A 202,979-nucleotide genomic window follows, 5' to 3' on the forward strand; every position below is an offset into this window, starting at 1 on the left:
GCCGGGGCCGGGTCCGGGATGGGTCGGAGCCCCCCGGGGTGAGCTCGGACCGGGTCCGGGGTGGATCGGAGCCCCCCGGGGTGAGCCGGGGCCGGGGTGGGTCGGAGCCCCCGGGGTGAGCCCGGGCCGGGTCCGGGGTGGGTCGGAGCCCCCGGGGTGAGCCGGGGCCGGGGCCGGTGCCGGTGCCGCGCGCGTGGCTCTGGCGGTCCCCGACGGCCGCTGGAGAGCGCGCGCTGGCCGCGGGCGCGCGCACCGCCCCTCACCGCCCCCCGACGAGGAAGCGGCGTTGATTGACAGTGGCGGAGGGCCAATAAGCGACGGCACAGAGGGAGCTTGCCCGCTCTCTCGGCCAATGGGGAGGCGGCTGGGCGGGCGCCAGGGGGCGGGCGGGGGCGGTGGCCGCAGCGGCGGCGCCGAGCGGAGCGCAGGGGTCGGGTCGGTTTCGCCGCGCTCTCGCCGTCTCGTCACCACCACCCCCGCCGGGCACGGGCGACGGGCAGGTCCCGGCGCTGCAGGTGAGGGCCGCTCCGCGCCCCGGGGCCCTGCCTTCGGGAGAGGCTCGAGCTGGGGGCCGGGTTGGGATCCCCGTCGGAGCCGTTGGGCAATGGCGGGCGGTGGGTCCGGGCGGGGGGAGCCGCTGGTGCCGCAGCCGGGCCGGCGGCGCTGCCCGTGCTGGGGTCGGGCCGAGCGGGCCGGGCCGGGGAACGGCCCTCGGGGACCCCGCTGGTGCGGGCCGCCCACCCCACACCGCTCCGGGGCTGCCGCTGCGGCGGGCGCGGGGAAGGTGAAGCTCTCCTTGCACGGCGCCAGGCGGGGAAGGGCAGGGCTGGGGCTTGCGAAGGATGACGACACTGGCTCGGTTCCTGTAGGAGGGGAGAGCTCCCTGCTCGGGGAAGTTTAGTGACCCACTCGGTGGTGGTGGCGGCGGCGGCGGCTTTGGTTTGGGGAGGAAAAGAAGGCGAGGATGGAGTCCTAAACTTGAGCCAGCTGGGTTTTTCCTCCCGACTTTGAAATCCCGGCGCCTCGGATGGTGGCAGGTAACGATGCTGATTTGGTGGGAGGAGATGTTTCTGTGGGGGAGACTGAGATTTCAAAGAGCTCAGGGCCTCCGGAGTACTGGTAATGAGCTCAGTCAAGCTTCTTGGTCTTGCCGTTGCCGCCTTCTAGCTTGACTTTCCCTTTTTTGGCCTGTGGAAAGAATCTCCTCATGTCCAGACCAAAAGGTCTGTGTGACAGACAGACATCTCTTTATGTGCACTGAGGCTACCTGGTGTGGCAAGAACAGGATGTGTACAGTGTCTGCCTGGTCGCTGTATCTGTCTCTCTCAGCTGTCTCTGCCTGGTGTGACTCAGAAGCTGATAGATTCAGTCCTCTGAGCCGTCATCCTTTTGCCTGAGCACTGAAGGAAGCCAGAAAGACGAAAGTGCCGTACGCTGTCCTTTGTAAACTGAACAGTTTGAAAACTAAATGCAGTCTTGCAATTTTAAACGCTTGGATTACTTGATTAAAATCGTAGATTAGCTAGGATAATTTAAAACTAGTATACACCACTGCTCATGTTTCCTGTACCTGTTTGCATAAGTTTGATTATTTGACACAGACTGGGGTAAAAAAAATGAGTCGTGGATATACCAGGCACTTGTGTTTCTGTTGTGCTCCTGCTTAAAAGGCTGCCACAAGACCGTCCTCTCTTGCTTTCGGGCAGTGGGTGAGGGATTCCCTTCGGCTAATTTGGATTTAATGCCAGCACTTGCTCAGCTCTTCTTTAAAGCCAGAAACCGTTTTCCTGCTATCAAAAGTTAAAACAATAGTAGTGCATTATTATAAGAGCCATAGTAAAGGCTGCATTATGTAAGCACATGAGTTTTCATTCTGGTTTTAGTGCAGCAAAAGGATCATTCTCTTATGCCTGTGATGAGACCAGTGGAAAAGCACCACTTCATTGCTCTCTAGGGCAGGGTGGGCACACATGACATTATGACTTTTATTTCTGCTTAATGGCGAGCAGTAACTAAAAGAGTTTGCCAGCTGTGTTTCAGATGGTCGAAACTTGTTAATTGCATTCTTTACTATTAAGGCTATTAACACTGAGCGCTCATGTGCTGACTGTTTTATACCTGTACCTGCCTGAAATCATATTTTGTCAAACTTGCAATTTGTCTTCAAAGATAGTAGTTATATTCTGCCAATTATGAATTGTGCCAATTATGAATCAGCTTAAACAGGAGCACGTATTAGCATAGGGAGCATGTACAGTGCAGCATCATTTGAGAGATCCCAGATCTCTGTACACCACAGCTTCAGTGTGGTGAGCAGGAGAGGTGTGCAGGTGCCACCTTGATGTGACTGTTCTGTGCTCAAGTGCTCCAAACTCCCTTTGGGAAGTAGATTACAATTCTGGATCATTTTTTCTTTTTTTATGCCTTTGAGACACCATCATAATAAAAAGGCTTTTTGACTGTGGTCTAGATCATTGTGGTCTATGAACGTTTTTAAACTGTGCCTTCAGAAAATGCCTAGATATATCTTTCTAGTGTGTAGAGGTCTGCTTTCCTTTCTTGTGACAAGGCACTTGAATGTTGGTCTGAAATCAGTGAACCTGTTATTTTTACCAGGTGACATGTTTGGGTGATTTAGTGTCAGGAATGAGAAGTTTTGTTCTCGTGGTCTGTCTGTGGAGCATATGGGCACCTTTTCCTGCTCTAGAGCTGAGTGAGCTGTGTGCTTAAAGATGTCCATATGTCAATTCTGTGCTTCCCTGATTGTGGTTAAAATGAACCTGAAGGTGACTGTGGGTAGCCTATAAATGCAGGCCAAGAAAATTCCGTGATTATTGCAGGAATTGGATGAACTTCTTAGCAGTGCTGCTAGTCAGAAGTTGCTTATTCTCGTACAAATCTGTGTTGTAATACAAAGTAGTTAAAAGTAGTAGTTTTTTGTTTGGGAGTTGGTGCCTGGTTTTCATAGTGAAGCAGCTCCTGGAAAAACTGCATCTTCTCATACATTGAGCCAGGAGAAGAGTAGATGCAGATTGAAGGTGGTTTGGTTTTTCTTTAATATATTTATTTTTTAACATCCATATAAACTAAGACATGACTGCCTTTTTGGTTCATAGAATTTTTTTTTAAAAAGTACTATGATTTAATGACTTTCTTGTTACCTGATACCTGGAATGACATGTCTAATGCTTGAATTTAAAACTAGTCTGTGAGATTAACAACTTCTTTGTAACACGGGATTTAATTCAAATTCTGTCATAATCTCCAGAACTTCAGGAGGTGACACCTGAAGTTCCTTTCAACTAAACCCAGTTATTGATTTTTGACTTAATGTAACAATGAACTATTTCCAGGAGATGAGAAGGAAGAAGTAGGAAATAAGAGTGATGTAACTGTGCTGAGGTAAACCAAGCTAAGTATTCTGTGATTGAACAGAATGCAGTATTTAATAGGAATGTTACATGGCTGGTTGGCTCACTGGGGTTGAGAAGAATAACCTGAAGTTGACAATAAAACAGCTGCTATATTCTGGAGTTGGTTCACAGCCTCTGTAGTCCAGTTTGTCACAAGACTCAAATGTTATTCTTTTATTGTTATCCTTTAAGGTGCCTTGCTTGGGGGAGGGGAATAATCCATATTTCTCTAATAATGTTGGTCTAGAATCTGCCTTGATGAGTGCTCCTTGGAGTGTGAGGGATTCTGCTTGAGCCACTGGTGCATTGCTTAGAGGCCTGTGGATCTTGGTGGACAGGATGTGTCAATATTTGAGGAGGTTCCCAGCCCTAATTAGCAAATAGGGGTAGAACTAACATGGCTATTGTAACACTGCCCAGTAATGAGCTCCAAGGCAAAAAGAAAATGTCTCTCAGGCTTTAAGTAAGGTGGTTTGGTTCAAATTTTTAGATTATGCAAATATTTAGAAACTGTTCTGGCTTACATAAGGTATTGTAAATATTTTGATAATATTGGAAACTTATATCTGGAACTGTTTGGCTTTGGGCCAGTGCATATTGTTAACCCTTTTTGCTTGTGTAGGACTCTGCTTTAAGAGCTAATTCCAAGGCATCTGTAGACCAAAAATTTAAATAACCTTCTCTGCCTTTTTTACATACCCTAGAGCAGTGAATGACATCCAGACTACAGTATAAACAGCAGAAATTGTGAGAATGAGAAGTCTGTATGGTATTATTAAAAATTCCTTTGACAGAGTTTTACTGAAATCAAAAAGGCTGGATTTTATGTCATCTTTTGACATAAACTTGTAAATATGCCATGAAAATGGGCACCACTCAGACTTTAAGTGACGCTGTGAATGTGAAAGTGTGTTCTAAGTATCTTCTTATGCCTGTTGTGATTAAAGTATCATGGAATGCTGCTGTACTTACAAGCTCTTAGCTTTTGATATAAAGTAATAAGTCATTTACTGCTAAGAAAACTGGCTGACCTTGGTGTTACTGCGCTGTTCATGCTGAAGTCCTTGTTGCAGAAATGTGATATTCCTTCTGTCTTATTTTATTGTGTCTTTGTGCATGAGTAGCACAAACAGGGCTCATAAATCTCACTTTCATGTATGATTGTACATTAATCTCTCCCACATACCAGGTAAATCTATTGCTACCTGGTGACTGTAGCAACAAAATGCCTATGTTGGCTGGGCTCTGAAAGGCCTAGCAGAGTTTTTGTGCCTGGTGTGTCACAGCCAGGGTTTTGGATTACAAAACCAACTTGCACAGAACTTCTTACCTGGCATAGTAATAGTAGCTGAATTTCTAAATAAGAAATTTTTACCTTTTTTTTTTTTAGTTCTCAATAGCAGATGCACAGCTATACTTGATTAACTTTAAAATAATATGACAAAGAATATAATGAGCTGGGGTTTTTTTTATAATTTTTTTTCTAATTTCTGACTTAATAAGTTAAATAAAAGGTGCAGGGTGATTGTGCTTAATAGGCCCTTTTAAAAAGGGGTAATGTGAAATAGAGATTTCAATAAATAATCTGCAGTGAGTCATAGGACAAGCAGGACGTGGTTTTGGTTTGACTTACATCTCTCATCCTCTCCTCTTAACTGAGGCTTTCTTGGCAATTTGACAGATCCCTACCTCCCTGCTGAGTGAAACAATGCTGCTTTCTTTTTGGGAGAAATGATAAATGGATAATAAACAGGTAGAGATCTGTTAAATGAACTCTCTGTATTTAATGGAACCACATATATGCAACATCAACTTGTAGGCATGCTTACTTGCACAGTCCTTGAATAATATTCTTACAAACATTTTTCCACAGTCTTCAAGTTCTCTTCATCCCTTAATAATTGAAGATAAAAGCTTCAAAACTCATTTTTCACTTACCTGAAATAATCTAAGCACTCAAAGAGTAATCTGATATCTGGTCAACATACAATTATGCTTAACTCGTAGGAGCTGCTGAACAGCTTGCTTTAAGGTCTAGAGGGAATTCATTTGAAAGAAATTATTCCTAAGTTCTTGCTCTGTTGAGTGAGGTTACGGTTCCATTCCAAAATGTGAACATGCTGTTTTATATAGGAGAGACTGGGTAACCATTTCATTTGCACAACTTTTCTTTAGTTTTTGTGTGTTAAAGAGCTTCATATGAAGAATGCTGACATTCAGATGGAGATAGAAATAAATTGAGTGGTTAGCTTTTCTTCTTTTGGGCAGTTAAATTCCTAGTAACTGTTTACACCCACACCTGGGGGTATTGCCTTCTCACTGATTATTATTTTAGGGCTCTAAGAGTTGAGGTTTTTGTCATTTTTGAAAGCTGGTGCAACTGAAAGTAGTAAAAACCAGCATGTATGGATAAAGTATAATCAACCAATAACTTTGATTCATAGTGCCATTTCCCAAAGCACACTTCCATGCTGTCTTAAGCAAACAGAGTTCTAAATAGAAAGTTAAGTGAAAAAGTTTTATTCTGTTACTGTGTCATTGATGGCCTATGTTGAGATGACCATAGTTGGATGCCAGCTGCCCACCAAGCAACTCTGTCACTCTCCTCAGCTGGACAGGGCAGGGAAACTGTAAGAAAAGACTCACAAGTTGAGATAAGGACAGAGAGATCATGCCCCAGTTATGATCGTGGGCAAAACATACTTGATTCAGGGAAATTAATTTAACTTGTTGCAAATCAAATTAGAGTAGGGTAGTGAGAAATAAACCCAAATCTTAAAACACCTTCAACCAACCCTTCCTTTTTTCACAGGCTCAACTTCATTCCTGGGTGGCACAGAGTGACAAGGAATGGGGGTTGCAGTCAGTTCTTTACACACTTTCTCTGCTCCAGAGTGAGGTCCCTCCCACAGGAGACAACTCTCCACAAACTTCTCCAACATGAGTGCTTCTCATGCAGTTCTTCCCAAACTGCTCTGGTGTGGTGCTTTCCAGAGGGTCAGTCCTTCAGGAACAGCCTGCTCCAGCCTGGGCTGCCTGTGGTGGGGTCACAGTCTCCCTTGGGCTTTCACTGTGGGTCCTCCATGGCCTGCAGATTTGGCTGTATCCTCAGGAGCATGCATTGGAGATGGCTTTAGTGAATAGGCAGTTTTGGTATGTGGATCATGCATTAGCATTCTATAGACATTTTAATATCTTATCATTTGATTAAACAGATTTTAATTGCTGCTGCTCTTAAAATATGTAATTATGTTGATTATCCAGTTGCTAATAGGATGCAGAAGAAATGCAAAAGAATGATTAATAGATTTTAATCCAGGAAAGAACCATGTGGAATCATCTGATCCTTTCTGAAAAAGACCATCCATAGGACTTGTGTGAATGAATCCCTGTTGGAATATGATACATCCACAAAGAAAATTTCCCATTTATGTACATTCCAAAATGGATGTAGAGTTTACCACAACCCTATTAGATGCCCAGTTAGCTACTTAGTCCTGCTGCCTCTTACAGGGTAATCTCTCTGATATGTAGTCAGAAAATACATATTCCTAGCTGCCTACCTAACAGCACTTTATATCCTATCCATTGAGCACAGTCAACTGAGTATTCTGCTCCATTCAGAATTCCTCAAACTTGATGCTTAAAATGCTGGTTCATATTTATGAGATAGGGAAATTAACCTTTGTCTTGGTGCAGTCCAATGTGAATTGCAAATTGGGATCTTTAGGTTGTGTTCATTTCAGCAAACAGTCCAGATAGGTCTGTCAGCACTGACTTAGGTCTTATTTTATATTTCCTCAGGGTTTTTTATAAGCTTGTTTTATAAGCTTGGGCAGTAGATCAGTCATGATTCCTGATCTGTTCCAAGGTCACCAATAATAATGTAAATAGCTTAGCAGTAGTTTGGTGAACACATCCTGCTTTGTAATATTTCTTGACTCTTTTCAGGACTGAAAATAAATGTACCATTAGACTGAACTTGTATTATTCTGTCTCTTGATCAGAATACCTTTTGAAAGCAATTTAAGTGCTGTGTTGAAACACAGGTCCTCAGCATAGTCACTCAGGATGGTGTCCTCATAAAAAGAAAGTGATAGTAAGAATTTGGTTGTATACTATCTGTCTTTTTACTATGTAATAATAATTATCAACTTGGTATGCTCAGATGGAATCTCACTTGTTCTGTTTTAATAGACTTGTCCTGGTTCTGGCCAGGACAGGTTAATTTATGCAGGTTAATTTAGGCAGGAGGGGCGTGGCCAGGACCTGGAGGTTACTCTGTACCACCTCAGGTAATTGTCCAGGCATGGGGGAAAGGCTCTCTTCAGGAGCAAGAAGGAGGGAGTGCCCAGGCATTGTCAGGGTGTTTCTTCGTGCTGAGTGTGCTACAGCATCCCAAATTATATTTTAAAATTCTTGAATAAAAGCTAGTTTGGGCTACTAAGTCCTTTTAATTTCTAATTTGAAGGCTAATAATCATATCACTCAGATAAGATTTCATTCAAATAAGAATGCATTCATCTGCTGCCTTTGTTACTACATTAAAGTGAGAGCATTATTGTGAAGGTTGTGTAAGGATAATAATGGAGCTTTAAATATATTTGCCATCTACCAATACAACTATTTCTGTGTTCATTCTGCTATCTTCTGTCATTTCTAGGTTTTGTTATATTAATTACTGTGAACTTCCCCTCTTTTCCAGTTCACATAGAGGTGTTTCTGTAGGTAATGTGGCTTTCTTCTTCTAATGTAGCTTTGGGGATAGCTATTAAAAAAAGTCTTGTGTGATTATCTATTATTCTCACATGATACAGTAATATTAAAATAATACTGAAGTAATATTATTTTATCAGATTGCCGAAGCTGAGCTTCTCAGGACAGGTAATCACTTCTAGTTCTGTCATCCATTCTCTTTTGAGCTATGCCTGTATGGAGTTCTTTCGGGGTGAATGCAATGTGCAGTTTGAGTTAGGACACTGTAACCTATAAATCCCATACAAATTTTGGAGTTGGGAAGGTGAAACGTGCAACACACATGGGTGGGACCAAAGGACCCCACAGCCATGTGCCATTCTCCTTCCCACAGCAGCTCGCTGCAGAAGGAGCTGTGTGTGCTGTGTTGTTTAGTGTGCATTAGTGGCCTCAGGTAGATCCCACTTAGTGCTTGTGTGGTACAAAATTTCTATGATGTATTGAGCGTTCTTTAAAGTTGCTAATATTTCAAATGAGTAATGAATTATTGCAGAGGTGTCACCACTCCTTTCTTGACCGGTCCTGTTTCCCTACATAACCACATACAAACTCTTCAGCTGTGTGACGTGTACAGTGAAGTTTCAGTGTTATTAAATGGGCTTGATTTATGTTCCCAAAGGCAAAAATATAATCTCTTACTTATGTGCCTACTGCTTACACATAAGCAATGAAAAAATCTTTTTGCCTTTCTTTCAGGGTACTGGCCTTTTTCTGAAGGGTATCTTGTGTGTGGTCTGTGTGCTTGCCTGTTCTTTGTGTTAGCATAAGGTCTTGTAGCTTGTTAAACTGGCTCCAAAGTTTGTTGCTGCTTCTACGTGCAGTGGTAAGTTACTTCCAAACCAGTGATAGTCTGTGTTGTGACTAAAACAGGAAACCAAAGTTCTTCACTGGTGCTCAGTTATTTGTTCTTGCTGTGTGCTCCGTGATGGTTGTGTTTATGTGGCTGTGCTGTGTCTGGGGTCAGTTCTCTGGTCCAGCAAGAAAGAAACTTTTTATTTTTGCAGAGTCATTTTCAGCTGGAAAAAGCTGAGCACCTGACTTCCCAAACAGAACTGATGGCGTAGGGATGGGTCAGGAGGGATGACTGGGGATGTGGCACAAGCAATATCAGTCACTGTCAGTGGAATGAATTTATGCCATAACAAAGTGGTCGGTATTGAGCTGTGTAGTGCAGTGAATAATTTCTGTAAAGCTGACCTGTAAAGTGAATGTTGAATGTAGACAAGTCTCTGTATAAGTGCTTTTATAATCGGATGCATGCCAAAAATGGTCAGGTGTACTAAAGGAAGGGAAATGGAATGGCTGTAAATGCACCATTGCTGTTTGACCTGGCAGCTGAAGCTGTGCTGCCTGAGCTGCTGGGAAAGATGTGATGTTTCTTCACTCAGACTCTACCCTTACACTGTCCATAGTTAATGGAATTGCAGATATGCTTGAGCTTGCTTCTTGATTTTTACCAGTTTTAAATGCATGGGTGAAGTAGCTTTGAGTTTCAATTCAATATTTAATTTCCAAAATTGATGCAATTTTGTTGAAAGAATCAAGTATATTTTTGTAACTTTAGTATCTTCTTTCCTTTTTTTTTTCTTTTTCCCAGGGCAAATCTAGGTGTACCTAGATTTGTACCTTTCCTACCTTATTGACATGTCTTGGGGTTTTTTGTTTTGGATGTTTGTTTTTTGTGCTTTTTTGTTTTGTGATGGTTTTTTGTTTGGGTTTTGTTGTTGTTCGGAGTTTTTTGTTTTGAAAGGGGGGAGTTGTGTTTTGGGGTGTTTTGTTTGGGTTTTTTTGGTTTGGGTTTTTTTTTTTATTGGTTGATTTGGTTTGGTTTGGGAGGTTTTTAGAATTATTGGAATTCCAGAAGTAGATTTAGTTGGATTGCTGTTACTTTTGTTCTGTGATGCTGTCCAATCTGTTTTCTTGACTATTCTGAGCGAACTACTATTCCACCAGATTTCTTTTTCTTTAGGCAGTTGGTTAGATTGGCTAGCAGAGAACATCTTAGAACAATATTGCAGAACATTTTGTGGTTTGCTTTAATTGTTATCTGCACTGGGAAAAGTGCCTGGGATATCATGAGTGTATCGTCTGTTTATTGAGCTAGGACCAAATTTATTATTTATGTTCATACACACAAATTTGAGGAAATTAAAGGGCAATCCATATAGTTTTAAATGATCTGTATGTGAACCTTAAATTTATTTTAAATGAGATTTGATCTTAAAATGGGTTTGAATTTGGCTAAGAAATTCTTTGTCCAAGGTAATATATAAGCAGCTGCTTCTGCTTTGGCTTGTTCCATCCCTAGATCAGAGAGCAACATATGTGGGTTTAGTCTGTATCAAATTACTGTATTTTTAGCTCTTGGTTTAGCATAGGCTATTCCATAGTTTCTGGTAGAATGTAAATCCTGTGGTATGTGGTGTCATGAGTAAAATCTGTGTTAATCATTGTCAGGTCAGTCTCAAACAGTTCCATAACTGATAAATACAAATAGATCAAACAAGTATCATTCAGTGATTCTGAATTTATATTGGGCTGTGCAAGATAACCTATAGTTTCTATGCTCTAGACTTTGATTATTCTGACAAAATATGATGATGTTTCTTTCTACAGAGATCCACATAGCTGAGGTTTTTTACTAGCCCTGTATAGAAACTAAAACTGTGATTGGAGATCTCCCCTTTATCCCTCCTCCCCTTTCTTGCAAAAGAGGCTGGAGAGGAAGCACCTCTGTTTCTACTTGTTGTTAGGCATTGCAGAAACACTTTGTGTAATTAAGGAAAAGTAGTGCTAAATTTAGCATGTAATTAATGTGTTGCTGAACAAAATTACCTGTTTTACAGTAATAATTTTAGAAGTTCTTATGCCACTGCAGAGGTGTCTTATTGCACAGCAGGAAAGAGATGAACAGTTCAAAGTTTCATAATTTTCAAGTTCATCTAAAGGTATTTTATTTGGCTTATGCGTTTTATTTTTTGGACTTGTAATATTTATTTCACATATGGTTTATTTCATACATACAGATAAAATACTGCATTTGCTGAGTGAATATTGCTATCCTATAGTATCTTTTCATATGATTTGTCTGAGTTGTGAATGGTGTTAGTATTTCAGTTTTAAAGTTTATACTGTGTTTGGGTTTTTTTTTTTTCATTTTCAGGGTTGTGTAAAGCATTTCATTTATATAGCATACTCACTGGAATGCAATTTATTAGGTAGCAAAAAATACTATCAAGATCTGTTGTACAAATTGGCTCTTTAAAGCTGAAGATTTTATAAACACACTTCAACATGTTTTGAATTTGCCAAGGAAAAATGTATCCTTCCATTTTTTTATTGCAGTGAATAGTTAGAGAACAAAGTTGTGTAATTTCATTTCAGAAAAAAAAAGCTTTTATGAAAATCATGTGAAACACTCTTTGTAATGCAATAGCAATTAACTTGTGCAGTGTTCAGCCCTGCAAATGGGGAGAAATAAGCTATGTGGAACTTACAGCTCTTGTTAAATTGCTTTGTCAACTGTTGTTGCAATCCTCCAGGAATCCCTGCATTGCTTCCCAGAGTGAATTAAATCTGAGCTACTTTCTCTGGTTATGCAGCTGAAGCGGCTCATGAGAATTATTGGAATGTGCAAAGAATAGCACATTGCACCTAGGCTTTGACATTAGAATTAATGTAGCTGTTAATATGAAAGGTCTGCTGGAAGTCCAACTACTTAAGTTTAAAAAGACATTTATGTCTTGTTTCCCAGTTGTTTTTCTGTCCTAAGGCGGGGTGGGGGGAGTCGGTGGGGAGGGGAGAAATCATCTCAGGTGAAAGACAAGTCGTAGTAGAAATTTGGCATATATATGCCAAATACATAAAATGAAAATGCAACAGCTTGGTGTTTTGCCTAAAGCTAGGCTGCTGAAACTTAAATATTAAAACAAGAAGTTAGTTAGCTGAGAATTCATCCAATGATTTGTTTTCTGATTTCTTCTGGTTTTGTCTAGAATTCAGAACTTGATGCAGAATTACTGGTTATCTGTGTTAAGCTGAGTAAACCTTATGGAAGTAACTTGCCTCCAAATCCTGAAATCACTGAATATATTCTAGACTATTACTGTTGAAATTCCCTAACTGGAGTACTGTAAAATTCGAATTTAGAGGTTTTCAAAATTTGGATAAGTTTTCAGTGCCTTTATCTTACAGGTAAAAGTGCTGGCTTTGTACTTGGATATATTGGATCCCTTGAGCCAGAAGCTTTTCACATGGCTAGGAGAACCCTTCCTGCATCATTGTGTCTTGATTGCTTTATCAGTGACACTAGGAGGAACTTTTTTCAACCTATCATTTTCAGTTTCATAAATCACAAGATAGAGAATAAATGCATGTTGTCTAATGAATCAAGGTTATTAAGCTCTTGAATACTCTACGTAGCACATTCTTTATTAATGCTGGTTTTTACATGTAAAATATAGTTGGTTTTTAGGTGTATTGTCTGCTTTTATAATTTTGGGTGACTCTGATGCATCCACTAGATATTTTGCCCTGGTGAAGCAGCTCTTTTATCTTTCAGATATGGACAGTTGCACAAGTTTTTTCAGTATAAAATTAATTTCAAGTTAAACACAAAAGGAAAGAAAGAAACCATTATAGGAGTATTTGTGTGTGTACCCTTCAGATATTGTACCACGGGTTAATAATACTTAATTATTATTGGTTGAATATTAAAGGTTGACCAGACAACCCTTACAGCTAGACTCACCATCTCTTTTGTGCTTTTAATCATTTCAAATTACACATCTGCCTGGAGCATGACTTTGCCTGTTTTGAGATAATCTTAGTAGATACTCCAAAAGTATTTTTTAAAAAGTCTTTTTCCAGTTGTTCTTTTTGTGTGCTCCGTACCCTTAAGCTTTAGGAGGAGTAAGGACAGAACAACTTTGAAACAGCTGTGGCCTGAGACATGACTTGATTGTGTGAAGGTTCCTTGTGACTCTGACTCTTCAGCTGTTGAGCTGCCTTTATTAGGAACAAGTGTTAATGAGCTAATGGCTGGGTTACTGGAGGGATTCTCTTCATGGGTTAGAGAAACTTCTTGCCTTCTCCAGAAAGCTTAAAATGACCAAGGAGTTGCCATGGGTACTGTTTACTACTAGAGGTGGCATTGACTTTGTGGGTTTAGGAGATTTTCTAGAGTTGGGCCTACCTTTTCTCATAATGTTTATATTAAGTCTTTTGGCCTTCAGAACCAGAAGTGAGAAATGTCTGTACTTAAGTTTCACAAGTGTTCTCAGCTGAAATGCTCTTGAATTGTGATGCTGAAGAGTGGGATTATGAGAAGTATCATATGTGTTGCTTGTAAAGTATTATAAATAACATTTTTCTGTATGAAATTTCTGTCATGTTTTCTTCCTTGTCTGATTTTTTCTGCAGTATTTGAAAATCTTATATATCTATTTTATTCTGCCATATGGTAAAGATAGTTAAATGTGAAATTTATTATTCATTGATTAAGCACATCACTTGGTTTTCTCATTCTTGAGGAAATAGAAATCTTATTTTCAGTTGAACTTGGAAGGTATTTCTGTATAATTGAAGCTTTCATCTTGCAACTGTTTCAGCTGTTAAACCATTTAATCCTTTTTTGTTTGATTCCTTTGCTGCTCAGCCTCTTCACTGACGAGCCATATGGAGATATGGCTTGATAATGGCAGTCACATGTAGACAGGTGACTCCAGTCACCACAGAGCATTGTAGGGCACTGGCTGGGATGTCTCTGTGGGCAGGGACACAGAGCCCTGCCTGCAGTGACACGATGCAGTTCAGTCTGTGTTCACTGTCACCCCACCCTGGCTGTGCACAGGAGTGTGGGGATATCCCACTGTCAGCTCAGACACAAACCTTGGGAGACAAACGTGGGATGGAATCTAAGGAGACATTCAAGCTGAAATCAGAAGCACGAGATCACTTGCTAGGTAGTAAAATCCCTTGGAAGTGGACCCTGGTAGTGCCTTTATAAGATGGCTGAAAATCTCAATGTGTTAAACAGCTCTAGGCTAAAACTCTAGTTTATATACGGGTTTATATATTTGTGTGCATATAGACCATTATATATGTAGTTTATGTACAAAGTACATGTTAGATATCCAGCTCAAGCTGTTCCTTTTGAGCCTGTGCAAGTTGGATGTTATAATTCCAGAACGATTTTATTACGATACTAATTTTTTTTATTGAGATTGCTTCATGTTATTATGCATCATGCAAAAATACCAACTCAAATCTATTTTCACTTAAAAGATGATGTTGCATTTGAATATAGTGACTCCAGACTTTCTGGAGTCTAACATTAAGCAGTTTTATGATCATGTGTAGAATGATTTGCAGTAAACTGAATCACTTTATTGTGAAGCTATTTGTGCCTGCTTTTCTCAGCTGTTACAACTATCATACCGCTGTTTTGTGAGTGTAGGGGTTACTGACACATGAGTTAAATTCAAAAGAAAAAAGGTGTGTTATTGTACCTTTAGTAGCAATTGAGTGACAATCCTTGTGTAACCATTTAAAATGCTGAAGTTAGCAGCATATGTGACAAAAACATCTATTGTATAATTCCTGGTTTTCCCAACACTTTGTTTCAATACCGGGATCAGCTTTGGTCTGATTTGATATTAGTCTTGTGTGCTTGAATTTTCAAAAGCAGGGTTTTTCAGACTCTGCTCTTGAGAGGGCACTAAATAGAACTTGGTTGGGGTTATCTACCTTTCTTTTTTCTGTCTTCTGATTGTTCCCCACATTCAGATTACATGCTGCTGTTTCATTGCTCCACAGTCAGTGGTGGCACAGCTTTATTAACTGCAAAAACACAGTGGTGATGGTGAGTGCAGGAACCATCAGCTCATGGGGCCTCTTGGCCCATTTTCCTTGAACTTCAGTCCAATTTAGGTTGCAGAGTAGATGGCTGACCTACTTGTACTTCGGTCAAGCATTAATTTAAAATGGCATAAAAAGCTTCCCTTTTCCTGAAAAGTGGCATCAGGGTAGAAAAGACTACTCTTTGTGAGGTTAGTTGACAAAATTTAAGCATTCATTTCATGTTATTATGTTTAGGGATTCTACATTTAAGTGATTTGTGTGTTTGAGAGCTGTATAAGGTCACATAACATGTATCCAGATCGCTGAAAATCATGGTGAAGACTGGCTGTTCTGCTGTGCTTTCTTTTCTAAACCCTTAATGAGATTAGTGAAACCTTTGTGAACCAAAGAAAAGCTTTCACCTTCTCTCTTGCCTAACCTGGATCTCCTGTGCCTCTCGTAAAGCAGCACCTTGTTTTGCACACTGAAAACTCTTGATTTTTCAGTTGCATTAGGGTTAAAGGAGGTGTAAGTGTACTGTATGTGTTTAGAAAAACCCCCAAACAAACCAAAACCAACACCACCACCCTCTCTTCTGTCTTTGCTTGTCAAATTACATGTACAGGGAAGGCCAAAAAATATGATCTCTGATCCTAATATTTAAGAATGATACTTCAGATAGCTTAGACCAATGAGTTTACTACATGGTAAGGAGTCAATTCATTGTATATTATTACAAAAAAAATAATTACATGTTTTTAGGGAGTATTTAATTCTACTAAGTCAGCAGCTCTAGATTACTAAGATATAAGTAGAGGTCTTCTGACCTTGTTGAAGTAATTACCATTTCAGGACCAGAAAATTTAATTGCCTAGAAACATGAGAAGTCCTGGCTAAAGTTTACCTCAAATTCACTGAGCTGAAAATCTGTTTAAATAGAATTCAGGAGTTTCTTTTTTCAGTGACTATGTTAATGAAACTAAGTATTGAGTAACCTTCTTTCTGACTTTTAACACAAGCAAGCAATTTAAATTCTCCTAATAGTTCTTCAGAAGCTGCATTCAGTTTGCTTTAAAGTCTGAATTAATCTTATTTAATCTTAAATATGAAATACAGTCACATGCCCTTTTGTTCTGTTTTGTACAGTATAGCATTGGTTTTGAAACACTTGAACAGATCTTTTATTGTTCCTAAACGAAGAATTACTTATTTAACTTACTGCAAAGAGGGATAGTTGAAGTTGAATGTGCCTGTGATTGTTTTCTTTCTACATTTATGAATTGTATTGTGTAGAGGTCTGTACATTTTGTATCAGTTCCAGAAATGAAACTGATGAAATGGTGCATAATCTGGTGACTGTCACGGCTGAAAATGTTGATTTTAAGTTGTAAGGCTATCTTCCTTAGCAGTTTTTACACTGCTGGTGTTTCCCCAAATACCGTATTTTGAGAGTCGAGGAATGTTGCATGATGATTTGATCCGATTTTTGTCAGCAGGGCTGTGGCAGTGAGGGGATAATGCCTGCAGAAAGAATTGGTAATTATGGAAACTACTGTTTAGAGCATTTTCACAGCTTTGATCTAAGCCAGCAATTATGGAAGTGGTCATTTAATTTCTGCTTTAAGGTACATATCCTGGGGTACAGTTCTCTGCTAGCTTGGGCTGTCCCTTGAGTAAAAGCTATACTGGCAAATAATTTCTGGTGTTATAGGCTGCTTGTGTTGAGGATCTAGCCTAGGAAATTGCTGGGTTTACTTACTAGAGAATAATCCATTCAGTTCCGAGGAGTCTTGTGTGGAAATGTGATGTCTCTGTACTGTTAATAACAAGTATAACATGAGCACATTGTGGTCTGTTATTTTGCTGGGTCTAGGGGTCTTCTCTTTCACCTTTAGCAGTGTCCTGAGACACTCTGTAGGAAGAGCTGTTATTCTTTGTGCTTTCTCTTTATCCATGGTAGGGAAGTCATCACTTCCCCTTTTCCTTTTATTTATATCTCCAAAAAGTGACAGAAAAATTCACTAGTGCTTGACGAGTGCACGGGTTTTCCTGGGTTCACCCATGCAGCTTCCCCTGCCCCAATCAGCCTTTCTAGTTTTTGCAAATCATAGTCATCTGTATCTCTAAGATAAGCAGAAGGTAGGGTATTCTGCCATGTTGTTAATGGACAGGTTTCATTTCTAACAGTGACTTAGGCTTTGGAAACAAGTCTGTGTTAAAGACCAGGCTACATTTGGTTCAACTGAGGTGTCTAAATTAGTTCTCTCCTGAAGTAAAGAGCAGTAGCTCCTCAGTGCAACCTTCAGATTCAGGAAGACAGCCCTGTTTCACCTTCATTTAAGGGCTTAGATGTACTTCTATTCAATGCACGGCAGTATTTGATTAATTAATATTACAGCCCTGTATTTCCTGAGATGGAAAAGTACGGCTTTTGACTATGAAACACTGGAACAACACATCTGTTTCCTAAGTGACGCATCTGCTAAGTGTGCCTACGTGTTTCAGTGAGATATTTAAAAACACTCTCCTCCACTGAAGCCAATTGTATAATTAAAAATACATTCCTTTAAAATGGGCTACCCATGGCCTTTCCTAAAGGTTATAGTACACCAAATATTCAGCTTTACAGCTCTACAGAATCGTGGTATGACTGAAAACCCTGTGTTATTTTGAGTGCTGCAATGTGGAGGGGGGAAAAAGCCATTAGCCTGAGGTACAAGGTTTTCATCAGCCCACAGGAAGTGCTAAAGTACACGCTGATGAGAGAATTGTGTTTGTGGAAATGGAAGTCAGGCAGTGCTGTGCAGGTACTGGGGTTATCTGTGCAGTTATGCTGCCCAGCTCCATAGCTGGAAAAAATGCAAGTGAATTAAGGCATGCCTTTTCAGGTAAATAGCTTGTAAACAGAATGTGGAATGACTTTCCAAACAATTGTCATAGTTGCTTTTTCCTACCAAAATGTACTCTACTGTGTCACAGCTCATAGGAAAGTATTTTTGGCTGAGTGTGATGCTTTGCAATGTCTGTTTGCATGTAAGGAAGCACATTTAACATGTTTGAACTGATGGTTCTGGGCTCATAGAGCCTGCTGTCCACAACAGGCACATATGTCTAGAATGGTTAGTGTATTACTTTTTATTTCTGTCCTTTTGTGGGGTTTCTGTTTTGAAGTAGAGCAGTGGTCATGCTGGGTGGTCACAAAAGTAAGTTTTGATCTCTGAGGCTGTGCTTCTTGTAATGTTCTATTTTGCTTCTTAATCATATGCCATTTTAGAACACTTGTGTACCTGTCACTTCTCCCTGCAACTGCTTTGTCAGTGCAGCTGTAAATGCAGTTTCATGGTTTCTCTCCTGCAGAATCCATCAGTATCACTCCTCTGCACTCTTCTTGATTTTACACTGTTGTAAAATTGTACTGAAACTAAATATGAAGTGTGTATATGCTTTACATATTTCCCTTGAAATTTTACGAAAATAAGTTTTTATTATGAGTGTATATAACAAGCCATCTAATTCCACTAGATAAAGGGTCAATTATTTTTTTTTAGAATATCTGGACACTTGAAAGATTCTTTGTTAATGAAATGCTTACAAAGTGTAATTTGCAAGTTGAAAACGTGGTCTTTTGCCCCCTTCATACTTTTTTTGAAACAAACCTAAAAGCATATTTATCTCAATCTTATTTATTTAGGAAGGATTCCAAGATATGATGGTTAATTTCATTCTGGGAGACTTTGACAGGACATATGAATTAATGTGTGATGTCACAGGCATTACAAAAGTGAACATACAGAAAGGGTGAACACTTGTAATTGAACTAAAGTTCTTCCTGCACTTTATCATTTTAATCCCTTGATCCTAAACAGTAGAAGACCTCTGATGTGAAAAATCGAAGGATATTTTTTAATGTTATTTTAATTGACAAATAAGCCTGAGTTCCTCAGCTGGTTTTCTGGCAAAATTTACTCAAAGCCAAATTTTATGCACTGTTTTTCTTGCAGTCAAGAAAACATTAATGTGGATTTTCCCCTCATACCTCCAAATTAGAAAAAAAGTACAATCTGAAAATGTTAAGGTTTGTTTTAAATAGATGCAAATATTTTGAAGCTCCTCACATCACATCATCAACTTTGCTTCTTACCTGGTGTGTCTATGCCATTTAAAGCATGTATTTTGCAGTGTTAATAATTTCTGTGGTTAGTGTCTATTTAACTTTAAACAGAAACCTCTGCAAAGTCCATGAAGGCAATTAATAGCTTCTCTGGTTAGAACAAAAATTGCACAATTGAAGTAATACACCTACACACGTAGGCTTGTCATGCTGAGAATAAAAAATAATTTTTCCCCAAAGTCAGTGTTCTGCTATTTCAGGTATCTCCTGGTTAGTTAGAAAAATGCAGGAGGCTGTGCTGGCAGCATGTGGGAGCTCGTAGGGGTGGTTAGGTCATGAATGTGCAAAGAACCAGCATGTGTAAGAGCAACATGTCTAACCAGCATGTCTGGCCACTAATTATGGGGCAGGAGGACAGGAGATAAGAGCTGCTAACTCCAGGGCTCTGCCAGTTCTCTTTGGAGTGTGAGAGTGAGGTGGTGTTTGTACATGGATGAAACAAAATGTGCAGGCTGAGAGTCTTTTTGAGAATGTTGGGTCATTGCCTGGTGTTTCAGGTATACTGTGCTGTGTGTTAGTCAGTTTGTTTGATCAGTAATTTTAAGTTTCATTTATTTAATGAAATAGTAATGACCAAAATGGCTTTTCTTATTCCTTTTATTATGCCTTGTGAAATGTATCTGCAGTAAGATTGCATCACACAGTGTTAATGTGCCTGAACAGTTTAATTTTAGAGACTTGTCTTCTCACTAGAGTTGTGTGGGATTTTTTTACATGTGGTAACTATCTTAGAAGTTTAATCTCTTAAGTGATGTGTGCTGAAACTATGGCTTGAATGTGTGTTCATGGCTTGTATATTTAGGGCAGTGAATGAGTTCTACTTTCAGTGGTTTCACAGTCAGCATTTAACAAACATGGGCATGGGTGAATATAATCCAATACCAAGGAAGTTGTTGTGGACCAAGCAGCCTTGAACTCAGGGTTTCCTTAACTGAGAAGTGCAAAGAGTCTCTTGTTACTCAGGGTTATGAATGACTACTTTGAACTGACAGCTTTTTGTTATTTTATGTCATTTTATGCTATTTGCTAACTGAAAAATGTCTAGGTGGCAAGTTACTCAGTTATCCAAACTAAAAAGTCTAGGAATAAGCATTGCTGTCAGTCCCAGAGGAGTGTGCCTGGTAGGAAATAAGCTTGCCGAGTCTGTAACAGCACACATTTCCTAGATTCCTTCCTTTAGTGCTCACGGTTCACCAAATAGGTTGCTGTCAACTTCCTTCCAAAAATCATTTGGTGCATGGCTCTGCCAACTATAACATAGAAGCTGAATTCCCCAAGAAATAGCGATTCGATTTCCTTTTACGGACTTTTCTGTGGTGTTTGTTGCTGTAGTTGTTTTCTTGATGGAGACTAAGGGATTATTTTAAATCCCTGTGGAGGAAGGTGCTATTCTCCCTGTTTTATAGATTGAAGAACTTGGCCCAAGTCATCAATTTGAGACTCTACCTTTAAAAATCTAAGACCTAACTTCTGTTAATAAAATGCAGCCATGTCTACTGATTGCAATTAGAACACTTCACAGCATTCAGTAGAAGTGATTAATCATGGTTTGATGCATTTCTTCCCTGCTCCCAGGGGCTGGAATTTTTTGGTGTCACTTGAATATGTAAACCAAAGCATTCTTTTTTCTTGTATTTACTTTTCATAATGATTTATGGACTTTGCAGTGTCAGTAGCTGTGATTCTTAACAGCTTTTGTTACATGATTTCACAATATTGCTAAAGAAGTTAGGTCACTTTTTTCTGTATAAATAGTAAACGGATTGCAACCCTGAAGAAACTGAAAACTCCTCTAGAGCAAGTTCTTTGGACAAAATAGAAAATAAAATAATATCTAAATAGCTTTATTTAACCAGAGAATATGTCATTGAGCATGATCATGGCAGGTACACTTGGTAGCAAACCACAGTAGTTCACACGTAAAGCACAAGGAAGTCTTGTTTCCTTCCTATTCTGTGTAGAATAAAACCTGAGACTTCAGTGAAAAATATTCTACCTGAAAGTTCTTAGGAGCAGCTAATAGAAGTTGAGTCATGTCCTTATACATAAGTAATTCACTTCTTAGTCATGAGACTTGGAATCTTGATGAGTCAGATCTGTGGTGAAAAATGCTGTCATTCCAAAAATAAGTTTAAATGTAATGTGACCAGGTGCTTTTCTCTTCCCAAGGCTGATAGACTGTCTCAGCTTGCATCTCTAGAGTCCTTGGAGACAATGCATGGCAACACCATTTGGTTTTCTAAATATGATTTATTTTTTTCTTCTGTATCTCATCTTGAGGATAGTTAATCACTGTAATAGGTTGCACAGAGAGGTTGTGCCATCTCCATCCCTGGTGGTGTGCAAGATCCATCTGTATAAAAGCCCTGAGCAACCTGGGCTGATCGTGCTTGGAAGGTTCTGTCACTCTGTGATTCTGAGATATTTCTCTGTTCTGGACCAGTTTGTCACCTAAGGCCACAGTTCATTGATTGCTATGCTTTAAAGCAGCCCATTGTACATGGGACTGTAATAAGATATTTTTTATGCCATCTTTTTGAGTATAGCGAAATATATTTTCAAAATAAACCTGATCTTCCAGAAGAAATCAGAATGTTAAAATCTTCTTTTAAGCAACCTTACCTGTTTCACAGTAAGAGTTCATCAAAGTTATTTGTTATTAAAAGCCTGAGGAGGTTTAACTGAAGAATTTCTTTAAAAGCTTTTCCCCATCTTCCTGTTGAAAAATGCGTTAAGAGTAATTTTGGGATTCACTGGATTATTTTAGCTTCTTAATAATCTGCATTTGATGCACAGAAAAAAAAGAACCCAAGTATTTCAACATAAAGCAAGGAATTTCACAAATTGCTTTCAAGTAGTATCAAAACCAACTTCTTGAGAACAGAGGCAGCATCTTGTGTTCAGCTGGTTTTGTGTGTGGTATCTGAAAGTCTGCTTGCTCATTATTAGTTAATATTTTCTGAAATCCTTGTGTGTTAAGCCCTCAGGATGTTTATAGCACTTCTTTTCACACAGTGGGGCACTAGCAGTGAGGAAGAAATTCAAGGTCTTTAGTGTAAAGCATGGCTAGAATATTTCCTAGGAAGAAGCTTTTTTTAAAAAAGCCACATTTATTTATTAAGGTCCATTTCCTTGTGTCAAAGATCAATGTATCCTAATTTACAAGACTTGCTTAAAAGCCAGGGCCAAGAAACTGGAGCCTTGTTTGTTTGCATCATTTCCGTAGCTGTTACAGTATGTACTGTTTAGGATGGAGTTACTTTGTGCAGTTGGACTCTGTGGTTTATTTTTAGTCTATATAAGCTTTCGTGGCTAAAGTGTGCTTGTGACAAAAGGCAGCGGGGGCTCTGAACTGGTAAGGCTTTTTCTGGGCTGCTTTTTTTGGTGGCTACAGCACTGTGCTACTGTTTGCTTAGCAAAGGGGACAACAAAAAGTGCTAAAGAGATGGGCCTGGAGTTGTGGAATGAGAAGAAAAAGAGTGGATGAAGCCAAACTGTTATGAGACTATAGGCAGTGGGTGTGTGCACTGTGCTTTTCTGTGGAGTTATTTATTGGTTCTGCTGCAATCCAGCTGACCAAAGAACCCCCAGCTATTTGAGATGCAGATTTGTGGAGAATCTGTGCAGAGCTCATCTTTCTTGTTGTATCCATCTGAATTTTCTAGATTTTGTGTGACAGCTGTAGTTGTTCATAGGTTTACTTTTGTAGTGAAATGGAAGACCCTGCAAAACAAAAAGTGCAATGAACTTTACTTGTGAAACCTCTGCAAATTCACTTGGAGGATGGGAAGACCAAACCCTGACAAAATATGTGCTAAAGGCCTGGCTGCTGTAATAGTTTTATTTTGTGAGGGTAGCATGACTCACACCATTTAATGTTCCTATCTCAGTATACAGTTTATTTTTAAGTAGGGCTGTAAAAATAGTGTTTTTCTGTACCAGTTGTTGCTATGACTTCACAATATTTCCCTAAATACGCTTGCTCATACTTTCTCACAGCATAGTATTTGGCATATTAAAACCCTAATTCCATCAGTATTTCCTGAGTGCTGATAGTTTTCATGCTTCTATGGAAAAAAAGGATAACTCTATTTATTATGTAGTTCTAGTTGAGGTGGAATAAAAGGCTTTTCTTAAAAAACCCAGTCACCACAACCTGTTCCTTCATTTAAGAAAATGTTCCTGTATTTGAGCTTTTTCAATCTTTCCGTGTAACTTTTCAGAGTAAATTTGCAGGAATGTTATAGTTTAAGCTGCTTTGTTCAAGGTAAGTGGACACTGTGTTATTACTTCAGAACACTTTCATTGTCTTTTCTATCTGTAATTGGAGGGGGAAAATAGTGCTAGTGTGGTTTGGGAGAGTGGGATGGATGACTGGATGGGATGTGCTGAAACTTTCCTTTAATTTTATTACTTCAAGGTTTCTTTTTCCAAGATGCTGAACTCTACAGCTGTCTGCCAGATCTCTTCCAAATGGCAGTGAACATTTTGGTTGAAAGATCTTGAGTGTAGTGGAGAAAAACTGCCCTAAGCCCTCCTGACGCCCTTCGGAATCTCATTCCTCCCTCGTTCTGCATGGCATGGCCAGCTGTTTAATTTTAAACTATTCTTATGAATTGGTCCAGCTAGTTGCAAACTTATTGCACTTTGGTTTCCTCCTTCTGCTGCTTATAGCTGTCTAAAAAAGGATGTGAAAAATACAAACACAAATGTGATCTTTGCTTACTTTAGTGTACTGTAAAAATTGCAAGGGACAAAATTTATCTCGAAAGAACACATTCCCTGTAAAGAGATGCTACTAGAGAAACTGACAATTGAATAGTGTTCAGACTTTTCCCTCGTCTCAGTAAAAGCACAGGTGGAAAAGCTGGGTTTTTTTGTAATTACTGATAACATAATTTGAAGATTGCTACACTAACATGTAAAAAAAATTTCCTCTATATGATTTTCCTTTCTAGTTTGCCATCTTGCAGAACCCTTCTTATATTTTGGCTGCCTTTTAAAAATAAAATTCTAACAATTGATGTTTCTGTTGGGATTTTTAGTTCCATATTCAGCGTTAAGGTTATGTAAGCTTTTTGTGAACTGCGTTACATAAATGAATTGGGTGAGAAACCGATAAGGAGAAACATCTTGTCTTCCCAGCCAGAGTAATTTTGTTATGTTTGTGCTGCAACTGTCCAAAGAACTGTTTTGTTTCAGTAGCTGGGTTTTGTTGTGAACAAATGCCTACCCTTATGGCACTGTTATTTTCAGTGTATGCCAGAAATGCTAATTTAGTGTTGAATTCTCCTTGCCTGGGAGGCTTTCAATGCCATTTCTCTCAGCAGCTTGTCATAACCACTGGGCAGCAAGGTCAGGTTTGGAGATGTTTTCTGCCCCCTTGTGAAGGGGCCATGGTACTTTAATGGAAGCAAGATTGACAAGGCAAAAAAAAAAGAGAAGGAGCTTCAACCTGCAGTCTACTAATAAAAGTATTCATCCCACAAGGGGTGGTAAAATCTGTTTACCTATATGTATCCCGGGTAGTAGTTAGAGATAAGCTTGGCAGGAGACATCCAAACAGGAGAGCCTGGTGAAATATCTGCAGGATTGGACAGGGATTTGTATGTGTGTGTTTTGGGAGGCAGCTTTTTCCTTTCTCTATTACCTCTTGGTCTCCAGCCCACAAACTGCATTTGTGGATGCAAGTGCCTAGATTTTTGTCTCAGTAATGTTTTTGACATTAATCTTACATGTTAGCTTAGGGTAACCCTAACCTTTTTCACACCCAGTGATTCATAAAGTCATCTGCTCCGATGAGGATGGATTATATTTTTCTTCCTTGCAGCTGAGTCTATAAAAGTGAAAATGCCTAAATTGTTAAAGTAACGACTTATTTCTAATAAAGCTCAGAATTTGGAGCTGATGGGTTTTCTGTTTGTTTTGCTAAAATAGAACAATGACAAGAAGACATTTATTTTTCTTTAAATCAACAAATTTTGGCCTTAAATTTATTTCCAATGGGTTTCATTGTATAACACATTTCCAGTGGAAAGAAATAGGAATCAGTGCAGGTTATTGTTGCAGAAGCAAAGGTTAGCTGATTGTCTCATAGGAGTGCTTTGAAAGTGGAGTAGTTAATGAGTAAGCATCTCACTGCTCAATCTTTTCTTTTGGTTGTGACAGGAAATTTTATCATTAAATCAACTCAGGAGTCTAGTGAAATGTGATATAAGCAGATGCATTGAGTGTTTTCTGCACAACCAATATCATGGTAAGAGCCACAAACTGTGTGATGGAAGTTTTCTGTTTCACAATGCCCTGTATGGTTAGCTCTTTTTTATTTGGCATCTCTAAATATTGAAATATTGAATGAAGTTGCTTAACATTTTTTTTTCATAACTTCATAAGTCCACTTCATTAATAATGCTCATAAATGTTGGATTTTTTTCTGTTTTTACAGATTCTGAAGGTGTTTAAGCTCTGAATACTTACAAGCTCTTCATACATAGCAATGTCTGGCTCATACGATGATTCTGTTGGAGTAGAAGTTTCCAGTGATAGCTTCTGGGAGGTAATCCAAATGTTTTATTCAATATTTTGATTTTATTTTTTACTCATATTGATTTTCGTGCACTGTAAATTGTGGAGAGAGCTGCAATACAGGACACATTGGTTATTGTGATCTGCAGAAAAAGCCTTCAGGGTAAAAATTACCTTTTGGATTTTGACCTATTTCTGTTGAGGGCTTTAATGGGCACAAACTTGAGGATAATCCACTTGGGAAGGGTATGGAATTCGGAATTGAACCTTTGTCAATTTTTATTGTCAAGGAAGGCCATGTTAGAGTAGCTTTTAAAATGATCACTGTTAAATCTGAAGTAACTGTTCCAAGCTACTCTAAGTGTACATAAATTACAAAAGAAAGGTACTGCGTGGATGTACTGCCTGCCCCCTGTTTGGATGTAAGTATAAACTTTTTTGAGACAAGTTATTCTTATCTCAGTCTAAAAGCATACATGCAGAAAGATAATATAAAGTACTTTGTAATATCAGCAATTTGTGCTGCCCCAACCTGACAGAGACTTTCAGATGCTGGGATAATTTAGGCACTAAAGAAAGGAAACTTCATAAAGCAGAAATACTTTTATGAAAACAAGTCTTTTTCTTCGAGTAAAAAGAAAGGTTTGGCTGTGTCAATACTGACACAATTGGAGGTAAGTACACTGTCCAAATTAGCTGTATTCAGTAGGACAAACTCTACCATTTGAGAGGGAGCTCTTTTGAGTTTGAACTACAGCAAGTATGAAAATGGCTCAGGGGGAACCTCTTTGAATTTACCAGAGACCTATGTTAGACAGCTTGATTTTGGTGACCTGATGTTGTACTTCTTTGAAATGTAAGCTTTTCTAGACTACTAAACTGTGCTGTTTGTGGTGACAGATCCATATTACATTTTGATGCAGATTTCCCATATGTTTTCAATACATTTTAGAAAAGATCTAATGCTAGTGAGGTTCTGGTTCAGTAGATAGGTACAGTTTTTTGGGGAGACGAATTTACTATTATGTTAAACATGTTTGTTTTATTTATAAAGGAGTTCTTTTAAAATCACCATATTTTAAGCCTTGATCCCTTTTGTTGTAGGGGTACTCTGTAGGATGCCTGCAGACAGTCTGTGGGACTGTGTGATGAGTAACCACAAAGATTGTTCTTTGTTGTTAAAACAATACTTGGAAAGTCAGGGCAATCAGATAGAATTCCAGGTGACAGGAAAGAGTGAAACATGGTACCTGTCTTTAAAAGGGTTAGGAAGGAGGGCCCTGGGAACTTCTGCTCTTGGAGGTGTCTCTCAGCTGGCTGTGATCCTGAGCAATCTGAGCTGTATCACACCTGCTTTGAGCAGGGGGTTGGGCTACCTGATCTCCAGATGATCCTGCCACCTCAGTTTTACAGTGTGGTTTGTTTTTATGCTGAGGCAACTTCCTTTCTACAAGTGTTTCAAAATAAAATAAGGAGACAGTCAGGAAAAAAGAATTCTGGACCAAAAGGGGTATTTTGATGTGTGTTGGGCATCATATACTTGGCAGAACATGATTCTGGCTCTTCTGTACCAAGCTGTTGTCTTCCATTGAATAATCATGTCTGGAAGCATAAAAGCTGAGTGAATAAGAAGGAAATTTTCTGTAAACTAGGATGATTATGCTTGGACAAGTTTGAACTCAAAGAATTAAATCCAATAATGGACGATCAGAAAATGGCAATTACCTTAAATAAGGGCCTTCATGAAGGTTTATTTAAATGTATTCGATATGTGGCTTATTTGTGTTTGTGCTATTGGTGACTTATGTTACATCACTTTGTAAACACTACTACTTAAGTTTGTTACCTTGGACTTGTCAGTGTATTCTCTCCAAAAGGTCAGGACTGCAGTCTGTTTCATAAGCAATGTGAGTAGACTAATGTATAATGCATGAGCATACCTTTCTTTATCCTTGGATAAGGAAATGTTAGACTTCTGTATAGCAATCAGTTGGGTTCCTTATAGGGTTTTCTATGCTTTCTCTTTTTTGATGTATAACCACAAAGAAAAACGATACTTGGAAAGCTATGGCAATCAGGTAGAATTCCAGGTGCAGGAAAGAGTGAAACATTGTACCTGTCTTTAAAGGGGTAGGAAAGAGGACCCTGGGAACGACTGACCTGTCAAACCCACCACTGTGCCTGGGAGATCATAGGACAGACTCACTTAGAAGCTCTGATAAGGTACAGGGAGGACAGAGAGATGATTTGAGACAACCAAGGGCAAATCTTGCATGACCAGCCTTGTGGCCTTTTCCAGTGGAGTGGCTCCATCACTGGACAAGAGAAATCCATTTATATGGATTGCTGCAAAGCCATTGACATGGTCCCCACAGCATCCTTCTCTCCAAACTGGGGAGATGTGGATTCTGTGGGTGAATTTCTGGATCAAGAAGGAATTACTTGGGTGGTTGCATGCAGAGGGAAGCAGTGATGGCTCAGAATCCCAGTGGGCATGGTTACAGTGGTGTCCCTCAGGGTCCCTGCTGGGACCAGCGTTACATAATATCTTCATTGAGGGCCCCCTTAGCGGCTTTGCAGATGGCACCAAGCTGAGTGCAGTGACAATCCAGAGGGACCTGGACAAGCTCGAGCAGTGACCTGTGGGAATCTCATGAAGTTTAACCCCAGACCAAGTGCTGGTGTTGCCCCTGTGTTGGGCACATCCCTGTGTGGGATAGATCCAAGCTGGGGATGAGCAGAGGGAGCAGCCCTGGGAGGACTTGGGGGTGCTGTGGTGAGAGCTGGCCCTGCCCCAGCCGTGTGTGCTGGGAGCCAGAACCCCCCTGTGCTGGGCTGCACCCAGAGCCCCAGGGCAGCAGGGGAGGGGGATTCTGCCCCTCTGCAGCCAGCCCTGGGCCCAGCACAGGAGGGACAGGGAGCTGCTGCAGCCAGGCCAGAGCAGGGACACCAAGGGCATCAGAGGGATGGAGCAGCTCTGCTGGGAGGAAAGGCTGAGGGAATTGGGATTGTTCAGCCTGGAGAGGAGAAGGCTTTGGGGTGACCTCACTGTGGCCTTGCAGTGCCTGAAGGGAGCCCACAGGAAAGATGGAGAGAGACTCTCGCCAAGGGCCTCGAGTGACAGGACAAGGGGCAATGGCTTCACACTGACAGAGATGAGGTTTAGTTTGGATATCAGGAAGAAATTGTTCCCTGTGAGGGTGGGGGATGCCCTGGCACAGGTTTCCCAGAGCAGCTGTGGCTGCCCCATCCCTGGGAGTGTTCAAAGCTGAGTTGAACAGGGCTCTGAGCAACCTGGGATAGTGGAAGGTGTCCCTGCCTATGGCAGGCAGGTTGGAACACTATCTTTAAGATCCCTTCCAACCCAAGCCATTCCATGATACTTCTGGTTGGAGTCATCTATCCAAACTAAATTTGACTGCTATTTAGTCTAAACCCCATCCTTTTTATATGTTCTGAATTGATTGTTTTGTTTCTGAAGGCTGCAACTTTGAATTCTGGTCTTAATTTTTCTCAAGAGTTAAACATCTTTGATCAATGTGTTTTGTTTGATTTGATTAGAAAAGATGTGGTGCCTCTGGAATGTCAGCTGAGTGCTTCATGCCTCAGGTCACAGGAAGTAAAGAACTCCTAATCAATTTGGAAGTTGCTTTGTTACTACCGATTTTGACATTTATACTCTTTTTAGAGGTGTTTCAAGATTTTTGACACAGTAAGTTTTGTCTTTGCTTTAAAGTTAGCTTGCAGTTTGTTAAAAGCCACCCTGATATGTTTTACTGCCGCAGCTGAAAGTAGTGAATGTAATTGAACTTGGCTGTGGCACAGAAATGACAGTCTGTAGAGTGAGCTTTCAAGTTTGTTCCCTCACACTCCAAAATAGCTCAGATTGATTTACCTTTGAACTGTGCTGCAAAGCCCATCTTTTTCTTACAGGTATTTACAAAGGAGTGAGGTGGCTGGCTATGGGACTTAGCTGAAAAACTGACTATGAAAGCTGTTTTTTGCTCACTGTCTATCTATTGAAACTAAAACACTTTTAGTTATTGAAAGTTGGTTTTTCAGTTGAGCTGATGAGAACTGTACCTAATAAAATATTGATAAGTGAACTTTAAAGCTTTTGCTGTTGCTGTTGACAGAAATTTCGTTGTCTTTAGGACATGAAACACTTTGTTCTCTATCAGTTTTCTGACTCTAGAAGACTTTGGTTTCTTTTGGAACTGTCACTGCCTTTGTTATGGTTTCTTACTAAAAAATGTGAATCTAGAGTCTGTAGTTGCCTGGTAGTAGAGTTACTACTCTAACCTTGTCTGGTTGCATATGCTCAGACTGTCCATGGAACAGTTCAATGCAGGTTACTTCATTTGTTAAGCCTTTTTTATTAAGCTGCTATTTCAATACTGTTCATGGAAATTTCCAGTTCCAGCACTGAGAGTTAAGTTCAGTGCTGGAAATACAATATGAATAGTAACTTGTTTCCGCAAAAGGTTAGCATTTTTTCTTACAACACAGATATTGTTATCAGGTTCTGATTTGTGGTTGGGACATGGTTGTCTTGTTGAAAGGGAATTGGAGAAGTTGCTGTTTGGACTTGTGTTCATGGTGATGGCTTACTGCAGATTTGGGAGTCAAAAAATGTGGGTGGGTCAAGGCTTAGGCAAGGGTAGTATCTTGTATCAGAACAGCTGATATGACTGAAAAAAACCAGGCTTTCAGAATTACATGTTTGTTAAGCTTGCCAAAGAAATAGCAGCAGCTTTCATAATTAAATTGAAAGGGGTTTTTTTCATATTTGCTAAACCTAAGATATTACTTTAAGGCTTTTTGTCTTCTAGCAGGCTGACAAGTCTTTTTCAGTAGAACAAATCCTTTTCTTTTCCTCTAATTTCTTCAGTTGTTTAGTCGATAAATGTATTTTAGGAGTCAGAGAATTCTGTACATGTTTTAAAATAGGTTGTTTAGAGAACAAAGAATTGCAAAATACTAAGAGAAGACTTTCTGAAGGGTAATTCCCACAATAGCAGTGGAGGATTTCATCAAAGTTCCAGTTGTAGTAATGTCTTAAATTACCTAAGAAATGCGAGTTTCGCTCTCCTATTTTTCTGTCAAGCGTCAATGTACCTGGATGTGTCTGGTTAAGCTCATTTCTGGGTGCAGAAATCCTAGAGACTGAGAGATCTTGTTGATATGCTCCAAGGAGGAATTCCTTCATCTGTGTTACTTAGCTGACAAGGGTGATATGCTTTGGGTAATCAAAGGTTGGTGCTGATAGCCTGAAGCAGGGTGGCAGCAGGTTTTCCAGGGGAAAGTGGAAAATTTACAGTTTGAAAAGCCTTTCTAATTTCTTTCTTGTCTATCATATGGAGTCTAAGCATTTGCATGACTGCTGTAAATGCATCATAATCATTTAGGGCACTTTCTGCATCCAAAAATAGCCGGTGACAAAACTGGTTAGTTCCAACATTGTGTTGCTTTAGTTAAACTTGAGAAGTAGGCATGAGATCTATTGGCCCTGAGATGTGTACATGAGATGTATTTGCCCTGTCCTACTAGAGTAGTTTTGGAATGCCCATGAAAGAATTTGATATATTAATAATTAACAAAATGCATCATAAAGTTTGCTCTCTGTTTATTAAGCTCCAGCCTTATGCTTGGTAATCACTCTCAGGGATATATTGAAAGAAAAATGCCTTGGGCAAGATGAGACCAATGCTCTTGTTCAGTTACATACCTGTGAAGGTAAGAAAGCCAATGAGTGAGTGTTGCTAGAGATCAAAGCAGAAGTGTCTGCATATCTTGCAAGGTAAGACATCAAAAGGAGCGGCTCCCCTGCCTGTGGAGACACTTATTTTAAATGAGCTCTAGGTCCCTCAGAGACTGTGTGCTCCTTAATCCTCTAGGTGTGCATCTTATCTCCCTGACTTCCTGCTAACATCAGCAGTACGGAGCCCATTTATTGCAGGGACGTTTAAAACACCTACTTACCCAAACAGAAATGGTCATTCTGAACCGCTGTTAAACCTACAGCTGGGATTATTTTAGCCCTGTGAGTGACTCCCTTGGAGGACAGGACCTGGTGTGCATTTTGAAGGGCTGAACACAGGGCTTCTGTTGCATTCTGAAGGATTTCCTGAGAACCCATTAGCAATATAAGACTTTCAACCTCACAAAGTGGAAGTTGATCCTCTGTGTAGTGTGGATGAATCAAATTTGGCCTCTGTTTGCATTGCCATTGTCCCCTGCCTGCTCTTCACCACATTAAAAAAAACAACAAAAAATTCACTAAAAAAACCCTTCCCAAAACAAAAACCCCAACCAACCAAAGCAAGGCTCAAATGCAACACTCTGGATAAAAAATATTTGGACTCTGCAATTGTAGATTTCTGTCGCATAGTCATTTTTTAAATCTCCTCCCAACTTTGAGCAATGGAATGTTTTTCATTTATATTGCCAGTGTTTGCTTTACTGCCATTTATTGCCAAATACTGGTGTATTTGGCTTAAGATTTTGTGTGTTTAAGAGCTTCCTCAGAATTTTCCTTGTAACCAGGGGTGAATTTATACGCATAAACTTAAACTTACTCAGAGCTAATACTCATAGGTACTTCGGCTGTATGTACTAATTATGCACCAGGATAATTATTCTTATTTATAAAAACCACACAGTGGTTATAGATGTTAATGGTGGATGAAATGTTTGGAAAGCTCCTGTTTGACGTAGCTGGAAAGAAATTTTACTCATGGTTAAATGGAGTGCTGGAAATAGTGTGTGTCCCCATGTTGGCCATTGGGATGTGTGGGTTTGACTATGAACCTTTAAAGCTTATTATTCTGTTTCATGCCTGGGAGTATTTGCCCCTAAAAATACCCTTGTTGATGGTTTTTTTTTTTGAATGGTTCCTGTTCATAAAAGCTGACTTGCTATGAATAAGCTCTGCAAGTTTGGAAAAAGAGTTGACATCAAATCTATCTTCAGGCATTTGAAACTCCTGGAGTATTTGTGATATAATGTTTATCATGGTATGCTGAAATTAGCTAACAGGAGTTTAGCAATAGCTGAATGTTTGCCACCTTCTAAGCTGCTAACAAATAAAATATGCTTCTTTTTTCTCTCAGTGTACCAGAAAAACCTGCAAAGTGTGTTTAACTCTCTAGGCTTTTATGCTGCTCTATGAATATGCTTTAAAATAAAAAAAAATAGTCTAACAGTTGAGGTAAAGGAGCCTACATAATTTAAGACTCTCACTTTGTGTTTAATGCTGTGAAATTGTAAAATAATGAGGTTGTAAACTCTTAGCTACCCCCACTAAAGATCCTATCAGGGACAGTGCTTGGCTCCCTTGGTATAAGGAAAGCTGCCTGCACTGCCAGCTATAGGATGATCAATGCCTCATCAGAAAGTGCCTCTGTGGCTTTTTCTGGGTGTCACAGATTCCCTAAATCTTAGATTTGGCAGAGGATTCAAGGTGACGTTGTTGTACTCATGCCTGAGAGGAAGTTATAAAATTAGAAGGAACGCTTTCTTGATTAATTTAAATGGAGACCTGACAGCACCTAGATAGCTTCTAAGAGAGAAATAGGGCAAAATAGGATCAGCTGAGGTTTGTTAATAGCATAGCTCTGTATTTTGGAGTGGAAAAGGGTTAAAACTGATGATTAATTCAAAGTAGAACAGGTAGGGAGAGTGACACAAAACTATGAATTGCAATTTTCCCAGAGTGAACTTAATTGCATCAAAAAAGTGACCATTATAGTGATATTGTTAAGAAAGAAACTCTTGATTATTCCCTTTGGAAATGTTTCTGACAACTAAGGGTGAACAGCAACTGAATTTGATATAATGTAATAAACTATTTCTTTCAGATGGATGTAGTGTTGATGTTAAAATGAAAGTGGGATATAGTTTTTAAGTATCTGTTTTTCTTCTTGAAGTGATAGGAAAGTTTGTAATCTTGCAATTTACTTTTCTGAAACAAATATTTTATTTGTAGGACATGAAAGCTGATAGCTTCATGTCATAACTTCATTCATGTCTTAGTTGTCTTCTGTCTGTTTAGCAGGAAATAGCCCAATGCTCAGAAAGATCAGGAATTTATTCTATCTAGCAAAATCATGTATGTTCATGTACTGTACAGGGCTAATTCAGAAATCTGAAAATTGCCAGGCATTATGTAAAATGGTTCTGACTGAAACAAAGAAGCACACAATTTTTTTGCTTGTGTTGTTCCTGGTCAGTTGCTACAAATAAAAGAATTCTTCATTTTTAATTTAATTTTAATTTACTTCTTGTGAAGGGAAAGGGGGAAGTCTTGCAGAATGTTTGCCATTTACCTCAGAAACTGGAGAAAAAATATCTTAAACAAACAATGTATAACGTCATGTTTTTCAGAGTTCAGGGTGTCATGAGTGTGTTTCTAGGTTTTTCACTTATTGTTTTAACCTATCTACAGTTAATCTTGTAGTTCCTTGGTCACATAAAGACTGAAATTGTTTTCCTTTTACTCTTGGCTCTGTGGCCTAAGGACCTTGTGTCTCAAATCTCATGTCCTACAGGGACAGACTGCACATTCTACATCTCTAAAATATGTCATTGCAGTGTCCCTAACTTAAAATGCAATTTTTTAGAGAAACCACTGGGTTTTCAAAATGTTATATGCTAAGTTACATAAGTTATGTTCTCTATCATGGAACACAGAAAAAATGCCATATTTCCAAAATTCTACCATTCCTCATAAGGTAAACTTCAGTGTAAAAGGCTTTCTTTGCAATATTAGGTTATTTTCTAGTATTGTAGGCCTGGTTCTTCTTTGTGCTGATTCTAAACTGTGATGCTGAGTTCCTTCAGTCCTCCTGTGAGGATGAGGAGGGTGAATTCTCTGTAGTGTGCATGCAGCTCTTTAAAGGTGCCCTTGTGTGAAAACAGTGAATGGACCATCGTAGGCAAGCTCAGTTCAGTTCTCTGAATACCTGCCTGAAATTTGGCAATTGTTGGATCTTACCATGAGGTTAGAGTTTGCCCAGACAGTGCAAAATGGAAGGATCAAATATACCACAAGGCAGCCAGCTCTCATTCAACATTAGCATTTAAAATGCTAATTTAATAGTAAAAATTTATGAAAGGAAATGTTCATGCTACGGACATAAATCCCTGGGCACATAACTGGAGACACAAATTGATGCTAATATAAGGCCTCAGTAGTTGTGCCAAGCTAACATAACCTGTTTTGAAGGTCTGCTTGACTGTGAACTTACAGCTGGAGTAATTTTGAGCAGATGAATGATTTGTCTTTCATTACAAAGACTGTAGATATTCTTGGAAGTGTTTAATTCCCTTAAGATTACGTATGTATGACTGCCTACTTCTCCATTTCCATTTTTCCTGAAAATAGAAGGCTATTTTTCATGCTTTCTTGGTAATAGCTGCAATCAGTTGACATGCATGCATTGACTACCTCTGGTAGCTCCTTATCTTCAGTCATATTGTGGCTTATGTTTAAATGTGCAGGGGCTGTGTGTATGTATTTGTTTACGTGATCTAGACAAATCAGTGACTGCTAACTAATGCCTTTCTTAGCTGCTAACTAAATTCCTTTGATCTATTGAAGTGGATCTAGTCCAAACCAAAAAACATGCTCAAATAAGTTCTTTGAAGCCACTGTCTAAGAGAAATGTTTTTGTCATGTCATTGACAGTTTTGATTTTTTTCCCAGATTTAATGAGAAGACCTAGCATATGTTTGTATTTATCAGTGTAGTAATTTATTCCTCCAGCATTTAGTATAGGGATTTTTTAATACCTTTTAAGGGTATTCCCCTGTATACCATTTTTCTCAAGCAAATAGCTTGCATCTACATCTGCTGACAAAATTCTGAATAAATGTGAACCTAAAAGTTGGATGTTTTTCTGTATGTCAGATGTGAAGCAGATATGATTCAAATCTAAGAATGACTAACGCTCTTTCAGTATTTGAATATTTAATCTACTGCCTTGCTGCTGATCTTTGTTTTTCGGTCAGGTGGTTTGGGCAGATAAGAAACTGGCAGTGATATTTAATAGGCTGTGCAAGTTCTCTTAACAGAGTTCTTAGGTCTTGTTTAATGTTTACAAAAGCCAACCTGAGTGACCTTGAATTCAGTGGAAATGTTACTCTGGGAGCAGCGTAAGGCTTTTTTTCCTTTCAGACATTCAGATTTGTTATTCCATGTTGTGTGTGCACAAGACTGAAAGGGGAGTGTTAATTGTGTAATGGATGTTCATTATGTAGCGTGCATTTTGCTCCGTGTCCTCATTTTATTGTAGCTTGTACATGGAGCAGCTGTGGGGGTTCTTTTCTTTAGTATTTACAATTCTAAATATGGTAACTCCATGTCATTGCTGTCAGTATCTTCCCACATTAAAATCTAGAGTATACTTTGGAAATAATTGCTATCTGGTTTGTCAGCAGTGACTGCATTCTTAAAAACTATTATTATGGTTGATAGAGATCTTGCAATGCTCCTTTGCATGTCTCTGCAGTTTTATTAATCCTGAAAGATTAAAAACAGCATAAAATTAAGGTATTAGGTACTTGATAATAAATATTGAAGAGGAAAAGAAATACTCTTACTATTTCTCTTAATTTTCTCCGCTATATAGAATGTTCAAGAAATAATATCTTGAACTATCTAGAACTATCAAGAAATAATAATGCAGAATAATTGTGGTGACTGCCCATAATTACATTGCAGATTTAATAAAATATAATAAAGCTTTAACTTTTAAAATTAAGAACTTTTTTTTACAGGACAACTTGTAGTCTTTGCTGTATTGTTGCAGATAGGTTTTATGATTAATTGATTTAAGATTTAAGATGAATGAACCTGATTCCATAATTGATTATTTCCTGCTGTATTATCTTGCTCTTAGTTTACAGTATTTATGTGAATTAGAGATTTGTCTTGTTTCCAGAGCTTTCAAACAGAAATTAAGTCTTTGTCTCTTGGTAGGTTGGAAATTACAAGAGGACAGTAAAGCGAATTGATGATGGCCACAGGCTTTGCAATGATCTCATGAATTGTATTCATGAGCGGGCACGGATAGAGAAGGTCTATGCTCAGCAACTCACAGAATGGGCTAAAAGGTGGAAGCAACTTGTGGAGAAAGGTAATGCTGAATTTGAACTCTGACAACTTGCTCATATAGAAAAAAATGTTTCTGTATCTCTTTGTTTTGGTAAGTACCAAATAGAAATACAGTCTGTTTTTAGCCTCTAATGGAGTCTTTGCAAGAGGCTCAGTAATGCGACTAAGCTTTTTTGATAAAAACCCAGCCAAGCAAAGCCTTGCTCTTTAGCAGGTTTCTTTTTCTTGTTGAGTCAGGTGAATCTTGCCCCCAGTGTACTGAGTTATGTTCTAGAGAACTGTCTGTTTCTAGATAATTACCAGGACAGTTTGGAAAGGGATTCTGAATAACAAGGGGGCAGTGACTGTGGGGAAAAGACTAGTAATTAAAGACCTAGGCATTGCTCTAATGGAAGGTTGAGCTGATGCTGTTTAATATATTCTGCAATAGTTTGTCCTTCCATGGTTATTCACCCTTCAAAAAGTATGTTGAGAAATTGAAGGCTCAAAGGGGAGCTCACATGTGGAATACTGAGAATTGTGGTACAGGGATAAGGACTCCAGACTAAATGAATATTATTTTTTCTGGCTTATAAGTTTGTAATGCTCTAAATTTATATGAAAAGAAATTGTTCCTTTTTCTAGGTTTGCATCAACATTGCTGTTTACAAGTGAATACAAGCCAATAGTTTTAGGTAGTTTCTTGGGAGTATAAGTTCCATGTGGGTGATGGTTACTGAGAATGACACTTTTTGTTGTGTTTAGGGCCACAGTATGGAACAGTAGAAAGGGCTTGGTGTGCTTTTATGTCAGAAGCTGAAAAAGTGAGTGAACTACATCTAGAAGTAAAAGGTTCACTGATGAATGAAGATTTTGAAAAAATCAAGAACTGGCAGAAGGAAGCCTTTCATAAGCAAATGATGGGAGGATTTAAGGAAACCAAAGAAGCAGAAGATGGATTTAGGAAAGCTCAGAAACCCTGGGCAAAAAAGCTGAAAGAGGTACAGCAGTAGATTATGTATTAGTTATCCTGTGTTATAATATACTAATGTTTCAAATCTCTATTAGGGAGTAAACTCCCTATTCTTTCTGCTGGACCCTCCTTTCTCTTAAAGATCTCTTGCTTTCTGTCCTCTTCTGAAAATAAGTATTTTTCTCTCGATCTCTCCTAATCTTGGTGAGTTCAGTAAAAATGTGGAAAAAGTGGAATTCAAGCTATCATTTTAACAGTATCTGATTTAATGCATTGAAAGTTACTAATTGCTCAAAAAAATGAGGGAAAATGTGTTTGTGGGTTTTTCCCCTCTCATATAACATTATGCTTAAGTAGGTTGCTAGAGGAATGGGGAGCAGGTGAACATGGGCATGAGGGAAAAGTGTTTAGTTGGGGACTTTCTCTAAACCTTTTATTGAGTCTGTTCAACACTTCTCTCAGCTGTATGAATGACATTTCTTGTATGGTGAAAGAGTGCTCCAGTAATTTCTTTATGTTGATTCTGATGTGTTGTTCATCCTTTGGCTTAAATTAATACAATTTCCCAGCCCCAAAAAAGAAAAAACATCCTGAAACAAAGCCTGACCACTTCTTCATTGCAACATGATTTTATGGCTAAGATTTTATGGTTGCTGTAGACTGTTCCAGATGCAAAGACTCAAATCTCCTTTGCAGGTGGAAGCTGCAAAGAAAGCTTACCATGCTGCCTGCAAGGAGGAGAAACTGGCCATATCCAGAGAAACAAACAGCAAAGCTGATCCAGCACTGAATCCTGAACAACTCAAGAAATTACAAGACAAAGTGGAGAGAAGCAAACAAGATGTACTAAAGGTATACTGGATGGTTTTTTAACCTATAGTTTGTGCATATTTCAGCTCTTTTTTCCTCCTGCTGTGAACACAGTTCACTCAGCTCTCTGTCAGTTACAGTCGTGTACCAAAGTTCAATTTTCTCCCAAGAATGTGTTCTTGCCAAATTTTTCTTCTCTGAGGATGAATAATGTATGGCCTTTATTTCATTTAAGTACTTTCAGCAGGGAACTAAGCACAGTAAGCCAGCAAACTTCTAGGGCAGAGTTCTACTTATTTGCTAGTGAGGAGTGAGCTATTTCACTTGAGAATCTGAGAGACCTAAAACTTGCTGACAACTAAGTATGTCATCATTCTTGACTGCAGAGTGCATTTTTTTTTAAATGGAGCTGACACAATCCACTTAAATAAATGTGTTTCTGTTGCACAGTTGGCTTTATCTCCTCAGTGGGCTGCTGCTGAGAGGCTTTTAATGTGTGATTCCTCAAGGATGTCTTTTTCCTTTGAGAATGCTGTTCTGGGATCTGCAATGTTATGTTCCATCAGTTGGGATCTTTTAATTCCTGCCTGTGGACTACTTCTGTAAATTAGTGCAGGGTCTGTGGTTGTATCTCTTAGCTGAGCTGACACTGTATGCAATTTATGCTCACAAGGATGTACACAATGTGTGGGGGTTTGGTCATAACACACAGTGCACTATGTAAATTACTAGAGGAGAAAAGAGAGCACTTTAAAAGATCTCCAAATACCTTCAATAACTGGAAAGATTTCCTTCTCTGATTTACTCTGTAGCTCCGTTGGTGTTTATCTTTAGTGTTACATTAACATTTGTCATGGTTTCTTTTAAAAAGCCAGAGAAGAGGCTTGGGGGTTTATTGTAACTGTTTCTGCAGTTCACTTAGATAACTCTCATTGTGCCCTAAGGTGGGGACAGTGCTCATGAAAAGAGACTGCAGTTGGCAACTTCTGGTCTAAACCTCGGCCATTACTGCATTGATAAGTCTGTATTGTAGGGCAGTAATAAAATATATCACTAACAGTTTGGTTTTGTACCTCCAGACAAAAGAAAAGTATGAAAAATCACTGAAAGAATTAGATAATGCTACTCCTCAGTATATGGAGAACATGGAGCAGGTATTTGAGCAGTGCCAGCAGTTTGAGGAAAAGCGGTTGCGTTTCTTCCGAGAAGTGTTACTGGAGGTTCAGAAACACCTTGACTTGTCCAACGTTGCAAGGTAAAACTGTAAGGCTTCAAAATTAATGCTTAATATATTATTCTGTGGAAAGAAATAAGTGCTTCAAGTAGATCAGAGTTCTGATTTCTTTCTAACATATTCTTCAGTTTGAAAGTATAAGTGAAAGACATTGTCTTTGTTTTGTCTAAAATAAGATTAGCACCCATCTCTTAACATTTGCCAGAACCAACAAATCTTCATTCTTGTCGTATTTTATAACCAAATATTTTCCAATTAGAAAGGATTCAGCACTTAGAATCAAAAAATGCTGGATCAAAGATTGGGAAAAGAGGGTTTTGGTGTATTATGTATCTTGCATGCTTATTGGAGAACAAATCAGAATTTATTAGTGTAGGATAGCGTGAAATTTGTAGTCAATACATTGATTGTTAAAATATTAGAGCTCAGTAATGAGATTACCTTAATCTGGGGATAAATTCAAGATCCATAAGTTAAGCACTGCTGAACTCTTGGCCATCTTAATTTCCAAGTCTGCTCTTTATACTGTCACATGTATCAAGCATGTCTTGCATTTTATTCTTTCTGCCTGAGCCCTCAGTATTCCAGGAAAGCTGAACTTTTTCTAGGCAGCTCCAGACACAGGAATACTTGCAGTGACTGCTGTAACCGTGGTGGTATTTTACACCCCACGTGTAACAGCAGAGGTCACATGCACTCTGGTGAGCACTTTAAGGGCAAAGAGAAAAGGAGGAACTGAATTGTGTTTTAACCTCAGCAGTGTCCCAGACTGGCTTGCTATGCTGTCACACAAGTGTTAAGGCTGGCATGAGGGAAGGGGATGACACAGAGGCAAGAACAAAAACAAAGCAAGCAATAAGTAAGGGCAAAACCACTTATTTTGGCATCATTATCATTTGGGGTTGCTTTGAAGTTCTTTTGGAACTACTATGGGAGAGAGATTGGGGTTTTTTTACTCTCTGAGTAGATAACTGCTAGAATTACTGCCCATTTGATTCAGTTTCATCAGGTTAAAGAAAACTACAAAACAGAAATAAATGAGAAATAGCTGACCTAATGGACAAGGTTGGGGGAAGACCACAGAAGATGACCAAGTGGAGAGGCAATGATTTCCTTTTAAGATAATTAGAATTCCAGGAGTGGTCATAATAAGCATCAAAAAAAGAACAGAACTATTAGGGTGAAACTAGGGGAAAAGCAGCTGTAACTCTTTCCTTGTCTGTGCCTCCTCTGTACAGAGATAAAAGATGTAGAATTAGTCTTGAAAAGAAAGTTTGATTTTTAACTTTAATGATGCTAAAGAGCACAGTCCAGAAAGTAGCCTGCCATGTTTTCTACAGATGTAGACCTAAAGTTTATTGTTGATTTAACTGATGGCTAGTAAAGATGTATTCCCTTTCTCAAAATACATGCCCCTCTGTGGCTTAAATACACTGAAATGACTGCAGATGTAGAAAAACGCCGTACTGTGTATATGTTCAAGCAGTCAAGTATTACATAGAAATTGAGAAATGTGGAAATGTATTTTGAGAAAGTTTAACTCCTTGACATACACGTAGCACTGATGAATTCTAAATATTGTGTGATTTGGTTCAAAAGGATTTTCATAGATTGTCTACCTTCAGTATAATAACAGCTTAACTACATATATATAACCATAGCAGTTCTGTGTCTCTTATTTTAAGCCTTGTGACTGCTGTGTTGAGATTTTTTTATACTCTGGGTTCCATATTGCACCATATTGGTGGCTTTGATATAAATGTATTGTCATGCACATTACCATGTGCATGGGCTGGGATCAGGGGGTCAGAGCTGTGTCTGCAACATGATTTCTGTTAATGAAAAATAACTAGAGTAAGAGATAAGAAAAAGTAGTGAGGTTCTTTTTCACAGTGTTTGATATAAATAGTACAGTTAGTAAATCAGAGAGTACCCCAACCAGTAAAAACCAGTTATTATACCTGCTTAGGAAAATGTTTAATCTATATACTCTGCTTCAAGTTCAGGGGATTTATTTTATAATTGCTTACAATTTTCACTGGATTAAAACAAAAGTTTTCAGAGTCCTATGAAGTTAGCACAAAACCAGTTTCTACTGTCTTGAAATTCAAGAAACTTCAAGACTGCAATTCAGTAGTTTAAATATAGTACTGTGGTTATATATATTTTTAATGACAGCCAATTAAATTACACGAGAGTCATAGTTTTAAAATCTGGTAAACAAGCATTTTATGGTGTGGTGAACTTTCAGCAAGTTTACTTCCTTTTTTACAGGCAGCTAACAGGTCTGTTAATTTTTAAAAGTCTATCTTGCTATAAGTTTTTTTCATACTATTGTGAACTTTATTTTTTCAAAATAAAATTAGTCTGTCCACCTGTCTATGGATTTGCCATGATTCTAAATTTTATACTAAATTAGAAGGCAAATTTGTTTTGCAGTTACAAAAATATCTACCGTGAACTGGAACAGAATATCAAAACAGCAGATGCTGTGGAAGACTTGCGGTGGTTTAGAGCTAATCAAGGCCCAGGGATGTCAATGAATTGGCCTCAGTTTGAGGTAAGGTCACAGTACTCAAACCCCAGAATTGTTCTGTTTATTTTTTTCCTCTTTGCTTCTTGTAGTATTTCTTTATGGTGTAATCCTTAACTTCAGACTTCCAACACTGAATCTTTTTGTCTTACAAATCATAGTAGTTTTCTTATCTCAATTTTCACTGGGTTCTTGCCACAACTTTTGGAGGTGATTATGTTGAGTATCTATTTAAAGAGAAAATGGGTAAAGCAAAAAATTACAGTGACTTTTTTTACCTGAAGTCATTACTGAAGTTGTTAGCCATTGTTTAGTTGATACATCTCTGACACCTGCATATGTTATCCTTTATGTTTTACTTCTTCCCTTTGGGGTCAGAATTCAATTTGAATCTCGTTGCTGGTAGCAGATAATTGTAGTGCATGCTGCAAAGACTCTGAAAAAGTCTGAACCAAACAGTTCAAAACTGGAATATTGGTATTTAAAATTCAATACAGCTATATTAAAATAAGTCACCTTTACCCACCTTTTGGTCATTTTGTTGCTGGATGCCATTTTCAAAAGAAAGGAGATTTTCTAAGTAGTGTTCTGTTAACATAGCCTACAAGAAATAAGTACAAAAATGTGTCCGTGCAGATCGTAGTACTCATGTATGATAGCTGGAAGTGGAACGAGTTGGACCAGAATCGTGGGTTTAGCTGAAATAAGCTCTAGACATTAAATAAATGGAGTGGAAACAAACTCTGGAGTGTTTCACTGTCCCCTTATTAACCATAAAGGAAAATAACACTTGTTTTTTAACTACTGAGTAACTTTAAAGGTTTAAGGAGGAAAATTCATAACAGTACTGTAGAATTTCTTTGCCTGAAACACTGAAATACAGATACTTCTGTGCAGGGAAGTTACTGTTCTTTTCCTTAAACATTATAATTGACAAATTAAATGCTCCTGTTACTGTTTCCCTAATCAATTTTTTTCTCATTTACATGCTACAAGGATGACGTAAGTAAAAAAGTCATGATCAAATGACTATGAAATTGCATTGTAAACTGCAAATATGCATAGGTCAGTGGTCTTTAAACTGTGGTAACTCAGAAATCAATCCAATATGTATTTTACAGAGTTAAAATAATGAGGTATTTGAAGAAAGTGTAGAAAGCACTGGGCTGACTGTGCTACACAGGAGTAGTAGCAACTCTGAAAACTTCCATTTCCCGATAAAAATATTTATCTTAAATGCCATCTTTTGTATAGCAAACTGTCTCCTTTGGGTTTTTTTACCTTTAAGACTTCTGAGAGGAGACATATCTCAGCATGGGATATTTGCTTGCACCCAGTTTTTCTGTTGCTTCCTGCTTTGTATCAGTGTCGTGTATGTGGGATAACAGGATATCAGAGCTTAACTTGGACTTGATGCAGGAGTTATGTTTAGGTCTCACCATGCCTGTCCCATCTGCTTCTGGATGGTTCAAAACATCAAGGAGGGTCTGCAAGTGGCATCATTAGTCTTGTCAATACCTGTGTTGATTTGAGCCTTAACTCCTACAAATGGCTTTTTAGGACAATGAATTTCCCTAAATCCAGAGTGAAGTACCTTAAGGGCTTAAATCTTAGGCACAGATTTGAATTAGCTGCTTCTTTGTAAGTCATCTGAGTGCTTCTTGAGAAGTAAGCCCTGTCTTGCAATACTTTTTTTAATTGAATGTTAATTACCTTTTAAAGCCAGACGTCTTGGCATTATTTGAAATTGTGACCCCTCAAGGTACATCTTTTAAATATCTATACTGGCCAGCTCTTTTGATTCCTCCAGTTGTGTGCCAGATGTATGATATTTTAAATCTTTTCAAGGGGTTCAGAATACTAAACAGGGAAGTTCCAGTAACCTTGGGATTTTGTGAGTGGCACAGATACCTGTTTGCATTGCTGGACCAGGAACTAGATGAGAATTGTAAATGAAACGTTTAGAGTGACTCGTTTTTAGTAATTACTGGTAGTGTTGTATGTATAGATGGATGTTCCAGAACTCAGTTTGAAACTTAAATGTGATAATTACTTGTCCAATTGAATTTCTCAGTCACATTTTGCATTCCTTGTCAGGAGTGGTCTGCAGACCTGAATCGCACCCTCAGTAGAAGAGAAAAAAAGAAGGCTTCTGATGGAGTGACTCTGACTGGTATTAATCAGACAGGAGAGCAAGTTTCACAACCTAACAAACATAGCAGGTAACTTTTTTTATGCCTAATAACACTGATTGGAAAGGACTGTTGCCTTCAAATGCACTAAGCTCTACAGGATCAAAAAGTCACTGTTCAATCAAATGATAATTATCTGCGAGCATTTTTAATGATGTCTCTGCACTTCACAAATTAATTTGGGAATTATTCTTCACTTTATAGCTCTCTTTCCATTGGGAGCTGAAAGAAACCAAGCTTCATGAGAAACTGAACTTTCTGTACCTGATCTGGTGGTTTCTTCCTACCTTCCCATCTGTAGAAATTACAATAATACTTTGAGATCTTAATTTGCAAAATATTTAGTTACATCAGAATTCTCAATGTGATTATTACAAAACTGCTAACATCAGCTGCTTTAAAAAGCAATGAAGCTGGCCAGAAAAATTGCATTGCCTTTTATTGCAGGCAGTAGGAAAAAAGAAATTGTGGTCCACAAAGGATATTCTAACTGTGGAGGAATGCTCCATATGTGAGACTTTCCAAGCTTTCTTGAGCCTTATGCTGCATTTGATAGATGTTTTGTTTTTGTTTAGTTGTTTGTTTAAATTTTTTTGGCTGAAGGAGGGGTCTGCTAAGAAACTGCTTAGTGGGACACCAGTGACAGTGTTCTCTTCTACAGATAGGGTCACCATAATGCTTTTTCTTTTCCAAATTAGCAGTCTTAGTGTCCAGAGTAACACAGTGCAGTCAGTACAATCAAGTTACAATCCCTTTGAAGATGAAGAAGATACTGGGAGTACTGTCAGTGAAAAGGAGGACAATAAGATCAAAAAGTTGGTGAAATGTTGTTTTTTAATTGTTTCCACATTTGCACTTTCTCTATCCAGGGTTTTCTATTTTCGGTTTCTGTAACACTACTCTGGTCAGTGCATGAAGTGTTTTTAAGCAGTTGTGTAAGCAACACTGTAACCTAACTTATCTTTCCTAACAGATGCCACATCTGTTGCTTGATCTTTGGTTTCAAACTACCATGGTTATTGGCAGTTGCTAACAGAACTGTTGTTGCTTTTTTTCTTTCCTTTCCCAGTCCTATAAAATGTTAAAACTGATGTGTTTTTCTAGTGAAACTGCTTGTGGAGCTTTACTGCTCTGTGTCTTCTCACTGAATAAATCTGCTTTTAAGATGCTTTCTTTTTTTTGTTTAGGACCTTCTCAAGCAGCTGCCTGTTGTTTCAGTGTACACTCTAGGGGTATTCCACTCTCTTAACTAGCATGTGCATGCTGAACAGTGAATTTACCTTGAAATGATCAAGTTTTTGCAGTATAATGAAGTTTTTTATTGATGGATTGCAATATAGAGAACTTGTTGGAAGCTATTGTAGAAGTGCATAGAGGTTTGGGAGGAAGGTTCTGCGAAGCAATTTAAATGTTTTACCTAAACCAGATAATCCCTCTCATGGATTGTGACATCCCTTTTACCTTTCCAGATTAAATAATCCCATGGATTATGTGGATTTTTTGATAGAGAAGTTTTTTGAGTTTGTCAGGAGATTAACTTTGTAAATGCATTGCAAGAATGCTTTTATTTTAATGAGGCCTTATCAGTTAAAGATAGATGAGAAGATACCAGAAAGAAAGTTTCAAAACTGGGCCTTAGAGTGGAGTTTAAGCATATTTAGGGCTATCTTAGTGGTATTTCTAGTCTCCTATTTTAAAAGCAGAAAAGAATAATTTCAAAATTGATTTTCAGCGTTAGCAGCTATGAGAAAAACCAAAGCTACCCCACGGATTGGTCGGATGAAGAGTCCAACAACCCCTTCTCCTCCACTGATGCCAATGGAGACACCAATCCCTTTGATGAGGATACCCCTCCTGCCATGGAGGTGAGGGTACGGGCACTCTACGACTATGAGGGCCAGGAGCAAGATGAGCTCAGCTTTAAAGCTGGTAAGTTTGCAACATTAAAATACTTGACATTTGTTTTGCAACAAAGTTTGCAACTTTAAAATACTTGGCAAAAAGGAGAAAGGCAGGGGATTTTTTTTTTCTCTTCAGCTTTTATTTTCTGAAGTCACCTGTTTCTCTGGATGTACAATTCCACATACAGGATCCTGTCCAACCATCATCCCTTCTAATAGTGCTTTTGGGTATTCCCTGTGTGGCAGCACTGACTCCTAAGCTCTTTGGAATGTGTTGAGTTGCCTCTAAGAGATTCCTTTTTTACCATCTTAAGTGAAACAAAATGATTTGCAGAACTGAAAATCCTCTCTCTCCCTTTTCTTCCTTGGTGGCAGTGATAGCTGCTGCTTTTAGCTGTCTGGAAATGCAAATTCTACAGAGTTGGTTTTTTAAAGAAAAATGCTACAGCAGCTAATCTTGAAACTATTAAATCAACTGATAGCTTCTCTGTTTAAATGGAAAGCATCCAATTTTTGGCATCCAGATTTCTGCAGCGCTAACTCTTTATGGTTGAAAATTTAGCCATGTACAGATACTTTTTTTAACTGTCTATTTTCACCCCTCCTCAATGTATTCTAAGCACAGGAATTGTCTTTACCCATTTTTTAGTCCTGTGTTACATTAAGGGTACACTTAGTACATCTCTTCTTCTTAAAGTGTTGTGTCTCCCTTGAGCCCTAAACCCTTTTCCCCCTCAGTGTTACAGGAGTTGAGAGAACAGAATAGATGCAGCTGATGGGGGAGACCATCACACACTGTTAGCACATGCAGGAAGGTGACATCAGGGTGTGATGGCTGCACACCACACGTGCTGCTGCCTCCAGCTGAAATCTACTCCCTGTTCGTGACTTTCAAGCCAGTTGTTCAAATGTCTTGCCCAGAATTGCAGGAGACATTTTCCAGCCAGGAATTCTAGAACAAGATGGCAGGAGTAGTTCAGCAAAAGCAAACAGAACTTCATTTTGTGCAAATGAGAGAGATAGACATTCCTTGAGTTTGTCTCTTTTCCCATTTGCTTGTCATTTATTCCCATCTTCTGTAATAACCACATCAGTTGTAATAGAAAAACAGGATTCAAGTGTTGAAAGGAAACTCCAGGAAGCTTTTGGTTCTGCCTCCCTTTCAGCTGGGGTCAGTAAAAAGTGAAAAAATTCTATACCACCTGCTGTGGTTCTTAGGTGGATGTTAGGACTAAAAGTTAGGAAAGCAGTCCACGTTGTAGCTAATCAGGGAACTGCAGGATGTCTGTTGTGCTGATGGAGAAGGGTGGTGCTCAGAACAGTGTCCCCAGGTCATATTCTAAATGCAGATTGTGCTTTCTGAACCAAAACAGCCCCTGGCTCAGGTGGTGGTGCTCTGCTTTTAACTCAGCACCTTCCTTTTTTATTAGTGAAACCACTGAACATCTGACTTTTCTTCACTGTAGACAAGTATTGTAGGTTTCCAGAGCGGAGGAATGGGTTATTTGTCCATGAATTTGCTGAATTGTGCCCTGACAGAAGAACAGTAGTAAAAAACATCTGGTACTTTCTGTGGAATGCCCACAAGCCAAAAGTTACTTTGCATTCTGTAGACTTTAACTGCTCCTATTTTCTCAGCAGGAGATGGAAGCATGCTAATCCTCTTGAAATACATCTGTGGTACCTGTGAAGCAGCAAGGGCTTACAGTAATGAGCCTTTCCTTGCAAAACTATGCAATATTTATATGCACAGATGTAATGGTTAAAGTTAGGTGCTCTGTGCTGGAGTAGCATCTGCATCACTCACATGAAACCATTGAACCAAGTGGCTCTCAGTGTGTGAGGTCTGTGGAAGTAAAGCAGAGAGAATATGTGAAACTGTGAGATGTACACAGCCTTCACTTGAAAAAAGTTCAGTACTTTGAAGGAAGAGCATTAAAAAGTGTTACAACACCAAATTATGGCATTGGTATAATTGTAGGAAAGGGATGATGTGCTAGACCATGAATCCCCTTACAGATGCTGAATTAATAGCATGGCTGCTTAGTTTATAGTCAGAAGTGTTAGTGTGACTAGCTTGACACTGAACATACAGAAAACTAAGGAAAAGAACTCACCAGGTTAAGTGGGAGGCAATTTAAAATGTACTCAGTCCTGTGTTCCTCTGTAGATATTCCTAGGCTCCTAAGCAGCTGTCAGCAGAGGATTAACACATTTTAAGGATTTGTTCAAATGTACACGGATATTCTCAGATGGGATTTCCTTGGGTATTCAAAGAATTTACCTACAGAATGCTTCTAAATACATGTTACAGAATATATGCTCTGCACAGTGTCCATTAAATGCACTTTAATACATTAAGCTCATTTTTTTTGGTGGAGTACCTTTACATCTGGTGCTTTTTGGTTTTTTTCTCTTGGCAAATAGCTGTAGGAGGCTTCCAGAGAGCAAGAATAACTTTATACATATCTTATGAGAGGTTTTATAAGCATGTAAGAGGCTAGGACATAATTATTGACAGTATGTCTGCCCTGCCCTTTTGTGGCCCTCCACGGCTGAGAACAGTGACAGTAAATGCTGTCCCTGTAATGTTGTCAGAATATGTTAGTGTGTGTTCTGGTGTTATCATCCCAGTGCTTTCATTGCAACTGCTGTGCAGATGACACTTAAAAGTGTTTATATTTCCTTAGAACTCCAGGATCAGGGAGTTTCCAAGCCCAAGCTTTGATACAAATGCATTTGTTAGGGCATACTGTCACTGAAATGTGAATTTTGGTAGTCTTTGTTTCCACTCTTTATTAACACACACTTCATGGAAGGTTTGAAATTGTACACTCTCATTCTGCAGCACTACAAAAAGTGGGAAAATTGTGACTTGTCTCCATGGACCTAGTAGAGTCTGAAGTGCCAAAAATTTGTTCATTATGGGTATTTATTAGTTTTCTGATAAACTTAAAAACTAGAAGAGATGTTAACCTTTTTATCTAAGAGAAAAGCTATAAAGATAGGTGCCTTGAGAAGATTTAATATCAAGCTTGTCTATTTCTACCAAAGAATTTATAGTCCTTAGGCTAGTTTATGTTCTCCTAAATGACACCAAGACTCTCTACTGTTTGGGACTGTTAATAAGTGATTAATATCTTCATCATCTATTTCCTATTGCTAAGATAAAACACAAATCAGTTTTATCTAGGGAAATCATTTGACACAAATAAGTTGCATGGGAGGAAATAATTGTCACTCAATTTTGCCTGGCTGAGGTGGAGCTTCCTTTGCTCCTGTGGAGCATCTTGGAATCTGCAGGCTCTCAAAAGTCAAAATATTCCCTGAGGATGTGGAATATCAGATGTGGGTTGTAGTGAAAATGAAGTTACCTTAGAGTTCATAAATGTCTGAGTGGATAATCTGGATGTTAGCAAGCAAATTCTGAGTTATTTATGTAGCATTTTCTTCCATGTTTCCCATAAAATCTTAAGAAGCCTAGTGAAACATTTATTTGACTTGCACTAAACTGGGGAAAATGTTCCTTCTTTTCTCCAGGGGATGAGTTAACCAAAATGGAGAATGAAGATGAGCAGGGCTGGTGCAAAGGACGCCTGGACAACGGCCAAGTGGGTTTATACCCAGCAAACTATGTGGAACCAATCCAGTGACAAAGGACAGAATAAACACACAAGTGTCACAGGAGCTCTGGAGGCCTGTACAGTGTATTTAGGTGAAGTGAGAGGAAACTGAGTGCATGTATAGAGTGTATATATTTTAATGAAAGCTGAGAGCTTGATAATGAAATAAGGCTGAATGAAAGCCAAAAGCTTGACACTGTTTTCACAACTTGTACACAATGCAAAGGAAAGGAGTTAGATTGAAAAAACAGTATGATAGGAAAAACACTTTTTAAACTTCTTCTTCCCACATGGCCTGTTATTGTGGATCTTAAACATCTTTGCATTTTCTATGCTTATGCCTCATCCTACCCCAGGTATGTGGCTTACGCTCACTTTTGTTTAATCAGTTATTTTAAGTGACCTTCAGTAACTTGCAACTTGAATTATAAAGATTATTATAGTTAATTTTTTATTTGTTCTTATCAATGTCTGAAAGATGCAGTATTTTTTTATTTAAATGCTATGTAGTTAAGCACCTTTTTGTATGCTTTATCAATTAATACTTAAATTATGACATAGATTTAGTCACCACTTGACTGAATGAAAGCTCTTTCCATGTTGTAGTAATCTTTGTGTTGTCAGCATGGCTTAAAGTTGTAAATGGAGTTGTAAAACAAAATACTGTATTTAATAAATATCTGTTACAGAAGGCTATTTGTAGCAGAAATATCTGCAGGTGTCATGGGTTGGGATTCTATCACAAGTGTTCTTTACGTGGGTTGACACTTGAACTAAGAGTTTTCCATGTAGATCTTAAGTGACATTCAAAAGAAATATAAATTATGCATAAGCCCCAGAAGAGTGGCTATTTCCAGCACATGTTTGCAGGAAAAAAAAAATCTCCTTTTAACTGCTATTGATTTTTGAGTGATTTGAAATGTTAGGTCTGTGAAGGCTGATTATCTTGAACAGAGAAGACTGTAAAATAGACTAAATGCTTTTATTAAGAGCCTATCTATGTTGTGTATATGTACATATAATTTGATATTCCAAAATATGAAGAGCATGGCTATTAGTTATCAAGCCTTTTGGTGTCAATAAGATTTAGACTGTTTTAAGAGTTTAAATTATAGGTATATTTAAATCTGCTTTCCTGCCATATTCATTACTGTACCATAGAGAAAGTATTCTGTGATTAGATTTTTCAGAAGTACAGTAAACACTCTAATATACTCAAAATCAGTATTTGTGAATAAATTTATAAGTCAAAATATAAACTAGCTTTAGTCCAAACATGGATTATTGTAGCAGAACACTGTAAAATCTACATTTGTTTGCAGTTACAACTTGGCCAGCTGTAATCGTGTCAAATGTGCATTTGTGACATTGAAAACTGGGTTGTAAAACTACAGCAGATCTGTGTTAAAACTAAGTATCAGGTAAGTAGAAATGCCATGTTAGGAAGCTACACTGTAATGAAGTTAACAAATATTTTTCAAGGTAACTATTAAACACTGTTGGTAATCTTGGACTTTCTCGTTTGCTTTTTGAGCTTATAGATATATTTAGTCATCATTTTCAGTGAATCCAAATGTGCAAGCTTAGAAAGTGGATGTATGTATATGTCTGTCAGCAAAACTTGCCAACATATTTGTTCATCCACAGGACAGTTGCTAAAATTGTCAGGAATTACTGGTTTGGGTCTCTGTATTGTAAAATATTTTAGAAAACAATAAAATCTGTTAATCTCTTAAACACACAGAATGCACCTTTTACTATTTCAGTGTATGTCAGAATAGTCTCATGAAACAAATAATCTGTGCATTTCATTGCAATTCATGGTGACAAAGCCTGCACTGTGTCAGAGCCACAAACAGGAGTGTGACATGGGTGGCATTGTGCCATTAACACAAAAGGGAAGTGCCAGGAATTCTTGGCAAAACATTCCAGCAAAATCTTCATGGAAGAAGAGGAAGCTGATGGGTATGTGGAGTCTGCTGTGCTGCTGCTTTCTGTGGTGTGGTCAAGCCTTAGACAGCGTGGGTGAGCAGCCAAGCTCTTTATTTCTTTTTCAATACAGTATCTGAGTATTTTCTGCCTGTGAGTTTTCCTGCTGACTGGCAGTGATTGATGCGGTGCTGTTTGTGAGAGCTGCCTGAAGGTTTCATCTCATCTCCCCCATCAAGCCCTGCTGACAGCACATCCCAGAGGATCATAAACACTGGCACAGGGTCTGGTTTGGGGGGCTGTACCAGTGGTGTCCCCAGTATTGATATTTAATGTATTCATCAGTGTTCTGGGTGACACCGAGCTGGGAGGAGCAGCCAGTGCCCCTGGGGGCTGCACAGCCCTTCCCAAGAACCTCAGCAGGGTGGGGCTGGGCACAGGAGGTGTCTGAAACCCAGAAAAGGCAAATGCAGGGCCCTGCACCTGGGGAAGGACAACCCCGGGCACCAGGACAGGCTGGGGTCACCTGCTGGGGAGCAGCTCTGAGGAGAAGGGCCTGGGGGTCCTGGTGGCCAGTGAGCTGTCCCCGAGGGCAAGGGGGCCAGTCAGAACTCTGTAAGGCACTTCAGCAGCTGTCTTACACCTCTGGGATCATAAGTAACCCATTAAATCATCAATAAATAATCAACTGCCACCCTTCCACTCATCCTTTTAATAAATCTACAAGTCCAAATAGGAATCCCTCTGGGGGGCACACAGGTATCCCACTTTTTTGTCAGTAACTGATTAAATGTTCATTTATTTCATAGCAGTTTACTTCTGTTTTTATGAAGGACATTAGCAAGAACTCTTAGAACATCCAAGTCACTTCTTACCTCAGCTAGATCATCTTAGCACATGAAATCTCCAAGCCTGCAAGGTAAAAAAAAAAATCAATTGTGAAGCACTGTGGTGATAGACACTTCTACAATCTGTATAGACACTTCTAGAACCATATGCAGAAAACACAGAAACCTGACTGCCCTGGCAGAGATCAAACATGTGGCAAATGCAGGTGGGTTTTGCAGTGGGGTGCTACTGCAGCTGGAGCTTTGCAAGTCCCCTCCATTGGTGGTGCAAGCAGCATCCTCACACAACTGTGTAGTAAAGAATTCTGATCCAAGTCTTTTCAGGCTAATCATTCCCAGTGCCAATTTAAAGAAATCATCCCTTGCTGTTTCTATGCATGGTTTGGGTGTCATCCTTCATCCTAGGGGACAGAGTTGTGCAAAGGTTCCCTCACACCTGAACAATCCTTGAGACATAAAGCAGTGATTCAGTCTGGGAGCAGGATTGGATCCAGGCACACCCAGCCCCTCTCAGGACTGGCAAACAGCTGGAAATTGAAGCTCAACACTCATGGGAAGATCTCCCTGCTAAACTTTGTCCAAAATATCCGTCTGGTCTGTGCCAAGGTCATCGATTTCAAGCTTTTGTCCTTCAAAATCCTCTCTCCAAGGGGAGCTGGACCCTGACAGCACCTTTGGGTAAAAGTGTTCATATTTTACCACCTCCACAGCCACTGCCCTGAGGCTGCACTTGGGTGAAATCTTGAAAGGACTCTACAGCCCTGAACTTTGTCACTCTCCCTCCCAAGATTTCCTGAGTTCCAGAAATGACACAAAGGAGGCTTCCATTTAATCACCTCATTAAAGGAAGCACCATCCTGTTCTTGTGAGATTTGCCTTACTAACAAACAGCACTTTCCCCCTTCCCTTGCTGGCTCCCACAAATTCCCAGGCACCTTCAGGATCATTTATTTAACGGACCACACATCCCAGGAAAATCAAAGGCCGCTGGGAAGCTGTGGGAAAGCCCCAAATGCTGATTTTTTTCCAGCATTGCTCCAGTGTTGCCATCTAGTGCTGCAAAAGGGAAATGAAATCCCAAGGAGTTCCCATGGTTCTGTAGGAAAATTTCAACCTGCAACAAGATTTAGACACACAAGAGCTGCTCCCAGAGATCTTTCAACAGCAGCCCAAAACCCCAGGGATAGAAAGACATCCATAAAGTCCAGGAACAGCTTTGCTCCAAATCCCCAAATTCCCACGACAAGGAGCTGGATCTCTCCTTGTTAATGTTACTTAACATGAATAGTTTGTCTCACACCTGAAGTTGAAAATAAAACATAGAACCTTTGCCAGCTTGCTGTGGATTTAGTTACTCAGTGATAAGTGACTGAAAAACTAGTGAAAATTCATGGTACTCACTCAGCCAAGTGTGTATCATCCTTTGAACCTAAAACTGATTCTGGAATTCTGGAAAATAAAAACAGTCTTAGAAAACAGCCTGCTTTTCCATGGCAAGGCTGTTGGGAAGTGCTGGAGCATTTCCATCTGTTATCCAGTTTTAAGCAGAAAAAGAGTTAAGGTAGAGCCCATTATTTCCACACATTCTCCTAGGCCCATAAAAACCCCTCCATGATTTTATCTAGAGGATGTAAACAACCTTTTTTGGAGGGTTTTTTTGGATATAGAAAGTCAGAAGGAAAAAAGTCTTGCTGTGTCCTCTCATGCCCTAAGTCATGACAAACCAGTAAATATTTATCACTAAAAACAGCAAAGAGAGGTTGAGAAGGTGGAATTTGTCAGGCAATGTTCTACATTATTACAGAATGAAACCTCTCCTTGCAGAAGTTAGGAATTAGTCCTGAAAATGTTCAAAGTGACAGATGCTCAGTTGGCTGGGAGAGGCTCTGTTTCCTGGGAGCTCAGTTCCACTCAGATCAGGGCACAAACAGTTCTGGTATTATTCACTTCACAACTCCTTCAGGCAGCTCAGCAGTTCCTCTCCATCCATGTGGTATCCACTCTTTTCCCACTCCTCCCGCAGCCTGGGCAGTGCTGTCCCAATTCCTTCCCAGAGGCAGCCCCATCTTCAGAGCCACTGACGGGGAAGGAGGGCACAGTCCATTCCTGCTTTTCTTTCAGAAGCTCTTCCTCTCCTTGCTACTTCAGGAGCTCAAAGATCTTGGAATCGGTGCTAGCTTCCCTAGAGTAGAAGAAAAAAGGGAAAAAAAGAGAGGTTTAGTATGAACCAGCAGAAACAGCTCCAAGTGTGCTCAGCACTGTGCTATTGCCATTGATACTTGCTGGGCAAGATCTCGGACAAGCTGGGACTGTGCAAGCAGGGAGCTCTCCTGCCTCACAGGTATTAAAATTGAGCCTTGCAGGCTCTGGGACATCCTTGGAGACTCCCTGAATCCCAGGTAAGAGCTGTAATCCTTATCCATCACCTTTCCTGTGGGAGACAGGCCTGCCCTGGCCCTGCTTCCTGCCCTCAGTATCGGGTGCTGCTCTGGAAATGCAGAATTCACCTGGAAGTGACCTCATTGTGCTGTGGGGGAACATCCCAGGCTGCCTAAGGAACAGAGGGCCTTGGGAAGAACACCAGGAATTGCACTGATTTTCCATGCACAAGTCAGAGCTGAATTTCACAGAGAAAAGCCAGATTCTCCCTGAGGTCCAGCTCCTGTTTCATATTTCAGTAGGAGAGCACAGCAAACTGTCAGTCCCAGGGAAGGTCACAAGAAACTCAATGTGGCATTTTTCAGCCTGACTGACTTTTAAATCAGTCCAAAAATTGGACTACAGAGCACAGGGTGCTCAGAACTGCTAAGACACAGTTGGTTTGTTTTTCACAAATGTCTTCAAATGAATTCAGTTCACTGTGAGGCCCCAAATGAAGCAATCTGAACTCCACTCACATCCATCAGAAGTCCTGCTATGGTCTAAGTGCTTCTGGCCCCTGGGCTTTGGTTCACTCCTGCCTGTGCTTTAGCAAGGAAAGACCAAGGCTTTTTTCTTCCTTGGAGATTTCCAGCCCCGGGCCCAAGTTTGTGACATCATCCTTCCCCTGGAACAAGGGTGTCAGGACAGTCACGGGTTTTGGAGACAGATTTTGGATTTTTAGTGACTCTGGCAAATTCCTCTCAATTCCCATTGAGCAGTACCCCTAAACACACAAGAAGTGCAAAGAAGTGTTAATAAGAAAAGTGGGGGTTAGCACAGGATAAAAATAAAATCTAAGTTCTGTGTAAACCCAAGTTTGATCTCAATTTGCCACAAAACTCTGTTTGTGTAAGACACAGGAGTAGGAAATCAAACTTCATTTCACTTTACCAATGTACTGGGCAATATCCAGCTCATACTTAAGTTGAGCCAAATGACTGACATGGTTTCCAAGAAGAATTTTTTTCAGTTCCACCCAAATCCTTTCTCCTGATATTCCAGCCCAGCCTTTGGCATTTTATTGATTTGCTTGCAGTGTATTAGGTTCAGGATCTCCAGATTTCTCTGCAATTCTTCCATAGATTCTGCCAAATCAAACCCCTGGGTGATAGATTAGAAAACTATTCCACTTACAATGATAAAATCATTTAGGCTGGAAAGGAAATACAACTACAACTCTTTTTACAACACATATATCACATGCCACTGGCTCTTTTTGGCACAATTGGAGCAGTTCATTGTCCCTTCCAAAAGGATCCTTCTGAAGCCAGAACATCCCCAGCTTAGCTTTGCCCTTAAATGTTCTCTGTTCCCTGCACAACTAAGGCTCTTCCAGTGCTTGGCAAGCGACAGCCAAGGAACCCGAGCCACGAGCGGGCCCGGCAGGAAGGAAGGAGGGTGCCACAGCAGAGCACCCCGAGCTGGCACTGCCACCCTTCAGGAGGGTGCCACGGGAGGAGCACCCCGAGCTGGCACTGCCACCCTTCAGGAGGGTGCCACGGGAGGAGCACCCCGAGCTGGCGCTGCCACCCTCCGCTCCTCCCCGGCTCCAGTGGCACCGGAGCTGTCCCCAGGCAGAGCCGCCCCTGGGAGCACCGTGAATGTCTCCATGACCGCTGGGCTGTGAGAGGCAGTGAAACCAAGCCAGGAGCTCACGGGGGGATCGGGGGCACCTGCAGAGCCAACAGCAGCTGTGGGAAAGGCACGGAGACAGCACCCCGCCAAAACTACGGTAAAAGAAACGCCAAGAGCTCGAGAATTACTTCAGTGTTGAACTCCTAAAGCAAAACCAAACAGCATTTTTATTTTTAGATGCCTGGGAGAAGCCCATCCCGTTTTAACCCGTTTCTGTGGCTTGTTTCCAGCCCGCTGCTGTTCATTTCCCTGCTCACAGGCGGCTGCCAGGGCTAGAGCTGGTTCCGCACACAGACACGGGAATGTTGCCACTTCAGCAGCTCCCGGGACACGAACACCACCCACACCCCCCACCTCCTCAGCCGAGTCCGCCCAGCACTCCCAGAGAGCCGCTGGGAGCCGGAATTGCCCCTGCTCCCCCTGCCTGGCACACCCTGCCCGCAGCCGCGGCCCCGCGCCTCTCACCGCCTGCGGAGGAGGAGCCGCATCCTGCCGGGTGCTCCGCGCACAGGCGGCCATCCCGGGGGCTGTTCTCCCTCCACGGATTCGTGTTTGCCGCATTTCCCGGGCCCGCCCCGCAGCCGTGGCGGGTCCCCGCAGCAGCGGCGAGGCGCGGCCGCGGCAGAGGCGGGGTCAGCGCTGCTGCCGCCGCCCCCGCGCCGCTGGCCCCGCAGCCGAGTCCCACACCGGGAAACGCCGCGGGGAACCGCGCGGAAAGCGCGGGGTCGGCGTCGCGGTCGGGGGGATTCAGGCAATCGTTCAGACGCCTTTGAGAGGCGCTGGTTCCTTCTGGGGGGGGCATTTTTCTCCCTAGCCAAGGACCATACGCAAAATGCCACCATCTTTGGAAGGTCAAATAAGCCTGGTGCCGACCAGCTATCTTAGGTGTGGCATCACGTGACTTGAGGTATGGGCCGCCATCTTGGGTGCTGGCAGAAGTAGCCTACGATTAAGACGCCATCTTTTGTGTGGCGTCTTGTGAGTTCCTGTTCATGCCACCATATTGAGTACTGGCAGAAGTCACTTTCGGGTAAGACGCCATCTTTAGTGTGGCGTCACATGACGGGGGTCGGTCTGCCATCTTTGGTATTGGCGGAAGTAGCAGCCATTTAGGACGCCATCTTTGGTGGGGCATCATATGATTTCTTCCCGTCTTTCCCCTCTCGGATGCAGGCGGAAGCCACTTCCGGCTGGGCCGCCATCTTTGGTGTGGCAGCACTGAGGCCCCTGCTTACAAAGGTGTCTCCCCGGCTGCCTGAAGCCGACCCCGCTCCGATGCTGGCCTGGCCCAGGGTGCGGTTCTGCCCCGGACCCCTCCTGCCATCGTACGCCCACAGGGACACACCGACTGTCACTTTGGAGAAGACTGCGAAGGCGGGCAATGGCTTCAGAAATAACTATGAAATTCCAGGGAAAGGCCGTTTCAAGAGAGATGCCGGAGGGGCGAAGGCAGCGTGTGCAGTGCTGAGCGGAGCTGCTCAGGCCAAGCCTGTGGCAGGGGTCTGATCTGCAGCTCCCCACCTGAGGCCAGGGCTCCCCGCAGGTCTCTGGTGGCTGCTCACGGGTCACCCCTGTGTGCCCTGACCCCGCAGGGAGGTGCTGGGCGTTCTGCCAGTCTCAGGTTTTGGGGTGTAGTGCAGGCACGTTCAGTGCTGCTGTGTGTGTGGTCTCGGTGCTACACGAGTTTTTGGTGAAGATGTGGTTTGTGGTCAGCGTCAGTGGCTGAGGAAGGGATTTCTGAGGTGAAATTTGGGTGCTCAGGACTACACTTGTTCGTGACTATCCCATAAATTACCACTTGCAAACACACTTGTCCCGTTCCTTTGCTTCCTCACAGAGCCAGCAGCTGGCTGGCATGCAGTCTCTTTAAAATGGTAAATAAACAAAGATCCAGGAGCAAGCCAGTGTGACTCTCACCTCACAATTCAGTGCTCTGGAGAGATGATCCTTATCTTGATCACGACCTTCCAGCTATACCCTGCTAGGACATCACCTACTGTGCCTTTGCCTCATGTCACCTTAACCCCTCAGATGACACCAGGAGCCTTGGCAGGAGCAGGGACACAAAGGAGCAGGCAGGGAACAGGATCATCTTCATCATCACCTTTTGTTCCAGTTTCATGTCTTTCAGCTCTGGCCTGGAATCAGGTTTTTCATGTATCACAGCCAGCCATGTACTCAACATTAATTTGCTCAGAAGTTTTTCTGTGTTTTGCAACACACAAATCTTCGTGGCAATCCTTTAAATCATTCCATCTGGAAGGATCCAAAATTGCTTATGAACAACAATTCTTGGGTACCTCAAGTTTGAAACACATCCTCTGTGTGGTACAGTGAATTCAATCCAACAATTCCCAGGTTAATGCCAAGCTTTGAGTTATTTTGGGGATGAATTGTTCTTCATTTCCCCCAACAGAGCAGATGTATGTAAACCACCTTATACCCACTTAACATACCCAAATGGATACTTAGAAAATTTATGAAGTATTCCATTAATTTATTTTGCCTAAAATTCTTGACTAGTGCGATCTCAGTTGGCAGAATTCTCTCCTAAATTGTCCACTGGAAATTCTATTTCCCAGGCTCACCTTGGTGTTTCTCCCAGTGGGCTGGGAGGTACTTGCAGAACAACATGGGAATCAAGGAACAGTGACAGTAACTGTTAGTTCCTCTGACAGTAACTCTGTTACCTTTTCCCAGATCACTTTCCACTTTAATGGGAAAATACCTCCTTTGCCTGCCTCTTATGTCTTTCTCTGAAGCGTTCTGCTTGGTGGAGCAGCATTTTGCATTTGAGTGCTGGACCCTGCAGATATTTAATCTAGAAACCATTTTGATTTCTTTTAGATTAAAGAATTCACAATACTTCCCATTAAAGCCAGTGTCAGGTTTGGGGTCTTGCCCCTTAAAGAAAGTCTTCAAAAAAACCCCAACCCTTAAACAACTCAGTAGATTTTGTAAAACTGCCTCCATTCCAATGTTAAAGATGTCCATTGAGATGTAGCTCTTGGTAATATAAAATGTAATATATATTCCACACTATACTGTTTATTGGAAAGAAAAAGAATTCAGCATTATTTTTGTATTAGGTGAAATAATTTCAGTACATGAAATTATTTGGAAATGCTGTGTTGAAGTGTTAGTTTTTGCAATTGTTGAAACAGAACCTTTCTTCTTTACTGAAAGGTATTATCATTTTTTCCCCCCTAGGAAGTACAATCACAGAAATTGATTTTTATCTGCAAAACGTTTATGTTTTGATGAACATCACATTTTGTAATAACAAAATTTGGTAGTTCAATCTGTCTTTGCATGATCTTATGGGATCAGTGTGTCCTGCTCCAGACCCACAGGCACCTTGCATATCCCTTATCATCTAAACTTTCATGAGTTTTTCCCCTCAGATTTCTCAGCAGAGCCTGAGGCCCCTGAAGAGACACCTTATAAATAGAAAAAGTTATTCATATCCATAAATCACCAAATAAACTCTACCTATGGGATCCAGAAATCATATGGGATGCTTTTGCCAGTTCTCAGCACCCCAAATTCACTTGGGTTGGTTTAATCCCCACAGGATCCTGGAGAAGGAAGGGAATGAATAATTCTGCATCCAGTCTGAGGGCTACAAAATATGTTGAATAATTGCTCATCAAGTGAGGAGGATGGAAGGGATTATGGCAAACCAGCTCATTTCCTGAAAAAAAGTCAGCATCTTGTGAGAGGAGAAATTTGTGAACATCTAATTTAAAAATATGAAATTATCCCTACACTTAAGGGGTCTGAGCTTCCAGTTCACTTTGAAAGGAAGCAGAGGGAGGGTGGAGGCAGGGATGTATAATTTGGGGGGAATACAAAGACACTGACCTAGCACTCAGGGATTATGTTAAGAAAACCAAAGTAAATGAACCTGGTGAAGGGTGTCAAAGGCAAAAAGGAACACTTCTATAAGTAAATGGCAAAAGGAGTGTTCAGGAAAATGGGAGCCCACTACCCAATGGGACCGGGGACCTGGTGACACAGGACAGGGAAAAGACAAGTCCTGAATCCACCTTTCCCTCAGTCTTTACAAGCAAGAGCAGCCTTCAGGAACCCCAGGTCCCTGAGAGCAGAGAGAGAGGCTGTAACACAGGAGATGCAGCCTTGGTGGCAGAGGATCCTGTCAAGGAATACTCAGAATTTTGGACACACATGAGTCCATGGGCCCTGATGGGATGCATCCATGAGTACTGAGGGAGCTGCGAGATGTCACTGCAAGGGAACTCCCCATACACTGAAGGAAAGCAAATGTCACTCCCTTCTTCAGCACGGGCAAGAAGAGGGACAAAGGGAATAACAGGCCAGTCAGCCTCACCTAGATCCACGGGAAAGGTATGGAGCATCTAATCCTGGATTTCCAGACACATGGAGGACAAGCCAATCTCAGCCATCTGTGATTCTGTATTGATCTAAGTTCTATAAAACAGTAATTTACAATAAGTTGATGGGAAGTATTCAGAGAATGTAGAGAGGCAGAATTTACTTTCCCCATGCAAAAGTTTTTGTTACCTGTATTGGTGGATTGATTTCTTCCAAGATAATTCTTGAAACAATTTTGAATACTGAACAAGAGGAAATGTATTATAAATCGGCAGCAAGAAAACTAAAAATGAGGTTACTCTCTATATTTTTTTCTTATTAAAATAAATGAAAAAAACCCAAGGGAAAGCATTGCCAATTTTCTATCACAGTACATTTCACAGCTTGTAAACTGTAGGTTTTTTGTTGAGTGGGTTTTTCAGTAAACTCTAGAATTAACTGGAGGAAGAAAAAATTAACTAACAACTTCATTGAAAATAAATTTGATGTATCAAGTGCACATCAGTATCTTGATTATACATTTGCCATAACATAATTAAGCTATCCTTTTGAAATTAATTCCAGTAAGCACCCTCTTAGAAACTATCCTGTGCCTTGAAAAATGAAAAGGAAACAGAGCGACATATTCTTAAAGTAATGTAATGAACATAGCACTGAGGATTAAAAGCTATGGGAGAAAAAAAAATGTTTCTTATGTGTACAATGGGATGCAGTGAGGAGAACTGTAATAGGAACTGGCTTTGCTGTCTCAGCAAAGGATGCTCTCCAAAGACTTTCACTTTAGCTGTAAGAACTGTAAAGGAATTGTTGAGAATTGGAGATCAGGAGGGTGGATAAAGGAAAAAACAACCAGGACTATGCCCTTGAGTGTTCGGATATACAGAGAAGTAAGGCAAAACTTTGTGTGTGAAGAAAAAATCTTTTTCTTGCCTGTGGAGAAAGCCATGTCCGTGAGGCTCCAGTTGAGGCATCCCTCTGGGAGAAAATGATGGACACAAGCAGAAAGTGATATGGGGAGACTGTGGAATAAACATGGGGTGCTGCTGTGTGCAAACTGCAAAAGAGAGTAGAAACATCACCAAAACTACACACTCGTGAAGGCTGTACGAAAACTGGGAGAAGGACAGGGAAAAGGAAGAAGACACAAGCAAGAAGTTGAGAGATATATGGGCAGTGGCAGCGAAATGGGGCAGCACCGGGACAGCAGGGGTGAAAAATAAATGGCCGGAGGGCGGGTAGTAGGAACTGGAGGACACTGCCGGAATGAAAGTGCCGGCGTGAGAAGAAAAGTGAGAAGAAATAGGAGTGACCGCGCCAATGCACACACCCACCCCGCATTCCCTCAGCGACACCCCACAGCCCCTCAGCGACACCCCGCACCCCCTCAGCACCCCACAGCCCCTCAGCACCCCACAGCTCCTCAGCACGGCGCTCCTACCTCGCACGGAGCCCCCGGACCCCAAACGCCCTCAGGCGGACCCGCCCGCCTGCGCGCCCCCGAGCCATCTCAGGCCAGCGCCGTGCCCGCGCAGCCCCCGAGCGGGGCGGCCTCTGGGACCGCGCAGGGCCGCGCACAGACAGACACACGGACACACGGACACCCAGACACACGGACACACGGACAAACCTGTGTGCACCTGTGGCCATGTGTGTCCGCACTGACAGCACGGACAAGCGGCTGGAGAGCGCCCGCCCTGCCGTGCAGTGCCATGTCCCCGAATCAGGAATGTGCCCTGAGTTGGAAGGCACCCCACAAGGATCACCGAGTCCAACTCCCGGCTCTGCGCAAGATCGTTCCCAGCAATCCCACCCCGTGCCTGAGAGCGCTGTCCAAATGCTCCTGGAGCTCTGGCAGCCTTGGGGCCGTGACCATTCCCTGGGGAGCCTGGGCAGTGTTCACCACGCTCTGGGGGAAGAACCTTTCCTGATATCCACCCTAACCCTCCCCTGACACAGCTCCAGCCGTTCCCTGGGTCTTGTCCTCGGTCACCAGTGAGTGGAGATCAGTGCCTGCCCCTCCTCTTCCCCTCACGAAGAAGTTGTAGATTGCGTGCGATGAGTTGTAGATTGTAGATTCTCTCCTCGTGCCGTGCCGTGCCGTGCCATTCCGTGCCGTGCCGTGCCGTGCCATGCCATTCTGTGCCATGCCATGCCATGCCATGCCGTGCCGTGCCGTGCCGTGCCATTCTGTGCCATGCCATGCCATGCCATGCCATGCCGTGCCGTGCCGTGCCGTGCCGCCCCACGCGCCCACGCACCGACACCGCCCGCCGCCCGCCGGCGCGGCTCCTTTAAATGCTAATGAGGCGGCGCGCGTGCCGCGCCGGCCCCCGCTGACTGTGTTAAAACTTCGGCGGGGCCATTTTGGGGGCAGTAAGACCGAGCGCGGCCGAGCACTCAACACCTCCGCCCGGCACCATGAGCGAGGCGCCGGAGACCAGCACCGCCAGCCCCGCGCCCGCCGCGCCGCCCGTCCCGCCGCCCGTCCCGGCCGCGGCTGCCGCGCCGCCCGCGCCCGCCGCCCCGGACGCCGCTCCTAAGAGCGCCGCCGCGCCGGGCGCGGCTGTTGCTGAGGCGGCCCCCGGCGCCGCCGCCGCAGCCACAACCGCGGCGGCGGAGTCGAAGAAGAAAGTGCTGGGTGAGTACCGGGCCCCGCTCCCAACTTCGCGGCGCACCTGCAGCGGGGCAGGGGGTCCGCCCGCGGCCGCCGCCCGGGCCGGCGCGCTGGCCCCCTCCGCGGTGAGTCAGGCCGGGCCGCCTCCTCCTCCTCCCCCGCGGGCCGGGGGAGCCGCGCGGCGCCGGCCGTGACGCGCTCGGGAGCTGGGCGGGAGCCCGTGTGTGCCTCATCGGCCCGGGCCGTGCGGGACAGCGAGCGCGGAGCAGCCGGGCTCAGCCGCTTCCCGGCACCTGCCGGGGCAGCTCCCCCGGGAAGGGCTGCTGCAAACCACATATGCCTCTCCGTAATGTTAAGGTCCCGCCACAACTTTTCTACCCGTAAAGAATAGTGCTGCAGTAAGGCTTCAAGGTTTTTGTTTGTTTTGAGGTTGTTTGAGGGGCGGGGTTTTTCGTTTCTACTTTACTATCAGTCAAAAGGCAAACGAAATGCCCTGTTGCCATCCCTGTGCTCAAGCCCGGTGCGTAGCAAGTGTGACTCTTTTTCATTGCGATTAAACAGGATCAACCTGTTGAAAAGGACAGGGCTTCAATCTGCGGACTATTGCCGATAGGGGTGTACTGTTTCTAACTGTGTAACTTCCGAGGGTTTGATAAAGGCAAAGTTGAAGCTGACTTACAGTGTAGAGTCACAAATTTCCTTAAGGCTACACAGGATCTTTTCTTCTGAAAGGGAAGACTGAGATCTTGATGCAAGAAAGAGAAGCCAGGTAAAGAACTTCTCTGGAGTGAAGTTAAGAAGAATTCTAGCACGAAGTAGATCAGAGGCTCAGCTTGTGTGCGTCTTTTTTTTTCCCCATTACCTCATTTGTCAGTAATTTGTACTTAGGAATCAGCACATCCATATCTGCTGGTATATCTGGCTGCTTCTTGCCTTAATGTGGCTTGTTTCATTCCTGGTAGTGTTTTTACCTTGTTCACCTATTGCTTGGAGAGAAGGGGTGGGGGGAAGTAAAGGTAGAACTGCCTTTCCTGAACTAGCAGGAAAATGGAAACTGCTGTGGTGATGGTTTTGCAAAATGGCCTTATTGCTAGGCAAACTTTTTGTTAGGGAGGATGAGGAAAATGATCACTGTCAATGCTAATTGAAAGTGGACTTACATTAAAGGTCACCTCAGATGTCCCTGTTAACTGTCACCTGTGTAGGTATGGTCACTTAAACCTTCTTTTACAGAGATCCCATTAGAAGCAAAGTTTTATGCTTGCTTGGGGCATCCAAATGTCTGACTTCTAGGAATATGGATAAAGGTTACTCAGCTTTCTCTTTTCTCCTGGTCACAGGAAGCTTTGGCTCTCCTTGTTAAAAGGCTATTTTGTCATGGGTAGGAGTGACTGGTGATTGTTTCCTTTGATAGCATCAGAGTACAGCATCTTGTAGGAATATGTGGGTTTCTACTTTGCTGGTGGGATGTACGTCAGCACATCAACTGCCTTCTGTGACTCATCAGTTTAACTGGTAATTGTGTTTTCCTCCGAGCTTGTCCTCCTCCTTGCCCGACTTCCCTGCTCAGGCTTACCAGTGACTGTGCCATGGATGCTCAGTGTCATGCTGTTGTCTGAGGTTCTTTTGACCCACAGTGATACTTTAGGGACTAGTATTTCTCTAGCATACTGTCTTAGGAGGACTGTAATGCTAATGTAATTCCAGGAGTCTCCCCCTGGAACAGCGTTGTTTTTAAACTGTGTGCGTACTCCTCCACTTAGCAGCAGCCAGCTGGCCACAGAGTGAGTTTTGACTGCCTCTCCTTCCTCAGCCTCTTGACCCCGCTGAGGTTTTTTGTCACGCTGCCTGGGTTTCTTCCTAATCTGGCTGAAGTAGGCTAACAGATTCCAAAGCTGTTTTGCAGGGGAGGGAAAGGATGATGTTGAGGGAAGCAGTAGTACTGGCATTGTTTCTCAAAGCAGGCTGAAACCTGCAGCTCCTGTTGGCACTGTGTTCCCCCATCCCATCCTGTAAGTGCAGGGAGCTCCTGTAGCTGATGCCATTGTGGTAGCAGGAAGTGTCTGTATGTGGTGATGTCTCTGTGAAACTAAACCCAAAAGCACAGCTGTAAATACTGGTACTAAACACTGTTTACTGAACCAGTGCTGGGCACTGAAACAATGTTTTTCTGTTCCAGTAAACAAGAATTCATGGGAATGTATGTTTTACTAGGCAGAGTCATTTTTTCTAGGTAATGTCTCAGTCATGTTAAGACTTCACTGCTTCTAAATGAGAACACTTTCTACTAAAAAGTGTATTAAAGGAGACCAAAAACTTCACTTGGAAAAAGGCAATAAGAAAGGGCCTGTTATTGGCTGTAATAACAGCAAAAGTGCTACAATGCACTGCTATTGTCAGATGTTCTTACTTGAGGGGTGTATAAGAATGGCAAGACTCCATGACAGCAAAGATCTGGCTGGCTCTGTCATCTCCTTGTGAGTATTTAGAAAAGAATACAGATGAAGATAACAATTTACAGTGTCTTCTTGCCTCTAGCAGGGTGGCTTGGACTTATAAACTGGAGATTCTCTAGTCTGCTTTCCCTTTAATTGCCTCTTGGGTTCCTGCCACCCCCAAAACACGTATGTGAGGTTTTTAGTAAGCAGTCATCTGTAGGTGACTGGATCCTTTTCAAGTAGTACTGCACAGGTTGCTCAGCTAGTTGTATTCAAGCTGTGGTAACAAGTAACAGCTCTTAAATTATAGACTAAAACTCTCCTGTTACTAGAGGTTTGAAAAGTACAAGTTTGTGATGTCCATCCAGTTGCTGTGAGGTAAGGAGGGGTTGAACTGCCTCCATCACTGTCAAGTGCCTCCTACACATTCCTGTAAGTTGAAGAAACAGGTTTTGTCACGTCCTGTAAGACACTACAGTGTGTCTTCTAAGCAGATACTGTTTTACTGTTGAGACAGGAGGTTGCCCTGATCCTGAGAATCATGGCACATGAAGTTGGTCACTTTGTAACTGAGCAATCACAGATCATCTTAGCAGTAGGAGTACTAAAAACAAAAGTCTTGTGGGGTCCTACTTGGTTAGTGTGATGCTGACAATGCAAGAAAGAGCTTTTCCAGAGGAAGGATGTGCTGCCTTTCCACTTGAGAGGGTTGCACAGTACTTGACACTGCTTCTTTGGGCAGTTCTGGTTTCCAAGGAAGAAAGGAAGGTAACTGTAAGTGAAAGTGAGGAATTCTAAGCAGCTTCCTTCAGCTATAGTTCATGTCTAGCTACTAACCTAAAGAGAATTGATGAATGGCAGTGGGATTTTCAGCTTTGCTGCCTGTTTCTGGGGTAAGAAATAAAAAAAAGAGATGGATGGTCAGTTCTGAAAATAGAGCTAGGTTTTGTGCTGTGTGGTAAACCCTTGGCTGAAGAACAGTATGTTAAAGCACTGCATCTTGTTACTGCTTTAGAATGAACTGAACTGGGAGATGAAGCACACTTTGAGTGTTAAGGGGACAGAATAAGTCTGGTTGCAACTTCATATGCAATTATGGAAATATTTATATAACATTATTGTACTTCCTTATATTTTAGATTAACTTCTGTAATTTTCCTTCCAGCCACCAAAGTTCTTGGCACAGTCAAGTGGTTCAATGTCAGAAATGGATATGGCTTTATCAACAGGTATGTTTAAATTCTGATAGTTGTATTTGTGCTGTGCTAAGATTTGTAGGACACATGATAGGCCATGTGTTACTGATTGCAACAGGACCTAACTACAAGTTCATGCAGTTGATAGTCACCTTAGGCCAGGCACTCAGCAAACTCTTAAACAGCTCAGCCCCCAGTCAAAGGTTGTGTATGGGGAGAAAACAGAAAGGGTCAAACTCACTACAGATTTAGTCTGTTACCTGTTTCTCATGTTTACTTCTACTACACCCTGAATGAGCTGCATATCCTTTTGTGACTGCCTGGCTTTTTTTGAAGGCCTGAGAAAGGTAGGAGGATGATGGGAAATACTTTTGAATAAACTTCAAGTGTTAACTGGTTGGTCAGAATACTTCCTGTGGCTACTTATGGAGATTCTCTGATAGTACCTCACTGAAAATATGCCAGGCCTGGGTTTCATAGAAATTCTCTTTGTATCTTTTGGTTTTTTCCCCTCTTCTCTGGGCACAAACAAACCTCTGAATAGCACTGAGAATACAAACAGCTGTAGGTGAGATTGATCATACTGCAACCCTAGATGCAGAAGACCCATGCTTCTAATTTACTGGTGGAAATTCTGGCTTTTAGGGCTGAATATCTTTGGGGTTGAGGGGCTTAAATATCTTGCGTGCTTTTTTGAGGAATGAAACTGCTGCACGCTGAACACTTGTCTTCCAAAAAACATACCTGGCAAGCTGTTATGCATCAGGTAGATTTGGGTGAATTGAAGAGTGCAGAAAGGGGTAGAATACCCCCATTCATGGATGTGAAGCCAGTAGTGGTGTGGTATTAGTCTCAGTCTCTGGAGGTTATTATCCAGTGTTACACAAGCTTAGAAGAAAAGTTTTAATTAGGAAGTCCTTTTAAAATCTCTAACAGCAGTTGATGCGAGAGCCTTCACCTGGTTTTGGTGTAATAACTTGTTAGCTTTCTTCCTAACATGAAGTCTACTGTTGCTTCAATCCAGGACAACAAATTTGGGATCGTGTGTTATCTTCACAAGCTCTTTGACCCACCTGTTCTGTTTGGTGAGAAGGAATTGAGCGAACAGATGGCAGGGCTTAGGCTTTTTATTGTATGGGAACGCAGATTCAAGGTCTCAGACTTATCTTTGTATTTTGCATGTGGAAGCCTGAAGTGTCTGGCCTAATCCAGAAGACTTCATGTTCATGTTTGGGTCCTCCTCTCTGGACTCTGCTAACACCTCTTGTGCCTGGTTGCTTTGAGTTTCACTGAAAGGAGATCTCTGTTAACAGCTGTGGCCAGTCCTGGTGATAGTCTTGTTTGACCTCTGCGGTAACAGCTCAGGTTGCAGTCCCTCTGGAAGTGTTTTTGGGGAGTTGGAGTAGTGAAAAACAAGCAATCCAGTCATTGACTCTGCCCTGCATAAAAAGAAAACACTGAATGTTTGCCAGAAGATTACAGAGAACCCAGAGAACCTCCCCTGTCCTCTCACGCTTTTCAGGGCCCTGGAGTCTTTTCTGTTCTCAAACAAATGACCGTAGAAGTTCAGAGCAGGGTTTTGGTAGCATAGGCTTAGACAGAATGGATGGAATTCAGGGCAAGTGCTACAAGCTGAGAGAAGGAGGGTTTCACTTGAAAAGCCAGGAATTTCTAGTTAAGTCTCTTTAGTCTGAACCCTTACAGCTTCTCACTTTCTTTTCACAGAAATGATACCAAAGAAGATGTGTTTGTTCATCAGGTAAGATAGCAGTAATTGTGCTTAGAGATGTATACTATGATAGGTTTCTAATGCAGCTTCCTGCAATAGCTACCCAACCTTGTCTTGGCTTCTCAGAATAATTTCTGCACATAACTTGAGTGGATGTGTATGTTGAAATTTTCAGGGAGAAATATTAGGTTGTTTTACTTCTCTGTGAAGGGCTAGGGATTTTAACCCTTCTTAACTCATTTTTTTTTCTGCTCTAATTTGAGCACTAAAGGTGTTTTTTTGATGTGGTTTTTGTCGTCTCCCCTTGGTGAGATGACTCCTCTGTGAATACTTTGCTACTGTTGTCTGTCCTTCCCCCTATTTCCTCATGCTCCTTGTGTCTTTTGTTTCCTCTACCCCCCTCACTTGCAGATTTGTTTTGTCTGCCCTCCCTGATATTGGAGAGAAAGTGATCTAGTCTGGCTCTTGACCAGCCTGGGTAGCCATCAGCTGTTTCTGCACGAGACAGCTGCTCTTAGGCAGAAGAGGAGAAAGGCTGTGTGCCCAAGCAGACAGAGCTTGCCCAGCGGCTTGTTGTTGGCTAACCTTCCTTGAGCTGTCAGGAGACTGTTCTAAGTTTATACTGTGACTCTCAGGTTGCAGGCAAATAATGGCAAGACAGAGGATGCTGTCTCCATGCTGATGTCAACTGATTAGTTGGCTTAGATCTGGTTTTGCATCATTCACCAGGAACTGCAGTCTTTCTCCTAGAGTTTGTCCCATATAAAATGTCTGCAGGCTCATGTGATCTTTAAAAGCATGAACTTTCTCTGTGGTGTAAATGACAATATTTCTATCAAATGTAACCAGAAAGTTTGTTCCCAGAGTTGGTTGCTGAGAATGAGAATATGTGCATATGTCTTTAGCTGATGAGTCAACACTGAGAGTTAGTTTAGTTCTTGTGTCTTGATGACTAAATAGTGGTAACTGTGGTAACAGTGGTAACTGTTTCTCTGGGTCATAGGGCCTACACCCATTATCTGAGGCTGGAAGGGAATAAATCTAGTTAGTGCCTGTTATGAGAGAAAATGATGTTTGGAAGTGTGCAGAGTACAAGTTCCTGGTTCAGCTGGTGGGCTTGAGAGCAAGAGCTGTCAATGTATATACTGATTTTTGATGGTCATTTTCCTTCCTTAGCAGCGTGTGTTGTGGGCATGCTGACCCATTGTGGTCTGATGGGATTGTGTCCAAAGGAGGGTGAGAATGGTTCTGGAAGAGAAACATGTTCTGGATAGGCAGCACTGCCTTAAAGACAAATGAGATTTCCTTGATACTTGTGAGACAACATCCTGGAAAATGGCTGTCGTGCTTATGATGGATAACACGGATCAGTGTTGTTCTGCTTGGGAAGGCTGCCAGCTGAGCCCCAAACAGAAAGCTAGTGTTATCTGTGCAGTTTTGTCTCCTTCACCTGTAGAGAACATTATTCCCCTAAATGTAAACTGGTGGGTTTGTGTGGAGAGGGGTGGGTACTTCCCATCTCCTGTGGCTGAAGTTCTTTAGGGGTGAGCTAAACTGGCTTTGTTTCAGAAATACCACATCATGTGCAGGCCTGCATTGCATGGAGCCTCTTGGCAGGCTGAGCATGGCAGAATAGATGCTTCTAGTGCTGCTCTGGCTTGGCTGCAGTCGGATGTTCCTCATCCTGTACATGGAAGTGCTCACTCCCAGATCCTGGGACGTTCTGGCCAGAGCTCCTGATGGGGCCGCCCAACAGGGAGGCAAATCCATGCTTCGAGCAAGGATCCTGCTTCAAGCTCCCTCTGCACTGATAGTGCCTGCTCTGCCCCTCCCTCATGCTGGGAGGGGCTGGATTACACTCCTAATCCCTTCAGAATAAGGCTGACCTGGTTGAATAGATACAGCTTCTCCCTGCCTCCCCTGCATGCATCTGCAGGGAACGGGGCCATCTCATGATTGGAATGGGGGTTAGTGCTTGGTGTCTGGCTATTGGATGCTATTTATAACTAGTACAGATTAAAATGCTTTTCTTTTTAGGGCATGCATGGCTTGCTTTGAGTTAACCCTTTGTTTTGCAGGGGCCCCAGGCAGTGTTTTTGGGAAGGGCAGTTCTTCACCTTGCATCCCTGTCTGGTTGATTGGTGCAAGGTGCTGTCCAGGGCACTGTGTCAGTCAGCTACAGGTGCTGTGAGCAGAAGGGATCCATCTGCCTCGTGGGCTACAGTGTGTCTTGCAATTTAACAACAGGAAAAGTGTTAGCAGCCAGAGCAGTTACATTTAATTAGGCAGAGTTTAAATCAACAAGCTGTGAGGAAGAGTTATCCTCTTTCTCCTCACTTCACTGGATTGTGTTGATTGTGCACAGCTTGAAGTACCTGCACCAGGAATGAGTGTAACAAATTTTGGCCATTACTGGAACAATGCTGGCTGTGTTGATGATGTGGTATGAGCATATGGAAAGAACTCTTTTAAACAAGAACCTCTTTAAACAAGAACTCTTTTAAACTGAACTAGCTCTGGAGGCTCTTCTGGCTGCTTGTTCATCAGTGTTCCCACTGGGGAAGGAAAGGCTTTGTTGTTGAGTGTTGTCTATTAATGTGAAACATCTGTCTTCTGAATCAGAAGCTGGAGCCTGCAGGATACTGGTAAACAGTAACAGGGAGAATAAGTGCTCTCCCCTCTGGATACACGGAGTAAAAGTCTTTTCATCAAGCTTAGAGCTTAGGCTTGTTAGCAGCTTATTTCAGTGATGTGTATCTGCAGCTGAAGCATTAAAGCTGTATAGTTTCTGCTTGGATTTCTAGGATTTGCTCGAAGTTGTCCTGATTGCCTTTATAAAATAAGCTCCAGCCTACTGCAGCCTTTACCTCCTGTTGGCAATAGCAGATCTGGATTCTTGAAGTTTCTGCCCATAGAGCTGGGAACAGAACATGTGGAATACTGTTGCTTTTATCTTCCATTATGCTTTTTGAAGGATATTTGAGGAGCTTCCTCATTCTTAAGTGTACCCTCTGCTGAAAAGAAATTCGTTAGTCCTTTCTTCTTGTGCACTTGCAGAGAAGGAGTTTGAAATACAGCTTATTGACATCTCTATCACATGCAAAGCACAAGTCTTACAAGTTTTAGTCAGTTGTTTCAGTAGAAATGGTACTAAATCATTAACTTTGCTGAAGATTAAGGGTTTTAGTACTAGTATATAACATTTCTGGAAATGCAAACACTTCTATCTGGTTTTTAGAAATGGGACAGTTACACTAAAAAGTCAGCAGAAAGCAAACAAAGTTGTTTGAGATAATTGTGGAGTCTCTGCTTGCTAAAGTAACTCCCAAAGGAATTGCCTTGAACAGCTCACTGTGTTACTGTATTAAAAAACTCCAAACCTCTTGGGATATTTTTGGTTTGATAGTAATAGTATGTACTGTCTTGCATCCTTCCTCAGGCTGTTCAGGGATGCTGCAGGATATAGGGAAAGGTATGGCTAGAAGGACATGCTAGTCTGTTGCCTGAAACACAAAGGAGATTGTATTCAGCAGCAAGGAAAATAGATTTCCTAGACTAGTCAAGATAAACTTTAAAGTGAAAAATTTTTTCCTTTCAGTTGGAAACATTTTGGGGCTGTTGTTGACTAAATATTGTTGTTATGCAAAGGTAACAGCTCCACTGATGGTCATTCTGGAGTTTTCCTTGAACTGCAGACAGATAGGAAAACTGACACTTCTGTTTCTGCCCTACATCCCATTTCTTAAGCCGGATTTATGCTCTTTATTTCCATGTGTGTTTCTCTCTGCTGGCTCTGCACCTCCCTCCTTCCTGCTAACTAAAGATTCCCACATCAGGAAACTTAATGTGAATTGGTCTTTAATAATCTAATGCAAGATAATAATATTTCAGTAAGAAAATAGCTACTGGATTAGCTTGTACAATGCTTGTCTTAGGCTTTTCTCCCTGGCATCTTCCAGTTTGCAAAGCCCAATGAACAGACTGTAGGCTTGCCTTGCTAACAGCCTTTTGTGGAGTCCTAGAAATACTCCACGGAGTACGAGTAAGGTGTTTGTAGCTGACAGACTGAAAATTGCTGCAGGAGGTTTGAGTGTTTCCTGTGAGTCTGAGGAGGTGTACAACTGGCTTTGATCCAAACCCATGTTACTATTTTTATGTAACAATAATACTATTATTATTCATAGCTATTATTGTAGTACTTTGGGGTTTCTGTCCAGGAGATGGCTAAGATTGCATATATCTGTTCTGGTACTATTCCTGTTATCACAGACTCACCTAATACTCGGTGTCTATTTACAGTGCTTAGATAGAATATTTCTCACTTGACTGTTACACCAGAGTTACAGTAATTCTTTTCTGGTTACTATGACTTGCCATGATGCCATATAGTTCATGCTTCTACAGAATTGCTCTGTGTCTTGAGTTCTGTTTAGATGGTCTACAGCTCTCCTAATGACAGAAGGCAGGGGTCACACTTGCTGCTAGGGCTGCCCTGGTACAACTTGGAGAAGATCAAACACTGAGTATGAACTCTGTTCATGCAGAGATTTGTAATAATTTCTGTATTCGGTGTGCTGGACAGAGCAGATCCTGGGGCAGCAGCTGATTTATAAACTCATAAATAGTGAGAAAAGAGGAAACCTTGAACTGAGTACTGGTGGGCCTGTGAAATGAGAGACAACTGTGTATTGGAAATACCTTAGTGTGGTGACTGCTTTGGTGTGTAGAGTTGGAATTGCAGCAGAGGAAATATTGCCCTTCCCTTATCTGTGGGCTATGAATGTGTAAGACAAGTAACATAAAATAATGTATTTTAATGCCTCTTCCTTTCAAGACGGCGATAAAGAAAAACAATCCACGGAAGTACCTGCGCAGCGTTGGCGATGGAGAGACTGTAGAATTTGATGTGGTCGAGGGAGAGAAGGTGAGAGATCATGGAGCCTCAGGGTGTGGTCCAACAGAAATAACATCACACACAACTTCAGCTGTGTCTCTGTCTGATGTGTTAATCACTGGTTTGGTGGCATACATGCAGCTTTTCTGGGGGAAATTGGTTTCTTTAAAGGCTTCATTAAGGCATATTTCTAGATACGTATCAAAACTACTAGGAAACTTCATCCTAGTGCTTCTAGAATCTGCAATTGTTACTTGTGAGAACATTTGAAGCCTACTGCCTGCCCAGTAATTATTAACTGAGGCCTGTACTGCTCTGAACAATTTTTCTTGGAGCCTGGTAGTGTAATAACTGTAAGAACTTTCAATTTCCTTATGAGTCTACTTTCCTGAACATTTTTTGAGGGTTATTTTTCTTTTGGTCAGTTCATTCTTGCTTCCTTCTCTCAACTCAGCCTGTTGGATAGGATCTCAGTATCTTAACTCATGATGATATGAGTTAACTCATGATCCCTTGGTTAAGGAGTTGGGAATAACAAACCTCCTTTTGCCCTGTGCAGGAGAAAGGAATCACTGTAGCTTGGAATTTATGCAAAAAAGCTTCTTTCCTGTTTCATCTTCTGCCCGTGTCTGGTTGTTCTTTGCTCACACCGCCCTGGCTGCCTTTCTTTTGTCCTTTTAGGGTGCAGAAGCAGCGAATGTCACTGGTCCAGACGGCGTCCCCGTGGAAGGCAGCCGCTATGCCGCAGACCGGCGCCGCTACCGACGGGGCTACTTTGGCCGCCGCCGGGGCCCACCTCGCAGTGTGAGTGCAGCTCCCTGGCTTGCTGCTGCCACACACAAACACTGCCTGGGCTGTTTCTCACCTGCCTGAGGCACTTCTGACCATGCTACATAGGTCTACTAAACTTTCAAGTTATGGTGTTCAAGGCATCGTGACAAAACCACAACAGATTGGTATTGCAAAGTAGATGACTGTAAAGCTGTCAAACTGAGAAGAGTTATTTTTTTGAGTTCTCAGGCTCTCAATTATACCTCAACTGCTGTCAAATACCACCTGTTCCTACTGTCTATCCTAGATTCCTTTGAATATTTAGTTATCCTGATCAGTTTTATACATGAGAGCATCACAGATGATTGTGGGGTTTTTAATTGTGTACAGTTATGGTGATTGAAATGGCTGTGCAGAATGGGAATAATACCTGTGAAACTTAAGGTAGACTACTAAGGGCTGTCAGGAGGCTACAGCTTTTGCTTCCTACTGGATCAGATGCAGAAGATGTACTTCTCTTTCTAGATATCTTGTTAAATTCCTTCTTTCGAAAGGAAGAGTAGTACACAAGGAACTGTAAGTCATGTAACATTTTATAAAACAGACATTACTGATGGCTGGCATTTAAAACACAAACTGCAAACAAAAATCAAACCAGAAAAAACACCACCCAAACCAATATGCAGCTTTATCAATTAACAACTGAAGGGGAAAGATAACCACTGCATCTCTGAAAGATTGAAAACACTGTAGAAAGAGTGCTTGATGTGAGGTAATATAGTTTTTGTATCTTAAAATTCTTGATATTTTTGTGGGGGTTCCCTGTGGAATGGGCTTTGTGTAGAATGTGGTCTGTGGTAAGTTTGTGTAATGTCTTTGTTAGCTTTCCAAATACAGATTTGTCCTGATCAATAGCTGCCTCTCCATAACGTGTACCCCTTACAATGCATTTCATGTAGTGAAATGAACTTCATATGCATCAGAGAGAATGCTTCCAAGAACAGCTTCTTAATCTGTGAGGAGCAGGGGCAGCACTGATGGCTCTTGTTTTGTCCTCATCTTAACTTTGCCCAAATTTAAGCCTTTTTAGAATCTACTGCTTCTTTTTGCCCAATATGCTGGGGTTTCTGTACTGATACATTGTTTTTGAGTTTGTATTCAGGGTTGTGGTTAATATACTGCCTGTCAAATACAACACTTCTGTTTTCTGTTGGCAGGGTGTTGAGGGAGATATCAAGGATGGGGTCACAGAAGGAGGACAACTTCAGCAAGTGCACAGGAATCCTACCTACCGTCCCCGCTATCGCAGGTCTGTGCAGTTCCTCTGCTGTGTTACTTTGATGCTTTTGTGTTCTATTCAGGCTTCCAAGTGTGGGAACATGTATACAAATGGTAGGGACAGTGAGAAGCATTTTAATTACTTGGAGAAATTTGTTTCATGTGCTTGTATGTTTAGAATCATAATGGCCCAGAAAGGGCAGAGAATCCTTAGCATCCCATTACTTCTCACAACTGAGCAGCATATTGAAGTGAGTTGCAGTGTCCATGTTCCCCCCGCTGAACAATTGTACTTTTCTGGACAAGTAATGAACCAAATCCTTGGATCCGGTATTCTGCTGGGGGTGCTGGTGGGTGAAAACGAGATGTGACACATCACTGTGTGTGAGCTGGTGGATGTGGAGTTGCAGCCCAGAAAGCCACCCATAACCTGGGCTGCAGCAGAAGCAGCAGGCTGGCAGGCTGAGGGGGGTCACTGCCCAGTACTTGAATGGGGCTTAGAAGAAATATGGGGATAAACTTTTTAGCAGGACCTGTTGTGTTAACATGAGGGGTAATGGTTTTAAACTAAAAGAGATTTAGAATAAATAGAAGGAAGACTTCTTTGACTATGAGTGTTGTAGAACATGGAAACAGGCTCCCAGAGGGGTGGTAGATGCCCCCTACAAGGTCAGGTTGGATGGGGCTCTGAGCAACCTGATCTAGGTGAAGGGGGTTGGTCAAATGACCTTTAAAGGTCCTCAAAGAGCTGGTTTGTCTGCCATTCACTCAGTTGCCCCTCATCATATTGTTCTTGTCTGTCAAGCAAATTATGAAGTCAAATTCCAACATTGAATTTAGAGATGAACTATGAAAATGATGTAATCCCCTTTTTTTCATGGGCATGTCTGTTCAAAAACAAAAAGTAAGAGGTGAATAACAGTGCAAGAGCAGCAACAAGCTGAATTTGATAGGGATAACAAGATTGTTCTTAATTGTAATGACTTGCTTGTTCCATGCACAATGGATCAATCCTTTTGGAATTTGGGTCTCAAGCCACAAGCTTTTCACCTTTACTGTAAGGTTTGCTGTTTATGAATATTGATGTTCCATTTGGCTCTTTTATCTGGGACTGTGGGTAATAGGATACTACTGATGCTTGCTGCTTGTTGGCATCCAAGTTGAATAAACTTAATTCCTGAAAGTCTTCATTAGTTTTGGGCAGTCAGAGCTAGCACCATAGCAAGTCCAGTGAGGCTTTTGCACGTCATCTGGTTGAATCACAGGCTGAGTAACTTGTCCATGACTAATGGAAACTTGTGGTTTTCTGATGCAATTTTCCTATGAGAGCAATGATATATCCTATCAGTGCACAATGTTTGAGTTCACAGGTATTGCTTTTGTTCACAGGCATTAAATCCAGTGACACTGGCACTTCTGTTAGGTTCCTTTGGAAAAGCTAAATTCTTTTTTGGGACTAGTAGCTGTGGATTATCTAATGGGAACTGGATTTTGGCTGTGGGATTTTGGCTGTGTTTTGACAGTTTATAGATATGGTTTATAGTAGAAATAAGGTGAAATGCTCTTGTATACATCAAGAACATGGACTTGATAGCTTAGTGTTAATGAGGTCCAGCTCACCTGTGATAGGTGCTTTTCCTGATTGGTTCAGAGGGGCAACATGAAGCAAAGAAAAAAGATCCAGGAATGGTTTGCAAGTGGAAGTGAGGAGAATTGCAGGGACTGCACCATTAATTAGGAATAGGACTGGGCTGTTATGTAGCCATGCCAAAGACAACTCAGCACAATCAGCCTGTGTGGCCACTACTGGCTTGTTTCTTCTGCTAGCCAGCAATTCAAAGGGGCTATAACTGCATCTTCATTGCAGGATAGACGGCAGAATATGGTGAGGTAGCTTCAGCAGTGAAGAGACACCCATTTTCCTTTCTTTCCAACCATATGCTGGCCAAATCCTTAAGGGATGGTTTGCTAGCACTCAAAACTGTTGAGGATGATATTTGGTTATGGGAGGTGTTGGTGGGCTAAAACGACTGTAGTTTAACCTTTCTTGGGCTTCTTTCATACTTAACACCTCTTTCTGCCCCTCTCAGAGGGCCCCCTCGGCCACGCCCCGCCCCAGCGACTGGAGAGGCTGAAAACAAGGAGAACCATCACGAGGCCAATGCCATGAGCCAGCAGCCGCTGCGCCGCGGCTACAGGCGCCCCTACAACTACCGGCGCCGGCCGCGCCCTGCCAGCGCCCCGGCACAGGAGGGCAAAGAGGTACAGACACCAGAGCTGCTCAGAGCCACGAGCTCCTCTCCTGGGGGGAAAGGCTGGGGAATGGGGGTGGCTCTGCCAGGGCAAGAGAAGGCTTTGGGGTGACCTCATTGTGGCCTTGCGCTGCCTGAAGGGAAAGATGAGATAAGACTTGCAAGGGCCTGGACTGACAGGACAAGGGACAATGAGTTAAAATTGAAAGAAAGAAGATTTAGATTGGATATGAGGAAAATTTTTTCCATGTGATGATGGCGAGGCACAGGTTGCCCAGGGAAGCTGTGGCTGCCCATCCCTGGGAAAGTTCAAGGCCAGGCTGGATGGGGCTCTGAGCAAGCTGGGATAATGGAAGGTGTCCCTGCCTGTGGCAGAGGATTGGAATGAGGTGATCTTCAAGGTCCTGTTCCAACCCAAACCATTTTATGATTGTGTGTAGCAGAGGTTTTATTGGGGTGAATGCCCAAGACCTTCTGTCCTGTGTGAGCTTTTAATAAATGTGTTCATGTGCAGGGTAAGTCTGATGACCAAATCTGACACACTGATTTCCTTGCCTGCTTCTTCTGACCCTCTTGGAGAATAAGCACCTTATCTTAAAAGGAACCAGCAGTGGGATAGGGATTGCTTCTGGATAGTTCTTAATTGGGGTCAGACTGTAGCAACTGTTTTTGAAGTGGAAACAGTTGTGCTTTCCTGCTTCCACAAACCTTAACTCTGTATGTAGCGTGAGAGATGGATTTGAAAGCCCTGTATCCATTTCCTGAGCTTTTTGAACCAGATAATTTCAGGAAACTTGTACTTCATTGAGGGAAGGTTTTCTCATTCAGTGTCTACTTCAGGTGTTCCCTTGACAGAATCTGCTGTGTAATACTCAATTACAGGAAATACACTAAAATTTAATATTTTCTGGAGGTTCATTTTTCTTGATTGTTTTAAAACCCACATTATATTGGCTGTACCACAGAAGAGAGGAAGGGTGTGGAGGTCAGCCTTGCCTATAATAAGAGTTTGTTGTGTCTCAGGCAAAGGCAGCTGAAACACCTGCTGAAAATCCTGCTCCAGTGACAGAGCAGAGTGGTGCTGAGTAATGTCCGGCTCCCCAGGCACCTTTACCATCGCTCAGGTAAGGAATCTGGACAGTTCCTGTTTTCTAGTGGAAGCAGAGTGTGTATGCTTCTAGGATTCTGGCCACATTCCCTTATGTATGGCTTCATATTTGTGATAAGCTCTGAGAGTGCTGTAGAGGCAAACCAAGATGCTGCTTTTCTCTTCTTTCTTTCCTCTGCCTCTGTCACAAAGTAAGTTTTGCTTTATAATTGATTTCTTTTTTTCCAGGAAGCTCTCTGATCTGTATAGCAATAGCATCTGCTGATGAGTAATTTTATTTTAGGAAGATCCTGATTATGGACAGGATAAGCCGGTTGTGCTTATCCTGCCTGTTATAACTCTTTTAATTTGACATCTTGTCTATTTATTGACAAAGTCAAACTTGAACTGCATTTTTTTTTAACATTTGGCTCTTCAACAGGTGTCCTAAAGTACAACTCAAAAGTAACACCAAAGAAACACACAAGCAATAAATTGTCAACAGTGATGACAAAAGCTAAGATTTGAAATATCAAAATGTAAAAGAAAATTTACCAGCAGCTGAGATCCAGGGAACGCCTACAAGATAGATGCATGAAGAGAGAAAGAGAGCGAGATACAGAAAGAACAACCTCCCTAGTTTCAACAGCAACTGTGGGGCTCTTTGTTGTTTGGGGTTTTTTTCCCTAGAATTTCACTGTTTTGCTAGTATTGATTTTTTCAATTTTTCTTTTGGTATCAAACTGAAAAGGGAAAAAACCTACCAAAGAACTAAAATTGAAATAAAATGCTTTTTTTATTGGATGCTGGTGCTAAACCTCCCAAGTGTGAGTTTTTTTTTCTGTGCCAGTCCTGTTCACTGCAGGACATGGGGAGGATAAACTACCGCGTTCCTTGTTAAGATCTATTTGAAACTGTGCAGCATGGGTGACGTTCCTCACAAATAAAAGTGATTTCAACTACCAAAAAAAATCTGCTTTAGTGTGTTTATTCATGTTTGCTTTTAAAATAATTAATTCTTTTCATCTTGTTGCTTCAGCATTTATATGTGTAAGAGAGGCAGGCGCCTCTTTGGCATGTCTTGGTGGATGATACCTGAGCATGATTAGGTGGATAGACTTGAACATGAAACAACTTCTGCAAAAAAATCACAAAACACATACACTGTTCCCTCTGTTCCTCTGTCTCTAATGATGTTTAGTGGTTGGTTTTCCTGTTACTGTCTCATGGCAGGAGTTTGGGGGATGTGGAGTGAGTTCCTGGAATGTTTTTTCCTCATCTGTTTTGCTAGGCTTTTGTGTTCTATAAACAGTAGAATCTGAGTTTTGAGACTCTGCTCAAGAAGGACACTGGAGTAATAACTACCACTTTATCCAAGCATCTGTTCTGAATAGTGTTTGATGGGCTTCTCCACTCTTTCTTAATTCAAACCAATAAAATCTCTGTACCTGTGCCATCTTGTGTTAATGAGTAAAGAACTGAGCTGTCTTAGAATATCAGTGTTTTTTTAATGTTCTTCCCTAGAACTTGGCTGTCTCCCAGGTGTTATCAGCCTGCTTCCAGCTGTTGAATATGGGTGCGTATCTTGTGTCCTTCATTGTTCAATCCAGCGTTTCTCACGCTCCTGTGTTGCAGTTGCTGTTACCAAGCCTTAGATAAGCATATTTGTTTCTCAAACAAATATTCCTGTTACTCTTCAGGAATTAAGCAGAGACTGCAGGGCATAATTGCACTCAAAAGCCCTTTGCTTCCAGCTGCTGGGAAGGTGAGGAAGGGCCCTTGCACCCTGTTGCCTTTGCCTTGAGGGGGAGAAGGAGGGTGGGAAAAGGCTTAGTGATGCCTGAGTTGCTCTGCTTACAGCTGACTGAATTGTGAGGGATTAGGAACCTGTTTATGAGCTGTGGAGTGAAAGCCATAGGCTTGGCTGAGGCAGAAATCTTTATTTGGAAGATGAAGAAATATGTCTGTTTTAACACAAAACAAAATGCAGTAAGGTGAGGAAGATATAAGTAATGGTACCTTTTAAAAATTCTTAAGCAGGATACATCTTTTTAGGCTTAAATTTTGTTACAAACTAAATGTGCAGGCACATTGGGGAGAGGTTGATAATTTCACCGTAACAAGCAGATGCAAGATATTCATAAATACTGAAATGTTACTGCAGAACTTTTCATAAAAACTACTCGAACTGCCTTCAGTAGGTGTGTTTTTCCTTGAGAGATTTGACAGGCTAAAGAGAATTTTCTTAATCTTTCCAAAAATGTAGGTCAGATGGAATTAGGCTAACAAAAGTACTTAATTAGCTGTCTTTCTTCTTATGAACACAGAAAGTGAGGGAGAGATGCAAGTCATGTCCTCTCATTGAGTTCTATTTGTTATTTCTGTCCTGCCTCTAGTAAGAATGTTTGTATAAAATAGAAGCCAGTGATTGACATAAGCTACTTCATCCCTTAATTCCCTGGTTATGAAAATATAAGCTTAATTCTGGCAGAGTTTAAAGCACTTACTAAAATTACATTACAATGGGCTGTGCATAAGTTGTTCCATTGCTAGGCCACTTATGCTCTTGTTTGCTGAATTTGCCAGGAAAAAAATTATAAACCTGGTGCTCAATAATGTGTACCTCTAAATAAGGCTATAGGTTATTTGCCTCAAGCAGAATTTCAGGTGAGAGCTCAGTTTGTGTTGTGTTGGCTTCTTTTCTTAAAAAGAGATGTAGCTTCATGGATTTTGAATTTGCAGAGTAGCTAATGTGCTGCAAAAACATTCCCTGTGGTTTGTAAACTTCTGAGGGGGGATAAAGAAAGGAAGAAGACAGTTTTATAGGCCTTCCTTTGTGCATTGCGTCATTTAAACATAATTGTAATACAAGGCATTCACAGTCTGGAGATAGGTGTACTGTAAGCTTCTGTCTTGGACAGTGTTGCTGCCAGGGAGAGCTACACATGTGCAACAAGTGCCTTGGAAGGAAAACACTTTCTTCTGGAAAAAGCTTGGGAAATAAAGTCTGTGCTACATAGTTTGCTGTAAGGGCTGTGAAATCAGCTGTGGGTGTCTGTTATTTGTTGTGGCTTTTTTAGAGAGTCTCTGCAGATTCTGAGTTCAAAGCTATGGCCTTAGACATGATTCTGCTTTCTGCTGGTTTGGCTTTTTGGGTAACCAGCGAGCCTTCAGCACCACTGTGATTCTGTAGAGAAAGTCCATGTTCTGAAGTGCTCTGAGTTGAAGGGAAAAGCATTTGCATGAGCCCAGTGGCAGTGGGATCCTTCCTTATGTGTAAAAGGGATGAGAAGATTTTGAAGGCCATACCAAGTAAGTGGTAGCTTGAACTTTCTATCCTATGCTGTTTGCAATAATGGAGCAAGGCTGCCATGATTGAATTTTGAGTCTTAGAGGAGGACAGTGATGCAATGAGCAGAAAATGGATCTTGATGACTTAATACCACCAACTGATGAGATGAGTAATAAATATCTTAAGGCTTTAAAATGTAATAGAAAAGACTCAGAGCTTCATTATATTTCCTAATGTCAAAATATATTCTTTTTCGATGTTTGGCTGTAAGTTTTGACTCGTAAATGGTGACTTGAATAGGACCACAAAGGTCCTTAGAATTAATCAATTATACACTGCCACTTTCATGCCAGTAGTGCCTATGTGATACAGTTATTGTTCAGAAAAAAGAGCATTATTTTAATAGTATGTATAAATAGAGGTGTTACTGATTCAATTTCAGGAAAAATTGCTGCAAGAATCTGGACTGAAATTCTGAAAATACGCTGAAAGGTAAAACAGCTCATATGGATTCTTGAGCCTTTTGGAGATAGCCTGAATTGGGGCTCTAATAAAGAACTGGAGGGCAGTAGTAGTAAATTAAATAAATATTCTAAATAGAGCTCTAGACATGGTCAAGATGCCTGACTGGATGTGAGAAGTGTTCCCATTTCAGTCCCCTTTCCGTGTTTTATACTGGAGAGAAGGGCAGAGTTTCAACCATCACAATTATACAAGAGGCTCTGTATGAGTCTCATCTGTGTCTTGGTAAGAAATTAACCATGCCAGCAGAATATTGAAAATGTTTATGGTACCACTTAATGGCTGTTGGGTGGGTTACTCTTGGGCATCAACCTCTTGACTTGCCAGCAGGTGCAGTACGTAATTAGAGCAGTAAATTTTGCTGTGCCGTGGATGGTTAAAGCGTTGCAGTGTTACCACACAACTGCTGACACTTATCACAGAAAATGGGTGCTGGGGAGTCAGGAGATGTCAGCAGTCCGGTTTACTGGTACAGTTATGTGAGCACTAGATGGGGCTGTTACTCCACTTATTTTTTTCTGGGAATTCATGGAGGCACCTCTGTGACAGGAAATGAAGGTGGTACAATGTGGGCTAGCTGGGCTCTGCTGCAGGCTCTAGGGGGGCTGAAATAGGGTAGATGGTAAGAACCCAATAAATAGATAAAGGAAAAAAAAAAAGGAAATGAATAAATATCTTCGTGCATAGTTTTTTTTCTAGGCATAAGCACTGCTGCTTATTGCTAACCTTCCTCTAATACTCATCATGTAACTGGGAAGAAAGTCTTGGGGAGAAGTGAAGATCTACCCACAGGAAAGTCAAGTGTAGGGTTCAAAGTTTGTGCTTACCATTTGTACCTGTAGAAATACTTGGTGCCATAAAAAAACACAAACCAACAAAGTTAAATTGCCTACATTTTTTTACTTCAGTGGATAAACATTCTGTCTGAATTTAGATTAACCAATCTCAAAGAAATACACAGCCTAAAAATTGGCAAACTTTTAGGGATCATTTAGATGTGATTTAAATCATTACATACATCTTCAGAGGAGATGGAGGTGTTCTCACTTGCTACATGGTGCTTATATTCTAGTTAAGAGACTGATTTTAATAAAAAGGAAGATCCTTAAAACTTATTGCACTGACTTCCATCTCTGATGAATTACTCATTTATGTATAACAAAAGCCACAAGGTGCTGCTCTTATCCTGACTAAAAAAGTAATTTTTTTCCTTCTCTAATATACCACAGTAAGAGCATAGGGAGAGAAGCACGTTTTATGCCATGGTTGGTTTGGTTTCTGCAGCAATGCCACCACACGCACTGCAGTCTATAATGGTAAAAAAAATTTATTTCATGCCACCTTCAGATGGTTTGAAAGGAACAATCTTTCTGGTGAAACCAGTTCAAAGAAATGGTTAAAAGGCTATCTAAAGTCTATCTATCTAAAATCTATCTATCTAAAATCATCAACTATGGATGATCTATCTAAATAATAAAACTATGTAATTGAACACCTAGGTGATAATCCTAAATAAAACCAACTCAATCTATCTCCAAATCTAGAATTTCACCTGTGTTCCCTTTGGGAAAAGCAGCAGTTCTTCAGTTTTCTTTGAAAGGCATGGGCTTGTGCAGTGCCACTGTGCTGGTCCTCTACAGCACCCCTACTGCCCATGCCCCCAGTTTGTTCAGGTCTCAAAGAATTCCAGTTCTATTGACCATGGAGTGAGGATGATCTTCCAGAGAAAAGGGACAGAGGGTGTGTCAACTGTGTGTGCAAACACTACTGGGATTACTGATGGACATTGTGCAAATCACACACTGCTGCCTTTTACCCTCAACTGTACAAAGCTATATGTGTAACCTCATTAAAATACTTCCACAGACATTCACAAATAAGTAGTTCTCAACAAGAGGAAAGCAAATCCATTGCCCACAGTGCCTATGAAACCTCCACAGCTGGGAGAAAAAAGGACCAAAGTGATTTTTCCAAGGGATGTCATTCTACCAGCATGACCAAATTCAGTTTACTCCTTTTTTTGCCCTTCACCTCTAGATTCCATTAGCACCTCTTGCCATTTCTTCTGCATCTGCTCTTTGCACATCAGGAACACATCTTCCAAGCGCTGCATGGCGTTGTGCAGGTCTGGGTTGGTCTGGATGGGTGTGCAGTCGTAGGCCAGCCAGGCTGCATGCACTGCAAACACAACACCTATTATCTTCTGGCCAGGAAAAAGCAATGGCTGATTCAATAAATAAATTCAATAAATAAATTCAATTAATAAAATGAATTGTTATCAGTTCAGATCTCAGAGAAGACTGGAAAATAAAATGGAAACTGCCTACATTAAAACTCAAGATTAAATAGACTGTTCAGTATTACTTCTTTATAAATGTCTTGAAATAGTTCATAATGGAAGTACTCTCATGTAAATTATTAAAGGGGGGTGGACACTTCACCTAAAAAAGACAAGAAAACAGATAATCAAATGGAAAGGGTTGAGACTGTTTTAAAATATATGAATATTATATAAGGAATTCTCCCCCCAGACCAGTTACAGCTTCTGTTAGGTGAGAAAAGGGTAAGATCAAGAAGACTGCAACAAAGAAATGAAATATTTTAAGGCAAACTTAAGTAATGAAATTGATCTTGAAATAATCAGTTACTTAAATAATGAAATTGATTTTGAAATAATGAGTTTCTGATAAAGCTGAGCAAATAGTTTTAGCACTTATGTACTAAACTTCTGTACTTACCTACACCTACATATATTCCCTTTTATTTTACCAAGGATTCACTATAGCACTCTGACCTGAGAGGTGATGTGTATCCATTTTTCAGAATTAAGTCTCATTTTATATACTATATTTCAATAATTGTACATTAAACACCTTGGTAGTATTTCTGTTTTGAACCAACACTCTGAACTAAGCATCACTTATTGATTTTTAATTCTGAGCCATCTGAACCACATGAATTATTTGCATGCTTTTTCACAATTAAGAACACGAGGGCATTAGTTGATGGTGATTGTTTTAATTACATTTCTATCACACAGAAGTTTACAGAATAAATATAAAAAATAAATATTCAGTGTCTTTAGTACAAAAATCCATATCATTCTTAATAAAGACCTGTACCTGTTAGTTTTTCCATTTCCTCCAGAAGTTCCTCCATGTCTGCTTTGAAGTTCTGCACTTTGTTTCCCCTGTTATAATAGTTTCCTTCCTGAGATTCTGATTCAGCCATCTATAAGGAAAACAGGAATTTCTTACTTTATTTTACTCTAAAGTGAATTGATTTTCAGTTGACACAAAGTAACATTGCAACAAAAAATAAAAGCTTATACATTTTAGATTTATATGTGACTTCAGCAAGAATCTGACCTTAAAGTTACTGGTTATCACCTGCATGCTGCATATTATTTATTGTGCATTTTGAAATTAAGTAGAAAGAATTAGCTCAAATATGCTGTGTTTGTGCAAAATAAAGATTTTTGGTATCAGTAATAAAAGATCGTGTCAAACCCTTCACTAGCAAACTTCATTACCCTGTCACAGTCCAAATACTCTGACCTAGGGCAATTCTTTATTTTCAAAGTTAGTTATAAAATCCCCATTTGTAACCAGTATTTATTTCACAATTGCAAACTCCAGCAAGGTTTAGTATAAACACTAAGTTTTGTCACCATGGATGCAGGTAAGTCATTATTATTCCCTAACCTCTGCTAAGTTGTAGGGAGTGAAATTCTAGGATGTAAAAATTCTTGGGGCAAAAATATTAGTTTTAGAACCTCAGTGTTCACTGAAAATGTGACACAAAGTATTGCTGTTAATTTCCTTTGCTGAAAACCATGGGACGGAACTGTGAAGACACGGAAAAGCTTCAGTGTAGTGACTTTATACATCACACCGCATAGTTTTTATCCATTATAGTGATTTCTCAGACTCAGTGGGTAGCTTTTTTCTGGGTTTTATTGCCGGTATGTGCGGAAGAAACGCGACGGGTGGTTTGTAATGGCTTTACAGCATTTTAAACCGGTGCCAAACCTCAGACGCTGGGTGTTCCAAATGTCACTTCATAGAACGAGTAAAACTGAGGTTAACCGGGACCTCCCTTGTCCCGGAGCCCTTGGAGAGCGCCAGCCCCGGTGCTGTCCCACACCATGGGCACCCTTCGGCCGCCGCCGGGGCCGCGTCCCCGCGGGGCGCCGGGGCCCGGCCGCCACCGCCGCCGCTCGCCCTCACAGACAGAGCAGGCGGCAACGGCACACCAAACACCAAACGCCAAACGCTGCCCGGCGGCCGTGCCCGCCCCCCGCCCGCGTGCGCCCCGGCTCGCGAGCTCGGTTGATTCCGTGTTTCACGAAAACAAGCGCTGGGGAGAGTTCGGCGGCCTGCCCGCGGTTGGCTTTCCGAAACGCCGGGCTGTGGCTGTGTCCCGGCACCGTGTCCCGGCACCGTGTCCCGCCTGCCCCTCGCTTCCAGTGCCGCCGGCTCTGTGCGGCATCACAGACAGAATCACAGAATCACTAGGTTGGAAGAGACCTTCAAGATCATCGATTCCAACTCATGCCCTAACACCTCAAATAAACCATGGCACCGAGTGCCACATCCATTTTTTAAAACACATCCAGGGATAGTGGCTTCACCACCTTCCCGGGCAGACTGTTCCAGTACTTTATTCAGTACTTTCCGTAAAAAAAGAAGATTCCATAAAAAACTTTTTCCTAATATCCAGTCTTGGCGCAGCTTAAAACTGTGTCCTGTCGTTCTGTCAGTTGCTGCCTGGAGAAAGAGACCAACCCCACCTGGCTACAGCCACCTTCCAAGAGGTTGTAGAGAGTGATAAGGTCACCTCTGAGTGTCCTTTTCTAAAGGAGAACTAAACAACCCCAGCTCCCTCAGTCGTTCACCAGCATCGTTGCCTCCTCTGGATGTGCTCAAGTGTCTCAATGTCCTTCCTGAACTGAGGGGCCAGAACCGGACACAGCACTCGAGGTGTGGCCTCACCTCGGTGCCAGGGGAAGAATGACCTCGCTGCTCCTGCTGGCCACACTATTCTTGATCCAGGCAAGGAAGCCATTGGCTTTCCTGGACACTGCTGGCTCGTGTTCAGCTGCTGTCACCAGCACCCCCAGCTCCCTTTCTGCCTGGGCACTGTCCACCATGCCCAGCCTACAACACTGCAGGGGTTATTGTGGCCAAAATGCAGGACTTGGCACTTGGACTTATTAAACATCATCCTACTGGACTCTGTCCATCTATCCAACCGAGCTGTGTGTGTGTTTGGGGTGGTTTCTACGTGTGCTACAGCTGTCCTGCAGATAAAGGGGATGGTTATGTTAATAAAACCGCCAGTCTGCTGCCTTTCAGTGCGCTTAATCATAAGGAAAAAGCAGAGAAGGACACAGGAGCTTACCCACGACCGGGCCGGGCGGGCTGGGCACCCCGCCTCCCTTCACCGCCCCGGGGCCGAGCAGAGGCGGTCGCAGCCTCCCTACCCGCGGCCCCGCCCGCAGCACGGCCCGGCCTCCTCCGCCAGCCCTGCCCCGCTCCGCCAGCCCTGCCCCGCTCCGCCAGCCCTGCCCCGCTCCGCCAGCCCTGCCCCGCTCCGCCAGCCCTGCCCCGCTCCGCCAGCCCTGCCCCGCTCCGCCCCGGGCACGGCCCCCTCCGCCAGCCCTGCCCCGCTCCGCCAGCCCTGCCCCGCTCCGCCAGCCCTGCCCCGCTCCTCCAGCCCTGCCCCGCTCCGCCCCGGGCACGGCCCCCTCCGCCAGCCCTGCCCCGCTCCGCCAGCCCTGCCCCGCTCCGCCAGCCCTGCCCCGCTCCGCCCCGGGCACGGCGAGCCGCAGGGACTGCAGTCGTGGCGAGAGCGGCCGCCGCAGATGGCCTGTGGTGGTTTCAGGAACTTTCCTGAAAGTAACGCAGAAGGTACAGCTTAACGCCTAAGTTTGAAAGCTGGGTGGTGCTTCTGCTGCTTTCCTCAGGGAATCTCTCCCTGCCTGCGGGATGGAGGGAGGCATCAGACCAGGGCCGGCAACGACAGCACAACGAGTAGCAGGTTCACAGCTAAAGAGAGTAGGTTTATATTGGATATAAGGAAAAAATACTTGCCAGTGAGGGTGGTGAGAAGTTGGAACAGGTTGTCTTGAGAAGGTTGTGGATGCCCATCCCTGGAAATGTTCAGGGTCAGGCTGTATGGAGTAGTGGAAAGTGCCTCTGCCCATGGCAGGGGGGTTGAAACTGCATGGTCCCTTTCCAAACTGTTCTGTGGTTTTAAGAGCTTTGCATTAAAAAAAAAAAAATAAAGAAAGCAAGCAAGCTGGAGAAGGTGTTTGCAGGACTAGGCAAAATCAGGTTGGAATTTTTCTGGAGAAGGAGCAACAAGACTCAAAGTTTGTCAAGAGTTAATAGATAGGAATTATGCAGTTTATAGCAGAATGAGAATCAAGCCCCATTTCTGAATTGTCCATGCTCCAAGTCATGTCCCATTTCCCATCAATATCCAAACCTTGAGTGGTTTGAGCTGTCTCTTGCTATCCTTTAACATTCACAAACACAAACTTAGTCCTATTTTAAATTATCTGGTATATTAGTATTCTCATTATGCAGCAGACTTGCTCATCTCTTGCAATCACCACTCATTTCACTGCCAACTGAGTAGCTGGTTTGAAGATGAGAATCCATCTTCAAAATAAATAAAATTAAGTATTTATTGCATGAATGCAACTTTATCACAGAGCATTGTGTTGCTAAAGTTTTGCAGGGATTCAAAAGCAGCTAAGTAAAATCCCTGAACAGAGGAAGTACTAGCAAATTACTGGACCTTCAGCTGGCTGATGAAAATTGATGCCTAATCTTTAGGTCATTTCGCTTTTCTTCTTTATTTCTTTTCATATGGTGCTATCTTTGGAAATTTTAAAAAGCAAATACTGCAGGGCTGAACTGAAAATCACAATAGAATTGCCTTTAAAAACAATAGGCTTGTAATTTTTCTTAAGAAAACCTTGAGAGGCAAAGCTCAGGAGACAGAGCAGATGCTTGGGATAGTGATGGGAGGTTTTCTTTCACTTTTAGATAATTTCTGTGCTGTGCCATGTTGTATTTATCTGCAGAAACTACATCAATTGTCACAGAAGAGTGCTGCCCCTCCTGTGCATGGCCCCTTCCCCAGCCACATCTTGTTCTTTCTCACAGTGTGCTATTACCAACAACCCTTGGTTGGCTCTGCAGCCAGCCAAGTTGTTGAGACTTACACATTAGCCCCTTATCTTCTGAGTTTCTGCACCTCTGTGGTCAAAAGATCAGTCACAGTCTATCAGCTATAAGCCACAGTTTCAAGTCATATATTAGAATGTGAAAATAAGTCAAGAAGTTTACTGCTTAGTCTCAGAACCCATCTGGAGGCTGTGGCACAGCAGCTGTGTGTGGTAAGGATGGTTTCTAGATGTACTACAGCTGACTTGGAGATAAAGAAGATGCTTGTGTTAAAATTGCCAGTCTGCTGCCTTTCAGTGTGCTAATCATAAGGAAAAAGCAGAGAAGGATAGAGAATGTTAAACACGCAATGTTTTCTTTGTGGATGCACATACAATACAAGATATAGCAGGAAAAGTCTGGTTTTCACAGAACAACAGATCACTTCTGTCACTTCACTAAACAGGGGGATAGGCTTGTTGATGAATGAGGAGGATTATATAGGCTGAAGCCTGAACTCTGAACCATTGAAATATCTTATCCAACCAGTCAGACTGGGAGCACAACAGAGACACTGGTGGGGGAAATTAAAAGCTGCAGCCATTGCTGCATTTGCATATGCTTACCCTGAATATTTAACCCTTTGCCTTTCACACTCTCTTCCACAGTGGGGAGGTGTAGAAGCTGAAAGAAGGAAGAAGATTTTCAGTTGTCATATTTTTAAACAGGGATCTGAATAGGTTTTCCTTCAGGTGCCCTTGAGGAAGGTGCCTGTGGAATGTAACTCATTTCAGTAAGGAACTCATTTAAATGAGGAACTGTTATGTGCATTTTACCTACTATTTAATGGAGAATGAGGTATAAGGCAGATCCCCTGCTCCTTCATGGAGAAAACACTGCAGAGAGTCTATGCAAGCTAGTACCAGAATGAGAGGAAAGCTGAAACCAGAGTCTAAGCCTGCATTCTGCAGCTGTAGTGATCTTTCTAATTCAAGAAAATTTTCAGTGTGGAAGATGTCTCTCCTGGTTTCCCAGGGGATAAAAATCTGTATCACAGGACTATTTTGCTGATACTATTTTGCCCACTCCTGCCAGTGTCTGTAGAGAATCAAGCAATGAAAAAATCACTCCTGGTTTTCACTGTTTTGCACACATGGGTGAATGCCAGCTGGCAGAATAATGCTAAGGAGAAGTCTCTCTTAAATTAACTATTGTCTTTTGATACCTAAAGGTATTAATTGGGCCACAACTAAAAATTTCCCCAGAACAATATAATTATATGCAGCGACAAAATGTGAACAGGAGTAGGTGAGTTTGGCTAAAACAGTTGGCAGAGATCACATCATCTGCTGCATCTTCCCCAAGCCACCTGCATCGAGTTGCTGACTGTGAAATGAAGTTTGTCTCTCAACAAGAAGTAGATGTCATATTGTTTACTCTTGAAATGCAGCTGCCTCTCACTCCTATGAAGTAGGTAAGCAAATAATCTTGTGTAGACTCATATAACCACGACTCAGGGATCTGAAACTCTTAACACAGGATTTATCAGTGACAGGGGAGGGCAGCCAGCAGCTGGAACTTGCATGCATGGATTGGTTGGGAAGAAAGTCCCCAGAACTAAAATGCTGAGGTGCTATGAAGATTACACCCCACGGCTGCTGAGGACCAGCAGAGCACAATGGAGACCCCAAGGGCATCATGGCAGGAAAAGATCACAGAGAAGTTCAGGAATATTGTCTGGTGTGGTTGGGGAGCTCAGAGTGGTGTGAAGAAAGGGCAGGGGAAAGCCAAACTTTCCAAAGTTCTGGCAGAATGCATGGACAGCCCAAGCAGGAGGGACACCAAGGGGCAAGGCAGAGTGTGAAAAACCCTGTGTTTCTGCTGTAGCATGTTTTGATATTAATCTTTTATCTCTTTCTTCATTTGCTGACTGTGTTCCCGATGGAATGCTTTTTCAGCCTTTGGAGTCCTTGGGGTTTCGTACAGATTTTTCTGTTCCAAGAGCCCGTTCTTTCTAGATGTGAACCTGTAACCAGAAGTGTATGAATTGTGTTTCTTACATAACCTGTCCCTCTTGATCTGTATTGGTCTGCCTTTCAAACCCCACTGCAGGTGCCTGCCCGAGGGCTCTTTGCTGTGCCTGTCTCCATAGTCAGCCCATGAGCAGCTGCTGTGTGGAAGCCCGGCAGACCTGTTCTGCAAGTGTGCGCCTTCCTGTCAGCTGTGTGTTGGACATCCCTGGGAGACAGCTGAGCAGACCTAGAGAGGCAAAGAGCCCAAGCTGGGCGGGACTGAAGTAGAAAAATCAGTGAGGAGGAACTTAGTCATAAGAATCAAAACCATACCCAGGTAATCATCAGCGTTACTGGGAGTGGCTTCACAAACTGGGAACCGGTAGCAGGAGAGCTTCAGGAAAAGACAACCGCAGGGCAAGGAAAGTGGTGCCGTTCAGGTAAGTGAGAGAAAGCACTTCTGGAAGATCAGTCCATGAATATTTATTTCTTAAAAGACTTTTATTAACATAAATGTGACCTGAATTAGAAGGCAGCTGTACTATACATCTGTGTTTACATGTGTGCATGTGCTTACTGCTTGTAGTGAAGCTACTTAAAGTCATTTCTGTGCTGGTAATGGTGGTGGGGTTTGAGAAGAAAATAAAAGAGGGATGTCCTCTACACTCTGGCTGATTTGAATGAAATAGCTCACAGGCATTTTTTAAAGAGAAAGAAATTAACAAAGTAATTAAGTTTTGTATAAAATTAGTCTCAGTTCACTGAAACAGGTTGATGCTATGCATGTGTGTATAAATATGTCAATCTTTAGTTAAGTAATACATGCCTGGGGCTGAATTCAGAACTAATTACCATTTTATTCCCATCACTGTGGCTTGATTGTAAGGCAGTGAACTCTAACCCACAGTGGTGCAGATATCTAGATTTTCCTGTGTTTATCTCTGTGTGCATGAGCTACTGATTAAATTAAAAACAAAATCTGTGTTACAGCCACCAAGAAACATCCAGGAGTTGGGAAACTGAAACTAAAGTTGTCTACACAGCTTCAGGTGGCTGTGGATTTTTATGAAAGCATATTTAAGTTGGATTTCTTAAACCATTAAGCAGCTATGTGATGTCATGCAGTATTTTTATCTCATAGTAGTTTTTTCACAACAAGAGCTACATGTATGCATGGTCCTTTGAAACAAAAAATCCATCATTCTTCTCATGTTCTGTCATAGCTTTTGCTGTCACAGTTTTTTTACAATTTTTGTATTTGGGGTTTGATACAGGCTGAATATAGGCAACTGCCAGCAAAATCAGAGCTGAGTCAGCAGGGAGACATTTTCAAAAGTAGGATATGATTTTGCTTTCATAGAAGGAAGCCAAAGATGATAGTGTACTGTTGAAAGTTTGGCTTCTAATAGCCTGTTCATTAAGGGTTTCAGCTTAATCTGTTTCTTGGGGGTTTTACCATTTTAACTTATTCTTCAGATTACCTGTGAGGAATTACTTTTGGTTGGCACAATTCAATGGGAATGTTCAAGACCTATGTTAATTTTCCAGAAACTACAGTAGGCCATGTCTGCATTAGAAGAAATATATTTGTCTTTATCCCCATTAAGGTTCTGTACCATTTCATACTTCTGTACTTGGATTTTCTTATGCAGCACAAATAAATTAATTTTTGTAGATGATCTGAGTTTAAGCAAGACCTAGCACTATAAGAACTTGCATATCTCCACAGAAATGATGCCAGTTAGAAATAATATTTTTAGTGTAAAAGCACAGCAGCACTGAGTCCTCCTGACTCATTTCTCAGTGCAGTAGTGACTGTTGACTTTGCCTGTTTTTTTCTGCTATATTGAAAAGGAGCCAAGTTTCCTCTAAGTAGCCACCTGCTCAAATAGCAGCATGGGCCTCATTATTTGCTGTTTTCTCTATGGTCTAGCTCTTCAGAAGTTGTCAGCCTAATTTTCTTCCACTCCCTTAATATGCTTCTGTAGCAGCAAGCCTAGGTTTGATATTCAAGTATTGCTTCTATTTTGGACCAAGAGGAAATCTTGTGTCTCTGAATGTGATTTTTGAAACACTTTGTTTTCTTACAGGGTGTTACAGCTACCAGCTGTTTCAAAAGTGAGTTTTGCTACTAAATCTTTATAGCTGAGACAGTGTTGTAGCAAGCCACAGGATATTATTTTTAATCCTTGTTCACAAGGACAGAAGTGTCTCTGGTGTGGCTGGTCAGAATTTCCCATTCTGCACAGTGCTTGGTAACCCACAGGTGCCTTGCACTGAGAGATGAGATGACTCCATGGGCCAGGGAAACCTTGCAAAGATGTCAAAGACGTCTGCTAGGCTGTTGGAAATAGTCACTAAGGTCTTCTGCAGGCAGTAGGGACACAGAATACACAGTCTAACAAATGCCTGGCTGAAACCTGTCAGGCTCATTTTTTATTTGTGTGATGCTGTTTTTAGTAAACGATGGACATGGCAGGAGAAAAGAAATCTCTTTTTCACTGTTTGTTTTACTATGGTTCTTTATTTTTCCCTCTTCTCTCACATTCAGTGTCCACAACTGCCCACACCTGGTGGTTTCCTGCTGGTTTGGTTCCTGCAGTTCCCTGGTAGCTCCCTTCCCTTCCTGCTGCACAGCTGGCACAGCGCACTTGTGCAGAGAACTTGCCAAAGCCTTGACTGTTGACCATGCTCAAAGGTCAGATAAAAGAGATGGGAAATAATACAAGCTGCAGTGAAAGGGTAACTGGAAAAGCTAGAGAGCAAGGTTCTGCCACTGCAAGAAATTAAGTAGAAGACAAACTGTTTAAGGATTTGTCTTTTATCAGTCAGGCAGTTATTCTTTAGCTGATCTTTACACAAGGATCTGCACTGATGATGGGAACTGCTGGTAGCTCACAAATTAGACATATTCAGGGGCAAAACTGTATATTTGCTGTGAATATGGACAGCTTACTCTCCTTAACATGGCAGGAGCAAGCAGCAGGCAGCTTCTGTGTGGGCAGTATTCAAGCTGTCTGTTCCCATATATTCCATGGGCATGTTCTGTCTTGATATTTCTCTTTCTTTTCAGTCTTCACCACAAAGTTTGTCACTCAGGCTTCTTAAGGCTTGATAACAACTTGAGGGCCGTAAAATGTCAGAGAGGATTGATTATTTTAGGGCAGATCATCTTCTTGGTTCAGTTTACCACACTGCCACGTGAATGCCTCTGCTATTGCTAAGGGGACAGTATCCATGTGAGAATGAATGACAAGGGACTGGAAAAATCACAGTAAGGCTTATGCTGGCACACAGTGCTTGTGGATCTGTGCTGACACAGGGTGTGGTTTCACAATTAGCCATTCACCCCTGACTAATACCGACCACTAAAATGGCAGGAAATCCCCATGGCAAAAGAGCCGTGGATTTTTCCTGCTAGGTTAGTGGTTTGAATCAGTTCACCATGTAATCAGTTGCACAACTGAGAGCAAAACAAGCAATGAGAAGACAGCAGAGGGAGGAGATAATCCCTTCTTTTGGCATTGGTGAGCACTTAATTCAGCCCAGCTACATTCATATTCAGTATTTGAGGTTCCTGAACCAGTTTAAGCAGCTCCCACAGCTGCCACCTTCTAACTGCTTATTCCTGTCCCTCTGTTGCCCTCTGTGTTTTGTCTAAATTGCCAGGGCAGCAAGACAGCTCAGCAGGCAAACATGGCTGGAAACAAAATGCCACCTTTCCCAAGTGCTCATCCTGTTTGCAAATGTTCACAGAGGAGCAATGTTGGTGTAGGATGGGGGCTGATTAACCCATCACTGCTGCCAGGCCGTAGAACTGCTGTGCCACGTGCAGTGCACCAAGGAGTCTGTGAGGAGCAGTTTGTAAGTGTTGGTGGCTGTAGATTAACTTCTGCTGAGGTTTTGCCTTGTATTTCCCATTGTCTAAGAGCAGCTGCTTCTGCTATTTTTAGGTACCGTGGTCTTCACTGTATATTTAGCTTTGACATCAGGATTTGGCTTCAGGTTGAGGGTCAGAAGGCTCTGCAGAGGGGTCTGCACAGGCTGGATCCATGGGCTTGGGCCAGTTGTGTGGGGTTCAACAAGGACAGGTCCTGGCTCCTGCCCTTGGCTCACTCAACCCCTGCAGCTCCAGGCTGGGGCAGAGGGGCTGCAAAGCTGGGAAAGGCCCTGGGGGTGCTGGGGACAGCGGCTGGACAGGAGCCCAGGTGGGCAAGAGGCCAAAGGCACCTGGGCTGTGCCAGCCATGGGGTGGCAGCAGGGCCAGGGCAGGGACTGTCCCCTGTGCTGGGCACTGCTGGGGCCACACCTCAGACCCTGGGGCACTTCTGGAACCTGGGGACAGGAAGGACATGGAGGGGCTGGAGCGTGTCCAGGGAAGGGAACGGAGCTGGGGAAGGGGCTGGAGCACCAGGAGGGGCTGAGGGAGCTGTGGGGGCTCAGCCTGGAGAAAAGGAGGCTCAGGGGGGACCTTGTGGCTCTGCACAACTCCTGACAGGAGGAGGCAGGCACAGGGGGGGTTGGGCTCTGTTCCCAGGAAACAAGGGACAGGACAAGAGGAAACAGCCTCAAGTTGTGTCAGGGGATGTTTATATTAGATTAGGAAAAGTTCTTTGCCAAAAGTCATTAAACATTGGGATAGGCTGCCCAGTGAAGTTGGTGGAGTCACCATCCCTGGAAATGTACAAAAAACCTGTGGATATGGCACATGAGGACATGGTTTAGTGGTGAACATGGTGGTGGTGCTGGGCTGACTGTTGGACTTGATGATTTTAAGGGTCTTTTCCAACCTTTATGATTCCGTGAATTCCAGTGAGTGGAATTCAGTCTGTGTAAAAGAATATTAAAAAATCCAGTAGAATAAATAAGCTGACATTTAGTTGAAATGGCACAACTTCTCTAATGCAAATTCTAAATTGAAGTAGCACAGTGTGCACATGATCTAGACAGCACTGATCTTGGTATGATGTTAACACACAGGCAAGGAAAATCAGAATGCCAGTGAGGTACAGATTTTGAACCTCTTAAGATATTTTTGTTGCCTTTATCCTGTCTTGGTACTGGAAAAATGTCTTCATCTAATAAAATAAATAGTTGATCACTGTCAGTAGTCCTGCTCTGTGTTGAGGATGCACATGAACATGTTAGTTCCACATATGTTTCATGTGTCTTCCATTGCAAGAAAATATTAAATGTATAACATGAGTTCTGTGGATTTCTGAGTTACCATTCTCCTTGTGAGGATAGGAATGTAAGAACTGCAGTGATGTTACTGTTAGGCAAGTACCTTGCAGAAAGCCTAGTATGGGAATTTATTTGGTCCTGGCCTGAAAAGTAGCACTGAAAGGCACTTCAGAATTACCTTACTGAGCAAAACTTCTTTTTCTGCTTGCTGAGTATTGCAAGAGGATAGAGACCTTCTGTAATCAAGCTCTTCCAGTTACAACACCTCCATAAGCAACTGCAGCACAAAGGAGTGCCAGGACAAATAAAGTGCCAATGACTGCCAGTGTTTTCATTCCTGCATCCCATGGTTCTGCCCAAAGTATGGATGGAAAACATGAGTGCCACCCACTGGCATCACTGCTGGGAGGTGCATAAAGAGTAGGGAGGAATTGTTTTTACAGACAGGGACCAGTGTAGATGTGGCTGCTGTGTCAGAGCTCTTTCCATGGATCTTTGCTGCTCTCTCTGTAAGCACAAATTGGGATGTGCTTTTGTGTGCCTGTGCATGCATGGTATTTAACTGTCAAGGTGCATTTCTAATAAGCACCCATACAAAGCCATTAGCAAGTTTTAGGATGGAGCTTGGACTTCTCACGACTTAGATGATACAATATGATTGCTGGCTAGTGGTCCTGGAGTCTGTGTGTACCTGAGAAAGAAAAAAGCCGGGACTGGTCTTGTGTATTTTTGTGTAGGGGTGTGTGTGTATGTTAGAGCTGAGGTAGGTTGTTTTAGCGTGCTTGCTTTCAGAGTGTACCTAAAAAAATTAGTATTTTTGCTGTGTTATTACTCCTTTGGCTGGATTCCTGGTGTAGCCATACCTTGGAATCAGGTAAATCTGCTAGCACATTAAGAATTAAATTAAATAAAAAAGGAAACAGACTTTTTGTGATACCTTAAAGCACAGATACATTCCATTTTCCTATCTGTTGACTCTATTGTGCAGCTGGTGAAGAATAATTTCATTCATTAATTTTAAGCATGAGAACAAACTGTTAAACATTTCATCACCAAATTCCATAAAATCAATGCCCTATATTTGCCATTGAGGTTAATTGCTTAAAACTCACAGCTGAAAACAAAGTAGGTGCTTTCAGGATAAAAGTCACAGTTCCTGTAAAATGTTCTAGGTGATACTGTTTGCGAAGCTGTTAAGTCTTAAATTTTAACAATATTTATAAGAAGCAGTGACTAAACAAGGTGCATGCTTGTACAGGCTCTGGATTTTCAGCTACCAATGCAGAAGAGTTGCAGATGTTGTGCTTCAGAATACTTAGACGTGGCAGTGCTCAGAAGTTGCTACCAGGGAGCCCTAATGACAACTCTTTTTTCTCCTTTTCTTTGTACAGCAACAGTAGGAGTTGTGGCAAGGACTGTAGTCAAGAATGACATTTTCTGTGCATGCTGCTGATCTGTTCACTTGTAATGGACCAGAAGATAAAATGTTGAGCCATTCTGGCATCTAAAAAATGTCTTAGCTAGGAGTGTATTAGATGTTCTTTAAATATAATTAGGTTTGTATCTATGGATTTTTGTACATATGCCAGCCTTTAGGCCTAGGGGTCCTCATTTGTTTGAGGAGCACTGTAAAACAAGCTTAACCCTAAATCCTCTCTGGTCACACAGTGCATCATCCATAGGATGTGATAGTGTCATTCTCTAAGCCTTCAAATCCCAGTGCTGCTTCATGCAACCACTGATTGTAGGGGGTAGAAAGCTCCCTATTCACTTCACTTGTTGCTTCATCATCATCCTTTCTACTAATAAATTTTGTTATTATTCTTTATGTCTGTGCAGGAAGTGAGGGTTGGAGACCTGCTTGCTTTTAACTGAACATGGCAGGGGATGTGAAAAGATTCTCACGGATGCTGCTGGAGTGTAATAGCAATGACAAGCTATGTGGTAAGATTCACACATTCCTTTAATAAGGTTTTGCATGCTGGGCAAGAAGGCCAGCTTCACTGAAAAGTGTGCCAAACCCTTTCTCCTCCTCCACCTTCATCCCAGCCCACACAGAAAGATTTGATGGAGCTTTCCCTGCACTGTGTTTCAGGGGAGAAATGTTTATGGGGATGAAACCTCTGTGGCAGGATTAATCTCACATAATTTCAGCCATTTTAGAGAATTCCTACTTTGAATGAGGTGTACAGCAATCATTAAAGATTCCCTGTGGCTTCCCAAAGGACCAGTTTTGTGGGATTTTGATTTCATGACTTTCTGCCATCTTTGGGAACTGAAAAAAATTGTCTGGACTACCTCCAGATCTGGGGACATGAGAAAGATAGTTACCTTCACAAGCCTTGCTAATTGCAATGTCTTGCAGTCAAATTCCAAAGGTGACCACACCCAGATTCCTCTGAAATGCTCTGTGTGATTTTACTGGAAGGAGCTGGAGCTGTAATTGCACGTGATGACACAGCAATATCCAGCCCAACCCATGTCCCTGCTGTCCTGCTGCCAGTGCTGTTTCTGTTTCACTGATGGATGATACTTCAAATGGCTACAATTCCTGGTCTCCATATAAATGACCTTAAGTGTGGGAGTCTTAGTAGATTTCTTGCAGCTTAGGTACTCAGCACCTTTGAAAAATAAGGTGGCAGCACTAACAGTGTTCAGCTGTTCCAGAGGATGGAACACACACTTTTGGGGTTGAAAGTTACTGAATTGGATTCCTGCTACAGGGTTATACAGAACCAGTGTGCTGCTTATTCCTTGGTTTTCCATTTTCTTACTCTGCTGACAGTTGTGCGAGAACATCAAACGGAAGTGATCGTTGTCCCAGTTCTCCTGGTGGGAATTTTTGTCATTGTGCTCACTGTGATCCTTTGGCTCCACTGCCGTGGCCTGCGAGCAAAGCAGAAGCAAGCAGCACCAGCTGAAACCCAAGGTGAAAAATGCTTTTCAACCAAAAGAAAGAGTATTGGTTTCAGTGGCCAGAAGCCAATTGCATTTCCCCATTGCTTCAGCTGTTAGGCAAAACCATTTATGAGGACCCTGAGTGGTATTCAGCAATCCAGTAACCATTAGAAAAGTTTGGAACCCTGATTTACTCCATTTTGCAGCAGCAGTAGGGGAAGCTGTAGTGTAGATGGATCTGAGAAAATCAAAGCATCATGCCAAGTAGGCTGTTTAACATGCTGTAGTAAAATCACAAGAGCTATAGAATGTATTTATGTAAAAGCCTCCTGGAGGCTGCTGCAAGGGGAGTTCTACTGGGGTAGTTATGAATGATAGTAATTTTGATGTAGATTGCACCTAGTTAATCCATTTTCTATCCTGCCATTTAAGAAATTTAATTTCAAGCTGCTGTCTCCCTCTTCCTATGGAGACAAGATGAAGTAGAACAGGGACTAGAGGGGGTAGGGAAAGGTTTGTTGGTACACATGTGGCTGTGTGGAAGTGAAAATACAGTTCTGAACTAATTTTGGGTATGCAGAGGGAAACAGCCTATTGAGCCTATACTAAGAGAATTAATTGAGAACTGGTAATAAAGGAAAATGTTCATTGCTTGAGCACATGAGAATGAAGTCCAAATGTATCTTATCTATAAAGGTTATGTAGTTAAATATGGGAGATATTTCTAGAGTGGTTCTGTCTTTTCATCAAATAGAGTGGGAGATAAATTCTTTCTCCTCTTCAAGGGCCAGGATAAGTAAGATACAATAACAGTTCATGACTTTGCCCTGATTTCCAAAACACTGTGGAGCAAAAATTAAAAAGCACTGAAGGATGAGCCTTGCCACCTGTTACAAGGGTTCATCTGTCTGGTTTTATGCATCATATGTATTTGCTTTTGTCAGTGACGAAAAAGAGTCAGCGGGAACCCTGCTCAACAGAGGACCGCTACATCCAGCTGAGTGAGAGATCTGTGGAGAGCCTACTAAATTCTGCATCCTTAACTCTGAAAGAATTAGAGATACCACGAGAGAAACTCTTACCAGACACCTTGCAGCTGATAAAACTTGGTGCCTATGGGAGCACCTACAGGGCCCAGTTGGAAACTGGGAGCTCTGGGAAGACCAAGACTGTGGTATTGAAAGCCTTGCAAGGTAAGGCCTGTGGTCAGGGTCTACTTTGGTGCAGTCTCTGTATCCCAGACGTGATGCTGGGCAGAGTGTTGCCATCAGTACTGGGCAAGAACAAGCTGTCTTCAGTATAGTAAGTCTGAGATGTTCTTGTAGGAATGTCTTGGTGGGATTAAAGATTGCTGACCATGTTGATTTTAGCTGTCATCCTGTTCTTTGCTGCTTCTATTTGTTGTTGTTTTGTTTTTAATTTGTTTTCTTTTGTTCTTTCAGACCCGGCTAGTCCCCAGAAAGTAAAGGATTTCTTGGGAAGGATTAAATTCCATCAAAATCTTGGCCATCATGAGAACCTGGTTGAATTGGTTGGATGTTGTGTAGACCAGCTCCCACTCTATATGATCATGGAAGATGCGTCTCTTGGTGACCTGCTGACATTTCTGTGGGCGTGTCGGAAGGTGAGTCGAAAGAAGTGATGACAGAATAGCTTCTTAAATTCCTTAGGTACATATCTATCCATAAGTCATAAATGATTTTTCCATCTCTCCATGCATCCGTCTATGTCAATCAAAACTATTTCCATGCCTCAAAGAAGTTCTGCACAGGTCCTACTTTGCAGACCATTGAAAGGCTTTGCAGGCACTGGAATCAGAATGAATTCATACAGCCACCTGAATTTCTAAAGTTTTAAATCATGTCTCACTCCAAATGCTTTTAAGAAAGCAGAGCAGTTACAACACAGGGGGAAGGTCATGGGATGATAACTAATTGGTGAAAGACAGGAAATGGAACATAAGAATGAAAGGTTGATACTTGCACTGAAGGGAGGTCAGCTATCTAGGACAGGGTGGTGTTCATTGCATGTATTAATAACCTAAAAATGGGATGGCAGTGACGTGATGATATTTGCTGATGATTACAGCCAGTAAAGGCAAGGCCTGACCCACAGGAATTGCAGAAGGATCTTCCAAGATTGAGAGACTTGTCAATAAAAAGAACAGATGAAATTCAGCATTCAGTTAAAAATGAAGTAATGCACAGGAAGAAGTTTCACATTTGTGAATGATGGGTTCATGTCTGCCCATTGCTGAGGGGTAAAATCTGATGGGATGAGGTCTGATAGTATGAAAATATGCAGTCCATTGATAAGGTTAACTCAAGCTAAAAAAGAGCTCAAATATCAGGGGAGGTTTAGATTGGATAGCAGGAAGATATTCTTCCCCCAGAGGGTGATTGGGCACTGAACAGGCCCTCCTGGGAATGGTCACAGCTCCAAGGCTGGCTGAGCTCCAGGAGTGTTGGGACAATAGTGTCAGGGACAGGGGGGGATTGTTGGAATGTCCTGTGCAGGGCCAGGAGTTGGACTCAATGGTCCTTGTGGGTCCCTTCCAACTCAGCTTATTCTGTGGTTCTATGACTCATGGTTACAAAAGGCATGAAAACAAAACTCTGCTGTTACCATGTAAATCCATCACTCTCTTACATCTGAAACTCTAAATACAGAAGGATTGCTTCCTGTCCTGTTCAGCAGAAGGTCCAGGTGGTAGCAAATAAAGCTAGTACATGTCATGTTCAAAACAAACAGAGCTGGTTCTTCATGAAGTGAGGAGTTGACAATGGAATGTCTTGCCACTGATTGCTGTGGATACTGACACTTCATAGGAGGTCAATTATGGAAGGTAGCCTTTCAAAGGTTACTGAACATGTTGAAACCATAACCATCTCAGGAAGTTTTTAAATAGAATGTATCTGTGGGCTGTAAAATGGCACAGGAAGATCATTGTTTGCTTACCTTATTCTCTCTCTCATCTCCCTCTCTCTTACTGTTACAGGCAGGGTGGTAGGAGACATGGACTGTTAGTCTCATACCAGGTACCAAATTCATATGTTAGAAATGTGCTTTTCTACTCATCATTCTAATATAAAATGTATCTTTCATTCACCTGTGTGGATTGTTGTTCTTCACTGTCATTCTGACAATTTCTGTCTAACCTAATAAGCTTTTCCCCATGTGTCATTTTGCCACCAGTTGTCTCTAGTGTGCTTGTCTTACTCAGCACACCATCAGCATCACCCATCCACATCCTCTTACATTTCAGTCAATTTATGGGCAATTGTGAGAAGAAGGAGCATAAGATTAGATAGATTAGAAGGAAACATTCCCCACTATCCTACTGCTGTGGCATTTGTTTGAACCAAGGTCTCCTATTTTGTCCCTCTAGGATGTAATGGCAATGGATGCTGTCCCCTATGACCTCACTGAGAGGCAGGTATATGAGGTTGGACAGCAGGTTGCAGCAGCTCTGGTAAGTCTGCTCATGTTGGTTGCATTTTTTCTTCTTGCTTGATTGCAACACAAGTTTGCATGGTGCCTTAAGTCCTCTTTGCTTAAGCACTGAAAATAAAGGCTTTGTTAAAATATGCTTCCATTATGTTGGTGAGCACGTGTCTCTACTCCACAGAGTTGAAAACAAGCATTAGTGAAACTCAGTGAAAATGTGTATCTATGAAATTTCATTTTAAAATCATCCTGTTTTCTTTCTTTTCCAATTTCCCAGGCTTACCTGGAAGAAAAGAACTTGTTCCATGGTGACATTGCTGCCAGGAATGTCCTTCTTCATCACAACCTCTCTGCTAAGCTCTGTGGCTTGGGCCTGGCCTACGAAACTCACGCACACGGTGCCAGCTCAGTCACACGGAAAGTGCCCGTCAAGTGGCAGGCACCAGAGAGGCTCCTGAGCAAACCCCCGACCATCAAGGCAGACATGTATGGCTTCATTTTGGGAGCAGAAGTTCAGCTGTCTGTCAGACCTGTCTCTTTCACTCCTTTATGCATCATTTCATGTCCTGAAGTTCACAGGAAGGCAGATCTAGTTTCAGCATAATGCTCCACTTTCACAGCTCATACTTTCTCCTGTCTCCAGGCCATGCCTAGTTGTTTTTATGTATTTAAGCCAGGAAACAACATTGCTTTGTTTTCTTTTCTTGCAGATGGTCTTTTGGAATTCTACTGTATGAAATGATTACCTTAGGTAAGAAGATTTAATGCTAATTAAAAAAAATACGTAAGGAAGCAGCAAATTAACAAGACCCAAAATCTCAAATGTTAGAATGTAAAGTTGGGCTATTTAATTAAGCACCCTGGTTTTTTCCAATTTGCAAAATCTTGTCAATTCCTGTTAGACCTTCTGTTACTGTGAATTGTGGTAGGAGAAAAGCCAGATCTTGCCAGGGAAGGAAGGCAGTCTTGCACAGAAGCTGCTCTCTGCAACATTGCCACAATTTCTACCATTGCTCCTTTTGCCCTTTCAGGTGCTCCACCGTATCCTGAGGTTCCACCTTCTGACATCTTATCCTACCTGCAGAAACAGAACATTATGAAGCAGCCCTCAAGCTGCCAGCAAGCCATGTAAGCCACTTGCCTTGTGGACAATTGAACATGAGGTTGGCAGAGCTAAATGGAAGCGAGACAGAGAAAATGAGATTTTACACAAGATTTCTAAGTCTAGACTATACTGAAAGTAACCTGTTAGCTGAGATTTGTGTCTGCCACATCTTCTTACTGAGTTCTGCTGCATAAAACCTCTGTGGCTAAAACCTTTCTGTTGTCTTGAAAATGACACTTGTTTCTGTTTCCTTCTCCTGAAAATGACACTTGTTTCTGTTCCCTTAAGTGCCCTTGCATTTTGCTGCTCTACTGCTTCCTTGCAAGGTGCAGCACTGCTGGGGAATGATTTTTCTCTTCTTAAGTTACAGGATATTCTCTGAAATGAACAAAGTATCCACAGGGAAGATCCAAGGTACATTTCTTTGCATGAAGACATAATTTCCTCATTTACAGGTACTGCATCATGAGGTCCTGCTGGCAGTGGAGTGCAGCTCAGCGGCCTTCCCCAGCACACCTCCTGTGCTCCCTGAAAACAGCCATGAAGACCAGCAATGGACACACAGTGCTGCAGGTGCCTGAGCCAGTGGTGCCTGAACTCTATGCTGATGTTGCTGGTGTCGATGTGCACAGCCTGGTGAGGGAATACACGATCCTCTGAAGGGTCCTTTCATATTTTGGTAAAGGAGAAAGAAGTCTCAGAGTTTTCCCTTTCTAAATACTTTGCAAGCTCAGAACGAGGTGCATATGTTGGAGGGGATCCCTTTGTTCTTCAGCCATCTATCAAATCTCTCCTCCATGCCAGACACAAGAAACTGTTAACATTATTGTTAAATCAACCTGTTGGTATCATTCTGCCAGTGGTCATTTGGGAGTAAAGTGTGTTTAGGAAGCTGTAGAAAATGTAATGAGAAACTTGAGTTAAAGGAGTGTTAGGTTTGTGTGGCAAGGTTTTGGTGATGGGGTGGACTGCAGAGGTGACTTCTTGAGAAGATGCCAGAAGCTTCCCCCCGCTCCACGACGGACCTGCTGCTGGTCAAGGCTGAGCCCTTCCACAACACTGGAACCACCTCTGTGATTATGTATTTAAGAAAGTGTAAAAGGTACTGCACAACAGCAGGTGAAAGAGAGGAGTGTGGATGTGAGAGGAACAGCTCTGCAAACACCCAGGGCAAGGCAGAAGGAGGGGCAGGAGCTGCTCCAAGCTCCAGAGCTGAGATTCCCCTGAGATTCCATGGTGCAGCTCACAGAGAGGCAGCTGAGCCCCCACAGCCCCTGGAGGGCAGAGGGGTGCAGAAATCCATCTGCAGCCCCTGGAGGTGCCCACGCCAGAGCAGGAGGATGTCTGAAGGAGGCTGTAACTCCAAGGGAAGCCTGTGCTGGAGCAGGATCCTGGTAGAATTTGTGGAAAGAGGAACCCTCATTGGAGAAGGACTGCACCTCATGGAAAGGGACTCATGCTGGAGCACTTCATGAAATACAGCCCTTGGGAAGAACTCATGTTGGAGAAATTCCTGAAGGACCTAGTCCCCTTTGGAGGGACCCCACACTGGAGCAGGGGAAGAGTGTGAGGAGTCCTTCCCCTGAGGAGGAAGGAGCAGCAGAGACAATGTGAGATGAACTGATCACAACCCCCATTCTCCCTGCTGGATGAAAAGAGGTAGAGAAATTGGGACTGAAGCTGAGCCTGGGAAGAAGGGAGGGGTGAACGAAGGTGTTTCAAGATTTGGTTTTATTTCTCATTATACTTCCTAATTTGATTAGCAATAAACTAATTTTTCCCAACTTGAGTCTGTTTTGCCCGTAACAGTAATTGGTGAACAATCTCTTGTTGTCTTATCTTGACCTGGGAGCCTTTTCTTATATTTTCTCTCCCCTGTCCAGTTAAGAAGAGGAAATTATAGAGTGGCTGGATGGACACCTGCCATTCAGAGTCAACCCACCATGAGGTTTATGGAAATTTTTCCCCATCTTTTCTGTCCCAGGAAAATGCAATCAGTTATTTGAAAGAGGAGGTGTCCTGGGGAATGTGCTGGAGTGGTATTCAGTAAATGTCTGGGGTTTCTCCAGTGTTTTATATTCTGGCTTCCCATGGGAGCATGGGCACTGTATACAATCACATAAACCCATAAACAAACAATCCCCACGCCTCTTTGCCCAACAACAACAACAAAACCAAGCAAAACCCTTCATGTCTATGGATGCAGAAGCTGTTACACAAATGTCATATATCTTCATGGAGAATATGCTTTCTGTGCAGGTCAGATGAGTATTCCAAAGCTTAGCTGAAATTATTTGATCATTGATTTTAATGGACATGCAGACTTTGTAAAAAATTAGAGGCACTGTAAGTTGTGGCTAGTTTGCTTTCATTTAAAAAGAAGGAGTATCAGTCTGTGAAACAAATTTTCTCACTTATGTTTGTGGTTTCTAAAGCTGACAGTATATTAGGGTTTTTTTTTCTCTTACTGTTTTGGCACTTTGAGCATTCGAGGTCCTTGTCAAAAAGGACTAAATGCACATTAAAGGAATAATTTTATTATTCTATGTGAAGAATGGATTCACTCAGCATCCCCCAACTTAGCATGGCTCTTTCCATTCTGATCCATCAAAACTTGTTAGTCTTCTTCCAAAGACAATGATAAGAAATTTTCTATTTTTAATGCAAAATGACACAAATGAAATAGTTATTTTTTCTATGTCACTTAGGCTTTGTAGGAAATGATGTTTCCTTCCATAAATAAGTGTCATGTGAGTTCATACAGTACATGTGTCACCAGTATACCCTGGGACATTGTGAAGTCCATTCAAGAGGGAGCAGTCAGCTTTCTAACTTTTCCTGTGGTGTTGGCTAGTTGCCACCTGGATCTTTATAAACCAGCTGGTGTAAATCTGATCGGGAGAACTGAGATACTTTCTTTTCCAAATGGTAAAATAATAACATCCTCTTCTCTCTTCCTCACTTGAAAACAGGTTCAAAGCTACCTGGTAAATTAGGTCAAATTCACATTATCTTTGATGAATAAACTATTCATTTAAAAAAGCATTTGATTGGTTCAAACCATCCACTCAAGAGTCGGATATTCAGAAAGGCCTTGCCTGTGAAAGGTGGGTGTGTGGCAGGTAATACAATCCCAGAGCTGTGAAAGCATCCCCAGTGCTGCTGCAGACCTGATAAATAATGCACAGGGAGCCTTGTTAAACAGAGAGCTAAAGGTAACAAATGCAGCACTGTTCTCAGAGCACTGAATGCAGTGCTTTGCTTTACACAAATGCTCATATTCTATTTCTGATGTGAAAGCTCTGATCAAGGAAATCCATGGGAATTCAGATGTTGAGCACCTCACAGCCACTAAAAAAAGATCTACTTTGGTTTCCCCTGGAAGCAAATGTGTGCCAAGACTCTGCTTATGAATTTGCCCACAGAAAGGCCTTTTCCTGCTGTATGATAAGATTTAATTTCATTTCCCTTCAATAAAGTAGCCTTATTCATTCTAAGAATGTAAGCATTCTTACTGTGATTTGTCTTCCTCTGGTTAACTTATGTTGGTTTGGAAGTGATTGAATCTAAATTAGATTAAATTTTATAGTGGCATAAATGTAATTGTGCATGTGAAGTTACCCTAGTTTAACAGCTCTCCCTGCTGTTTTAAGTAGTCTATATAGAAATCTTTTCCACATAGCAGTCTCCATTTTAGGATCAATGTAGACTCATGCATGAATTTCTCCTTAGTGAGCCCACTGAGGGCTTGGTGGAAATTTTTCACAGTTGTTTGGTGGGGAATCATGGCTTTTCAGTTCTTAGTGATAGAATTTGTTTTAGTTGTTTAATTAGAATATTTTTTCCCATCAAAAATATTGACTTTTAATTATTATATTTTCTCAAAGATGACAGGGTCATCTGCATAATTCAGTTAGTTCTTGCTGGATTGTTTCTCTGTTCTTCTCAAATGTAGCTTATCTTTTATTGCACATAAAGATTTATCTCTTCTACCTGTCTTCTTCAGGCATCTGATCACCTTTTCAGTGGGAGACTGAATTAGATCCAATAGATGTCCCAAGGATTAGGAAATCCTCAGAGCAGGCAGAGAGTGAGAAAAGTGGTCCAAAAAGTGACAACAGACAAGAGGCAGAGATACTAAATATTCCTGGTGTGATACAACTTCACCATGCCTGGAATTTTCTGAAACCACACATGAGCAATATGAGCTTTTTAAGAGTCTTTGAACTCCAAAATCTTCTTAGTGCTACAGTGGGCCTGTTGCAAAGGATTCCCATTCAGCCACACAGAAGAGAAGTACTGCAGTACTCTTGCTTTCCTGTGTTCACAGAATTGCATTTTTGGTGCGGGCTGTGGTTTGGTCATGAGACTGTGAGACTGCACTGGTGTATGTGCTACTTTCTACAGCTTGTGGTTTTATTTATAGCAGGAGCTGCACCATCAAGAAATAGCAATAATTCACAAACATCCCACCAACTCTCCAAGACACATAAAAAGGCTACTTTTTCACATTAGTTTCATGTTACTGTCATATTTTTGATGGTTTAACAGGTCTTTCTATCTATGATAAAAGGAGGAGGTAAGCTGGGTTTTTCCTCTTGCCTTGTTTTCAAACAGCCCCCACTTCTGCAAGGTGCATTTTACTTCACAGAATCACAGAGTCATAGAATGCCCTGAGTTGGAAGGCATCCACAAGGATCACCGAGTGGAATTGTTCTTCATCCTGATGTTAAACCAAAGATAAATAATGAAGAGATGACAGATTGCCTGTCTTGATTTTTCACTTCATTTTGCTCACCTTTTCATGTACAAATGTTTCAGAAATAAAACAGCACAGAATTTCAAATCCATCTTCCGATATTATTCAAAATGCTCCCCCTGTTATTTTATGTGCACCAGGTTTGTGTCTCTGTGGCTTATTGTGCTCTTGTGCATTTAAATGGACCTTGATTGGGTGACTGTGAAGTGGATGTGCTCAACTCCCATATGGCCTTGCAGATGTATTTTATTTTTTTATTTTATCAGCTTCCTGTGATTAGTTCTTCAAAATTCAGTACATGGAGGTGAAGGATGAGACTTGGGTGGGTAAGAAGAGACTATTTTGATGTGGAATGGCTGTAGCAGAGCTGTTGCCACTGGAGAAATCTTTAACTTTCCGCCTGAATCATTGCAACAGGAATGAGAGCAATTAAATAGTTATGCCTGAGTCTGGTCATGGTCGTTACTTTTTTCACTACACCAATGGCATGTCCACAGCTGAGCTGCAGCTCTCAGCTCTTGACCTCAGCCTGTCTTCAAGACAAGCTGAAGTTTCCTGCGTGGTTTAAATTAATGTCTTCTGAAAAAGGATCTCCTGTGAGCTAGTGTTATCTTTTCAAAGTGTGGCTTTGCTGTAGTTCACCATTTGTGAGGGGAAAAAAAAAAAAGAGTAGCTAGATACAAGTTGAATTGTCTGTGATCAAAGTTTTTTTGTTTTTGTTTTGAATGTGTGTTTTCGTAACAAATGTACTCCAGCTCCAAGCTGGAGAAGAGCATTTAGTTTGATGAGTTATGTTTAATAAGTGTAATTACTTAATCTCTTACACTGAGTTCTTGATTTTATTGATCTTATTGAATTCAATCCTGCATTCTGTATTTAAATTTTTTGATAGAATATACAGTCAGCTGCAGCAGCAGAGTGAAGAAATCAGAGATGTAGGGGCAGAATTTAGATCCAGCTTGCAGGCAAGTGGGAGAAGTCTGATGTTTATACCAAAAATCTGGCCACAAGGAGCCACAACCTTGTAAAACGGCTCAAGTTCTTTGTTCAGTCAGTGCTCATTGTTTGTGTGATTTCTGCTGTGTGCACAATTGATTCTAGGAGGAACTGTACTAGCTTGTTTTGCCCCTTAATCACTACCCTGTCTGGATGAGTTTGAAATATCAAAAGCCACAGAATTATTCTATGAACATGGGTCAACAGCACCCTGCAGCTCACTCCCACAGGCCTGTCCCTGAAGTTGGCATGGAGCTGCCAGCCCCTTAAACCAAGAAGATGGAGTGAGGGTGGAGGAGGAGATCTTTGGATGTGGAGGCTGTAAAAATCTCCTTCAGACCTTATTATGCAACACAGCACAAGACAAAGCAACCTGTCCAAGCCTAAGGATTCCCGTTCAGTAGCCAAAGGTTTATTGTAAAGATTTATTTTAAAATGTCAGTTCCTGAGTCAGGCTGACTGTCCTGTAGTTCCCTGTCTTCTTGAATACATCTGCTGCCACCTTTGTTTTGTATCCTGCCTTTTTGGGATGGACCATTGTTGAGTTCAGAGGAGCTGATCCTTGAAAACCAGTCCCATCCTGAGTCTCTCTTCTCTACAGGACTCTCTGCCATGGGACTTCTCCCGTGAACACAGACTCTTGAGCAGACCAAAGTCTGTTCTCCTAAAATCCAGCCTTGATTGTGATTTTGGTTTTGTATTTTCCCCCTTTTTAGGGGCTCCAGCATCTCATGATTACTGCCAGCCTTTACATCCCTGACCAGTTCTTCTCTGTGTTCTTAAAAATAAATGGAGTATAAGAAGAAAAAGAAGGGAGAGGAAATTAAGAAAAGGGATAGAAAATATTTATATGTTTTAAAATTAAACATATATGTTCCTGGTAGCCTATAAAGTAAAAATAATCACACAAATTTTAATAAAATTATATTTTCAGATTTTTAGTTATTCTCAGAATTAACAAAATTAATGATTTCTGAAGTCTCTTGTTCTGAAGGTATTACAGTTTCTGTCTCCTTTGTGAAGTCCTGACCTATCCTTAAGCAAACGTGAGCAACTTTTTTCTACACAAATAAAAGAGTTGAGTGGAAGGCTGATACTGTTGGACAGGTCAATGGAATTGTTGTTGTGGAAAAGGACTGGCAGTAGAAGCCTGTGATTTTAGTAATAGATTCTACAGATTGAACCTTTGCAATATCTTTTCTTGCTCCATGAACGTGACATTAAAAACAGCTCAAACATAATTTGGTGCAGCTATGGCAGGAACAGGTTACCATGGTTGTCACTACAAGCCTGAAATGGCAGAGCTTTGTTCAGGAGTGGAAGAATTGAAGTTTCCTGTGTGGGTCACCGCAATACTTATTTCTCATGTTGCAGTTGCCCTGTTTCAGTGAGATGGTAATGGTTGCTTTGTCACCCTGCGGAGTCACGTATGGAGAATAGGAGAGAGGCACCACCTGTTCTACTGTTACATTTCAGCTTCCTCCTGTGGAGTTAAGGTAACCTCGCCTCAATTTTCTTGTCCCAATTCTCAAACTCTCATGTTTTGCTGTGTTGTTGACATAAATTAATTGGTACAATTAAGGAGGTTGATACAGATCAAACGTGCCCGCATTGCTTTCATTGACAGTGCTTGCAGTGAAAGAGAAAATGCAATTGGTAAATTATCCCACTAGAATTACCCATTTGCTATGTGAGGAAATTTAATTCCTCTTTTTTCATCTTGGTCAAGCCTAAATTGCTTATTTAGATGATGTGAAGAATGCTAGATGACTTCACTCCCCTCTCAAAGCAACTTTCACTGTCTAACAATGATTTATGGAGCACCCACCAGAGCAGCAGTTTAATCATGAAAGAGCAACCTCTTCGTGAGCTATTGCCATTGCTTAAGTAATTTTGTATTCCAAAAAGCTGATGTATGACATAATTCCTTGTATATTACTTTTCTGCTAATAATATGTTTTGTCATTAGGAATGATTCCAAAGTGCTATGAGGAAATCTCAACTGACCCTCTGGGAAATCCAGGTCCAGGCTTTGTGTCAGATGGGACTTCTAAATTCCAAGTAAAACACAGTAAAAAAGAGCAACACTTAAAAGCATGTGACAGGGGTGAAGAGGAGCACGTCTCTCTGAATGTGAGACATGGAACTGCCAATAAACAGAGAAGTCAAAGAGCAGAGGGGAACAGAGACACCAAGAACAAAGGTAAAGTCTGTTAATGATTGAAAAGATACATGCATTAGTAAATAAGATGTCTAGCAGGTTTCAAGTCTCAATGAGAGATCTGCATTTGTATGATAAAAATTGTTCCTTTCTGTCCTGCCGTTTGAGATTGGGAGGGATGGGAAGTTCCAGGTAGGTTAAAGTTGGAGACTTGCAGCTCCAACAGAGGGATCTAAGAATTTCTGTTGATGCTGTATCAAAACACTCATGGTATTTGGACTTCCATTCCAATGGAAAACTGAGTTGTGGCTGATCAGTGAGCTGCTATAATGAGGTAAATCTCAAGGGGGGGGGCTCAAAGGAAAGTGCAATGTACTGATGAAGTATGCAGTGACTGAATTTTTTTGATTAACATTTGTATCAGTTGGGTGGATCAGCTGATTATATCAGCTGTCTGTATAAATTTTTGTTCATGAGTTAATCAAAAGAGTGTGAATGTCTTTCTAAGTTAACCAGACCAGCATGGGGGCAGTATATATATATAGCTCAGCCTGATACATATTTCTTTCTGGTGCCAGCCAGCGTTGCAACGGTGAGCATATCATAAATTCTGCCAGTGAGAATCACATTTGTGTTCTGATTCATGTCTGTATTGAAATGGCTACATTCTGTTAGTTTGCACTTGTATTGTGCTTCCAACACATAGATGTGGTTGATTCCGCTAAATCAGAATCTCATGAAACATCACATCTTCAAATAAGCAAATTTGTTATTAAATGTTAAATTATCAATGTGTGGAATATTGAAAAGAACCCTGTCAGACACTGTTGGACTCTGACATGTGTGCAGGCTTGCGGTAAACTGACACTACAATTTTACATGAATTGTATTTTTAGAGCTGGTCCCATTAAGAAAACCTTACCTTTCTGACATTTATGTTCTTTTTCTTCCTGTTAGGTTCTCCTGTTTTATCTACTACCTGCTGGATTATTGCAGTGATTCTAGGGATCCTCTTCTTTGCATTGCTGGGAATAACAGGGTATTTTATTACCAAGGGTAAATAAATCTCCTTCACTGAAAATACTTCATTTGAATTTAGAACGTTGTCAGGGAGCTCTTGAAATCTGCCTATTGGCCCCAGAAAAATGTGGACCTCTTCTCTTTAAAACAAGACTTGCTCTCACACCTATTTCCACCTGGAAAATGGATGCCCTTCACAGGTTGCTTCAGATTCCTTCTGATTCTTTGCCAGTCTCAGAAGAGCTCCAGGGATGGCATGACTGTAACTGGGGAGAATCATTTTCTCAAAGAACACATTTGTGAAAAGTGTTTGTAAGGAATTAGGCATGACTGTGAATGGGGAGAGACATGTATGATTCTTTTTCAGGCTGTCCATGTCCATGCTGCCCTGAGCAGTGGGTGACCTACAGAGGCAAGTGTTACTCCTTCTCCAAGGAGAAGAAAGACTGGAATTCCAGCCAGGAATCCTGTGGGGCACAGGGAGCTCGTCTCCTGGTGATCAACATTACCCGTGAAATGGTGGGTACCTTTGCAGGGGCAAGAGCAGGATGGACTGGGAGCAAGTCCCCCTGTTATGGCAGTTCCTTCCCTCTGGGAGGAAGAGAGAGTGTGAAAGCTCCTGGGACACACCCACCACCTCCCTGCACTGGCAAAGACAAGGCTTTCCCTGAGACACTTTGCCAGAGGGACTTGCTTCTTTCTGCCTGCCTCAGTTGAGTTTTGTTTGTCATGAGTTCAGCCCCCAGAACCCACGGCTGGGGAAGCTGCCTGGCACTCTCAAATGCTGAGTCTCACAAAGCAGGTCCCTGTAGGAAGGAAGGGAATAGGTGTTCACATTCAGAAATGGACCCAAAATTTCCTCTCTCACACAGTTCTTCTTCCTTTTCCTTCCAAAGCCCAGCAATTGACTCGGTTTCTCTGAGACTACTGATCTCTCTCCCTTCCCATCCCTCCTAGGACTTCTTGGAGAAACTACACACCAGATTCTACTGGATTGGTTTGCACAGGGACGCTGATAGGGCCTGGGCCTGGGAAGATGGCTCAAAACTGAGTGCCGAAAAGTGAGTATGGTGTTTCCTTTGTACTTTTAGATAGAAGGCTTGAGATCCTTTCCCCCCTCTGACATGAAAAGTCTCATGGTATTCGACAGAAGTCAACCAGCAATGAACACAGCTGCTGAGGGACGTTCAGAGTGGCCATGGGTTCCTGCAGCTGAGGGCTTCCCCCTGCCCAGCTGCCAGAGCCCAGCCTGGTGCACGTAGACCTGGCAGTCTCTATCCCAGGCTAAAGGACACAGCTGCTACATTCCTGTCTGTAGGTCCCCCCACTTCTGTGTCCCAGAGACACAACCTCGGATACAGGCACACATGCAAGCAAAGGACTGTGACACTGTGATTGTGCCTGAAATCATCAGCTGCTCCCAGAGGCTCAGACTATCCCTTGCTTTACCTCATCCCTTCTCTTTCCTCCTCATCCCCTAAAAGTTCCTCAACAAGTTTTGCATGGGCACTTAGGCCCACCTTGAATATACTCAAATTCTCCTGCTCCACTTTCACTCCACCTTTCTTATCTGTTACAAGCCCAGGGTGCCCCTGTCCAAAGGTGTGCCTGGAGTTTTTGATGGCCCATAAATTCGTAGTTGAAGACTTTTGTCTTTGCAGTTTTGTCTGTTATTTCTTGAATGTGTGTGTCTGTGTATTTCTGTTTCATCATTTTGTCCCTATTATGCTCTTTTGCACTGAACGAGTTCTTGACTGGATAACCTTAATGAAGCAGAGGCTTCCACCTTTCACATACCCATACAGGTGATTTTAACTGGATACTTTAACTGGGACACTTTATACTTTCTGTCCCAAATGATTTTAGTAGACCATCAAAAAACCCCTTGTGGAACAGAACATTTTACTCTTCAGTAATGGGAAATGGAGAGCCCAGTGTGAGACTGGCAAACTGCAAGTCTCACATTGAGCTCCCGGTATCACAAGTCCCACTGCCAGGCCTCCTGTGTCCCGGGATGGATCCTTCCTGACATCAGCTCATGAAGTCTAACTGCAGCAGGTCTCTTCCCTCCAAAGCTGTGAGATGTTCTCCCCCCTGCCTAGGTGGGGTTCCCCTCCAGTGTTGCCCTGCTTGTGTGCTCTGTCTCCCACAGAGTCATGTCCAACAGCCCTGCACAGCGCTGCGCTGGTCTGCTGAGTGGTGCCATCCATGCTTCCAGCTGTGAGGTCCTTGCCCCGTGGATCTGTGAGAAATCTGCTCAGTGACCTCTGTGGACGTTGTCTGAGGAAGTGCTCTTTGGAGAGCTGTGCTAAGGCCTCATTCCTGTGATGGTTCTCTGAGAGGAGCTGTGCTCCTTGCTCCTGTGCCACCTGCCACACTGCAAGGAATGAATGCAGCTGCCACAGGAGGTCTGGGTGCTGCTCCTGGCTCCATTCAGGATCACTCTGGTGATGTTCACGTTCACAGCCCTCACCTAGTGACAGACAGTCTTCAAAGTGGTAGAGAAGGGGAGGGGAGAGATTTCTTTGAGTCTCTCAGTCATTTTCAGAGGTACTTGAGCACTGTCACTGCTGTTTTGAAATGCTAGGGAGAGGTGAGTTTGTAATCTGTGAGCTCATGCCAGCTCCGAGTTTGTTTCCCTCTTTTGTGTCACTGGTGACATTTGCCAAAGCTGAAAACTAGCCTGAAGTGTGAAGTTAGCCTCTTTTTGCAAGAGATCAGAAGATGTCCACAGGACCTTTCTAACATAAATTCTTCTGTGGCTTATGTTTGTACCTGGAGAAAACTGGAGCACAGCTTCTAGTGCTACATTGCTGTGTAAATAGCTGCAAAGGAGTGAACCTGCTACCCTGCTGAGCTGAAAATAAACGTGAATTGCTTCTAACAATTTCTTCAGTAGTCACTTTTTCTGTTTTCCTCCCCAATATTACTGCTTAGTGCATTTGTTGGTTTCTAAAAAGGCTAAAGGAAGCTGGTGGCAGGAACAGTCAGGAGAGCAGGGGGGAAATCCTTTGCAATAACATTGCAGCAGAAGAAGTACAGCCACAGCCACTAAACAGTTTCCTATCCCAAGGGATTAAGGACTGACAAATTTACTTTTTTTTATGTGGCCAAATGAGTGCAGCCCTTCATCTTCCAGTCCGTCTGTTCCAAGGCCCACTTGGGCCATGGTTCAAGTGCCCTGCACCACCCCTGAGTGGTGTTTGCCCCCTGCTCAGTGTCTCCCCCAGAACAGCTCTCTCCCTAAAGAAGTCCTGCCAGACCCCCCATCTACCACTTCTTCCAATGACAAGATGTAATTTCATTTCCCTTCAATAAAGTGGCCTTATTCATTCTAAGAATGTAAGCATTTTTACTGTGATTTGTCTTCCTCTGGTTAACTTCTGTTGGTTTGGAAGTGACTGAATCTAAATTAGATTAAATTTTATAGTGGCATAAATGTAATTGTGCATGTGAAGTTACCCTAGTTTAACTTTAACAGCTCTCCCTGCTGTTTTAAGTAGTCTATATAGAAATCTTTTCCACATAGCAGTCTCCATTTTAGGATCAATGTAGACTCATGCATGAATTTCTCCATAGTGAACCCACTGAGGGCTTGGTGGAAATTTTTCACAGTTGTTTGCTGGGGAATCATGGCTTTTCAGTTCTTAGTGATAGAATTTGTTTTAGTTGTTTAATGTATTTTGTTCCCATCAAAAATATTGACTTTTAATTATTATATTTTCTCAAAGATGACAGGATCATCTGCATAATTCGGTTAGTTCTTGCTGGATTGTTTCTCTGTTCTTCTCAAATGTAGCTTATCTTTTATTGCACATAAAGATTTATCTCTTCTACCTGTCTTCTTCAGGCATCTGATCACCTTTTCAGTGGGAGACTGAATTAGATCCAATAGATGTCCCAAGGATTAGGAAATCCTGTCCCAGAGCAGGCAGAGAGTGAGAAAAGTGGTCCAAAAAGTGACAACAGACAAGAGGCAGAGATACTAAATATTCCTGGTGTGATACAACTTCACCATGCCTGGAATTTTCTGAAACCACACATGAGCAATATGAGCTTTTTAAGAGTCTTTGAACTCCAAAATCTTCTTAGTGCTACAGTGGGCCTGTTGCAAAGGATTCCCATTCAGCCACACAGAAGAGAAGTACTGCAGTACTCTTGCTTTCCTGTGTTCACAGAATTGCATTTTTGGTGCGGGCTGTGGTTTGGTCATGAGACTGTGAGACTGCACTGGTGTATGTGCTACCTTCTACAGCTTGTGGTTTTATTTATAGCAGGAGCTGCACCATCAAGAAATAGCAATAATTCACAAACATCCCACCAACTCTCCAAGACACATAAAAAGGCTACTTTTTCACATTAGTTTCATGTTACTGTCATATTTTTGATGGTTTAACAGGTCTTTCTATCTATGATAAAAGGAGGAGGTAAGCTGGGTTTTTCCTCTTGCCTTGTTTTCAAACAGCCCCCACTTCTGCAAGGTGCAGAAGTCATAGAATGCCCTGAGTTGGAAGGCATCCACAAGGATCACCGAGTGGAATTGTTCTTCATCCTGATGTTAAACCAAAGATAAATAATGAAGAGATGACAGATTGCCTGTCTTGATTTTTCACTACATTTTGCTCACCTTTTCATGTACAAATGTTTCAGAAATAAAACAGCACAGAATTTCAACTCCGTCTTCTGATATTATTCAAAATGCTCCCCCTGTTATTTATGTGCACCAGGTTTGTGTCTCTGTGGCTTATTGTGCTCTTGTGCATTTAAATGGACCTTGATTGGGTGACTGTGAAGTGGATGTGCTCAACTCCCATATGGCCTTGCAGATGTATTTTATTTTTTATTTTATCAGCTTCCTGTGATTAGTTCTTCAAAATTCAGTACATGGAGGTGAAGGATGAGACTTGGGTGGGTAAGAAGAGACTATTTTGATGTGGAATGGCTGTAGCAGAGCTGTTGCCACTGGAGAAATCTTTAACTTTCCGCCTGAATCATTGCAACAGGAATGAGAGCAATTAAATAGTTATGCCTGAGTCTGGTCATGGTCGTTACTTTTTTCACTACACCAATGGCATGTCCACAGCTGAGCTGCAGCTCTCAGCTCTTGACCTCAGCCTGTCTTCAAGACAAGCTGAAGTTTCCTGCGTGGTTTAAATTAATGTCTTTTGAAAAAGGATCTCCTGTGAGCTAGTGTTATCTTTTCAAAGTGTGGCTTTGCTGTAGTTCACCATTTGTGAGGGGAAAAAAAAAAGAGTAGCTAGATGCAAGTTGAATTGTCTGTGATCAAAGGTTTTCTGATTTTATTTTCAATGTGTGTTTTCGGAACAAATGTACTCCAGCTCCAAGCTGGAGAAGAGCATTTAGTTTGATGAGTTATGTTTAATAAGTGTAATTACTTAATCTCTTACACTGAGTTCTTGATTTTATTGATCTTATTGAATTCAATCCTGCATTCTGTATTTAAATTTTTTGATAGATTATACAGTCAGCTGCAGCAGCAGAGTGAAGAAATCAGAGATGTAGGGGCAGAATTTAGATCCAGCTTGCAGGCAAGTGGGAGAAGTCTGATGTTTATACCAAAAATCTGGCCACAAGGAGCCACAACCTTGTAAAACGGCTCAAGTTCTTTGTTCAGTCAGTGCTCATTGTTTGTGTGATTTCTGCTGTGTGCACAATTGATTCTAGGAGGAACTGTACTAGCTTGTTTTGCCCCTTAATCACTACCCTGTCTGGATGAGTTTGAAATATCAAAAGCCACAGAATTATTCTATGAACATGGGTCAACAGGACCCTGCAGCTCACTCCCACAGGCCTGTCCCTGAAGTTGGCATGGAGCTGCCAGCCCCTTAAACCAAGAAGATGGAGTGAGGGTGGAGGAGATCTTTGGATGTGGAGGCTGTAAAAAATCTCCTTCAGACCTTATTATGCAACACAGCACAAGACAAAGCAACCTGTCCAAGCCTAAGGATTCCCATTCAGTAGCCAAAGGTTTATTGTAAAGATTTATTTTAAAATGTCAGTTCCTGAGTCAGGCTGACTGTCCTGTAGTTCCCTGTCTTCTTGGATACATCTGCTGCCACCTTTGTTTTGTATCCTGCCTTTTTGGGATGGACCATTGTTGAGTTCAGAGGAGCTGATCCTTGAAAACCAGTCCCATCCTGAGTCTCTCTTCTCTACAGGACTCTCTGCTGTGGGACTTCTCCTGTGAACACAGACTCCTGAGCAGACCAAAGTCTGTTCTCCTAAAATCCAGCCTTGATTGTGATTTTGGTTTTGTATTTTCCCCCTTTTTAGGGGCTCCAGCATCTCATGATTACTGCCAGCCTTTACATCCCTGACCAGTTCTTCTCTGTGTTCTTAAAAATAAATGGAGTATAAGAAGAAAAAGAAGGGAAAGGAAATTAAGAAAAGGGATAGAAAATATTTATATGTTTTAAAATTAAACATATATGTTCCTGGTAGCCTATAAAGTAAAAATAATCACACAAATTTTAATAAAATTATATTTTCAGATTTTTAGTTATTCTCAGAATTAACAAAATTAATGATTTGTGAAGTCTCTTGTTCTGAAGGTACTACAGTTTCTGTCTCCTTTGTGAAGTCCTGACCTATCCTTAAGCAATCGTGAGCAACTTTGTTCAAATAAAAGTTTTTTATTTTTTCAAATAAAAGAGTTGACTGGAGGGCTGATACTGTTGGACAGGTCAATGGAATTGTTGTTGTGGAAAAGGACTGGCAGTAGAAGCCTGTGATTTTAGTAGTAGATTCTACAGATTGAACCTTTGCAATATCTTTTCTTGCGCCATGAACGTGACATTAAAAACAGCTCAAACATAATTTGGTGCAGCTATGGCAGGAACAGGTTACCATGGTCGTCACTACAAGCCTGAAATGGCAGAGCTTCGTTCAGGAGTGGAAGAATTGAAGTTTCCTGTGTGGGTCACCGCAATACTTATTTCTCATGTCGCAGTTGCCCTGTTTCAGTGAGATGGTAATGGTTGCTTTGTCACCCTGCAGAGTCACGTATGGAGAATAGGAGAGAGGCACCACCTGTTCTACTGTTACATTTCAGCTTCCTCCTGTGGAGTTAAGGTAACCTCGCCTCAATTTTCTTGTCCCAATTCTCAAACTCTCATGTTTTGCTGTGTTGTTGACATAAATTAATTGGTACAATTAAGAGGTTGATACAGATCAAACGTGCCCGCATTGCTTTCATTGACAGTGCTTGCAGTGAAAGAGAGAAAGCAAGTTGTAAATTATCCCACTAGAATTACCCATTTGCTATGTGAGGAAATTTAATTCCTCTTTTTTCATCTTGGTCAAGCCTAAATTGCTTATTTAGATGATGTGAAGAATGCTAGATGACTTCACTCCCCTCTCAAAGCAACTTTCACTGTCCAAAAATGATTTATGGAGCACCCACCAGAGCAGCAGTTTAATCATGAAAGAGCAACCTCTTCGTGAGCTATTGCCATTGCTTAAGTAATTTTGTATTCCAAAAAGCTGATGTATGACATAATTCCTTGTATATTACTTTTCTGCTAATAATATGTTTTGTCATTAGGAATGATTCCAAAGTGCTATGAGGAAATCTCAACTGACCCTCTGGGAAATCCAGGTCCAGGCTTTGTGTCAGATGGGACTTCTAAATTCCAAGTAAAACACAGTAAAAAAGAGCAACACTTAAAAGCATGTGACAGGGGTAAAAAGGAGCACATCTATCTGAATGTGAAACATGGAACTGCCAATAAACAGAGAAATCAAAGAGCAGAAGGGAACAGAGACACCAAGAACAAAGGTAAAGTCTGTTAATAATTGAAAAGATACATGCATTAGTAAATAAGATGTCTAGCAGGTTTCAAGTCTGAATTAGAGATCTGCATTTGTATGATAAAAATTGTTCCTTTCTGTCCTGCCATTTGAGATTGGGAGGGATGGGAAGTTCCAGGTAGGTTAAAGTTGGAGACTTGCAGCTCCAACAGAGGGATCTAAGAATTTCTGTGGATGCTGTATCAAAACACTCATGGTATTTGGACTTCCATTCCGATGGAAAACGGAGTTGTGGCTGATCAGTGAGCTGCTATAATGAGGTAAATCTCAAGGGAGGGAGTCTCAAAGGAAAGTGCAATGTACTGATGAAGTATGCAGTGACTGAATTTTTTTGATTAACATTTGTATCAGTTGGGTGGATCAGCTGATTATATCAGCTGTCTGTATAAATTTTTGTTCATGAGTTAATCAAAAGAGTGTGAATATCTTTCTAAGTTAACCAGACCAGCATGGGGGCAGTATCATGTATCGCTCAGCCTGATACATATTTCCTTCTGGTGCCAGCCAGCGTTGCAACGGTGAGCATATCATAAATTCTGCCAGTGAGAATCACATTTGTGTTGTGATTCATGTCTGTATTGAAATCGCTACATTCTGTTAGTTTGCACTTGTATTGTGCTTCCAGCACATAGCTGTGGTTGATTCTGTGTTGGAGTCCAGGACATCCCTCTGGCCGCCCTGGAGGGTTTGGAGACCAGACAGGGGGGTCTGGGATCTGTACAAGGGGCTCAGCCAGCCTCACACAGAGCCCAGGAGGACACTACTTCTGATCCCTGGCCATGGGAGTGAGTGCCCACATTGTATGAAGGATCACAAGCCAAGGGGATTCAAAATAAGTAGTTTGTTTATCACAGAGTGTAAATATAGAATCTAGGATTTTTAGTATATGGGCTTGAAGAGGCAAGATGGAGGAATTGGGGAGTGGTCCTGTCCTCCTTGTTCTTGTTCTCATCCCCCATTTTCTGCTGAGTTGCATCACAAGGATTGGTCTAGAGTAGAAATGACGTTAACATAAGTAGTAGGCATTGGTAAGATTTTGTAAATAAAAGGTACATTGTGGATGGTGGTTGGACAAGGGGAACCGTACAAAAGGTCCGGGACCCTCTGATCTGCCACAGTCCGCCGCGTGTCCTGCTCTGCTGGGGACGCCCTGCAGAGCTGAGAAAGAACTGAGAGATAATGAAAAAACAAACAACCTTGGAAACACGGACTGGCAGACTCAGCTTGTCTTTGGCTCTGGCGTGGGACCTTTTGGGCAAGAAAAGCTCGAAAACCCTACATACCTCAGGGAACAGCAACCCCAAGGAGAATCTCAGGGAACAGCAACTCTGAGAGTTCTGCTAAATCAGAATCTCATGAAACATCACATCTTCAAATAAGCGAATTTGTTATTAAATGTTAAATTATCAATATGTGGAATATTGAAAAGAACCCTGTCAGACACTGTTGGACTCTGACATGTGTGCAGGCTTGCGGTAAACTGACACTGCAATTTGACAGGAATTGTATTTTTAGAGCTGGTCCCATTAAGAAAACCTCACCTTTCTGACATTTATGTTCTTTTTCTTCCTTTTAGGTTCTCCTGTTTTATCTACTACCTGCTGGATTATTGCAGTGATTCTAGGGATCCTCTTCTTTGCATTGCTGGGAATAACAGGGTATTTTATTACCAAGGGTAAATAAATCTCCTTCACTGAAAATACTTCATTTGAATTTAGAACTTTGTCAGGGAGCTCTTGAAATCTGCCTATTGGCCCCAGAAAAATGTGGACCTCTTCTCTTTAAAACAAGACTTGCTCTCACACCTATTTCCACCTGGAAAATGGACGCCCTTCACAGGTTGCTTCAGATTCCTTCTGATTCTTTGCCAGTCTCAGAAGAGCTCCAGGGATGGCATGACTGTAACTGGGGAGAATCATTTTCTCAAAGAACACATTTGTGAAAAGTGTTTGTAAGGAATTAGGCATGACTGTGAATGAGGAGAGACATGTATGATTCTTTTTCAGGCTGTCCATGTCCATGCTGCCCTGAGCAGTGGGTGACCTACAGAGGCAAGTGTTACTCCTTCTCCAAGGAGAAGAAAGACTGGAATTCCAGCCAGGAATCCTGTGGGGCACAGGGAGCTCGTCTCCTGGTGATCAACATTACCCGTGAAATGGTGGGTACCTTTGCAGGGGCAAGTGTAGGATGAAGTGGGAGCAAGTCCCCCTGTTATGGCAGTTCCTTCCCTCTGGGAGGAAGAGAGAGTGTGAAAGCTCCTGGAACACACCCACCACCTCCCTGCATTGGCAAAGACAAGGCTTTCCCTGAGACACTTTGCCAGAGGGACTTGCTTCTTTCTGCCTGCCTCAGTTGAGTTTTGTTTGTCATGAGTTCAACCCTCAGAACCCACGGCTGGGGAAGCTGCCTGGCACTCTCAAATGCCGAGTCTCACAAAGCAGGTCCCTGTAGGAAGGAAGGGAATAGGTGTTCACATTCAGAAATGGACCCAAAATTTCCTCTCTCACACAGTTATTTTTTCTTTACCTTCTAAAACCCTGGACTGGACTGGGTTTCTCTGAGACTACTGATCTCTCTGCCTTCCCATCCCTCCTAGGACTTCTTGCAGAAACTATTCCCCTCTTTCTACTGGATTGGTTTGCACAGGGATGCTGATGGGGCCTGGGCCTGGGAAGATGGCTCAAAACTGAGTGCTGAAAAGTGAGTATGGTGTTTCCTTTGTACTTTTAGATAGAAGGCTTGAGATCCTTCCCCCCCTCTGACATGAAAAGTCTCATGGTATTCGACAAAAGTCAACCAGCAATGAACACAGCTGCTGAGGGACGTTCAGAGTGGCCATGGGTTCCTGCAGCTGAGGGCTTCCCCCTGCCCAGCTGCCAGAGCCCAGCCTGGTGCACGTAGACCTGGCAGTCTCTATCCCAGGCTAAAGGACACAGCTGCTACATTCCTGTCTGTAGGTCCCCCCACTTCTGTATCCCAGAGACACAACCTCGGATACAGGCACACATGCAAGCAAAGGACTGTGACACTGTGATTGTGCCTGAAATCATCAGCTGCTCCCAGAGGCTCAGACTATCCCTTGCTTTACCTCATCCCTTCTCTTTCCTCCTCATCCCCTAAAAGTTCCTCAACAAGTTTTGCATGGGCACTTAGGCCCACCTTGAATGTACTCAAATTCTCCTGCTCCACTTTCACTCCACCTTTCTTATCTGTTACAAGCCCAGGGTGCCCCTGTCCAAAGGTGTGCCTGGAGTTTTTGATGGCCCATAAATTCGTAGTTGAAGACTTTTGTCTTTGCAGTTTTGTCTGTTATTTCTTGAATGTGTGTGTCTGTGTATTTCTGTTTCATCATTTTGTCCCTATTATGCTCTTTTGCACTGAACGAGTTCTTGACTGGATAACCTTAATGAAGCAGAGGCTTCCACCTTTCACATACCCATACAGGTGATTTTAACTGGATACTTTAACTGGGACACTTTATACTTTCTGTCCCAAATGATTTTAGTAGACCATCAAAAAACCCCTTGTGGAACAGAACATTTTACTCTTCAGTAATGGGAAATGGAGAGCCCAGTGTGAGACTGGCAAACTGCAAGTCTCACATTGAGCTCCCGGTATCACAAGTCCCACTGCCAGACCTCCTGTGTCCCGGGATGGATCCTTCCTGACATCAGCTCATGAAGTCTAACTGCAGCAGGTCTCTTCCCTCCAAAGGTGTGAGATGTTCTCCCCCCTGCCTGAGTGGGGTTCCCCTCCAGTGTCGCCCTGCTTGTGTGCTCTGTCTCCCACAGAGTCATGTCCAACAGCCCTGCACAGCGCTGCGCTGGTCTGCTGAGGGGTGTCATCCATGCTTCCAGCTGTGAGTTCCTTGCCCCGTGGATCTGTGAGAAATCTGCTCAGTGACCTCTGTGGACGTTGTCTGAGGAAGTGTTCTTTGGAGAGCTGTGCTAAGGCCTTGTGAAAAAGGCTTGTTGTGTGTGTGGCTCTATGCAGATATTTACTATATACAATAATGCTAGGTAGAAAAGTTATGCTGTATTGACATTTGAATAATATAGTAAATGTAGTTTTTAGCATTAAGTTTTAGTAATAAAAGAATTGTGTGTAAGATATTTTCTTTAGCTCAAAAAAAAAAAAAAAAAAAAAAAAAAAGGGGGAGAGGCCCAGAGGTGTTTCTCAACAGAGATAACAGTTACAACAAGAAGAAGAGAACCCCCCCTTAGGACTTTTAGAAGACAAGATGCATATCTCCCTGCATCCACTGAAGCCACCTGGTCAACCCAGACTGAATCCACACGAACCACCTGGTCAAGCCCAACTCCTGGACGCCCAGGATTAGAAGGGGGACTCTGGGCAAACGGGTCTGTCTTAAGATAAAGATTGCATAATTTTGAAATTTTGGTCTTCAAAAAGGGGACATTCCTCCCGAAGGAGGCCCTTCTCCTTCACAGCCTTTGTCTGAGAGGGAGGGGAGACGGTAGACCCGGGCTACCTTCTTTGCTCTTATTTGTCTCATTATTTGTCCTGTCTCTGAAAACCTTTTTAAACTTTTATTATTGTATTAATTTTTGTAACCAATTTTTATTCTTTATTAAATTTTCATAAATTTCAAAAAGCGAGTGATTGGCGTTTATCACAGCCTCATTCCTGTGATGGTTCTCTGAGAGGAGCTGTGCTCCTTGCTCCTGTGCCACCTGCCACACTGCAAGGAATGAATGCAGCTGCCACAGGAGGTCTGGGTGCTGCTCCTGGCTCCATTCAGGATCACTCTGGTGATGTTCACGTTCACAGCCCTCACCTAGTGACAGACAGTCTTCAAAGTGGTAGAGAAGGGGAGGGGAGAGATTTCTTTGAGTCTCTCAGTCATTTTCAGAGGTACTTGAGCACTGTCACTGCTGTTTTGAAATCCTAGGGAGAGGTGAGTTTGTAATCTGTGAGCTCATGCCAGCTCCGAGTTTATTTCCCTCTTTTGTGTCTCTGGTGACATGCACCAAAGCTGAAAACTAGCCTGAAGTTTGAAGTTAGCCTCTTTTTGCAAGAGATCAGAAGATGTCCACAGGACCTTTCTAACATAAATTCTTCTGTGGCTTATGTTTGTACCTGGAGAAAACTGGAGCACAGCTTCTAGTGCTACATTGCTGTGTAAATAGCTGCAAAGGAGTGAACCTGCTACCCTGCTGAGCTGAAAATAAACGTGAATTGCTTCTAACAATTTCTTCAGTAGTCACTTTTTCTGTTTTCCTCCCCAATATTACTGCTTAGTGCATTTGTTGGTTTCTAAAAAGTCTAAAGGAAGCTGGTGGCGGGAACAGTCAGGAGAGCAGGGGGGAAATACTTTGCAAAAACACTGCAGCAGAAGAAGTACAGCCACAGCCACTAAACAGTTTCCTACCCCAAGGGATTAAGGACTGACAAATTTACTTTTTTTCTGTGGCCAAATGAGTGCAGCCCTTCATCTTCCAGTCCCTCTGTTCCAAGGCCCACTTGGGCCATGGTTCAAGTGCCCTGCACCACCCCTGAGTGGTGTTTGCCCCCTGCTCAGTTTTTCCCCCAGAACAGCTCTCTCCCTAAAGAAGTCCTGCCAGACTGCCCATCTAAGTGTTTCTTCCCATGGGATTCAGCAGACAGATAAATATAGTTCCAATTTTTGTGACAAGTAGGCCACAATCACACAATGTCCTGTGCTGTGCAACTACACCTTGACTACATGACAGGACAACTAAAGACTTTTTAGGGACAATCTGGTGTTATTTTATGATAGTATTCTTATAATACTGATGATTATGTTGTTGGGTTCATTGGCCTAAGCAGTCACAAAACAAGTTATTAGAATTAGCTGGAAGAATTAGCCTTATTTCTGTTTGCTACAGAAATAAAGCTGGTTTTTACCAATAACACTGAAATTCTAGTGTAACACCCAGGTGGTTTGAGTTGACAAAACAGTTGTTGCCTAAAGAATATTTCTGAAAATCTCATCTTTAGCACCTCTTTGGTATTAAAAAAAGAGTAAGGTTAATTAAAGTTATTCAATAGTAGCTTATTATTTTCCTGCATTCTTCATAGGTATCTTAAAGAATGTTTAATTCTCATCATACCTTAGTTATTTTTAAATTGTTATCCCTTCAGAAGCAATTTGAAAAGTTATTTGTTTGTGTTCATTAGTTTTCTATTAGAGCTATTCACTTTGAATTACAAAACCCAACACAGCATGTGAGAAAAACAGGAGAGGAGCTCCAAATACTTCAGTAAATTCTGTTGTTTTCTGTATTTCTTCCTAGCAGAATGTAAAGCAAACCGGGCAGGATCCTTGGCTTTTAAATTCCTCTCACCTGAGGTGTTGTTTCAGCCTCTGAGGACCACCCTCCTGTTTAATATGTATGATAGCTCCTCATGAATATACAACTCTTTTCTCTGCACATGGAATTTTTGTCCCATTCTCCCTATAGAGTCTGAGGCATGAAAGAAATGGGATTGTGTTACTTCTGCAAGTTTGTGACTTTTCCATAATCAACTATTAGATTTATAAACTATACTGACAGCACTGGAGAGGTGGGAAATCACTTGGACTATGGAATGAAACAAGTGTGTACACATCTTAAGAAAAAAATAAATTTTATAGCACAGCTTTCTTTTAAAGGCTGTGTACACTGCTGAGCTGCTCATCAGAAAAACAGAGGGAGAATATTAAATATATCTGCCTTGATTTTGTCTTGGACCCTGTTAGCTTTCTGTTCCATGCTGCCTTCAGGGTGTTAAATGACTAAGCTTTTTCTTATGGTATTTTATACAATTTGAGAGCAGTTCTGCTGTCTACACAGTGTCAGGAAAAATAAACTGGAGAAAAAACAAGTTTAGATAATCAGCACTTTTTAAAGAATTTGTATCTCTAGTCTATTGTGTTTAGTAATATTAATCACAGAAGAAGAAGGGGATTTTTCACTGTGATCTGACTTCTTTTTTATTGCCAGCATTTGGGTATCAGAGGGGTGAAATATCCATTCATGCCACTATTGTGGTTTGGGGTTGAACTTTCAGCTGATTTTCAGAATTTCTAAGAATAGGTACTATTTTATGCAGCTAGTTTGGAAAGCAGAAGAAAATATAATGTGTGTAAAAAAACCCCTCTCTTATCAACTTCCTACAGGAGCAGATGCTGCCAGATCTGGCAGCTCTTAGCACTCAGAACCTTTAAAATATGCTTTGCAACAGTAATTATCTAGCAGCAAGTAATAGGTTTGAAATAAACTTTCAATTAAATGTAATGTTTCTGCAGACGTGCATTTTGGTATTTTCAATTAATTTAAATTCCTTTTTAATTTTTCTTTCATTACTGCTTGACTGGAGTCTTGTCAGTTGACATCAAATAAATCATGTAGGTGAGTCAGACCTGCTAATTAATTTTGTTGTTCTGTTTATTGTTTGTTATTTCTTTCAAAATCCCAAGTATTTTGATGACATGCACTTGATTAGTGTTACATTCTCCAGGGGGAAAAAATCGCGTAAAGGAAACCTGATTTTATTGAATTACTTGTTTTGATGCCAGAGAAGGAGAGAGATTTTAAGCTAGGCAAGATGTTACTGTGCAGCTCTACCAATCCCAGTGCCAGGAATGTAGCCTAGAGCAAAATCTTGTCTCAGATTTTAGATGCAGAGTGTGCTCTGATAAAACCCAAACTGAAGCTTTTCTGTAATGCCAGTGAAAACATAAATAAGGAGCTAATATTTTTCTTCTAGTGTAAGATCTTAAGGCTCCTTTGATGCTCTTCCCTAACCTTTACAGGGTCTCTGTATTTCTTACTACAATAAAAGAAGATGCTGAAATATGAACCTGCCTTAGCGGCTTTGTGATTTTTCAAGAGCTTAAGAATTGGCTCAAATACCCATTTCAATCTGCCTTCTGGAACAGTCAAAATTTGCAAAGTTTATGAAACATGGTCATAGTAAAATAGGAGACCAGATACTAAATACTCTTAAGTTGCCAAAAATCCAACAAAATTCAAATGAGAACAAGAAAATGTGCTTTTTTTTTTTTTTTCCCAGGCCTGTACTGTGATTTCTATTTTGTTCTAGAGAAAGAAGGCACAGATAAACGTATCAATGAGCTTTGCAGAGAGCTGTTGCTCAAAGACAATTCAGCAGTGTTTCCTTGGCTGTACGTCAAGAGGAGGAACTACCTTATTGTTGCTGGTTCTGGCAAAGAAATCAGAGCTTTTCCAGTCCACAAATGGCAGAACATCAAAATGTTACAATGCTGTGTTCCTAGAGCTAATGAGGGGCTTCTTTCATTCATAGAAAGATCTGTGAATGTACAGAATCCACATTTCAAACTGTGCTGCGTAAAGAGCAGAAGCTTGATATTAGAGGTTCTAGAGATCAGGGAGACAAGGCTTTTTTAAAACTCTGTTTCATTGTGTGGCCTGGAGGCAAGCCAGGCCACATGTCTGCACCTCCATTTCCCCAGCAGCAGGCTGGAGACAATGAGAGTTACCCCATGGGGCCACTGAGAGTCCAAATAGATCATTTCTGAAAGAACTGAGACTGGCATATACAACTTGGTGTGAAATAATAACATGCACACTAATGAAATATGATCAGACCTGTCACTGCTCATTTTCTGCTGTATGCTCCTTGGAAAAAATGCAGAGTGAGTGAGATCTGAAATACTCCAATGTTACATCTGAACAACTGCTGGAAAGTGGAGCAATACTTATTTCAGATTCTAATCTGTATTACCACCTTCTCCATCATTATTATATACATTTTTACATAGTGAATTGCAGCTTTACTCCTGCCTTTTCTTGGCTCTCATTCTAAAAGTCTTGTTTTACCCATTGTTTTCTACTTTTTCTTTCCCAAACACTTTATTCAATTGCCAGCATATCTGCATAATGATACCAGTTCTTCAATTTTATGCTCATTTTGCTCTTGGGCTCAGAACATCTCTAAAGAAAAAGAAGGGTCATCCCTGTGTGAGCTGTTCCCTCCCTTGCCCTGCCACGAGTTTTCTATGTGATACCAGGCCAAAGCATTTAGGATGTCCTGTACCTACAGCCCAAATGCCTTTTGGAGCAACCACCCACCTAATCTGGAGGAGCTTTTCCTGTAATACCTTTGGCATTAGTTTAAGTCCTTTTCACTCCTACCTTAGAAATCAATATGTTACTTCAGTGCTGGGCCTCCCACTCAGTTCTGCCAGGTTCATCTATATCCTGCAGTCTCCTCACTCATCTGTCCTCACTCCCCTCCCACACCTTGTTCCACCATGCTACTACCTCCATCTGCACTCCACAAACTGAAAATACACCAGTTCTGCCTCCCTCTTTTCATCACAACACAATCCAGTCCTAGTAAGAAGGTTTTTCAGACTCTAATTTTCACCTGCAGTTGAAAAAGAGGGGGATTTCAAGGTTCTTCACCTCTGAAATACGGCTGTGTGCAGTGGGCTTCCTTCTTTCAGGGTTTCCTACGACACAATGCTTTCTTGGCATCCTTTGCACTCCACAGATGAGAGGTACTTCAGTGGCTGTAGACTTCTCTGAGGGCTACAGGTTCTTTTGCCCTCCTTTTACCCTTGCAAGTGTTCTGTAATCACCTGAAGCCCATGACTGTGGATTACTCCATGCATTTTTTCCATCCTGTGTTCCACTATTCATTTCCACTCTGTAGTGGGAGGTGTGGCAGAAAAGGTGGATGTGTTTGTGTCCAGGTGTGTTTGGGATGAGCCAGGGACAGGAAATCAGGTACAGGAAGCAGCCACACTGCTGAGTGTGAGGCCATGGTGGTGTGTTCACAGGTGTGTATTCACTGTGGGAATGGTGCAGGATGTGAGGCATTTTCAGCCCTGCTCACTGGCTGCAAAATGTCTTTGAACCCCAGCTCATGGAGACAGGGAATGGCTGCTGCATGAGAGAACATCTCAGCCTTCTGTCATCTCTGAGGGAGAAGGGGGCTGGCCATGAAAGGGTAAGGAAAGCTTTCTGTTCCTGCTAATCTTGCTGGGAAAAAGGCAGGTGCTACTGGAGGAATATCAGGATACCGCAGGACACAGGAGGCAAAGAAAAGGTAAAGGGTTTACTCCAGGGAGGAGAACTTCTTTGTACAGGTGTATACACCATGAGTTCCTGATCTCCCTGACACACTAGGAAACACTCTCAAGTTCTGCAGGCAGTTGCCACCCTCTTGTCACCCCCTGTGCTCCATCAGTCCCTTGGGAACAGCATCCATAATGCTGAGCACTAGCAGAAGTGATTGTATGTGGGAGAGGAAAGCCAGATTTCCAGCAGCAAGGAAAGTCTGCAGATTTGGTGGCAGCTGTGACACTTGCCACATGTGCTGGGAGCACTGAATGGGAATGCTTTTGCCCTAGTAAACAGCAGAGAGTTATATCCTCTGCAAACAGCAGGGATTTATTCATGTAGGGATTTACATTCGCTGACCTAAAGGTTTGCTGCTACATGGAAAATTGTAAAGGGGTGAAAGCACTGCCAGCTCCTGAAAGCTCTCTAGATTTCTGAATGGTGTGTGGACATTGCAGGAGGCAGCTCAAGTGACAAAGAGAGGGTTGTGATAAAAAGCGGAAACAGGGTCCTGAGCTCTGACAAAGACTCCTCCCAGATATGGGGGGAATAAAAAGTGGTCAGGAAATGAATCAGATCAGCTTTTCCTTCAGCCAGTGATTCAGTACATTCAACCTTAATGCAGTTCTAGCAATGTCTTCACTTGAAAGTTAGGACCTTTATGTTCTCCCCTGCTTCCATGTATCACTATTTTTAGCATTTATTAACGATCTTTTCATTCCCAAAGAACAATACAAGATACAGATGGCATTGGCCAGAGTGCAGAATCAGGGAGAATCAGACCCTTCCTTTACAGAAAGGTGCTGCAAGATCCAGCTTTTTCAGTCGAGTATTACCTAATTCCTGCAGCACATCTATATCCAGGCCTGAGCTGTGCTTTGGGATGCCTGCAAGCTCCCAGGAACACAAACAGCTCCTAAAGATTGGCAATACGTGCTGGGGCAGCTGATGTTTGTGGTCAGCTGTGCTCTGCTTGGGTCAGGCCTGCAAGTGCCACACCAGTAATGAGCTCTCCAGTCCCTCTGTGCCTCACCCTGGGGAAGCATTCCTCTGAGACTGAGTGACAACAATGAGCTGGACTTTCCCCCTCTGGTAGTTTTATTTCTGTTTTAATCAGTGTTTCTTTAATCTCAGACACGACTGTTTTATGGAAGTGAAAACATCAGTGTTTAGCACGATATGGGACTTTTTATATTAGTCCATATATGTCCTTCACAGTGATGTTGTAAGGCCCCAAGGTAAGTCTTAACTTAACTTGGATCTCTTAACTTGGGTAGTCTCTGCTCCAGGAAAATATTTTTTTTCAAAGGAATGCATCAGGATGACTGGTGAAAGGATCCCAGGTGCAGTAATAGTGGCCAAGGCAGAGTATTTATTATTTAACTTCTTTAAACCAGCTGAGCTCATCATTTCCCCCAGGCCTTGCTTAATTACCATTTCTATAACCCACAGAACAAAGGTTATAAATAAAACAGCCTTGGAGCACAAGCTAATATTCCACATTTGGACCAGGTAAATTACATTCAGCAGTGTACTGGCCTGCATATTTTGTGTTAGTGCCTCTCAGCAATGGCACTGATACAAACATGCAAAGCAGCATGGCAGGTACAAACATCCCTGTGGCACCACTTTCCAAGGAAAGGGGTGAGAGGGGGAGTGGGAGATGGCCACTTAGATATGTTTTATAGCACTTTTCTACTTGAGCCACCAGACAACACCACAACCCACACAGAAAAATCTTCACTGTATTTGAAACTGAAATTCAAATTATTTCAGGTAATAGGGTATGCTTTTAGCTGCATCTATGCCTGTCTGGCTGTAGTCACAGCAGCCTTCTGCCATACAGGGGCAGCTTGTTTCACTCACAGAGGTGGATATGAGCACAGAAACTGCTCCTATGGGCAGGCTCCAATGCAGGATTAACTACTGCCTCTCCCTCAGTAGCAGCAACAGAAGCTCTCACAGTGGTTCCCCTCTATGCAGTGGGAAGAGAAGGTCCTATTAAGCATAGCAAGTTTTATTCCTGTGAATTTCACAGTTGTAATTCTTGACTTTATCACTCCAAGCAGCTCCCTTGCTCAGTGCTCAGGCCTGGAGCCAATGGTCCCTCTGGAGCATCGCCATGGCCCATTCCTGCCCCTCAGCCAGAGGGACCCACACAAACCACAGGTGACACGGAAGGAGGGAGGGAGAGGAAGGAAGTGGCACGTCTGTCACTGCTTCTCCAGCTGACAGCATGCATCCCTTTCCTCTTCATGCACTGCCAGAGCCTGGCTTGGAGTCATGGTGCTGAACAAATGGCACCCGCTGGTTTTGCCAGCTCCCAGCAGGACCCCTTCCCCCTCAACACACAAATACCCACAAGGAAAAGCAGCCTCATTTGTCACTACTGCAGGCTTCCTTTGCAAAGAATCCCAGATTTCCTTATGTTTGCTGTCCTACCTTTAGAGGGCCTCGTGGCATGGCCGACTCCCTGGGCCTCTCCCATTTGTTCCCATGGCGAGTTCTGCCTCTGCCTGGGCTTGGTGCCACAGGAAGGACAAGCGGCTCCATGAGGGACATGGCTGGCACAGCACATGGGACCTGTCCTACTGCACCCACCACAGGCAGTGGGGCACAGCCAGAGGTGGTGACAAGCCCCATCCATAGGTGACAAGGCAGGAATCCCTCCAGCAGGCCAGGGCCCTGCAAAGGCAGGGCTGAGGGCAGGGCCCCAGCAGGCTCATGGCTGTGCAGGGCTGAGGGCAGGGCCCCAGCAGGCTCATGGCTGTGCAGGGCTGAGGGCAGGGCCCCAGCAGGCTCATGGCTGTGCAGGGCTGAGGGCAGGGCCCCAGCAGGCTCATGGCTGTGCAGGGCTGATGGCAGGGCCCCAGCGGCCTCATGGCTGAGGGCAGGGCCCCAGCAGGCTCATGGCTGAGGGGAGCATCCCAGCAGGCTCATGGGCTGTGCAGGGCTGAGGGCTGGCCAGCAGTGCCAGCACAGGTGCCCACGGTCCTGAGGGGTTGACAGGGCCAGCACCAGGACAGGTACAGTCCTGGGCCACAGGCATCAGGACAGGTGGCTCAAGACGTGTGGCAAGGGCAGGCAGGGCTGGTGATACCCCTGAGGCCCCATCACTGTTCAGGGCCTTAATATGGCAGAAAATGCATAAGTGTATTCATTATGCATCTTAAGACTTTCTCACATCATCCAGGTCTAATTAAAATTCCCATTGGTGCCATGGCAAGACACAGCTAGGTGTGTATGTGACAATACCACCAAAAACAGGAGAGATGGGACTTGTCCTGGTAGACAGGACAGAGTAAATCTGGGGTTGTGGGAAAAAGCAGCAGCAAAAGTTCTGGCAAAGTTGTCCCTTTATTAACAAGTCCACATTGGGAAGAAATGCTAGCCACTCATTTTGGAGCAATCTGTGATTTTCAAATGCATCTTTATTGATAAGTTGATTAAGCTCTAGTCTGAACTTTATTTTACAAGAACCTGCAGCTAACCAACACAAAAAAATTACCATCATTACCTTGTACAATACTAGCACAAAAACAGAAATGCCACAATTCAGTTGAAAGAACTGTAAAAGAACTAAATTAAATCGTAAACTCTACACGTAACAAACAGTTGTGATTAGTCCCACGTGTCATTTATAAACTCAGCAGTGGGAGGGGAGGACTGAACACAAAGCCAAGCACCCCAGATGCCAACTCTTTCTCCCCTGAGTGTGCTTAACCACGTGCTTGGCATGAACAAGTGGGACAGCAGCAGAGAGATGCACACCATCTGCCTGCGTCTTCTATCCTAGAAAGACTCCTGGATCTGTTCTCTGCTTCAGAATATTCAGAGCTTCCTAAAACAAGAGATCGATGCAGATTTGCACTAAAAAGATGTGAAGAGAGCCTGGGAGCTCTAGGAGAGTGAGTCTAAAAGAGAGGACTGAGCAGTGCAGGCAGAAACTGAAGTTATCTATGTTGGCAGTAGGTACAACTCATCCTAGCACATTTACTCCAGATGAACACAGGATGGAACAGCAAACCTTAAGTTCAGGATGTAATACTGGGGATATTACACCACCCACTTCATCCTTTGCTCCCTCATTTTCTGTCTGCCTGTTCTGACTACTCCATCTGCATCCTTTGTGGTTCCTCCCTTCTCTCCTATTCTTCTGGTACTTCCCACCCCACACAGGCAGTAACTCTCCTGCCCCACCATGCTGCTTTCCCTGACCTTCACAGAGTTTTGCCAGTAACTCCCACTTGACACTCCCATGAGCTCTCCTGCCTCATGCACCTCCATGTAACAACAGTCAGAGAAGGCTGAAACCTGATTTCCTGTTCCCCACACTCAGAGGACACTCATCTTGATTTCTCATTCCTGAGGAACACAGGAAATGCTGACCTAACTTTACACATAAGTAAACTGAGCAAACACCTTCAACATAATTTGGAATTCACCTGTATTCTTCATCCTTCTCTTTTCTTCCCTCTTGGTCCCTCTCTTAAATGTAGGAATGTTTACAGTAATTCAGGCCTAGTTCTCTGATTTTTAGATAAGACCCCAGAATTTTCCTGAAAGTCAGCTCACTCTCCAAGACCCATTCCCTCATCACAGTTATGGCAGTAATGGGAAAATCTGCTGTTCGTGCCACTGGGAAGAAACTGCTTTGGCATGACAGCGTAAGGCTTGCACAGGACAGCACCCATCTGGCACCTTTCTAAGAACAACACTGGCTTAAAATAAAATAATTTAAGAAAAAAATCTACAGATAACTTATTCCCTTTTCCCTTCAAATCTAAAAGAACCTCTCTTGTGGCATAGAGAGGCACTGTTACCCAATCACAAAAAGCCAGCAAAACACATGTGGCAGTGACTGATTTCCTACGCTTGTGCACGTGGTGCAAGGGCTGTACAGGGATGAGAGATGGAAGGGAAGGCTAAACCCACAGGAATTCTGCCATCCTCAAATCTGCAGAAGACTGGTACAAGGACAACACTGATAGATAATTTTCTGTGTTTGCCAAAAACAAGACCACTAGTAGTTAGTTGCCTTAATGCACAGCAAGGGTGACTAAAGTTAGGTATCAGGAAAAGCAATCTCACTTGTAGGCTAGCTAGGAACTGAACAGACAATCTCAGCAGCCTCCAGGATCTTCTGCAGTGAAGTTCAGTTAGAACAAGTGATGAGCAGCCACGGTGAACATGTTTGGTATACTCAGTCCTGTCTCACAGCTGGTTAGGGCTCCTGAAGTCCTTTCTAGCCCTGTGCTTACGAGTTTATCAGTTGACTACACTGAAAAGAACAAAAGGGTCATTCTTCTGTCCAGAAGTTGCAATTAAAGGAATAAGAGAAAAAAAATTGAAGAATCTTTCCCTCCTTTACCGAACCTTCATGTCTCACAGCTGAGGAGTTCCCAGCCCTCAGAGTAAGCCCTTCTAATACTGATGGACAGAGCTACCAGTCCTTCTAATACTGATGGAAATGATGGGAAACACAATAACCTTGGAACAATTCACAGGTAGCAGCTGAGTGAGGACTGTCAGCACAGCTTTGTGTGGGCAGAGTGAAGGGCTTCACAGCTCACTGGGAGCCATGGACAAGACAGGACAAGGTCAGTGTACAATACACAGCATGCCTTCTTCATCAAATGAAAGGGTTACATGAAAATGGCCATCCTGCCCAGTCACTCTCCTGGAACTTCACTGCACTGGCTTGCCTAGCAGCCTCCAGCACTAACTACTTCCAGCTGTGGCAAGAGAAGAACTGTGAACAGTGGAGTTTCCCCAACCCCCCAGTATGGAGCCTCTCATTAATCAAGTTCACCCTGTCCCCCTACCCAGACTCCCCTCAATTTAAAAAATAATGGTTATAATTAATGCGTGGAAGCTGATGACATTGTGCATGTGGTTCACTTCCAGTTCTCTTTTTCTCTTCTCATGCATCCTCCTCCTGCCTCTCCAGCAACCCCCTCCCCGCCAATCCATTCCATCAGTCCATCCAGCCTGCGTGCCTGGGGGGCTGCTGCTCACTTGCCATAGACGCTCTCATCGCTGTAGGCCACATAGAGAAAATAATCCTCCTCATGGTTATCCTGCCAAGGGACAAAGGGACAAAGTGAGGAGCCAGAGCTGGAAACTCACTGCATGTGAGAAAGCCCAACCCAGAGATCACTGGAACATGAGCAGGTAACTTCTCTTCCACTGTTCCTCTGTGTTTACATGGAAGGCTTTGCTTCCCAAGACCAAAGAGAACTCTGGCCACAGCTCTGCTTCTACATACAGGCAGGGCACATTTCTGTACACAGGGAATTTACCTGAAGAGCCACAGCCAGGCTGTGTTGCAAGCATGGAACAGAAACAGCTCTGACTGTTCACCAGTACCTCAGCAGTAGTATGGTCTTAAGATCGAGCAAGAGACTTGGACAGATTTAACAAGTCAAAAAACACCACTGGATGGTGTTTTTAGTTTTTCAGAACACTTTGACAAGTGGCTGTATTTCTAAGTCCTATTTTACATAAGGGCAGTAGAGCTGAGATATTAAGTGATTAGACCGACACAAAAATTCTGCAGAGTGTCAGCAATAGAGATGTGACCTCAGCTCTGGACAGCCAGACACTTTCCTTCAACGTGTTCAGATTTGGAAAGCACCCTGCCTGTGTTATCTTTTATTATCTTCATCAGTACACAGACTGATGAAGTGTCCAGTTATTGTCAAAAAGTGACAGATTCACAGCACCCTGCCAGAGCTCTTTTATTAAAACACCCAGCAGAAGGAGAAATCAAGGAGAAATCAATCCAGGCTGCAAATCATCCATGATATAATGGCTACAGAACTGAGAAATATGGGCATCCAATATGCTTTTAAGGTTGATCAAATAACACTGCTGAGTAGAAACAGTGGGCAGCAGTGCTCACAGCATCCTACACAACCCTCACTCACACAGTACAAATGACAAAAAAGTAATCCTAGACAAAGAATAACTGTTCCCTAAGAAAGTATTTATAGATGGATGCCCAGTGATACTGGCCCTTTTACTGGCTTTTTACCTACTTTTACTGGCTAAAAGGAAATCTCTATTTATACACAAAAACCCCCTATGTTCTCCACCCTTTCTAGCCCCAATCCTTCCTCTGAAAAGGAAGTGGTTTGTTTCAATACCTTGTTAAAGTAGTAGGACCAATATATCCCTGCTGGGGTAACTATTTGCCACAGCTCTTTCAACTAGCAAACAACTAGTTGAATTGATAAGGCTCCCCAGGCTCCTAACTGGGGGATGGAACTCCCCTGACCAGGTGATGGGATACAGCTCAGAGCAAGAGGATCCCTGAGTTCAGGCATCTGTGAGCAAATTAAAACCACTGCCACTTGTGGACATTGTTCTTGCCAAGAAAGGACAAGAGCAAAGGCCAGGCTTACCTCATAGAGCTGGCCCATGGTAGCACTGGTGGGAGGGATGGTGTTATTGACGAAGAAGAACAAAGCATCTTCCGGCCTCAGGTGGATCCGCTTCCGGATTAAGAAGTAGAACTGACCAACTGAAGAGGAACAAAGAATGGCTTAGATGCAGAAGGAAATGTTGGAGGGGGTTTTGTTGTTGTTGTTTATTTTTGTATTTTAACCCTAACCATGGATGTTTTCTTTTGGTGGTAGAAGTCACATGCTGTATATGAAAAGTAGGGGAAAATGAACAATGCAGGGAAAAAAGCAATAGAAGAAAGCAGTAACTTCATGAGTGTAACCACATGAGCAGCCAATCCACTCAGAGCTGGTGTACACTCCTCATGCCATGTCCCCTCTAAATCCACACTCCACCTACTATGGTATGAAATGCTTTACTCAGGGGATTGGTGGGAAGATGTTTAACTAGCTTAACCTTTAAATCCCACAGATCAAAGACAACTAAGAGAACTTAGCCTTGGTGTAAATGGTTATACCATTCCTGAAAAAAGATCCTTATTATTTACTTGAACTACGTTGCACAAGGAAGTTTTTCACAGTCCATTGAATAATGCAAGAAAAAGAAATGCCATTCACTTTACCTCATTCATGTTCTTAAAAACAGATGTAATCACACTCAAGATCACCATGACCATCAGAAAAACAACTTTGCAGCTATGACTACAGCCACAGGGGTGGGAAAGGATGGGACTATTGCAAGAACTTGTCTCTTTCTGCAACAACAGTACAGCCTCTGGCAACTCTGCAGCTAGGTCATCATTGACTAGTGATGATGACACTGCTCATGATACACAATTTAGTCACTGTTGTCCTGGTTAGAACTCAGCTGTGACACGCTACCTAAGCCAGTGAGATACCTCAAAATGTCTCAGAGAAGTCTGCATGTTGTAACCCAGGCTATAAGGTATAAATATAACATGGACAGCAGGTAAACGAGATGCTGAGCCTGTCTGGATATTTTCCTTGTGCTGATCATGGAGTAAAAAGCACTTCTGAGACCCTCTCACTGAAAGTCAGGAAGAAAGGAGGTAGATATTGTTACCTGTGAGGTCGGAAGGCACGAGATACTTTCTTTTGTCTAAGTCAGGTACTCTGGCTTTGGGTGCTTTTTCCACGATGACCTGGAAAGAGAGAGAGAGACAGAAAGCAAGAAACAGAGGATGAGTATCATAAACCAAAATGGTCCAAAAAGCATCAGTGGATAAGGATATTACCCTCTGATGGTGCTACTATGCCTTTAGGTATTTAATCTGTAACAAATACATGACATTAAAGAACACACAAGTGAGATGACTTAAAGAAGAACAGAAGAAAATTACTCCCAATAGCTGTGCTGGGAGTCCAGGGCTGCAGCATTAAGCATGGTGAGTGAAAAAAAGAGTCCAGAACAGACATAAAAATAAACCATAATGGCTGAGAAAATAGTAAAATAAAATTAGGACACCTTGATGCTCCCAATTCAGGTTAATTTTGTGTGAAGAAGCTGTCAGGAGGCCAATACATGAACACAAGTTAAACTGTTTCCAGGTTACAGTTCCAAACTGCCTTGCACAAAATCAGCCCTACTCCCAGTAGTCCCACATCCTAATTTCTACTTTTACCAATACCAAGTGCTCTAGAATGAAGCAAAGAATTAAAGAGAAAATACAGCTCAGTGGGGATTTTTTTAAAATCCCCAGTTCTTCAGGAGTTATTGTCTACTCTGAAATTCATCTTTTATTATCCATATTTCACATAGCTATGGACATTTCCTTAATCATACAAACATACAGTAATTAAAACCAGCCTACCATCTGGGCAACTGCACCCACAGAGACCTCTGACACAGAATACTGATTTCTTTATATTCTAACACAGAAAAATACAAAGCTCAGCAGCTTTACGGTCAAACAGACCAAGAGGTCTTCTGCTAAAAGATAATTTTTGTTAGCACAGCTAGGCAAAATATTTACCTCAGAAGCAGAAAGTCTTCCAAAGTGATTTGATCTCATTTTCCATTGAAACCTTTGGAACTACTGTGTTTGTGCAGAAAAAAAACCCTGCAGGGTGCTTTTTTTTTGTGATATATATTTTTGAACTGTTAGAACATACATGACGTTTCAATCTATGTGGCTTGCTGTTCTGCAGAAGCCATTCTGATCACTTAAACTAAATCTAAAGCTGGATTTTCTCAACTTCCTAAACTTTTTAATTTCCTTAGACCTCATAATTATAAATACTCCATCTGAGACACTGTGGGACTAATTTCTAAGGGTTCCATGCTCCCATAGCTCTTTGGCAACCCGAATCAGCAAGTACAGCTGTTGTGTAAGAGAAAGGGTTGAACTGCTGTGGACTAACCCTTCTTTAGAAGGGAAATAATCTTGCCCCACCAGTGAGACACCATGCCAGAACAAAATGCTATCATGAGCTTGGTGTATTTAGCCTGGACATGGTGCTATGCTAACCTGAATCCTTCCAGAGCCAAATGAGCATCTGCAAAATATCTCACACCAGACAGGTACCAACTAGGCCATCTTTTCCCTGTGCTCCATTTGAATGTGGCAAACACAGCAAAACCCCCTGAAATTTCCAGGTTTGATTTTAAAATAGAAACACGGTTGCCTCAGCTATGTCAAGATTTTCAAGTACCTAAGTTAGTACAAGGCACTCAAGCTCTTTGCGGCAGTTTGAGGTAGGAGATGCACTTCTATACAAAATGCAGCTGGTAAATGCTGTGAGGGAAGGGCAGTACTACAATCTCACTGAACAGGGGGAGGCTGAACAGCAATAGCACTTCTCACATTTTTTACCAGCACAGCCAAACAAGGCAGTATATAACACATTAAACTGCAGTGGAGAGAAACCTTTAGTTCTTGCCTCCAATTAAAAAAACTACTGACAAGCCAAACTGCTTGCTGTGACTACTCTGCTACCCTGACCTGGGGGTGGGGGAAGGAGGGGATTGTAAACTGGTCATTAGATAATAAAGGAAAAGAAGTCAAGCCTATGAGAACGAGGTGTGTGTTGGGACTTCTAAGCCCCTAGAAAAAATTTAGGAAAGATTTAAATCAGATCACCACCGATTCAAGAGATCTTAAGAGACATCTCCCTCCTGCAAAGATGCAGGGAAGTAATGGAGGTGCTCTGCTAATCCGACTGGCAGTCAGTCTGCTGGATAATGCAGGTTATCTCTTCTGAAGCACTAAACCCTTCACATGCATAAAAACACCTACAAGGAAAATCCCAAGGGTAGAATACAGGCTATCTACGTTTGCATTGTTGTTGAGTGGTGACTGTGATAATGCAAGGCAGTAAATGCTCATCAAAATGCTGAGATGTATCATGGCACTGCGGCGTAGGCAGCCAAAAGGATTACATCCTCAAGGATCCTGCTGTCAGGAAGGGCAGACACAGAAGTGATGTGAAGAACAGAGTGCTGCATTCATCTCTTTGTATGCAGCTCTGACGAGAGGCCATCCTTCATAATTCACATCTGGGCCTTGCCGTGAATCATTTCCAATCATCCTTAACTCCAGCACACTTTGTTATTCTGGTCCTGGTTTTCTTTACAAAGTTCTGCTGATGCCCCCCCCCCATCTTGACCTCCTTTATCTGCTGCCAGACCGGGCCTCATCCTGGGCTCCCCACAGGGTTCTTCCTGACACATCTGTCATGGCCTGCTGTGCAATCTGCCACCCTAATCCTCAATTTGCACCTTGTCTCACGCCAGACCTACAGAGCCCTCATCATAAATAAACACCCAACCCCACACACTTCAAGCTGACCTGCTGCACGCTCAACCTGTGCTATGCCAGGCCTCCCAAAACCAGAGAGAACAAAAGCACCCAAATACTGACTTCCAAAAACTTTTTCAAGTCCATTTGAGGGTCACTGCAAAGATGAGAAATGCTGTTAACCTGCAGGGAAAACTCGAGGTGTAACTGTTCCTCCTTTGGCATTAGTTTTACAGTTTTTCTGAATGCAGTAAATCTAGGGCAGACCTCTCCAGTGCGGATGGAAAAAAAGAATACTTGCAAAATGTTTATTAAAAAAGGAAAAACACACTCTACACTTAATTCGATTTGTCATTTCTTTTTTTATATAACCTTTCGGAATTATTAAGCCAGAAGTTTCCCACAGGCACTCCAAAGGGGCCTAAGAATGAGGAAGCAAAATTTAGCTAGATGACCTTGCATTCCAAATGACATTTTCTCCACAGGATGATTAACCAGGAGGGCAAAACGACTGAGAAGTATAATTTTTTTTTGCTCTGTATATATGCATATCCTTTTTTGTATGCAAAGGAAAAGAACAAGGCTATATAAAAAAGACAAGCCAGGCTGAAGTAAAATAAAAATAACAGGGACGCATGAGATGACCCGGATGGGGACCATGTTTAGTACGAAGAGTACGCGGTTAACACACTCACTGATCTCCATTTTCACAGCAACAAGGGTGAGCTCCTTCTCCACTCACCCCCACGCATGCCACAAAAAGATCGGCAGCGTTCCCGCCGTGGAGTTACTGCGGCTCCCAGGGTAAAGGTGTATCCCACCCCGCACCCACCCACCCACACTGCAGCCCTTCCCGCATCAAAAATAGCCCCAGCTTTGCACTAAGGAGAAAAGCAGACGGGGATTTCAATCAGATCAGCGAGATCACCATCATCTCTGCTAAACTCATTTCTCTCGCCTTCAAAATAAGGCGAGCAGCAGCCGACGGTCGGCACGGAAAACAAAAGGCGGCGGGCCCGCAGCCTTGGCCGCCCTGGCAGCGCGCACTCACGGGGACTCTGTCGGGGTATTTCTTCCGGATCTTCTCCCCTTCTTTTTTCCTGTACTCGAACGGGTGGTCTTCCTTGTACTGGAACTTCATGGCGCCGGGCTGTCGCTCCGCTCGCGGCGGCTGCGGCTCCTGCTCTTGCTGCTGCTGCGGCTGCCTCCGCCCCGCCCGGCGCTGCGCACGGAGCTCCGCCCGGCCCCGCTGCCCCGCACAGAGCTCCGCCCGGCCCCGCCGCCCGGCACCGCCCGCCGAGCTCGGCCCGCGCCCGCGTCACGGGGAGCGGCCCCGCGCAGCGCCCGCGTGACGTCACGGGCAGGGGCCGCGCCGGCCCCACGGCGGTGTGACGTCACGCGGAGGTGCCCCCCGAGCCGAGCCGCGCTTTGACGTCACGGGGGCAGGGAGGGGCGCGTCGCTCTCCGCTCCGCGCGTTCTGTTCGCGCTTCGATTTATTGCCCGTGAGCAAACAAAAAAATAGAAAAGTAATGAAAAACAATTTTAAATTTATTATTATTATTATTATTTTAGTTTAAAGGCAGCGAAACGCCGCCCGCCCTCCGCAGCAAGGCTCAGGAGTGATAAACAGGGCAGCAGCCGTCCTGAGGCGCCCATCCACCCGCCCTGCTGCGCCCTCCGTGCCCTGCGCCCTGTGGGGACACGGCGCGGGGTCCCCGGGTGAGGCCTGAACGCCCCCGCCTGCCCAAATGAACGTGACCTGTGACTGTGTAGATGTAACAACAACAACAACAACTTGTTTGTTCTCAGGCCGTGCCCGTGGCTGTTGGATCTGGATTGTTGCCTGGTTTGTAGCATCTCAGAGTGTACCATGTGATGTGTCACACCAGGTGCGTGCTGCAAACACGCCAAAGGTAACTCCAAATGAGCCAAAACAGCGAGCCAGTTTCGGCCCAGTTACTCAGCTGACACAATATCTGGGATTTTCCCCCTAGGAGTAGAGGGACTCACAATTATTCATTGATCAGCAGAAGAGCAGGTATTAATGAATGGCTCACCATGCTCAAATCAGGACAAAAATCAATTGCTGCTCCCCTAGGGACAATGAATTGGATTGTATTAAATTATTTTTTCTTTGCATACTTTACCCAGAGGAAGCAGAATTTTGCCAAGGCTGATCTTTTATCTATGCAGGTGTTTTAGTTGTAGTAGAATATAAGTGATACAGCCACATGCATAAGGTGATTCTGCACGGCCACACCAAAGGCAGAGGTAAAAAAGACCCAGATTTCCTAATTCAACCCCATGTCTTAACTGAGGATGAACACAGGTAGGAAAAGGTGTGTTGGGCTGTGATTTTTCTGAATCATGACATCTGCTTTTGGATGGCTGAAGTGTGGCTGCAAAAATTCTGGCAGGTGCTTTACTTTCTAAGCTTTTATTACTGGTACTTTTTTTATACTAAATACTTTTATTTAGTATGGGTTAGTGTGACCTCCTGCTAATGGTCAGTTCCAGCAGGTGCATGCTTAAGTCTCCTAAGGATAAAGCAGCCCACAGTGGGAATGTCACCAGCCAGGGTGTCCCAGCCTCCCTAGGTGCACAAGGTTTGTACAGGAAGCACCATCAACACTTTCTGTCTGTCCTAGGACTTGTAAACATTCTCCCATAGCTGCCACACAGTGTCAGAGAGCTCAGGGGGGTGAGTCAGAAGGAAGGCATTATTTTTTTGCAGTCCCATAGCAAATAGCTTGGATTGGAGGAAGCCTAGGGTTTACACCATGGAAAATTCTGGTTTCATGGCATTAAACCTTTACATAAAGCCTCTGTTTGGCCTCCTTGCTCCCTGACTGCCTGCAGCACAGCAGTTGCTGAGGTGTGCTGAAGGTCTGTAGTGACGCCTCTTCATCAGGGACAAAAGAGAGAAAGTTTTCTAGCCTGTTTCACCTAAGCCACCAACATATTCTGGCAATTTAAAGACTGATCTCAAACTCCTCTTATCCTGTGAATTGCTGTTTTTATCCACAGGACTGCTCCCAAGGCAGCCAAGATCAGACCTGGTTTTAATTTCTTATGACAAATCAGAGAGGAGTGCCAGGTTTTTCCCTGTTCTGATGCAAAGACATGGCCCTGTGAGCAGATTGCTAGGTGAATTCTCCTCAGCAAATCCTCTGACTGAACTGTCTCCCTGCCCTGATGGTGCAGCCCTGGATGTACAGCCCCAAGGCTCGCTCCCCCTGCTTCCCCACTTCATCAGGCACTGAATTCCCAGCTCTCTCCTTCAGCCTCAATAATAACAATAACGTCACTGGCAAAGCAGGCAGGAAGATGATACATGCAGAAGCACTGACAAACACCTAAACATCTGACTTAGGGTTGTTAAAATGTCAGCCCATGGGCATGTGACAAACCCCACGTTCTGGATTTGTTTGCCAGAGGGAGGAACTGGAAATGATGTTGGCTAATTTTCCTATCCTGGAGTGCCAGCACAAAGTGGTCCTTCACAGACTGTCAAAACAATATATTTTTTCTTAACCTAGAGTGTCAGAACAGCTCTGAGCACGTACTGTACTGCTGTGTCTGCAGGTCATGTGGGCACATTCCACAAGAGATTTCCCAAGTGTTCCCAATGCTGCTGCCATAGGAGCAGGAGACAAAAATATTGGCACAGAATCTGGGGGCAGGGTTTGCAGCCTGTGCAATACTATACAGTCCTCCTGCTTACAAATCTGGACTCCCTTGGGCATGTCTTTCATTATTACCTCCCCTCGGGTGATTTATGCCTCTACAGACTCTTTTTTTTTTTTATCTTTAGTGTGGACTCTGCATATCAAAGTCTCTTTTGTCAGAAAATTTGTGCTTTGTGGTCTGAATGGTGATTAAACCACAGATAGCATACCTGAAGGCACTTGTGGTTCTGATCTGCTTGCTGCCATCCGTGGCACAGTCCTGGCCTGGTGTCTCTCCTGTATCCCTTGTGACTGGTCACCAGTTTCTCTTGGCACTGGATCTGTAGTACCATCAGAGCCAGTATGGGCACATTGGTCTTGGATGAGGGCATGGGGTTAGTCACTTCAGTAAACAATGTCTAATTGTCTAAATGTTTTCCTTTCCTCTAGGAAAGCACTCTGTATTGTCCATGCTGGGCTGCTGTCTCGCTGCTCTATTTTCTATAATTTCCAATTTTTTTTTTTTTTACAAAAGAAGCTGCTCTTTCTTGCCATACTTCTTGTATGGCCGAGCTTCAGCTCAAGTTGCTTAAAGGCACACAAATGGTGTCATGAGGAGACTAAGGAACACAATCACAACGTCTGTGTCATCAAAAGCAGCAGTAGAGAACAACACCCAGATTTGCAAAGCAGAGTTTGCGATCCCTTTGTTCCAGCCAGTGATTGGGAGCGGCATGCTGGGGAAGGGCATCGCTGTTCTGTGAAAAAAAAAAAAAAAAGAAAGGAGCAAAACAACAGTGAGGCCAGTGGGATGTTCCTGAAAATCGTTTTTTCTCAAGTACTTCGTGCTTTAGGGGAACCTAAGGGTGGCACTGTTACCAAGCAAGTTAATATTTCTTTTAAAAGGAGGCTGTGCAGCGGTGTGGGGAAGGCAATCGCTTTAAGGAGATTTAATCCATGAAATGGATAATGGATGACAGGCAAGCTATGGGTGATGCCCTTGTGTTAGAAAAACAAATTACAAATTTAGGGACTGACGTGCTTCAGTGCTCTTAGACCGGAGTGTGGAATTTGTTGTTGAGACCCGGACACAAAGAATGCAGAATTTATAAACCACAAAGACACTTACAGAAGCTGGAGATGAAGGAGAAACTAACAAAGACAATCATCGAGATTGTCTCTATCTAGGAAAAAGAAATAAATAATTAAAAGGCTAAAAATGTGGATTAATTAGCATTAGAAGCAACAAATAAATTACAATAGGTGATAGAATACTAATTAATGAAGAGAACTATGTAGCTTGTAAGCCAATGAACACTAATTTCTCTTTTTGCTCAAATGTATAAATAGTTAAAGGTTTTGATAACTGGCATGTTCTGTGGAGCTATCCCCATGTACCCTAACACGGAATGAAATAATGACTTTCTGCCCTAACAAACTGGTTGAAGAGCTTATTTCCCAGCTTTTGGAGTCAGTTTCTGGTACCCCAGATGGGACAAAGAGATGCCAACCCAGTGGACCAGAGGAATCATCAGCACACCATTGCACACCAAAATATTTTTGGGGACATCTTCCCATTTCCTGGTCTGGTGAGTAGACCACTCTGCCCTTTCTGAGAAAAAGAATACAACATTACTTAGGGTACTTTATTTGAAGGTATTTTTCCTGCCCATAAGTTGCACTAACAGGAAGTTTGCAGGGCGAGGCTCAGAAATTTTGCAAATGTTCACTGGCTTGGGTTTTGGGAAAGGTTGTAAGAAGTTGTAAAAGATTGTAAGAGGTTATAGAAAGCTTGTAAAAGGTTTTAAAGGTGTTAAAAGATTTTTGCTTAGATGGTAAATATGGGAATGGGGCTACCTTCATACCTCCCAAGAGAAGGTGGTGTCCTAAAGAACTGGAAAAGGTTGGGAGTTTGGGAGGGGAGATGCCCTGACATGAAAACAACTTGTTGAATATTGTAATCATTGGTGGCTGATACATAAACTTAATGGTTGTAAAAAGTGAGCAGTAATGGGACTGCAAATTACCATTTTGCAATTAATGCTGTTTTGTAGAAGGAATGCAATGGACCACCCATCGTGTGCTGGTTTTTTTCTTTTTTGATTTGTGGAATAATCCTGATTAGTGGAAGGAATGTATGCATGTGCCTAGAGATCTGATGGTGTTAGAATTAGAAGAGAAAGGGTGAGAAACCCTCAAAAGGTGCTGCTCTGGCTGCAGTCTGGGCTGCATCCCCAGTGTCAAGTGCGTGGCTGTGGGCTCCTGTGGCACAATGAGCTAGGCAAGTTTGTCCTGCAGCCAAGGGACTGGAGCAGCTCAGCACTGGGACTGCTCAGGGAACGTCGTGTGGAAAGGCTTTACCTCAGAACTGGACTTGTGCTTTAGGAAATTTACTGTTTCACAAGGACAAAGGAACACAGTCCAGGAAGGAAAAGAGGCTTTCTGTCCAGTCCTGAGCCCCTTTCTAAGAGAGAGCAGAGCCTGACTGCGGGAAGGGCTTTCAGGAACTGGAAGATGCTTTAATGACTGCTCCTGCTCTAGGACTTCTGGGCTTTCTAGGCAGAATTGCTGCCCTGTGGAGCAGAGGGAACATCACATTAAATGCCAGGACAGCTCAGGGTTTACAGGCAAGATGAGCTAGATGTTCCCCCTGAAAAGCACTGTGAAGACTTCCAGGGAGTTTCTGGGGTTGACAGCACTTGACACATGTTCAGGGGACTCATATGTCTCTGCTTGCTTCAGGCTTTTACTGTGGAGTAAACAAGAGCCTTCCAGGAAATGTTCTGCAGCTTGGTGAAGCCAGGCCTGAGCAGCACTTCAGAGAGCAGCTGATAAAATAGGTCACTCTGGCAGGGGTTCCACGAACACTTATAATTATTATCATTCCAAGGCCAGGCTGGATGGGGCTCTGAGCAACCTGGTCTAGCAGAAGTTGTCCCTGCCCATGGCAGGGGGGTTGGAACTCAATGATCTTAAACCTTCCAACCCAAACCATTCTACAATTCTGAGATTGAATAAAGGTGCAATAGCAGAAGGGACATAAAACATATATGTCACTTCTTTACTTATTCCATTCCAGTTTATCACTTGCTAATGATACAGTTAATAATAACAATTTAGGAAGAAGTTTGTGACCTTAAAATCAAGATCCTCAATAAATTCCTTTAGATACAAAATTCCTGTGACTGGTCAAGGTCTGGGGCATCATCAAAGATGTTTTTGTTGTTCAATTTAGCTTTATTCTATCCCTGAAGCTATTTTATCAACCTTCTCTGAAATATTCTATGGTTGTAATCTCAACAGCAGTTAGGTTCCTAAATATGTTTGGGACCTGGTCTATGTTGGACCTTGTCCAAAACTGTTCTTGTTCTTCTTATCTACAAAATAACTGTATTTTCTGTATTTCACAGGAAAGAAGACCAGCTTATTAACTAAAGTGGGAGTTTAGGTACTTCAGCAGGAAGGGCCATGCAGGAATTTCAAAAAGATGTGACCTGTGCCTTAATATCAGCATGAACATATACATGCAATTTATTCATGGCTGAATGAATCATCACATGATATTTAATATTATTCTGCTTTAATGTTTTCAGGTGCTGAATCCAGGGTAGAGACAACACTGATGTAGTTCAACACTCATCTTCTCCTGAGTGCCTAGTCCAAGGTTTTACAGATGGGCCATACCTATATTCATCCAGTTTCATTAATATTTCTGAATGGTTCAACATATTTGTATTGACCAGGAGAGACTCACAAATTATTCAATCTGAGAAATGGCTTGCATGTTTTAAGTGGTCTTACTTCAATTGATCTGGTTTTGATAGCAACATTAGGAATTAATAAATTATACTATATGAATGCATTGAAAATATGATTGAGCTTTATTTCAGAGGTAGTATTCTTGCTCCTAGCCTTGTTTGATCTGTTGGTACATATATAACATTTATAATTCATATATAAGAGCTTGTGACTACCATTTCAGAATTGCTATATATCCCATTCAGAACCAGACTCTGTTCATGCTATGTATCCTGCAGGGCATTAAGGGCACGCTCTGTACACACTGTCTGTCTGTATGCTGTCTTTCAATTACATGCAGATTGTTTCCCTTTTTAAAATTTAATTTACTATAAATGATTGGCAATTTCCAGAAGTTTGGTGTTAATATTGGGTCATAACAGACCTTTGCAAATATCTTTTTTTTTTCTGTTTTGAAGACCTCTCTGCCATCCTGAGGAAACTTAGGCTAAAGGCAAGAGGAATGAGACTGCATCTGTGGGCCCCCTGCAGATCACTAGCCTACAAAATGGCTCAGCACCTTGATCCTGCTGCCTGCTTAATTGTACAAAGTGTGATTCTAGTGTTGTGTGCATGTACTGAATGGGCTTGGAGAAGGCAAATTATCTGAAGGAGGTGTCAAAAAGGGCCATTAGACTATGCTAGATCTGAAAATATTTGGAATTTTAGTTGCTTTTCAACTTTGCTTTCCCCTTTCTCAACTGACTAAGGAAGTTAATCTGAAATTCCTCAAACCCTGCCCACCTGAATTAGTCTCTGCACGCAGCTATCCTGTATTGTTTGCTATCAAGTAAAACCAGACATCAGTGTCCTGGCAGGGCTGGCTGGGCATCCTTGCCCTCGGCCGGCGCCTGCGGCTTTTCCTCCGGCACTGGGTCCAGGTCTGGCACCTTCTGCCCCGCCTTGGCCACGGTGAACCTGCTCATGTGCAGAGCTTCTTCGTACACTGGCGGGGTGTCTGCTGCAGAGAGGGCAGGTGTTCCCTGGGCAGCATTGTGGGAGTGTGCCACGGCTAATATTCTCCTGGCAGCAGGCCCAAACACCGAGTGGAGAGCTGGAAGAGAAGAGACCAAAGCTGTTTGCCTCATCCTGAAAGCATAATTTGATTAGAGGAGGGCAAGGATATCCACAGGACACAGGCCTTTCTCTTCCCACAGCCAGAGTATTTTCCTTTTCCTGCTCCTTCAATCTTCCCTAAAAGGAGTGTGTATGAAATCCCGCTAGCAGCATCCCACAAATCCTCTCTCCTGAAATGCTGCTGAAATCTGTGGCTGCCCTTATTCCACCCAAACATCTCACAGCAGAGCACCTTAGTCTGTACCATGTACAGAGGTTGCTCTCCCTCAGTCCTGCCATGAACGTCCCTCTCTGAGCCTTGGGGTGTCACCAGCTGGACTTTGGGGTGCAGGGTGTTGAATTGCCCAGGGTGTGGCAAGGCCAACTCACAAGTGATGGTGCTCTGGAGGGTGCTGTCATGGTCAAAGGCGATGACGGTGACCTCGTAGGGCTGCGGGCCCGACTCGTCCCCTGTCTGATGGCACTGGAAGCAGCACCTCACGCACACAGAGACCAGGCCACACAGGAGCAGGAGCCCCCCGATCACCAGCACCAGCCTGCAGCAGGAGGGGACACGGGGTTAGGACAGAAAGGTTTTGTTTACAGGACACCTCTTTATGTCTCTGACAGAAAGGTTTTGTTTACAGGACACCTCTTTATGTCTCTGACTGCTTGTAGCATGGTAAACCTCAAGGCTAAACAAAGCCACCTGGGGCTATGTCCAGCTGAGTTTGGATAGGATCCAGGGATGCAGATCCATCACCCCCTCCAGGCACCTGTTACATGTTGCACCATCCTCAGGGGAAGCATTTTTTCTCCTGTTTAATCAGAATTTTCCTGTCTGCAGCTTTGTAAGTCACCTTATGAGCTTCTATTGAGCACTTCTGAGAAATCTCTATCTTCTCTCAAAATCGCCCTTAGGTAGTGGAAAACTGCAATTACTTTGACCCCTTAGCTTCCTCCAGGCTAGAGAAACCTGGTTCTTTTTATTGGCTCTCCAGGGGACTGGCTTCAGTTTGCCAACATCTATTTTGTACTAGGGGACCAAAACTAGATATTCAAGACATCTCATCATGAGTGACAAGCAGAGAGGAAAAAGGGATCTTGCAATCTTCTGATTATCCTTATTAATTCAGCCTTCCAGATGTTCAACAATTACCATCCTTTTTAATCTCATCCTCGTGGGAATGACTATGAAATCAGACAGAACTTACTTTAAAAATTAGTCTTTTAAAAGGCATATTGTGCCATGAATATTTTATTAATAGTATTCAAATGACTAAATATGTGGAATAAAAAAAAAAGGAGGCTGGTGGATCAACTTTTGTTAAAGACAGTGAGATATCTAAGGGATGGCTTGCTCTTGTAGAGCTCTAGAGAATCCCAGGGGAAAGGAGGAGGTGGCATCACTCCTGTGCAGGTCACATTTAACTAACCCCACCCTTTGCTACTGGAATTGTCTAGAGATGCAGATATTTAGAGTAAACATATTTTCTTACCAGATATACCACAGACGGTCCCATGCTGTACCTGAACAGCTGAAGAGAAGAGGGTACAAGGAACAGTTAGCCACAGAACACTAAACAAATGTGAAGATCTTAGTGGTATCTATGGTACCCTCCTCTATCTCCCCTCATGCTCCTCACTTACAGTCCAGATTCCAGATGGCACAATGATGAGAAACTCATTGTGCTTTGTGGAGGACACAGTTGTCCAACATCATCAATATTCCAGTTAGGTGAATTTCCCTTCTGTTGGCTTTACATCTTGATTGTTTTCCTGATATTTATCCTTGCCCAATTCCCTTTACAAACCTTAGAGGTCTTCATTAATGTTTGTTTTTTCTTTTTTGTCAATATATCATTTAGGTTATTCTTACAAATGGCATCACTGATAGCAATAGTCACCAAAGCAGTTTATTTCAAACCTTTTTTTCAAGGGGAGTTTGATTTTAAATTCATAATCCCAGTCAACTGAAATTACACCAGAAAGCTCTTAACTACTGCAGAAATGCAAATAGGCAGCAGGACCGGTACCACACAATCAGTATGTTGATCTATAAAAATAGTAATTGATACAGTTCCCATTCAAAGTAATGGTGATTTTACATGAATTTTTAATACAACTAAATAAGATTTTCTGGAAAATATCAGTTCATAAAACCCATGTCCAGTATTGCCTTTGTTGTTTATTGTTTTCTCAAAAGAAGAGCAAGATTGACAAATACTTAACAGTTCAGTGTTGAGGCAGCCTTCCTCACCTTTCACTTGGGGGAACTAGAAGGAGAAAAGCAGCAAAGACACAGCCAGAGTGAATGAAATATTTGTCTTATGCATCTTGTATATATTATATTACGAGTCTGGATCTCCTATGGTAAAGACGTACTGTTATCTATCTTCCATTGTTTCTATCATATATTCTGCTGTAGATTTGAAGTTACTCTTACCAACAGCATTGTGTCATACATTAACTTCCTGTAGTCCTTAAAATCCTATTTAGTACTGTTCTCAACTTCATCGTCACCAAAACTTTCCCTTTCTCCACTACAAGCCATGTCATTCTCCAGCTGTAGATCCTTCTCCACGCTCAAGTATTAAGAATTTAGTAAGAATTTAAATACTCTGCTTCATATCATACCCACCCTGGCTTGAAAACTGCTCTGTCCCTCCAGCACTCCTACCCTTCTCATTCCTTTTCCTTGGGTACCCTAATGTCTGAGTTACCATCCCTGGAATAGCAGCAAATATTATCTTCTCTGTGTGTGCCTTTTAAATGTCCACTTCTTTCTAATATCAGGAAATTATTATTGCTAATGGCCCTCCATCTTTCCAAGGTAACTCCATATCTGAGCAGAGACCCCATAAAGAGGAATGTCAAAGATGACTTACCCATAAGAAACTCCCTACAACAAGGCAGATCATGTCTGAGTTATGCATCCCTGTAAGGTGGTTCTGTGGCCTCTTGGTGTCTCAAGCTGCTCAGACTCTTCTTGTCCTTTCTACTTTCAGTTCATCTTCACCAGTCCAGTGGCCAGGAGAAGGAGCAGCTTCTGTGCTGTGTGTTGAATCCAGTCTTTTCCTCCTGCTCTACCTCTTTCTGCCCTTCAAGTTTTTGCTTTCCCTCTTTTCCTTGTTGTCACTGGCAATTCCTGATTGTTTCTGCCTGTCTCTTTTTGTTACTCTCTTGGCCTGCTTCTCTTCCTCTTTTGAAGGGATTTCTAAAGCCTTCCAGTCAGATCAGGAGAAGAGCAGTGGCTACAGGTTCTTACTTTAGATGTTTAATTAGTTCAGTGAAGGGCATCATGAGATCTCTGCAGGCCTGACCCTTCCCTTCTACGAGCAGAAAGGGTCTCCGAGTTTGTTCATTCCCAATTATTTCTCTCCCCGCCCCTAGCCTGAGGGGAGTGGGTTGAAGGTCATGTCACTGACCTGTTTAAATGGAGTTCAGATTCCTCTCCAACCTTCAGTGCCTTTTCTGCCCCTGCACTCACATTGTCCTACCTCTGACGATCCAATCTACTGACTTGGAAGTGAAAGAGTTTGCCATATAATAACAATATCCAACATTTTATATATAGATATGCAGTTATATTTATATGTAGACATATATGTGTATATGCAACATATATGTATGCATCTGCATGCACACACACATATTTTTATATATATATATATATTCTATATATATATATTTTTTTTTTTTTTTTTTTTTTACATGCAGCAACTCCTGTACCTCCCATTTTAAGGCTCTGCCACCATGCCTCTTACCTGGTCATGTCCTGCTATGTCACTCCAGCAGCTGGGAGTCTGTTCACTCACAGGTCCTGCTCCCAAACTTCCTGCATGGTCAGCCAAGTCCCCCTAAATCCCTTGCAGCAGAGGGATTACATGTTGATTCTCCTGTCCTGGATGCTATTAGTCCTACAGCTGGTTATATTTGCAGGCTCCATTCAACGACCCATTAATTTTCTCTGTCTTGTAGAATTGCTTAAAATTTCTGTTAGTGCTCGTGGCTATCCAGAGCGTTATTACAGCCATGTAATTGGGTTCTCCTAATCTTTCTCTTTTGAATACCTGAGACAGAAAAAAATGCTCTGCAGTAATGTGTAACTATTTGTGTTTGGGAACCACCTGGGACTGATGCATAAATGTTTGTTAAAGGCAGGATAGCAGCTAGTGAGACTTGTTGCTCCTTGTTGCAATTGCAGCCCTTTCACATTAAACTGGTGAATCATTAGCCCTGGTGGTGCACTTTAGAGTTGCAGAGCAGAACCAATGGATTCATGGACATAATGTATTCTCCCAAGGCAGCCTAAAACCATTTGCCATTCTCTAATTATAAAAGTAGTCGTGCAGTAAAAACATGCCTTAGCAGTAGTTTATTCATCCATCCATCCATCCATCCATCCATCCCTCCCTCCCTCCATCCATCCACCCATCCATCCATGTCTGCTGGAGTGATGTTTCTGAGTCCTAATGGAGAAAGGAAGAAAGGATAAAAGGAAGAAAAGAAAGAAAGAAAGAAAGAAAGAAAGAAAGAAAGAAAGAAAGAAAGAAAGAAAGAAAGAAAGAAAGAAAGAAAGAAAGAAAGAAAGAAAGAAAGAAAGAAAGAAAGAAAGAAAGAAAGAAAGAAAGAAAGAAAGAAAGAAAGAAAGAAAGAAAGAAAGAAAGAAAGAAAGAAAGAAAGAAAGAAAGAAAGAAAGAAAAGAAAGAAAGACCTTCTGACATTGTATTTACATAGGAATTGACCAATATTCTTTTTGTCTCCTTCTAAATTCTTTGGTGTTTTATAGAAGAAAAGACCCAGCAGAACTGTAAAACAGCTTTTCTTGTATGCACAGCTTTTGAAACTGGTGGGAATTAAATGTGGAAAAGAAGTAAAAATTACCAATGTTTTTCAGGACTTTTTATCATCAGTGTGATAATTCAATAGATCATCACTTGATTTTAGCTGAAAATCAGCCATATGATAATCTCAGATTCTGGAATGATCCAACTGGAGAATTAGAAGATTCTTTAGGGAAAAAATTCCCTAAAGAAAAAGCTGCAGTGTCACATGAAACAGTGATCCATCCAAACGGATGTATTAATTAATTCTTACTGAAACTTATCAATTACTCTTCCTCAATTTCTATGGCATTGCTATCAACACTGTGCTTCCAGTGTTACCAAAAATAGGTAAAAATACAAACTCTTTAACACCAATGTAGCATTAAGAAGCAGGCATTCTTTATTTGGCTGGATGCATGAGGGGATATCCTCTGGAATATTGTGCATGCTGAGTACAGAAAAAGCTCAGATTTAGAGGCTTTATTTTACACACATATTCATTGATTTTCCTGTAATAAACATACATTTGATATCATTTCCCTGAAATCATTAACATCTTTTCCCTCCTCTCTGCAGAAGTGATTTCTGTCTTGAGGGTCTCCTTGGTGGTCCCTGGTGGTGGTGATCCCAAAATCAAACCTGACTGCTTGGTGAACTGGTAAAAGTTGACACAACTGGGCTGGTTGCTTTCCACTTCTTCCTACAGAAGAACATTGTGCAGTTCCATAGGCCAGTGGTTTTTCAAGAATGATCATGGTATTAACCCACCAGGTGGAAGCAATTCTTCATCTGGCAACGTTCTCCCCTTTAAGGCTTGTGAAGCTTGTCTTTAACTGTTCTAGGAGGTGGCCTTTTCCTGCTTATGGGATTGTTTTTTAAACAAACTGGACATTGCACTGTTACAGATTTTTTTATTTCAGTCATTCCCACACTAAGTACAGAATTTTGGAGACTAGAAATCAGGGACTCAATTCCTCTGAGAGATTTGTTGTGTTCTTGTCCCATTACTTTCCTCCTTACAGGAAGTGAAGCTATAAGTGTTGGCTGTTTCTTACCCACCATCCCTCTTGATTCTTAGTGGCTTTTAATGTATTTTCTAAACATTGATCCTCCCTGTCAGAATTAGCCTTAAATTCAGATATGTGAATTTCTTTTTTGTGGAACTGACTCTGGGATGCCTTTTTCAGCTACTCCTCGAGCTGCTTTGGCTGCCAGTTGGTTTCCCACTCTAACATTAGTTTGTCAAGATAGATGTGCTTTGCAATGCATCACTGCCACCTCCTTTGGGTTTTTTACCTTCTTTCAAAAGTTGTAAACTTTCTTCTTTGTGTTGAATAGATGATCCTTGAGCTGATAGCAGTCATCTTTCCTTCCCTATGTCTCCATGGGCATGAATCACAACAAATGCATATCTAGGATCAATCCAAATATTCACTCTTTTGCCCACTGGCAAGCTCAGTGCTTTTTAAAGTGCTATTATCTCTGCTTTTTGGGCTGATGTGTTAATTGAAGAAGATTGTGCTTCTAATACCTCAGTGGCAGTCACCACTGCATACCTTGCCATCTATTTCCATCTTTCATGAAACTGCTGCCATCTGTAAATAATCCTAAATCAGGATTCTCTATCGGTCATCCTGCTGATTGGTTCTGCTGGAATATTCTTGTTCAGTGGTTTGGAGACAATCCCGTGTCAGGGCTCCCTCACCCACTGCCCTGGGATCCAGGAAAATGGCTGGATTCATGGCTGCTGTTGTCTTCAGCTCCACACCATCCTGTTCCAAGAGCACCACTCGGTATCTGAGCATCCTGCTGGGGCACAGCCAACGCCGCTCCTTGTGCTCTGTATAGATGTCACCACGAGAGGGACAGAACCAGGGATGTGCTGTCCAGCCCTGAGCTGCCTGGCCTCTTGCATCAGTAGCACTGCTGCAGTAATTGCTTGCGAGCATCCCGGCCATCCTCTGCTCATGTTGTCCAGCTGTTTGCAGAAATAGCCCACAGGTCTCCTCCAGGTTCCCAGCTTCTGCATCAGGACCCCCAGGACCCCTCAGGTTATCTGAGCATCCAATTTTCCCCATAAATCTCTCCCCAGTGAGGGGACTGGGCATTAAGGCACATACAGAAACTGATGGGTTGACAGTTCTTTTCTTGATTAAACTTCATGGCCTGTAAAAATGACCGAATTCCACTTTTCCCTGTAGCACCAGGTATATTTACCACATTGTGTACATTTACCACACGTACCAATTTACATTTAACAATTTGCAATTTACAATTTACAGTTTACCAATTTACTTTTACCACATCCTTACTAACCCTTCCTTCACATGTATTCAATACAGAACAAGTTGCCCCTGTGCTTATCAAAAATTCCACTTCTGTCCCCAGCCTCAGGTGTTCAGCCGGGGTGGAATCCCCCGTTTCCCTTCAATGCCTGCGGCATTCCCGCTTCCATTTCCCCTTTTCCTCACCAAGTGCGCTCTGCTTTTCTCTAATCGCCGTCGGGAAAGCGATGGGAGCATCCCGCCTCCCCTTCCCTTGTTCCGCCTCGCCTTCCTCTTCCTCCTGTCCTGTTTGGGCGGTCCCTTAGCACCCTCTAGAGTTCCAAGTAGGTTCTTGTGTCTCCTGTTTTCCTTTCCAGCCTGTCACATTTCCCTATCCCTGTTGGAATATGCTTTCCAAGCTTCATCTGACAGCTTTCCTGAGTCACAGCACTCCAGTCCTTCCATTTTCTGGAGTTTGCTTCTAATATCTGGGGCCGACTGCCCTATAAAGATAGTTTCTAAATGTACAGCCTCCTGTAGGTTCTCAGGATCCAGATTAGTGTGTTTTTTGGCAGTCACTGAAAATCTGAATGATTTTCAATCATTCCATGAAAGTCGCAGTCCTGTCCTGCTTTCCCTCACACAGTGTTGACCAGTTCATGATGTTCAGTATACCATGTTTTACACCAGATAATATCCATCTCTGCTACCTCCAGCCCAGGTAAATTAAGGTCCCACCTTGGGTCTGTTGAAGGAAAATTTTGATCTAAATTTTGATCAGTAAGTGTCCATGAGCACGTGCCTCCTCCACCTGCTTTCTACACCATCTTTTTTTTCAGTACTAACCAATTATGTTAACTAATATATCATCATTTGTATATAATTTCAGTCAGGGTCTTGAGTTCTAATTACAGTTCCTGGTGTAATTCCATTATAGCTCCTAGTGTAATTTCAGCAGTTTGGGTCAGCCCTGGTTTGGCAGTCACAGGATCAGAGCATCATTTGGGTTGGAAAAGGCTTCTGAGATCATCCAGTCCAACCTGTGACTGATCACCACCTTATCAACCAGACCATGGCAGTAAATGCTGTGACCAGGCTTTCTTAAACACTTCCTGGGACGGTAACTCCTCCACCTCCCTGGACAGTTCATTCCAATCCAATATAACCAAGTTATTTTTAGGTTTTTCCACATGTCAGGATAAGGATAGTCCCTTGATTTCTGCCTTCTTTCCCTTTCTTCCCAATTTAGCTTGAACTTTTTAATAACATTGCCCCCTAGCCTTGCAGACAAATGGTGTATGAAGTTATCCTGTGGAGTGAGACCAGAAAGGTTTTGGCAAACTCTGCTTTTAAATGTTCCTTCTAAAAGCTGCAGAGAACACAGGCTGTTGAAGAAACTGAGCTTTTTCCTTCAGTGACTGGTACTGAAGCAATGCCACATGTTGTGCTAATTCCCATGATTCAGCCACATAACACAAAACTAGAGTTGCCTAGCATAGTCCCAAAAAAAGCAAGACAGCAACTAGTGCAAAAAAAAATTGAAAAAAGGTGCAATTTTATATAGCTAGAGAGTAATGAACTGAGCTTTAAGCCCACCAGCCCATTTGAAATGACTGCATATGCCAGTGTCCAAGAATCCTGAAAAGTCAGAGTGCAGGATCGTACAAATTCACTGCTAGCTCATCCATGAAGGCCATCATAAGGGGAAAAATATACTCTACATTTCCAGGCTCATGTTACAGGCTTCAGTGCTGTCACTCCTTTGCTTCCTATTGCAGTTCAGACTTACACTTGAAGGAGGGACACACACCTGGTGAAATGAAGAAATAAAGATACAGGGAAACAACGATGGGATGCAGTCGATTAACTTTTCCCATGAGTCTGGGAAATAATGCTGATATTGCTTTTCTTGGAAGCACAGAAGGAAACTCCGACCTGAACACAGCAGTTCAGTCGGTGCATCAGCTAATTATTTATGATTGAGCTATATGTGTCAGATGGCAACAGGTAAAAGCACAGTTTATTTCTCTGGTGATGCAAGGACAATGCTTTCGTAACTATAGAGCACCCACAGGTCAGCACAGCCCCCTTGATGTGTGATCCCTTGTTCTGTCTCTCAGTAAGCTTGATGCCTCTGCAGACCACCTCTATTTAGGATGCAGGGTTTTACTTCATTCTGTTTGTACAAAGTGTACAACACCAAGAGTAAAGGGCCTCCTGAAGGAAGGGAATTGACTGAAAATGCGCTATCTTGCCTATCTGGGTTGTGATGTGGTTGTTTCATGTGGAGTGGTCAAGGTCCCCTCTGCTGATAGCAGGAAGCTGACCTTGCTTCTTCAGGGAAACTGCTCCCAGAGATTTCTAAGCATAGAAGAAAATTAGCAACTTTGTAGTCTGAGGTGATTACCCTGTCTGGAACTTTGTCACATCTAAAAGCAGACTCCAGAGTTTCCCATGCTTTCATATGGATCCAGATTTGAATTTACCCCTCCTTCCTCTGCAGGGTAAGAGCACGAGGCAGAGAGCTGGCATCCTATGGGACCTCATAGGGGGAGGGCTTGGACTTTTGGGGCAAATAATAGCTGAGACTCTTGGACAGCACAAACTGCGGACTTTCCCTCTGTATTTACACCAATAGATTTAAATAATCTATCTCCTCAGCTACACAGGTAGTCCCATCCCTTCTGGGAACAAGGATGTGCAACAAATCTGATGTCCTGAAAATCTGTGTATACAAATATGTTGCCAGATGGGGAATCAGAGACTGTGGAGTACAGGACTCACCTGTCTTTGGGATGAGAGATAAGCCCTGTTTCACTAAATATGTGGAGCAGATGCAGAAGGGAGTGCTCAGAGCCCCATCCAGCCTGGCTGAACACTTCCAGGAATGGGGCAGCCACAGCTTGTCTGGGCAACCTATGCCGGGGCCTCACCACTCTTTAAACTGAATAATTTTTTCCCAGTATGTAATCTAAACTTAGTCCTTATCTGAGCCGTTCCCCAGGTTTCCGCTCCAGTCAGCAAAGAGAAATTAGCATTTCTAGGGCACAATTATATCTCAGCCTGCTGTCGATTTCTGAATTAAGTGAGCTGTATCCTCAAAGCCTTCGTCATTCCTGGGCAAAGTCGGCTGAGAGTGACCATGCTGGATGTCCTCTGTACACACCTTGCAGGCTGTTCCCAGTTATCACAGAGGAGCTTTAGTGTACCCTCGGGGGACACTAAAGTTGGGCAAGATGCACTCGGTGTGTCTGGCTGCTTGTTCCTGTGTCTTACAAAGTGTTTGCAAACTCCCTTGTTTGCTTTTCAGAAACGCTTTGGTTTCTTCTCACATTGTCCTGGCTGTTGCTAAAAATGATCTGTAGGTGACTGATTTATGCCAAATACATGCATCCTTTCCTGCACATTGAAAAAAATTGTAGAGAACAAAGAGCAAAATTGTCCTTTGGGTTACTGAAGGCTGATCTCTTTAAAGCATTAGAAATATGCCAAGCACTTATAAGCAATTTCAGTCCACTTATTTTTTTCCTTTTTACTCTCTCCACTTGATTGTTTTGTTAGGGATTTATTCTGTGTCTTACTACATCCAGTTAAAATACACACAGCTTCTAAAAGTAGGAGTAGGGAAAGGGGAAGAGAGCTAGGACTTCAAAGATCTCTGACTGGTGTTATGGAAATAAACATACACCACCCAAATTACCTCCCCAAATTACCTCCCCCAATTACCTCCCCAAATTCAACTTTGTCTGTGAAAAGCCATAACAAGGTGCCATGAACCACTATTTTGAAGTGAAAAGCACTTGATCCTTCTGACTTGAGATCTTTTGACAGAGTTCTGTGCTGATATCCCTGTGTCACCTCTGCTGTGCAAACAGGGGAAAGGCCACAGGCATCCAGCTTCTGCTGAAGCAAGGACTGAGAGCCCTGAACGTGAATCCAGTATAAAATCCACAGCCTGCAAAATGCTTCAGGCTCACACATGAGAGAACTTGAATTGATACTTTAAGTGCTGAGTGGTTTTCCTGCTGAAACCTTTGTTTCTGCAGGAGATGGATAGATGGGAAATAGAATTTTCCTCAGCTTCTCTGACACTGGCTGGATGCCTCAAAGCACAATTTGCTGTGTGGGCAGCCAGGGAATATTTTGAAGGGGTAAAGCAGATATCTCAGAAAATCTATAAGCTTTAATGTAGGGAGTAACCATGGCAAACAAAGTGTTTGCAAGGACCCAGCCTCCATGATTTCTCCTGATGGGCTCAAGTGGGAGAAAACTGATTGTCATTCACACCAATCCCCTCAGCTGAGCTCCTGCTTTGTGAGAAGCACTTCTCAGGGACAGGGACCTCGGGGGCAATGATGTCATGCAGAGGGCAGTCAGCAGCCTGTTTTATCCACATTTATGCCTTTGGATGCCAGGCTGAATAATTCAAGTGGTCTGACGCTCATTTGGCTCATCTGCTAATGGCATCAGTCAATGCCTTCAGCCCAATGCAAGCTGGTTCAGAGGGAAGCTTTGCACAAGACAGGGCTGAAATTAGACATTCAGGTAGAAATAATTCAAGATAATTGATGAATAAAATAGATGTTATGTCAATAATCTGTCAGACAGCTGTCACAGTTACCATGGTGGCAGGCTGGACATCTCTTGGTGCCTGAACTGATGTCAGGGGAAAGGAGATTTATCCTCTTTCTGGAGGCAGAGATAGGCCTGCCCTGGATGGATGAAGGGAGACCACTATTCAGATTATGTGGGAAGAGAATTAAGGTTATTTGGACTGAGCACTTACAGGACTGGTCAGCCTGAGTCTGTGAATTATAGGGGATGGTCTCCAAATAAAGGAGGAACAGATCTGTATTTCTGTTGGATCAAATGGACATGAGGGCCTTTTTTTAAAATTTCAGTAGGCTTTGGAAGATGCTCCTGCATTTCACCAGTCGGCTTTTCAAAAAGCTTTTATTGCATTTCACAGAAGCAAGAAAACAAATGGAGCCCCGTGAAAACAGACAAACAAACAAACAAACAAAAATGAATAGCAAAACAACCCTCCAGAGCGAAGAATCTGGATTGCTGAGTCTGATCTCACTGTGGTGCCCTTCCTCTAATACGGAAGAAGTGGGAACTTAGATATTGGTATTTCTACTCTTCAGTATTTTACTTTGTTTTCTTCTTCTTTTTCAAATAAACCCACTTACTCAATATGAAACATTTTTCTCTCAGTTCCCTGATTTGTGCAATTATCCTAAGCTCACATTGATGTGTGATGTTTCACTTTTAACGATACCAGTCTAAGCCCACCAGACTCTGCCTCCAAAAGCATTCATAGCTGTCAAATCTAATACAAGTCAAGTGATTTGTCTTCTAGCTTGCAGCTGCAGCATCCTCCAGAAGATAATACAGGACTTAGGTTCTGTATGAGGCATAAGTCCTAAAAGCTTCTTGTTCTTTTCAAGCACAAAATCATCCTGCCTATGATCCTGTACTACAGGGCACCATCATTTATATTATCAGTGTATGACAGAAGTACAATTTAAATATCAGTTCTAAGTGTTGTAAATCCTTCATTCTCTTGAAGTTTGCTTCCATAATAATGACTTACAGAGTAAAGCTATAAATGGTGTCATTTAAATTAAGGATTTTTTTCTGGGTTGAAAAATAAAACCAAGCATTTGTCAATGTTTCTCATTCTCTGGAGTTTTCATAATGATCCCCTAATCTAAGACATTAACAATATTCTCATTTTCTGCATAGTTAACCTTACACATTCAGGGCAGTACCAACACAGTGACACCGAAAAAGACTGAAGCTGTCTGGACACATTCTGTGCAAAATGGCCACACTGAATATGTGCAGGAAGATGTTTTAAGGTGTTTTCAGTAAGGCTGAAGGCCATATGAAAAAGGCATGTTTTTCATATGATTTGAATAGTCCAAAGGGCTACGTTGTGTTATCCAATCTAAATTGCACTTGGGTAACACTCAAATGATAGAAACCAGATAAAGGAAGCCACAGGCTGCCTCTGTCAGTATTGTTTGTGAGGGTCATAAATGCTGTCAGGTCCAGATGCCTTCAATTATGTAAAACTTGAAGTAGGTTTTAAATAATAAAATTGGTGCTGGTGTACTTTTATTGGCAAAGGGTTCAGGAAAAAGAAGATCTGGGGATTATGAGGACTGCAGCTAACCAGAAAGAGAGGGAAGGGCAGAGGTGTGGCTGAGGTTGGTGTGGACAGGAGAGTGACAGGGGAAAGCTACTGATGGATCTGAAGGGGAGATCCTGCATGTGCTGGTGGGGAAGGTCTCAGGTGTAAGAAAGGGAGTGGAAGCCTCTCTCCAAAGCAGGGGTATGGCTTAACCATCCTTCTCCCTCTGTCTGCTGAGCAGAAATCTGAAGGTCTCCTGGCTATCAAGAGGATGGGCTGATCCATTTTCACCACCCACAGCACTCGAGCTGCTCTCTGTAGAAACTCACAGCCTGCTTGTGCTGTGGATGTCCACAGTGACCTTAGTGACTCTGGATCTGCTCATCATAAATAGACAATGCACTTGGCCTTGGGGACTTGGACACCTCTCCAAGACCTCCAGACTAGTTATAATTGTTTTGTACATCTCTGGGGCTTGCACCTCTCGTTCCCTCCCTCACATGAGAAAGAGGACAGGACTTTCAGAGGGGTTGAGTGAAGGAGGAGAGATATAGCAGCTATAAAGTGCCTGATTTTACATCCTCTAACAACCCTCTGGCTCTGATCTGCCTCTACAGCAGCAAGAAGTGTCAGTCAGAGGGAGAACTTTGCTTCCTCAACTTCAGAAGACAAATACATGTTTAGGAGTTTTAAATTGACTTTCTTATTCATATGTCTTGGTATTTCTATTGTTATCTAAAACCAGGATCATCACCTTCCAGAGCTTGAAATGGAGAGATTAGGAACTGCATTCAACCCTAATATTTGCCACACCTCATTTTATACATTTGTTAAAGAAGAAATGCCTGTTATACTATTTGTTGCTGGTCAGCAGAAATACGCCTTTATGACAGAACTGGCCTCTGTTCACTAAGCAAATAAATACCATAAGCATAACTTAGGGGATATTTAGAAATTAATTCAAATCAATCAAGGTGTTATCTACTCACTTAAAGCCAGACAGTGGCAAAATGCCCAGCACAAAAGGTACACCTCTAGATTTATATCTCAAAAATTAATAAGCATTAATTTTGCATTAAGGTGCATGACACTGGCTGGCTGCACCATTTCTCTGCTGCACTTCTGTTTCACATTCCACCAAAAAAGCAACCAAAGGAATTTGGAAAAATAGCTTGGAGATTTGAATCCATCTTCATCAGATGAGAGTGATGTAGCCACTGCTTGTTGTGCTGCCAGATAATGAGGGCAGACATTTGCTACCAAATCTTTCACTGTCACCAGGATAAATCACTTTACAAGCTTAAATGAAATAAATAGACCTATGTTTGCACAAATAATAAATATTTATTTGATCATCTCTCTGATTTTAGGAATAAAAGAAAATACAGATTACATTTACATATATTCATTTCATATATTCATATATTCGTTTCCCCATTCTAAAGTCATGTCTATGGGTGTGACTTCTGCATACACATTTAAAGAAGTCTTGCCTCTAATTATTTCATTTTATATTCAACAATTGTTGCAAAGTGATGTTACTGCAGCTGGTAACATTTAATAGTTTTATTTCCATCTAAAACCCACCTATTTTTCCATCAGTCAGACAGTAATGAAAAATCCAGATCCTGCTATCCAAGCAAAAACACTCTGCTCCCAATAAATTCAGTATTATTTCCAGTTTTCTAAGGACAAAACACAGGACAGAGCCTGGAGTTACATTCCTGCAAGAAAGGAAGAAATCTTTTTTAATTAGGTGTAAGAATTTGAGGGAAAATGATGGATACACTTGAAACCGTAAAGAAATATGAGGCTGTATTTTGATATTGATACTTGCCATCTGTATTTTATATTATTTTATTGTAAGGGTAATTTTAGGAATTTGACTGCAATTCAATATGCAGAAATGAACTGCATGTCCTTTCTCTCCCATTAACTTTTCTTTTTATCCCTCAGCCAGCTCAATTTTCTTTTTCTTTGTATAATAATGATAACAGAATGGTACAAGTTTAAGAAATAAGGATCTGAAAATGCAGACAATTGAGGGCAATTTTGTGAAAAGCAGCTGGAATTTCAGATTTGTAATGCTGGCACAAATTAGCTCAATTTTGCATTTAACCCGTTGATCTTCAGAAGCATTTTCATTTATTTGGAAAAAAAAAAACCAAAAACCAAAACGAAGTTGTTACTGAGCTGACAGCAGGGGAGAGTTTTGAAGAAGTTTTCTGGTTGAAGTGCATTGGAAGAAATTATGAATTTAGGCAGGTAAATAAGGTGTTTCTTTTGGAATGGAAGTTTCTGGAGCTGGCTGCGTGGAAGCCAGTGAGTCAACAAGTAGAATAATAATAAAAAAGAAATCACAGATAACTCCATATTACACTTCAATCACGCAATTTATTATGGCAAGATTACTCTGGAAAAAGAGAGCCAATGTGAAATATTAATCCTGAGGACCTGGATGACATCTAGAAGGTCCTAATATAGATCCATGAATTTAAAGATTGATGTGGATGTTGGCCCAGCAGTCTTTAAAGGTTTTTAGCCTTGTTAATCTGGATTGGATCCTGATTTCTCAATAATGTAAAACAAGGATCATTATTTCAGCTAAGTTACATTGTAGTTTTTGTGATGTGGTTGCATATAAGACATTACTCCTTCATTACATTCTAAAAGTTACAAAGGTGTTGGAGGCCTCACCCAAGACTTTTAGGGCTGAAAATGATCATTCATCAGTGGTGACAGGGAAGACACTCTGCTCTGCATTTTTACTCTTTTGGCATTTTCTTGTATACTCTGCAGGAAAAAAAAAGTAATTGCTAATAAAAAAACCTGACCTAGCTGAGCAGTGGTTGGATTTGGGGTGACTGTTCTTTTATTGCTTATTTAGATGGAAATTCTGCACTTAACACCTTCTCAGAAAGATCTTGCAGTGGCAGTTATCCCACCAATATTTTAATTCCATTTATTTTACTGAAGTTGTCATTGATTTCTTCTCTCTGGTGACCAGGACAGGACCTGAGGGAACGGCTGGAGCTGTGTCAGGGGAGGGTTAGGGTGGATATCAGGAAAGGTTCTTCCCCCAGAGGGTGCTGGGGCCCTGAACAGGCTCCCCAGGGAATGGTCACAGCCCCAAAGCTGCCAGAGCTCCAGGAGAGGCACAGGATGGGATTGTTGGGGTGTCTCTTTTGAGGGAAAAACTTGAATGCACAAAACAGCTACTGGACTTGGTGTTTAAATGAATTTATATATTCTATAAATATAGATTAATAATGGAAACAGTATCTAATAATTGGACAGGAGTTAATTGTTTTGATTCACCTTAATGTTCCTTCCCAATTTCAGACATCGGTTAAGGGGCTGTTAAATCTGCAGATTACAACCATGAGCATGTCAGCTCAGAGAGGAGCTGAGCTAAAAGGCCTAAAATCAGCCTGGTTTCTAGACTCATGGAAAGGACCTCCAGCATCATCAATCCCAACCATCAACCCAGCACCACCACCATGTTTGTCAGTGAACCATGTCCCCAATTCCACATCCATGTGTTTCTTGATCATTCCAGGGATGCTGACTCCACCACTTCCTTGGGCAGCCTGTTCTTGTTCTTGTATTTGACAAGCTGTTCCATCAAAAATTTTCCTATTATCTAATCTAAATCAGTCCTGCTGCAACTTGAGGCCACTTCCTCTTGTCCTGCCACTTCTTATCTGGGAGAAGAGACTGATCCCCACCTGGCTACAACCTCCTTTCACGGATGTTCAGAGAGCACCAAGGTCACCCTGAGCTGCCTTTTCTCCAGACTAAAAGAGAAAAAGCTACTCCCTCCTTCTCACGGGACTTGTGCTCTTCACCAGCTTCCTTGTCCTTCTTTGGACATGTTCCAGTCTCCTTGGGCACACTCCAGGCAGCAATTCCCAGGGTAATTGTGTCACAGATAGTGCACAGGCAGACTGTGCCAGTCCTGGTTTGTGTGCTGTGTTAGCCCAGCAGGATCCTGATCACACCTGGGGTCTCTGAGAGCAGCAGGGATTTAGCCCCTGGAGCTGGACAGCCAGCAGCCCATCCCTCATGGCATTCTGCTGCCAAATCCACAGTCATCCTCCTCCCTTGTCCCTGCTTGTTGCAAGAGTTATGGTGGAAATAAATTCCAAAGAGACTGGGACCCACTGAGTCTTCTGCGCTGTGTGTTGTAGTGTTGTAAATCTTGTGATACTTTCTCTTAGGATGATAGTGTGCATGAAAAATCCAGGTAAGATGAATGATGGCTTTTAAGCCATTTATATTTCAGCACCTCCCAGAAAAGTGTAGAAAAAACCAAGATAGGTTGATTCATGGCTGTTCCCAACTGGAAAAAATCTCTTTTCCAAATGAGCAGCGAGACACAGAATATAACTGACAATAATTAGCTACCAGGAAAGGAATGGCCCAAGTGGCTTCCCTGCACTTTCAATGAAGACTTCAAACATGTCTGGATGGAAAATACAGCTGTGTGCAACAGGCTGTTGATAGCTGATCAGGTGCAACTGGAATAAATTACACAGTGTGTTAGGCTTGTGGTTTGGCTATGGAGCCATTTGTACCTTTTAGCCTAAACCAAAATGCTATCTCCAGTGATGGGAGGAGTTATGGAGCAGTGCTTCATCCCAGGAGAAGGGCTGGACAGCTGTTCAACACTTGTTTTGAAAGCTTCCTTTAGAACCACAAAAAGATGGGTTTCTTTCAATCTGTCAAATATTAAGACTAAAATACTGTGTGGCAGAGAATCCTGATTTATTCTTGCCTTGTTCTGAGCTACATCCCAACTCTGCCAGAGAGGACAAATGTGCAGCAGGAATTCTCTTTCCTGTGTAAGACATCTGTGCCTAAAGAGTTCATGTAACACAAGAACATATTAAAGAAACACCAACTCATAACAAGAGAGAAGAAATACAAACTTTGCTGAATATTATCCAGACACTGAATGACACAAAGGCAGAGAATTGACACGAGACTTGTGTTTCACGTATCTGTCCTAGATCTGGCCTGAGTTTTGCTTGCTATTCCCATCACAAATCACAGAAAGCTGTTATAAATACCAGCTAAATAACTTCCCTTTGGACTTTGGAATTAATTTGTCTGTCCAGGAGTGACTGTTTTGGGCAAGGTTGAGCTGTACTGCTGCTGGCTGGGAAGGAGTCAGATTTCTTCCTGGTGCTTCCCAGTTCCTCTCTATCATTTTCTGATTTTCCTGTAGCATTTTACAGCTCATGTCTAATAACTTGGGACTGAGAGACCTTAAAGAACCTTGAAATCAGGGATAATTTTAAGATGTGGCTGTGTCCAGCTGGATGCTAGGTTCAAAGGCAGTGTGTGGACCAACAAGATAGCATTTGCTATCTTGTGGTGGATTTTTTACTGTGTTCAGTGATGCTCCACCTGTTCAGGTCTCTGAAAAACACACACATCAAAAGGCTTTTCTTTCTGGAATTTTTCTGGCTCCCCAAAGGATATTTAGCCTAATATTGCATATATGCTTCAAAATAGTTCTGTCCAGTTACGCTGATGAATCAAAACAAGTTGAAAACATTTCAAACCACCAGTGAAGCTCCAAGCCCCACTTGACGTGCACCCGCAGTAGCAGGGTGACTCATTAGTTTTTGTAATTAATTTCTGTGCCAATTAGCCAATAATGATAAGCAGAAAATAAACCAGGCCTCCATGGCCTGTCCTCTCTCCCTGGGTTCCCAGGAATGCTCCTGGGCAAGCCCACCCTGACAGACAAGGGAGGGCTTACCTGACTGGGCCCACCTGCATGCACATAGCATCACATTTTTAAGCAATGAAGGGTAAAATCCTCGTTTGATTTTCTTTTCTGCCCACTTGTCCCCCTGCCTCCCCTTCATGTCCTCATTCTGTGTGTGCTCACGCCCCGGAGTTGTCATGTGCAGCTGCAGGAGCTGCAGAGAGAGCTGTGACCCGGGTGGTGGCACTGGGCTGCCACCCTGTGCCAGGGCAGGAGCGCAGAGAGAGCTGTGACCCGGGTGGTGGCACTGGGCTGGCTGCCACCCTGTGCCAGGGCAGGAGCTGCAGGGAGAGCTGTGACCTGGGTGGTGGCACTGGCCTGCCACCCTGTGCCAGGGCAGGAGCTGCAGGGAGAGCTGTGACCCGGGTGGTGGCACTGGGCTGGCTGCCACCCTGTGCCAGGGCAGGAGCTGCAGGGAGAGCTGTGACCCGGGTGGTGGCACTGGGCTGGCTGCCACCCTGTGCCAGGGCAGGAGCTGCAGGGAGAGCTGTGACCCGGGTGGTGGCACTGGGCTGGCTGCCACCCTGTGCCAGGGCAGGAGCTGCAGGGAGAGCTGTGACCCGGGTGGTGGCACTGGGCTGCCACCCTGTGCCAGGGCAGAGCTCTGCTGGCGGCAGTGGCTGTGCTGTGATTAGCTCCGAGGAGCTGTATCAGCCTGGATGCAGCACGAAACATCCTCAGGCGATGATTTGGGCCAGGAAGGATGGAGGGAGGTCAGGGAATTTAAGATCTGCCATGCCATAAACGCAACGTGACTCAGCACAGCGCTGCCTTCCTCTGGAGCACAGGCACTGCCTCAGATAGCAGCGCCTCTGAAGGCAGAGACCTCTGAAATCAGAGTTGTCAACTCATAGCTCTTGATTAGTGCTGAGCTATGGGTTAATGAGGGGAGGCTCCCCTGAGAGCACCCTGGTGCTGCAGGGAAGCCCTGCCAGGAAGAGAACTGCTGTTGGAAGCATTCAGGGCCCCAGCACAGCCCATTCCAGTAAAGCAGCCTTGGCTAAATCACGCCTCCTGATTGCTGGCACCAGCTCAGAGTACATGAAGGCAGAGTCTCGATGTGCTGTGGGCAGCCCTACACCCATCCTGCAACTGAGTTTCTTTAGAGCTACACAGAAGCCCCCAGGGTGAGGTTCCTAAATTCTCAGCATCCAGACACTGAGGTGACCTAACTTCCCAAACAGTCCGAGCAGTCATGCTGCATCCAACATTTTGCAGGCTGTCTCTATTAAATAGCCATCGGCCAAAAAGTTGGAAAAATTCCTTCATTTGTAATATTAAAGTAAATAGAGATTTCACTGAAAGCCTTCAAGGGAAATTCTACTCACAGGTGCATCAGGTGAAGTTAAATCCTTTGTCATTTAGGGACATGTGGGTTCATCAGACCTGGAACAGTGATGAACTGGAGGCCTTTCAGATCTTGGCCATATCAATTTTACCACTCCATTCATTACCACAACACTGAAATATTTCACAGCTTTAGGACATTTCAAAAAAAGGAGGAACCTGATTTTAGCTAAAACCACTCAGAACCCTGTGGATGTACACCCAAATTTTCACCTGTGCAAGCAACACATGGCTTTGCCCGCATATTTCCACAATATCACAGTATCTTTTAAGTATATGCTGCCTTGAGAGGGGTTTGGAGGGGAATAGACTGGCTTCAGCTGAGAAATCTTCAGCTGAAGGAGATGTACATGGTACTGCCTTCTATCAAGCAGAGAAGAGGGCAAAGGCAGGAACAGAACAGGTGAAATTTTAAAGTAATTTAAAAAGAAATTTCTCACTCCACAAGGATATAGATGGGAGAAGGTAAGTCAGACATGGAGACAGGAGGAGCTGGACCGAAGCAGTGCCCAGCTGCCCAGCTACATTTGGCTCAAATAATGAAGAATCCCCAAAGTGCAAGTTTGGCACTGCTCCCCTGTGAGCAAATACCTGTGAAACCTGCTGGTAATGTGTGCACTCCATCAGTATGGACAGCAGAGACCAGGACAAGGAGAAGTTGGCACTGGGAAAAGCTCCTCAGAGCCTGGGGCAGAGAACAGGCAATAGCTACTGCAGTCCTGGTGTGTCTATATATACATGTTTACATATACACATATATACATATATGCATTAATAAAGAAGAAAATCAAACTTGGATGGAGGATTTGGCACAGGCTTCTTTAAACCTGTGTACTCTTTCTGTAATGTCACTATAATAATGTATTTTATGGCAATGTAGTTAGCATGGCTTTAATAATAGCTTTTTTCTGCAAGGTGCCAAATATTCTCTTGTTCTTTAAGTTGTTGCAATTCAGGATACTGTTCCCTTGATACTTCCCTACTTATTCCCTACTTGTTCCCAGGATAATTCCCTACTTATTTTTCAAGTATAGGCTTCATTTGGGAAGCAAAAATTTCAGTTTCATTTCCCCTGGTTTGCCATTACACGCTTAAAAGATAAGCTACTACAAAAAGCAACTGAAATAAGCTAAAAGAACTGGATTTTTTTTCTGGCTACTGTATTGCTTCTGTTTTACACCTTATCAATTTCTGTTGTGAATGATTAATTCAGGTCCAAGTTGTTGGATGAGGCAAATGCGCTGATTCAAAACGTAGAAGGAATGCAGGAGGAAATGAAAGAGTATAAGCACTATAAATATGCAAAAAATTTTACAATGAGATTATTTCTGCCAGGTCAAGGCAGTAAAGTTTTACTGGCTTGTGCTACATGTTTATAACTGGAATGATGACTCACAAAATCAGACTTGGAAATCTCTTTTTCAGATTAATATGCATGTTCAGGAAAACACAGAAACAGGGGTTTTATGTCTTTGGACATAGTTTGTATACCTGAAGTAACCAACGTGAAATCTGCTGTCAGAGATAGATTTTTCAGTATTCACACCTTAAGGTATGAAGCAGTGGCTTAGGTGTTCAGCCTGGGGGCAGGAGGAAAATGTTGAGCTCCTCTGAGAGATTCCCTAATTCCTACCTGAGCACCAGCACCCAAGTGTTTCTTGTACCCACTGGAAAGATTCCCCATCACCTCTCATCCTTAGCAGCAGGGAATATCTTTCCAGAGCATATTTTCCACACTTTTCAACCCCACGTGGCCCTGCATGAGTAGAATTCAGGGTTTACTGATGGCACAGGCCATGTTTTGCAGGTGATAACTATCTAAGGACATCTTCACAGGTGAGAAATTCACTTTTCTTTGAGGCTGAGAAAGGGGGGGAATCAATTTTACGCTGCTGGCTTTTCTGGAGATTTGATTAGAAATAAGCAAGCACAGAAGCTGGTAAGTGTCCTTACTCCTTGTGAGCAATCCTGGCTGCTCAGGTGTTTATTGGAAGGATATGTCTATTTATTAACTTCTCTCCAGGGCTCGTGGGAGTACATCTGGGAATCAGCTCCTCTGACCAAACCCAAGTTGTTATTTAGGATAAAAAAAGAACATTGGTAAAGCTGGAAAATTCCCAAAGAATTGCTTCATTTTAACCCAAGATTTCCAAGGAGGTTTTTGAGTTGAAGATATTGAAGGGCCTCAGCTGAATATGTTGGAGGAGTCTTTCAACAGGAATAGTGAAGCCACTGGATTTTTGAAGAAAAGAATGTAAAAAAAGAGTAAATTAATTTGTGGCCATTGAAAGGAAAATTGAAAATCCTAAACATTCTAAAATGTTCATAACTGAGCTATTTATTTTTCTGTGATACACTCACATTGCTTAAGGTCACATTAAACAAAAGGGAAGCTTTTTGTTTGAAAAACATTAATAGTCATTTCCACAGATTCAAATAAAAAAAAAAACCCAAACATTTGCAAACAGATAATTAATGGACAACTGGCTCTTTCCTGAAAGTGACTTTTGTATTGATAAATCTACATATTCTGTGGAAAGATTTAAGAAACTTCAACCACTTCTAGTCATGAAACACATGAGATTAAAAGCAATGTTAAATATCTATATAATACATCAATTTAAATATCCATTTTCACTTTGGGATTTTTGTTGCTTATACACTTCATATGGAGACATGTAACAACTTAAAAAATGATTGTGCCTCCAAGTGTCTCTGTTTTTAAGATTCCTCAGGCTGAAATCAGAAAATCTTCAAAACACTGATTCCTTAACATCACAAGATTCAAGAATTGATTCAATTTGAATCAATTTGCACTTTTGAAATCTTAAGCTGTTGTATAAAATTAAACAAAAGTTTAATTAAATTAAGTTAATTAAGTTGATAAAATTAAACAATAAAAAAATTTCATTCACATAAGACATTGTTTCTCTAATAATCAAAATTATTTTAAGATGGAGCTTTTTCCTTGGAAGGTAAGAACAGTTTCCAACGAAGTAGAACTTACAGAATAATCATATTAACCATATTTTAAGGCACCATATACTTTTCATTCTCGTTATTTTTCACAATTACATTTTGACCATTACCTCATTTCTTTATCTGGAGAGCCAATAAATGACAAATGGGATTCATTTTCCATGACTCAGCTTTTCAGTTATTTATTAAGTTACCTCTAATATTTCAGTAGCCTTTATCAACTACCTGAAAAAAAAAATCAATATCTGATAAGGCATTGTGGCAAAGTATATAAGCATGAGGTTTGTGCTGCTCAGTCTCAATTTGTCACTTCGGAGCACCTGACTAAGAAGTGACTTTTAAATCTTCCTCCTGTCCCTGTTATCTGATTTGCAGGAACCCAAGGCTTAAGCAACCATGTCCAGCTTCGGCGAGGCAGAGCTCTTGCACACATTTAAGGGGATTCCCTTTACCATCAGGTCTTCTCCAGAACTTTTAAAATCCTTGGATGCTTTTGATGCTAGAGATGATGATGTCCTTTTGGTTTCCTATCCCAAATCTGGTAAGTTCTAGTTTTCAATGTTCATTGCAAGAAGTCTGATGTTGTGTTTCTTGTTCTCTGTTTAAACTACTTGGGAAATGTCTGTGTGAAAGAACCAGGAAAGGATGTTTAACTATGTGAATATATTATTCTGTCAGTAAGTGTTCATATTACAAGAAATATGGGTCATTTCCCTACATTTTGATTCTGTAATTGAAAACAATCTCAGTTGTTTTCATGTTGGAAAACAAACAAATACTGTTTGCTGTATCAGTACTTGAAAGATTTTCTTGAGGACTTTCTACATTCAGTTATGAGCAAGTCAGGAACTGTATGAAGTTATTTGTGTGGCTCTTGGCTGTAGAGTTATTAATTTCTTATCCTTTCTCCACCCACCTCTCTTGCACAGAGGAGCACACACCTAGGGGGAGCTCAGTCAGTACTTTCAGAAACGTACAGAACCAAGTTATTGTAAGGAAAAAAACCACCCAAACAAACACGTTATTCTAAAATAAATTATAAAAGCAATATAGCCACCTCTCAGTTGACAGCAGTTTGTCTAATGGGATGATTTTGGTACCAGTATTAACACTTCTCTCAGAATTACACTGTAATTCAGATACAGCCCTAATTATTTTCAGTGTTTATTCATTATTTATTATTTATCCAGTATTTGGAGCCAATGGGATAATTTAATCATGTAAAGTTTCTTGAATCTGGAGAATTAGAAATATAACTTGTGCATTAGTAAGGTGTTTCCATATGAAAAATGCATGTTTCACAGTAATAAATATTAATGTTTTTTGTTGTTGTTGTTTGTTTTGTTTTCTTAAAATTACTCTTCTGTAGGCACTCACTGGCTGGCAGGAGTTATAACAAAGCTTTACACGACTCAAGTCACAGTAACATCTCCCATTGAATTTGGAGACATTTCCCGACTGGAGGAGCTGAATAAACTTTCATCAAAGAGAATCATCCCAACACACTTAGACTACAACATGTTACCTCCAAACTTTAAGAATAAGAAATGCAAGGTAAGCCAAAATATATATCAAAGCAGTAAAATATGTAGAAAGTCTACTAGGAATCTATTTTGTCCTGCTGATCCTTAGTAATTTTTGAATGACTCCACAGTTTTTACAAGTGTTTTGCTGTGAATTTTGGAGACACAACTGACCAGCAGTGGAAGGCATGTGAGCAGAAACCTGGGCTATGGACTGGGTTCTGCTCCTGCCCCACAGCTCCCATGGGGTGATTTCTACACCAGGCACCACACAAAATAGGACATCAACATCTTTCAATCAGAAATCAGTCATTAGTAGTGGAGGTGTTCCCATGACCCCATTTCCCACTGTCTAAGAAAATCTTGGCTACTTACAGGCTGCTCTGGGATTAAAGGTACTCTGACCCTCCTGCTGGAGCTTTCTGAAGAGCCTGTAGAGGTATTGGGCAAGCACAGGAGAAATGAAACATGGGAGGCAGATTCAGAGCACAGTTTTGAGTTCACAGAATCCCCTGGATTGGAAGAGACCTTAAAGATCTTCTTGTTCCAACCCCCATGCCATGGGCAGGGACACCTACTAAACCAGTTCCTCCCATGCTAATTCCTCCCATGGGAGATCTTTAAAAAATAAACTCTGGGTCTCAGATTTTATATTCAAAGTCAAAAATTTCAGGATCACTCAGATCCAGACTTTTGGGATAAAGCTGCTTTGAATGAAAGGCCAAAATTTATATTTTGCAGTTGTCCTTTGAATGTTAATTAGTAAATGCTTTAATATGTGAGATATATGAGATAATGTACTGACTCAAGGTTAAACTTAACACAGGCTCTTTCATATAACACAAACGTAACCCAGCTGGGGCAAACACACCTCTGTCCACGTGGAATTGTTTATTAATCACTATGTGCTCCTTACCAAGAAGACATAAAAACATTTCTAATTTAATGGCATGGTCACCGAAGGAGGACTCTTAAAGGAAAGGGTTTTGATACTGCAAACTGCCTATGACAATGCTCTGTTTACTCACACAGAGCTCCTGTAAAATAAAGGAAGGATATTATCATTAACAAGTAAATTTTCTTCATTTACAGATGATCTACATCAGCAGAAACCCAAAAGACACTGCAGTTTCCATGTTTCATTACTACAGAGATAACCCCAACCTTCCTACTGTAGACACCTGGACTGCTTTCTTTGATCTGTTTGTAAAAGGCAATGGTAAGGATAAATGTTTTCTCTTTGCAGTTCATGTTACTTTATTATGAACAGAAAGACTTAAATAATTAGAACTGTGTGAAAACTCCTTATTGAACTCCTTATTCATATGGGATTGGTGGGGATAAATCCTAATGCCAAGGTAAACAAGAGCAAATAATAGGATGCTTCCTTCAGCCCTGCAAGGAGTCACTCTGAGAAGCAGCTGCATCATTCCAGCACAGCTCTTTGCAGGTTTTTTCTGCTCTTTGCTGCCCTGGGTGAGGAGGGCCATGGCTGTTGACAGAGCATGTGAGGGGACTGTCACCAGGCTGCAGGGACAGCTGTGACTGCAGCTCTGGTGTCTTCTCCAGGCTGGGAGACAGCCCTGGGCAGCCCAGCAAAGGAGCCTGGCCATGTTTCTGAAGCCCTTCTGCACACACTCTCCCTGGTGTGTTGTCTCAGAAATGGGGTCCAAAGACCAAGGACAAGAGGGAGATTTTTTAGGAGTGCTGGGACAGCAGCTGGCAACAGGACCTTGTTCACGTTGCCCGCTCCCGTTTTTAGTGTTTTATTACTCCTTTGAGGACATGTGTCACCACAGGGATGATAACAGCAATAATGATTGATCACCTTGAAAACTCCGAAAGAAAAGCGCCACTGCAGTCATCACAGGCTCACATCAGAGCTCCAGGAGTCAATTTGTTTACTGCCTCCTCCAGGCTTTGGCTCTGATCTGGTATTCCAGAGCAGCCCTAAGGCACATGCTTCAGTGATTTGCAGGATCTTGTTTAGTATCAACTCTGAGTGTACAATAGTGAAAAAAAGGAAAGAGGATTCTATTAAAGATCAGGCTGGATGGGGCTCAAGCAACCTGCTCTGGTGGAACCTTGCCCATGGCAAGGGGCTGGAACGAAATGATCTTTAAGGTCCTTTCCAATCTGAAGCATTCTGTGAGTCAATGATTAAATTTTAAAAGCATCTCATATTTCCCCATAAATTATTAGCCACCTTCTATTTTCCAAGTGCTTATGTGTGACACAAATAGATAACTATGTTGGTTTACAAGAGAAATTTAGGTAAGAGGTGATGTGGAGGGAGAGGTGGTAATTTTTGCTCCTAGTAAAAACATTTCAAGGCTGTGCTGCCTGATTCAAATCCTGCAGTACTCTTGCAGAGTTAATATCAGTTCAAAACAAGGGTTAGGACACACAGGGACAACTGTAATGGATTCCCTGGCATCTCAAGGCTCTCCTGAAGCCACCAGGACTGTGCTATGCTGCCACATCCCCAGAGTAGCTGGCCAGGGGAGCAGGGTTTAATTGCACACTGTGGAGCACACATGCCTTAGAAACTGCTTCATGTGCTGGAGAGGGCTACAGGCTGGAGCATTCAGCTTAATTATAGCTATTAATTATAATTTATCCTTAATTACAACTCACAGTTTGTGACCAAAATCATGACCATTAGAAGATTAGAATTTTCTGGTGGTGGTGGTTATAAAGCAAAATCACAGTTCTGGAGAATGCTGGCTGAGCTCTCTCTGTTCAGGCCTCTTCTCATTGCCCTGCAAGAGGTTTTCATCTCCCCTTTGAAATGGAGAGGTCAGAATTTGGGTTTTTAAAAGAAAGCTGAAATTTAGCTGTGTTCCCATGTTCAGCAAATGGGGCATTCAGACAAAACAAATCAGCTACAAACCCTTTTATCTGTGTCACTGGCTGAGTAAGGCATTTGCAAGAGTTCTTTAAGTAATTCTTCTTCAGCATTTAAAAATTATACAGATTCCTTTCTGCTGGGATGAAAGAGAGGAAACAACAGTGTGCTCCATTTACCAGACTGCTCATTTCATCTCCTGCTGAGGTGATCATATCTCTGTGACCACAGACATGCAGTCAGTCATCTGTGAGGTGTTCAGATCTTGTGAGGCTGGTACATTTTATTTCATTATTGGCCTTTCCTTAGATCTGGAGGCTGCTTCCACTACAGAATCATCTCTCAGAATAGTATTTGGTATGAAAACAAATTCCAACAAGAATGGAAACCTCTTTGGAAGTTACTTGTGTAAATTTGCATTACTTGACACAAAGAACTGCCTCTGGTTTAGAGGAATACAAGATTTACATTTAGAGGGATGCATGTTATGAAGGGATCATTCCCCTAAATGTGTGAGGTGTCATTACAGTTATTTCTGAATAAAGTTTATCTGAATATCTTTTACATGGGTTTTCCTTCCAGTTGTCTGTGGATCCTGGTTTGATCATTTCCTAAGCTGGGCAGAACACGAAGATGAAACAAACATCCTCTTTCTGTTCTATGAAGACATGAAGAAGGTAAATATTCTCTCTGCTCTTGGTGCAGAAGGCATTACTTGTAAATTAGCAGCATTAAAACATCAAAGAGGAAGTTATAATGAAAAAGGAGAAAGAAGGAAAATGCAAATATATATATTTGGGCATATTTTTCATTTGTCTGGAATTTTGTATTAATTAAATAATTCTGACTACACAAATTATATAAATATCAAATCTTGTGAGAGTTGCATTTCTTAGATGCAGGAATGGGAGTCATATTAGACAATTTTCCTCAGGCTCAGGCAGAGGAAAGACTTTTTTTGTCCTCTGGAAAGACCAACCAAGGATATCTATTGAGGGCCACACATTAATCTGCTGTGTTGGACATTTCAGGTGAAATTTTCAAAAAGTGATGTAAGACAACAGAACTATTCACATTTGAGACTTGTGTTCCCAGTAAAAAAAAAAAAAAGAAAATTAGAGGCTGGAGGGGTAGGAAAAAACTTTGCTATTCTTGAAAAAGAAAATGTAAAATATCAACATACCTTACCTTTCAGAGAATGAATTTTTAGGTGAATAGAAAAAGGTTTCTAGTGTCTCCATGAAAATAGCTTTGTTCATTTTTCAGGGAAGAAAAAATTCAACTACTAGGAATATAAACACACCATTTTGGATACTGAGTCACTTGTTAGATCCCTAGATATAGCATGTCCAATGAAATAAGATACTTGGAGCTGGGGTTTGAGTATTCCTCTATTTCCAGGGATATAATCCTGAGAGACAGGAGAACATTTTATCTGAACTGGGAGGTAAAATTGACAATGTGACTGTGTGTGATATGACATACTCTGTATTTATTAATTTTTGTGAGTATGGCTAAGAGGGGAATCAAGTTTACTGTACCTGTCATTTGCACATTCCAATGACATATTTACCTTTACTTGAAAGCAAATAATTGTGTGACAAACTCATTATGTAAGAAAAGGGATAATTTCCAAATCAGCTGAAAGTCTGATAATCAGCCCAGAAACATAAAACCTGCATTTTTCTTATACCTCAGGATCTCCCTAAGGTTGTAAAGGAAATTACTTTGTTCTTGAATTTGAACGTCAGTGACAATGACATCCAAGACATCTGCAAGAAGTCCTCATTCTCAGAGATGAAGAATGACACGGAAAAGGAGAACAGTGATCCCAGTCACACCGTGTGTGCTCTGACATCCAACAGGAAGCTGATTTTCCGAAAAGGTAAATTCCTTTGTGCCTAACAGAGCAAAAGGAGTGGAAATCCAGACAAAGACCACAGTGCAAGTCTTTCCTGGAGTCTTTGGGTCAGCTCTGGGAAGTGATGACAGGATTGTTCCATCTGAAGCTCTCTTCAAAATCACTTCCTAACTCCTCTGGCTGCAAATTCAGACTTGTACTAGAGAAGCACAGAGGAGTCTGAACTACAGCCTGACTAATATTGCTCTGTGATAGCTGTTGAGCCAAAAGGAAAGGTTCACCCAGCAGTACTCTTTATCTGTCTTTTTTTTATCTAAAAGTTGACCACCTCAGGGTTTTACAACATGTCTCTCTGATATCCACCTGCCAAGGTCACTTAGTTGACTAGAATAAGAAAAAGCCAGACATATTCCTTCTGAATGAGACTGCTCTTATCACACCTTATCTTACTGAAATACTCCTGAGGAAGGAATATGCTGACAACAACAACAACCACAACAACAGAGTGGTCATAGGTAACTTCCAGACCCTGGGAAATTTTTCACAGTTCTTAGCTTAGATGTGATTTTAAAATACCCTCAGGAGCTGTTTTCTTGCTCCTGGCATTTCAGAAGCTTCCACAAGTCTGGATAACAAGTAAACCAAGCCCACCATTTTAATATGGATTTTGATTATTTTTTGATTTAGTTAATTTTTGAACAACAATTGACAGTTTAAGAGTTCAGTTAATAAACAGAGAAATGTTACCTTCCATTAATTCACTATGGTTTTACCCCTCATCAAAACAAATGACAACATATGATCTGTCAATAAAAAAGAAACATAAAAATGAGATGCATTTTTCTAAGACAGTGAACTTTGACAAAGACATGATGAAAATTTTGAAAAATCCCAACATTTTCACTTCAGAGTAGTTCCTATGCAAATCCCAGAAGTTTAGCTAGTTTCAGGCAGTTTACAGAAGATTTATATGTATATATTATGCTTTGGGCTCTCTTTTCCTGTCCTTTGGGACTGAATGCTATTTTAGTCTCAAAATGGGATGACTGCTTTAGTCAGGTTTGGGATGTGGGGTCTTTAGAGTGAGCTTATGGGTGGAAACTGTAAGCAATGGCTCATAAAACTGTATCAGTTTAAAGAATGATTTCCTTTTTGCTTGAACTGGGTAACAGTTGAAACACTTTTCTGATCACCAGTGTCCATGGCCACTCAGAAGTATTTAACTCCCCACTTTCATGGCTGGACATCTCATCCATAAAAATTAGAAATCAGGAGCAGGTATGAGGGTGGTATTAATTTGTCAGGCCAGTCCAGGGTCCTTTTCTAGAAATCTTCTTTTGTCAGTGGCTTTTGGGCTACCACTCATTTAATAATTTTAGATGATGACTACAATTAACTGTAAAGGTCGTTTTATGAATCTATGATTTTTAGACTGTTTACAAGTCCAGGTAGTAGAGAGACTGTTTAGAGGAACCTGGGGTGACAGGACAAAGGGGAATGGCTTTACACTGACAGAGAGGAGGTTTAATTTGGATATTATTATTAATTAGGAAGAAATTGTTCCCTGTGCTGGTGGTGAGGCCCTGGCACAGGGTGCCCAGAGCAGCTGTGGCTGCCCCATCTCTGGCAGCGTCCAAGGCCAGGCTGGATGGGGCTCTGGGCAATCTGGGATAGTGGAAGGTGTCCCTGCTCTGGCAGGAGGGTTGGAACTGGATGATATTTAAGATTCTTTCCAACCCAAACCGGTCTGTGATTCCATAATTTCCTCTACTGACTGTGAAAAAACCCGGGGAGAGATTTTTAACTACATTCAACTAAGGCATGGCAAGATGTCCCTCTGCCCAGCTGAGTGGGAGCTGTAATTCCACTGTGGAAAGCTGCTGTTCTTCCTCCACCACTTGTGTTGCTGGCACTAATCAGCTGTGAGGATGAGGGTTCTTCAGCCTTCATGGATGATGATCCAGCTCTTCCATCAGATCAGAACAATTCTGATCCTGACCCACCACAGTGACTGTGGTTAAGAATATATTAATATCTGTGCCAGCTTCAACATTAACAATATAACCAGGCTGGTTTTTAGATAATTTTCTGCTTCACATATTGCTCACTTCACTGTTCTTTCTGTTCCTGCTTTCCTAGGTGCTGTTGGTGATTGGAAGAACTACTTCACTCCAAAGCAGAATATTAGGTTTCAGGAGATATTTAATGAGAAAATGAAACTCAACAAGATGGCAGACAGTTTCATCTATGAATTCTGAGTCCACGTGAAGAACAATATCCACTTATCAAAAAACATGCACAGACCAATTGGTGGGAAGTTCTGAATGGGTGCTCCCATCAGTTTATAATGCTTCCAATTGGAAGGATTGTAAACATGGGGGGTTTAGAACAGGAAAGTTCTGACACAGTGCCAGAGCTGAACTCAGTTCTCTGAGGGCAGGTGTACACGGTTCCACAGAGTCAGGTGTCAGACCTATTGTCTGACGGCCAAATCTACATCATCATTTATTTATTTTCTTTGCTCCAAGGGGATGTGAATAGACTTCATAAACGTGAATTAGGAATTGTACCCAAGACAATATGAAGAGAAAAACAAAAACAAACTTGCAAGAAATTGAATATATTTAAGAAATCTAAAAACACATCATAAGAAAATGACCAAAATTTTGACCCCAGACTTGCTCCTTCTGTGATGCAGCATGATTTGGATGTGCCTATCTTATTGGACATTGTTATTGATAATTAAGTTGAAAACTGCAACATTTGAAGATCTGAAGTCTGTTCACAAATTGTTTTTTCTTTTTTTTTTTTTTAACCGTTTAAATTTCTTTGATGTAACTTATTTCTGGATTAGGTACCAGAGAGTCTTTGTGTTTTAAATGCAACTGATACAAATCCAAATAAATTTCAGCACCACATGTTGGGCAACTGTAAATGTGTTTATTTTCCTTTTGATTTTCTACCTGAAAAATGCCTGCTTCCAGTGTTTTGATAGGAACTATTTTACTTCCCGCTCCCTGAGCAAGGGAACCAAACCACAACTCAGAGACAGCTTAATCCAAACAGCACTTACTTATTTACTCTGCCCTGATAAAACAGATTTTCCAAGAATCAGCTGTCTGTGTCCACATCCTAGGGACTGTTCTACTCAACCACACAGATCCAAGGCACAGTTCCTGTGTGTGAGGGAAGCTCCTCCTCTGGGTGTGTTGTTTTTGAGGTACAGCCTTGTTTCATCAACCCTAATCTCCCTCCAGCCACACACTTCACACTTGCCAGGCAGCCCTTTCATTTCATATCTGCTTTGTGCAAGCTGGCATCAACACCTGCATGAAAACACAGAATTTATGGTATTGAGGAGAGGGGGAGAAAAGGCTGTGTGCAGTCTTTTGCCATTTACCAATTCAACACAACCTGAGTGAGATGATGATAACCATTTGCTTTGTTACTTTGCTCTTCTGACATTAAAATTACTCACTCTTCCTCCAAAATGCCACTGTTGCCCTCCTTTCAGGTGTCATTCTTCTACTAATAAAACGTGGCAAGAGATCAGCTAATGAAAATGAACATTTTACTTAGAGACTTATTTTTTTCTGGCCCTGAGGAAATGAGGTTTGTGAGCGAGTTTAGCTGCACTGACTGCTGTAAGCAGCATTTGCACCACACATTGTATGCACACACAAAAAGGATCATTTACATCAACTTCATACAACATGGAACTGTGTGTGAAGGGCCAGGATGAGGATTTGCCTTGTGGCTCAAGGTGAGCTTGGTAAACTACTTAAACCTATCCATCAGCCAGGGAGGTAACACTGTGCTCAAAGTACAGTCGGTTTCCTAGCTGCTTCAGGGGCATGAGGAATTAATCAGTTTACAGCACGGCCTACTGGCTAAATTAAGGATTTACCTAGATTAACAACAACAACAAAAAACCAAAAAGGCTCAGTAGGTGAATGAAACAGAGCTAGGCCATGTGTCTCTGTGCTATCCAAGCTCTGACACCAATGTCAGCAGCCGAATTGCAGCAGCCCAGGCTCGAGTTCCCTTGCTCCTCAGCACAGGCCGCAGTACACAGGCAAGGCACAGGTCCAGTTTGCTCTCCACATTGCCATGCACTGCCTGCAGCTTCACCCCAAAGTCCCCCGAAACCTCTTGACTTCTATGATAAATCAAGTGTGTGCTTTCTTTGTTCAAAGTGCTCCAAGTGCTGATGCACTGATGAGGCGAGCCAGGACCAGGCCCCTGTTTGTGAGTAATCAGAACTACTGCCCATAAAATCTGTTCAGACCCCAGCTGGGGACAAGTGTAGCTGCAGGTCCTTGAAGAGGCAGCATTCAGAGAATGGAATTAATCCAAAGGTCGATCATGAGAAATACATTCAGGAAAATGTAAAGTTCATTAAGTGAAATGAATGGGAGTGTGTTATATTTGTCTAAATTGGATAAAGGGCTGTGAGGGGAGTGAGGAGAGGCTGAAGCCACTTGGTCTGTTCAGCTGGAGAAGAGCAGACTGAGGTCAGAGCTCACAGCAGTTCTGCAGCTTCCTCACGAAGGGAAGAGCAGGGACAGGCCCTGAGCTCTGCTCTGTGTGACCAGGGACAGGACCCAGGGAATGGCTGGAGCTGAGTCAGGGGAGGGTTAGGGTGGATATCAGAAAAGGTTCTTCCCCCAGAGGGTGTCTGGCACTGCCCAGGCTCCCCAGGGAATGGTCACGGCCCCAAGGCTGCCAGAGCTCCAGGAGTGTTCGGACAGAGCTCTCAGGGATGCACAGGGTGGGATTTTTGGGGTGTCTGTGCAGGGCCAGGAGTTGGACTGATCCTGATAGGTCTCTTCTAACTCAGCTTATTTTGTGATTCTGAAGTACTCCATCTCATTTTCAAGCATTTTAGACATTATTCTGTTAGCTTTACCTAATGAATAGAAACACTTCTGCTGGGCCTCACTACTCAGAAGGATCCGTGAGTGGTGACCAACCCCCTCCAAACTTGAGGCTGAACTGCTGTGGATGAAGTGTAACCAGGAAAAAAAAAAGTGGGACAGTAAAAACAAAATCCTACTTGGACTGTACCAGCCATAAACAGGTGTGCAACTATACCCTCAGTTAAAAGTTACATGCTTAGAGAGACAATCTCCATGTTTAATACAAGAGCAGCCATAAGTAGTCCACATGTATTTCAGTTTAGGCCAGAAACTTGTCTGCAAAGCCTGGGAACAAAATGTGGTACTTTCCAGAATGTTCTCCAAACCTCTGAGTACATTTTGGCCAAGAGCTTTCACAGTAATTTACTGTGAGTATCTCTGACTACATATAATAATGACCATTGATAATCCACTGATAATCCACTGTACCTGCAATCTTACATAATTCTGTGTGTACTTTTGACCTAATTTCCTTAATTTTTTAAGATTAGATTACTCCTATTGATAATAGTAATGCCATGTCCTGCTGCTCACTGTGTCAGGGCTACACATTGGCATGGAATGAACCACTAACACACATTGTGAAATAAAAATAAAATGCAGGGTATTTCTGGGGTATTTCCTACACAAGAAATAGGAGGAAGAATCCAAGGTTCAGAACCAGAACTGTATCAAGTGTCAGACTCATGAAACACGTGGCCAAAGCCTGTTAAGTGTTCTGAGGTTCATTAAATGTCTGCAACTCATGTCCAACTTTGGAAATCCACAAACTGCAAATGTGCTGAGGCCACAGAAAAACTGGGAAGTACCACCAAATAAAACATGGCAAATTTATATTCCTCAGGCACATGATTTTGGTCACTGCTAGCTTCTTCAATGGTCTTTCCATAGCTTCCTGTCATTAATTTTACAGATATTTTAACACAACTCCCTTCAGTCCAAAGTGAAGAATCCTTCTTCAAAAGTGAAGAATTCGGATTTGGCTACTGCTGTCACTGAGCCTGATTCCTTTTTTCCATCATCCATTTTATCCTCCCACAAACCTTTGGAATGCTACAGACTTTTCAACACAAAATAAACAAAACATGCAGTATTCAAGATAGACACAAACCACTGAATTATAGAGTGGATTAATTATGTTTATCCTATTTGCTCTGTATTATTTTTCTAATAATTCCTGCTTTTTCAATTGCTAGCACACACTTCAAACCACTAGATACTTTTCTGAATTATAACTGCTCTGTGAAAATGGATACGTTAATACATATGACTTTGGGATTGTTTTTCAGTTAAGCTCAGCTTATTTCATATATATTTCCTCAGTTTCACCAACCTCTCTCTTTACTAACCTGCATAATTTGGTATTATTACCTTCACATTGCTCACTGCTCATTCTCTTTCATGCCTCCTCCAGAGCAGGGGAATGCTCTATTAAACCAGAGCCACATCCATAAACATATCTAGCATCAGAACTGGGGACAGACCAACCTATCCCAGAACAAGAGAGAGAAATAAACCCACCATCCAAAGATTTTTCAGACAAGTGTATTACTGATAGGTTTTTCTAGCCCATTTATGCATCAGGTTCACACATAATGGTGTTTTTCTTCTGTATAGCATTACGGCTCTTGTAGTGGTAACAATTAGGATGATGTAGTGGTATTAATTAGGTGCTGCTGGGTGGAACTAGATTCATTTAGATTTATTTCTGGAAAAAGTACATAGTGTTTTAAGATGACAATAACAGAAAAAAAAATTAAAACCAAAAATCTTCCCTCACATGGGCTCTGGAAAAACTAGTTACCCAAAATATGTGCTCAAGGTTTAAGTCTTATAAACTTGAACTCAGCAAGTATTAAAACGTATCTCTGACTTCAAAAGGCTGAGATATATGTGATTCATATTGATTTGAAATGACTTAAGGTCAGAACTTGTTGCATCACCTAACAGGAACTGGAGAGAAGATAAACCAAACAGAAGAGCAGATAAAAATAAATGAATGGAGTCAGAAGTAGGTGAAGGTGTGCATGTGATTAGTTTGGGCATTAAACCTGTCCACCTTCACCATCATAAATCATTGTGTGGTGCATGACCTTGGGAGTGTATGATTTGCAGTACAGAAACTCACCACACGCCAGCCCATAACCATTCTCTACTTAAAAGACTAGAGAAAGACTGTTTATTTAAAATTTGAAGTAATCAGCTATGTTTTCATAATAGCTTATTACAAATATTTACATAATTTCTTTTTTTTCCATTTCACATAATCATGACAGAACAACCCACATTACTTAAAATCTTCTTTGGAATATCCTAGGTTAATTAAAGCAAAAAAAAAAACAAGCAAGTGCTCAACATGGCCAAAAGATGTTCTCAAAATTAGCCCAGAATAACAAAACCGACCGTTGAAAACTACTCTGAATAAGTAATACCCCTCTAATCCAAGGCAGTTGTGTTTCACCTGTACTAGAACAGGGCTTGGAAAAATATTCTACACATTTGAACCTTTCCTGGGGCTTGGGATTTCACCTCCAAGTTACCCTCCCTATGACCCCTAAATCCTTCATATGATTGAGGCTCTTCTGTAAAATCAAGAGGAGTAATTAAAGCATCCCCCTTCCTACTCTATAATTAAGCTTTCTACTACAGAGTGGGCAATACAAATCCAAACCTTTCAGGCAGCAGAACCTGCATATCCCATATCTTTGTTTGGTAAACAGTCTCTAGAGCTCTTTTATCCCACATATCCTTCCCAATGTAAGATTATACCATGTTCTTCTAAACAATAATTCATTTAAGAGAAAACACTGATGTCTAAAATGCAGCTCTCCTCTTGTCAAAGTCCATGGGATTTATGCAGCACAGAACCCTAAAATGGGACTGAGAGGAGTCACTTAAACCTTAGGTGACTTAGAACTGATTAGTACAATTTATCTGTTAACTGTAGATAGCCAGTAAATAATTCCAGTTCAACATTTTGCTTTGTGGAAGGAAGTAAACACAAAGTTTATCAGAGGCCAATAAATCACGTGATATACTGGGAGTACAACTATTTATACAATACAATATTTAGCAGAGAAACAAAATAAAATGACAAGCCATTATCATTCACTTCATTTATAATTGCCTGTGTACCATTGGTATTTTTATTTTTTGGCATAACCCAAACCAGTACTTGACTCTGACATATACTATTGTATTTGTAATGTACAATACAAATCCTATTTTCAATAAATACAAGCATATAAACCAGCTTTAACATGCTAAAAGTAGTCTGTATATGTATTTTATAGAAACCCACAGCAACTATGGTTTGGTGTGTGTTTTTTTTAAACAGCAGCTACTTTTCCATACAACAAACTTAAAGACTTCTATTTGGCTTTAATTCATTTGAGGTTGCAATAAAGTCTTCATAGAAAGAAACTGAGTTTCTGCAAAGATCTCAAAGACAATGGGAAATTTAACTCCAAAACTGGCAAAATAATAATTTGGGCCCTTCAATAAAACCCAAAATAAAACCCAGACAGATTCCAAGACGCAACATTCCGAAGGCAATTTAATTATTTATGAGCTTAAAACTGAACACATGCTAAAGTGCTTTTTTAAACAAATATTAACTTGTTTTACAGTAACTGTTTTATTTTAAAAATGGAAGAGGAAGTTTTATTGATAGTATTTTACACCTGACCTCTTCAGCACATATTAAAACTCTCCCTTGCTAAGGGCAAAGCCTGTAAAATGCAATCACACAACCACAACACCATGCATTTGATAAAACACATGAGCAAGATTTTGAGTTTTTGGGTTTTTTAAGCTTGAATTATAAATCTTCAAGTCATGCAAAATCATTGATCCCTGAAAATGTTCAGATTATGAAATCAAGATGCAACATTCCTGTAGGACAGGTGTGATGATTCAGAGTAGATTTATAGGGCACTCTCTTTTGTAGCATTCCTCCCATTGCACTTAAATGGCTTTAAAATCATCATGGATCTGATTACATTTTCAGCATATAATCATGAATGTGGGACCTGGAATTAGAGGGAGACATTCTTAGCTCTGCTGTGCTGTAGAATTTGAAAGGTGAGCATTCCTTTGGGATATGGATGTACTGAGGAAGAAAAGCAGGGCTGACCAACGGCATTACTCTTTTTCCATCAGTTCCTTATTTCCTTTCCTGCTGTTCTCTTTTGTCCCCTTTTCCTTCCCTGCTGAGCTGATTTCTTCCAGCTGCTTCCTTGCAGAGTTGACTTTCTCCAGGAGCAGGAAAATGTGTTCTGCAAACTCCCTCACAGCTCCGCAGCCACCCCTGCTCTTACAGATGTAAGCAGCAGCCTTCTGAGCAGTGGCACAGGCATCAGCAGGCACAGCACTCATGCCTGCCTGCTTCAGGCACTCCACGTCAGACTCCTCATTTCCTAGGGAGCAACATGACAGGCAAGGCCAAATATTACACAAGGGAAAGAATCAGTGTTTTTCTGTGTATGCATTGGTGTGATTTTTGAACTTTGTTTGGTTATTTTTTTGTGGTCACAGTGTTCATCCCAGCAGCTCAACAACACTCTGCACATGCAAGTCAGTTGCTGGAAAATCTTGGTGATCCATGTAACTGCTGATCACACTTCACAATCTTTAGGCAAGAGAATGGTACTTTTAAGAGCAGCAAAATAAGCATTGGCAGGACTCCACACTTAACCTGTCACTGAAATACAATTTAGCACAGAATCATATGGCTTTCAGTTCAAATTCTGTCCATTTCTGATTACCATAATTTACACAATATCCCTCTGAAACGAACTAGAATCAGTTCAAATTTGTCAGCTCTAAATGTATGTTTATCAACATTTTGGTATCAAAATGTTTCCTAAAAACAGAAGTTTTCCTACATCCCACTGGAAAAACAGTGAAGACTTCCCTTACCAAATTACACAGATTAATCAATGGCTGTAAGATTTAGAGTGTACCTTAACAGGCCTTAAGATACCTGCTTTTGGTGATTGCATGCTGCAATGTGTGCAGCAATCCCATTAAATCCAGTGTATTTACAAAGAGAAAAGTGACTTGAAGCTCAACAGCAGTACAAAGATTCTATTTGTCTATAGTATTTAAATTAAATAAACCAAAAGAACAGGAACTGACCTAAGTAAGCCACCTCTTTCCAGCTCAAACCCATGTCTTCCTGCCAATCCTTCAGAACCTGTAGTTTATTTGTAACATTGACTTTTGCTACACATCCCAGCTGCATGGCTGACAGTGTTTTTGAACAATCTCTGTCAGAGATGAGTCGAACCTATCAAAATAAAATTAGAGTAAGTTCCACATCCGAAGAAATACAACATATAAGTTGATTTACTATTGCAAAAAAAAAAAAAAAAAGGCAGTTTTGCTTGTAGAAGCTCTCTCAGGAACCAGAAAAGTATTGAATCATTGATTTTCAAAACTCAGAGCAGAAGTGATTAGCATCCAAAACCACAAAGACTCTTGAGTTTCCTTTAGGAAAGTGAAATACCTTTCTGCAGCCCTCCCTGATGTTCAAAAATAATTTGCATTTGTCTTTTTAAATACAACATGTACTAAATAAAATACTAAATATCACAGTATGGTGGCATGGTGACTATCTAGTGCAGTATGAGCTAATTAAGTCACAGTGTGGAATGAGAGAATTCCCATGAAGGATTTCTGAAATATTTACCAAAGTAGAACATGAAGTTTTTTCCTTGGCCCCTCTACTTAATAATGTAACTTTATTTATAGCAGCATTTCAGAGCATCAAGCCAACACTAAAAGACTGAGGCAGCACTGCACATTTATCTCTGGAAGTTCATTCCAAATTCAAAGTTTCAGGAATGATGCACAAGGTAAGATAAATCCAGAAGATAACTGCAGCAGGGTTGTTAGAAATATCAGATGCAAATCCTTCAAGTTTTCTGTCAAAAATGTAGACAAGCTTATCTTCCCTAACTGCTTTTAAATACAAACAAATGCTTGGCATTGATTTTAAGTACAGAATGAAGAGAAGTGAAGCACAAGGCAGGATTGTATCAACAACACATACTGGAATAAATAAAGTGCAGCACAAAGACCTAGAGGTTTTTAATGAAACAAAATGAAGTCAAAAAAGGTATGGAAATGGGCTTCAACAGGCAACAAAACAGTGATTACAAGCTTCCTACCCCTCTAGCTTCCCAAAAAATGAAGCTGAGGGACTGCTGAAAAAACATCTACTCCATTTCACAGGAGAGGGCTCTGGGGTGACCTAAGTGCAGCCTTCCAGTACCTGAAGAGAGCTCACAGGAAAAATGAAGAGAGACTCTTGACAAGGGCCTGGAGTGACAGGACAAGGGACAATGGCTTCACACTGACAGAGAGGAGGTTTAATTTGGATATGAGGAAGAAACTGTTCCATGTCATGGTGGTGAGGCCCTGGCACAGGGTGCCCAGACAAGCTTGGCTGCCCCATCCCTGGCAGTGTCCAAGGCCAGGCTGGATGGGGCTCTGAGCAAGCTGAGATAGCGGAAGGTGTCCCTGCTCTGGAAGGGTGATTGGAACAAGATGATTTTTAAGGTCCAGCCCAGGCCATTCTATGATTCTGTGAAATGGAGAAAAATGCTGTAATTACTGTGATTGAGAACTTTCTCAAAACACTTATTTTCCTCTGAGGGCTCTGAGGATAACGTTTGTCCCAACCAATATATTACGCTGCTTGATCACAAGCACTGGGAAAAAATTTCAAGAATATAATTTTTTAGAGTCTTTGATGTGCAGGTTACATGAGACATGAAGGTTCACTCTTCAGAACAGCACTTACCTGGATTCCTCTTTTCTTTAACAGATCAATGCCAACAATATCTCTGTAATCGTAGGAGACCATCTCCTTGTGATCTTCTGTCACATAAATGCGACCATTGGTCAGGCATCCATCAATACTGCAAACCAAGAGCTTCACCTCTTTCAGTGGCTCTTTGCCAAAATAGCCAAAGCTAGACAAAGAAATTATCTTTTTAGGAAGGAAGATTTTGCACACTCCAAAACCCCAAATTTTTCCCATACAACTGTAACCTTCAGAGAGAAGAATCACCTTTGAAATTCTTCTTTTCTAATGTTTTTTCTCATCATCACTCTCCAACTAGATTGTCCCTCTTCGAAGAGGCAAACAGAACCATCCAAAAGACAGCTCGTTTATGTCATCCATTTAAAAATTAGGATGAAAAAATGTATAAGAAAATATACTCCATTCCCACCCATTATTTCCTTAGAGCAGCTGCAATGACAGCTGGTAAGGTGGAATCAGCTCATGCCCTCTACACAAACACTCCTACTCCTGGGCATCAGTTACAGTGGTCTGGAGCATGGAAATCTGGAGCAGCTCAGCTGGGAAAGCCAGACATGATGCTAACACATTGCTGAAGTATAGTGGGGCTTACACTCTTCACCAAGCTGAACTTTATGGAGAAAACCAAACTACCAAATCCCCACCATGTAACAAAGGTAATTCAGTTGATTTCAATGAGATAGGAAAAAATGCTGGGCAGAAATAAAGCTGCCCAATTATCTTTGATCTCCATTGCTTACATTCCACACATCATGAATTCACATGACCATACTTTGAAACAAGCAGCATCAAAGAAATAAGGGAATAAGAAGTGCTTTTACCTCAACACTCTCTGCTCTGCAATAGGCCAGTCAATGTCTATGTCAATGTCCACACTGTGCTCTGCACGCATTTCATAGTAGGCCATTTTACCACCCTGAAGGAAATGAAACCCACTCAAATTTTCTGCTTGGGTCAACACAAACACAAAACTCTGCAATTTAGCATCATGCAATGAGAGCCAAGTGGCCACCATGGCTTATATAAAAGTGAACCATCAATTATGTTTTTGCCAGTGACACAGAACCATTTAAAGAAACCCTCTGCAGGTTAATATCTATTTCCATATTACAACTAGAGAAAGTGTAAGATGTTACCCATTGTAGCAATTACATCACACTAATTTCACTGTATCTTTTAATCAGCAAAACAGTAATACCTTCAGCATTTGCTTAGGAAGACTGTGATTATTATTTGCTTACTGTTACTTAATTTCCAATGGAAAAATATCCACCACACCCCAGTGTTGTTCTGCATCATTATGCTGGGATGTAAACATCAGGAAAGGGAAAAATACTATTAAAGTTACAGTACAGAATTGGCATAAGATTAAACTGCCTGAAAATACAGATTTACAAATTATGACAAACCTCTGACACTGCATGAAGCTCTATTTCACACCCTTAGTGGCACTAAAATGAATTCTAAAATACACTGTGATCTCATGCAAAACTCAACTCAGTATTGCATTGGTTAAGGGTTATTGCTATATAATAAATTTATTTGCTGTGGAGGATGCTGTTACTGTAACTCCTTTAGCTATAACTAGCCCTGCTAAGGTAAAAATAATTAGCAAACCGTTCTGAGGTCAGAGTGCTGTTATTTTACATTGACTGCATCAGAAATCAAAACAGAGTATTGAATTCAAAACCCTCCACAGCAAGAGTAGATGTATTATTCTGAAGAGCATGAAAAACCAGAAGCAATAACCTGCAAGTAGCCTTTCTCAATCAGATGTCTCTTGGCAAAATAAAATGAGCCATTTTCATAGAGCTCCCCAGGCCAGTCTTGCCTCCGGTACCGCTTTGCTGGATTCAGGTTTTGGGGTTCTGTCATCTTGTTTTCTGTTAACAGAGAAAAAAATGACAAAATATGCTTTACAGAATTCCTGTTCAGAGCCACTTAACTTCCTAAACAATTTGCTGTTGAAAAATTAAGTGTATAATTCAGTTGCCAACTTCTCTCATTATTGCCTTTTGTTGCTTAACTTTACAAAGAATCCCAGACTGGTTTGAGTTGGAACAGACCTCAAAGATCATCTTGTTCCAACCCCCTGCCATGGGCAGGGACACCTTTCCCTATTCCAGGTTGCTCAGAGCCCCATCCAACCCAGCCTGGAATACTTCCAGGGATGCAGAATCCACAACTTCTCTGGGGAATCACTGAATTGCTTCTCTTCCTTGGAACTCTGGATAAACTGGCAGACTACTCTGTACGCCTAGCAGTGGAAAAGGAAACTTTTCATTACCACTTTAGATAAACCCCAAACCAAATAAACAAAAACAACAACAAAAACCCAGGAGGTTATTTGCTTCAAAACTGGTTCCCATAAGGAGCAGGAAGGACATTCTTCCAGACTGTCCTTGCCAATGTGAAAGAAATACTATTCCTGTACTCCAACTCCTAGTGTATATGGGAATGCCTGAATGCACTCTGATACCTGAAAGCACCAGCCTGAAATTTGGAAGGTGAAAAAAGAGCATATGTGAATAATTTTTGCCTGTGAAAATATCTTGGCACTTCCCCAAAATACATCTTATTTAAGGATATGCATTAACTCTTCATAAGTGGTTTAATCAGTCCCCACAAATAAACAAACAGCTGTCTGCACAAACACCATCCCAAAAGATCCCATATTATTACCAATGACAGTTTTACATGCAGCAGAAACTGAATCAGGGACCAGAGACTTTTGTCCTTAAGTTCCTTCAATCCAGATGCACAAAGCAAAATTCACCAGTCTCACAATCCAGTAACCATGAGAAAGTTAGAGGGCATTCTCAAACACCCAAAACATCCTAAGGATCTAGCAGATATACACAAACCTTGTGTGTCATAACCAACTAAAGCTTTGTGCTCACTGAATTAAACATTTCCAGTCAGAGAGAGACACCCTTCTCTTTCAGGGTCTATCAATATTAAACCTTAATGCAGAAGGAGCAACAGATCTACAAAGAAAAAAACCTCAAAAAAACCCCCATTAAATTCTTTTGGCATAATCAGTACTCTAAAGCAGTATGGGAATATAAAAAGAGGAAAAACCATTGTATAAAGCATTGTATAATGCTGCTGTGAATCACTGTCACCTGAAACACCACACTCCTGAAAGGCCATTTGCATTTACCCTTAAGGTGCTCATGTTGGCACAATGTGTTTCCAGTTCTCCTCAATCCTTGCAGCTGAATGATTCCTTATTCTCCCCACATTAAAAACATTTGGATGTCATTTTATGCTGAAGAATTACTTGGTTTTTTTAGGTAAGCCTTGAGGCTTTATTTAACAATCTGCCTATGGCACACAGCTGTTCAGGATGCCACATGGCACATCCACATGAGATTTATTCTTTCACATTTGTCCCTTCCAGCATCTCAAGATGCACACGTGGCTTCCTAAACTGCAATCCACAGAATCCTGAAATTGCTTTTGATACTCCTCTTATACTGCACAAACAATGTTACCTATTTCTCTTCTTATGAGGAACAATGACAATGTTCAAGTGTTTATTCTAAACAAAGGCTTAACTTTTATCCCAACTTATCTCTCAGATCAAGCTTCATTTATTACACATGCTCTTTTACAGCATGATGCTTTCTAAACTCACAAAAAAAATCACCTGAAGCAATTTATACCTCAACAGAATAACAGTAATGCCTGAGTAACTTTCATTAAAAAAAAACCCAAAAAACACAACACAAAACTCCAGTATGAGAATACCTGAAATAACCATTTTTAAAAAACAATGAAAAAAATTCTGCTTTAACCACAGAAACAAAGCCACATACATAATATGTGCAATAGCTCTTTGTACCAGGACAAAATGTGCTTTATAGCTAAACCAAGGTACAATCTTGATTTGTAAAATTTCAGTCCTTGGTCATCTTGGCCACTGTAGCTGGGAGGCATATTTTCCCTGGGAAAAAGCAGTCACATTTTTCTGGATGAGCTAACCAACATGAGTTCAGCCCTCATGACTCAAAGGCGTTTTGCAACGTGACATAAGTCAGCAGCCAAATTATCAGGATGAAACAAAGCCTAAGTCTCCAGGCCAGGAGATTGTCATCCCATCCTCACCAAGATTTTATCTCACATTATTGGTCATTTGTTAGCTACTGCATAGCAAGAACAAACAGTTTTCTAGTTAGGACCTAGTGTCATGTCTGCATACACATGAATACTCACTAGGAAGAAGCTAACATATAAGGTTTTTTTGGAACTATATCTTCAGCCTAGACAAGCTAAGGTAATTTTAATTTCTACAAAACAGTTACAGAAAGGCTGAGCAATGCTCAGTAATATCAAGACACCAGTGCTTGGAAGGAATTTCTAAGCCATCTCAAATCTCTCAGAGAGAACTCAGGTCATGCCTCAGACATTACTTCCCAAAATAGCATAGGTATGAAATGCAAGAATTTAGGGGGGAAAATAAGTTAACTGTAACCAGAAACATCTAAATATTACCTCCTTTCTTTACCTCACTCCATCTGAATTGATGCCGCCTCACAACAGAGAAGACAGAATCAAACCCCTCCTTCTGGATCAGATCTGCCACTTTTATAAGGTCACTGGGATGTAAACAGGGGGATGTTGCTTGAATATTTCCCACAATATCAACCTCTAAAGAAAAACAAAGAGACATTTATGAAACAATTCACATCTTCAGTAACACAACTGCAAAGTGTGGTATTAGTAGGTACCACACAACAACAACAACAAAAGCAAGCAGAATCTTTCTACCTTTAATTTACTCAATGCTTTACTTATTTTTCTAAATAATAAGTACATCATCCCTCTGGGGCTACAATATCAAAGCTCAGCATATTTCATCCCTGATTTACCATCATGATGATTGAGAAACTCTGTGATGGCTTCTAGAGAAGTCGAGGAGTCTTGAGAGACCTCAGGGCTCCTGCGATGGACCTGAGCACCAAACTGCTTTGCAACCTTCTCGATCTCATCGTGGTCTGTGGAAACCCAAATGCTGTTGGCAGATAGTGACAGAAATTAATATAAAGAATAAATCCCACCATTGTTGACTTGCCTGTTGTAATTTAACCTGCAAAACCCCCCCAGCTTGTTTATGTCTGTACTACACCTTGCAATGAACGAACTAGTTCTTGTATTTGTGTTAATAAAACTATCCCAGTCAGTCCAACAAGCAGCTTTTAACAATGGGGATAAAACATGCACATTCACGAGAGCGTAAAATCTGAATCTTGAGTTGCATTCCATGCAGGAAGTTTCAGCAACAAAAAATTTAGAAGTGTTACCACAAACATCCAATGTTAGCAGAAAGAATTTGTTAGGCATGTAAGCAGATCAATGAATTGTGAATGTGTTGGATGTGGCATTCAGAATCATGTATGAGTTTAGTTTATAGCAAGTAAGACTGCCACAAAGTTATAAGATTAGCTTATGCTGGAACAATGTTAATATGTGTCAACTGGGCTCCATACAAACCCAGAGAAGGAGCTGTTCAAGTTCCATATGTTTTGGCACAGAAAACTTCCAGTACTGGTAAAGCAAGATTGTGATCGTTCAGGGAAAATAAACATTTACAAAAGGAAGGGCTAACTCTGAGTATCATGTGATGACAAACACTGAGCAACTGTGAAGCCACTGCTGTCATCATTGTGACAAAAGAGCAAGAGAGGCGCAAAAACAAAAGCTATGAAATGTCACCCTTCCTCTCTCAGCAATGCTGGCATTCTCAATGCACTGTCCACAGCAAATGGTGCTGCAGATTCATTTCTTCCCCCAAAGACATCGTGGGATCATCAGAACAAAAATATGTGTGACAGCGACAGCAATGTCAAGTCACACCCATGAGAACAAACACACAAGAGGTGTTTTCCAGAAACTGCTTTGGGATGGTGAACTTAAATACACACTCCCCATTCAACTACGAGAGTTCTGTTGTGTAACAGGTACCCTGCACAGCTGGTCCAAAGGTGACCAGGCAAACCTGGTGCATGCCCACCTACTGCACCTGCCATGCCTCCAAGTCAGGCTGCACAACCCTGACTGGCTTCCTGTTGGGAAAATTCAGATGCCAAAGAGAGGCCACAGCAAGTAATTCAGCAATATAGATTCACAATCATTAAGAAATTATCAGTAACCTCAGTCAGAAGTGTTCTGTTTCTTTATTAAAAATAAAGCAGAGTGCTGCATCCTCTACTTTTCAGCTACAGCAAGAAAGGTTTTCCAGGCTAGATAATGATGGAGCAGCTATGAGATACAGAGTGCTCTGGATCTAGTCTGGGCTGCATTTCTACTTGACTTGCGCTGAGCATTATGCAGCAGGTTTGCACTGCCCCTAAGTGTGCTACACATTGAGCACATCCTAAGAATGGCTTTAATTATCACCAAATGTGTAGAATATCCTCAGTCTTTCTCATTACAGAGAAATCTGTAATGCCTCTATTCTTAACACCAACAACACATTTTCCTATCTAGCTCTAATTATTGCTACTGAGTTTCAGGCATTTGGTCACAAACTGAGCTTCTCTTCTGTGTCACACAGGCACACAAGATGATTTCTTTCAACTTGACATTTAAGTGAGACTGCTTCAGATGTGCTGTGTCCGGTTGTAGGCTCCCTCTTACCAAAAAGGAAAACGGGAGGAAGCTCAGCAGGAGCCAGCACAATGACTGGGCCTGGGACCACACATATGCCAAACTATGCTGAAAGAGACATGTCAGCGAGGAGATGATTTCACTGCTGCCTTCAGTGCTGGGCAGGTAGAGAGAAAATAAGGAAGATTCTTCTGGGGGAGTGCAGTGAAAGGAACAGAAGGGCTGTGGGATCTCCATCCTTGGAGATCCCAGGCTCAGTGCAGCTGAGTACCCAGATGACCACAAACCAAAGTTATCCTGTGCTTCAGCAGTTCACAGGAGACCATCTCCAGCCTGGCAGTACTATTTAATGCAGACGTCTTAATAAAGTCAACCCATCGGTATTTACTGGCAATCACCAGCTAGTGGCCACCCAACCACACATCAGAACAAATTGTATTTTAAATTACGGTGTTGTAAGAATTTAAGTTCTTCATTCCTCTGCCGCTCACCTTCAGCAGGAAGGGACAGCTGAGTTCTTGACAGGGTGCTTGCCTTGCCTGACCCTTAACCTGGTGCCACAGTGACTGCACCCCCTTCCCTTAAGTAAGGATTAATCCTGCCCCATTGCCAGAGTCACAGCATGGTGGGAAGGGACCACAGCAGGGTCACCTGCTCCAGCAGGGTCACCTGGAGCAGGCTGCACAGGATTCCATCCAGGCAGCTTTTGGGTATCTCCACCGAGGAAAGACACCACACCCTCTCAGGGCAGCCTGTTCCAGTAAATAAGTTCTTCCTCATGTCCAGGTGGAACTTCCCGGCCATTCGTTCCTGCCCAGTTCCTGACGTTTCTCCTGTCCCCCTGCTGGGCCGCACGGAGCAGAGCCTGCCCCTGCTCTGAGCGCTCCCTGCAGACACTGACAGTCACCCCTGAGACCCTCCTGACGAAGCGGCGGCTGTCCCCAACCCCTCCCCAGGCCGGGTCCCTCGGCACCTCCAGCCCGAACCAGAACCCGCCAGGGGAAGCGGAGGCGGAGGGGAGGCGGCGCATGCGCACCTGTGGAAGACGCCGGCATCGATGGCGGCACGCAGCACCCAGCCGATGAGCGGCACCCCCGCCAGCAGCTTGATGTTCTTCAGCGGGATCCCCTTGCTGCCGCCCCGCGCCAGCACCAGCGCGGCCAGGTGGGGCTGCGGCCGCCCCTCGCTCGCATCCATGGCCGTGTCTCTGTCCCTATCCCTGTCCCGTTCCGCTCCTCTCCCGCCGCGCCCTGCCACGCGCGCGGACCGCCCTCCCCCGGGGCATGCCGGGAAATGTAGTCCTGGGCCGCCGCGCATGCGTGTGGGGAGCGGCGGGGATGCGCTGAGGGGACACCAAGGGACCCCCCCTTGAGAGGGGGTCGGGTGAACATCCGCCCTTTGGGGAGGAGAGGGTGCTCTTTGGGCACAAAGTGCCCCGCAAAGCCCGGTGTTCGTGCCTGCTTTCACGGCAGGATGGATAGATGGACGGACGGACGGACCTCTGCTGTGTGGGGGAATCTCATTAATATAAGTAAATATCTCAAAGAGGGCCAAGAGGATGGTGCCAGACCCTTTCCAGTGACAGGACGAGGAGCACTGGCCATAAACTAAACACAAGAAGTTCAGCAGGAGGAAGAATTTGTGTTTACTGAGGGTGGCAGAGCCCTGGAACAGCTGCCCGGGGAGGGCCTGGAGCCTCCCTCCCTCTCCAGGGACATTCCAACCCCACCTGGACACGCTCTGTGTCACCTGCTCCAGGTGACCGTGCCTGGGCAGGGGCTGGACAGGGTGGTCTGCAGAGGTCACCGTGGCGATCCTGTGGTTCTGCAGCTCTGTGCGGAGCTCAGCAGGACGTGGCTGCCATCCTGTGGGCACACGGGTGCGGCTGGAAGGGAGGCGCGCTCCTCCGCGGAGCCCCAAGCCCGGGCACCGCGCCCAGCAATTCCGGGTTTTCTTCCGTCCCCGAATTCCAGGGATTTCTCCAGCGTCATTCCCTTCCCTCTTGAGCAGCCCCGGCAGAGGGCAGAGCAGCCACACGGAGCTTCGTGGTGGGAGGGGGAGCTGGAACGCGCTCCTTGCTTCTCCTTTCCCCTTCCTAAAAATGTATTAGAGCATAAAAACACACGGTGTTGCTATTCCAACCGTCTGATAGAAATCGAATGGGCAAAATAAAGTAATCCACTGCAGACATGAGGATGCACAAGAACTTGGGATTTAATATCGTTTAGAAAGTGGAAAGCAGAGGCTGTTGAAGAAGTCACAAAGTCACTCCTGGAGACTCAGGATCTCAGTCCTGTGTCAGTCCACAGTGAAGACGTACAACGTGTGGATCTCTGATGTCCTCTGGTTATTCAAGATGTGTTGTGGAACAGAAGGACTTTATCTATCACTACAAAACTAAACATTCCCACTTAGATTCATCAATAGACAGACATTTAAGAAGAATATTCATACTGGGTTTTTTTGTTGTTCTTCCTGAAGTGTTCCAAGAGACCCGACAGAGAGCTTGCTTTTCTACTCCGCAGATCAAGGCAGCACCTTTCAGGCCTCCTTATTTTTTAATAAGATGAAATTAGTAGCTGTAATGTCCTGAGGAGAGTGATTTCTGCTGGTCATTTTCCATGTACCTTTTTTTTTTTTTTTTTTTAAACCGTGGGCTTTTAAGCCTTTGCCACATCCAAACTCCCTCACATTTAGCCCTATGCTTCTGTCAGAGTTTGCTGTGCCCACAACAGACCAAGTTGGAAAAAACTTCTGAGGCTGAGTCCGAACTTTGACTGAACACTACCACATCAACAAGACCATGGCACTAAGTACCATATCCAGTGGTTTCTTGACCCCACCACCTGCCTGGACAGCCCATTCTTGACCACGGTGAGGAAATTAAAACCACCTGTAATTTGTTTCACCACATTGTGAAAATTTTATGATTTATCAATAATAATACTTCAGCTACATAATACAGTTCAGTTCTCTTCTGACAGTCTAGCAATGTCCCAATCAGGGAGCTGAGTCTGGGTTCAACTTTCATTTACAGAGAAATGACATTAGGACATCTGGCACACACCACAGATGCCATACTAGATGGGGTTCAGCAATTAAGATTATTTTTATAGGTCTGTGAATAATTAAAACTTATTTAATTTGTTTTCTCTTCATATCAAAAATGAATTTTTCACTCACAGGGTTGAAACACTCCTCAAACAAGCATCTTAAATACTTCTGTCTTTTTTCATAGAAATGTATGTAACCCAGTCCTAAAGACTATCAGAGATGTTAACTGGATAACCTGTCCAGGCACTACAGAGATTTGTATGATAGCAGAGATTTTCCTAATCTTTACTAAATCTTCTTTTCTGTAATATGA

At 42.1% G+C, this 202,979-nt stretch overlaps 10 protein-coding genes and 1 long non-coding RNA gene across 23 annotated transcripts; 6 read left to right on the plus strand and 5 right to left on the minus strand.

The window, feature by feature from the left end:
* Positions 1-359: 359 nt before the first annotated feature.
* On the plus strand, positions 360-51,811 carry PACSIN2 (protein kinase C and casein kinase substrate in neurons 2). 5 transcript variants are annotated; one of them, XM_063395413.1, is made up of 12 exons: positions 377-515; positions 870-1,037; positions 25,625-25,735; positions 36,686-36,842; positions 37,565-37,800; positions 38,469-38,624; positions 39,662-39,837; positions 42,256-42,376; positions 44,447-44,571; positions 45,240-45,356; positions 46,274-46,470; positions 49,983-51,811. In XM_063395413.1, exons 3-12 carry the CDS (start codon positions 25,676-25,678, stop codon positions 50,093-50,095), a joined length of 1,458 nt encoding a protein of 485 aa, XP_063251483.1. In that variant the 5' UTR covers positions 377-515; positions 870-1,037; positions 25,625-25,675; the 3' UTR covers positions 50,096-51,811. The 5 variants fall into 5 exon arrangements, with proteins under 5 accessions (XP_063251482.1, XP_063251485.1, XP_063251486.1 ...); XM_063395414.1 differs by lacking the exon at positions 870-1,037 and adding an exon at positions 25,348-25,435 and having other exon boundaries at positions 412-515; XM_063395412.1 differs by lacking the exon at positions 870-1,037 and having other exon boundaries at positions 360-515.
* A 7,511-nt stretch (positions 51,812-59,322) lies between these two features.
* LOC134549646 (uncharacterized) lies at positions 59,323-65,132 on the minus strand. Its single transcript, XR_010080149.1, has 4 exons — positions 63,930-65,132; positions 61,444-62,308; positions 61,250-61,350; positions 59,323-60,592 (listed from the first exon to the last, which is right to left on the minus strand). It is a non-coding gene; the product is annotated as an uncharacterized LOC134549646 (long non-coding RNA).
* Positions 63,604-80,317, plus strand: YBX3 (Y-box binding protein 3). Its single transcript, XM_063395427.1, has 9 exons — positions 63,604-63,892; positions 67,472-67,535; positions 69,228-69,261; positions 74,066-74,155; positions 74,807-74,929; positions 76,114-76,205; positions 78,265-78,436; positions 79,450-79,550; positions 79,956-80,317. Exons 1-8 carry the CDS (start codon positions 63,673-63,675, stop codon positions 79,513-79,515), a joined length of 861 nt encoding a protein of 286 aa, XP_063251497.1. The 5' UTR covers positions 63,604-63,672; the 3' UTR covers positions 79,516-79,550; positions 79,956-80,317.
* Positions 80,318-84,207: 3,890 nt separating this feature from the next.
* SYCE3 (synaptonemal complex central element protein 3) lies at positions 84,208-134,477 on the minus strand. Of its 4 annotated transcripts, XM_063395431.1 has the most exons (4): positions 88,731-88,899; positions 87,359-87,807; positions 86,450-86,558; positions 84,208-85,505 (listed from the first exon to the last, which is right to left on the minus strand). In XM_063395431.1, the coding sequence occupies exons 3-4, from the start codon at positions 86,556-86,558 to the stop codon at positions 85,336-85,338; spliced, it is 279 nt and encodes a 92-aa protein (XP_063251501.1). In that variant the 5' UTR covers positions 87,359-87,807; positions 88,731-88,899; the 3' UTR covers positions 84,208-85,335. The 4 variants fall into 4 exon arrangements, with proteins under 4 accessions (XP_063251501.1, XP_063251500.1, XP_063251502.1 ...); XM_063395430.1 differs by lacking the exons at positions 87,359-87,807; positions 88,731-88,899 and adding an exon at positions 134,436-134,477; XM_063395432.1 differs by lacking the exon at positions 87,359-87,807 and having other exon boundaries at positions 88,731-88,904.
* On the plus strand, positions 89,089-106,935 carry STYK1 (serine/threonine/tyrosine kinase 1). 6 transcript variants are annotated; one of them, XM_063395419.1, is made up of 12 exons: positions 89,111-89,239; positions 91,871-91,979; positions 92,618-92,957; positions 99,541-99,645; positions 100,487-100,630; positions 101,544-101,792; positions 102,042-102,223; positions 103,988-104,071; positions 104,324-104,532; positions 104,757-104,797; positions 105,078-105,174; positions 105,607-106,935. In XM_063395419.1, the coding sequence occupies exons 4-12, from the start codon at positions 99,579-99,581 to the stop codon at positions 105,809-105,811; spliced, it is 1,278 nt and encodes a 425-aa protein (XP_063251489.1). In that variant the 5' UTR covers positions 89,111-89,239; positions 91,871-91,979; positions 92,618-92,957; positions 99,541-99,578; the 3' UTR covers positions 105,812-106,935. The 6 variants fall into 6 exon arrangements, with proteins under 6 accessions (XP_063251492.1, XP_063251488.1, XP_063251489.1 ...); XM_063395418.1 differs by lacking the exon at positions 91,871-91,979 and having other exon boundaries at positions 89,090-89,239; XM_063395422.1 differs by lacking the exons at positions 91,871-91,979; positions 100,487-100,630 and having other exon boundaries at positions 89,089-89,239.
* Positions 112,033-116,957, plus strand: LOC134549310 (killer cell lectin-like receptor subfamily G member 1). Its single transcript, XM_063394874.1, has 6 exons — positions 112,033-112,402; positions 112,876-113,109; positions 114,025-114,123; positions 114,455-114,606; positions 115,045-115,148; positions 116,240-116,957. Exons 2-6 carry the CDS (start codon positions 112,878-112,880, stop codon positions 116,349-116,351), a joined length of 699 nt encoding a protein of 232 aa, XP_063250944.1. The 5' UTR covers positions 112,033-112,402; positions 112,876-112,877; the 3' UTR covers positions 116,352-116,957.
* Positions 120,549-127,105, plus strand: LOC134549311 (killer cell lectin-like receptor subfamily G member 1). Its single transcript, XM_063394875.1, has 7 exons — positions 120,549-121,022; positions 121,105-121,179; positions 121,652-121,885; positions 123,494-123,592; positions 123,924-124,075; positions 124,514-124,617; positions 125,709-127,105. Exons 3-7 carry the CDS (start codon positions 121,654-121,656, stop codon positions 125,818-125,820), a joined length of 699 nt encoding a protein of 232 aa, XP_063250945.1. The 5' UTR covers positions 120,549-121,022; positions 121,105-121,179; positions 121,652-121,653; the 3' UTR covers positions 125,821-127,105.
* A 929-nt stretch (positions 134,478-135,406) lies between the features above and the next one.
* GABARAPL1 (GABA type A receptor associated protein like 1) lies at positions 135,407-144,433 on the minus strand. The gene is made up of 5 exons (XM_063395435.1): positions 144,209-144,433; positions 140,484-140,562; positions 139,400-139,518; positions 138,012-138,073; positions 135,407-137,274 (listed from the first exon to the last, which is right to left on the minus strand). Exons 1-5 carry the CDS (start codon positions 144,296-144,298, stop codon positions 137,262-137,264), a joined length of 363 nt encoding a protein of 120 aa, XP_063251505.1. The 5' UTR covers positions 144,299-144,433; the 3' UTR covers positions 135,407-137,261.
* A 6,978-nt stretch (positions 144,434-151,411) lies between these two features.
* TMEM52B (transmembrane protein 52B) lies at positions 151,412-155,128 on the minus strand. The gene is made up of 5 exons (XM_063394876.1): positions 154,569-155,128; positions 153,913-153,956; positions 153,180-153,218; positions 152,071-152,237; positions 151,412-151,678 (listed from the first exon to the last, which is right to left on the minus strand). The coding sequence occupies exons 1-5, from the start codon at positions 154,614-154,616 to the stop codon at positions 151,428-151,430; spliced, it is 549 nt and encodes a 182-aa protein (XP_063250946.1). The 5' UTR covers positions 154,617-155,128; the 3' UTR covers positions 151,412-151,427.
* Positions 155,129-175,347: 20,219 nt separating this feature from the next.
* LOC134549313 (sulfotransferase 6B1-like) lies at positions 175,348-185,387 on the plus strand. The gene is made up of 6 exons (XM_063394878.1): positions 175,348-175,558; positions 176,387-176,571; positions 177,633-177,759; positions 179,971-180,065; positions 181,087-181,273; positions 183,389-185,387. Exons 1-6 carry the CDS (start codon positions 175,414-175,416, stop codon positions 183,505-183,507), a joined length of 858 nt encoding a protein of 285 aa, XP_063250948.1. The 5' UTR covers positions 175,348-175,413; the 3' UTR covers positions 183,508-185,387.
* A 2,923-nt stretch (positions 185,388-188,310) lies between these two features.
* Positions 188,311-200,944, minus strand: CMAS (cytidine monophosphate N-acetylneuraminic acid synthetase). The gene is made up of 8 exons (XM_063395436.1): positions 200,649-200,944; positions 197,875-198,017; positions 197,498-197,653; positions 194,750-194,883; positions 193,822-193,916; positions 192,977-193,148; positions 191,308-191,458; positions 188,311-190,586 (listed from the first exon to the last, which is right to left on the minus strand). The coding sequence occupies exons 1-8, from the start codon at positions 200,927-200,929 to the stop codon at positions 190,312-190,314; spliced, it is 1,407 nt and encodes a 468-aa protein (XP_063251506.1). The 5' UTR covers positions 200,930-200,944; the 3' UTR covers positions 188,311-190,311.
* Between the last annotated feature and the right edge of the window lie 2,035 nt (positions 200,945-202,979).

Source organism: Prinia subflava, chromosome 4 (assembly GCF_021018805.1).
Source record: "Prinia subflava isolate CZ2003 ecotype Zambia chromosome 4, Cam_Psub_1.2, whole genome shotgun sequence".
NCBI lineage: Eukaryota > Metazoa > Chordata > Aves > Passeriformes > Cisticolidae > Prinia > Prinia subflava.

Coding starts and splice junctions, on each gene's coding strand:
- PACSIN2 (XM_063395412.1), top strand. CDS start 25,676: ATGTCTGGCTCATACGATGATTCTGTTGGAGTAGAAGTTTCCAGTGAT. Junction 25,736..36,685: donor CCAGTGATAGCTTCTGGGAG/GTAATCCAAATG, acceptor GTCTCTTGGTAG/GTTGGAAATTACAAGAGGAC. Junction 46,471..49,982: donor TGAGCTCAGCTTTAAAGCTG/GTAAGTTTGCAA, acceptor TCTTTTCTCCAG/GGGATGAGTTAACCAAAATG.
- YBX3 (XM_063395427.1), top strand. CDS start 63,673: ATGAGCGAGGCGCCGGAGACCAGCACCGCCAGCCCCGCGCCCGCCGCG. Junction 74,930..76,113: donor GCCGGGGCCCACCTCGCAGT/GTGAGTGCAGCT, acceptor TTCTGTTGGCAG/GGTGTTGAGGGAGATATCAA. Junction 76,206..78,264: donor TACCGTCCCCGCTATCGCAG/GTCTGTGCAGTT, acceptor TGCCCCTCTCAG/AGGGCCCCCTCGGCCACGCC.
- STYK1 (XM_063395418.1), top strand. CDS start 99,579: ATGGCAGGGGATGTGAAAAGATTCTCACGGATGCTGCTGGAGTGTAAT. Junction 101,793..102,041: donor GGTATTGAAAGCCTTGCAAG/GTAAGGCCTGTG, acceptor TTGTTCTTTCAG/ACCCGGCTAGTCCCCAGAAA. Junction 105,175..105,606: donor TCAAGCTGCCAGCAAGCCAT/GTAAGCCACTTG, acceptor CCTCATTTACAG/GTACTGCATCATGAGGTCCT.
- LOC134549310 (XM_063394874.1), top strand. CDS start 112,878: ATGATTCCAAAGTGCTATGAGGAAATCTCAACTGACCCTCTGGGAAAT. Junction 113,110..114,024: donor CAGAGACACCAAGAACAAAG/GTAAAGTCTGTT, acceptor TCTTCCTGTTAG/GTTCTCCTGTTTTATCTACT. Junction 115,149..116,239: donor TCAAAACTGAGTGCCGAAAA/GTGAGTATGGTG, acceptor TGTCTCCCACAG/AGTCATGTCCAACAGCCCTG.
- LOC134549311 (XM_063394875.1), top strand. CDS start 121,654: ATGATTCCAAAGTGCTATGAGGAAATCTCAACTGACCCTCTGGGAAAT. Junction 123,593..123,923: donor AGGGTATTTTATTACCAAGG/GTAAATAAATCT, acceptor ATTCTTTTTCAG/GCTGTCCATGTCCATGCTGC. Junction 124,618..125,708: donor TCAAAACTGAGTGCTGAAAA/GTGAGTATGGTG, acceptor TGTCTCCCACAG/AGTCATGTCCAACAGCCCTG.
- SYCE3 (XM_063395430.1), bottom strand. CDS start 134,456: ATGCCACGAGGCCCTCTAAAG. Junction 86,559..134,435: donor TGCCACGAGGCCCTCTAAAG/GTAGGACAGCAA, acceptor TTTTCCTTATAG/ATGGCTGAATCAGAATCTCA. Junction 85,506..86,449: donor GGAAATGGAAAAACTAACAG/GTACAGGTCTTT, acceptor TTGTGTTTGCAG/TGCATGCAGCCTGGCTGGCC.
- GABARAPL1 (XM_063395435.1), bottom strand. CDS start 144,298: ATGAAGTTCCAGTACAAGGAAGACCACCCGTTCGAGTACAGGAAAAAA. Junction 139,519..140,483: donor CGTGCCTTCCGACCTCACAG/GTAACAATATCT, acceptor GTTCCTCTTCAG/TTGGTCAGTTCTACTTCTTA. Junction 138,074..139,399: donor CCATGGGCCAGCTCTATGAG/GTAAGCCTGGCC, acceptor GTCCCTTGGCAG/GATAACCATGAGGAGGATTA.
- TMEM52B (XM_063394876.1), bottom strand. CDS start 154,616: ATGCATAACTCAGACATGATCTGCCTTGTTGTAGGGAGTTTCTTATGG. Junction 153,957..154,568: donor TTGTAGGGAGTTTCTTATGG/GTAAGTCATCTT, acceptor TTCTCCTTCTAG/TTCCCCCAAGTGAAAGGTGA. Junction 152,238..153,179: donor GACCGTCTGTGGTATATCTG/GTAAGAAAATAT, acceptor CTCCTGCTGCAG/GCTGGTGCTGGTGATCGGGG.
- LOC134549313 (XM_063394878.1), top strand. CDS start 175,414: ATGTCCAGCTTCGGCGAGGCAGAGCTCTTGCACACATTTAAGGGGATT. Junction 180,066..181,086: donor TCTATGAAGACATGAAGAAG/GTAAATATTCTC, acceptor CTTATACCTCAG/GATCTCCCTAAGGTTGTAAA. Junction 181,274..183,388: donor GAAGCTGATTTTCCGAAAAG/GTAAATTCCTTT, acceptor CTGCTTTCCTAG/GTGCTGTTGGTGATTGGAAG.
- CMAS (XM_063395436.1), bottom strand. CDS start 200,929: ATGCGCGGCGGCCCAGGACTACATTTCCCGGCATGCCCCGGGGGAGGG. Junction 198,018..200,648: donor GATGCCGGCGTCTTCCACAG/GTGCGCATGCGC, acceptor ATCTGCCAACAG/CATTTGGGTTTCCACAGACC. Junction 197,654..197,874: donor GTTTCTCAATCATCATGATG/GTAAATCAGGGA, acceptor GTTTTTCTTTAG/AGGTTGATATTGTGGGAAAT.